The sequence below is a fragment of the Natator depressus genome, chromosome 5 (genome assembly GCF_965152275.1).
Source record: "Natator depressus isolate rNatDep1 chromosome 5, rNatDep2.hap1, whole genome shotgun sequence".
Lineage (NCBI taxonomy): Eukaryota > Metazoa > Chordata > Testudines > Cheloniidae > Natator > Natator depressus.
The window spans coordinates 28,687,495-28,975,852 of NC_134238.1; the positions used below are offsets into that span (position 1 = coordinate 28,687,495).

The following is a 288,358-nucleotide window of genomic DNA, read 5'->3' on the forward strand; positions in this document are numbered from 1 at the left end:
CCCTACAAGAAGGATTGCAGGGGCAACTGTGGGGAAAGGATTCCCTGGCAATGTGAGTTTGAGCAATGCTGCCCAGAAACCAGAAGGGATTCAGAGGGACTCTGATCCAATGGGGAAGCTCAGGTCCTACACACAGAAGGCTTTAGTCTTCTGCAGATCCCTTGGCATTGGCACAAATTAGCAGTGATTTGTGGGTTTTGGGGAAGAACCCATGTTGGTTGATCTTGGGAAAACTCTGCAATGGGAATCTGTTTTCCTCTTTATCCAGGGCTCTTTCCCCATGGGTTATCCTGCAGGAATGTGTAATCTGGGCCTCTGCAACCTAAGAAAGCATAATTAAGTTTGCTCCTTCAGTTTGGCCTCAGTGGAGCACCTTAAGGAGGCTAGGAGGGAAGTGTCCATGACAGAGCAGGACAGTTATAAAGGAAGGTGCAGATTGCCTAGTCTCACTCTGTACTGCAATGTTCCAGGAAGGGCATGGAAGCCCTTCCCCATTCCATATGTCAGCAGTAGTGCTGGGAAGGTCAGCCCTGCTCCTTGACCCCCAATTGCTTAGGGTATGGGAACAGAGGAGGAGCTTGACTTGCCACTCCCTCACAGGGGTTGTGCTTTACTGAGAAACCTCCCTTTCCAAGTTTCCCATAGTAGACTCACATCAGAGGTGAAGCACAGCTGTAGCCACTGGCTAAACATTGGCCCATACAATAGATTAAGATATGTTTACCAGTCTAATTCAGGGGTTCTCAAACTGGCAGTTGGGACCCTCAGGGGGTTGTGAGGTTATTACATAGAGGTCACAAGCGGTCAGCCTCCACCATTTATAATGGTGTCTAATTAGTAACCAGCATTACTTCTCTGGTTCATAGTGACCTGGATGCATGCTTCCAAAGTTCATAACCATTTTATTTAAAATTCAGCAGCCCTAATGCAAACCAAACATTTCTGCTTATGGAATGCCCAAAATGCTGCATCTCATACCAGTTTTTTGCTCAAGTAGTAAGGCAAAACATTTTCATTAAAATGCAGAGTAGTTTTGGATTTTAAAGATAATTAAATGTTGAAAATGTAATCATTCATCTGACAGATGAGATGAAGAATTTCTAATACAATCCCTATAGTATTTGAATTCATTATTTTGGCAATATAAGCTATACACTTCAGCCATTGTGCTGCCCAGGACTTGCCTACCACCCAATAGAAAGACAGGCATTAAATAGGCCATAGGAGACTTCTCCTAATGTTTCCTGCAACCATTAGAAACCAGTTCAGAATAAAAAACCAACAAACTATGAAAACTGCTGAGTTGAAACAAAGGAACTGCCTATTCTGCTCTTGAGGAGAAAGCCCAAAGCCTGTTCCCAGTTCATGTCATGGTCTATATGCCTTAAGCATTTCTTACAAGTTACAGTAGAGTTAATTTGCTAATTTTTGCTGGAAATCATTGCTGATAGAGTATAAAATGGCCTGATTTTCAGCTGCAGCTGACTAAGCACCTGCAGTTTTCATTGAAGCCATGAGCCTTGTGAATTTCACTCTCAGAGCCCAATCCTGACAGTATTCCTTGCATGGAACTGCCATTGGGCTCCTGAATCAAAAATAAGTAAAACTTTAACCAGGAATTGCAGACACTCAAATTGGTTTTCAATTATCTTGAACTTTTTTTAGTTTTAATTGTATTTAAACCCACCCTCATTAGATGCACTAGTTTTTAGGCAGGATAAAGGCCCAAGTGCAGCAAAGTACATCTATATGGTCTTGCATCCAGCAATGGGACTTAAGCCTGTGTTTAAAGTTAATCACATGCATGAAAACTTTGCTGAATCAGGGCCTAACAGCACAAAAAGATTGAACTGATAAAGCTACCTTTAAATAGTACAGGTATCTTTGATACTTATTTTCTTATGTGTTTAGTCGGTTGAACCAGGATAGTACTATACTGTGCAACACTAACTGTATCATGTCAACTCCAGGTACTGCAAAGGTCAAGAGTATAGCTAGGCTTGGCAGAATTAGATTTTTTTTATATCAACATGGATATTATCTGTCAATTTTAAGCACTTTATTTGTATCAGTTTAAATTTTCACAGTTTCAGGAAACTATTAGTGGGCCAGACAATTTAATGAAAATGGATATTGAGATGCAAAAAGTTTAAAGCTTTTTAATCATGAAAAAGCAAATTGTCAACATCCCATGTCAAAATATACAAGTAACGGTCCTTAATTCAAACTAATAACTTCTCAAGCAGCATTTTACTTACTGTGCCTATCTGTAAGTTTTGATTTTTATTAGTGGAAATATTTTTTCATTGCTTTGTGTGTGCGGTGAAATTTACCAGGAAATGTTGGTTAATGTCAAAGTTTAATCCTTCCAAGCCTGCTTCTAGAGGAAACACAGACAAAGATGCCTAAAGTATATTGAATTCAGCCACTAAAAGGCACTTCCATTGTCAATGGTAGCAATTCACATAACAAAAAACAAAAACCATAATTAAAACATGGTCTTGTTTGTGGAAAGCCATAGAATGTCAGTTCCGATTGTTACAGAAAGCTCAAGTTTGGTCAGGATAGCTGTGCTGTTACCAAGAAACAGTTATCAATCTGAAGTGTATTTCCTGTTTAGTTAGGAAGGCTTAAATTCAAGTATATCTGTAAATTTGAGTTAGCTGAGGATGGAATGGAAACCTGTTAGATAGTAAATCGGCAGGCATATTGCTGGGTGATTTAGAAGTTAGCACACAGCCTGCAAATTAAGACTGTAGAGTCCTATTCCTGATTCTTACCCCCCAATTCTGCAGCAGTTACTCATGCAGAGTAGTGGTAACTCCAGCATGTATTTCTATTTTAGTTAATTGCTGATGGTCATTTGCACTAAATGTTTCACTTCCACATCACACTTGTGCATGCTGTCTTTTTTAGGCTCTGCAAAAGGGTATTTACCAGTAAGAGCTACAACAAATCTGCATCTGAAGAGACAGGAGGCAGATATGAACACAGAAAAGAAGATGAATGGGAGAAAGATAGGGCCTGAACCATATTATTATTGCTTTTTAACCAGCCTTTATAAACTAACCATGGCCCCCCCCAAAAAAGTACATGTATTTAAAAATATTTCAGGATATACTAAACAAACAGTCCTGTCAGATAAGTTTAAGTTAGTCAGTTTAAAAAAAAAAAAAAAATCAAGTTGACAATGTCTCTAAGTTCCAAGACAATATATACTGTTTCATGGCTTTTATCTGCTTTAGCACTCTAGGTATCTTATAACAGGAGAGTTAAAATCCATTAGAATTAGGGCTGTTGATTAATCAGTTAACTCAGATGATTAAAAAACCCAATCACAATTGCAGTTTTAATCACACTATTAAATAGAATACCAATTGAAATTTATTAAATTTTGGGGGTTTTCCCACATTTTCACATATATTGTATTCGGTGTTGTAATTGAAATCAGTATTTTTTTTTTACAAATATTTGCACTGTAAACAAAATAGTATTTTTCAATTCAGCTAAGACAAGTACTGTAGTTCAATCTCTTTATCATTAAAGTGCAGCTTACAAATGTAGTATTATGTACAATAACTGCACTGAAAAATAAAAGTAAAATTCTAGTCCACAAGTCCACTCAGTCCTACTTCTTGTTCAGACAATCGTTCTGTCATAAATATAAAGGGAATGATAACCACCTTTCTGTATACAGTGCTATAAAATCCCTCCTGGCCAGAGGCAAAATCCTTTCACCTGTAAAGGGTTAAGAAGTTATCACCTCGCTGGCACCTGACCCAAAATGACCAATGAGGGGACAAGATACTTTCTAATCTAGGGGGCAGGAAAAGGGTTGTCCGATGCTTTTACTGGGAACAGATCAGGAATGCAAGCCTTATAACTCCTGTAAAGTTAGTAAGTAATCTAGCTAGAAAATACATCAGATTTTCTTTTGTTTAATGGCTTGTAAAATAAGGTGTGCTGGAGGGAATGTATATTCCTGTTTGTGTCTTTTTGTAACTTAAGGTTTTGCCTAGAGGGACTCTTGAATCTGATTACCCTGTAAAGTATTTACCGTCCTGATTTTACAGAGGTGATTCTTTTACCTTTTCTTTAAAGAAAATTCTTCTTTTAAGAACCTGATTGCTTTTTCATTGTTCTTAAGATCCAAGGGTTTGGGTCTGTGTTCACCTGTTCCAATTGGTGAGGATATTATCAAGCCTTCCCCAGAAAAGTGGGTGTAGGGCTTGGGGGGTGGGGTGGGGGGAGAAAGATGTCTCCAAGTGGGCTCTTTCCCTGTTTTGTTAACACGCTTGGTGGTGGCAGCGTACGGTTCAAGGACAAGGCAAAGTTTGTACCGGGGGGGGAGTTTTAACTTAAGCTGGTAAGAATAAGCTTAGGGGGGTTTTCATGCAGGTCCCCACATCTGTACCCTAGAGTTCAGAGTGGGGAAGGAATCTTGATATGCTCAGACAAATAAGTTTACATTTGCAGGAGATAATGCTGCCCACTTCTTATTTACAATGTCACCTAAAAGTGAGAGCAAGCTGTTGTAGCTGGCATTCAAGATATTTACTTGCCAGATGGGACATGAAGGTTTAGCATATCTGGCAAGTAAATATCTTGAATGCCAGCTACAACAGCTTGCTCTCACTTTTAGGTGACATTGTAAATAAGAAGTGGGCAGCATTATCTCCTGCAAATGTAAACTTATTTGTCTGAGTGATTGGCTGAACAAGAAGTAGGACTGAGTGGACTTGCAGACTAAAATTGTACTTTAATTTTTCAGTGCAGTGTTTGTACATAGTACAACTTACAAATGTAGTATTTTCATGATAAGAGATTGAACTACAATATTTGTCTTAAGTGAATTGAAAATTATTTCTTTTGTTTTACAGTGCAAATATTTGTCATAAAAATATAAAGTGACCACTGTACACTTTATATTCTGTTCTAATTGAAATATATTTGAAAATTTAAATAAATGGTATTCTATTATTGTTTAGAAGTGCAATTAATAATGAAATTTTTAATTGCTTGACAGCCCTAATTAGAACATAACAAAATATGCACACCTTACCTAAACACTGGTAATGCTTCTGAAAGCTCTCATTCTGAGATAGCTGTTTTCTACTGCACATACAATTGGTGTCTTCCAGATACCTAGCATGATGTTGATTTTAATGTCGCTGGTATGGAATCCTAATTCTACAGTTCAATCAGTTTTACACTTTATCATGCCATCAATGTTCAGACAAAACCTGCTATTGATTTTTTTGCTTAAAAATAGAAGGCACAATTGATTGGGACCTCTAGGCAGTCCTGAAATACAAATTAATAATAATAAATCCCTTTGTAAATAAGCAATCAGGTTTTATCACTGGGTTGAGGTCTCCCCTTTTACCCATTATTTAAAGCAAACAACTGAATGAAGTATATTTTCCATAGTGCAGAAGATGTATTTTCAGAGCTCTTTATTAATCAAAATAGCATGTACCAGCCTCCCCCTGAAGATTCAGCAAAATGGAAGTCTCAAAATAATCTTTCCATTGCCCTGCCTGGATGCAGTGTTAGATCAACACTAGTAACATAGTAGCATACCCAATTTGGTTTTATTCATGGACATACTTACACTGTAACAGTTTATTGGGCATGACTCCCTATGCACTTTTCTTTGCTGTGATAAAATATCAACTAGATTTCCTTTACATAAGAAGATCCATCTTTCCTTATTTCCAGGCATTGCTCGGCCTTAATAAATAGCCAGGACAAGTTTACTCAAATGAGTGGCTCTGACCCGAACACATTAGTTTTAGAAATCACAGTCCCATAGTCCCATTTCCCTTTGTTCTCATTCTGAGCACGGAGATGGGGTACTGCTTACAGCTGCTATCTGGGAGATTTTGGGTGATAGCATGAGCTACAACAGTGTTGCTGAAATAGTTCATAAGAGAAAAATGAAACTCATAGCTACTGTTGGGGGGTTGAAGTCCAAACCTGGCAGCACTACCTAATGGTGGTGATCTGGGCCACATTGTTCCATGGCAAGAGCCAGTGGTAGGGGAACCCAGCTCTCTCTATTCTACTGGGTTCCAGTTGAGGACCCTGTGAATAGCAGCTCAGATATGTGGCACACTCTTGCAACCCTTTCCTGTGAGAAGTTCACACCTCCATCATTTGCAGCAGGCCTTTAGCACGTGGCACTCCCCGCAAATTAGAAGAGGGCCTTTGTCCCATGAAACTCCATTCAGATTTAGCTGAGCTGTAAATTGGGAAAAATTGTAGTTTCCTCTCTCACTTGGCTCCTTCAGGGAAATTTTGGCAATCTGAAAGAGTCATTAATTTGGGGGTCCAGTTCCTCAGGATACAGCATGATGAAGAGGGATTCCCTGGCTTTCCATGGCTTCAGTTAATTTGCCTGGTAAATTTGTTGTTTTTCCCCCTGGTTGTCTGATTAAATAGTCCACGGTTCCTACCTTCTTTACTACCTCATAAGGGCCTTGCCACTTGGCCATCAGCTTTGATCCAGAGCTTGGAAGAAACAGCAGAACTCCAACACCCAGCTGGAAGGCATGCAGTTGTGCCCTTTTATTATAATGTCGCTGTTATTGTTCCTGTGTTTCTTTGAGGTTCTCTCTAATGTAGGCCTCCATAGTCCCCTCTCTCATGTAACTTCAAAACATATTGTACAAAGTTCTCAGCTCTTGGAGCCTGACTTTCTCATGTCTCCTGCACCAGGCCAAGCATGCCTCTTGGCTGTCACCCGTATACAAGTTTAAATGGTGAAAACCTTGTTGAAGCTTGCAGTACTTCCCTAATGGCAAAATGTAGGGTAAGGAGTAGTTGGGTCCCAATGTTGAGGGTCCTGGGTACTGACTTTAAAGAGAATGCTCAAGAGAGTGATTTTTTCCACGAGGCCATCTGTCTGCAGATGGTACATGGATGTACATAATGCTTTGACTTTCAGTAGGCCACAGATCTCTCCGATCAGCCAGGATGTGAAATGCGTTCCCTGGTCTGTCAGGATCTCTGGGTATCCCTACCTGCCCAAAGATCTTCAGTTGGTCACTAGCAATAGTCTTGGCATTTGTTGACCAAAATGGGATGGCTTCTGGGTATTGAGTGGCATAATTCACAAGTATATGCTGCTCTCTGGAAGCACTGTTCTCTAGAGGGCCTATAAGGTCAATTCCTATTCATTCAAAGGGGGTCTCCACCAAGGGAAAGGGTACTGGTGGAGTCTGCAGGACTCCCTTACAGGCCACTAATCGGTATTCAGGAATATGATGCACAGAAATTCTCAACTTCTTTAAGGACCCCTGGCCAAAAAGTATCGGGCTAGGATCCTAGACTGTCTTATCCTTCCCAAGGTGTCCCACACCTGGGATTGCGTATGCTAGATGTAGGAGCTCATGACAATATACCTGGGACACAAGTAATTACATCCATATCTCCTGTGTTGGCTTATGAAGACAAATGAAGGGTACTGCCATGCCCTCAGGGGATCCACCTCCTTGTTGTCTGTCACTGCTACTTGCTTGAAGGCCTGGCTCAAAGTGCCATAGTTTCTTTGCTCTGTGAGGAAACCTAAGAAGCCTGTTAGCCTCTCTGGGTCCAGTTGCAGAGGGGGCATCACATTTGGGCCTGTGGAAGCCCCCGCCCCCCAAATCTTCTGCACTGCCTGAATCTACTACAGAGTCAGTGGTTTCGATTATGCCTATGGCGAGGGTTGCCTCTCACCACTCTTTCCTTCCTATTCACTTCTCTCTGCAGGACTTTTTCCTTCTAGGTCAGGAGGACCCCTAACATTTCTTCTGGAGTGTCTTCCTCAGGCTCTAGCACTAAGGGAAGTTTCTGTAAAGCTTTAGTGAAATATATCCAGTCTTGGCTTAATATCCCTGGATAGGAGAGATCCAGAGACATGCATACCTTCATCTGTCCTGGGTTCCCATCAACCATCAATATCACAATCATGTTGGGATACTGTACAATATCTCAATGGATGCATTTAATGCAGATTTACCCCTTTGCCAGCTTCCCTACTGGTCCCACTACCCCCATCCAGACAAATGCCTGGACAGACTCTGAATCTATGAGGGCCAGTGTTCCTTGGTCATTCACCTCTACTGGAGTCATGAGTTTCCCTGGGGCTTTTTTTCCTGGGCCCTATTTTCTCCTGTCCACACCTGCCCAAAATTACATTCCATGTATGGGAGTCGCTAAACCTGTGTCCCTGTTGTCCACAGGAGGGACAGACTATCAAGTCCATGCCTTGTCATCTCTTTTCTGATCTTCACTGGGTCCTCATTCCTGTGTTGGCATGGGGCCAGTGGGGTATTTAAAGTCATGGACCTGCTATCTATGGGAAAATCTTGCCCTGTCACCTATCCTGCCCAAAAACCAGTCAGGTGTTTGGGTTTTCTTGGGGCTTACCCAATATGGGCCACCCCCACCCTTGGATACTTGGTCAGTTTCCTTTTCCAGTGTATATGGAGTGGGTACTTCTGCAGCAGAGGGCCCCCAGATGGCTTGAGGAGCCATGTAGTCCTCTAAGGCAAGAGACATCTGCTAGGGTTACCAGTTGGTGTCTGGAAACCCAGTCTTGGCCTTGTCAGAATGAAAGAATCTGTACAAACTATTCTAAAAGAATGGGTCCTGTTAGAGACACTGGCTTTAACCAGCACCTGCAGAAGTCCTTTAGCCTTTGGATGATGGCTTGTGGTGGTGTTTTGGGGGTAGAACTTGTGGTGGAAATGCTGATGGTAGGTTTTATCATCTGGACCCAGCCAGTCCAATATGACAGCCGTCACCTGTTTATAGTGTTTGGCTGTGGCATTGTCAAGTCCCTGGCATGCTGCATGGGCTTTTCCAGTGAGGAATGGAGTGAACTGGATTGCCTACTGGGCTGCGGGACATTGAGAGGCTGTGACAACCCTTTCAAAAATTACCAGGAATTACTCTGGGTCATCTGTCATTATCTTGGGACAGCAAGTTGGAGTGGTTCCCTGAAGTGTTGGGGACCCATTTCCTGTAGTGTTGGGCCCCAGAAAAGTAGCAGCCGGTACCAGGGCCAGCATCTATTGTAACAACTGTTGCTTGTGCAATGCCATCTGTTCAAACAGTTGCTGCTGTGCTTGCAAGTCAGCCAGCCATTGCAGGTGCTGATTCACCTCTCTAGGTCTTTTGCCATATGTGTATATATATATATATATATATATATATATATATATATATATACACACACACACACACACACACACAAAGAAAAAAGTGTGTGGGGGTGGTGGGGCTTGTTTGTTTTCTGAGCTTCCCTTTTTTTGCAGGGACAGTTAAAGTCAACCACACTTCTGGTACTGCTCTTGGAGCAGTCTTGAGGTGGTCTCAGCTTTCTCCTATATGGTCTCCCTCTAGTCATCTAGAATTAGCCCAGTCCATCAGCCCTTAAACTCTAGGGCTTGCAGTCTTCCATTGTTTCCTTGTCAGTTTCTTGGAGGGGCAACAGCTTCACATCAGGCCACCTCTACTATTCCAGGCCATTCTGCATCCCCATCTCTCTGTTCCCCTTCCTTTATAGCTGGGCTTGTTTTCCTTATTGGTGCCAACTGTGGGTACTTGCCTCCATGATTAGTGGTCCTGGCAGCTGTGCTGGGGTGTGGTCAGCCTGGTTGCCTGGAAGTCAGGGAAGAATCTCCTTTCCCTTCTGCCTATGCTCAATATGGGGTTTGTAAAGGCCATTATAAGGTAACTTTCTCAGTGAGCTACTTCTGAGTCCTCACTTCAGCAAGGTTCTTAAGCACATACCTAACTGTAAGCATGTGAGTAGTTCCCTTGAGTGGAACTACTCATACATGAAGATAGGCATGCGCTTAAGAATCTTGCTGAACTGGGCCATTCGTCCTCTTATTATCCCACCCTAAAATTAAGAAGTCCAGCTTTCTGGAACATTACCTTCTCTCTCTCAAGACCCTACACAGCAAAACAATTGCAGGGCAAACAAAAAAATAAGCAGAAAAATGTGAAAGCAGTGGCTTTCTAAAGTTGCACAGTGTGCTACCAATGGACAGCTGTTTTACAGACTAAGAAGTGATTACCAGGCCTTTAAAAAAAAAAAAAAGAAGGTCAAATCCTTGGTTAAATATGGTGGGATAAACCAGACTATTCCTTTCATTGAGCATCTGATATTTGGTAAAATGGAAGTCCTGCTAGCAGTAGAAGGAATTTCTTATGACCCTTATATATTCAGTGCATTAAAGAAATGTTTAAAAAAAGTAAAAGTAAAAAGATAAAGTAGAACTGCATTCTTTGCTAAAACCTCATGTATGAATCAGGGAGCAAGAGAGACAACAATGGAAGAACCTCCTTTTAAATCTGTTCTTTTAATCTACCTATGCCATGATGCCTACAAGACACATGACAATGGTTAGGTAGCTGATGTGCTGTAAGCATTAGCAATCATGTAATGTCTCACTGTTACCTTATGCTCTCCCTGTCTCTCATATTTACCAGTTGTCTCCTGTCCTATACTAATGCCTGTAAACTCTTTGGAGTTGGGACTTTACATTATATATACATTCAATGCATAGCACAACTGATTGGAAACTTCTAAGTGCTACTGTAATACAAATAAATAATACAAATTGTAACAGGGTCCACTCACCACTGTGGCACTTCCTGCTGGTCATCTTGGGAATTAGCTCTGCATGTTAGTGTGCCCTCTTCAGGTGGTGGCTTGTCACCATCACACCTGCTTTAGGACCCATGTCTCTCCAAGGACCACAGCATCCTCTTAAGCAACACAGCCACACTCTGTGCTCCCCCTTTCCAGGGGACCTGCAGTCTGCTGTTCAGCCACTTCCCTTAATGGCTAGTGCAGCAAATTGCCTGGCCATTTCTTCATAGCCCTAGCACCCTCTTTGCCTTTGCCTCAGGGCCTAAGTCTGCAAACCCCAGCAGCCAGCCAGGAGCTGTCTCTCACTCCCCCAGATCCTGCTCATAGCACTGCTCTGGCTAGGGTGCTGGCAGTTCTCTCAGCCCTCCAGAGACACAGTCCTTCCTCCCTAATCTCCCAGAAGATACCTGCCTTCCTGTGCCTAGCAGCTCCCTTTTTATATGGGTCTGCTTGGCCCTGATTGGTTGCTCCCTTCAGCCCTTCTCTGATTGGCTGCCTGCAGCACAGCTCCTTCTAACCCTTTTTCTGCCAGTGAGGGGCAGCCACCCAATCAGAAGAATTAATAATTTTGCCTATTGTTTTCTAGGTGGTAATATCTAGGGGTGAAGTCTTGGCCCTATTGAAGTTAATGGGAGTTTTGCCATTGACTTAACAGGATTTCACCCTAATTAATACATTCTAAATAGCCTGGGACCTACCTATCTGAGAGACCATACTTCTCCCCATGCAATAATACTGCTACAGCAGCACTTGAGCTGGAATTCCCTCAGTATAATAGAAAGAGAACCACCAGCAGAACACTGTCCACAAGGTTCCCTTTGTTCATCCCACAACATCCCCAACCTGTTGACCTTCCAGTCATATTGCAGAAGCCATCTCTTCTCCCTGGGGTTTGAGAAGGTGAAGCCTCATGGGGGGCGGGTAGCTGTAATGGTAGGAATTTGGAAGTGGTTTTTAAAAATATGCATTATTTCTTTTTTGTTGCTAGGCTTGTAGGCTATTAAGGATAAAAGTTAGTCATTTTAGGACTGTATATTTAAAAATGTATCAGGAGTGCCTAGGGGCCTGGGATAGGTGCTCCTTTTTATTGGTTGTATAAATCAACCAAAATAATAAGTGATGAAATTATGAGATCTGTAAATCAGCAATTGTATTGGATAAAATGTTAATGAACTCTGAAATTTAGGACACACCAAACTTGTGAAGAAAGCATTTTTTCCATTTCCCTGTTGTGGAGAACATAAGAACAGTCATACTGGATCAGACCAAAGATCCATCTTGCCCAGTACCCTGTCTTCTGACAGTGGCCAATGCCAGGTGCCTCAGAGGGAATAAACAGAACAGGTAATCATCAAGTGATCCATTCCATCATCCATTCCAAGCTTCTGGCAAACAGAGGCTAGGGACACCATCCTTGCCCATCCTGGCTGATAGCCACTGATAGACCTATCCTCCATGAATTTATCTAGTTCTTTTTTGAACCCTGTCATAGTCTTGGCCTTTGCAATGTCCTCTGGCAAAGAGTTCCACAGCTTGACGGTGCGTTGTTTGAAGAAACACTTCCTTTTGTTTTAAACTTACTGATGATTAATTTCATTTGGTGACCCCTAGTTCTTTTGTTATGAGAAGGAGTAAATTCTTTACATTGTCCACACCAGTCATGGCTGTATAGACCTTTATCATATCCCCCTTTGGTCGTCTCCTTTCCAAGCTGAAAAGTCCTAATCTTATTAATCTCTCCTCATATGGAAACTGTTCCATATCCCTAATAATTTTTGTTGCCCTTTTCTGAACCTTTTCCAATTCCAATATATCTTTTTTGAGATGAGGCGACCACATCTGCACACAGTATTCAAGACGTGGGCATACCATGGATTTATACAGAGGCAATATGATATTTTCTGTCTTGTTATCTATCCCTTTCTTAATGATTCCCAACATTCTGTTCACTTTTTTGACTACCACTGAGTGGATGTTTTCAGAGAACTATCCACAATGACTCCAAGATCTCTTTCCTGAGTGGTAACAGCTAATTTAGACCCCATCATTTTATGTATAGCTAGGCTTATGTTTACCAATGTGCATTACCTTGCATTTATCAACATTGAATTTCATCTGCCATTTGGTTGCCCAGTCACTCAGTTTTGTGAGATCCTTTTGTAGCTCTTTGCAGTCTGCCTGGATCTTAACTATCTTAAGTAGTTTTGTATCACCTGCAAATTTTCCCACTTCACTGTTTACCCCCTTTTCCAGATCATTTATGAATATGTTGAATAGGACTGGTCCCAGTACAGACCCCTGCGGACACCACTATTTACCTCTCTCCATTCTGAAAACTGAACATTTTTTCTTATCCTTTGTTTCATATCTTTTGACCAGTTATTAATCAATGAGAGGACCTTCCCTCTTACCTCATGACAGCTTACTTTGTTAAGCGCCTTTGGTGAGGGACCTTGTCAAAGGCTTTCTGAAAATCTAAGGACAGTATATCCACTGGATCACTGTTGTCCACAGGCCTGCAGACCCCCTCAAAGAATTCTAGTAGATTGGTGAGGCATGATTTCCCTTTACAAAAACCATGTTGACTCTTCCCCAACAAATTATGTTCATCTATGTGTCTGACAATTCTGTTCTTTACTATAGTTTCAACCAGTTTGCCCAGTACTGAAGTTAAGCTTACGGGCCTATAATTGCTGGGATCACCTCTGGAGCCCTTTCTAAAAATTGGTGTCACAAATAACTATCCTCCAGTCATTTGGTACAGAAGCTGATTTAAATGATAGGTTACAAACCACTGTTAGCAGTTCTGCAATTTCACATTTGAGTTCCTTCAGAACTCTAGGATGAATATCATCTGGTCCTGGTGATTTATTACTGTTTAATTTATTAATTTGTTCCAAAATCTCCTCTAATGACACCTCAATCTGGGACAGTTCCTCAGATTTGTCACCTAAAAAGAATGGCTCCAATTTGGGAATTTCCCTCACATCTTCAGCCATGAAGACTGATGCAAAGAATTCATTTAGTTTCTCTGCAATGGCTTTATCGTCCTTGAGTGCTCCTTTAGCACCTCAATCGTCCAGTGGTCCCACTGGTTGTTTAGCAGGCTTCCTGTTTCCGACGTAATTAAAAATTTTTTTTGGCTATTACTTTTTGAATCTTTGGCTAGCTGTTCTTCAAATTCTTTTTTGGCCTTCCTAATTATATTTTTACATGTCAATTACCAGAGTTTATGCTCCTTTCTATTTTCCTCACTAGGATTTAACTTCTACTTTTTTAAAGGATGCCTTTTTGCCTCTCACTGCTTCTTTTATTTCTTTTACACGGTGACACTTTTGTGGTTCCCTTACTGTTTTGTTTTTAAATTTGGGATATACATTTAAGTTGAGCCTCTATTATGGTGCCTTTAAAAAGTTTCCATGCAACTTGCAGGGATTTCAGTTTTGGCGCTGTACCCTTTAATTTCTGTTTAACTAACTTCCTCATTTTTGTGTAGTTCCCCTTTCTGAAATTAAATGCTGCCATGTTGGGCTGCTGTGATATTTTCCCCGTCACAGGGATGTTAAATTTTACTATATTATGGTCACTATAACCACAGGGTCCAGCTATATTCACCTTTCAGACCAGATCCTGTGATCCACTTAGGACTAAATCAAGAATTGCCTCTCCTCTTGTGCGTTCCAGGACTAGCTGCTCCAAGAAGCAGTCATTTAAGGTGTCAAGAAACTTTATCTCTGCATCCTGACAGAGAGACTCAGCAAGCTACACCAGCAGTTGGGCCTGCATGGAGTTCTACAAGGACAGAAACTATGAGAAAACTGCTGGAAGGAAATACTGAAAGTCAACTAAGTGTGTGCTCTGTGATTCTACGCATCACACTGAAGCATAAATTCATTCAAGAAATTAAACACTTTCATGTTTCTTACTGAAGATCTAGTTTAAGTGGGACTGAAAAAGTCTCTTCTCCTCAAGTCCAATTCTTATTTTTACAGAAGAGCTTTTGGTAGCAAAAATACTTGTTTCATAAAGCATTCTTCGTAAAGCTCCACAAACATTGCGGTTGAGCTCTAGGTACTGCCCCAATGTTCTGTTAAAAAAAACAGAGTTGTTATGCCCTAAATCCAGACTTTGCCTAATTGTTCTCTTCTGTCTCACAACATGCAGTAATATTGTGCTTACAATAATCACGCTTAGAAGGAAGGGCCTTTGTTCCCCAGAAAAGCTCTAGCAGATATACATAATGTAACTTCATTTCCGTTTTTGTTAAATTACATCAATATTTTAAATATCCTGAGTACAAAACACTTTGTTTCTCTGTTATTACAAAGCCTGAAGGAAAATGCTGGAAGCTGTCCTTATTTCCTTAGCAACAGAATCAGGTGTGATTTATAATACCATGCCTCCCAACAGCTGTCTCTAGGCAACAAACTAAACTGTAAAGCTAACTGTTGTATGCACAGTATGTAAATGAAGTTGAGGAAAGGCAATGGAACAAAAATACAGGTGGCATCAAACTGGAAACAAAAAATCTAAATAAGCAAGAAAGAGATGAAAATAAACTAATTCAGATAGTGTAAACACCTCAGTTTAGTCTGCCAAATGCTCTATATCTGAAGAAAAAAGCATTCAAAATCAACCAGTCAGCATTTAGTTTACTCCCAGAAATCTGAGTTCCTACTTTCCTAGGCTCTGTCCTGGCTCACCATGTGATACCACGGTGTCTTTTGAACAGTAATTTAGAACATTCATGTGAAAAAGGGGAATAGTGTCACATCGGAGAATAATTTCCGTAATGGGTCACCATTAAAAAGTCAGCATTTACCAACAGTTGCCATACTGCATACTTGAGATATCACAGTTATTTCCAGTTCTAAGTGTAAAGTGTTACTTTTGCATCTCATATATCACAGTGTTGCAAGTGTTGGTAAATGTTGGGTTTCTAACAGCAACTGTAACATTAGTGAGGGTTGCCAGATGGTGCTCTTCCAGGTAGTACTAGAAGTTTGTTTAAAGGACAGCACAGATAACTAGTACTTGGAGAAATGTTCACTGTTAGTTGTGGTGCAATTCACTTTAGAAGTGGAGCATATCAATGCTTAAATCTATTCTTTCTGCTTTAGTCTCTCTAAGAGCTTGGCTAAATGGACATTTAGTTCATGGCAAGCTGGGGTGTAAATGTATGCACGCTAGCATGCCACACATTAAGTATCCATGTGGACTCTGCTACTGCATTTAGTGCACTTTGATCTACCCCACTTTGAAATGTGAATAAAGTGCATGAGGGAACTTTAAGTGTGCACCAGAAGGGTCAACATGTACACTTCATGTTCAGCATGCTAGTGTGGGTTAGATTTACACCCCAGCTTGCCCTGAACTAAGCATTCATTTAGATATGTCCTAACAGAATCATTTTTGGGTGCAGAGCTGCTGCCTACGGATTATACCCACACAAGCGAACAAAACATTACATGGTGTCAAAATATTACAGCCAACACTAACTTACCCCAGATTCACATCAGGAATTTAGGTGTTGCAACACTGAGCATTGCAATGTGTAACTTTCGGGCACCCAGAAAAATCAGTAGAACAATGGTGAGATCCACAAAGCCTGAGTTTGGCACCTAGGCTCCCTGTACAATGAATGGAACTTCATTGTCTCTGCCTGAGGGCTGGGCTGGTCCAAGAAGCAAATATGCATTCCTTTGTCTATGGCAGACCTGTTTACCAACTCCTCCTGATATGCCTGATTTAAACACACTTTAGTTATAATTCCAGCATACATCCATAACTCTTAATACACTCCATGTGTATACATCATGCAATAATATTAATGATCAGTGAGATATTCATTTTCAAGTGATACCTCCTCACAAAGCATATTTTGAGTTGTAAGATGTGGGGACACAAGGACCCTTGCTCCACTTGGTCCCTCCCTCCCAAGATGTTGGGAGAATATAGGGATTGCTCCCTCCTTTCACCTGTACAGACAGAAATAACCCAGTGGGGTGCAGGAGAGTGAGGAGGCAGGATCCCATGCTGTCCACATTCCCCAGCCCATGGAGCAGGCCAAGTCCTCTGCAAGAAGCAGGCAGCTAGGGAGCTCCAGGAGGAAACTCCATGCCAGTGTCTACATGGTTCTGTCTGGTTCTGAATGAACTTGCACACCATGAAATGAGTAGTTTGGGGAAGTGTTCTCTCAGCATCACCACACCAAACATATCAATTATTAAGGCAGAATGACTTAACAAAGCAATTTACCTCAATAATGGGAATTATATTAGTCCAATATATTCTCTCTCTGTCCTACTGGGATCTTTGCTACTGCAGTGTCATTTTTAATTTGCAGAATATTTTTCTTTAAGTTCATTGGACTTCAAAGCCAGTAATTTTGAACATTAAAGAGTTGACTGCAAGAGGCTTTGACTTTCCTTCTGAAGTGCTTCTGCTCTGACAATGCTTCACATTTGGAGGAAACTTAGCAGCAGCAAGTAGTCACGACGAAACCATTTTATTAGAACACATAAAAAAGACAGGGTTCAGTCTATTGTTTAAAGTCAAAGATTCTTTGTCAGAATCTTTATTCAAAATGTGCAAGTCAGAGTACATCATTTATCTTAGCTGTCAAATCATTCTTTCTTTCATTAGAATATTCTTTCCTTTAGGTGGGGATTGGTCTGTGATTTTACTGCAATGCCAGCTTAGGTTTTTTGGAGGTCTGCAAAAAGCCAGGTAATTAGAATTACATTTATATCATTGACCCATCTGGCAGCATCTGTCATGGCTTTATTCCAACCCAGCTAACCACTGTACATTTTTGTTAGTACAACTGTGTTTACCATCACTTTCAAGCTTTCAATTTTTCACTACTATGGGTTCTATTTAAACGGTTTAACTATGCAGTGGAGCCTTCTTTGTGGGATATCTCTTTAAATAAATTTGCACAACAGCAGGGCTGTCTCCTCCCACTTCCTTGCAAATATGTTCACATCACTTGGATCTTGTTCTCTTGTTGAGTGGTTGTCCACCTCCCCACCCACTGAAACATCACTGCAGGGTTAGTCCTTGGAAAAATGTATTACTGGGTGCTGATTGTGGAAAAAAGTCTTATTTTATTGTGTATTCACCCTTAAAACATTTATCACTGTGGGTTTTACCCTAATGAATTTCTCTCATTGTTTCCTTTCTGAGTGAGCATTCTCATTACAAAATTCGTAACTCATCTGCTGGAATTCTCATCCTTTTGATAGCCAACAGTTGATTTTTTAAAGATGTTCCTGAAAGTTTTGTTCACTGTGGCACTTCTTTATTCATCTTTTTTGTGAAGGGGGAAAAAAAAAACAGGCACAGGATTGATCCAAAATATTGGAAGCAAATGCTCCAGACCTAAATTTTTGCAGATGCCCCATGCCATCTCTATAGTGGGCTGAAACAAAACCTGGAATTTGATATCCCTGAACCATGGGATGTTTGAAGACCAGATTCAGACTCTGAAGCTTGGATCTGAGTGTTTGTGAGTATCTAAAGGGAAAAGAAATCTTCAGAGGTGGTCACCTTACAACTTTTGGCACAAATACAGGGCCTACAGTTGGCTTATTTTCCAACCAAGATTACACACAGAGTTAGGTCCAAACCCAACACCAGATTCTAATCTCTCAACCTCTGAGTATGTTCAGATCTAAGGCCCTGATACAGTGAAGTATCAGTTTCAGTGGGCTTTAAGTATATGATCAGTTTCAGTGGGCTTTGGATCAGGCCCTATCTGTGTAACTTTAAGCATGTGAACAGTTCCCTTAAGGTCAGTGGGGCTGTTGATTTGCTTAAACTTTCATCCTTGCTTATGTACCTTGCTAATTCTGAATTCTGATCTGCACTTCGTGACTTGGGCCAGTCTCCAAATACCTGTAGCAATGTACATTACTTACTGAAGACGGTGTCACAAAGAATTATAATAAAGACAATAATCAAGGATCACCAGTGCCTTCCCCTACAAGTGAAGGAAATTTTGCATGTGCCCACCTGATACTAATGGATGATTGCTGCTTAGCACTTCATGGGAAGTGTCGCAGGGCAGGTACACCTGTCAGCTGCAGGGCTATGATGTCCTTCCGAAAGGGTGAGTCCAAATGATTGCCCTTAGCCTCAGGGTTGCATAGCCTAGTGGCCAGAGTCAATATTGCTGCCATCCCTTGCAGGGCTGCATGGTCAATATGGCTGCCTTCCCTTGTAGGACTGTATTGCCTAGTGGCCAGGTGGAAACTGGCCCTCCCTACCTCACTGGGTCCCAGCCCAGGGCCTGTCAGCAGTGAATGGATTCACCAATAGGTCAGCGGGGATCTGTCCAAAACATGCTGCCTTCGTCCCAGTTCCACAACCAGATCAATGTCTAGTCTCCTTGGGCAACTGTTTTCCAGAGCTGCCGTCCACAGGTCTCCTGGGTCTCTGGGGTCATTCGTGGGCGAAACTCCCGATGGTTCCATCTCCTCTTGGGCTTCTGCGGGCAGCTAGGTATCAGCCTGGGTCTCGGCACACCTGCCCTCTGGGGTTCCAGCAGCTCCCAGGAGGGAGCCTGCAGTGTGTGTCCTCCTTCCTCAGCAGTCAGGGAAGACTGATCAGGGCTGCTCCCTTTTATACTGAGGTTCCAGTTGGAGCATGCCCAGCAGTGGTGAGGGGGTGTGGCTTCCTCAGTCCACAATATGAGATTAACCCCTTCTTGCCCAGTGCAGGGCAGGTATACCCCATCACAGGAATATAAAAAAACCACACCCTTACACCAATGTAAATCAGGAAAACTCCATTGAACCAATGAGATAAGAGGGATGGTCCTCTCATGGATTAGTAAGTAGTTAAAACAGTGGTTCTCAACCAGGGGTACGTGTATGCAGTGGTCTTCCATGGAGTACCTCAACTCATCTAGCTATTTGCCTAGTTTTACAACAGGCTACATAAAAAGCACTAGTGAAGTCAGTACAAACTAAAATTTCATACAAAGATGTGTTTATACTGCTCTATATACCATACACTGAAATGTAAGTACAACATTTATATTCCAATTGATTTATTTTATAATTATATGGTAAAAATGAGAAAGTAAGTAATTTTTCAGTAATAGTGTGCTGTGACACTTTTATATTTTTATGTCTGATTTTGTAAGCAAGTAGTTTTTAAGTGAGGTGAAACTTGGAGGTACGCAAGACAAATCAGACTCCTGAAAGGGGTAAAGTAGTCTGTAAAGATTAAGAGCCACTGGGTTAAAAAATAGGAAAGAAAGGGTATGAATAAAAGGTCACTTTTCACAAAGGAGAGAGGTCCACCAAAGATCTGTGCTGGGATCAGTGCTGTTCAAAATATTCATAAATGATCTTGAAAAAGGGGTAAATAGTGAGGTGCTGAAGTTTGCAGATGATACAAAATTACTCAAGATAGTTAAATCCAAAACAGACTGCACGACGTTACAAAAGGATCTGGCAAAACTGGGTGACTTGGCAACAAAATGGCAGATGAAATTCAATGTTGATAAATGCAAAGTAGTGCACATTGGAAAACATAATCCCAACCATACATACAAAATGATAGGGTCTAAATTAGCTCTTACCACTCAAGAAAGCGATCTTGATCTTAGAGTCATTGCGGATAGTTCTCTGAAGACATCTGCTCAATGTGCAGCACCAGTCAAAAAAGCTAATGGAATGTCAGATACCATTAGGAAAGGACAGATAATAAGACAGAAAATATCATAATGCCACTGTATACATCCATGGTATGCGCACAGTTTGAATATTGCATGAAGTTCTGGTCACCAAATCTCAAAAGAGGGATATTAGAATTGGAAAAGATATAGAGAAGGGCAACAAACATGATTAAGGGTTTGGAACAGCTTCCACATGAGGAGAGACTAGAAAGACTGGGACTGTTCAGCTTGGAAAAGAGATGACTAAGGGGGGGGGGATATGATAATGGTCTATAAAATCATGAATGGTGTGGAGAAAAAGTGTTACTTACCCTTTCACATAACACAAGGGCCAGGGGTCACCCAGTGAAATTAATAGGCGGCAGGTTTAAAACAAACATAAGGAAGTTCTTTACACAACACACAATCAAGCTGTGGAACTCATTACCAGGGAATGTTGTGAAGGCCAAAAGTATAACTGGATTAAAAAAATTAGGTAATTTAATGGAGGATCAGTCCATCAATGGCTGTGAGCCAGGATGGTCAGGGACACAACCCCATTCTCTGGATGACTTTTAGCCTCTGACTGTGAGATGTTAGGACTGGATGACAGGGGATGGATCACTCAATAATTGCCCTGTTCTGTTCATTCCCTCTGAAGCACCTGGCATTTGCCACTGTCAGAAGACAGGATACTGGGCTAGAGGGACCATTGGTCTGATCCAGTATGGTTCTTATGAGTTGCACTGGTGTAAAACCAATTTAAGAGGAAAATCTGACCCTAGTCACAACTAACAGAAGTAAAGAGTTAATTATTTCATTGTTTCCTTCAATATTTAGCTCTCCCTGTGAGCCCATTAGTTTTGTTTTGTCTTAGAGAGAAACATGAGCAGACTTTCACATCTCAAGAGCGATCATCTAAAAGTGCCTCTTTTTTTCTCAATAAGGACTTTTAATAGCATCTAAAGAACTGCCATGCAGAATAAGAGAAAATGTTAAAATGAAGCTTTACTTATAAAGTTTCAAGTGCTTTACCAGTTACCTTCTTTTTATATGTTTATTTATGAAAAGGTTTTCATAGTGGTCATTGACAATGGGAATAAATCAGTGTAATTTATGGAACCCCTGAACCACATTGTTTAGGTTTGGAATAGTAAAACAAGACTTCTAAAACATCTTAACTCTCTCTGGGCCAAACCCCCTTCATTATGATGCTACCTTCCTTTTAGGCTACTTTGAAATGCTTTTATAAAGGTGTTATAAAAAGTTTAAAATGTCATTATATTATTTGGCACCAGTCCCCCTTTTGCTACCAGTATTTATGCCTGTTGTGCATTTGCTTGCCCTTGGCAAGCTCTGACTTTTTAAATGTCATGATTTTATTTAGCTTTAGTATTTTAATCAAAGAGAACAGCCTGTGATTGGTAAAGGGAAGCTTTTATTTTAATCTTTCGACTCTTATTCATAAATATGCAGCTTTTCACTGCTTACGTTTTTCCAGTGTTTGTTAAAAAAGAACACAACAACAGGTAGATTATTGTAATAACTCAAGAACACGACTGATTCACTACTGGATTATTCCAGTTTTAATCCATCTGGAGAAATTCAGTGGTGAATCAAACCATTAGTGGATATGCTTGTTTACCAGTTGTTATTGGCCAATGGGTGGAAGAAGTCACTTTCTTTACACCACTATTTTGCATTAACTCTCTCATACCAACCTATAAACAAACATACCATAGTGCAACATGTAACCACATATGAAAAAGTTCATCATCTCATAACACTAAGTGAATGTGATTTTTTCTAAAATAATCACCCACCCAATAAACATTTATGGAAATTTTCTTTGCTAAAATGTGATAAATAGAATTGATAGTGCCAGATAACCTTCATCTTGACAAACTGGAGGCCTCACACAAAACATGACCAGCCCATGGAAGAAATTACGTATAAATTAAATTGCTCCTCCCAAAAACACATGTAAGGCCACTTGAAGAGTTAAAATCCCATGCAAATAACTGGTGACCTATGATGGAAAGGTCAGATTTCTATGTATTTTTAAGTGGCCCACAATGCATGAGTGTAACAAACCTCTATATTCCAGCTCAATGGGTACATGTAAATTAATGTTAGGCAAGTGGCCTTTACACCCTGAATAAAACAGCAATGACATATCACATTGCTTTAACCTTTGAAGAACCTCCTCTTTTGTTTCTGGTGGCCTTGAATCCTACATTCTTCTCTTTCCTCCTCTTACTCTTGATCTAGAAATGGAATGTTGACTGTAAAATAGCTGAGCATGGCATTTCTGAGACTGAATTCTTAAACCCTAAAACATCTGATCCAGCAGCTTAGGAACACAGCTGGCTTCATTCATCTTTTTTGTGGCTTTTTTCTTGGCTGTCTATGAACTGTCACTCTCTCTTCTGCCATTTCCCCTGGATGCCATGCATATTCGTTTTCTTTCAATGAGAATTTTTCTCCATTTTATGTGACTGAAAAATAGTGCCTTAAAAATAATCCCACAGAGTCTTCGGTAAGACTACTTAGTTATTCATATCCATATTTTAAGTGTAAATGTACGTTAGCCCTAGAGCTCCAACTATCCAATCCATATGAAAAACCCTTCTGTGAGAAGAGTCTGCCTTTCCATTATGGAGCCAACTAAGCCATTGCTTTAAGACTACTAATAAGATAGTTATTCATATCCATATTTTAAGCATAAATGTACATTAGCCCTAGAGCTCTAACTATCCAATCCATATGAAAAACCCTTCTGTGAGAAGAGCGCCTTCCCATTATGGAGCCAACTAAGCCATTGCTTTAAGAATAAGGGTCCCAAGTAGGGGCATTAACCAGTAAAGAATCACAGTGGTTCTATTTAAAATTTCCTCAAGCAGCACTAAAGTATTATTAATAGCTATGTGCTCTGTGATTCCACAAAACTGATTAACAGTCATTGTAAGCACACCAAACTAGCCTATTTGTCTCTTCTTTAACACATGCAGACATAATTTTCATTCGATTCGTCAGTCGAAGAATTGTACTCAGCTGCCACTTTTATTCTCCACCCACATAGTCAATATAATTGCCATCTTTTAAAAGCAAATATTGTACCTTTCCAGTTACATCATTTTTCATTTAGCAAATTAAATCAATTGAAACTTGTAACTGATTAAACAGATTACGGTTACTTTGCCATTTTCTCATGTCTTCCCCATAAGATACTCTCACATGTATTTATTAAGGGCAAAATGGCTTGTGCAGCACTTAAGTGGAGTTTTAAAAAGGAAATAAGAGGGATCTGAGACATGAAAAAGAGTCTGGCTACATATACCCTCCCCACAGATTTCAATTGCTTGTGATTTCATAATCCCACTGGTTCTCCATTCGTCTATAGAATTTTTAAAAAAGATTCAAGATCTGATATTTCTCATTTTAAAAAACCTGAATGCTTTTGGGCCTTTTTTACAAACCGTTTTTCTTTGCAGAACTCGTTAAAGATATGTTTTTTGTCATCTTGTTCATTCCAAATACTGCAAATAAATAAATAGATCCAAACCTCACCTCCTCAAACACATGAACGTCGATTGTTTCTTTACAGAACATTTTCGGACACGCTGAAGCACGACCAAAGGTAAAGGCAAAGAGCCTGGCTAAATACATATATCAAGTAGTGTCTTAGCTCGCGCAGCATGGTTTATTTTTACAACGCAGAAAAAATGTTACTTTTCGCTGTGGGGTTTGTACTAAAAAGGGAATGATTTGTCCTTTTTCCCCCTGGGAAATATTGCATGTTATTGTGCTCCATGTAAAGGACAATAATGACTTTCCAAGCATCTCTAGGATTGTGATTTGCATTTTAAGCTACTCTACAATTAATTATGTAAATAAAATAAAATAAAATATAAATCACAATGTTCTTTGTCAGGAAAATATACAGTCAGCTTGTGACTGCTTGGGGGTATCACACATGGGAACAACATGTACACGTTCTTTTTGGAAATGCAGCATGATCTTCCTCACCCCACCAACACCAGGCTTAGATGGCCAGCCAGTATATGGCAGCAGTGGTGTGGGGTGAAGGAAATAGCCCTGGACTGGATGGGAGACTCCCACTTTTTGTGCCACTCTCAACCAGGAGCTTTGGCCTCCTGATTTGGGGCCAAATGGAAAGGCTCCCATTGACTTCAGTGGGTTTTGGGTAAGGCCCTGAGGGAGCTGTGGAGTGATGGCTAAGTGCTCTAGGTCTCTGTGGTTCAGGTTTGCTATAGGTAGGCTCTCTGAGATTGGAATCCTCCAGGAGCATAGAGCAGAGTCTATGGCCATACAATTGCAGCTAGAGCAGCACTGGGCAATATGACATAGGACAATATAATAACTAGATTTCTATGGCCATGGGCTGGTTGGGAACTACACTGTAAATGGGGTTTTAGCACCTCCAGGTGCTCATCATAGATTATGTGGCATAGAGAGGCCTCCTGCGCAAAGTTTCTGAGTTCCAACAGATCTCTAAGGTGAAGGAGATGCTCTCCATTGTCACTGGGTGGCAGGGCACTTCCCCTGTCACAGTTCACGACCAATGGGAGCTGCGAAGTTGGTGCTCGGGGCAGGGGTAGCACACGGAGACACACCCACCCCCAGAGGCCGCAGGGACATGCCGGCCGCTTCTGGGAGCGGCACAAGGTAGAGGGAGAGAGGCAAAGCGGGCAGGGAGCCACCTTAGCCCTGCTGCTGGCACGTCTCTGCACACCCCTTCAGGGAATGGGGGCAGCGGGTCGCCATGTGCTGTCCGGGGTGGGGGCTTCCTGGGAGTTTCCGGGAGCCGGCCTGCCTGAACCCTGCTGCGCCGCTGGTTGAGACTCGGAGCAGGTTGTCAGATGAGATTTGTCCTGCATTTTGGGGGCCGCCCCGCCCTTGCGGCCCCCGTGCCACTGCATGGTTTGTTTCATGGTAAATCTGCTCCTGGTATTGAGCTAACGCTTATTAACGCTTTATTTTAAGGGACATTTTAGGGAAACGCCATTTCCCTTAGCATGTCATGTATTTTTCTCTCAAGTGTACATTTCTACTGCCCTTAGGTATACAATGCAATTAACATAAGCTTCAATTTAATGTTTAAAATGGTACGTATGATCAGTTTTAATATATTTCAATAATCTGAAAATAAGGGGTAAATCAATGAAATAAGGGGCGGTTCCTTAAAACAAGGGATGGGTGTGAACACACACTTCAGATAGGAGAAAGGATTTCTTTGCCAGCGCTGCCATAAACAGTGCAAATAGCCTAGGCATAATTTTTGTAAGTTATCAAGGTCAATACAGCAGTCCCCCGAAGGGCAAGCCAGTACAGGGGTATGACAGTAAGAATCCCCCTCCATGCCCATGCTCCTGCCTGCTGCTCTGAATCCTCTGCTGCTGATCTCTGCCAGCAATGGCATGTGAGTCAATGCTTGCCAAAAACAGCCATAAGAAAATAGCACAACTCCACGTCCAAAGTTTCCATTCTCCTCTACAGGATGCGACTATATTGGAGGAGGAAGAGGAGAGAAACAGGAGCTATGGATAGGACTGCACCTGCCAGCAGGAGAGGCCAATTGCTGTTGAAGAGAAAGCTCCAGGTGAGCAGAAAAGAAGGGAATTGGGGGGCAGCAGGGGGACTAGCCACTAGCCAGCATTTCCCGGGGAAAAGAACAGATGAGAAACAAGCTGCCCAGGAGCAAGTGCAGGGACCAAGTGGTAAGGAAATATGCAGTGGAAAGGAAGAAGCAGCATCAGGGGGAGAGGAGGAACAGGACAGACGGGATGGGGAGATGAAAGGAAGAGCTAGATGAGACAGCATGGTTGGCTTTTTCCCCCCCAAAGTAGAAAACACTCCACTGAAGACAGCTTAAAATACAAATAGTGGATTCATTTCCCTGCTCAAAACCCATAATACTCCTACAACGAGAACGAACTATTTAAGGGCAGTCACTGTATTTTTCATGTAAGCAGCTACTGCAGTTGTCATGGGGATGATGTACTATCAGAAAGGGGACAATACTTGGGAGGGAAGCTCCCTCATGGGAAAGACCCACAGAATGTAAAAAAAAAGTGAGAATCTTTAAGTAATTTTAAAACTATCTTATAGAATTTAATAGAGGATCATAATTTAATCTAGAATTCTAGAGGATAGTTTAAAAAACTCATAGAAAGAATGGATTGCAGAGTACTTTCCATAGAACCTGTTGCTTTCACTTGTACTAAGTTCTATTTGACTTTTCTGTAGGGGGCAGATACATGACACGGTCCCTCTATTAAGAGGTGATCCACGCTATGACAAAGTTTGAGATTCACAGTTTAAAGCAATGCAATGGAAATACACGAATGAATGAGTCAGCTTGACCCTCTCTCTTTTAGGGTTATATACATGGCCCATGTGTGTCTGTTTTGTCCTATGTAGACTTTGCTAGTTTCAGTGATGACATGGTTTTCTTTAGATTGTGAGTTCATTCAATCTGAAGATAAACATAACTTCTTGGAGAGAAACATAGACAATACATAGACGTGATATCTCCTCCCTCGCTTCTTTAACCTTTTCGAATCTGAGGGATGGGGCAATACCTGATAGAATACATTCTATAATAAACAACATGACTCAGGATGGAATGGATCTTGAATGCCAAGGTGGCAGTTTGTGTGCAAAAGCATCTCATGAAGGAAACAAGAAATGGATAGCTAAGCAGAAAATTGCAGAAATCAGTTAAAGTGTAATATTTTACATGCTAAAATATAGATCAAGATGCTGTTATATTTGTAACAACCTGCTGCTATAATCTACCCCCTGAAGCACACCACACATCACTGCATAATTTAGAATTAGCAATAGTGCACTTGTGTCGTGCATCATGGATTAGCATTTGGTTCTAGAAATCAAAAGACCATATAGACTGTTTAATGTAAGAAATGCCAGGAAATGCAAAAGATATCCGAACCCATGAGTCATAGCTCTTATTTACTAACCCAATCTTTAGCCATTTTCACTTCAAGTGCTCTAATATCCCTGGAGGATATTCTGCTTGCAGCTACACCAGTGTGAATTGAGAACCACTGCAGTGAATTCAATAGAGTTATTCCAGGCAGACATCAGTGAAACTGAGCAGAACCTGGCCCACCATGCTAATTCATAGATTCACAGATTTTGTAGGGCCATAAGATAGCATTAGATCTTCTAGTCTGCCATGTACAAAACAGGCTATGGCCTGTTATTTTTATTCCTGTACTGAGCCCAGCAACTTGTGTCTGACTGGAAGCCAGGGTTGATTTGAAGACGTCAGGAGATGGAAAATCCACCACTTCCTTTGGCAGATTCTTCAGTGTTTAGAAACCCTCCTCAACTTTGTCTGCATCCGAGTGATGCTCTTGACTATTACAGTTTTTGTCTTTCTGTGGAGAGAGGGATTCATTTATACCATAAAGATTATGTGGAACCCTCCAAGTGAAATATTTTGTCTGATTTTTTTTTGTCAGTTTTCCCAAGTTTTGATCCATATCCCTGGTTCTGGTTTGGTTTTTTGACTTGCATACATTTTTTTAAAATGCAGGTCAGTGGGAACAAAGGGGGGCCCCAGCATCAGGAGAAAGTCATTCTGATTTGTATATAGTATTTCACAGCATCCAGAGGCATGCTGGTTGTGTCACAGAAGACAAAGAAAGACACAGTCGCTTCCCCGAAGAGCATACAGTATAAATACTAGCTGTAGCATGATGTGTGAGGGTGAAGAACACTAGAGAGATGGAGGGAGACAGGATAAGGGTTACAACAGCAGATCAGAGAATTTAAGCTTTATCATTTGGAAATCATCAGTGTAATTACTTGGCTCGGTAGCCTCTTAATTCTCCATACTTGGTTCAACTGTGGCCCCCTTTCTGCACCATTCAGGAGTCTGTAAAGCCAGCTGGCATATGACTCTATGCTACCCCACCCTCATGGACCACCGAGAAGGGTGTGTGTTGGGGTGGGGCCAAGGGAGGGCATAGCTGGGTGCTAAGCTCCAGTTATTATTGGGTGCTAAGCTCCAGTTATTATTGGGTGCAAGAATAGCACCATGTGGCCCTTGCAGTCACTCATTGCTCAAGCTTACATCAGGGGCCCTGCAGGTCCCATGCAGGGCCAAGAAAACATAAAGATGGCCTGTGTTCCTCTGCTGAATGAATCTGGCCCTAACGATTCAACATGCTCACGGTCTAAGATATGATGGTCAGGTATGATGTCTAGGTCTAATGTATGGTGATCAGGACTACACACAGTAGAAGGTCTAACCATCCTCTCATTTCATAGGATTTAAGTCTTTGCATATATAAAGACTCCAGGCCAAATGTTGAATCTTTATCCACTTTTTAACTTAGTCCTTACTTAATCAGCCTGTACTTCCCAGTCTCTATGGGAGTTTTGACAGAAATGTGGCGATAAATGAATAAGGGCTTCACATTTTGGCAAAGCAATCTGAGAACCCCAGCTTCCTTGAGTGTGATGAAAAGCATTTAGATCTTATAACTCCGAATGTCCCTACAGCACCTCTCTATTTAAAAGTTCATTCCTCATTTTTTTATCCTTCTCTCCAGGATTTCCTTTATACATGCATGCTGCTTTTCTTAAATTAATTGTACATTTTATTTATTTGAAGAGCCCCATCTCTTGCTGTCAGTCACTGTCAGTGGTTTAATACGTCTTGCTAGTGCCTTAAGTCCTAGTATTAACCTCATTGCTAAGTAGTAGCTAATCTTTTTGCAACAAAAGAGTGAGCAGAACTTGTCATATGGTAAATCATAGTCTACATGACACACTTCTATCTGAAATTTGCATCTTAAAGAAGGAGTTACTCAAACTATTGTATATTTGATTTTCTTGGTTCCCAGCTCTAAGTGATCAGACGAAATGGTACTGAATTAACAGTAAGTAACCTCAAAATGGAAAGGATGTTTTTTAAAATTTTGGTGTATATGGGTGACGCGGGAGCTTGTCCACCAGATAGCTGATATCCTCTGGGTCCTCCATGGATGGCTCCCGCCCAGATTCTGGGGTGGGGCAGCAGGGGCTTTGTATCCTCAAAGTCTGGATTGTACAGTTCAAGAGCGAGGCAGAAGGGAAATCAACTAGTCCTCTTCTTTCTGGTGCTGCTTGTAGCCACTGCATAGGCCCCCCACCTTCTCTTTAATTTCCTTTATGAATATTTGCTTAAATCAGCTGTTACACTGGATTTACATCATTGTAACTGAGAGCAGAATTTGGCCCTTTGTCTTCTCAAGATTCTACACTGACAATGTGGCTCAAGATATCTGTCAGGAGGACACAACATCTGTCTGTCTTAAGTACCTGTAAAATGTCAATCACTCTGCAGGCATCCCTTATTAGATGTACTTGAGGCCCTAACCTTACGATCCAGTTTTGCAGGCACCCAGATATCATGATGATGAGTGCGGTAAGAAGACCTAGATAACAGTAACATAGAAATGTATTGCAAAGCTTTTCATGTGTGATCTTCCAGTACACATACAATAGCTCAGCTGCCTGGGACATGTCTGCTTGCCAGAGTGATATGTGGCTTTAATAGGATTTTTTGTTTTGAAGAGTCAAGACAATATTATAACCTCAAATTCATCCTCCTTTGTACTTTAATGCCAAATGAATTGATTTGAAAATGCAAGTAGCGACCTTCCATTTGTGCTTGATACTTGCAAGAGATTCTCAGTGCTGACGCACAAATTAAAAAGCTGGATATTCTTAATCACACAGAGAGGGAGTTTAAGACTTCCCCGCAATTCTGTCCATTGACAGTGACAAATGAAAGAGGACGCCACATTTGAATAGAATGTATTACAACAACTGAGCTGGAGAGCAGTTAGCATTAAGGAAGGAATCTTGTTATCTAGTGTTACTTCGTACTACAAGCCACAGCCTTTTAAATTCCTGCAAATAGGAAAAAATATAGTTCAGTTAAAACGTGTGTAGCATGCTGTTTTCCATTTGTTTATTTTTTCCTTCTTTTCTTATATTTTTGTTCTGGTTCTGTGAGCATAAATTATATGTAGCTATTTTCTTCATTTCTGTTTGTTCAACTCATACTATTCTAATCCACATGGCTGGTAACTGCTTCTAAGGGTCACTATGGCAGCTGGGGTTCAGGGGTCATGGCTGGCACATGCTACAACCCCTTTGCACAGCTCCACTGCCACACAAAGGGCATAAAGGTGCCGTAACTAGGCTGAGGGTTTCCCTAGAGTAAGAAAATAGTTTGATGGTGTAAAAGCAGCATTAATCATAGAAATGTAAGGCTGAAAGGGACTTGGAGAGTGTGACAGGTTGGACCCCTCCTTCTGGGATGCCACCTGATGTACTGGGATTTCACTGAGCCTCTCCTGCTCAACAAGCCTGAGTTCCCTCTCCCTGCATTGCTCACTCTCCTGCTGGTAATAGCCTATCCAAAGTGACTACTACAACATGCATGAAAATCAAGGTGGGCCATTTCCTTGCAACAAAGCCCGTTGCCAACTGTGCCCACATATCTATTCAGGGGACACCATCACAGGGCCTAATAACATCAGCCACACTATCAGAGGCTCGTTCACCTGCACATCCACCCATGTGATATATGCCATCATGTGCCAGCAATGCCCCTCTGCCATGTACATTGGTCAAACTGGACAGTCTCTACGTAAAAGAATAAATGGACACAAATCAGATGTCAAGAATTATAACATTCATAAACCAGTCGGAGAACACTTCAATCTCTCTGGTCACGCAATCACAGACATGAAGGTCGCTATCTTACAACAAAAAAACTTCAAATCCAGACTCCAGCGAAAAACTGCTGAATTGGAATTCATTTGCAAATTGGATACTATTAATTTAGGCTTAAATAGAGACTGGGAGTGGCTAAGTCATTATGCAAGGTAGCCTATTTCCCCTTGTTTTTTCCTACCCCCCCCCCCCCGACGTTCTGGTTAAACTTGGATTTATGCTGGAAATGGCCCACCTTGATTGTCATGCACATTGTGCGGAGAGTGGTCAGTTTGGATGAGCTATTGCCAGCAGGAGAGTGAGTTTGAGTGTGTGTTTTGGGAGTGGGGGGGGGGTGAGAAAACCTGGATTTGTGCTGGAAATGGCCCACCTTGATTATCATGCACATTGTAGGGAGAGTGGTCACTTTGGATAAGCTATTACCAGCAGGAGAGTGAGTTTGTGTGTGTGTGTTTTTGGAGGGGGGTGAGGGGGTGAGAGAACCTGGATTTGTGCAGGAAATGGCCCACCTTGATTATCATACACATTGTGAAGAGAGTGGTCACTTTGGATGGGCTATTACCAGCAGGAGAGTGAGTTTGTGTGTGGGGGGCGGAGGGTGAGAAAACCTGGATTTGTGCTGGAAATGGCCCAACTTGATGATCACTTTAGATAAGCTATTACCAGCAGGAGAGTGGGGTGGGAGGAGGTATTGTTTCATGGTCTCTGTGTATATAATGTCTTCTGCAGTTTCCACAGTATGCATCTGATGAAGTGAGCTGTAGCTCACGAAAGCTCATGCTCAAATAAATTGGTTAGTCTCTAAGGTGCCACAAGTACTCCTTTTCTCTTTGTGTGATATCTGTACATTTTATCCACAGTGATTTTATAATTACTTTCTGATCACCGATGAAAATGTTGAATAGCACTGGGCCTTGTACCAATCCCTGCAGAACCCCTCTAGAAACAACCCTGTTAGATGATGAGTCCCCATTCTGTTCAGGGGGGCTCTATATTTGGTATCAGATATGGAGGACAAGGGAAGAAGTGTTGTGATGTCCCTTGGATTTGCCATGTTTCCCTTTTTGCTTGAAGAGAGAGGAGATTTCTAGTATATGAAATAAACTGTTCTATAGTCCTTGATAATTGAACCATGAGATCGTGAATATATATGTTACAGAGAACAGGATGAGTTAGTTATGCCCTAAGCACCTATCTCAGTAGTGTGTAGAAAGAAAAATTGTGTAGTTATGGGGCACTTCAGTTTAGGAGACATATGCTGGAAGTCTCATGGAGTCAGTAGTAGAACATCATTACAGTTTTAAAAATTATAGATCATGCTAACACAAAAAGGTATTGCACCCAACACAAAATAGTTGCCTAGGCATCAGTAATCATGATCTAATTCCATTCAATACAGAGAAACAGGACAGTCCTCGCCAATAATATATATACGCACTTGGTGCTCCAAAAAGGCTAGTTTCCCAAAACTCAGGAAAATTATGAGAGAAATTGATTGGGAGGAAAAATTTGGACAGAAAAATGTGGACAGTTTATTAGATTGACAAAAAGCCATGATCCCACACTCAATAAAGTGGACAACTTAGGCTAAAAGCCCATTCTGGTTCAGTGGCGATGTGAAGGCTGCAATTAGAAATAAAAAAGCAAATATATAACAAATGAAAAAAAGACAAATAGACAGTAATTAGTATAAATTAGAAGTTGTGAAGTGTAGAAAATTGATAAGGGATGCCAAATCCATCTGAGGAAAGTCTATAGCTGACATGACTTAAGACAATGAGCTTTTAAAGTATTAGGAACAAAAGACATCCTAGCAATGATATAGGCCCATTACTAGATAGTGATGATAAAATTGTTGATACAGAAAAAGTGGAAGTATCAGTATTTCCATTCTATCCTGTATTTGGAAAGAAGCAGGATGATGTATTTGTATCAAATGAGGATGATGCAGGAGTATTTTTCGCTCCATTAGTATTAAGGAGGATGTAAAAATATCATCTATTGGGGATAAACATTTTTGAATCAGTAGACGTGGATAACTTGTATGCAAGAGTTCTAAAAGAACTGACTAAGATCTCTGGCCCTGATCTTAACTGTTGTTAGTTTAATAAAATCTTGGAATTCCATGGAAATTCCAGAAGACTGGAAGAGTGTTAATATTGTGCAAATATTCAAAAAGGGCAAGTGAAATTATATGGATAACTATAGGCCTGACATCAGTCGTGGGCAAAATAATGGAAAAACTGGTATGGGATTCAGTTGATAAAGAGTAGGAATATAAATGATATTCAACATAGTTTTATGGAAAATAAGTCTTGTAAAACAAACCTGATTTCATTCTTTCAGGATGTTACAAATTTAGTAGACATAATGTAAAAGGAAGACAAGGTAGGTGAGGTGAGTTCTATTGGACCAACTTCTTCTGATGGGAGGGATAAGCTTTTGAGCTTCCCAGAGCTCTCTTCAGGTCTGGAAAAGTTACCCAGAGTACCTGAGTATATTACAAGCATAAGCACAGGCTGTAGGAGACCACTCTGAATGAAGTGGGCAATTAAGGGTTGGCAAGCAGTGGCTTGTGCTACAAATTGTTGAAATGAGCCATAAAACCAGTGTCTCTGTTGAGTCCATGGTTTTTGGTGTCGAGCAGAGTTACGAATTTAAGTTCCTAGGCTTGATTTTTGAAGGTGTTGTGCAGGTTTCCCTTGAGGACAAGGCCTGAGAGGGCAAATATGAGTGATCACTTTGTGAAAAGTGATATGGTGGTATTGTCTTCTTTTTCTATGAGAGTTCATTTGAGAGCATAGTGATTGTATGGTTTCATCCACATAATAGTTGTTGGGGCATTTGATGCACTGGATGAGGTACACAACATGTTGTGGTAGACGTGTAGAACCCATTAATCTTGAAAGGGATGCTGTGGGGGGTATTGATGGTTATAAAAATTGAGATATGTCGGCAGATTTTGCACCTGTTGCTATGGCAGGGCCTGGTGCAACTTAGAGTTGGTGTCTCCTAATTTGTGGGGAGCTTGCTTCTGATTATGAGCTTGGCAAGATGGACGGGGGGAGAGGGGAGGTTGTTTGAAGGCCAGGAAAGGGTGTTTGGGAAATATTTCCTTCAGGATGTAGTCCCCATCAAATATGGCTTGTAACTGTTTGATGATACCCCTGTATGGGTTCCACTGTGGGGTGGTAGGTGCAAAACAGCTGTAGATATAATATACTTAGTACTGTAGGACATGGATTTTTTTAAAAATGACCACTATACAATATCAATAAAGCACACATGTTAAATGGATTAAGAGCTGGCTCACTGAGTGATCTCAAAAAATCAGCTGGAATGATTATAGAATGGGGGGGAGGGGGGAGCGCATGTTTTTAGTGGAGGTGCTTCAGGGATCAGTATTAGTCCTGATGCTTGATTCTAGCTGGAGATACAGCCACAGGGGTCAGTTTATAGTGGGAGAAAGTGGTGGTATTTTCCTGCATTTCACCCACAATACCAAACTCCAGCACAATACCTGGGCAGCAGAACGTTTCTGCTCAGATAATAAGCAGCGAAATAGTTTCCCTAAGCATTACAAAAGCAACATCAACTGTAGCTCCCAGAGAGCCTATGCACATCAGATTGCTCAAAAGTTCAACAATCAGCTCAGATGTGAAAAGAATTCCAGTGTGCATAGCACAGAGGTAGTGGCAGCTGATGGCATCAGTAGAAGCAGCTATACAGACAGACATTATGCATGTGGAAGATTAGCAGATAGCAGAAATGCATTGCAGAGTTCTCAGAGAGATAACTAAAAATATTTGAGTTGATTCTGTCATATGAGGAAAAATGCTCACCTGACAGCTGCAAACATGAATATACATGGTTTAAGTGTACCTGTTCTGCATATCCAGTATCAATTCTGTTGTACCTATGCATGCCAATCAACTCTCTAATATTACTCAAGTTGAAACACCTGGATACAAGAAAGAGACTTGTTTCACAAACACAACTTTATAAGAAAACAGCAATTATATATATATATTTTAAAAAGAGACTGACTAGCTATAAACAAGACGAAAAGCTTCATACCTCTTAAATTATAGGAGAAATCTAATTTTTACACTTGAGTGAGAACAGATGACAACTTGCCACTATTTTAGATGAACATATATGAGGAAAATGAGCCTGAATCCACACCTCTCAATGGGAGTCTTGCCATTGAGAGCAAGACCAAGTTGCAAAACCCAGCCCTCAGAGAAAAACATTTTTGTTATACTTAGTCTATGATATTGCTGATCAGATAGCTTGTTTAATGCATTCAGTTACCATATTGACAGGCTTGAGTGATTGCATTCCTAGATTGTGGTCTCTAAAAGAGAGAAAGCAATGTTAATATTACAAAGTAGCCTTGGATTGAATGATTCTTTTAAAATCTTATATTTACACTTGATGCCACAGTCCTGTTAACATTCAAATTGATATTCTGAACAAGGAATATTGAAATTGTGAGTAAGTCTCAAAATGGTGTCTTCCCTGATAAAAAACAGTAAAGAGCCCACACTCTGATCTGATTGCAGGGCTTCCATACACTTGCTATATGACTTGTTTCAGTTAAAATAGCTGGGAAAGTTTAAAGCTGCTGGCTGAAATCTTAGTGCCAGTGAAATAATAGGATTTTTACCATTGACTGCAAAGGGCCAGGATTTACTATTTAAAATATTTTAAAATACAATCATTTAATATTGATTTTTTAAAATATTTTTTTATTTTTTTTTTTGTAAAAAAGCTAGGCTCTAGTTCAAACAGGAATTAATTCAGGGAAGTTATATGGCCTGTGTTATACAGGAGATCAGACTAGATGATCACGATGGTAACTTCTGGCCTTGGAATTTATGCAGCTACCTCATTGATTAACTGCTTTATTATTAAGCCTAAAAATTAATTTTAAAGCCTCCATTGGCAGCTGGCAAAGCGTGGTGCTGAGGTGTAATTTAGCCCTGAGACTAGTGTAAATTGTGCTTTGGGGCTGGCCTGATAGCCAGTGAGCCCAGGATTAGGGAGCTGCAAAGGAGTCCCAAACCCAACTTTGTGCCCACTTCCCGGCTCTATCTTCCCACAAAGCCATGCTGGGCTGGTATCAAAGATCAAATTTTAGGCAGATTAAGAGGTTAGGAGAAAAACCTATGGCCTGATACCCCTCGTAACACACTATTACAAAGTGTGGTAAAAGAACCATATCAACTCTGTATTAAGGTGGAAATCGCTGGAAATCAGGATACCTGGAAGAAATCACTAGAATATACAAGTAATTTATAGGCCAATTTTGCACTGCAGTGAGTGCCCTTGACTACCATAGAGCTCAGTATCGGCACCCAGACCTAAACTCATCCCTGAGGAAAGGTGAAGGTACAAGAGATCTGTTGGATAGCTTGGCTGATGGGGTTATAGTTTTTACACACAGCATTAATTCTCTTTACTGTATTAGATTGCTTGGGTATAATTCCTGAATATTCCATTCATTTGATAACCACAGCTGGTTTACTCCTCGTGATGTGACTCTTATTTTGATTTCATAGTCACACCTGCTATTTGTGATGATTTGTAAACACTTGCCTGGAGTTGTACGTTAATATCCAAAACAGTGAAACTTTTGACCAAATTGACTTCATAGAATCATAGAATCATAGAATATCAGGGTTGGAAGGGACCCCAGAAGGTCATCTAGTCCAACCCCCTGCTCGAAGCAGGACCAATTCCCAGTTAAGTCATCCCAGCCAGGGCTTTGTCAAGCCTGACCTTAAAAACCTCTAAGGAAGGAGATTCTACCACCTCTCTAGGTAACGCATTCCAGTGTTTCACCACCCTCTTAGTGAAAAAGTTTTTCCTAATATCCAATCTAAACCTCCCCCATTGCAACTTGAGACCATTACTCCTCGTTCTGTCATCTGCTACCATTGAGAACAGTCTAGAGCCATCCTCTTTGGAACCCCCTTTCAGGTAGTTGAAAGCAGCTATCAAATCCCCCCTCAATCTTCTCTTCTGCAGACTAAACAATCCCAGCTCCCTCAGCCTCTCTTCATAAGTCATGTGCTCTAGACCCCTAATCATTTTTGTTGCCCTTCGCTGGACTCTCTCCAATTTATCCACATCCTTCTTGTAGTGTGGGGCCCAAAACTGGACACAGTACTCCAGATGAGGCCTCACCAGTGTCGAATAGAGGGGAACGATCACATCCCTCGATCTGCTCGCTATGCCCCTACTTATACATCCCAAAATGCCATTGGCCTTCTTGGCAACAAGGGCACACTGTTGACTCATATCCAGCTTCTCGTCCACTGTCACCCCTAGGTCCTTTTCCGCAGAACTGCTGCCTAGCCATTCGGTCCCTAGTCTGTAGCGGTGCATTGGATTCTTCCATCCTAAGTGCAGGACCCTGCACTTATCCTTATTGAACCTCATCAGATTTCTTTTGGCCCAATCCTCCAATTTGTCTAGGTCCTTCTGTATCCTATCCCTCAAAACAAATCACAAAAGTTACAATGAATCTGAATTGGAGAAGGAATTGGTTTTATTCCCTTTCTCTGACCAAAAGGGTTTGTTCTCACATAGGCTATGTATACACTGCAAGGGAAGGTGTGATTGTAGCATAGGTAGGTATTCCAGTGCTAGGTTTAATCTAGCTAGCATGGGTAACAACAGTGGGGTAGACGTGGCAACAAGGACTTTAGCACCGGTTGCCATCACATCTATACTACTATTGTTACTAGGGCTGTCAAGTGATTAAAAAATTAATTGTGCAATTAAAATGATTAATCACGCGATTAAAAAAATTAATCGCAATTCATTGGACTGTTAAAGAATAATAGAATACCATTTATTTAAATATTTTGGATATTTTCTACATTTTCAAATATATTCATTTCATTTACCACACAGAATACAAAGTGTCCAGTGCTCACTTTATATTATTATTTTTATTATAAATATTTGCACAGTAAAAAGAAATAGTATTTTTCAATTCACCTAATACAAATAATGTAGTGCAATCTCTTTATCATGAAAGTTGAACTTACAAATGTAGAATTATGTACAAAAAAACCTGCACTCAAAAATAAAACAATGTAAAACTTTAGAGCCTACAAGTCCACTCAGTCTTACTTCTTGTTCAGCCAATCGCTCAGACAAACAAGTTTGTTTACATTTGCAGGAGATAATCCTGCCCGCTTCTTGTTTACAATATCTCCTGAAAGTGAGAACAGGTGTTCGCATGGCACTGTTGTAGCCAGTGTCGCAAGATATTTATGTGACAGATGCACTAAAGATTCATATGTCCCTTCATGCTTTGGCCACCATGTATTCTGCAGACTGAGCAAGAGCTGGGATCAGGCCTGCCAGCATCAGAATAGACATACCCAATATTTTCATGTTTTAGCAGCATTTTGTCAGTCGTATCATTTTCCGGGACATAGGACAGTATATGAGAGATGCACCATTAAAATTACCGCTGTGATAAATAATTTCTTCTGGCATGGGTTGGATAGGAGGGGGAAGAGTTAAACATTCCCTGTGTTCAAGTGACACTGCCAAGGCTGGTAGGCATAAAATTAGACCTAGCAGCTTTGTTTTGGTTCACAGTTATCTGATGTGCAGCCTGATGCATCCGCCCTTGGCTCGGTTTCCTCCCAGAGTAGTATCCTTGCACATTATTTCAAATACAGAAATACAGTCACAGTTTAAGGCTAGAAGGGACCACCAGATAATCTCTTCGGATTGTCACAAGCCATCAACACCATTCAGCACCCACACATTAAACCCACAAGCAAAATTAGACCAAAGTATTATAGCCCACAAGAGATTAGACTATTATATGCCACTGACAAATGTTCCACAAATGCTGCTTGCTCTGAAGAACTGAGCAGTGGAGGGTGGATACAGGGAGCGTAAGTGTCCCTCTGATTCAGTCTTACAGTCCTCTCCTCCAAGGCATTGGTTTTGCAGCTCCTCAGCTTCTTTGCACACACAAGGCTAGACTTGAAACTGTCCTTATGGTTCCTCTCCTAAGCTGGGAGTTTCCCCTAGCCTGCTTCCTGGAGCTCAGGTTACGGTTTGGACCACTAATAACCTTCTCTTTTGGGCACATGTTCCCCTAGTCCTCCTTCACAGAGCTGGGGGTGAGGTTCAGGCTGGCAGTGTTGCCTTCCTTTGACTAGGAGTCTGCCTAGCTCTCCTCCATGGAGGTGGGGTTATGGTTCAAGCCAGCTGAAGGGCTTTAGCCAGCTTTGCCATCAGCTAGGCACCTTTTCCCAATTAGTCCTCCAGCTTAGGGGGTGCAGCAGGCAAACCTTCTCCTGCTGATGTCTATCTTGCTATGAGGGAGGAAACGCATATATGCTGGTCCCCTTCCTAAAGGTCATCCCAATTGGTTGGGAGACAGGAGCCTTGCCTCACCCACCCTGCAAGGCTCCAGGGCTCCTAAAAGCTACAGTAACATTTTTTCCCCCCCAAGCACTATTTATTCCTGGGACCATTTCCTCACTCCCCATATCTCCTTGGACTTTGTACATCAGACCAACCCAACTTTTTCTCCGCATCCTGTCCTGAGGTGACGTGTACCCAGTCAATATGGGGATAGTTGAAATCCCCCAGTATTACTGAGTTTTTTATTTTTATAGCCTATCTAATCTCCCTGAGCATTTCACAGTCACTATCACCATCCTGGTCATGTGGTCAGTAGTATGTCCTTACTGCTATATTCTTATTATTCAAGCATGGAATTACTATCCATAGAGATTCTGTGGTAGTTTGGTTCATTTCAGAATTAGGGTCAGATTAGCTACAGCAGTGCAGGCCTAGTGCTAATAATCTCCCCCAACCCCCAAGAAACTTTCATCTTTCCTTCTCAGGATCACTTTTTCCCCCTCAAGACACAGCAGACGGAAGTTTTATTCTTACATTCTTTTGTAGTTAAGGATTTCATGCTCCATGACTGAAAATTAAATGCAGCATGAAATGTACTTTTCACCCTGACGTTGAACTTGATCAGATAGAAACAGCATAGAAATTGCTTTTATTGAGAGCAGGACTCCATTTGGTTAAAAAAAAAATCACAGCTGTACTTTGCTCTGAAGGATTTTATTTCCATCTGATTTAATACAGATATAATATTACCAAAGGATTGCCATTTCAGAAATATACATTATGGAAAAAAAATGTATTCCATTAATGTATTGCTTAAACCCTGCCTCAGGTGACTCAATAAAAAGAAACCGTGTCTGTGCAGCAGCTCTTTGACTAAGACATTGACTATATTTACAAGAAGTGAGACATAGGTTTTATTATGTTTTCAGGAATAGTGTTCAGAGACTCACTTAGATAAGAGGCCTTAAACAAAATAGGTCGTTAATTTTGTTTTCCTTCAAAAAAAAAATCCATCCCTAGAATATGCCAGGAGGGGATGAGAAAAGACTGGGAGGAAACCGGAAGAGAGAGACTGATTCTGATCTCACAGTAGTGTAAATCAAGGTAACTCCATTGAAGTCAGTGGGGTTACAGCGATGTAAAATTAGTGTGTGAACAGAATCTAGCTCAGTAGGTTCAAAGGCAGACACTTCTGGGAGGCAGAGGCGTTAGGGTGTGGCCATGCTCAGAAGAACTTTCCTCTTGGGCCTAGAGGTTCTCAAACTGTGGTCCACGAGCTCCATTCAGGTGGTCCAGATAGTTCCCTCTAAGGTGCACGCCTGGGAGGCCACAGATGAAAGGATGAAGGACCACCCACTTTATTAGTGGAGCCGTGCAGGCACGGCTCCACTAATTAGATGCCTGGACCTGGAGAAGACACACATGTAAGGTGAGGTGGTGGCCTTGAGGGGGAATAAGGGGTAGGTGGGAGAGGGCAGTGGGGTGAGAAGAGGGTGTGGGGAGAATTTGGGGCCTGCAGGGCTGTGGAGGCCAGAGAAAGAGGAGACTTTTCCTAGCTCCATGGTTGCGGCTGCCTGGGAGAGACCCTCCTCCTTCCCAGCCCCAGCTCTGTGGCTGCTGTGGCGGTGGAGAGACCCTCCTCCTTCCCAGCCCCAGCTGGGAAAAAGGTTGAGAACCACTGCTCTAGGCCATATACAGCATCAGACAGCGCTGAGACAACCAAAACCAGAGCAATAGGCAAGCTGAAAGGAAGCGCAGAGTGCTGAAACAAGGCCAAGAGGAGATTGGGTCACAAAGTTGTTTAACATGTTTGTTTGTAAGGAAACCAGTCGCCATACTACCTCAAGACACAATCTCGTCACATCCAAAAAACTCTGAACACAGCAGCAGAGTAGAGAGGTGAAGGGTCAGAGTGGTACCCAGATCTCACCAAAGTTACTCATCACACCTGGTGTCCTGGGTGAAATGAGCTCCCATGTCAGCATGGTTAACTGGTGTCCATGGGCCATAAGACCATCCTCGTAGTAGACAATAATTGGCACTAACTGACATACTCGTGGCAATCTGAGCAGAGATTACTGTCCTGTTACAAACCAGTGGTCCTTGCTTGATAAGATACATTGCCTGATGGATAAGTGGGGAAGCTTGCACTACTCCTGCCTACATTGTACCAGCAGAAGCACTTGGGTTTCTAATGCTATCGTCTGGTGCATCTTAAAAACTATTCACGTACAGTAAAACAAACTGCCATGACATACTGTCAGACTGTCACAATTGTAGTAAATAAAGTAAATAAATGACTGATTTGTAATGAACATAAAGCAGAATGATAAAAGAATGAAAAGTGAGGCCTTCCGTAAAGTATAATGAATCACTTCTGATGAGGTGCTATAGAGCATATGAAAATTTGGCTGCATGCCAGAATAACGCAAAGCTGACTTGAACAGCAAGTGGCAAGAGCATCTTTAAAATGTAGATTTATCATCATAATTTAAAAGTGATCCCCGTAGAAAATGATAGAAAATAACTAGAAATAGAATTTAGGCTGAGAAAATGTTGTTTATTCTCCAACCAGCTCTTCTGAAACCATAACAGTTGAAGGACCAATCCTGGAAACATTTATACATTTGTGCACTTCACTTTTCACATGTGAGCAGTCCTGTTGAAGTCAATGGGATGATTCACATGTGTAAAGTTATGCATGTGGGTGATTCTTTGGAGAATCAGAGCCTGAATGAGTAATGCTGCTATTATTTGGATGAAAGCTGAATAAAATTGTCACTGGAATATTGTTGCAGAAATCATAACCTAAAGAATACTACTGCTTGCTTTGTGACATCTATGCAAAAAACAAAACAAAAAACCAGCTGTTCAGTGTTATGCGCCAACAAGCCGATCTGTTTGTTACTATGAAATATTGTAGCATGTCCTTAGCAAGATCAGTAAATATGACATTATCCTCATGGGAGATCTAGATGCCCAGGCTGGTGATAATACTGGATATGAAAACACTGAAGGCACATGTGGTATCCCAGGACAGACTGATAATGGAGAATGTTCTGCATAGGCTTCAGAGTTCAGCAATCTTCGCATTGGGGGGTACACTATTTCCATACAAGGAAGGACATAAACTGAAATGGAGATCAAATGATGGCTTCACCCAGAAACGGCTAGACTTTATTCACATTAGTAGGTGCTGGAGAAGATTGCTGGTGGATGCCAGGGAGTATACCACTGCTGGTGGACATGGCCACCATTTTGTTATTGGGACAATCAATTCAAACAAAAGAATGCAAGGCAGAGGGTATGTATGATACTAGAAAGTTAATAGATCAGCAGTGAAGGCACATTTTAAGCTTCAATTTACCAATAGAGTTGAAAAGTTAAAGACACTGTTGGATACCAGAGGAACAATGCCCAGTTTTTCCAAAGAAGCAAGTGTGAATGCAGCCAAGACTACAGTGGGGGCGAGAGGACATTAGAAAGAAGAATGGCTCCAACCAAACACATGGAGGCTTGCTGAGGAGAAGAAAGAATTGAAGAAGAGAATTCAGCAACAAGACAGCACTAGAAGAGCTATTCTGCAGCAAGAATGTGGACAAAGGCACGGAAGTTAATAGATCAGCAAGAACGGATGGAAAGCAAAGCAAAAGAAGCTGAGGAGGCATATAAGAAAGGGGATTCTAAAAAGCTTTTTCTAGTATCTAAACAAATGACATCACGATTCTTTAGCCATTGTGAAGGGCTGAGATGGTATAGTTTTAACAGATAAAGGACAGAGAGGCTGTTAAATGGAAAATTGCCAGGCTATGCTTAACCAGCCAGAACCACTAGCACATTGAGAGGTGTGAAGAAATAGTGAAAATATCACTTGAATTAATCAACTTTGAGGAAGTAACTAAAGCTATAAACCAGCTGAAGAATGGTAAAGCACCAGGTAATGATAAGTTAGATGGTGAAATGTTAAAAGCTGGGGAGGAAGTGATGTTGAATCACATGTGCAAGTTGTAGAGAATGGTTTGAGAAAAGGAGATCTGTCTTACAGATTGGCGAAGAGGTGTTGCCTGCAAAATCCCTAGAGAGGAGAGGAGGGCCAGCTTATTTGTGATAATCGAAGCAGGGTGACACTTCTGTGTATACCCGGAAAAGTGCTTTGCATTACCATTTGGAATAGGATGAAAACTGCTCTTGAAAAAGCAGAAAGAATAGGCTGGATTTCAGTGTACTCAGGGAAGAATAGGCTGGATTTCAGTGTACTCAGTCATGTTGAGACCAGATTTTCAGCTTGAGAAGACTTATTCAGAAAGCCTTAGAATGCCAGCAGAAGATGATTTTTAAACTTGATTTTACGAAAGTAGTTTCTACAGAGAAGCCTTGTGATCCTGAAACACTATGGAATTCCGGAAGACAATGTTAATAATTTGATAAACGTGAACTGCGGCCACTAGGAGCTGCAGGCGGCTGCCTGCGGATGGTCAATGTAAACAAACTGTTTCACGGCTGGCCAGCAGATTACCCTGACAGGCCACGTGCAGCCCACGGCTGCAGGTTGCTCACCACTCATATAGACTGTAAGAGGGAACAGTTATTAAATATGGGTAATAAGCAAATGCATCTGAGTTCTCCCACTATGAAAGTCCCTCTTTAAAGGATATGGACATTATTCGCAAAAAGAAAAGGAGTACTTGTGGCACCTTAGAGACTAACAAATTTATTTGAGTATAAGCTTTTGTGAGCTTTTCGGATGCACGATGAAGTGAGCTGTAGCTCACAAAAGCTTATGCTCAAATAAATTTGTTAGTCTCTAAGGTGCCACAAGTACTCCTTTTCTTTTTGCAAATACAGACTAACACGTCTGCTACTCTGAAACATGGAAATTATTATCTTCTTAAGACATAAATGTGTAAGATTCCTATGTCCTGGGGATGCTAAGAAATCATATATGTCTGTCTAGTCAGAACTGATGTTTATGGTGTAAAGAAGAACAGCCAGTAGGCTCTCATATTAAACACATGATAATGACACTTAACTAAATATTGGTTTGGCTGTTTATAAATTGACAAATTCAATCTTTATGGACAACCAACATTACTGAAACATCTGTGTCATAAATATAAAGGGAAGGGTAAACACCTTTAAATCCCTCCTGGCCAGAGGATAAACCCTTTCACCTGTAAAGAGTTAAGAAGCTAAGACAACCTCACTGGCACCTGACCAAAATGACCAATGAGGAGGCAAGATACTTTCAAAGCTGGAGGGGCGGGGGAACAAAGGGTTCTCTCTGTCTGTGTTGTTTTTGCCGGGACCAGAGCAGGAATGCAGGTCAGAACTCCTGTAAAAAGTCAGTAAGCAATCTGGTTAGATATGCATTAGATTCTGTTTTGTTTAAATGGCTGATAAAATAAGTTGTGCTGAATGGAATGTATATTCCTGTTTTTGTGTCTTTTTGTAACTTAAGGTTTTGCCTAGAGGGATTCTCTATGTTTTGAATCTGATTACCCTGTAAGGTATTTACCATCCTGGTTTTACAGAGGTGATTCTTTTACTTTTTCTTTAATTAAAATTCTTCTTTTAAGAACCTGATTGCTTTTTCATTGTTCTTAAGATCCAAGGGTTTGGGTCTGTGTTCACCTATGCAAATTGGTGAGGATTTTTATCAAGCCTTCCCCAGGAAAGGGGGTGTAGGGCTTGGGGGGATTTTGGGGGGAAAGATGTTTCCAAGTGGGCTCTTTCCCTGTTATATTTGTTAGACGTTTGGTGGTGGCAGCAAAAAAGTCCAGGGACAAAAAGGTAAAATAGTTTGTACCTTGGGGAAGTTTTATCCTAAGCTGGTAAAAATAAGCTTAGGGGGTTTTTCATGCAGGTCCCCACATCTGTATCCTAGAGTTCAGAGTAGGGAAGGAACCTTGACAATCTGATTGGAAAAACTAACTAGAAGAGCCAAGTTCCGCTCTTCTTTACATCAGTGCAACGACACTGAAGTTAGTGGGGTGCACTGCTACATGATAAAACTGATTGTGATGTATTTGGCATGCCATGCCAAGCCAAAAGTGGTTTCACAAGCCATTATATTAAACATACACACACACAAATCCCCAAAGATGTGTGTCTTTGATATTTTGAAGATGCAAACATTTCCAAAACAATTTGCACATAAAATGTTGCCAGGGTCTAGTTTTTAGGCATGAAGTCATGAACACATGAAGTGCATGTATTTAAAAGCATTCATCAAGTTTTTTTTAAAAAATAATTATAAAAATTTACATTTCTCATGAGAAAAATATTCTAAATTATAATCTAAACTGAGTGAACTTTTAAAATCTTTGGACACTTTTTATTACGGTTTGATTTGTAAAAAGTTTAGAAAGGGTCACTAAACGATAAATAGATGATGTAATAGCGTGTTACACATATGAATAGTTTGTGTTATAGACTGTTATAACTACATCTAGAGAAGGTTATTGATCATTAGAAGCCATGGTTGTAGACAATATATTGACCTGTGGACTAACAACTTATAACAATTAACCCCTTATTAAAACATCTACTAATCATTAACCTTATAAACGGCTTATAAATAGAACCTTAATATAAAGTGTCACCAACTCATTTTAAGCTGTACTTTCCCTGCAGAAAGATTAAGGCACCAGTAGAAATCAGTATTCCAAACAAGTTGCCACTATTACTCTCCACACACACATTTTATAATGTGTTTCATGTTTTAGAATAATGGAGCTGCCCAAAGGCTGTAGTTCATGGGTTTGTTTCCTTGATGTAATAGTTATGGCTCCCTTCAGCTCTGGCCCAGCTGGCATTTCCCAAAAGGTTTTGCTGGCAGCTGGACAAATTTGATCTTTCATCATCTATTAAAAAACATAGATCACTAGTGTTTAATCCTTCCAATTTTTTTAAATAGAAGCTGAAAGATCTAAGTGTCCAAGCTGCCAGAGAAGCCATGGCAACCATGAGCACTCACAATGACGAATTTGCTCACAGCCTGGGCATTTTTGATCTTTCAGCTTTTGTTAAAAAGATATGGATTGATTGGGAGTACCCAGAATACCTAATATATGATGAAAGACCGAAATGGGCTGTGTGCCAAAGAAGCCATGTTGGAAGGAAGCTTCACATCTTTCTACATGTGGAAGAGGAGGGTCCCAATTGGAATTCACTGAGCACATGAAATGGCAGGATAAGAGGTAAGAAAAAGGATATGCCACTAGATTTAGGTTTCTTCACGGTCTTCAAGATGGTCTTTGCAAATGGGGCAAGATTTGTTACACCAGTGTAAATCTGGAGTAACTTCACTAACACCATTAAGATGAAATTTTGAAACCAAAAGTAAAATAAAAATCAATGCTATTTTTCCTTGACATGATACAAGGCAGAATAACATGGCTTTTTACAATAGGTCTCACTATTGGATCATCTTGCATTAGTGCTCTTTCAGGGCCTGATCCTACACCAATTTGCACCTTGTGTAGTCATTTACACCTATGTAAAATAAGTATAAAATGCTACTTCAATCAGATTTCTCCACTCACAACAGCCATAGCACTTTATATCTACTTTACACTCTATGCACACTTTAAAAATGCTTGCAATCTCTTACATTAGGCTCCAATATTTAATACCACATGGGGCCTGACTCAGCTGACAATGGGTCCTATGATTTACAATGGGAGAAGGAACAGTCCCATGACAACTTCTTTTCAAAGTAAGATGGGCACATTTTTTATGTTCAGAAAATGATACAATAAGTCATTTATTTTCAAGCACATGTCACAATTCCCTCCTGATGAGAAGTGCTTCTTATCTTTCATGTTTTTAGAGAACTGAGCTGAGAAAAAAGTGTGTGCCATTTTCTTTAAGGGGGACAAAAAAATTTCCTCATTTTAATACAATGGTCTTGTGATTTCATATATTAGTACTTCAGAATAAATATATACAAACCCCTGAGGGTGTATTTAGTCTTGAACCCACTTCACCTAGGACAAGCTGATCCAATTTTTACTTTGTGACCTGAACTAGAATTTTGCATTCCAGGAGAGAGAGAGAGAGAGTACCTTCAGCGCAGGGCATAATATACATGGTACATATGGGAGTGGGATTTATCTTTAAATAAAGGCAACTACCAGATGTGCTAAGGAGAGGAAATATAGTGCCAGAAGGACTTCAGCAATAACAATTAATACATGAAGGTACCTGATCTGAAGCTTTTAGCTGGAGAAAATAATTATTTTCATTAATTTATTGTGTCCTACTCCTCTACTCCTGTCCCCCCCCCCCCAGGGAAGGGTTAACGAATAATAATCCAAAATACATTTTAAAAATCCCAACAAAAATTGTGTTGTGAACAGAACACATGCGCAACAAGATCAAGCCCCAAATAAGAAATAGACAAGGAAAGAGTGGTAGGAAACAACGAAAAGAAGTGGTGCTAAGCCTGGGCTCTGTTCACAACATGACTTTTGCTGGGATATTTTTCATTTCATGCTCTTTCCTTTCCATTTTGTTCTGTTCCATGTTTATGGTTTTTAGGCTATTGTTAATCAACTCTTCTCTACAGGGAATGGGCGTCAGGGGTTAAAGGCTTTTTGGAAGAGGTACCCAGAAAGCACAGTACACAGATTTTGTCCAAGTAGCATCATGAAAACAGGACATGAAGTATCCACCTTATTAGTACAAATGTATTCACTGTAGAATGATTACATTCCACAGGGAAATACAAATTCAGAAAAATAATTACTTTCTCCAGCTAAAAGCTCCAGGTCAAGTACCTTACATAAGAACATAAGAATGGCCATACTGGGTCCAGCCAAAGGTCCATCCAGCCCAGTATCCTGTCTACCAACAGTGGCCAATGCCAGGTGCCCCAGAGGGAGTGAACCTGGGATGTTAGATGGGGTGGGATCTGAGTTACCCAGGAAAGAATTTTCTGCAGTATCTGGCTGGTGAATCTTGCCCATATGCTCAGGGTTTAGCTGATCGCCATATTTGGGGTCGGGAAGGAATTTTCCTCCAGGGCAGATTGGAAGAGGCCCTGGAGGTTTTTTGCCTTCCTCTGTAGCATGGGGCACTGATCACTTGCTGGAAGATTCTTTGCTCCTTGAAGTCTTTAAACCACGATTTGAGGACTTCAATAGTTCAGACATAGGTGAGGTTTTTCGCAGGAGTGAGTGGGTGAGATTCTGTGGCCTGCGTTGTGCAGGAGGTCAGACTAGATGATCATAATGGTCCCTTCTGACCTTAGTATCTATGAATCTAACAGGTGATGATCAAGTGATCTCTCTCCTGCCATCCATCTCCACCCTTTGACAAACAGAGGCTAGGGACACCATTCCTTACCCATCCTGGCTAATAGCCATTAATGGACTTCACCTCCATGAATTTATCCAGTTCTCTTTGAAACCCTGTTATAGTCCTAGCCTTCACAACCTCCTCAGGCAAGGAGTTCCACAGGTTGACTGTGCACTGAGTGAAGAAGAACTTCCTTTTATTTGTTTTAAACCTGCTACCCATTAATTTCATTTGGTGGCCCCTAGTTCTTATATTATGGGAACAAGTAAATAACTTTTCCTTATTCACTTTCTCCACACCACTCATGATTTTATATACCTCTATCATATCCCCCCTTAGTCTCCTCTTTTCCAAGCTGAAAAGTCCTAGCCTCTTTAATCTCTCCTCATATGGGACCCGTTCCAAACCCCTAATCATTTTAGTTGCCCTTTTCTGAACATTTTCTAATGCCAGTATATCTTTTTTGAGATGAAGGGAACTCATCTGTATGCAGTATTCAAGATGAGGGCATACCATGGATTTATATAAGCGCAATAAGATACTCTCTGTCTTATTCTCTCTCCCTTTTTTTAATGATTCCTAACATCTCGTTTGCTTTTTTGACTGCCGCTGCACACTGCGTGGACGTCTTCAGAGAACTATCCACACTGACTCCAGGATCTTTCTCCTGATTAGTTGTAGCCAAATTAGCCCCCATCATATTGTACGTATAATTGGGGTTATTTTTCCAATGTGCATTACTTTATATTTATCCACATTAAATTTCATTTGCCATTTTGTTGCCCAATCACTTAGTTTTGTGAGATCTTTTTGAAGTTCTTCACAGTCTGCTTTGGTCTTAACTATCTTGAGCAGTTTAGTATCATCTGCAAATTTTGCAGCCTCGCTGTTTACCCCTTTCTCCAGATCATTTACCAATAGGTTGAATAGGATTGGTCCTAGGACTGACCCTTGGGGAACACCATTAGTTACCCCTCTCCATTCTGAAAATTTACCATTTATTCCCACCCTTTGTTCCCTGTCTTGTTCTCAGTCCATGAAAGGATCTTCCCTCTTATCCCATGACAACTTAATTTACATAAGAGCCTTTGGTGAGGGACCTTGTCAAAGGCTTTCTGGAAATCTAAGTACACTACGTCTGCTGGATTCCCCCTTGTCCACATGTTTGTTGACCCCCTCAAAGAACTCTAATAGATTAGTAAGATATGATCTCCCTTTACAGAAACCATGTTGACTTTTGCGCAACAATTTATGTTCTTCTACGTGTCTGACAATTTTATTCTTTACTATTGTTTCAAGTAATTTGCCCGGTACTGACGTTAGATTTACCGGTCTGTAATTGCCAGGATCACCTCTAGAGCCCTTCTTAAATATTGGCCTTACATTAGCTATCTTCCAGTCACTGGGTACAGTAGCTGATTTAAAGGACAGGTTACAAACCATAGTTAATAGTTCTGCAATTTCACATTTGAGTTCTTTCAGAACTCTTGGGTGAATGCCATCTGGTCCCAGTGACTTGTTATGTTAAGTTTCTCAATTAATTCCAAAACCTCCTCTAGTGACACTTCAATCTGTGACAATTCCTCAGATTTGTCACCTACAAAAGACGGCTCAGGTTTGGGAATCTCCCTAACATCCTCAGCCGTGAAGACTGAAGCAAAGAATTCATTTAGTTTCTTTGCGATGACTTTATCATCTTTAAGTGCTACTTTTGTATCTCATTCATCCAGGGACCCCACTGGTTGTTTAGCAGGCTTCCTGCTTCTGATGTACTTAAAAAACATTTTGTTATTACCTTTTGAGTTTTTGGCTAGCTGTTCTTCAAACTCCTTTTTGGCTTTTCTTATTACATTTTTACATTTAATTTGGCAGTGTTTATGCTCCTTTCTATTTACCTCACTAGGATTTGACTTCCACTTTTTAAAAGATGCCTTTTTAACTCTCACTGCTTCTTTTACATGGCTGCTAAGCCACGGTGGCTCTTTTTTAGTTCTTTTACTGTGTTTTTTAATTTGGGGTATACATTTAAGTTGAGCCTCTATTACGGTGTCTTTGAAAAGTGTCCATGCAGCTTGCAGGGATTTCACTCTAGTCACTGTACCTTTCAATTTCTGTTTAACTAACCTCCTCATTTTTGCATAGTTCCCCTTTCTGAAATTAAATGCCACGGTGTTGGGCTGTTGAGGTGTTCTTCCCACCTCAGGAATGTTAAATGTTATTATATTATGGTCCTGTTATAGTTACCTCTTGGACCAGATCCTGCGCTCCACTCAGGACTAGATCGAGAGTTGCCTCTCCCCTTGTGGGTTCCTGTACCAGCTGCTCCAAGAAGCAGTCATTTAAAGTATCGAGAAATTTTGTCTCTGCATTTCATCCTGAGGTGACATGTACCTAGTCAATATGGGGATAATTGAAATCCCCCACTATTACTGAGTTTTTTATTTTGATAGCCTCTCTAATCCTCCTTAGCATTTCATTGTCACTATCACTGTCCTGGTCAGGTGGTCGACAATAGATCCCTACTATTATATTCTTATTAGAGCATGGAATTACTATCCATAGAGATTCTATGGAAATGTGGATTCATTTAAGATTTTTATTTCATTTGATTCACCATCATCTCATCCATGCATTGAGACTCTGAAGCTCTGCCTGCCTGCCTGGCCCTGCCCATGGAATTGGAAGCATTTCTGAGAATGCCACCATAGAGGTCCTGGATTTCAGTCTCTTTCCTGGTTTCAGAGTAACAGCCGTGTTAGTTTGTATTCGCAAAAAGAAAAGGAGTACTTGTGGCACCTTAGAGACTAACCAATTTATTTGAGCATAAACTTTCGTGAGCTACAGTTCACTTCATCGGATGCATACTGTGGAAACTGCAGAAGATATTATATACACAGAGACCATGAAACAATACCTCCTCCCACCCCACTCTCCTGCTGGTAATAGCTTATCTAAAGTGATCACTCTCCTTACAATGTGTATGATAATCAAGTTGGGCCATTTCCAGCACAAATCCAGGTTTTCTCACCCTCCACCCCCCCCCCACACAAACTCACTCTCCTGCTGGTAATAGTCCATCCAAAGTGACCACTCTCTTTACAATGTGTATGATAATGAAGCTGGGCCATTTCCAGCACAAATCGAGGTTTCTCAACCCCCCCCCCCCCTTTTTCAAAAACCACATACACAAACTCACTCTCCTGCTGGTAATAGCTTATCCAAAGTGACCACTCTCCTTACAATGTGTATGAAAATCAAGGTGGGCCATTTCCAGCACAAATCCAGGTTTTCTCACCCCACCCCCAAACACACACACACACAAACTCACTCTCCTGCTGGTAATAGCTCATCCAAACCGACCACTCTCCTTACAATATGTATGATAATCAAGGTGGGCCATTTCCAGCATGAATCCAAGTTTAACCAGAACGTCTGGGGGGGGGGGGGTAGGAAAAAACAAGGGGAAATAGGCTACCTTGCATAATGACTTAGCCACTCCCAGTCTCTATTTAAGCCTAAATTAATAGTATCCAATTTGCAAATGAATTCCAATTCAGCAGTTTCTCGCTGGAGTCTGGATTTGAAGTTTTTTTGTTGTAAGATAGCGACCTTCATGTCTGTAATTGCGTGACCAGAGAGATTGAAGTGTTCTCCGACTGGTTTATGAATGTTATAATTCTTGACATCTGATTTGTGTCCATTTATTCTTTTACGTAGAGACTGTCCAGTTTGACCAATGTGCATGGCAGAGGGGCATTGCTGGCACATGATGGCATATATCACATTGGTGGATGTGCAGGTGAACAAGCCTCTGATAGTGTGGCTGATGTTATTAGGCCCTGTGATGGTGTCCCCTGAATAGATATGTGGGCACAGTTGGCAACGGGCTTTGTTGCAAGGATAGGTTCCTGGGTTAGTGGTTCTGTTGTGTGGTATGTGGTTGTTGGTGAGTATTTGCTTCAGGTTGGGGGACTGTCTGTAGGCAAGGACTGGCCTTGCTAGGAAAGTCTCTTTCCTAGCAGCCTAAATTTGGCCTCCAGGACTTCTCTCCTACCCTTCCCTATGTCACTGGTACCTACATATACCACGACCAATGGCTCCTCCCCAGCACTACACATAAGTCTATCTAGATGCCTCGAGAGATCGGAACTTTTGCACCAGGCAGGCAAGTCACCATACGGTTCTCCCGGTCTTCACAAACCCAGCTATCTGTGTTTCTAATGATCAAATCTCCCATTACAAACACCTGCCTTTTCCTAATGACTGGAGTTCCGTCCCCCGGAGAGGTAACCTCAGTGTGAGAGGATACCCCAACATCATCTGGAAGGAGGGTCCCAACAATGGGTAGGTTTCTCTCTGTTGCCGTTGACTGCTCTCCTTCTCTGGGCCTTTAATTCGATTTCACCAAGCCAGTAACAAATGTGAACTCCTGGATCATTATAACAGTCTTACCATGGAGTCACAGACAGTCCCCTTAGACACGCCAGTCTATCTTGCCATCCAGACAAGCTGAACTTTTTGATAAAAGGTTACTTAAACCTAAAATCACATCACATCAGGTTTCTCCCAGTCCCAAGAGACCAGTCATTTACCCCAGATCAATTGATACTCTAGATCTTACACCAAAGACAATGCTAGCAGCCAATTTTATAGTAAACTGACTTAGGTTTATTAGCTAAGAAAAGGAAATGAGACTTATTGAGAGGCTAAAGCAAGTAAAATATATGAACAGTGTGTCAGTCCAAATGGTGGCAGTGATGTAATAAACTACCAGTCTCCCAACAGTCTTTTCCTGGTACCCAGAATAACTTTGCTTTGCATCTGGCACACACTCTAAGAGTCCAAACAGCCAGAGATAAAGGATCTTTGAATCCATATGTAGAGTATCTTCACACAGAAAGCAAACTGACAATCTGTCTACCCAGTAGTGAAGTGACCTGAATACACTCTAGCATGAGCTGGCCAGCCAGTATCACAAATACGTTATAAGGAGACCCAGCATTGACACCTATAATTAATTTTACCTAACACTTTGCATTATGAAGCCCTGTTTGCAGTTGCTTATAACTTGTCAAACTTTAACCATTGGGGCTGAAATTTTCCATGCTGGATATCTGCTTTAGGCTTAATGTTTGGGGGCAAATTTCCATTTTTGAGGTTGTGTAAAAATACATTGTTTTGCCCGTGTAAACTTTTTTTTACAACAGTTTCATTGAGAAACCTGCATGTTTTGGCACAAGTATTTGAAATTTGGCAGGGGATTTCCCTGGTATCGGGAATGTGCTGTTTGCTCTTCCCATGAAAGAATGCTCCAATTTGGCCAAATTATAAGCTTCTGATAAATCACAGACTGCACAGTAGAAGTTTGATGGGGTGATGGGACACCGATTCCTGGCGCCTTTGCTCTTTACTGAACAGAGAGCGCACAGGAGAATACAGATCATGCAAAACAACAGACATCTGAAACTGCAAATATCCCTTATTTTCTAGCGCACCCTTCCTGTGTGAATCCTTGGGGAACCATCTGGGTCTTAAGGCAGACAGGCACATGGTGAGTGGTCTCTCCCTCATGAACCAGAGAAAATGGGCCTCTGAGCTGACCATCTTCTGCCCTTTAAAAACCTTCAGCCCCATGTTAGGTGACACCTTTGCCAGTTTCCCTATAGGAGCACAAACCTCTGCTTGGTTAGTTGAGTTGCAAAGGCAATATTCCTCCTGCTAAATCAGTTCTGCTTGGCAGGGACCAGCCTTTTGTCTAGAGTGAACAGACTGTCAATGATTGTGCACTTAAAAGTCAACTGCCCTCTCTTGTTATTGTTTTGCCACCAGGCTTTGAAATTTTCAACCCAACATGGAAGCAATCAGATCACAGAGAAGGCAAAAGGCTGCAGGTTCACACCGGAGTTTGCAGTCTGTCACAGGCACAGACACATCTCACACAGAATTCATAACTTGTACAGGCATACTCCCAATTCATCACATTGGTGCTGTACAAACATAGGCTCAAGAGAGAGCCCCTACCCCCAAAAGCTGACTCTCCCACTACCCACTTCTGCTTCGTGGATACACAGGCATCTGAGTGGCTGGAACACAGCACAAGGGCCAAATGCTGCTTGCCTTATGTATGAGATGTGCCATTGACTTTGTTCTGTACAAATCAATATTGTAACAATTTTGGACCTTTATGGTTCTCACTCCACTGTACACAGTGATCACTTGGAACTGCACATGAGCAATGGGGAGGGAACCTAGATTTTCTTGTTCTCAAAGTACAGGCCTCTCCCAATTGAACTGAAAGATAATGCCCTTTACTCTTATAAGGCCTATGACACTGAATTGAGAGGTTTGATTCTGCCCAGTAGAGAGCAGTGGTACACATACATAGCAGCTCACTCAGAATATTGCTAAAGAGCAATGTCCACTCACCTGCACAAGAACTCTTTACACAGATGGTAACATTTGCACCCACACCAATCATTTGGTATAATTAAAATATCATTGTGTCACTTGAACGCTTATTTTCTATGAATGTCTTGGCATTTATATACTGCCAAGATACATTATCTTATATCAAAATTTTGTTCCTATGACATTATCTGTTCTAATTAAATCTGTGTCTACCTTCAACCACGTACTAATGGAACAATGAGCTCATTTAATTTCTGAGTGATGAGAACATAAGAACTGCCCTACTGGGTCAGATCAATGGTCCATGTAGCCCAGTATCCTGTCTCTGACAGTGGCACTTCTGGGGGAGTGTACAGAACAGAACAATTTTGGAGAGATCCACCCTGTCTTTCTCTCCTGTCTTCTTAAAACTTCCTTTTAAATTGTAACAATTAAGGATGCAAGAACAGCCATACCAGAACAGACCAGTGGTCCCAGTAGTCCAGTATCCTGTCTCAAACAGAGGCCAATGCCAGATGCTTCAGAGGATGGTGAAAAGCCCTTATAGCTTGTATAACACTTCAAAGAGCTGGGAATGAGTTAGCATGGAGAACTGCTTTAATTTGTAATTTAGCTGCTCTATGTCTGCTTTGTGGACTAGCTACCATACTGAAGTCCCTTCCAGCCCTACATTTATATGATTCTACTACAAACAAAAGATCCACATTCAAAGAACATTAAGTCTGAAAAGTCAAGCACTCAAATGCTGGGAAATGCCAGAATTAAAGTTGTCTTTGCATTTTTAATTCAGCCCCCTTGCACAGGCAACCTCAATTGCCAGAAGCTGGAAATGGGTGACGGGATGGATCACTCAATGATTACCTGTTCTGTTCTCTAGGGCACCTGGCATATGTTCTGGCATTTCTTAACATTTGACTGCTTGACTTCACCACCTTAACTTTTGTTTAACACAGGTTTTTTTATGTGATATCTTTAGCTGTCCAAAACTCTAACAGAAAATACAGAAATTGGCCCCCACATGGGTCATCTGCAGAGCTGGGACCTTTAGATCTACCTGTATATGTTAAGCATTTACAACTATCACACTTCACACCTTTGGGGTGGAGTTCTAGGAGAGGGGTGTATTTAAGTGCCAGGGAGTCAGAAGGGCCAGTGCTGCACCTAAAGTGGCAAAGTGACTGAACAGTTGGTTCCAATCCTCAGCGCGGGGATGCCAAATAGAAAGTGGGCACTCCGAGAATGTGCCTAGGGACACAAAGCTTGTAGCAGTGGCTCCAGAAGCTTGCAACACCCCACGGATCCAGAGCAATAGAGGATTGGATTCCTCTCACAGCAGTCCTAGTGAGTGGCCAGGAGGGGATGCTCGCTAAGATTTGTGACAACCTAGTACAATGGGGGCCTAGGCCATGACTGGGGCTCCTAGGCACTATGGTAATACAGATAATAAAACATTTTATACATGCTGTAAATCCAATAAATCACATATTTAAAGGAATGGAGGGATACACATTTTTTTCAAACATGAAACTATCTTAATAGAGTTAAAACAAATTAATGAAATTTTGATGATGGCAACAGAAATGTTCAAATAGACCTATAAGAAAACAAAGGCTCCACATTCCTCAGGCTCAGTTTATGTGAAAAGCAAACAATCCACAAAAGCATCCAGTTTAAGTGATAAATGAGTGATTAAAAACATGGTTTTCATTTGTGAAATGATAGATTAGTCTGGAACACATCATGTTATTTAGAAGTATTAAAACAGACTATGAAAGATAGTCAACCGTTCTCTTTCCTTCTCGACATTAATTCCTCTATCAAAACAGTGTTTCCAGCAGTGCCTCACACTGTGTGGTAAGTGTACAGTGCATGCATCTATTTTAACAAAGGGATTTAATCGAAGCATAAAGGCAAAACTTAGCTCAGTTGACAGGCATCTCTGCTCTCTAAGAGCGCCAAAGACAATTTTGTTGCACTGCCAAATTTTATTTTTTTGAAAAATATCTGATACAACACTCTTCAAATAGTACAGCCTGAATTATGGGTTTTACTACTTTAATGATAATTGAGTTTTTTTCTGTCCCTCTGCTGTGTTTATATGGGTCTTTTGGGCAGGCCAAAGGCAACAATGCCTTCCCTTTTATCCCCTCCCATGCCACTTTTTCTCTTGGTACAGACCTACGTCTGTAGGTTCAGCTTTGCTGGGTGTTGAAACACTCTCTTGCAGTGCCTGAGAATGAGCAGGCCTGAGAGCTCCCCCAGAGCTGTATGAGTGAGAAATGCAAATGACCATCAATGGAACAGTGAAACTGACTAAAGCTTTCCAATGGACAACTTAAATTAGCAAAACAGAGAGAAATATTTATTTGTTTCCTGTCTCTTTCAGTTCTAGTAACCACAGAAGTTATCTGTAAACTTTAGGTACAAAGTTTTCAGAGGAAAATGTGATTTTTTTTCAACTTGACCATTTCCTTTCAAGCTGATCACAGGAAGACATTCACATAACATTAAAGAATATGAAGGCCCATGATTTGATGATGTGGTCACCAGCCCACGTAGGAACTAGCCAGACCATCCCAGGGACATATGCGGAATTGGCCAAGGGGACAATGGGTAAGTTAGCTACATGGGAAAAGGCTTGTCTTCAGTAGTTGTCTGTAGGAAGGGGATCAATTTGGTGGAAGTAAGAGATCAATTCATGGAAAATTTTATTTTCATGTAAGGGAAGAAGAGATACAGGAGGCAAAAAGAAACCTACAGATCTTGTAAGACCCCAGAGCTTTTCAGACCTAATAATTGTTGGTTTCCCTAACTTAAATATTTTGTACTTTCTTGTATGGCTACATACTAGAAAGTTTACCTCCATGTTTACATTTTAACATTGCTTTTGGCATCTTGGTAGAAAAGGCTAGGTTTGCCAGCTTAATATGTTCTCAATCGAATATATTCCCCAGTAATTTGACTTGCAGGGAAGAGAAAACAAAGCATTAGAAATAAAGGATTTTTCATCACAGGCAATTCCTAATTTCTCCAACATGGAAATCCACTGTCTACAGTAGGCAGTTTGCACTCCTAACTAGTCATGTTGAAAATGTACCTTTCTGCCACATCTCAGTTTTCTCTGACATTTATATGTAGGTGCACAATAGTTTTGAGGTGCTTATCTTCCTTTGGAAAGTGCCTTGAGAGCTGCTGATAAATAGTGTTATATAAGTACTACTATGCACTACCTAATGAAAACGTTCCAGCGCACTCAAGATTGTGCGCACAAGGTCTTATCTTGTGCTAAGCACTCAGATGTGTCTTTTTGTAAATTTAACCCTGTGTGTTCAGCAGAACAACTCACAGAGACATAAAAAAATATTGAGCAGGACATGCTAGTTGTTCCCTAACTCTTTTCAAAGAGTGCCATGGAAACTAACTCCCATCTATGCAGTTACCACAGACAGAAAGAAGAGAGCATATTTTAATGTCCTATCCAAAGGACATACGTTAGGCAGATGTCCATTGGCTGGCACTACAGTGAAATACTTAGAACACGATAACCTGAAATGCTGCTAACCAATGTCCAGGGGTCCAATTCTGCCAAATGGCATTTGATCCCAGGCAAATGAGGGAGAAATTTAGAACCTTAAGTTTGAAACTTAAAGCCATAAACTTTTGACTCTTTACCGAGATGAAGCTGCTGACTCAACCACACTGATATCTGAATGGGTGCCCTGTTAGCTAAGGCCCTGATTCAGCAAACTACTTAAGTACGTGTGTAACTTTAAGAGTGAAGATGGATCAATGGATGTTAGGGTGGGCTCCAGGTTTTCTCCAGCCCAGTTTTCCCACCTCCCTTTGCAGTTGCTATGCGATATTCCCTGGCCTTGGTAACAGAACTTTTGTGTAACTAATGGTTTGATCAAAGCTTTATAGCTTCTCTTCAACTGATTTGGTGATCACAGATGCTGAACCGAAAGCCACGTCAATGGTAATTGCAGATCTAGAACTAGAGTAGTGAACGGCATTACTTTCTTACAGCAACTGCTGGTCAGGGATTTGATGCCTGCTTAATGGATGACAGGAGCTGTTACCACAGGACCCTCCCTGCCTGTGTTGTGGTGGCAGGTGCAAAACTGTCCCCACTATTTTGCTGCAATACAGACAGAAATGGACCCTGACCTCACCCTGAACTTTGAGAGACTTGGAATCTGGATCTGAACTTAATGGCTGGATGCTATCTTTGTACTGGGCTAAACTAAAATCCCATTTCCCAAACAACTCAGTTCTTTGGGATTTAGACCCATACCTAATCACAGAATAAAAATTGAACAGTGGGCTGCTGGGTGCCACTGGATTTGGGCACTGCAGCATCTTTTCTTCTCTTTTGCTAATTTCCTTATCTCACAAGAAAAGCTCTGGAAAGAAGCGATTCACTTCAAAGTAAACAATTCCAACAAGCATGTTTTGCACCTATTACCCTTGTGAACTTACTTCTCAGCCCCTTGAGGGCTGTACTAACCATATTAGCTCAGTTGTATTGTACCAAATGAGCATGTTCTCATTATATGTATTCAGTGAAATGTGACTGATCATATTCCAATTTGTCTAGCATTGCCCTTTGGAGTAACTTTACTATCAATGGCACCGACGCTCTTTACAGAGCATAGTGTATGCACTGATGAATTCTTTGATGGCTGCTGAGTCCAATGCATAAGTGATAGTCCCCTCCAAAGGTAGGGCATACCCATGCACTAGCAATGCTATGAATCTGAGCAGCAGATTCTTTTCTCCCCTGATGCCGGTCATTACAAAGCTTGATCCAGTCCGCCTCGCAACGCCTCACTCCATTTACAAGCTGACTCTGCCAACCAGAGCAGCACTGTGCACGCCTTTCCCAATCATTCACAGAGATTCCAAAGGATACTAAATCAGCTTTGCAAGCATCCTGAAATCTATGCAGTAGTCTGCCACTCTTTCTAGATCCTTTGTGCACTTCAGAGTACAATATACTCTTCAAGATCCTGTAATCCAGCGTTCACTTGACATGTCCAAGCCACCTGAGTCTTTTCTTACTAATCAACATTCCCATGAATGATGTACCAGCATGATTTAACACTTCCACATCTGTAAATCTGTCTTGCCATCTTAGTCGAAGAATTTTATGCAAGCATCTGAGATGAAAACTGTTTAGTCATTTGGTATGTTTGACGTAAGTCATCCATGTTTCTGAGCCATATAGAACAGTGGATAAAACACGTCTCATTAATATGGATTTTCACTTCAGTTGACAATTTGTCATTGTTCCAGGCTCTGTCTTGCCAAAGATCAAAGTTCCTGGCTGCTTTGCCAGTTCTACTAGTAAGCTCAGCATCAAGATCTACATTGCTGGTAACAGTAGAGTCAAGGTAGCAAAATTGGTCTACAGCATCTAGATGAATACTATCTAAGGTGATATCTGGAACTGGTTCTGAAGAGTCTTGGTGCATGATAGCAGTCTTGGTCAAGCTTATTGCTAGCCTAAAGATTTTGCAGGAATCAGAAAACTTGATAATAAGATATTGTAGGGCATCAACTCTGTGAGCCAGAAGGGCTGCATCATCTGAAAACAACAGGTCCCTTATGATCATCTTCTTCGTCTTAGTTCTGAACCTTGCAATGCTAAACAAACCCCCATCATATCTAGTGCTAAGACAGACACCTTCTCAAACATCACGGAACACATGTTGAAGAAGGAATGAGAAGTAAATTTTAAACAATGTAGGAGCCAGTACACAACCCTGCTTCATTCCACTGTTGATGTTAAACAAGTCAAACTCTCAGTTTTCATACATTACAGCTGCCTTCATGCCATCATGTAAGGATTTCACAAAGTTTAGCAATATAGGTGGACAACCAAGCTTCTTCAGAACAATGTAAAGCCCTGACCAACTAACCATGTCAAAGACTTTTGTTAAATCTATAAAAGCCATGTACAGTGGAATATGCTTCTCTCTGCACTTTTTCTGCAGTTGTCTTATAGAGAAGACCATGTGGACCTTCCCAAGTGGAAGCCATGCTGGCTCTCAGGATGGATTCTCTCAGCTAAAGTTTGAAGTCTAGGTAAAAGAATATGGCTTAAGATTTTCCTCACAATCTTAAGAAGAGATAGACCTCTGTGGTTATTACCTTTCCAGTTGTTTCCCTTTATAAGTTACAATATGCCATCCAGATCTTTCAGTGGAGCTGTCTTTGCTCTTTATCAGCCCAATGGCCTTTCTAATACCCTCATACAACCATCTACTGTCACCTGCGTTAGCGGCCTGTTAGATGTTATCACAGAGACCCAGTCGAAATTCTTGAGCATACCTCCCGGAAACTATTTGAACAACATTACAAGTTTTTCTATGCTGTTGAGTGAATCAGAAGTAGGAGTAGACCTGAAGGTGATCAGGGGAGATCTTTTTCCTCTCAGTGAGTGGCAGCAATATCTCTGAATGGTCTATGAACCCGTCAACATTTTTCTTAATACTCTTTCCAAAACTCTTGATTGCCACATTGTACGTACTTGTCTTCAGGACTTCCCATGCATTAGAAGCAGTTTCATTTCTTCCAGCTGCCTTTGCTACTTCTTCATTAAAAAGCCATTTCTTGACCAAATCATTGATTCAGCACAAGTCAATATAAGACTGTACAGCAGTTTTATTACAGTGGATCTTCTTAGCTTGAAACTTCACTTTGCAGCAGACAAGAGTGGTCTGTGTCACAGACTGCTTTGGAAGGATTGTGTATGTAAGATATCTTTCAAATATGAACGTCTTGTCAGAACCAAGTCCAGCTAGTGCTAGTGCTTAGACCTCGGGTGTCTCCACGGTACTCTTTTTTTCTGATGTTACCAGCAAAGAAGGTGTTGGTCACTGATAAGCCTTGACTGGCACAGAGCTCGAGAGCTCTCTGACCATTGTCATTCATACTTCCAATGCCATGCCCACGTACAATTCCAGACCAGATCACAGCATTGGACCCAACTCTTGCATTGAAGTCTCCAAGTACTAGGATGGGATAGGTTCCTTCCATGGAATCCTGCCAATCAATTCTTCTAACTGTTGGTAAAAGCTATCCTTCTCCTCACCACTAGCCTGCAGAGTTGGAGCATAAACACTGTTGATGAATCCCTTCTGTAAACTAACTCGAAGTGTCATGATATGTAAGGACGCTGCAATCTGAGCTTCACACGATGACATAAATTCATTTCTCTCCTTACTCCTTCAGGTTTGCCATGCCAATAAATGGCATAGTCTTTCGCCCTTCTGAAGCCTGTACCTGAGAGCCGAGTTTCTGAAAGAGCTGCAATATCAGTTCTGAAACATGCAAGTTCGTTACTCCACATCGCCGTTTTCTTTACATCCGAATTCAGGTCAAAGTCATATCCAGGGGTCAAAGTCCAAATATTCCAAAAAGCAATTCTGTTTATAAAAACAGTTGAGCCAGGATGTAAACAATGAGGCAGAGCTTGTTTGATCCACCTTTTCTAGGGCCACCCTCAGATAAAGCAAGCGGGCCATCCCTAAACAGGGCTGCTTGGAAATCCTGGAAGCTTCCCCTGGGCCCTAATGCCTCTCTTGGATCTCTGCGACCATCTTGCCAAGACCTTCAGTGCATACGCATAGGCAAAGTTACTATCTACAATTTTAAAACTGCCGGGTACTTGGCTGTACACACCTACACTGAAGTTATAGCTTGAATATCACTGAGCAGACCCAAAAGGGTTTCTGACTTGATATCTCTGACCTTTCTCTCACCACACCTAATGAATGTCCATGGATAGGTGACGGTCCATTTACAGAATTACAGTTACTGGTTCATAGGTTTGAGCTAAGACCCTGACAGTTATGTGGGGGAAGTCTCAATGTCATGACTGTCAAAGAAAAGTCATTACATATATGGATTTCCCTTATACATTGGCTTTGTTTCTCACCATGGGTGGAGTTCAGCAGGGGTGATCAGAGCACAAAAATTCTGTTTTGATGCAACTTTTGAAATTTGTTTTCATTCCATATTTGGAGGGGATTTGACAAGTAGATAGCCAAAACAAGTAGAACATCATACAATAAAATTATCTGATTATTTTAGTAGCAGGAAACTTACAAGAGAATCTATGGATCCACTGGATTGCCAGACAATAAAGGGCACAATTAAGGAGGATAAGGACATCCCATAGATGCTTCAATAACTTCTTTGCATCAGTTTTCATCACAGACTATTACCCGGGACTTACTCTTTTCAGATAGTAAAGTTGAGGTACTGTCAGATAATGAGGTGCCAAAGAGGAAAAAGCTGGAACAAGCAGATACATTAAAGAGCAGTAAGTCACTAGTAGTGGATGGTATTGCAAATTACAGCCAAGTAAGCCTTACTTTAGTACCAGGTAAATGGGTTCAAATGATAACTAAAGAATTGCAAAATTAAATTAATCTGATATGAGCAAGACTTCAGTAAATGAAAATCATGCCTCTCCAATCTATTAGAATTCTTTGAGCATGCGAACAAAACCATGGGAAAAGGGGAACAGGTTGTGATAATTTATTTGCATTTTCAAAAAGTCCTTTAAAAAATTCCCTCAGACTCTATTTGAGCTAAATTACCACCAGAATTTAGAAACTGGCAAAGAGAAAATAAGAAGCAGGACAGAATGGTGAATTATCAATATGATAAAACAGAAAGGTGTCCCAAAGCTCTTTAGGACAAGTGTTTAATACAGTTATGAAAGATCCAGAGAAGGGGTGAATAGGGAGGTGGCAAAATTTGCAGATAACACAAAATCATTAATGTAGTCTAGATTGGAGAAGGCTGTGAGGAATATCAGACGTTGTTACAAAGATAGGTGAATAGGCAGCTGGGGGAGGCAGATAAAATTCACTGTTGACATATGCAAGATAATGCACATTGGAAAGCATAATTTAAAGTACTCATGCACATAACCATTCAGAAAAAAGCCCTGATCATCCACATGGGCAGCTCAATGAAAATCTTTGGTCCGTTTGTTAGACAGGATAATTTTTAGAAAGGTATATAAAACCTCATGCTTCAGCTTAGAAATCAAAACTGAATTGAGGGAATTAGAAAGTAATTTTCTCTCTAGAACAGGTTATTCTATAATTGTCCCCATGCAAAGTTGCACCGATTCAAATCAAATCATTTTAGTAACCAATTTTGTCTGGTGCAAAGTCCCCGGACTGCACACTTAAATTGATTTAAAGATGTCAAATTGATTTAGCTTAATTTGATTCCTTACCAAATAAGAAGTAATGGGCCTGATGCAGGAGTCACGGAATGAAATTCTATGCTCTTTGTTATGCAGGAGGTCAGACTAGATGACCATAATGGTCTCTTCTGGCATTGAAATCTGTGACTCTATTAAGCTGGTATAAGCCATTTTAAAAGGAGTGCTCACTTGGGGTGTTGAACCTTTAAATAAACCTATTTAAAAACACATTTAGTTAAATTTGTACAAGTTTGTATGTAGACAAGACTAAAGAATCTTGTGACTCCCTCAGAAGCCCCTGGCGATGGCCACTGTCAGAGACAGGACACTGAATTAGATGGACCTTGGGTCTGAGCCAATCTGGCAATTCCTATTTTCCCATGACAAAAACAAATGAATGTTTTTAGTTCAATAAATATTTGTAAATAATGTTCTGTAGCACTCATCCATTCTAATACTAAGTCCAAATAGTTTCAAAACAACAACATTGCAGCCATCTCCCAAGTATGAAATCTGGTGATTGCTTTGTCACTACAGAAGTGAATGCCACCATGCTATCTCATCAAAGCACACTCTTTCCTACTTTGGAGCTATTACCCTGTCATAAATATAAAGGGAAGGGTAACAACCTTCCTGTATACAGTACTATAAAATCCCTCCTGGCCAGAGGCACAAAGTCCTTTTACCTGTAAAGGATTAAGAAGCTCAGGTAACCTGGCTGGCACCTGACCAAAAGAACCAATAAGGGGACAAGATACTTTCAAATCTGGAGGTGGGGGGAGAAAGGCTTTTGTTTTTCTGTTCTGGGTCTGTCTGTTCTGTGTGCTTGCCGGAGACAGATCAAAAGAAACAGGCACTCCAACTCCATTAAAATTAGTAAGTACTAGCAAGGAAATGCATTAGCTTATCTTTGTTTTGGCTTGTGTTTTTCTCTGTGCTGAGAGGGAAGGTGTATTCCTGGTTTGCTTTCTTGTAACTTTAAAGTTTTGCCCAGAGGGAAATCCTCTGTGTTTTGAATCTGAATACCCTGTAAAGTATTTTCCATCCTGATTTTACAGAGATGATTTTTAGCTTTTTTTTTTTTTAAATAAAATCCATCTTTTAAGAACCTGACTGATTTTTCCATTGTTTCAAGACCCAGGGGTTCGGGTCTTTGATCATTTTGTAACCAGATGGTTAGGATATTATTCTCAAGCCTCCCCAGGAAAGGGGGTGGAAGGGCTTGGGGGGATTTTGGGGGGAAGAGGAACTCCAAGTGGTCCTTTTCCCTGATTCTTGTCTAATCACTTGGTGTTAGCAGCATACTGTTCAAGGACAAGGTGAAATTTGTGCCTTGGGAAAGTTTTTAACCTAAGCTGCTAAAAATAAGCTTAGGGGGTCTTGCATGCAGGTCACCACATCTGTACCCCAGAGTTCAGAGTGGGGAGGGAACCCTGACATGGTGGAAGAGGTGGGATTATTTTGAACCAGAGATCATTTTGAACCAAAAGCACAGCAGGATTTTAAAAGGACATTTTTTTTTCCTTTTGCTGCTTGGAAGCAGGATTTTTAGCTGAGAGCAGCTGGAGTTTTTTTTCTCTGCCTCAGGGCAGAGGTTACAGCAGCAAGGAAATTCACATGCAGGTTTTTTTTTTCTTTCTAGCTCTCGGGTAAGATAGGCAAGTAGGAGCTAGGATGGCGAAATGCAATGTCCAGCAGAAACTAGAATTAGCTAAATTTGAAGCTGAAGAGAGACAAAAAGAACATGACAGACAGATAGCCTTAAAACGCTTGGAGTTGGAAGCAGAGGAGAGGAAATAGGCAAAACGCTTGGAGGTGGAGATGGAGGCGAAACACTTCCAGGCGGAGGCGGAGAAGCACCACTTGGAGGCAGTGGCGAAATGCTTGGAGGCAGAGTTAGCGCTGAAGCGCTTAAATCTGGAAAGGGCTAAGATAGGTCCACCGGATAACCCTAACAATCCTTCCCCAAAAATCCACAAATGGGAGCGACTATGTCCATAGTATGATGAATCCAGTGATATTGCTGAATATTTCATCACCTTTGAGAGACTGTGCACCCTCCATGCAATTCCTGATGATCACAAGATGACCACATTGATAGCAAAATTGACTGGCAGAGCTCTGGACATATTCAATAAGATGCCCATTGATGATGCTGCAAACTATGGGAAATTTAAGGACTTGGTTTTGAAACAGTTTCAGGTTACACCTGAAACCTACAGAGTAAAATTTAGAGCCCTTAATAGAGGGGCTGGATTAAGTAATGTGGCTTATATAAACCAGATGAAGGATCTGTTCGATAAATGGGTCAAAGGAAGGGATATAACTAGCTTTGATTTAATGATACAGGAGCAGTCCTGACTATGACCAATGATGATGTAAAACAGTGGTTATGGGATAAGAAAATGGACTCAGCAGAAAGTCTTGCTTCTTACGCTGATCAATATGAGCAATCCCAGACCGCCAGGGAGGCAAGGAAAATTGGAATCCAATGGGTGGGGGTAGCCGAAAGGAACAACCCTGGTCGCAGTTTGGGTGGATACTAGAAGGGACACCCTGAGACCACACCACCCCACCAGGGGCAGACCAAGGCCCCACCTGCAATCTAAGGAAAACCCCAGACCCCTTATCGTCCCACCACACCATTCTCCAGCAACCCACCTCGCCCCAGTGACCAGTCAGCTGGGCGATGTTTTAAATGTAATGAGCTGGGGCATGTAAAGGCCAACTGCCTCAGGAACCCCAACAGATTACAGTTCATTGCACTGGGGTCACACCAAAGGTCCTCAGGCCCAGATGCCTCCCAGATACCCTCAGAGTGAAGGGAAACTGAGTGTGGGTGGGAAGAAAGTTACAACATGGTGGGACACTGGAGCACAAGTGTCAGCTCTCCAACAGTCCTGAGTGGACCCCAGCTTAATCAACCCAGAGGCAAAAGTGACAATTCAACCCTTCAAGTCCAACTCTTTTGATTTGCCTACAGCCAAGTTGCCTATCCAGTACAAGGGCAGGTCAGGAATGTAGACTTTTGCAGTCCATGATGATTATCCCATTCCCATGCTGCTGGGGGAAGACTTGGCCAACCATGTGAAGCTAGCCAAGAGGGTGGGAATGGTCACCCACAGCCAGGCTAAGCAAGCTTTCACACCTACCCCTGTTTCTGAGCCTTCCACCAGGGCCCTGTCTGTGTTACCAGAGACCCAGATGGAGGTGGTGGAACTGGATCCCCTGCCAACGACTGCAACAGCCGTAGTGGATCCAATCCCAAAGACCCAGCCAAAGCCAGTCCCAGAACCAGAACTGGTGAAGCAACCAGCACCAGAATCATTGCCAGCACTGAGTCCAGCGCTTGCAACCCTGTCCACAGCTCCAACACCAGAGGGCACCACCAAGCCTGCACTGGCAGCAGCAGATAACCCTACACAAGAGGCTCAGCCACAGCCTGAAATACCCCATAGTGCACCAGTGGAGAGTGGTTCACAGTCAACGAAAACAGCCCCATCACCTGCATTGCTTCCAGAGGGACCAAGCCCAGGTCCACAACCCAATGAGGAAATGATGTCTCCAGCATCAAGGGAACAGTTCCAGGATGAACAGGAAGCAGATGAAAGCCTCCAGAGAGCTTGAACGGTGGCGGCATGGAGCAACCCACCGCCTCTCAGCTCTTCAGATCGATCCAGGTTTGTTGTAGAAAGAGGACTTTTATACAAGGAAACTCTTTCTGGTGGACACCAGGAAGACTGGCATCCTCAAAGACAGTTGGCAGTTCCAACTAAGTACCGGGTAAAGCTCTTGAGCTTAGCCCACGATCATCCTAGTGGCCATGCTGGGGTGAACAGAACCAAAGAACGTTTGGGGAAGTCCTTCCACGGGCAGAGAATGGGCAAGGATGTTTCTGCCTATGTCTGGTCTTGTGAGGTATGCCAAAGAATGGGAAAACCCCAAGACCAGGTCAAAGCCCCTCTCCAGCCACTCCCCATCATTGAGGTTCCATTTCAGCAAGTAGCTGTGGATATTCTGGGTCCTTTTCCGAAAAAGACACCCAGAGGAAAGCAGTACATACTGACTTTAATGGATTTTGCCACCCGATGGCCAGAAGCAGTAGCTCTAAGCAACACCAGGGCTAAAAGTGTGCGTGAGGCATTAACAGACATTTTTGCCAGGGTAGACTGGCTTTCCAACATCCTTACAGATTCGGGAACTAATTTCCTGGCAGGAACCATGGAAAGCTCATGGGGTGAATCACTTGGTTGCCACCCCTTACCACCATCAAACAAATGGCCTGGTGGAGAAGTTTAATGGAACTTTGGGGGCCATGATACGTAAATTCGTAAATGAGCACTCCAACGATTGGAACCTAGTGTTGCAGCAGTTGCTCTTTGATGTACCACATCCCAGTTTAGGGTTTTCACCATTTGAACTTGTGTATGGCTGCAAAGTTAAGGGGCCACTACAGTTGGTAAAGCAGCAGTGGGAGGGTTTTACGCCCTCTCCAGGAACTAACGTTCTGGACTTCGTAAGCAACCTACAAAACACCCTCCAAGAGTCTTTAGCCCTTGCTAGAGAAAACCTAAAAGATGCTCAGGAAGAGCAAAAAGCCTCGTATGATAAACATGCCAGAGAGCGTTCCTTCAAAGTAGGGGACCAGGTCATGGTCTTGAAGGCACTCCAGGCCCATAAGATGGAAGCGTCGTGCGAAGGGCCATTCATGGTCCAAGAGCACCTGGGAGCAGTTAACTGTCTCATAGCATTCCCCACCTCAACTCTAAAGCCTAAGGTGTACCATATTAATTCTCTAAAGCCCTTTTATTCCAGAGAATTAAAAGTTTGTCAGTTTACAGTCCAGGGAGGAGATGACGCTGAGTGGCCTGAAGGTGTCTACTATGAAGAAAAAAGTGACAGTGGCGTGGAAGAGGTGAACCTCTCCATGATGGTTGGACGTATACAATGACAGCAGATCAAGGAGCTGTGTGCCAGCTTCGCGCTGATGTTCACAGCCACCCCAGGACAGACCCAGAAAAGAAAAACAAAAGGTTCAAGGAATGTCACCTTTTCAAGTTGCCTGTCAGACGACTCAGAGCAACTACTTTAGAATCTTCAGAAACAAATCATTTTAAGAGATGGGCTGAAACTGCAATATTCAGATCCTGATTTTGGAGGCCCCTAAATGTGGGAAAGTTCTGAGCAGGGTTTTAGTTTGCATCTCCGAACATTTTTCACTCCCTGTTAGAGACCATTAAGATCTTCCAAATGGTAACTGAATAATCTAGTGTGGGGATCTGTCTGGATAAAAGTTGCTATATGAGTCTAATGTATGATTATTTATTATACCTTATCTTTAGTTCACAATGGGCAGGAACGCTCTGGCCTCTTGTTACCTGAGTGAGTTGTTACCACTTTCTAATCAGTTGGCTACAGTTGCTGCCAACTCTTTTGTAAAACCCAGCTCTCCCAGGTTATATTACAGACAACAGATAAATCAACGTCTTTTAATTTTACCTGGAATTTCAGTTAGGTTTAGCAGATTAGCAAAATGATTTTAACTTTTGTGTACTTTTAAAATGCTATCCAAATAGTATTGCACCTAGTATATAGTGCTGTAGCTAAATGTAAGCAGGGGAATAGTCCTGCTATTGTGGGGAACTTTCCTGGCTTCTGCACTACCCCGGTGAAGTGGGCTAGCGAAAGGATCCGAGTCCTCGCTCCCACTTCCTTTACCCAGTGGCCTCCCTGCCCTTGAAGACTCCCCTTCCACTCTCCTGTCTGGCAGAGTCCTCGTAACCCCAAAAAGGCTGGGCCCAGGATTCCTGGGGGGCTCGACCCCCAACCCTGCTGCGGTCACCTAGGACAGGGGCTAAGGTGCTCCCACTCCAGGGTACTCTCTCTGCACTGGGCACTTCTCTGACCCACTGATTATTACATACAAATTGAAGCAAATGCAAGTTATTTAATCAACAATTAATTTTAAAAAGAATAAGGGGAAATGGGAAAGGTTAAAGGAAACACATCAACCCGCTCTGTGGCAGGGAACATCACAAACAGTGTCTCTGGAACGTCAGGGCAGTTCACAGTCTGTTCCTTGTAAGTCCCAGGCCTTCTTCTCAGGCCCTGGCTGTGCTGCAGGGATGCTGTGGGTTGGACACTCGCTCTGGTGGTGGCCACAGGCTCTAGGTGGCAGGGCCCTTATTCCCAGCATTGCCCCTGCCCTGTCGGGGTTACCAATCCCCCTTCAAGGCTGGCAGGCAGAGCCTCCTGGCTGAGGCGTCTCCCTGTGCTGGGCCCACTGCCCAGGATCCCCATCGCTCTCCCCAGCTGCTCACGACACCCAGCTCCGGACTGCTCCAGCCCCAGCTCCAGTTCCACTCTGTCTTAGCTCCAGCTTCACCCTGCCTCAGCATGGCTGCTACTCTGCCTCCAGCTCCCTGGGCTGCTTCTCTGGCCCCTCTGGCTCTGGTTGCTGTAGCTCTCCTCCCAGGGCAAGTCTGCTCTCTCTGGGCTGTGCCTCTGGCTTTGGGGCTGCAGCTCTGCTCCCAGGACAGGGTCTGCTCTCTCTGGATCTGGCACAGCTCTGTTCCCCAACTCAGCTTGCGCCCCTGCTTTCTCCTTAGCTCGACCCCACTCTGTCTGACCCAGGCAATTCCAGCTCACAGAGGACAGGACCTCCCTGGCCTCCTGACTCCCTGATTAGCCTGCCCGCCCTGTCATTCAGGCTGACCTGGAGCATTGGCCTCTCCCCATTGTTCCTGGGGGCTGTCGGTCTCAGGGTCCTGATTCCCCATCGACCCTTCCCCTTTGAGTACTGGGAGCTAGCAACTAAAACACCCCCACTGAATGTTAGTAAGGGGGCAACAGTCCCCTTACATAAACTTCAAGGACCAGATGCTCTGTTGGTGTAAATAAGTTATAGAAGCTGAGGATCTAGCCCAGCCCTCGGCCTGCACTGCTTCCCGCAGCCCCCATTGGCCTGGAACGGCAAACCAAGGCCCGTGGGAGCCGCGATCAGCCGAACCTGCGGACACGGCAGGTAAACAAACCGACCCGGCCCACAAGGGGACTTACCCTGGTGGACTGCGTGCCAAAGGTTGCTGATCCCTGATCTAGCCCATAATAAGTAGCTGAAACATGCATTCTTCATGTGCCCTGAAAATTTGCCCCAATGTGCAATTATTACTTTATTATTATTAATGATTTATATTACATTAGTGCTCAAAGGCCCATATCATGTTTGGAGTCCCATTGTGCTAGGTGCTGAGCAAACACAAATACAGAGACAAAGCAGTCCAACTAATGGACTTTTTTAGACTAAGGGTCCAGCTCGGTCACTGGTTACACAGGCACATTGCATTGGAGATGTATGTATATGACTGAGCTCAGAATTCCGCTCTTAACATTTCCACACCACATCCTCAGTACACAAATGAGCATAATTGTACTTAACCAAAAGCATCTTTTTCCCCATACTGAACAAAGTCACTACTCCTTCCTGATGAATATTCACTCACCAAGCTTCATCTTCCAAACCTCAGCTGTTATTGAACCACGTAAAATAACCCAAACATCTGGCTTGAATGTTCGTAAATGGAGAAAAATGAATTTTTGTACCTCAGCAGATGGAGAGGTTTTAACAATCTTTTGAAAAGAAAAGAAAAGAAAAGAAAAGAAAAGAAATCAGCTATGGATTCAAATAAAGTACAGAAAGTTTCATCTGAAAAGGTAAATTTTTTGGCAGGGACAGTTTTGACATTTTTGGATGAATCTCAAACAATTTTTTCTAGCCACCGCCTCCTTTCCATTTTACACATTTTACAGCCTTGGGCGGGGAAGGGGAATATAAAAAATAAAAGCCAACAACAGTAACCTTTAACTTTTAAAAAGGGGAACTACATAAGAATGAGGAGGCTTGTTATATGGAAATTAAAAGGTGCTGTCCTAAGGATTAAACGCCTGCAAGCAGTATGGCGACTTTTTAAAGCATGGTGTTTTTAAACATCATAATAAAGGCTTAGATTAAATGTATGCCCCAAATCAGTATAGACAATAAGAGGACCAAAACCATGGCTAAACAGCAGAATAACAGAGGCTGTTAGAGGCAAAAAGACAGCCCTTACAATTTGGAGGTCAAATCCTGGTGAAGATAATATGAGGGGCCATGGGATGTCATGATGGCCAAAAGCATAACTGACTTCAGAAAAGAACTAAATAAGTTCAGGGAGGATAGGTCCATCATATAATCATAGAATATCAGGGTTGGAAGGGACCTCAGGAGGTCATCTAGTCCAACCCCCTGCTCAAAGCCCCCAATTAAATCATCCCAGCCAGGGCTTTGGCAAGCCTGACCTTAAAAACTTCTAAGGAAGGAGATTCCACCACCTCCCTAGGTAATGCATTCCAGTGTTTCACCACCCTCCTAGTGAAAAAGTTTTTCCTAATATCCAACCTAAATCTCCCCCACTGCAACTTGAGACCATTACTCCTTGTCCTGTCATCCGCTACCACTGAGAATAGTCTCGATCCATCCTCTTTGGAACCCCCTTTCAGGTAGTTGAAAGCAGCTATTAAATCTCCCCTCATTCTTCTCTTCCATAGACTAAACAATCCCAGTTCCCTCAGCCTCTCCTCGTAAGTCATGTGTTCCAGTCCCCTAATCATTTTTGTTGCCCTCCGCTGGACGTTTTCCAATTTTTCCACATCCTTCTTGTAGTGTGGGGCCCAAAACTGGACACAGTACTCCAGATGAGGCCTCACCAATGTCGAATAGAGGGGAACGATCACGTCCCTCGATCTGCTGGCAATGCCTCTACTTATACATCCCAAAATGCCATTGGCCTTCTTGGCTACAAGGGCACACTGTTGACTCATATCCAGCTTCTCGTCCACTGTAACCCCTAGGTCCTTTTCTGCCGAACCGCTACCGAGCCATTCGGTCCCTAGTCTGTAGCGGTGCATTGGATTCTTCCGTCCTAAGTGCAGGACTCTGCACTTGTCTTTGTTGAACCTCATCAGATTTCTTTTGGCCCAATCCTCCAATTTGTCTAGGTCCCTCTGTATCCTATCCCTACCCTCCAGCATATCTACCACTCCTCCCAGCTGTTAGCCAAGATGGTCAGGGATGCCACCCCATGCTCAGGGTGACTCTAAACTACAGGGTGATTGCCAGAAACTGGGAGTGGAATACAGAGGTGGATCATTCCAACTGCCCTGTTCTGTATGTTCCCCTGAAACTTTAGTATTGGCCACTGTCAGAGGCAGTATAATGGGCTAGATCAGGGGCGGGCAAACTTTTTGGCCTGAGAGCCACATCGGGTTTCCAAAATTGTATGGAGGGCGGGTTAGGGGAGTCTGTGCCTCCCCAAACAGCCAGGCGTGGCCCAGCCCCTGCCCCTTATCTGAACCCCCCCGCTTCTCACTCCCTGACAGCTCCCCTGGGACTTCTGCCCCATCCAACCCCCCTTGTTCCCTGTCCCCTGACTGCCCCCGGACACCCCACCTGACTGCCCCCGGCTACCCCATCCAACTCCTCCTCTCATTCCTGACTGCCCACCCAGGACCCCTGCCCCTGACTGCCCCTCGCTGCCCTATCCAACCCCCCCCCTTCCTGACTGCCCCCCCGGGACCCCTGCTCCCATTCAATCCCCCTGTTCCCTGCCCTCTGACCGCCCTGACCCCCTATTAGATCCACTTTTTTTGTTTCTTCTTTCAGGAAAGTATATTTTCATCCCAAGTAGCCCAGAGGAAGAAACTTACACCTGAGTTACTGAAATCAGGTTTTTGTTTTGCTAGGTACTGCAGTTAGAAGACTTCACGCTGCCCCATCAGTTTTAGAGTTGTCTGGAATGGTAATGGGCAACTTTTGTACATTTTGATGATGTACAGAACCTCTAGCCTCTAAGGTCTGAAAGTTTGCCTGCAATTATTTGTGCCCTCATTTTAGGTCACAAATATCTAAGTATCTGATTTGCAGACAGCATTGTGTCCATAGATGTCCATGTGACATTACTGGACCCCCCAAATAATTGATGGTATAAAATTACACCCATAATTGGTTTGTGGCAACAAAAATGTAAATATCTGGTCACAATTTGATCCCTGGTCTGCTTCTGGGGCAACACTACTATACTTCTTATTCAGGGCCTGTGTTAATGCAATGATCTAGTCCAACAGTTTTTTAATCACTTAAAAATGACGACATTCCTATTCCCATCCAATTTAACATCATTGAGCGGAATGTGATTGACTGTCATTCTATTTATCTCATACATGGCCCTTATCAGTGTATTGTTCAAGTGTCTCCAAAGTAATTCAAAGAAAAAAAACCCAAGAAACAAGCCAAAAAAAAACCCCAAGAAAAAGAAAAAGAAAAAATACCCACCACCCCTTAGTTGGCTATAGGAGAAAAGTTGAAGAGATAGCTGTTATTTGTTTTATTTCCTGAGCTTGGGTGAGGGATTAAGTGTATGTGTGTTAAGAGCTTGTGAGGGAAAGTTAAGTCAGAGCTAAATCCCCATTGCTGGTTTCTAAGCGTCTTGAAATTGAGAGGATTTGTTTTTTATTTGACACTATGTTCAATCAATTGGTGTCTTTTATAAAAATAAAGAGCCCTGTGCTTTGGATAGCATCCCCACCATCGCTTCATTTTATGTTTAAATTCCCTGTACTGGAAGACTGATGTTCCAGATTTTGCTACATTATCATATGGCGTTAAAAAAAAAATCGATGGCTGCCTAAGATATCCTCATTGTCATGACGCTGACACTTTCATGGTCACTTGGAACTTCACATCAAGGGGGCAATAAAACTCTGATGCTTGTGTTCCAGAAAGGTAGACGTCTTCTACTTGAGCTACAGGAAAGTGTCCATGAGTGGCTGGCAGCATAAGGCCCATGGCATGGTTTGATTCCTCTAGTATATGGCAATGATGCACACTGCAATATGATGCAGCCTGCTGAGAGATAGTAATTTAAGAAAATACATAAAGTTTCTTCCTACAGCTTTGACAAAGCAGTTGTAGCTAAGCTTAAATATGTGGGCTCACAGATCATGAGTACAGTATTATCATAACATAGTGATGCTGAAACCTCAAACGCCTTGCTGCAAAACATACTGCAAACACAGGCCCAGTAGAAACGCAACTCACGTCTCAGGGGAAATCCATACCACTGACACCCCTGAGGAAACGCTCCAAATCTTGTCAGCCTCCAGGCAAAGGTGGTGATGGGGACTCCGCTTTCACAAGTTGTGAATGACGGAGCATAAGCAAACAGGTGCTTTTCCAAGCTCATAATACTCAAGAGGGGCAGAATGGTTTTTTGGGGTAATGCCCTGAACTGGGACTCAAGAGATCTGGCACTAACACAGACTCTTGGTGAATTCGTCTATGGTGCAGCTGGGCATGAGCCTCGCAGCCCAGGTAAACAGACTCGTGCTAGTGTGCTAAAAACAGCTGTGTAGAGGTGGCGGCTCTGGCTGAGACTCAGGCTGGCTACCCAAGCTCAAGCCCACCCAACTCCCTAGACTTGGGCTCAGATGGTGGAGCCACAACAGCCACACAACTATTTTTAGTGTGCTTGCACGAGTCTGTCTACCTGGGTTTGGAGGTTCACTGCCAGCTGCAGTGTAGATGTACCGTGTGTCGGCTCAGGTAAGTCACAATCACTCTGTGTCAAAATTCCCCATCTTCAAAATGGGGATAAGATGTCACCATCTCTCCCACCCTTTGTCTTGTCTATTTAGAGTGTCAAATTTGGGGGCAGAAGTTGTCCCTTATGTGTATGTGAATGACACAGTAATTTGGCTTGTTGAGTAATGAGTTTACCCAGACTGCTTGTATTATTATTGTATAATGCCTTGCACAAAGGGGTCTGATCTCACTTGGGACCCCTGGGCTCTGCTAGAATACACATAATAAAAATAATTTCATAAGCAGAATTGGTAAGCAGTAGAGACTATTAGAACTGATTTCCTCATCAAACCAAGTTATCTTGTAATTCTCCACCTTACAGGTTCAATATAGCTAATGAAAATCAAGCTGTATTCATTTCTGCCTTCTATAGCTACAATAGCCATGAACTTTTTGGAATCAGAACTTGTTTTCCATTATCTGGCTCTTGGATGCTACTGTATTTGATTTGCGTGAGCTCTGTAGAATTCTCAAGCACTGGTGAGAAGCTACACACTGTACTGAATAAAATACAAAAAACTCAAGGTGAAGCCACTTTCTCCTTATATGTTTACTCTACTAGAAGTTTGCTGATCCACCACAATTAAACCTAGGTATCTGGTTATTTTAAGTTTGTTTTAGCACAACCTGTCCCTGCCCACAAACATACAGTATTAAAGACATTTTGCTGTCCCGTATGTAAATAAGTTGATGGTCATCTAGTGTCACATCATGTTACAATGTATAAATGGTGGGCAAAAAAAATTCAGAACTGTGTTTCAGAAAAATCAATCTTCTTACTTTTGAGCAAACCCCTCAGCTATTTCTAACATTTTAAATTTTCTTTCATTTGAACATCTATTTACATTAAAAACTAATACATGTCACATCCAAAAACAGGCTAAATTCAACATCTCATGGAACTTTAATGAAAAAAATGTAATTGCAGGTTATGAAACAGCCCCAAACAAAATGATAAAAATGTCAAATGTTTATCATTTTCTCACAGCTCTACACAGCATCAATTATATGTTGACATGATGATCTACAGTACAGTAACAACTGCACCTTTAACATTATTGTTTGACAACTTCTATTTCTCATGGAACAACTTCTTTATTTTTTCAGTCTGGAGTTAGTGCTCTATGTTAAAAGGAGTTACAAACAAGGGCTGTTCATTCCCCAGATTCTGATCGGCCATAACTATCAATTGCCATGAGTTCACCCTTTTGATCTGGACTTGTTTATTCACATTGAGTGAAATCCTGGCCCTATTAAAGTCAATGGCAACACTCCTATTGCCTTTAGTGGGGCCAGGATTCCATGGATTGCCTCCATTTTGGGGACACACTTCACAGATAGCACATTTTTCAAAATGGCACTTTGTACTTGTTTCATCTGGTCATCTCTGAGTAGTTTATTGCTTAGTAACAGAAGCCATGTGGCTAGAACAGACTTTGTGGCTTCTCTCAGCATTTCCCCATTGCAAAATGCATGGCAGAGCTGGCTTTAGTATTTTTTCCTGAAGCCTGGGAAACATTTTGCCACCAGGGGTGCTGGAACAATTTATATAGGGGGGGTGCTGAGAGTCATTGAACCAAACTGTAAACCCTGTATATTATGGAAACCACTTCAAGCCACAGGGTGCGGCAGCATCCCCACCACCCCTAGTTCCAGCACCTATGTTTGCCACCATTTACCCTTTTCTATTTCCTCCTTACCTCCCATTTCCCTAAAAGTCTAACTCATACCCACACCGTCCCCTGCCAAAAAAAAAAAAAAAAAGTTGACTGATCCCACAGTGTTCCCTACACCTTCAAAATAAGCCAACTCTTGCCCATCATCATTGTGACACCGGCAGACCATGCGCCAGGCAATGCCAAGACCCCAGGCCTCACTGGACACTGACAGATGCATAGCTGGAAACTAGTCTGGCTTATCTGTGGGTTAGTGTAGTTAAAACAGATATTACTGTCAGTGTTATAAGACTTTATGGAATGCTTGTAAGCTGCTGCATGCATTAATCTCATTTATAACCTCTATATCAGGAGTTCTCAAACGGGGGGTTGGGACCCCTCAGGTGGTCACAAGGTTATTACATGGGGGGGTCACAAGCTGTCAGCCTCCACCCTAAACCCCGCTTTGCATCCAGCATTTATAATGGTGTTAAATATATAAAAAAGTGTTTTTAATTTATAAGGGGAGCCACACTCAGGGACTTGCTATGTGAAAGGGGTCACCAGTACAAAAGTTTGAGAATCATAGAATTATAGAAGATTAGGGTTGGAAGAGACCTTAAGGAGGTCATCTAGTCCAACCCCCTGCTGAAAGCAGAAACAACCCCAACAAAATCATCCCAGCCAGAGCTTTGTCAAGCCAGGCCTTAAAAACCTCTAAGGATGGAGATTCCATCAGCTCCCTAGGTAACCCATTCCAGTGCTTCACCACCCTCCTAGTGAAATAATTTTTCCTAATATCCAACCTAGACCTCCCCCGCTCCAACTTGAGACCATTGCTCCTTGTTCTGTCATCTGCCACCACTGAGAACAGCCTAGCTCCATCCTCCTTGGAATCCACCTTCAGGTAGTTGAAAGCTATCAAATCCCCCCTCACTCTTCTCTTCTGCAGACTAAATAACTCCAGTTCCCTCAGCATCTCCTTGTAAGTCATGTGTCCCAGCACCTAATCATTTTCGTTGCCCTCCACTGGACTCTCTTTCTGTAGTGGGCCAAAACTGGACACAATACTCCAGATATGGCCTCACCAGTGCCAAATGGAGAGGAATAATTACTTCCCTTGATCTGCTGGCAATGCTCCTACTAATGCAGCCCAATATGCTCTTAGCCTTCTTGGAAACAGGAGCACACTGCTGACTCACATCCAGCTTCTCATCCACTGTAATCGCCAGGTCCTTTACTGCAGAACTGCTGCTTTGTCAGTCCATCCCCAGCCTGTAGCAGTGTATGGGATTCATCTGTCCTAAGTGCAGGACTCTGCACTTGTCCTTGTTGAACCTCAACATAGAATATCAGGGTTGGAAGGGACCTCAGGAGGTCATCTAGTCCAATCCCCTGCTCAAAGCAGCACCAACACCAACTAAATCATCCCAGCCAGATTTCTTTTGGCCCAATTCTCTAATTTGTCTAGGTCACTCTGGACCCTATCCCTACCCTCCAGCATATCTATCTCTCCCTCCAGCTCAATGTCATCTGCAAACTTGCTGAGGGTGAAATCCATCCTATCATCCAGATCATTAATGAAGTTGAACAAAACTGAACCCTGGGCCACTCTGCCTGCTACCGGCTGCCAACTAGACATTGTTGATCAATACTGTTGAGCCCGATGATCTAGCCAGCTTTCTATCCACCTTATAGTCCATTCATCCAATCCATACTTCTTTAACTTGCTGGCAAGAATACTGTGGGAGACTGTGTCAAAAGCGCTACATCCCCTGTTATAAGTTAATGCTTAATTCTTTTCTCTTTTACTGTAAAATGTTTATTCTGAATCTATGTAACTCACCAAACCGGAAATAAAAAACTACACCTAATGCTAGATTCCTGCAGAAGGTGCTCTCGCCTGCCCATCAGGAAGGACTACTGAATCCAAATAGACCATTGTGGAACAAAGATTTTTTTGATTGCTTCCACCACTGTCCTGAAGAGGTGCCCAAGCCCTTGTCCCATCACAGCTTGAATGCTGGGGGAAGGGAATAAAAATGCCTGTTAAGGAGAACTTCCTTTTCTGCTTGAAGGATTACTTAGGCTATGTCTACACTACAGAGTTTACAACGGCAGAGCAGTACTGCTGCAGCTGTTCCACTGTAAGGGGTCCCATGTAGCCGCTCTCTGCTGACGGAAGAGAGCTCTCCTGTTGGCATAATTAAACCCCCTAATGAGCAGTGGTAGCTATATTGGTGGGAGAGCATCTTATGGCCAATGTTTTCAGATTTGGGGGGGATTAAAGATATGCATTGAAACCTGTATTTAGAATAGGAAGATTAGTACACAGAACTATAATCACCGCATCAAGGCACATGTTGAGCTTTTCCAACAGAATTTACTGTACTTACTGGCTGGCCTTAGAGTAGCCAGTTTTAACCATCATCTTAAGGAGCTCTCATACCTGAGTGTGTAATTGAGGTAGGCTTTAGATTGTATAAAGGGGTAGAAAACATGGGGATTCCTCAGCTTAGCTGCCAGATGTAATATCCTTTCCATGATGCAGCATCTGAAGATAGGAGAAGTGCAGGGTTGTCTATTACAGGGTCTACCCTGTGGTCATTACTCTCCAAAACCTTTGCTCTTCCTTATGCTACAACTGACTTTCACTGTGTCCAACCATTGCTTGCAAAGAGCACTCTTACCTGCAGGTGCTATGGACTCACCCAGGTCACTCTCTGGAAGGGCACAGTTGGAGCTGCTCTGGGCTACGCTCGTCTCCAGCTCCTGGTGCCTCCTTCATCTCCACATCAGCTCTACTGCAGACAGTGGCTGAAGAGTGATAGTTTAGCATGGATCAGGGGAGGGCTGTAAAACCCAGATCACAGGAATTTTTAATTTAAGACGAGTAAAATCTGCCCCAGTTCAATAAGCACATGCTTAAATCCATCTATATTCAGGAACGCACTGAAGCACATGCTTGAGTCCCACTAACTTGAAAGGGGTTTAAACATATGTTTAAGTCAAATGTGTGCTTCAGTGCTTTCCTGAATCAGGTCTCCCTTTAAGTCAATGAAGAGTATAAATGATGTCCCCTTAATGTCGTGGTAAGATCCCTTCCTCCCCTCCCTGCAACAGCAGTAAAAGAATAGTTTCTCTTTATTTTTACTTAATTGTTCTTAGACTTAATGCATGAGGAGTTAACTTTGTTAGCTGAAGTTATGAATGAATACCTTTGTTGTTAGGAGTTAATTCAGAGATCTTTCTGTCTCACTACCTTAATTCTCCGTGCATTTTCAGATATGAAGAACTCCTTTTTCTACATCCCTCCAATGTATATTTATTTGGAGGACAGTCACTCATTCAGATGATTTTTCCATTGTATATTTATTTTGTACTTGCAAGGGTGCTTTGTTGTTTGTATCCACATGTCAAAATCACTCAGTAGCAGGAGCTATTGAACCGAACCAGTAGCTTTTATGCAGCCTGGAACTTTGTGTCTGTGGTTCTCTGCTGATCATCTGCACACAGTGATTTCCCCTTTAAGACACTACAGTTTTTATGCTCATGGTTCTCTCTGTGTTTTATACCTCTTTTTTAAAGGAATAGATGAGCTGGTTGAAGCAAAAGCAGAATATTACTTTTCAGTACTTTTCAAAATGGATCCATTTAAAAATTCTGCAGAACTTCTGTATCTTTTTTAAAACTGGAGTTTTCTAAAACTAAATGTTTTTATTTTGAAGTAAAAAAATGTTTGTTTTCAAGAAATCTTATAATGTAACTAAACCAACCAATCAAACTTGGCAATTAAAAAAAACCCCAAACCTGAGAAAACTGAAAATGATAAAGCAAAATATCAATTGAAATGTAGAGAATTCAGAGAAAAATCAAAATATTTTTGTTAACATTTTCTTTTTTAAAAAGTAAGGCTAAATTACATTTTAAAAATGAGTTTAACAATTCCAACAAGCTTTCAGAATGAATGGGGTTTTCTATGAAGAAGGAATTTTGATGCCGTCTTAAAGCAACGTTACCAACAAGAACAAAAACGGAGATTTTCTGCGTAGAGAACACAGGAGCAGTAAGCACACACTTAACTTTAAACAGTGTTTAAATTCCATTATAGTCAATGGATTTTAGCTTGTGCTGAAGTGTCCTGTTGAAGAGGAATAGGCTGTTTAATCAGGGATTTAATCATTTGTTTAAAATAAGATGTTAATCTCTGTAACAGGACTGCTACTTACTGAGTGCCCCTTCCTGGCCTGGGGTGTCTCTGCAGGCTCCCCACCTCTGCTTTTCCTCTCTTCTTGTCCCTTTAAAAACCTCACAGAGGCTTTCTCTGGTTAACAATATCCCTGCTGGGGCTAGCTGAATACCAGAACCAGCTTCCAACTACCCAGAGTCCCAAACTAAAGTCCATTCCAACAACACAAAGAAAAACTCCCTACTTAGTTTTGGCATTTTTCTCTGAACCCCAGGGCTTTTTCTTCTGCCCCAACCAGTCCTCCCAGTTCTCCCCCAGTGGGGCTCAGACACCCAGTCACAAACACAGGCAAGGTAGCCCCCCTGACCCTCTTCAGTGGCCTTTGCTCTCCCAGTTCCCTGATATCATGGTCCTACAGGAGCCTTTCACCTCTGTACCCTGTACTGTCCACCAGCATCACTATAATGGCAGCTCCTTACACTCCCGGGACCTTCTGCTCTTTACAGGGAATTGTCTGATTCCACATAGCTAGGATTCATTCCAATCAGGGTTGGCTTAGCCTCAGGCTCTCCAGCCCACAGGGCATGCCACTTGTTACAAGCCAATATCCCTCATAAATGCTGAAAAAATAATGGTTTTTGCAACTGACGATGATCCTATGTCATTTGAACTTTGGGTCATATCTTTATATTGAAATATAATTTCTTGTATTCATTTTCTATTTTTTAAGCCTTTGATTCTGGCTGGCATCAGCACTACTGCATACATTAGAAATGTGGAGACCATGAAAAATTCTAGAGATGGCATTGCCGGGAGCAAGTCTCTTTCTGGTGTAATAATGTCCAGAAAGAGGGAAGGTGGAGCCTCAGTCACCTACCTGCGGTTTTCCAATGTACCCCTTTGTTCAAAGGCCTCATTCTTTGTGTTGCCTACATTAGCTGTTTTCCAATCACTGAATGATTCTATCATCTCAAAGCAGGCGTTAAAATGAACTGCTGAGCAATTAAAATCCCCATAGAAACAAGATCTCTGGGTGATAGTGGATGTCTTCTCAAATTGGTTATTTTGTAAAGAATCAAATAACCTGTTAGCTAAAGGTTTATAAAGCTGATGATTCACATAATTGTTAGAGTCACCACCTTTCTCAATTTTGAAATAAACACACTGACGATTCCCCGAAGTGTCTACCCAGCACTGTTCAACTGAAGATATTACAGATAATTTCCAGAATTATTTCTTCCTCAACATGTAAAGATTTTCCAAATCAGATTATTTTTGCAGCTATCCACCCAAATTAGTCTGCAATATTTCCTTCCAAGCTGCTGACCTGGGTGTGTATGGTCATTACTGCTGGGGAAGTGCATTGCAAATTATAAATTGGATTTTGCAAGTCCCTGTTGTTTTTAAATGGAGCTGCAACCTCTTTCCCTCACAACAGCAGTTAATGTGTCCTAAGTATGTTGAATTGCCCCTTAACAAGGACTGGGATATGCTCTTGCAGACTGATTTCACCATCTTTCTGTTTTATTGCTAGTGGATTTAGGGGGCTGGCTTTTAATGTCGGGCTGTGGGGGGAGGAGAAGGGTCTAAAAATGTCAGTATTAATCAATACGGGAGCAGAGAAATCATTGACTATCATTCTGTAGAAGAGGGAAACATTAGAAGTATCTTTTCATAGAGCCAAAAGCTTAGCAAAGTACCCCCCCCCACACACACACACACTCACATACACACAGGATGTGGCACTTTCTTCACCACGATTTGAGATATTGAACTTCAAAGAGTCATTTTATGTTCCAGGAATTCTGAGCCAACTGGAAACAAAACCTGATGGTAACAGGGTGCAGTTCTTGCTGCTTTCTGGAGCAGCCTTGGTGCGAGACCACTTACCAGTCTTCCTGAGGAGCATCCAGGATTTGAGGGGAACAGTGACCCCATCTGATGGCCCTGGCCACACACACCAGAGGAGATAAGATTCTGTCCCTCAGATACCTTGCAGAGTATGAGCTAGTAAGTCTCCAGGCCTTCCTTGTGAGATGAGACCATCCCATAGCAGTAGTATTTCCATTTTTCAAACAGGTGCAGCTCCAAAATGACAAACTTCTAACTTGAAATCAAACATAACAGCGGGGAGAGGGATAGTTCAGTGGTTTGAGCATTTGCCTGCTAAACTCAGGGTTGTGAGTTCAATCCTTAAGGGGGCCATTAAGGGATCTGGGGCAAAAATTGGGGGATTGGTCCTGCTTTGAGCAGGGGGTTGGACTAGATGACCTCTTCCAACCCTGATATTCTATGATTCTATGATAAAACAGATCAAGGGGGGCAAAAAGCACCCGCACCCACCTTCTCTGGCAGAAGAGCTGGACTCTGAGCTAGTTTGCAGAAGTGTGGGCCTTAGAACAGAAAATCCATCATAGAATCATAGAATATCAGGGTTGGAAGGGACCTCAGGAGGTCATCTAGTCCAACCCCCTGCTCAAAGCAGGACCGATCCCTGACTAAATCATCCCAGCCAGGGCTTTGTCAAGCCTGACCTTAAAAACTTCTAGGGAAGGAGATTCCACCACCTCCCTAGGTAACGCATTCCAGTGTTTCACCACCCGCCTAGTGAAAAAGTTTTTCCTAATATCCAACATCAGTGCTGCAGAATCAGCATTTCTAATCGGGAATGTGAGCCTGGATCTAATGCAATATAATAGTGGACCTCAACCAGGACTTAGAGGGCCCAGCACATACTGTGTAAGCAGGGGTCCCCTGTAGGTGCCTGAGCCACTAGTGGCTGCTTCTTGTGCTATCCCTTGTAGCTCTCTCTCCCTTGGGCAAAGACTATTACCCTCCTCCTCCTCCTCTCTGCCCTTGTGTTGTGGTTACTCACTGAGCCAGGCAGTCAAAGACACTTGCACTGACCTTCCTGCCTTTTTCTGAATCCAGTGAGGCAGGAGACTATTGAAGTTTGGAGGAGCCTGAAGCCTGTTGCGAAAGAAGGGGAACTGTCCACCTCCCTACTCTCACAGGACGTCAGGCCAGAAGAGGTGCTGTTTCACTGAGTGGGCAATGCAGGAAAGGAGAACACAGGTTTGATGGGTTTTGTTCTAAAGAGCACAAGAAGATTAATCTAAAGTTTATATTTTTTTTTAGGATGTCTATTGACATGCTTGCTGAGCTTTTCATTATTCTTGGACAGATCTGTGAGAATGTGCTAATTGCCCATAATTGAAGATTGCTTTTAGATTATCCAAGTGTTTCTGCAACACAAGGACAATGCAAAACAAATTAAAGTCTTGATTCACTCACCATCTAAACAGTATAGGCACAGTTTGCCCCTCGCTGTACAAGAGTAGGTGAATATATCCCACTACCTCCATGTGTAACTTATTTGTTCCTTCTGTGATTTGCTCTAACCTAATTGCTTTAACTCAGGGGTGGGCAAACTATGGCCCACAGACTGGATCCAGCGGGTCAGGGCTTTGGATCAGGCCTGCAAGATTGCCACCCCCATGGTGCCGTGGGCCCCACGCCACTCCCGGAAGCAGCCGGCACTACATCCCTGCAGCCCCTGGGGGAGGGGCAGAGGGCTTCATGCGCTGCCCTCGCCTGCAGACACCGCCCCCCACAGCTTCCATTGGCTGGGAACGGGGAACCGTGGCCAATGGAAGCTTCGGGGGAGGTAGCCGTAGGTGAGGGGAGCACACGGAGCCCTCTGCCCCCCTCTCCAGGGGCCACAGGAACATGGTGCCGACCACTTCCAGGAGCAGCATAGGGCCATGGCCCGCAGGCAGACAGCCTGCCTTAGCCCCACTGCGCTCCGCTGCCACCTGGAGCCGCTCCAGGTAAGTGGCGCTGGGCCGGAACCTGCACCCCAAACCCCTCCTGCCCCCCAACCCCCTCCCCTGATCCCCCAGCCCTGTGCCCCCTCCCGCACTCCACTCCCCTCCCTTCACCCTTGACTTGAGCCCCCTCCTGCACTCCACACCCTGTCCTGCACCTGAACCCCTTGCCCTGAGCCCCTTCCTGCACACCGCACCCCTCCCACACCCTCTCCTGCACCCCAACCCCCCTGCCCCAGCCCTACATTCGTGGCCCTGCATCAATTTCTCCACCCAGATGAGACACTTAGGCCAAAAAGTTTGCCCACCCCTCCTTTAACTTGTTAGACAACATCGGATTTCGCTTTCCATGGTGTTTATACTTAGCTTATTTAAATGTGGGATACAAGTCACTGGGTATATCTCACTTACCAATTTCCTGCCATTCCAAGGACAATGGGCATTGGTGCACCTTGGCTTTAGTGGGTAGCTGGCTGGATGGTGTTGGCGGCCTGTGACATACAGGAGGCCACAAACTGGATGATCTGATGGTCCCTTTGGCCTTAAACTCTATGATTCTATGAACTGTTCCCATTCTCCTTGTCAAAGTCCAGGGCAACTGCATCTGTGGTCCCCCTCGATGGTCCAGCAAGGGCTCCCACTCAAGGCTCCTGAGTCATTACCTCTCTTAGGTGGAGACCTGTGTCTTACTTGCTCCTGACTGGGTTTTTTTCCAGGCTGCACTGTGAATTCCCCACAAGTCAGACTGCCTAAACAGGACTGCTTTGCTTTCTCCTCAGAGGCTATAAATGCCACTGTTTTAAGTTACCACATAGACCTTTCTAAGCAAGCAATGTTTTAAGGTAAAAGCATTATGGAATAAACATATTGAAAAAACCCCCAAAATCCTACGCTCACAGTAATAAGGTTAGCAGAGATCTCTTGGATTCCATCCAGGTGCTGGTCGGTGTCAGTCCACCAAGAAGTTTTTCTGTGGTCACAAGTTCACAATACCTTTTGTTTAGAATAAGAACACCCATGAACCTCTGAGTCACTCCTTTATACAGTTTGAGTCTTTGATTTGGGACCCTGGGAACAGGTAATCAGCAGCCTAAGGCTGAGTTCTTGCAGAACTGGAGAGGGAACTTTACATACATCTCCCCCCTAGAGATTTAATGGGAAAGACACCAAACTTTGTTTGCCCCATAAAGTTCATTCTTGTCTGGCACATAGTTTCAAATAGTCCTTTGAAGCTCATAACACTTCGGAGGGTTTACACTACTCACGGTTTCCCCCACTCTAGAAGTTACATACAATTCCACAACAATACATAAACGTTGCATTTTTAATACAATGGACTCCAAAACTACTTAAACTTAATTCAATAGGTTTTATCCATGGATATTGTATTAGTATGAGCATTGCCAGCAGATCAAGGGAAGTGATTATTCCCGTGTATTCGGCACTGGTGAGGCCACACCTGGAGTACTGCATCCAGTTTTGGTCCCCCCACTACAGAAGGGATGTGGACACATTGGAGAGAGTCAAGTGGAGGGCAACGAAAATGATTGGGGGCTGAGGCACATGACTTACAAGGAGAGGCTGAGGAAACTGGGGTTATTTAGTCTGCAGAAGAGAAGAACGAGGGAGGATTTGGTAGCAGCCTTCAACTACCTGAAGGCGGATTCCAAGGAGGATGGAGCTAGGCTGTTCTCAGTGGTGGCAGATGACAGAACAAGAAGCAATGGTCTCAGGTTGCAGTGGGGGAGTTCTAAGTTGGATATTAGGAAACACTATTTCACTAGGAGAGTGGTGAAACACTGGAATGGGTTACCTAGGGAGGTGGTGGAATCTCCATCCTTAGAGGTTTTTAAGGTCAGGCTTGACAAAGCCTTGGCTGGGATGATTTAGTTGTTGTTGGTCCTGCTTTGAGCAGGGGATTGGACTAGATGACCTCCTGAGGTCTCTTCCAACCCTAATATTCTATGATTCTATGAAATTGCCATATCTGTCCCACTCCTCTTGATCCGATGCTTTGTGCTTCTTAAGGTGGCTTTTGTTTCCTTAGATATGGATTATGTCTTTTTCCTCCATGTTTCTATCAGCCTAGAATCATTCTACTACTAATAGAGCCAAATTTTCTAAGATGTATGGCATGATCTCCATTTTTAGAGCTGTGTACATGCATCCAAGGGGCAGAATTTAGCCTACCAAATCTCACACTAATTTTTCACTGAATACTTTTTCACTAGCTCCTACACTTCATCTCCCACCTTCAATAGAAAAAGACATTCAGCCAAATTGTCAAAATGAGACACCCCCCGTCCCATTTGAGCACATGCCACTTTGCACATACAAGCATTTCAGTGCACATTTGCTGAGCACTCCTGCTTCCATGCTCAGGTGTTAGCTTCACAAGCACAGAGATTGAGTTTTGTGCATTTAAATTCTATTACTTGCATGCAGAAGTGGTCTTCTACCATTTGTATTTTGCAATGCTCGTAATGCACAAAAAATGCGTGCACCAATGGTTGTGTGTGTTGGAGGGCCTTTTGAAAGTTTGACCTACTTAGTGCACTTGAGAACTGATACCAAAGCTTATAGGATCACATTTTTCTACTGCATTAACAAAGAATGTGAACCCATCTGACATAGTAAACTCCTATGTGGCAAAAACAATCATGAAGCCCTGAAACCTTAGAATTCCAGCTGAACCACAGGTATTCAGGAAGGAATCCTTCCCCACAAGCCCAGCCCTTGTATGCTGCTGCAGGCTAGGGGACTAGCCGGCTGATTGAAAATTCCCCTAGTAGAGGCACTGCATTAGACGACCATAGCTGCCTTGCACAGGACCAATCACAAGTCCCAAGGTACGAGGCATGCTGGGAGGTGAGGCCTTGGGCTAGAGAAGTGTGGCAAAGATGGGAGGGGTGGGACTGGAGCTTATAGTACTGAGGAAGTTCGAAGAGGTGCTGCTGTCCATAGAAGCCATATGGTGCTTACCTTCAGGAGCAGTGTAAGATATGCTGGGGGCCGCAGAGGTGCCAGGAATAGCCAGGAGGATTAAAGGTGGTTTAAAGCCATTTAACCCTTTGTCCCCTGGGCTGTGCCTGTGTGCACACAACTGCACCTTCCCTGCCACACTCAATGAAATTTACCCTGTAGGACAGGTAGATTTTCAGGGTCCAAGACTGTAGCCTACTTGCATATTTCTGATACCTAACCTTTAGCTCAATTCATGCACAGGAAGAGGGAATGCTGGAGCATGGCCATGCACAGAAATTGTTGAGGACTCTTATTTCTGAGCAAACATCTCTTCTGTGCAAAGTCTGAGCATTTTTCTTCTTGCTTTTCATCCAGCTTTTTTGTTGTGGTGGTTGTGATATGAGGTAAAAGGACACGCTGACATACATGCCCATGAATGATGTTTAGAAGTCTATCATATACAGGCAGCATTTCCATCATTTCAGCAATCACCATGATTGATCATTCATCAGGCAGACACTAGAATTTATCTTCCTGGGCAGGAATGATGCCTTAAAATACTTTCAGGCTACAGATGCACATTAATACCGGAGCTTCAGTCCTTGTATTGCTAAATATAAAAAAACTGTCTCCCACCTTTTGTGCAATAATCTTTATTCTAGAGGGACAAATCATTCCACAAGGTGTCCAGATCACACAAAGTAACTCTTGATATGTTGCTATGTGCAGGTGGGCTCATGATCTCGTCCCTCCTTGGCATCTCCTTTTCCTTATACTCACGTTTGAGCAGTGTGAACTGCAAGTCACTTGAAAAATGCATTTACTATGGATGCTTTTATGAGCTGTCACTCAGACTGGCCAAACATGCAGTGCAAGAGGAAATACCACGCAAAGCACTATGACCAGTTAGTTGGGCTCAGTTGTTGTTCTCTGATTTTGCATTCCTCCTGTTTATCAAGTTCCTCCATCTCCAGCTAATATCACATACATTTTGTGTAATAAGGTGCACTGTCATTATTATAGCACATTCAATACGCCAACACAAAGTCTGCTGATTCTCGTACGTTTCTAACGGAACATTCTTAGGATGCTTCATTATAAAATGCACTAGCAATCTACATGATCAGCCCTTTTTAAATCTTTTAATTTTTATTGATTGTTTTGCAAGTACACGTAAAGGACTTTGACATATAGCTTACAATACAATAGCCATTTATATCACCTTTTCACTTTTTGCTTCTCCAAGGGACAAAATCATGTATTGGTTTAAACAATTAGAAAGAGAAATAAGTCATAGTGATATGACAGAATCACCACCTTCTTCAACTCAAGGGCATTATATTATCTCTGTCTTGTGAAGTGCAGTCGTCCAGGTAATGATCTAATTGATATCCAATTGGACCTTCCTCATGCTTCCTGGCCTTCATGTTGCCATGGAGGAGAGAAAGAAGAACCTGTCATCACAACTATTACCTAGTTTGTACATTTCAGCTATGAACCAGACTTCCTTGTGCTCTTCAAAAGGAAAGCTGTCTGGCTGACTAACAAGAATGGCTTTGGCCGCTATGAAAATCAAATGTATACATTTGCACTCATCATAATACAAAGTCTTGCCAAAACATGACCACAAAATTAATACAGTTGGCTTGTGGGGGTCACTTGACATTTATCTAAGAATATAAATACCCTCCCATAGTATCAAGTTACTGAGGCAAATACAGATAGCATGGAAGATAGATATTTACACTATAATTGTATGTTGATAAGTCCTGATTCAACTCTTATCTCCACTCGTGTAATTCTATTGACTTCAATTCTCCTGAGTGACACTCATACAAGCGTGAGGTGAATCAGGTCCAAAACATTCATCACAAGTGGCAGTCCCCAAATGCTCTTTTTTACTCTTGATCAAGTGTTGAATTTTCCCTAAAGGAAAAATATTACTTGCTGTACAGATTTTAGCTAATTAATCCTCACAAGGTAAATCTCTCTTTTCAATTAGGGAAACTGAAGCAGAGCATGTGTCTGAGACTTTTCAAAGGCCACAAGTGAACAATCAGAAAAGTGAAGATTAGAACTCAAGAGTTCTTGGCCCCCAGTCCTTTGCTTAGGGTTTTGAGATATTGAACTTCTAACTACTATTAGACCATTCTGCTCTTTCGAACATCAAGTCTAATGGTATAAGCACATCTGAATGAAGGATCCTAGGGGGAGAAGTAATATATATTTGCTGCTGCCCTCTCACACCTATCAGATACCACAGTTGTGGTAAATATACTCCGAGGAAAACTTTTAGACAGTCTCCACCAAATTAATTTCTACTGAGCTTAATTTAATATGGTTAATCCCATTAGATAACATTCAATTCTCTAGATTTTCTAAAAGATTTCCCCTCCTTTATTTAAACATACAGTTTTCTTTATAGACAAATTAAAAGTATTAAAGGAGTGGTAAATCCGCTCCTTAGATAATACGTTTTACGTATTTCCCTTTGAAAAACAATATACACACTGAGTGTTCTTTAGTAAATCCAAGAGTAATTACTAGCAGGAACCTATTTATGACCCCATCCAGTCCATCAAAAGTGGCTCTTAACTGATCCTCAGTAATAGAGATAATGATATGCACTTTTTACTGTCTACATCACCAGGACACTATACTCTCTCAACAGCAAACACTATCCGTGAAGGGTCTTTGTGGATTAGCTCAGGCTACTTAGCCGCTTGATCATCAACCCGGGATTGTTTTATGCAAACCCACAGTGCATTAGCTTCCATTATAGCAGAGCCATTACCGAGCAATCCCATAGAAATCTAGCTATACAAAACCCCTGGAAATAACTTCTTAAATCTGACTTTTTGGGTTTTACTCCAAATGGGTGGAAATGGTCAAACTGTTAATTGACATCTTTTCCCAGAGCTTATAATGTAGGAAACCTCCTGTTTTTAGAGCTGGTTGGAAACTAGGGCCAGTGCAGGATTGTTGCTTGCAGCTTATTCTGGAGTGCTTTTGCCAGCTTCAAATCTTTCAAACAAATTAAATATCAGACAAAACTCTCTTTGTATTAAACGTGACCTTAACACTGCCACTTACGCAACAGCTTTCTTCTTCAGATATTCACTTGTAGGCCTGGCTACACCCCCAAGTTATATGCCTGTATAGTTAAAGGAGTACAACCCCCCAGTGCGCACACAGTTATACTGGTGTAGAGGTGCTTATGCTAGAATAGCTTATTCCCTTAGGGAAAGGAGGAGATGCTGTTTTGGTATAATGCACATTTATACAGGTATAACTGCATCTGCAGTAGGGACTGTACCACTACAGCAATAGACATTCACACCCCTAATCAAATTAGTTATACCCGTACAAAATGTGTGTGTAGATCAGGCCTACTTTTACAAGAACCCTGTGAAGGAGTATGATTCCCCGCTAAAGTGAGGGAAACGAAGGAGAGAAGCCCAAGGACACTGAGGAGCTAGGACACAGGAAGACTATTTCTGGCCCCCAGTGCTGTGTTCAGAACATTCCCCTGCTCCTCCCACAACATTTTATGAAGTGGGAGACTTCCTAATCTGTCTCAAGTTCAGTTTTTCCTCTCTCTCTCTGCCTGGGTTGCTTATATTATGTACCATTTTCTTTTGCATGGCTTCCTGGCACATAGCTGATTCTTACTGTTGATGTCACATGTATGACAGGACCTTACTTAACCAAAGCATTTTGGAAACTTCCAAAATATTTAGAAGAACTGGGAAAGAAGCCACTGCATCTAGAGCTAGTACTAGACTTTGGTTAACGTGGACTTTTATGAATTAGGGTCCCATGTAATGGAGTTATGTTGTACTGGCCTGCGAGGGAAGGACCTGTGTTGTCAGACCTGTGTTCTATACTATATAGAAAAAACAACAGTTCTCTTTGTAACTCAGAGTGGGAAAGGGAAAAGACTTATCAAGTGGGGAGGGTAGGAAACCTAGAGAAAGGAAACTGCATTTCATCTTGACTGTGGCTTCTGTGGATGCGAGTCCTGAAACACTACTTGCTCCCTGGATCGACAAGAGCTGGGGAAAGAGCTGATAAACAGGGAGCCTATCACTTTAAACCTTTCCTCAATCCGAATTTGAATAGTTGATAAAATGTCAGTTCTGAAAGGAGCTCCTTTCCCTGACTCTTCCACAGTCACTCCACCCTTCTCCTTCCAACCCAGCATTATCCCTGTCCACCCACCTTTCCTCTCTGTGACCCAGGCCCATATCCCTTTGCAAGGCCATCAACTTGCCTGTTTGAGGGAAGAGATCTTTTGTGTTTCCCTCCCAAAGTGGCCCCTTTCTGGGTTACACATTTGTGGGTTTCATCATTCAAACAGAAGAGACCAGAGTCATACTCTAGAAGGTGTACCTTCTCTTCATTAACACCAGTACATAGATACCATGGAAAATGATCATACATTCAAGGTTAAGGGCCCAATTGCTCCCATTGATTTCAACGGGAGTTTTGCCACTGACTTATTGGTAACAGGTTGAGGACCCAAATTTTCACAAAAAAGTGGAAGCCCATGTGTCAGATGTACATCTGCAGCTCTACATGTTTGCTACAAGCTCAGCAATCATCCCCCGGAAGAAAATCAAGAAGCGCCTCACCATATATTAGAATTACTATGACATTTGCAGTATTTCCACTTCCAGTGGTTAACTTGTTTGTAAAACTTCAGAAAATGCACAGGCAGTTGGAAGTTGGCATGCACATTGTCTGTTTGCACAGTAGGTCTGTACTTTTTAAAAAATGTAGTCCTCAGCAATAAGACGACTTCTACAAGGCATTTCCTTGAGTCAATGCTTATTAACAATCATGGTTGTAGTATGAGGTTATCAAAAAGTTAGGTATTAAATTCACCTTTTTATTAACACTGGACTGTAATGTCATGTGAGAAACAGCTATCACAGCCTGAATCTAACTATTAGGAAACTACTTTAAAAGCCCTTTAAAAAAAGTATAATTGCAAAACAGACACTGATTTCCCTTCACTGAGCTCCCATTTGGAAACAAGAACTCTGGCAAGTCCAGACCAGCTTGCTTTTCAGGTTGAAATCTGCCTCATCGGTATGAGATTTGGTGCAACCTAGAAAAAAGGAGAGAGGAAAAAAATAAGTTGGCAAATACACACAACAGTGCAAATTAGGTTATTGTAAGCATGTCCCTGTCCCCTGATTTCCAACTATGAAACACTGCAGCAGCAGAAGTCCCATTACCAACTGGCTTTTAATATATAAACACAGTTGAGATCTTCCAATGGTTATTGCACTGCCATTACAATATTAACACAAGACTGCCAAGAAATCCTTAGCTAATAAACCCCATTATCCAAAAACAGCTCAGCTTGTCCATCAAGCCGCCTCAAACACCTGACAAAACAGAAGTGTCCTGTTGTGACAGGCCCATGTAGAACAATTCAAAGATTGGATTTAAGAAAAATGGTATCCGTGGCTGTGCAGACTGTTTGATTGGGATGTAGTCAGGAAAGACAGAGTATTTTCAGCTAGCATTAATACAGTGCAAGGTTATTTACATTTTCTTACCCTCCATCTCCCAACTTATTTCATCACAAGGATATTTTTATTTGATTGTTTTCTAAGTCATTCATTCCCAGCATATATGGTACTGTACAAAAATTAAAACCAATTAGTAATATAGACTGAGACAGAGCAGCCATCCTAGCAAAACAGAATGGGCAACAGAAAAATAACCCAAAAGGGAGAGCTGATGAAAAAAAGAACCCATGTATGTGATGGGAAGGGGGGTGAGGAAATTTGCTGGGGGTGGAGAGCTGAAACGGTGCACAAATGACTGATCCAAATTAGTATGGTTATAACTAAGCCCTGAGTACAGAGATAGAGGGACACTGCTGGATAGTCTCAGGAAGGCATCACCTTCTATTCCCAGCCTCATGAAGAGCAAAGGCAACCTGGATGACATCAGCTGCCTCGGATGAAAGAGAATACCTCCAGTACCTCAGGTCTAGATGATTAATCGGTCTCCGTAAAATCTCACCCACTGCATTTCTTCTGCCTCCTTATCCCACCCATTTCACAGTGCTGAACATTCTCACACATTATGTCTTTGCAACCATTAGTGGCTTTTAGAGGTGCAGGTCTTTATTTCCTACAGACAATGCGCAGTTTAATTTCTTGAATTATTCTTCCTTGAACCACAATAAATCATCCAGTCTCTTGTGGAAGTAGCAGCTGAGAAACCAGGCTTGGTTCACACAGAGTATTTTTTGTGCTGAATGTTAATGAGACATCTTGGTGGAATGAGACACTGTATATTGATTTTTCAAAGCTCCGTGTAAACTGGGATAATAAATTGCAGCAAGCATGTACACTGAGCAGTGGGAGAAACTCTCTCAGTGTATGGACACCTTGGGACTGGTTCCAGGAGGCTTACATTTTCACATCTTAAAATGCATATGCACTGTATTTAGCATGGGGCAATTCTGCCAGCCTTGAGCAGTACTTCATTCCATGAGTGGTTCCACTGAAATAAATAAAAATACTTGAGGAGTAAGGAACTATTGGAGGTGAGTGAGAATGGCAGTCTCTAGCTCTGTATTTTCTGACAACAGTGACAAAATTCAATTACGGTGAGTAGATATTGTTTACCTGTTGTCATGGTTTTCAGTACCAGTGTGGCTTGGAGTCAGGGCTGGCTCTAGGCACCAGCAAAACAAGCAGGTGCTTGGGGTGGCACATTGCTAGGGGCGGCGTTCCGGGGCCGGCCATGCTGACCCTAGAAATGTGCCCCCACCAGCCTCGGGTCGCCTCTGATCCGCCTGCTCCCCTGAGCGCGCCGCCGCGGCGCCGCTTCTCCCCCCCCCTTTTCGCGCGGCAAGCCTGGGAGGGAGGAGAAGCCGAGCGGTGGCACACTCGGGGGAGGCGGCAGTGGTAGAGCAGAGGTGAGCTGGGGCGGGGAGTGGTTCCTCTACCTCCCATTACTTCCTGCGCTCCCCCCCCCCCGCTCACCTCCGCTCCACCTGCTCCCTTGAACGCGCTGCCTCTCCCTCACCTGACAGGGAGGGGGGAGAAGCGGAGCGGTGGCGTGTTCCAGGAGCAGGCGGAGCGGAGGTGAGCTAGGGTGGGGGGTTGCGGGGCAGGGGGAGCCACAGGAAGCAATGGGGGGGGGAGGAATGTGGCACACCTGGGGAGGAGGTGAGGCCGGGGATTTGGGGAAGGGATTAGGAAGGGGCGGAGTTGGCGTGGAGCCGGGGGCAGGGCACGAAAAAAAAGTGGGGGCGGCCAAAAAATTTTTTGCTTGGGGCAGCAAAAATCTTAGAGCCAGCCCTGCTTGGAGTGTTTTACATTTGAATGAGCACATTACATTAAATCTCATGTTTCTCTCATTTGTATTTGCACATCTGACACTACAGCTGTCCCTTGTGCGCCCAGCATCCGCTCCCTCCAAGGGTCCGATCCACTGAAAGTCAATGGGTTGCACATCCTCAGCACTTTTCAGAATCAGGCCTAAATATAACTGTTTGCTATGAATAAATAAAATTAAATAAGCAGAAAAATGCTTGAGCAGCCCAAGGATGGCTTGTGGTTTAAAATCAGGGAATCATCAAGTTTACAATGCATAGACTCCCCACGGGTCTAAATCCCAACGGGATCCACTCAGCTCTATATCCCTTTGAGGCACATAAATACCTAGGTTACAGAAAGAAAAGGAGTACTTGTGGCACTTTAGAGACTAACAAATTTATTTGCACATCAGCTTTCATGAAAGCTCATGCTCAAATAAATTTGTTAGTCTCTAAGGTGCCACAAGTACTCCTTTTCTTTTTGCAAATACAGACTAACATGGCTGCTACTCTGAAACCTAGGTTACAGAGTGTGTCTTTCAATCTGTGGTGTTTATCAGAGGTCTGCTCTGCTTGAACATCAAAAATCCCAGGGTATTTTGGCTGAGGGCCTTGTGTCCTCTGCCAAAGCTTTCCCCTTCCCATGTCCAAGGTTTGATGTGAGTTGATTGTATGGTTGGGCAGCCATTCATTATATGCCTAAAAAATCACTGTATCGTGTTATCTGGAAATTATTTTTACTTGCAGATAAAGGCATTAGTTAAAGAGCATATTCTAGCCTCTTTGTACAAAACTCTGTTGCTCAATGCAAGTTCCACGGTGGGAGAGGGGTGACAAGGACAGGAAACAGGCTATGCATTTAAAACATTCTCCATCATATAAACAATCCATTGTTTTTATAAAAAGGAAAGACATCTCTATGAAATAAAACCACAGAGAAATTGATGATATCCCATACTTCATATTATTTTTCATTCATTGGCTTGACCTTAGACAGTTCAATTTTTTTTTAACCAAACCAACAGCTGCTTGATAGTCAAACATGGGTTGTTTTTCTTGGTCTGAAAGCCACAGTTTTGAGCTCCATGTTAGCTTTTAATGGTTTTTTTTGTATCCCTGACTTAGAATTGAGCTTTCACAGGAAAAAACAAGAAGCTGAATCTTTATGTAGACAGACTTGCCTTATCAATTTTTATAATGAAATACATCTACAAAATAATGTTTTCTTATTCTATTCTCTCATGGTGTCATCAAAACTATAAACTGGTACAAGCCAAAAGAGATTACTCTGCCAAGCTGATCTACAAGCCAGGCGGTAGCAGATGTGATTTAAGTGTACAAGATAAGCCAATACTTCGTCTTCACAGCCTAGTGAAATCCAGGGTGAATTGTTTATTTTTGATACAATACCAGGTTCCTAACAAAGATTGGTGACTCTAAATCACTTGTCCCTTGGCATGTAGCTGCTGTGGATGTCCTCTAGGAGAGGCTTTTTCAAGCAAGTAACCCGGCTGTGAAAATAACAATGTACAGCCAAATATCTCTCAAAGAAACCATAATATTTCTAAATGGCTTTCCTTGTGTATTTTTCTTACAAGAAGCAGTATGGATCCAAAAGCATCTGCATTATGGACAGCATCGTGTATGGCTCAGTATAAAATTAGTACAAATTGCGCAGTCATGCATTAAACGTTAAATTGTAACAAACCCAAAAGACAGTTATTTTAGCTAATGTTTTCTGAAGCCATTGAAAAATATTATCAACAGAAATGTTCAACTCTATAATCTATTTTCTTTAGTTCTATATAAAATTGTACTTCTTCACAGGAAAAAGTACTGTATAAGATGAGAGAATTCTGCTTTTCATTCCTATCGGCACAATATCATTAAAGTCATTGTTATTGTTCTGGTGTAAACAGCAGCAAAACTTAACTCACTGAACAGAAATAATAATTTAAGTACAGCAAGTGGTATCTTCTAAGGTAGACAGGGTCAGCATTTTGGTGTATGAGGAAAAGCATTCACAACGCAGCTCTTCAGGTATTATTCTATCACAGAGTTCAGGGCTTGAGCTGGGTGAAATGTTTTTGATGAATAAATGATTCGCTGAAAAATGCAGTTTCAGTCAACCAGAAACTATTCACAAATTTGTGTAAAGTTCTCCAAATAGTTTCGACTGAACCCAAAAACCCAAAATGTTTCAGTAGCATTGAAATGAAATGCTTCATTTTGACCCAACCCAATATTTTGTTTCAATATTGGACATTTTGACAAAAGTGGACTAAGTTTACAAAACACTGGACGGGGAGGAGGGGGCAAGACCGCTCCCTTATAACCTTTAGGCAGTGGTTAGGGCACTCACCTAGGATAGGGGAGACCCAAGGTTCACGTGCCCCCTCTACCTGATAAGAAGGGTCTCCCAAATTGAAGACAATGTCCCAAGCCACTGGGCTATGGGATATTCTGGGGTGACTCTCTCTCAGTCTCTCCTCTTGAAGCTATTCCAGTTTGTATAAACTATTAAATAGGGGGTATCAGCACTGGAAAAGAACAACAACAAAACAACCATGGCAGTGAGTTTCTCAGCCCAGGTCAATTGACTTGGGCTTAAACTATGGGGCTAAAAATGGCAATATTGACGTTCCTACCTGGGCTGGAGCCCCCCAACAAAGGAGGAGGGCCTCAGAGCCTGGACTCTAGCCTGTGTGGGAACATCTACATTGCTATTTTTAGCCCCATAGCATGATCCCTGTGAGCGCAAGTCAGTTGACCCAGGCTCCGAGTCTCACTGCCATGTTTTGTGGTGGGTTTTTTTGCAGTGTTTATGTATCATAGTCATTGGAGTGGGTCTTAAACTCAGGTCTACCTAATGAGTACCCTAACAACCAGGCTGTACAGTCATTCTCACTCTCTTCCCCTGGCCCAACGACTATCAGTTGTCATTATGAATGACTGCCACATGTGCTACTACAGTAGCTTCAGCCATTAGCTCTTTAAATGCTTATCACAAATGGCCCATAAAAATACATTAAATACGTTGTGGCTTAACCCCCTTTTTAAACTTCCAAGATTAAAGAGGGTGGGTACTGAATGCAAAAAAAGATGAATCTACAAGGTCAATTTTCGTATGCTTTAGCATTGACTTTACTGATTGCATGAGAGGCTCTGTGACTGGAGAAAAATAAATCCTGACATTATCAAAGTATGCAAAAAATCAACCCCTTAAATCATTACTGGAAGGATGATCAAAACCAGTTCTTTTGTGTAAAGGACTGCTGAATACGGAGGGTTGTTTCAAAAGAGAAATTTTAAAACACAAGGTTAATAGAGTGACTTCAGTAAGGTGTTATGTGGACAATGAATTATGCAGTCAAGCTGTTTTTATAGCAATGTGTTATACTCTGCCATTTGCAGGTCATTTCAACATTAAAAATAGAATTCCTCCCAATTAGCTGAATCTATTTTCAGAAGTGACCTGCCTCGTACCTGCCTCTCATTTATTTAAAAAAAAATGCAGAACAATAAAACTAACACACAATATTTTGGCACTGTTTAGCAAAATGTATTCCTACAGATGCAGATACGGAAGCTTATGAAGTCAAAATATCTGGCCTGTGATCTTACAATTCTCAGCCCCACCCAGCAAGGACTCCACAAGAGGTTGTTGTCCACATTAGTGTATCCCATTGTAGAACTGGAGTAATTTTTTCTTTATTATTTTGTATTTTGGTAGTTCAGAATGCACAGTGTACTAGGTACCGCCCTTGCCTGAAGGACAGCACCTGTCCTCACTGTCTCTGCCTCAAAAGGTTTTACCAAATAAGAGGACAAGCACCACATTGTGGATGTGGAAGGAGGATAGTGGCAGGGTGCTACCTCAGAGCACCCCCTTGTGGCACAGCAATGTCCTGTAGGCACACTTTCCTCAGCTTCCTTTAGTGGGGTTCAGAAATCAATCACTTGCCTCCACAGTCTTTAAACAATATTTCCCTTCCCCTGGGATCTAATTCAGGGGTTCTCAAACTGGGGGTCGGGACACCTCAGGGGATCGCGAGGTTATTACATGAGGGAGTTGCGAGCTGTCAGCCTCCACCCATTAACCTTGCTTTGCCTCTACCATTTATAATGGTGTTAAATATATAAAAAAGTGTTTTTAATTTATAAGGGGGGGGATCGCACTCAGAGGTTTGGTATGTGAAAGGGGTCACCAGTACAAAAGTTTGAGAACCACCGATATAATTTATTTAGCTTATACAACTTCCCTCAAAGAGCTCCCCTTTACATTCAGGAGGCCTTACCTGCCCTCTGTCTTGGGGACTTTTTTTTTTTTTTTTTAATAGTCCTGGCCTTTCTGGTCTATAGATTCTACCCTTATGTTCAGGGGTCTTCCTAGCCTTCCTCTTTGGAGTAGGGGATGGGGTGGCTTTCTGTCAAACTTCTCCCTCCTTGGCACAGGAGGCCCTTGTTGCGCTGTGATCTTTACCTCAGGCCAACTGTGGCTTTCAGTCAGCTTCTCCGCCAGTAAACCCCTTTCCCCCTGGACTGGGAGAGGTCAGCAAGTATTAACCTTCCACTGCTGGTGTCTCTAGGCTCTGAGAGAAGAGGCAGCATATATACAGCCCTCTTTCCCAGAGCTGGTGAGGGTTGGTTGGGAGAGAAGGGAGCCCTGCCCCACTCTCTCTACCAAAGCTCTTGGTCTTGTCCCTTAAGGAAGAGCAGCACAGGTTGTCCCCAGACACAGACTGTTCCCTGGACCGCTTCCTGTCTTCCCATATCTGCCTTTGCCATTTTTCTTGATCCTTGAGTACCAAACCATAAAGGGGCCACGGCATGGTGCAGGGGTGGAAGGACCTGTAGGCCCTACTACTAATAAGTGGACAGATTACCTTGTCACAAGAATACATTCAAAATATGTACAATTGTTATATGCACCACATACGGCATCTGTTTTCTTAAATATACCTCATTAGTTATACCCCACTGCCCCTCAAGCCTTTCCATCTTTAACTGGCCCATTTCATGTATGCATCACTAAAGAACTGAGACTCTTGAGAAGGGATTTGAAGGATGAGAAAGTAGTAGCCTTATAGATTAGTACAGAGAGAACATTTCACACATATGGGGCAATTTTAAACTGTGTATTGGAAAATGTAGTAAGAAAAATCTGTACACAAAAGGGGTCTGGGTGAGCTAATTTTTATATCATTGAACAGGCTCTAATATTCACCCACCATCCTAGCGAAGCTGACCTATCCCCTTCAATGCATTTGCTCAGTTTCACTCCCCAACTGTCCTTGCCAATCCAGTCCTCCTCTCCAGTTCTTCTACTGCACCCATCCAGTCCCCAATCCCAGGCCTAACACCCTCACTCACTCTCACCTTAGTCAACCTACAACTCCTTCCCTGCTCTCATGGCAAGCATCCATGTGATCTAAACTTCAGTATCACCTGCCACCCTGACACAGTCACACACACACTTTGAAAGGTGAAAGCTACTGGATTACAAATAAAAGGCTTATGTGCTTTTCTTATCTGTTAAGATGGCTAGGTCTGGAACACGATGACTACATTTGTTCATACAATGACTTACTGTAAAGTCACAGCCAGTGCTTTTCTTGATTTCATCTACTGACAGTCCTTCCCAGATTTCAATCAGGGTCAGTCCCTTTTTCTTGTCCACATCAAACACAGCCTGTCAGATTCCAATAAAATATGAGTCATTTTTAGTGTAAGAAGGGATAATAAGGAAATGACTATTCATATAATAAAAAATGGTGAGCTGAAATATGTACATTTCCATTAGAAGGGTAACAAATTATGCTGTTATTTACATGTGTCAATTTTCTTACGTATAACTGTCCAGTAAATATCAGTGTAATATTCATTAGTACTTGAAAGAATAAAAACAAACAGGGAAGTTAATATTGTAAAAGTATGTATCTGTTATTCTTTGGATGAATTTTAGACAAATTGGTAGGGATGGGATCTACACCTTACTGGGCAATTCTGGTTGGATTTTATGCTTGCCTGAGAGGTGACAACTGGTGGTGGAAGAGGGGACTGCTTGCTCTCTTTGTTTTTTAGGTTAGGGTCAGAAGTGAAATACATCTGATTGTTTGAAGGGTCCATGGGTGAGTTTCTCCACTGTCAATTGCACCATCCAATTTTGTCCAATTTGATTATTTTGGGAGTCCAGGGCTGCCAATGAAGCAGAGGTGGTGTTGTTTTTTACAGAACACCTGGGATAAAGTGGCAAAGCCTGTGTAAGTGAGCAAGGACAGCACCTTCTGAAGCTTTTTCTGGCACTCTGGTTACTGCTTTGCACTTCCACAGCTCACAGCACATTTAATAATAAATACATACATAATAAAGGCTGTTTCTATATTTCCACAAATGCAAAATACAGGTAATATGGGATTTAATGGGTGCCAGCCAGAGAGAGTTATACTGGTTGCATGCTAGTAGCCAATAAAACTCATAATATGTCGAGACATTTTCCCAGAGAAAGTCAGTGAAAAAGGTGAAGGTTTAACCTGGAATCAAAGGGAAGTCACAGATTTGACACAGGAGTGGACTGAAGCTCAGACTGAACACTTAATTATCCTTCCCTGGGGTATATCAGACTACAAATTTGATTTACGAAATTACACAGGGATTTACATCCCTAAATCTGAAGACACAAACTGGAGGTAAGAAACACCTACTTTAGGATGTTGGTTTGGAGATGGTTAGAGTTTTCACTTGAATTTAAGTGATATTCTGGTGTATACATAAGAGCCATTTCTTATAGGAATATATGATAGGTGCATATATGTACAAAGAAGGATCTGCCTAGGGCTGGTTCTTATAAAAATGCCTGTAGGTTACTTGTTTTTTCCCCAATCTTTGTTCAACTTTCCTTTTCAACTATACATTTGTATACAGCCTGTTCCTAGAGTCAGACTTTAAATAAGTTTCACCTTTCATTTGTTTTCTTCTACCTTGTGGAGAAAGATTTATTTAAGATAACAAGTAATATACTCCTGGGGGAAAATGGCATCTAACATAACTGCCTTTGAAGCACACTACTTAGTATGATAAGAGGGCTCCTGCAGAGACTACCCTTAGCCCTCCAAATGTAAGCACTTATAATAAAATAAAGGTGGTGGCAGCAATAACTTAATTTTCTCAACCTCTATTGAAAAGGTCCACTGAACTACTCTGTGCAGCAAACGGACTGTTTGGGGCTCAGTTCTGCCTCCCTTCCTCACACTGAGTAGTAAATTACTTCACAAGTAGTCCCATGAAAGGCTGATACCAGACACTCTTCATAATTCTATCACAGGCATTTGAATGTGTTTGAAAACGTGGCCAAGTATGTTTGGGTGCTAAAGGATCGCATTTTTCAAAGGAAAACTGAGACCCACCCAAACTCCTGAATCCACCTCCAAGGGGATCTACCATTTTCATTGTTAAGTGATGCTGCACATCATTCATGCTTGCACTAAATTAAATTTAAATATGATTTGGTGGCACTTTCTAGAATGAAAAAAGACTGGAAAAGGACTAAAGAAATGTACTTTACCTTCTCCGTAATGATACGATTTACACATTGTTTCCCAGTTAGCGGCAAATTACATTTTTCCATAATTTTGTGGACGTTGCCCTGCATTTAACAATAGACAGACAAACATTATCTTTCAAGAACCAATATTTCTTGTTCAGAATTCAGATAAGGACAAGAAAATAATACACTTAAAGCATCACAGGCATAAGCACTCTGCATGCATGAAACACACACTGTACTCAGACCTCTAACGCTGGAGTCCTTTCCGATGGCAGATTATATCTGATCCCAAACACTTTGTGCTAGATCGTGTCTTGGATTACAGACTCATGTGGAGGAGTAAAAGGGAATAAGAACTTCTTTACATCCTTGTGTGGGCTACACAGACCCTATGCCCAGTGTATTTCTACTTACCGCTTCCCTCCTCCTGGAGCTGGGTGGGGAATGGGTGGAACCTTAGCCAATTAATGCAGCAGCTGAGCTGATCTGGGGCTGTCATAATTGGCTGCTGGAACAAGGGGAAGGAACTGTACCTCAAAGAAATCTCTCTGGAAAACCATGCCTCCAGGGGTGGTGCAATTCATAGAGCTTGTCCTGCTTGGGGCTGTGCCTAAAAGCACAATCTAGCTCTTTATTATTAAGGTGAAAGCCCAAATAGTGGTTACTTACTTGGGAGCTCACGGAAACTGTAGGGAACCTTCCATACCCATTCCTTTGTACACTCGGCAGGGAACCAGCTCACTTACGTGATATTTCTCCGACATCCTTATCTATGCACAGTACTTACAGAGAGTCTGATGCACACAGAACTGATACCCACAGCCAGGAATAGCTATTCATATAATCAAGTTCAGCCCTCTACCCAACAGAGACTTCATGCTCACCTAGCACACACCCCTTTCCCTGTGCCTACACACAGCAAAATCGAGAAATGATACAGGCTGGACAAAACTGTATCATCCAAAAGTGTTATGTGGAAGCCACATGGTTTCTCTCTTAGACAGAGCATCAGCCTACAAATATTATCAAAAGGAATCTATTTAATTTCCTTCAGGGACACTACGTGTCAGCTGAACTATGAGACTTCCTATTAAATGAATGTAGGCAGAAACTGCTCTGAATGAACATAAAATGGACTGATCATTGCCCTTTGATTACTAGTTGTAAGTATTTTACAGATATAGCCGTAAACGTACACTTTGGTAATATACTCTTGTCATTTTATGTCTAATTATCAGTTTTCTTTTATACATTTCAAAGAAGATCTAGAGTGTTGCAAGTCTAAATTAATCAGCTGAACTCACTGATGAATTCTCTGTGTTTTACCACTGTCAGCTCTCCTTAAGTCTAATATAGCTTGAGCAGCCAGACCTCAGCAAAGTCAATTCCTGGATGCTGACAAAATGAGCAATCTGTGGGTTGTGAAAGAAATTTTTTCTGGGAGGAACTATTACTTCATTCTAATTATATAAGCAAGATCCACATCTGGTATCAAGGCAACTACTCAGATAAAGCTAACAAATTTATTTGAGCATAAGCTTTCGTGAGCTACAGCTCACTTTATCTGATGAAGTGAGCTGTAGCTCACGAAAGCTTATGCTCAAATAAATTGGTTAGTCTCTAAGGTGCCACAAGTACTCCTGTTCTTTTTGCGGATACAGACTAACACGGCTGCTACTCTGAACCTCAGATAAAACTGATTTCAGAGTAACAGCCGTGTTAGTCTGTATTCGCAAAAAGAAAAGGAGTACTTGTGGCACCTTAGAGACTAACCAATTTATTTGAGCATAAGCTTTCGTGAGCTACAGCTCACTGACTCAGTCTTAATGAAAATAATTACTTGAAACAGACAGCGTTACTTTCAAATGATCAGCTTGTGTCGTACCTTTCTCAAGGACCTTCTGGCAGTCTGTTCTCATAACAGCCAAGATTGATCTGTGCTATTTTAAAAGTTTTCAGTAACACAGCAAGTACACTTTTAAGGTCATGTAATATCTCCTCTTGGTATCCTGTGGAGACTGAAATGTACAGGCTTGCAGAGGTGATAGCTTGAAGAGAGCCTCAGTGACCCTGAGAACAGATGCATTTCAGCGTCTTGAACAATTCAGCTGAAGATTATTTTATTGCTGCTTACTATTTGAGCTGGCTTTTGGAACCCACACATCTCCACCTATATCTGCAGGGCCACACCAGATTGAGAACTCAAATGAGACTGTGGGATCTGTTACCATCTGTGTTTAAGAGGTGTTGATTGTGTAAAAGAGGAGCGTAAGTGTGTGTGTTTGTATGTGTGTGGAGGGGGGTGGGATCCAAAATCTGGTCCAACCTGTGCTAAAAATTGTTTTGTTGACAAACACATTTTGTTATTTGAGAGTGAAAACATCATTAATCTACCACAATGCATCAAAATTAGAACTGTTCACAACGGAGGAGTGGACGACATAGGGTAATGGGATGAGCTTTTCAGCTCTTGATCACCTGTGTCAGTTCGACCGCCAGCCAAGGGTGGTTGAGATCAGTTATGATCTCTTTGTTCAGTGGTCTGCACTGGAGGCCTCCATCCAACTCCAGCTTCAGAAAGGCACTATTATACACTGCTGTATACATATTTTTACTGTTCTTAGCAAAAAAAAGTCCTCATACCCATTCAGTTCTTGGCCTAACTTGATTTTTACTACTCCTGGGCAAGGGTAGTGCATGTTTCGCCAAACTGCCTAACATTGCATGTTCTGTGCCTATTTGGTGGATAAATAAAACATCACTCTCTAGCACTATTGCCTTCCTCGTCTTTACAAGGAAAAAACTCACTTGGAAAAAAAGATAAAAGAATTGCTGACAGCAGTTACTATCTAATCCATGGGAGGGCAAACTGTGGCCTGCGGGCCAGATCCAGCCCATCAGGGCTTTCATTCTGGTCTGCGGGATTGCCAGACCCGTGGCGCAGTGGGGCTAAGGCAGGCTCCCTGCCTGCCCTAGACCCGTGCTGCTACCGGAAGCAGCCAGCACCATGTCCCTGCAGCCCTGGGGGAGGGGCAAAGGGCTCTGTGCGCTGCCCTTGCCTGCAGGCACTGCCCCCTGCAGGTCCCATTGGCTGGGAACGGGGAATAGCAGCCAATGGGAGCTTTGGGGGTGGTACCCACAGGCAAGGGCAGTGCGCAGTGGAGCCGACTGCCCCACCCCACCCCGAGGAGCCACTCCCAGACATGCTGGCCACTTCCGGGAGCGGCACGGGGCCATGGTAGGCAGGAAGCCTGCCTTAGTCCTGCTGTGCGCTGCCACTCGAGGTAAGTGGTGCCAGGCTAGAGCCTGAACCCCAAACCTCTCCTGCACCCCGCATCCCAACCCCCTGCACCCCTCCTCCTCCCCAACCCCCTGCCCTGAGACCCCTCCTGCACTCCACACCCCCTTCTGCACCCCAACCCCCTGCCCTGAGCCACCTCTCATGCCCTGCACTCCCTCCTGCACCCCAACCCCCTGCCCCAGCCCTACATTCATGACCCTGCACACAATTTCCCCACCCAGATGTGGCCCTCGGGCCAAAAAGTTTGCCCACCCCGACCTAATCAAACAGTAAAACAATGGTCTCAATTTTAAAAATATATGCCCTGATACTGTAAATCAGAGCCCACGGGCAGAAAACCATTCAAGCACTTCTCAAAGTTTAAAGGAAGATGTACAAATAAACAATTGAAGTGCTGGTTGCAACTTCATAATTAACATTGAGTTCTCTCTTACACTTATTGTGGAAATTCAACATCTTTGTCTGTATGAAAAATATAGCAGATTGTCTTCAAAAGTACAGCACTTACTCTTGAGTACAGAACAAATTTTTGAGAATTTACGAGCATATCATAACAACCTGGAGGTTTTGTGAGTCATCACTGTAGCTGAAGATGTAAAAAAATTTAAACTGGTTATAAGATAAAAAGTTTCAAGACTGGGCTAAATAATGTATCAACCATAGAACATACCTGGCGACTCTGCTTGTAACAGATATTAGCATGGTAATGATAAGCCAAAACTACCACACTACATCTAAATCCCCTTGAATTTTGGGAAAGTTCAGACCCAGATGTGAACTCTTGGGCTGATCTCCAATATTAAATGTTTGCCACTTCTTTCAAATAGAATTGGAAGAGACTATAGAACTAAAAATGATAGCTTCACCTGAAAAATAACTGGATCATCCTGACTCATACCACAATACAAAACGATGTAGCTCACGAAAGCTTATGCTCAAATAAATTTGTTAGTCTCTAAGGTGCCACTAGTACTCCTTCTCTTTTTGAGAATACAGACTAACACGGCTGCTACTCTGAAACCTACAAAATGATGGTTTCCCAAATCTCCCAGAATAAGTGGTGTGGTGGAACCGAGGTGATGTCCTATTCATCCTAAACTTGCACTTATCACAGAGAGTGATAAGCACAGAAGTTATGGTACGAGTAAGTGTAAAGAAAACTACTTTGGTGTTTATGAAGACTGACAAGGCCCAAATTCAATATTCTCTGTCAATGCTGAAGTTACTTTGACAGCTCTTGACATTGCAGTAACTTTGGCTGGTATCTAGTTCTTTCACCCTCTAGCTTTTCCCACACTTAATATTTCTTCTGTCCCCCCCCCCCCGACTACTGGCATTCACAGACACCTCAGAAGCCTTGAAGGATCTGATGTCAATCAGTCCTTTTTGTTGCAGCTAGATATCATTTCTGTCTCCTCTGTAGCCTTTCACTACACGTCAATGTCTTACATCTTGATTTCTGTTAATCCATCATCAGATCCTAACCCTTTCTGTGAATTACCTTATTACTGTTTATTTTCAGAGCGATGTCTTTGGCTGTCTCTAAACCATTGACTTCTTATCAGTGCAGGTTTGTAACAAAATCCTCTTTTCCAAGAGCATGGTTAATGTGTACTCATATATTTGTTTCAGTTGGTAGAAATGTTGGGTTCTGAGGGGGATGAAGGAGCACGCCTCTGTTGAGTTTGAACTACTTCTTAGATGCAGATGAAACAACAGTTTGCTCTCAGAGAGAAACTCTTTAGAGTAAAGGAACAAGTAGGATTGAACAGAAAAGCTGCTCTGGCAGAAATAGCTACCCCAAGGGAATGCTACTTGCTTCAGAAGTGGTGTTACTGGTGAGGGTTGTGTGCATTTTTGGTTTTTGACAGAGCATCTAAAAAGCATAACAGCAGCTTTCTATTTCTGAGTTTTAGCTTTATATATTTGCAGTTTCTTCGCTCTTGGAGCAGCAAGAGCAAAGCAGTATTGAGAACCAAAAGAGAGGGACAAGCTTCTAAAACGTAAGCTCTCCAGGGAGAGCAAAATTCTCAATTTAAAAATAAATTAGTTTGTGGGAATGCCATTTTTCCTGCCCGACTCAAAAATGACAAGTAGATAATCACATAGCAGGTTATAGGAGCTGCGCATCTACCATACATTCCGATTATACAGCACAATAAACCATTCAAAGAGGAGATGATAATTATAGACAACAACCAACGAAAATAAATGTTTTTGGTGTCAGTCTTAACGTTTTTTCTCAGAGAAGATAAAGAAAAATCTGGAGTGGTAGCCCACAAACATCAGGCTATGAGACCACATATTTGCTGAAAAATGAAGAATGTACTTTATTTTTGGTAGTACCTTCCCACAGAAAGCAGAGACAGAATAATTAATACAGGGATTTCTACAACAGGCTCTCCAAAAGAAATGCACATAAGGCATTTCTTGTTCCTAAAGGCCCAAATTATACATACATGTGCAAGGGCCAGCCTTAGGGAAAATGGCACCTTGGGGGAGCTTGCTGCCTGCCCCCTACAGGAAACCCTCTATGACACCTTCCCTGAGGAAGAGCTCGTTCTCCGGGTAAGGCAGGTCGGCAAAGCGAGCCCAGGTGGCCTGTTCCCTGCCCGGGCTTCCCAAACAGCGGGTGGCCACTCAGCAGGCAGAGCAGCAGCAGGTGGAAGGGCCATGGCATAGCAGGTGTCATGCTACCAGGACAGAGAGGGGATGTATGTGAGTGTCTGGTTCCCACCCCACAGCCCCCTTTATCCCCTCTCCTTGCCTCGTGAGCGGGCATGGCTAGTAATCATTACTTAGGAACTCAGTGCCCTTCTGCAGTTTCTTGACCATGGTATGCCCCCCTGACTACAGAGCCCTGGGCAGTCACCTGTGTCGCTGACCCATAAGACCAGCACCGCATGCATCCAAGAATGAATAAATAAAACCCCACAATTCATAATAGCACAATTCTTGCATTTTCATTCTCCTCAGATTTCAGCACTCCCATTGACTAAAGTAGCATGTAAGTCAGTCCCAAGAATTTTACAAAAAGAGATCTTGCTTATACTATTTAAACAGTGCATGGATGAGTTGTGTATGTAATGTCAGCCTGAGTTGCATTTCCTGACTTCTGGAGGTTAGTTATAAGTGTTCAGGGCCAGTATTTGCACACATTCGTATCAAAGCTGTGCCTGAAGAATATGCATGTGCACATGCAAATGGGTATTTGCACACACAGATTGGATTTTTGCTCATGCAAAATTTTTGCACTTTTGGTTATGTATTTGCACATGCATGCACACACATTATTTGGTCAACTTAGGGCTCTGTTTTTGAAAGTTTGCATCTTCTGTTCACTGTTTCAGATAAAACGTGAAACTTCTATATTTTTAAATAGGAGTCTCGTTGAACTCCTATACATGGCGCTGAAAAGTAATCCCTGAAGGCAGGTTTTTAAAAAAAAACATTTAATTTACTTAACTTTCCTAATTACTGCTATACAAATTCCCTAAAGCATTCCTAATTTTTATAGACCTAGTTATAAATCATAACAAATGGTTTGTATAATAAAAACATAGACGAGACTATAACTTTGTTTTGGTTTCTGCTATCCCAGAGATACAAAAGATTGGCTACAGTTGTAGGGAAAAAAAAGAAGAGACTAATTAGATTATCTGGTCTACTTCCCTAAGAGGATTCTTCTTTGAGTATCTGTACACTCTTGGTGTGCATGCACTGGAGAGCTGAATCTTTTTACCAGCAGTGTCCACTGGGGCCATGCGTGCATCTTGCATGTCTCTGTGTCTCCCAGTTCCTGAGGGAGCAGCAACCCCAGCTGCCACTCAGTTCCTTCTTACTGTCCATGGCAGTGAGACAGAGTAACTTCAGTGTTCTCCCCAATACTGTAGTCTCTCTGTTACACAGTTGTTAGTGAGGTTACTCTACTTGGTTTTTCTTAATTTTTCCAAATACACATATTTGTTGTTAGTCCACTGGCAACATAATACTAATTATGTAGATAGCATTAGACTTTTGTTACTTAGCTGCCTCAGAATCCAGGACTATCAGGCCTATGGCGGAATGAAAATCTCAAGGTTTAAAACCCTGCCCATTCTGTGATACAGCTATTCTACTGAATGAGGGACAGAGTAAGTGCCTTTTTTGCCTCTGGGAGGGCCATATCTGTGCAGGGTGTGTAGTCTGTAAGTCTTTTTCAAAATTCACCCTGATAGGAATAATCAGTGAGAGGGGCTCTGGAGTCCTCTCAAAGTAAGAATGTTTTGCTTCTGTATTTAGACTTTAAAAAAATCTTTTTGCTTATTAATAGTAATAGTGTTATGGTAGTTCCCAGAAGGCCCAGCCAAGACTGAGACCCCATTATGCTAAGCAACGTATAAACACGTAGTAAGAGACAGTCCCTGTTCTGAAGAGCTTATAATCTAAGGGTTTGATTCTGCAAGTTGCTGAGTGCTCCAATCAGATCTGAACCCTCAGCTGTTTTCAATTTAAAGACACGAGCCGTCTCATTGACATCAACTGAGTGTAAAGAGAAGTCTTCTCAGGCAGCCTGAAAGTATCACAAGGAAATGCATGAAAGCAAGTACCAAACTGAGTCTGAGGGCATGGTGACACTAGAAACTTCAAAGCGCTGCCGTGGGAGCGCTTTGAAGTGCAAGTGTGGTCGCGCATGAGCTCTGGGAAAGAGTTCTCCCAGTGCTCCTGGTAATCCAGCGCTCAGCGCTAAACCCCTTGTGGAGGTGGGAGCACAGCTCCCAGCGCTCAGTGCCTGTCCACACTAGTGCTTTAAAGTGCTCAGACTTGCTGCGCTCAGGGGTGATTTTTCACACCCCTGATCCAGCAAGTTAGAGCCAGTGGTGAGCTGGAGCCGGTTGTTAAATTTTGAAGCTGGTTTAAAACCGGTTGCTAAAGGGGTGGGAAAACTCCGGCCCACAGGACTGTCCTGTCCGGCCTGCCTGAGCTCTCAGCTGGAGAGGCTTCCCTGAGAATCCCTTTTTAGTTTTTACTCACCCGGTGGTGCTCCGGGTCTTCAGTGGCATGTCCCTCACTCGCTCCGGGTCTTTGGCGCCATTTCGGCTGCAGGTCCCTCACTCGCTCCGGGTCTTTGGTGGCATTTCGGCGGCAGGCCCTTCAGTGCCGCCGAAGACCCGGAGCGACTGAAGGACATGCTGCCGAAGTGCCGCCAAAGACCTGGAGTGACTGAAGGAACCGGTTCGTCAGCTTTTGGCAGCTCATCACTGGTTAGAGCTATAAAATGTAAGTGTAGACAAGCCCTTACTATGACTACTCTCTATTAAAGATCTATTGCAGAGCAGTGTGGTGCAGTATAAAACAGTTTATAACACTTTCTAAGATAAAATAAGATTTCTGTTTGTTAATACTTGATATAATTTTCACTGTGAAGCTAAAGTATTCTTTTGCACTATAAACAGCTTTTTCAAAACTACGAGTGCTTATTTTATTTCATTTGCTTGATATTTATGCACCGCAATTCTCTTCAGAATATGTACCAGACACTTAAATGTGACATTAGCATAATCATGCAGCCCTCTATGGTACCAATTAGGTGGTCTCATATATAGCACTCATTAGGAAGTTTACAGATTTCAAACATTGAGCCTCTTCACTGGCTCCATGCAGTATGTACTACCTCTACAAAATCTTTTTCTCCCCCCCACAAAATAACATTTCTAAGATTAGTTATTTTAGAATAAAATCAATATGAAATACTTTAATATGCAAGATTACTACCATATGCAATGTACTTTTTGTTAGTTTACAAAGTGAAAGAACTCACACAGGTAATTTCTGTATTGAACCTGTTTTGCTGGTACAGTGAGAAAGAGCAACACCTTAATCTGAGTGCCAGGAATCTATTATTTTAGAAGTCTTCCCTAGCAAAATATATAACTGACAGTTCATTAAAAATGCAAGAAGAAACTTTGGATTTGGTAAATTAATATAAGCTTAATTAATCCCCTAAATACATGCCATTACACTGCACCCCATATTCCTCATAGTGATACTATTATGATATGGTTATAGCATAATTGTGATCCATTTTATGCAAGATAGGTCATGTGAGCGGTTATTGAAAGGTTATGATTTTCTGAATATGATTATCCTATTTGCATGCATGTATCATTTTTGTATTTGAAGTTATAAATACTATGTATCTGTACTTCAAATGTAATCACACTTGGGTAATGCTCACTAGATGAGATGCTTTCAGTCTAAATAGCTAGTTGCAAAGGGCATATTCAGGGTAATGGGCCATTAGAAAGAACAATAGTCCTTCGGAGAAGCTTATCTCCCACCTGGCGAGCCTTCCTGGGAACACTCCAGACAGCCTGTAAGTAATAGCTGCTATGACTCTACAAGGACATGTGACCAGGCCATGTGATGCTGGACTCCAGCTTGGGATGTCAATATTTTTCAACAGACTGGTCTGGGAACCAAGCTTTGGAACAAAGGGTTCCTGCCATACACAAAAGCTATATAAGGTAGGGAGTGACATCATCTGGGGTTCTTCACTCCCCACACAAGAAGACTCCTGGAAACACCTGAGGAACAAAGACTGAACTGGGGGAAGTGCTGGACCCAGGCTACAGGGATTTCTAGCCTGTGTATGTAACACTTGGGGATTCCAAGCTGTAAAGCAAGTGTAGCTTGCCCTTAAAAATCAGCAGCCTGCTTGCATCATCTTTTAGGGTGAGAACCTGCTAATTCATATTCAATCTATCTAGTATATTACGCTTTGTTTGCATTTTTGTTTATTTGCTAGGTTATTTTGCTTTGTTTATTTGCTAGGTAATCTGCTTTGACCTGTTTGCTATCCCGTATAATCACTTAAAATCTATCTTTTATCGTTTATAAACTTGTTTTTGTTTTAATCTAAGCCAGTGAATTTTGACTAGAGTGCTTGGGGAAAATCTCAGCTTGGTTACCACAAGTGTGTATGATCTCTTCACAATGAGGGAGAAGTGGACCAGGTATTAAACCCATATACTGGCCAGATTTGACTAGGACAGGATGGTACTGCTCTGGGGTCCCATACTGGGAAGTTGGTGGTTAGAGAGCCTGCGTGTAACTGGAGCTGGGTGTGTCCCTACCTGTGTGAATGCAGGCTGAAGGTCTTTGCAGCTTGTCACAGCAGTACAGTGTGAGAGGGAGCTCATGCTGGTGGGTCAGGGGGCTCAGTGATACCCAATTCCAGGTGGCACCCTGGGGGGAACCCGTCACACATGCTACTAATGTAAGGTTCAATATTACAAACACTCCCAGCACAGAAAGCTCGTATGTAAAGTGCTCACAAGTAAAGGCAACTGGGAGAGTTTGGCCCAAATTTTCTGCCAGTATAAATTAACACAGCTCTTTTGACTTCAAGGGAGGAGCACCAATTTATACAAGGAAAAGATTTGGTCTTTTATCCCCTGTGACTTGAATAGAGATCATCGTCTTAGCATATGTGCAACATGGCTCAGGTGGAACAGGATCAGGATTCATCACCAAATTTGGTCCGCTGGTTGGATCATTACCTTCCCCAGCCAAGACTAGATACTGACGGGAATGTGACATGAATGCTGATCCACCATTCAGCTGCTTATTTTATACTGTAATACCTTTAGAACTCGTATAATAACCCTGTAAAGCTTGCAGGGTTTGAAACAATTTATTTTTCTTTTTATTAGTGCTTGAGGTGCCAGATTGCCAACTCTATCCTTTATCTGAAAAACAGAGGCAACGTGGGCAATGGCTGTAAACTTCCCCCACAATGCTTCAGCAATCTGCTTCAACCATCTTCTGAGGAACAACCCCTAGTGATCGAGTGAGCACACCAACTCATTTCACATAGACCCCTGAACTGCTCTGTGGTGATGGTGGTTTTCATTTACTACTGTCCTTTGTTACGGATGAACCGGTGAAAGATTCTATAAACCATTTTCCAGTGCCTTGTTAGTTTTCATTAAAACTACCATTGTTATTTTGTTATAGAGTTTAATGCCTGAAGGGTCCACCAGATCATCTAATCTGACCTCCCCCAACACCACCCAGCATCCGCGCACTAAATCCAACAACAGAAATTAGACCATAGGATTAGAGTCCACAGAAGACTAGACAACTATGTGCCCTTGGCAGAGAATAGGAGGGATCAAGGTGCACCGATGCTCAATGGAAGGGAAATGATTAAGTGAGATATACCCAGATAGTCCTGGCAAGTGACCTGCACTCATGCACTGCAAAGGAAGGTGAAAAAACCCCAAGGTCACTGCCAATCTAACTTGGGAGAAATTCTTTTCTGACCCTACATATGATGATCAGTTAGCATCTGAGCAAGAACTAGTCAGGAAAGCACCTGCATGAGAAAATGATCAATGCCACATCAGAAGTTTGGCCCACACCGTCCAGTGTCCCATCTCCAGCTGCAGCCATCCCTGATGCTTCCGACGAAGAATATAAAGAAAACCATCACAGAATACATTGCGGGGGGGGACGTGGAGAGGAGATCTCTTTGTTTTACCATACTTTTTTTTTTGTTTTTTCTTTCTATATTCTACCACCATCTACAAGTTTAGTTCAACTGTGAATTAAAAAAGGTAGATTTTTAATATTTTAGCAGTTAAAAGACAACACACAACTCTCCTAAGCAATCAAAGTGTCCAACCAATATTGCAATGTTTCCCAAAGTGCAGGGTTGCCACTTAGACCCCTGGATTGTTTACTCTAGAGTCTCAGCATTCATTGTTTACCAAAAATGAAAGTCTCTAACTTTGTATTTCTGATGCAGCAATATGAAACAGACTGTATGAAATCATGCAGATAAGGTTTGTTTCATTGAGCTGTCACTATCAATTTGGACAGCAATTTCAATGGCAAATTTCTTTTCCTCACAGTGAAATGAATGTCCATGGAAAACTTCGCTTTTCCAGTCGGCTGGAAGGTAAAGAACAAGTACCATCTACAGCATCTGCTGTAGATCCAGCACTTTGCACACACATTAAAATTACATAAAATCACTCAAGAATGTGTTTGATTTAAAAATACTAATTTTTTTAAGTCAAAGATTTGTACCCAAGAAAGAAATAAGTGTCCTAAACACCTGTTAGAACTTCTACTGCAACTAACAGTAACATTCTCAAGAATCTCCACAAGGTAGATAAAGTAACTTTTTGTTATAGTGCAAAATATTGGTTTAGATCTTAACATCTAGAAGGACGAGATAAAGCTTTACCTTGGCTGAGTGCTCCATGGTGACGACCACTTTGGTTTGTGCACTAGACACCAAGTCCATAGCCCCGCCCATTCCTTTCACCATCTTACCCTAAAACAGAATTTTGAAAAGAAGAGTCAAATGCCTTGATATATTTACTACAAGAGGAACCAGTTTAAAATGAGACAAACGTTTTGCTGCACTGAGATTAAATCTTTTCAGAAAGACAAGCATGTGTGCCAGTTTTCTATGCAAAAAATGCCCTGTATATCATATCATTGCCATTGACAGAACAATGTTGTAAGGAAACATGCAGCCAGTTATATTCTGCTGCCCCATTCTAAGAATCGACTGCACTATCTAACATGGTTAGAAAGAAAGTCATGAATCAAAACACATGGTTAATGCCATTGTTGGTGTAACTCAACTGAAGACAAAGGAGACGGGTGCCAATTCAGCAAAGGACTTAAGCCAGTGGTGGTCAACTTGCAGCCTGCAGGCTGCATGCGGCCCATCAGGGTAAGCTGATTGCGGGGCCGCAAGACATTTTGCTGAGGTTGACTGTCTACAGGCATGCCCCCCCGCAGCTCCCATTGGTCCCCATGGGAGCTGCGGGAAGCAGCGGGCCGCAGGGAAGTGCTGGAAGTTTCCTTTTCTTTTGGCAGAAGAAAATTTTGTTGGCTAAAAATTTGCAACAAAAAGATCTGTGCTTGTGCTGATTTGTAAACCATGGGTTTAGCACCACGGCAGCTCAAGCTGCTGTCTCTATTTCACACCAAAGCTCTTTGTTATGTTGTTTTGGAAAGAGCTAAATAAATAAATATGGATCAATATTGATTTCTCTTTGTTCCTCAGCCATGCAATGTTTCCTACTTTTATGACATGCATTATTCCTTTGAAGTGTGACATAAATTCATAGGCCAGAAGAGACCATTGTGATCATCTGATCTGATCTCCTGTGACTCAGGCCACAATACTTCCCCAAAATAATTCCTAGAGCATATCTTTTAGAAAAACAGCTAATCTTGATTTACAAATTGTCAGTGATGGAGAATCAACCACAATGCTTGGTAAATTGTTCAAATGGTTAATTACTCTCACTGTTAAAATTTTACGCCTTATTCCCAGTCTTATTCCCTTATTTGTCTAGCTTCACCTTTCAGCCATTGGATCATTATATACCTTTCCCTATAGATTGATGAGCCCATTATTAAATATTTGTTCCCCATGTAGATACTTAAAACTGTAATCAAGTCACCTCTTAACCTTCTCTTTCTTGTGCTAAACACATTGAGCTCCTAGAGTTTATCATTAAAAGGCATGTTTTCTAATCCTTTAATCATTCTTGTGGCTCTTCTCTGAACACTCTCCAACTAACCAACATCCTTCTTGATTTGCGGGCACTAGAACTGGACACAGTATTCCAGTAGTGGTCGCACCAGTGCCAAATACAGAGGCAAAATATCTTCTTTACTCCTGCTTAAGATTCCCGTTTATGCATTCCAGGATCACATTAGCTCTTTTGGTCACAGCATCATACTCGGAGCTCATGTTCAGCCGATTATCCACCATGACCCCCTAATCTTTTTCAGTCCCTCTTTCCCAGAATAGGGTCCCTCATCCTGTAAGGATGGCCTACATTCTTTGTTCCTAAATGTATACATTTAACCACATTAAAACATACATTGTTTACTTTTGCCCAGTTAACCAAGGGATCCAGATTGCTCTGAATCAGTGACCTGTCCTCTTCATGATTTACAACACCCCCCAATGTGTGTCTCATTTGCAAACTTTATCAGAGACAAATTTATGTTTTCTTCCAGGTCACTGACAAAAATGTTAAATAGCCCAAGGCAAAGAACCAATTCCTGTAGGACCCCACTGGAAACAGATCCACTTGATTATGATTCTCCATTTGCAATTAAATTCAGGTAGCTGAATATGGTTTTTAATCCATTTAATGTGTGCCATGCTAACTTCATATTGTTCTAGCTTTTTAAAAATCAAAATGTTGTGCAGTACCAAGTCAAACACCTTCCAGAAGTCTTAATATATTATGTCAACACTATTACCTTTATCAACTAAACTTGTAATCGCAACAAAAAAAAAAAATCAAATTAGTTTGACAGGATCTATTTTTCCATAAATCCATGTTGATTTGCATGAATTCCTTTACCTTCCTTTAGTTCTTTATTAATCGAGTCCCAGGTCAGCAGCTCCATTATCTTGCCAAGGATCTATGTCATGTTGACAGGCCTATAATTACCAAGGTCATCCCATTTACCCTTTTTAAAAATTGGCACATTAGCTTTCTTTCAGTTTTCTGGAACTTTCCCAGCGCTCCAAGACTTCTTGAAAATCAACATTAATGTTCCAGTGAGCTCCTGAACAAGCTCTTTTAGACCTCTTGGATAAAAGTTATCTGCTAATTTTAAAATGTCTAACTTCAGAAGCTTCTGTTTATATTGTCCTGAGATACTAGTGGAAGAAAAGATTGTTACCATCACCATAGAGCCTATATAATCTGTTTCCTCCCAAATACATAACTGCACGCAATGCTATATTGGATATAAGTGCTTGTAGTGAATATTTAGCTATGGTTTTCTGTGTGCTGCATCATTAAATTAAATGGCTTGTCAATCTCTGCCTACCTGTGTGCTGTGAATAAGACTGTCGGGCAATTTGAGAGTAAGGGCCTAACAAAGTGAGAAAAGACTGCTTTCTGTCATGAAGGTTTTATCATTGTTCTTCCTTTGATTGGCTGTTTTCTTTAACCGAAAATAAGTAATCTTGACTGAAATACATGTTTTTCTTTTTGTGTATGGAAAACGTAACAGTGTCAGGTCAAACAGCCTGGAAAGAGACATACCTATGGGAAGTTTCCAAATGCAAAAAACTTTCCCCTGATAATTCTTTCTTTTCCATTTATTTCCTGCTGTCCCATACTTCAATAAGGCAGCGCAGTGGATAACTATGATCCATGACATAAAGCATACAGTGTATCATATCATACAGAAAAAAAGCTTATTCCATTACCAATTTGGCCAGCAACTTCAGTGGAAATTTCTTTACCACTGAGAAACAAATATCCATGGAAAATTGCATTTTTCTGCATTTTTTGCAAGGTGAAAAACAACTGCCAACTGTCAAAGCTTCCCCAGCTCTTTCTACCTACATTAAATCACTTAAAATATGTTCATTGGCCATATTAATAATTTGTATTAAATCAAGAGATTTTCATTCAAAATGTAAATAATTTACTAGCACTTGATTATGATTAGCATCTTTAGTAATTATAAGAAACATTATGAACCCTCTCCAAAAAAAAACAACCAACAACAACAACTTGGGAGACTTTGCTTTAATGATACTTTACAAAAATATTTGTTTGAAACTGCAGTCCTAGAAGGAGTATCAACATTTACCTTGGGAGAGTGCTGCTCTGTGTCAGCCACTCAGATTTGTGCACTGGACATTAATTGACAGCACTACCCAAACTTTTCCCTGGAAACCTGGAAATACAGAGTTCTGCAGAGGCTGAATTGTCTTCTCAGCAACCTTGCACAGACACTTATCTAGGGCATGGTGCAGGGATAGCTAAAGATGTGGCATTGTTTCCTCATTAACCCTGCAAAACTTTCATGGTGGAGTTATCATGGATTATGCCACCCTAGTCATTAACATGCCCACATGATAATGTTGAAGCCCCCTTATAGGGTCCCTGGCTGGTTTTGCTTCCTTTAGTTATCTGGAGAGCCATGTAGATTAGGACTCAGTGAGAAAGGATGCTGATGGTGCAGGATGGCAAGTCTGCAGCTGGAGATATTCTCCTCTATGGCCCAGGCAGGAGGATATTGCATCCCTCCACGTATGTGGAGGGAATGTAAGTTGAGCACAGGGGCTTTTGGCCCTTTGCATCAAGCCTTCGCTGCTAATGGGATGCTCTTTTTTTTAATCAATGGTGCAACTGGGGATTTCTTTCCTTCCCTTCATTCACCAGTTTAAGGTCCTGATCCAGCAAGGCACTTAAAAGCATGTGCTAAGTTCAAGCTCCTGAGCACCTTAATGTTTAAATTGCATTTAGAGAAGCATATGATGCCTAAGGACCATATACTGCCCTCCATCCATGTGCAGAAGTCTGACTGATTGGCTTTTCCCCACACATTAGTCACGTGGGGAGGGGAAGAAGAGCATTCTAAAGAGGTTGAATAGAAACTGGCTGAAAAAACATCATACAACTATTTGAAGTTATGTGCTCTACAAGGGAAATAACTTCATATTACTAAAATTGAACATCACTATTTGGGCCAGATACATGTTGCTGCCAATAGGAGTGTGGAAATCAGGTTGTGAATTTCCTCTCTCTGTGGCCCCTACTAGTGTCAGATGGGGTCATGCCAGTCTGTATGTGTAAAGTAGGGTTAAGGGCTCCCAAAACCATGATTTCTCAGAAAGCCACTTTTGTTCCTTTATGCTGAAAATGGGCCCTCAGACTAAAGGCAAATGAGCAGATCTTGGTCTGTTCTAAGTGAAAACAGAGCTCTCAGTCCCCAGTTATACCTCCTACTATCGCTGCACATTGACAAGGGATTTCTGTTACTTTTAAAGCTCAATGCTAGATTTAATTGCAGTCAACATATACCAGATTGTTCGTTAAATGACTTGAGTGCCTTGTGCTCAAAATGAAGACTGTCTTAAAAATAAATATTTACTCTTCCTGGAAACTGCCTGCAACAGCAGCCAACAGTTACATGAAATTTCTGCTAAAAGCTAATTAGGGCTAATAGCAGTGGGCACTGAAGGACACATTGGGTTGAGAGGCAGAACTACACTGTTTCACTTAACACAGAAGTTAAGAGTGTTAATTGCTATCTAATTTTCTCTTAAATAGGATAAAATGCAGTAGGTACAATAGGTCACTCTCTGCAACTTGATTAAACACTCTTAATAGAAATGTTGTAATTAAATAACCTGAAAGTAGAGAGACTAACTGCTTTAGTCAACTCCTTGGAAAAACCAAAATTATTTTAAAATTGGCAACAGATAGAAATACACCCTAAAGTTTATTATACCCCTCCCCCACAAGCTTGTACAGGATTCAGGGTTTGTACTTTTTTGGGTGCTGTTTTTCTTTAAATGAGCATTGTACGCTTCTAAATACATTAATGGAACTTGTTTGGGAATCCAGAGGAAAGATCTATTTTAGTGCACTCGTTCAAATTCTCCCTAACGACATGTATTATAATAAGAACATTCTTTATCAATCAGAGTTGGGATTAGGAAGAAAGTTTTTCTAATCAGCTCTTCGCCTTCCCTAAAATAGGAATACTTACAAAAGTGGGGGTAGGAATAGGCTTACTGTTGCCTTCCTTCTCCTTTGTGCCAGCACAACTGCTACAAAAAGTGCACAGGGATGGAATGAATTCTCCCTCCTACTGCCACCTTTTCAGCAGTTCAGGCTGAATTTAAAGATACCTTGGGAAGTCACGGACACTGTACAGATATTGTAAAGATGCCCTGCATATTTTGCTCCCTCTGAGGTTCATGGTGGCTTGCACCTACCCAAAGGGACTTTCTAAGAATATCCGCATGGTACAGAGCAGAACCTGTGCCAGTCATAGGAATAAAGAATACTCCAGAGGGATCCAATGGAAAGAGCTGGGGTTATTAAGCAAATGAAGGAACAGCTCTAATAATTCCCTGTGTGATCAAGAAATGAGGGTTTAAGTGAACACACACCGTAAGAGGAAACTGAGACCAATTCCTTAGTCCATGCTCACTGCTAGTCATATGCCTCAAGTTTAAACACACTGTAAGTAGTTTATCACCATCGGTGCTGGAACTAGGAGAGCTGGGCATGCAGCAGCACCCCCTGGTTTGAAGTGGTTTCCATCATTTACAGGGTTTACAGTTTAGTTTAATAGCTTTCAGCACCCCCATATAAAAATTGTTCCAGCACCTAGGCTTATCACATCAGTCGGCTGGATACTATCAGGATATATTAAATCAATATGAATGTTGTCTGCCTTTCCTTCGTCAACCTGTGATAAGAAACCATATGCTTCACTCTGTGTTCTGGATTAATAAAAGGGTTGCTTCAGAAACTCTTGCACGCCATTGTGAATGCTGTTACTTTGAAGCTGTATCAGCTAAACCACAATTTTCACACCATCTCCACCTAGTGATGCAGGTAGCCATCAAATAACCAGAGTGACTGATTTAACTACTTAGTAGTGTTTCAGTTCAAGTTGACCTTTTAAGTGACTATCTGGAAGGATTTTGAACAAACTGCCTAGGATGGGGAAAGAAATGGGAATTTGGCATTAATGCTGATTAATTTCCAAGAGTCAAATGCTTCCTTCGCCTTCATGGCGTGGAGCTAAGGAAAACCTCACAAAACCAACAAGATGGAGAGGAGTAGAGTCAGCATGACTCCCCTACCTTCCTATCCCTACACTCGAAGGAGATCCTGGTTTGGACTCAGCTGGCCTAGTGTAACATGTTGGATGGGCCTGGGGAGGGGCAGATATGGGAATCAGTTGCTATTTCCAGCCTCCTTGCTAAGCAAAGGGGTTAGATCTTGCAGGAAATAGTGAATGAGGGTAACAGTGATTAGACTAACCTAACTCCTCTGTGGTGTTATCTCTGCTGGGAGGCACGGGGCCACAAGGAATGGGGTTGCTCAAAAGGTGAACCTGAAACCTGTACGGAGAGTTTTTTGCTCTGCCTGTCTACTTAGTGAGCCTCAGTGGTACTCATTGATCCCAACTTACATTAGCCCTGGAGGCCCCTCCATCTTCCATAAGGCTGCTATCACCACTTGTGTATGTGAAGGATTCAAGTGAGACGCATACAACAAGGAAATATAATCTGCATTACGTGTTTTTGTAGGAGTTGAAAAAAATTATCAGTATATCAGCAAGCTCCAGGGAAGCCCTGAATTACAATTATAAAGAAAAGATCTCAGAGGATACAGAATGTTTTATAAAGAAAATAATTATGTGCCTATATAAATAGTGTAAGTTTAACATTGCACAACAATATACTCCGTTCACAAGTGAAATTATGCTTACAGTAGCTTACTTCCAAAAAAGAAAATCACTCTTCTTCCAGTACTTTATTTTCCATTTTCCCAATGGAGGAAAGATTTTACTGGATAGAGCTTGAAGATGAATTGCTCTAGAATATACTTGCTCTGTCATTTTTTTCAGTGACTGCAGGGCCTCAAATGGCACAATTACAGAATTATTGTAATTATATTGCCATCCCTGACAGCCAGATTAGATTTTACTCAGAAAGACTAACTGAAGGAACATTAGCAAGGAATACTAGGAAGTCATTAATAGTATTTTTGTGGCAGTTGAGTGGGTGAAAGAAATAACGCAGAAGCAAACTGTTAAAGTCCTTGAATGCAATAATTGTGTATGTACATGCTATTAGATATACACATGGCAAAGATTTTTTTAAAAACTGATGTCTAAATTTAACTTCTAGATACACATTTAGCCATTAAATAGGTGGCCTTATTTTCAAAAGTGTTGAACACCCATTTCCCATTGAACTTCCACAACAAAACATGGAATTAAAAGACGATGGATATAATTTTCAAAAGAGCCTTTCAATGGGATTTAGACACTTCTGAAAATGTGATTTAGGCTCCTAAATAATTTATGAACTTTTGAAAATTTCACCAAATATCTTTTTCCTAAAATTTAGTATGCTTAAAAATGACTGTGCTGAGGATGTTAAATATTTATTTTCTATAACAGAGAAGTAATTTAAAATATGACATATGCCTAAAGGAAAGTTAGTCAATTTTTATGAAGTTAGTTTCCCATAAAACTAATTCAAAATGACTGTTGGCACTGAATTAAAACTGCAAAGTGAAATTCAAATGAAAGCACTGAAAGTGCATCTCAAGAGCTACTTAAACCAATGTCTTAATGCTGTGCAGCATTCAAATGCACGCACTATATGAAGATGTAAATTACTATGACAGGGCTAGAGAACGTCAAGTTAAGCTTTCCATTTAGCTGTACATGGCCCCACCAAAATGTAGTGCATGTTCTGTAGTGATTATTAAATGTTAATTCCAAGAACGGCATTACATAACATCCGTGCTCACCCAGTGATTATGGTTCCACAGTTAAGGTTGCAAGTGCCATTCCATTCTAGAACTAACCCGGGGATCAAGGATTTTTTGACATATCTTCTTGTCTTTGAAATAGGCAGTGAATAGTTTTAGTCTGAAAAAGCTGCTCATTGTAGGAAGCTGTGCAAGTCAGATTTCTCATTTCCCCCCAATAAAAATGTCTAGGAGAGCACCCATAACCATCCCGATTATGAGCCCTGTACCCCCCCTACGCTATGAAGTGTGGGAAAGAGCAAATCAAAATAAAATAGGACAGAAAAGCCTCACATGCAGTGGAAGGAGAAATGGAGCTAATACAACATGCTCTACTCTTCCTTTCACCCTGCAGTGGCCTCTTTATGGCAGTAATTATGTGCAATAAGGGCTCTGCAGGATTTCCAGGTATGTATTTGTTGGGAGAGAGGCAGGTGAAACTAGAAAGCTGATCAACATTACATGCTTCACTTAGAAAGCAGATGTCTGCAAGGAAGTTAATGCTTTTGCCTATAATTTAAATAATATCATCACTTGGAAACCGTAGAACTCAGATAAGCATGAGAATCCAGGTAATTGCAGGTTCCCCAGTCTTGAGTTAATAGGTCTGCCCCCACCATATTTTCTGCAACATGCCTAATTTGTTTTCATGCAGTCTGGGGTAGCTGCTCAAAAATGCACTGGAAATTAGCAGCACAGCTCCCATGAACATTCAGAGATGTACAAATCTAATAAACGTAATTAGCCCGAATATTATCTGTTTATATAGCACTTAGTTGCTTACTTTGCAGCAGTAGGTAATCATTCCACTACCTACAATAATGATGAAAGAAGAAGTATGCTTCTCATTGAATGTCTTGCATCTTAATGTATAATTTGGAAGCAAGAAATAAATGTGCAATGTTCGATATTCACAGAACACTAGAAATTATAAATGGGAGAGACTGATCAGGTATGTTATCAAGCCCACCCTCTGCCAGGGAAGGAATGGTCCTTACAACACAATTTCTTCATACTTTTTCCTAGTTTTAAATTTCTTAAGTGTGGTAGCTTCTGCCACTTCACTTGGGAGGCTACTCTACACACTTGAATGAATCTCACCATTGAGCTTTTTCTACAGACATTTCCCCAACTTAATCCCTGCTGTGATTTCACTGACTTCATTGGAGTTGCACCAAGAATGAATCTGGCCCATGATTTAAATGATAAAAGAGAAGCCAGAGAGAATATGACTTTGAAACATTTTAGTACTACAGCTAATTCATAACACACACACACACACACAGAGTTCGATTTCGATTTCATATTAAATCCCTGCTTTAACTCTGACAACAGCTAATTGCTTAAGTTTTCAGGCAGACTGCAGAAAAAATCCATAATCTACAGGGAAACACAGTAGATTTGGCAGTGTCTCCTATTATTCTTACATTTTCAGTCACATCCTCCCTATCAGTAAGAAGGAGATTCACACTGACCTTGACCGACAGCTACAAAGCCAATGAGATCTGTGTGAAATCTTAATGTCATCAGCAAAATGGTGGAAAAGTAACAGTTGTTGACTTGTTGAGACAAGAGAAACCTTTCACAATTTCACTTAGAATTATTTAGAGAGAGGAGTTTTGTGGGTGAAAACTACTGTTGTGCCAGGAAAATGGGCTGGTGAAAATAGTGAAGTTTTGTTCTTGATTAAACAAACTCTTAGGAAAATCCTTGTTTCAAATGTGAACCATCTCAATGGGAAAAGAGTTTCTCTCAGCTCTACAACCACGGGCAGGTCTACACTTAAAATGCTGCATCAGCGCAACAGCACTGATGCAGCTAAGCCACAGTAGCGCTTCAGTGAATATGCTCCTGTGCTGACAGGAGAGACTTCCTGAGAGGTGGTAGCTATGTTGCTGGGAGAAGCTCACCCACCGACATAGCGCGGGGGCGGGGGTGTGTTAAGATCGGTATAACTACGTCACTCAGGTGTGTGGATTTTTCACATCCCTGACCGATGTAGTTATACCAACTTAGGTCCGTATTGTAGACCTGGCCTAAGTAACTGTATTATTACTTTTTTTTGTGTGCTGGTAGTGGCTTGAACACTGACTCAAAATGAAGTCAGTTCCTGCTCTGAAAGCTTACAATCTAAGCTCCTGATCCTACAAAGATCTGAGCAGTCCTGGTAAAGGCAGTGGGACTACATACATGCTTAAAGTGAAGCACGTGCATAAGTGCTTGCACGTTCAGGACCTAAGAGGCAAACATGGAGAAACTACAACATACTGGGAAATCCAAAGGAGGGATTCCCTTTATATTAATTTTTTCTATTGTTTACTATTAGTGTAACAGCTCACTCAAGCTCTCATCCAAAGCCCACTGAAATAAATAGCAGTCTCTCCACTGACTTGAGTTAGCTTCGGGTCAGGTGCAAACGGAACAGCTATGTTGTTTTTCTAACGCACCGAAGACCAGATTTTCAACTGGTCTCAAAAAAAGATGCTCATTGAAAGCTGTGCACAAATGTTTAAGACTGGGTGAAAAATTACCACTTAATGTATAGCATTACTTTCCTAATGTCCTAGGTTAGACTGACCTCTACAGATAGCAAATTAAAATAAAATGTTATTAAATTGGAACTGGCCTTCTTCATTGCTTCCCTGCAAAGTTAATCTTTGGTAAAGGTCAGTATTTTTGTACTCTGGTTTTCTTTTCATTAGATGGTTTTCTTTTCATTATTAACCCTTTAATCCTGGCTGCTCCAAGTGAGATCTGGGATTCGATGTACAGCATTAAGATTTTAGCCTGATATTTCTAAAACGTCAAGCCAATTTTTTCCAAGCAACTCAGCCTTAGCTGTTGTGTGCCCAACTTGAGACCCCATAGACAGGCCTGATTTTCAAAGTGTGTACTCAGCTTTCTGAAAATCAGGCTCCTTTTAGGTGCCTCAATTTGGGAACCTAAAAAAATGGAGGCACCTAAAATCGCTAGTCACTTTTGAAAATCTCGATCCAAATGTTTCAGATTAAAATCAGTTTTTAAAAAATGAAAGTGAATTTTGATATTGCTCCAATTTTTATTACAGCCAACCTGCCTTGTCAGCTACATCAACACCACCACAAGCAGGAGGGGTCAGGGACAAGAAACTCTGCAACATTGTTTGCTACTGCTCCATAAAAAGGAGCAATATGCATTCCCCCACAGCACCTGTGTCTGAAGGCAGCAGGTGTCTAAGGGGCCAAAGGTCCGATCCACCACTAAGATGGCTGAGCATGCTACCTTAGAGCCATAGAGGGTCTCTGGGTGCATTAGTCAGGCCTCCTCCCTAGTGCTCAAGGGAGTACTAGGTTTGTATCTTGGCCTGCTCTTGTGCCAGGGGAATCCAGAGAATTAAAGGTTCTTTCTGCCTTTTCCCTTTCCCTACCACGTACACCTGCACAAGATAGCTTGGAATTGCCTACAGCTTGTGAAGCACTTTGGGATCTTTGGAAGTGAAAGGTGCTATAAGCACAACTAACAATTAATAGCTATCGTGTATGTGTTTGTGTGTGTTAATGTGTTCATTTACATGAGCCTTGTCCTCCTAACCCAAAACCCTAACTGAGCAGCTACCACAACATCAGACTTTAGATTACAGCAGAAGAATATGCAGAGATAGAGTTAATTCTCTTAGTCATGAGTTGTAACTGTTTAAAATTGACTATACGGAAGACAGCTGCACATACAGATATCTTTGATGGTTAGAAAACCTAGTGTTCTATCTGCAGAACTGGTGTGATGCTACACAAAAGGAGACACCACTTTTTTAATGCATTGCATCTAATTACTTGCATGCTTACTTAAAGTACCAGTTGATAAGGTGTAGAATTGGGACGCAATATTCTGCATATTTATTAGCCATATTCTGTTGTTCTTATGTATTAGGGTATTTTATTAAATCAGAACCATTATGTAAGACAGAGCACGTTCCCTTCACATTAGTGATGGTAATACAGCAGGGAAAAGTTTGGAAGAAATTTTTATGTATTGACATGGAACCCACAGAAGTTTTACAAAATTTACTCTATAAGATTCATCAACCTTTAGCCACAGGGCATCTCTGTCACTGGTTCAATGGTTTATTTGCTGTTACATCATATCAGCAGCACCAGTATTTATGATATTAATATTAATGAATCCCTTGGAAGCATAATCCATCACTTTTAATCTTTTTTTCCTCTCCTCTCTTAAAGCTTGATGTTTAATGGCTTGGGGCTATTTTAGCAATGCAAAAGCATCATTAGTCAAAGAAACCCCACTGGCAGGCAATATCAGATCACCTGCTACTTTTTTGTGAAAGGTGCTATAGCTTACTCCAAAACTTACTTCACTATGTAGGGAACTTAGAAAAATAGAGAATTAGAAATACTACAGAAACATAATGTGTCATTATTTTTAAACATTCTACTGTGGTCTGTAGGAAATGGAACACACACAGTTTTTGCAGCAACAAACTCCTAGACTGATCCGTGCAGTGGATGAGTGAGAGAGAGAGAGAGAGAGAAAGAAAGAACGAACGAACGAACTGGGTGCTGGGTTGTTGGGGGACATGGATAGTGTGCTGTGAGGTGCTGGGCAGTGGAAGAGAGATGATTCCTGGAGGGGAGATAGAGACAGGGAAAAAAATATTAAGAAGAAGGAATGAGATTAAAGCATAGGAAAGAAAAGGATGGGGGAAAATATTACTGGGCACAAGAAGATTAAGAGTGAGGAAAACAGACACTGAAATACACAATAGAAAAAGATACACTGGCACAGGTAAAAACAATATGGAGACAAAGTGAAAGGAGACATAGTCCAGTCATTTTTTTATTATTATTTTAACAGAATATATAATCACAAAAGGTTAAAATTTGTGACTGGCAATCTGTCTACCTTCTACTGAGCGGGCAATGAGTTTCATTGAAATTCAATGAAACTTAAGCCCCTAAGTGACCTGGGCACTTTTGAAAATTTTACCCTGAGCTCCTTAGAGGGAGAGACATTTCCTTTTGTGACATACAAAAGAAAAAAAACCAATTAAACAAAGTGAACAAAGAGGGGATTGTGTCCCAGAGTAGGCCTTAAAGAAAGGTAAGTGCCCACCTGTGCCCGGCTTCCTCCCAGATTAGTGGAATTCTGAGGCTTGTGTTCCAAGGGCAAATAGAGTTGTAAGCTTGCCACCAAGGAAGTGATATAAAGGCAATAAATTTTTCTCAGGGAGATATAAGTGCTGGGAAGGTTGCAGTGCCAGGGTGTGAGCAAAGATCTCAATGAAGGCCCCACCTCAGATGCGCCAGGAAGGAGCTTGGGACGGTGTGAGCTGAAAAAGCTGGAGGAAGGGCTGAGGTGCAACCTTAAGAGGCAAGCAAAGATAGTCAGGGGCCCTGAAGGGAGAATGGAATGAACATTCGCATGGAAAGGATATAAACCTTCATGTTTTATGGAGTCAGCCTGTCATCAAGAACCTGTGATTAAGAACAAGCTCCCCCCTTCCCATGAGCAGACCAGTATCCCGAGCCTTGCATTTTGTAGGATGTTTAGAATGACATACTGCTCTTCTTACCCCAAAACTCTCATTAAAAGTTAATGAAGAAGGGAAGGAGGAGAGGGCTACAATTATTTTAACAATCCTTCCCAGTTGATTTCCTCATTATGAATGTATGCAAATACAAATATAAGCATCAGTGCTTGAGTGATATCAAGCTATTAAGGGAGAGGAAGAATAGTTTCACTATGATACTTATTCAAAACTTGAAGGTTTAGGATTATTACTTGCCTCCAACTGACGGAAATACCACTAAGCAGAGACTTATGGCATATAAAAACGATGAAACTATGAAAATAGAAAGCTAAGTGAAAAATGATACAATAAAATGGAACTTTAAGTTCCCCTGATTGTTAGCTTCTTGCAATAAAAAAGTATCTGTATATTATTCAACATAAATCTTGCAACAAAAAAAGGATATATAAAGCTCAGTGAAGTCACCTAATAACGATGATATATTGTCTTATTTAAAACAGAAGGTAGAAAAAGACTGAGAAACACTTAAATGCCTACTTTTTGGTTAACTTCTTCAGTCAGAGCTACTACAGCAATATTTGATAGTGTAATTGAAAATGCCTGTTTTTCAGAGGGGATGCACCAGGTACGTGAGGCAACACTGCATGTGGGCTGAGCAGTACTTTGTACAGCAGGGAGCAGTTTATCTTTTATTTTTCCATTTATAAAATGTTCCTCTTTTCAACTCCAAGACGCATTTACTATAAAAATAATAAAGCAAACAAAATAACACCTTCTAAACAACCACTTCAAACTCCTTTCTAGCAATCCTCTCACAAAAAGCTTGAGTAAACAAAGGTCTTGCGGTGCATATGAGCATTAAACTCAGCCTTTTTTGGTCCTAAGGATTGGGGAAGAAGTGAACTCCAGAGAGTCAGGGGACCTCTAAGTTGAAGGACATGCCCACAATCCACAGATATGTTAGTATACTGACTGCCCACTTGAAAGGCATCAATAAAGAACATTAGTCTAAGATAGACTAATGCTTAGACTTAATTTGGCTAAGGACTCAAACCCTAAAGATGTCCAGATTAAAATCAAAACCTCAAATTGCACCTGCAGCAAAAGCACTATAGCTGGAAACATTGTTGGTCTCCTTGTACCATTACAAGAATAGTGTAAGTGAGCAAAGAGAAAAGAATCCTTCCTATGTGGCAACTGTTTGAGTGATCAAATCCAAACATGCTTTAGAGCATTAAGAAATGTTTGGACAGACTTCTGTTGATAGACTAGATGTTGATATAGACTTTTAGCTCAATAATAAATAATAAAAATAATAATACCACTACCGAGGTGGCATACACTAGTAAAAATACTTGAAATATGACCCGGATCCATCATCAGGATTTCCAGACCTCTGTACTCATGGAGTTCTAATGTGACTCCGCACAATGTCACAGAATGCCATTGGAATCTAGTGTAGGATTGAGGACTTCATTTGAACTCCATCTGTAACTGTAGTTTGAAGTGGAAACACTGTATATATGTTGCTGTCATTTCTATATACTACACTTTTAGAGCATTTCCAATTCAAATATATATGACCCATGCAATCTCCCATTCGAGGACTGTTTTTTCTTAACACTCACACTAAAAAAAACCCACTTCAAAAATTCAGTTGAGCATATCTCCCCCAAGACAAGAAAAATCCCTAGCGTGTGTAACAAAAACTATTTTTTTCAATGATTGACACTGAGGAAAAATATTTCAATAAGAAATATAACTTAGGTTTAAACCCCAGAAATTTAGATTGAAAAATGTTTATGTGTGTGTCATTTAAACACATTTTATGATCCAGAATGCAATGATTCAAAATAATTTTTGCAAACCAGTAGGTAAATAATTAGTTCATTCTGGATTATGTAATGAATAGTCACATCCTCTGCAAAACAAAGAAGATGAAGTCTTCTGACAGAACTGTATTAATTCAATATGAAGAGAAAATAAAAGTGGTTCAAAAGATGACATAAAGAGAACGATATCTTACACAGTCCTCAGGAGACTTGCATCTACGGTATCAGAATGATAATCATTTGCCCATCTAACTGGTATAAGATTTAGATACAAAATTTATTTTAAAAGGAAATCTGAACTCTCTAAAACATAGCTGTAATAAATAAATCACCCATACTCTAATTTTAACTACATTGGGCTTCAGTCCATTAGCTCCTTGACTCTTTTTAGAAACATATTTGGTGACCTCATATTAATCTCATCTTGGTGCAGATCATAAATCATATCAGGGACTAAAAATATAATTTGATTCTTTCCCTTTTTTCACAGTATTCTTCTCCTTTCCAAAAGAGGCGGAGTTTATTATTTATTTTGGATTTTTGTAACTCAAGACACAAAAAAAAATACAATATGTTCCAAATTAGGTTCAGTGGCAAGTTACATAAAGATCTAGTACTAATTAGCATCTTAAGAAATGCACAATTGACTTAATGTAAATATTAGGGTCCAAATATGAGAGGTATTGGCCCAACAGCATACCTGATCATCCTCCGGGTTCCCTAAACTAGGTTAAGGTATAAAAGACGCCCAATCACCAGTGAAACATTACAGGTTCACAGAGAAGGGATATTAATTCTTAGCTCGAATTTTTCACAATAATCAAAGGGTTTTCTGCCTGCAAAAATTTCATCAGATTGTCCTGAAAGCTATTCTTTTTATCCATATGGTACCACTGGAAATGGGTCAAACTCATGCTTCCCCCTCATGGATTAGAATTTCACCATTTCAGCTGTGAAAACCCATAGCTCCTATTGACAATGGCATCAAATTCAAGAAAATAAGTGAGTGAATAAGTAACTGTAAATGAAGGCAAGATTAGTAGTTGTGCCCATCTTTGCTCAGGGGTTTTTGCCAATGAGTTCTGAAACCATCTAACTAGCAACATTAGTCCCTCACGTGACAAGTGAATGACTATCAGAAAAAGACAAATGAGTTTAAAACAATCACAGGACAATCACTAGACTGTAATATTTTGGCTTTACTTATATGCAGCCAGAACCAGTGACCTTAATATATACTGCTGTAAACCTTCTTATGCTCCTCATAGCCCCTTCCCAAAACATGTCCAACCTTCTTATTTTTTCAGCCAGGAACATCTTAGAATCTCCAGTTTCCCTACAAGAGGAATTTGCTTTGACTGTTGGTTGTAGGGCTGTCTTCTTTCCTACCAACTTCAAGCCCTATATCATCTCTCTATAGTTAGACATTCTTTGCTCCCTACTGGTATTGATGTTGAGAGCTACTGAAAATGCATGCAACAAATCTCTAAACTGCAGGAAACTCAGAAAAGTTTGAAAATGGGAACCCTAACAGCTCAAAAACTAGGAGGCAAATAAAAAGACCCCAACATTATTATTTTAAAAATCTCATTCTTTTCAATACAAACTCAGTTTTGGAGGCCTGGCTCAGGAGTTATGAATGCTTGGAGCTGGTGATATTGAAGGAAAACAGTATCGACCTTGAAGCTGAACGTGTTCTCTCCTTTTCTCTGCCTCACAGCCCAGTTTCTGCCTAAACTCTTTCCTTTGTGCCTGTCTTCTTGCCACAGATTTAAAGAAACAGTACACATCTTACAGTGAAAGTCTCCAGGAACTCAAGATGTTGAACAAAAATTCTATGTCTGGTGCAATGGTTCCACTATCAAATGTCTTCAAAGCTCCTTAAATCTCCAGTTTTTGAACACTTATTAAAAATAACTAACTGAAATTAGGCACCTGTGACTGTTCATTTAAAATGTATCCTCCCTTGTCTCAATCTCTCTCCCTCTCTGCTATCAGTTTAGGAACTGCAGTTTCGAAACACCGTTGTTATGAAAGAAGCTAGAAAAAATACATTTGTATTGTTCTAAGGTAAATGCATTCATGGTACAAGTGTTTACTTACAGGTATCATCCAGTTGGCCAGATCACCATATTTAGACACCTGCATTGCTCCAAGCATTGTCAAATCGACATGACCTCTGGTAAAAGATAGTGTGCAATTAAGCATACTGTGTTAAAATAATAGCCCACAAATCCAACCAAGTTATTTGTTCACTGTCTTAATATATCATATAAAGCTCCTAAAAATGGTAGTAAACAACAGAGGAACTGAGCAGTTTGTCACTTTACACATAGTACTAATCTGGATTTCTCTCTGCTTTCTGAGCCTCAAAAACATGATTATTTTTGTCTGGTTTTGGTTAATTGCATTCACAGTAAATCAGCTCTGAACTCACATTTTTAAATGCACTCCTTCACATATTATGTGCACTGATTATCTTTTCAGAGACATTATGGTTTAGTGTTTGTTTGTATCCAACCTCCTCTCCGAAAAAACAAACAAAAAACAGGTGCAGATGGTGAATTTCCATCAGGGAGGCAGAATCAGGATTGCAGACACAAGCTGAGTAAAGAGAATATACAGCGTGCAAGTACAGATTAGATTCCTCAGAAAGTGACTAAAAAGTAGCTGCTTAAAACACAACTACAAATGTGTTTAGATACAGCCAAGTGGTGTTAGATGCAAACATCCTTATAGCATCTATCAGTCATAGTCAGTTGAATATTTCAGTTTCCAGCAGCCTGACCTAATCCTCCTGTAAATTTTCACTGAACATCCACAATAGTTTTACAGGTTGTTAAATGATAATCACATTTCAGAGCATTACTAATTAGTTTAGTTAGTGACTCATCCTATTCTGTTCAGCATTTTAACAGATTAGGAGTTCTGTTACATACCCTCTAATCATTGCAAATGATTCATCACTAGAGAAATAGGAGGAACCTGGAAGAACGGTGACTGTCTCTTTACCTGTAAAAGAAATGGGCTGTTATATTTACAGAACTAGTGTTCTTTAGGAAAATCCAATAGGAAGGGATCTTTGTCATGTCAAACTCCACCAGACTCTGTCAATATTTATTGGTGTAAGCTTTTTGGAATTATGGGAGGGGGAGGTTATTCTGTAAGAATGGCTTGAGGGAGTTGGGCGGGGCTGAATTAGGCCATGAATTAAGGAGAGCTTCTCCCACCGACATAACTGCCACTTCTTGTTTAGGTGATTTTATGACGCTGATGGGAGAGCTCTCTCCCGTCGGCATAGAGTGGTTACACAAGCGATCTTACAGCGGCGCAGCTCTATCCGTACAGCTGTGCCAGTGTAAGTGTAATGTAGACATGGCCTTAGACTGGCACCTGAGTTATACTGATACCAAATCAATTGGCAAGTGTCACCCGTGCAGTGTGAGTAGCAGGAAGTATTTTATAGAATAAGATGGAGTATGTAGTTCTAGGTGATCAGATAGATCCCACTGCCTCATTGGACTTAGCTTTTCATTCCATTAGTGGGAAAAGTGTGGGGCAATTTTTAGCAGAAAGAAAGTGTCTGGAGGACACAGAAAATGTTACAAAAAGAGGAGGCCAGACTGGGAATTTACTCTCGTGGAAATGCGTGACAGAGTTGGTTCTCTTGTCTCCAAGGTGCATGTACAAGAAAATGAATGTTTGTGAGCAGCCTCCATGTGCTAAGCAGTCGCTCCCTGAGCTGTTCCTGGTCCTGTGAGTGGAGCACACAAAGCCTTATCCGGCACCCACGTGACAAATCACATGGAAGGCCTGAAGGACCTTAACCCTAGACCTAGCACCGGACCGCCTTCCTGCCTCCCAGCACCACTTCTGGTGAGGCACAAGAAGTACTGTTTTTTCTGTCTTTCCTAGGAGGTATCTTTAATAGTTAGAGATTGATTTAAAACCTGAAGCATGAGGTTTAATATCCCTTGTAAAATTTGTTATAATTAATTATGATAACTATGATACCCATACAAATATCCAATCCCGTTTTTCATCTTGCAAGTTCTTTGCAAATTCTATCACATGTTTTTGAAAGAATACTTCAAATACCAGATGATTGCTGCCAATTTAGGATAAATTATTTTTAAAGACAATTTTTACGCTGTTTAATTTAAAAAAATTACATTATTCTCAAGGCTTAACTTGCGTGCACGCACACACACACACACACACGGAGATTTTCAAAGGTAGGTACTTAACTCCTTTTTGTGCCTTGGAAAATCTCCCCATGTAAAATATTTCCACAGCCAGCTGTTGGTGAAACTTTGTTAGGTACTGAAATAATACATGAGTAATATTGCAGAGATGGCTCTGTTCAAAGTGGGAAAAACAACACTGTGATAACAGAATCAATTAATTAAGCTAGGCGGCAAATATTTTTACAAGTCAGAGAGCAGTTGCTGGAGTGTACAGCTAAATTAAACTGTAAACTTGGTTATACGTCAGTGCTTTATCTCATTTGGATATTCAGTTTAGCTGTACTAGCTAACATGATCTGCTAAAGAGGAGATCTATATTATTATGAAATGCCCTTTCTAAAATACCAGATGTATATACCTGATCCTGCACTGGGATCCACTAGTGTGGGCCTATGGCCATGCAGAGTCCCGTTAACACCAATGGGAATCTATATGGGTGTAGGTCTCTGCACTAGCTGATCCCACTGCAGAAGCAAGGCCTGTGTTTAAACTGAATTGGATTAACTGCATTGCATAACTTTGTATTGTGAAACTAAACTAAAAACCCCGCCCAAATAAACAAACAAACAAACAAATCCTAACATGCTAGTTTTCCCATTTCAAAGCTGTGAGACCACTTTTTCCTGCCAAAAGAAGCTGAAATGGGTGAATTACAGGGGTATTAGAGGTATCCTAATTAGAGGTATCCTAAATTCCCTCTAAGATGCATGGCCGGGCAGCCACCCAGCAGGCTATCAAGTGCCACGCATTTCAGGTGCCCCTCCACCCACTGCCGCACTGTTCCTGCCCACTGCCTTGGAGCCCCTGGCCAGTGGCTCCCAGGAGCCTCCTGCTTACTGTGCAGAGTTGGGGAGGGGAAGGAAGAAGGAGGGGGCGCTATCAAGGTGTCCCCCTCCCCTCAATCCCCCCATCTCCACAGAGTGCGGGGGATGGAAACGGGGAGCTTGCTGGCAGCTGTTTCTGTGTCTGAACAAGCAGGCTTCAGACTGCTAAGTACCAATCTACTTACAAGGACAGTATACTTAAAGAGGCAGCGTGTCTCTCTCTCTCACACACACACACACACGCACACACTCTGTCTATCATGCTTTAAAAAGTGGAAGTGAAATCCTAGTGAGGAAGATAGAAAGGAGCATAAACTCTGGCAAATGAAGCGTAATTATAGCGTAGAATTACAATTAGGAAGGCCAAAAAAGAATTTGAAGAACAGCTAGTCAAAGACTCAAAAAGTAATAGCAAAAATTTTTTAAAATACATCAGAAACAGGAAGTCTGCTAAACAACCAGTGGGGCCACTGGATGATCGAGATGCTAAAGGAGCACTCAAGGACGACAAGGACATTGTGGAGAAACTAAATGAATTCTTTGCATCAGTCTTCACAGCTGAGAATGTGAGGGAGATTCCCAAACTTGAGCCATTCTTTTTAGGTGACAAATCTGAGGAACTGTCCCAGTTTGAGGAGTTATTAGAGGAGGTTTTGGAACAAATTGATAAACTAAACAGTAATAAGTCACCAGGATCAGATGGTATTCATCCAAGAGTTCTGAAAGAACTCAAATGTGAAATTGCAGAACTACTAACTGTAGTCTGTAACCTAATCATTTAAATCAGCTTCTGTACCAAATCACTAGAGGATAGCTAATGTGATGCCAATTTTTAAAAAGGGCTCCAGAGGTGATCCCAGCAATTACAGGCCAGTAAGCCCTGACTTCAGTACTGGGCAAACTGATTGAAACTATAGTAAAGAACAGAATTGTCAGACACATAGATGAACATAATTTGTTGGGGAAGAGTCAACATGGTTTTTGTAAAGGGAAATCATGCCTCACCAATCTACTCAATTCTTTGAGGGGGCCAACAAGCATGTGAACAAGGGGGATCCAGTGGACATAGTGTACTTAGATTTTCAGAAAGCTTTTGACAAGGTCCCTCATCAAAGGCTCTTAAGCAAAGTAAGCTGTCATGGGATAAGAGGGATAGTCCTCTCATGGATTGGTAACTAGTTAAAAGATAGGAAACAAAGAGTAGGAATAAATGGTCAGTTTTCAGAATGGAGAGAGGTAAATAGTGGTGTCCCCCAGGGGTCTGTACTGGGCCCAGTCCTATTCAACATATTCATAAATGATCTGGAAAAAGGAGTAAAGAGTGAGGTGGCAAAATTTTTAGATGATACAAAATTGCTCAAGATAGTTAAGTCCCAGGCAGACCGCGAAGGGCTACAAAACTGCATGACTGGGCAACAAAATGGCAGATGAAATTCAATGTTGATAAATGCAAAGTAATGTACATTGGAAAACATAATCCCAACTATATACATATATTTAAATATATTTTATATATTTATATATATATAAAATGATGGGATCTAAATTGGCAGTTACCATTCAAGGAAGATCTTGGAGTCATTGTGGATTGGTCTCTGAAAACATCCACTCAATGTGCAGCAGCAGTCAAAAAAGTGAACAGAATATTGGGAATCATTAAGAAAGGGATAGATAATGAGACAGAAAATAGCATATTGCCTCTATATAAATCCATGGTACGCCCACATCTTGAATAGTGCATGCAGGTGTGGTTGTCCTATCTCAAAAAAGATATATTGGAACTGGAAAAGGCTCAGAAAAGGGCAACAAAAATTATTAGGGGTATGGAATGGGTGCTGGATGAGGAGAGATTAATAAGACTGGGAATTTTCAGCTTGGAAAAGAGACGACTAAGGGGGGATATGATAGACGTCTGTAAAATCATGACCAGTGTGGAGAAAGTAAATACGGAAGTGTTATTTACTCCTTCTCATAACACAAGAACTAGGGGTCACCAAATGAAATTAATAGGCAGCAGGTTTAAAACTAACAAAAGGAAGTATTTTTTCACACAACGAACAGTCTACCTGTGGAACTCCTTGTCAGAGGATGTTGTGAAGGCCAAGACTATATATAACAGGATTCAACGAAGAACTAGATAAATTCATGGAGGAAAGGTCCACCAATGTCTATTAGCCAGGATGGACAGGGATGGTGTCCCTAGCCTCTGTTTGCCAGAACCTGGGACTGGGCGACAGGGGATGGATCACTTGGTGATGACCTGTTCTGTACATTCCATCTTGGACACTTGGCATTGGCCACTGTCGGAAGACATGACAGTGGGCTAGATGGACCTTAGGTCTGACCCAGTATGGCCGTTCTTATGTTCTTATCACACTCACCTCCCAACACATACTTGTATTGTTGTTGTTGTTGTTACTTGATACTTCTTTCAAAGTGTGTTGTTTTAGTTTTTTGACTGGTCTATGCATTTCATAATTTTTATTTTTCTCTTACACATAAATTTAATTCTTTGAGTAGTGAGTTCTAAAATGCCTAACCTGTTATGGCTGGAGTAATTATCCCTTTGGTAACTTTTAAAAAAATATATATTATATCTAGGTTTTTTGTTTCTAGTGGTGGTGCACATCCGCACATTACCTCGATATGGTGCACATAGCAAAATTCATTCCACACATGGATGGAAAAAATTAGAGGGAACACTGGAAGTATCTACTCCGAATATTCAAGTGAGATCTGTGAAAAGTTGCTTAAATTGTTCCTCCAAAGATGTAATCCCTCAATAGTGAGAAGCGAAGATATTAAACACACAGTGACTGAAGTCCAGGAATTTTGCCAAACGTGCCTGGGACAAGAGTCAACGGGGCCAATTTCTAGCACTTTCCAGACATCCCAGGAAAAACAGTGGGAACAAATGCATGTGCATATAGACATCACAGTGCAAGTCTATATGCTGAATTGGGGAATAGGTCTAAGAATCTTTTGCTTCAAAAAAGTAAAACACAAGCCTTCACTGCTTGAGTTAAAAAAAGCCTCCTTTAACTGTCACTACTAGAAAGCAGTGATGATACATATGCTGACTAGCTAGTATATTAATGGTCACTAATGATCGAAACTCATAGTGACTGAAAATATGTCAGTAATAAAAAAGGCAAAACAACATAAATATTTACAAGTAACATTGCACCAGTGTTCTGGATTTAGTATTGAATCAAATGAAGTATGTTAAATCAGTTATAAACAATTTCCAAAAGTTAAGTATGTTAATGATTTTACCTGCATTAATCAGGTCTGGATCTACCTCGTTTTCAAGTGGATAAGGACCCTGATAACAAAACACAGTCTCAATATTTATTGACGATCCAGAATTACACAGTATTTTCCTTTATTAATTCTAATGTTGTGACTCAAAACAAATACATCATACATTTGGATTTTTCTGTGTGTTACACCTCTTTTATTTAGTATGTGCACTGAAACATACACTAGTCCATGAACAGAGACTGTATGGTAAAGACACTGCTGAAGGCTATTATAATTATTAAACGTATATAGTTTTCCTTGAAGCTACAGAATTCTTAAAGTTACAGGCATCCAGGTTCAATTTAAGAAAACATCACTATAGTAAAATATGCATACGTATTATGTTAGTTTAAAATTATGTATGATGTCACAACTAAAAACCTCGTATAGAGCTTGATCCTGCAAGGTGCTGAGCATTCTGGCACCAATACAGCAAAGCCCTCTGCCAAAGTATATGCTTAACTTTAAGCTTGTAATCTGTCCCATAACTCCAACGGGACTACTGACATATCTCTCAAGTAAGTATGTGCTTTAAATACATTCCTGGGCTTAAGCAAGAATACACAGCACCTTGCAACATGGCAGCTCTTTGAGCTCAAAGTGTAAACAGCTTGTGAAAAAAACAACAAATTAATTTAAGTGCATTACATAAGCCTTCACTGACTCTATACTTACCAAGCCCAGGACTCCATTTTCACTCTGCAGGTGAACTGAAATGTCTGGACTGATGAAGTTGCTGGCCAACAGTGGAATTCCTATGCCCAGATTAGCTGAAGTAAATTGGTCAGGGCACAACTAGATTATAATTACCGTAGATGAGTAAATTAACAAAATTATATTTGTGCTGTGATCACACACCCTCCTATTTTTTTTTTTTTATAAACTGTTTGGCTTTTCAAATATAGGCCTCAAAAGTTATGCTGAATTATTTTGTCATTTGGACTGCCTAGTTGCCTTCTCTCAGATGCTAACCCATTAATATAACTGTCCAAGCAAGCTTCATTTCATACAGAGGGTGCTTACAATTTTCAGGAAAGATCAATTAATCACTTGACTGCCAATGAACATTCCAGTTATACCCAGGTAGAACATCTCCTACTGTATGCCCTAACATTCCATCTATTTCAACAGGATGTTAATATAACGACAGCCACAGGTGCTGTAGTGGACAGTGAAGATGGTAACAAACGTGTGCCAGGAATAACAGCTGCAGCTGCTATTTTATCACAGCAAATCCCATTTCTTTAACCTACAACATAGTTGGAGGATACCGTACATGCCGTCTTCAAACTCTAAAGCTGCTCGTCTGATGATCCGCTCTCTCACATTATCTCCTTCCTTCTTTTGTTTGGCTTTTGAGTCTTCGGGCTTTCGGATGGATAATCGCTACAAAGTAAGACATTGCAAAAACAAACTGTGGTGTTAAGATTCCCGTTCTGCAAGACATAAATGTCAGGCTCAAGGGTTCAGTGAGACTTTATGCAAAAGTCCTTTAGAATATTGTAGGGATGGAACCAATTTTGGCTCTAGAGGAAGTACTGCCAAAAAAAAAAAAACGATAGAATTTAACAACAAATGAAATCCTTTCTATATGAATTTTTTCAGTAGCCTACAGAACTTATTAGACAATATTATCCCTGCAATGGAATTTGATAACTTGGCTTTACTATTCTATAAAAGTTATCATGGTTTTAAATTCTATAAGCCTTTTCCGCAGGGGATGGTTTGCTGTCAAGAACAGCACTATTCTTCTGAGAAAGTGTCTGTCAAAAATATATTTTCTGTAATTTTGTCCATTACCTTTTCCATATTTCAAGACAGTAGGTTTATGTGGGCAGAAGGGATTTTCACTGATGGAACAGAAGCCTTTAGTGGGAACATAGTTGTTAAATAAAATCCATGTTTAAATTAAAACATTTATTTTGAATGTAATTTAATTTCATTTTAAAAAAGCTTTCTTTTTAACCTTGGGCTGCTTCCCCTACAATGGTGGAGCATTTCATTGCTGCCTTTGAATCCCAAACTCATTATTTCACTTCCTGCAGGAAATGAAAGTGTTCACAGATCGGCTTCTGCCTTGTGTTGGAGGATTCTTCCATGGAAAAAGGAACGCATGATGGAAAGTACACCAAAGGCATTCCCGCTAGAGGGATCAGATCAGAATCCAATTAGGCAGGAGCAAACTGTACATCTAAAGACAGTAAATGTATGACAAGCTAGCTTCTATTTATTCCTCTCCTTCCTCCCGCTCTGCACCCCACCACCACAAAATGGTATAGGAGTAGGACTATCATTTCTGTAACATGATTAGAACAACAACATGCCTTCCTTTTCCTAGCACTCTAACTAAAGCTGGTTTATATGGGTATCCTTTCCAAACATTCCACTGGGAACTGTAATATGCCTGATCCAATTTATGCTCAAAATGTAGTAAGTAAAGCTGGCAGAGCTGGCTCCTACACAAACCACTGTCCATACTGCCAGTCAAGGTGGCATGTTGGGATGAGGAGGGATCATGATATAGAAGGGGTAGGGTGGAGCGCCATGCCTCAAATTTTATTTTATAGGCTCTGTGTAAGGCAGTAAATAAATAACTTCGTAATTTCATTGCTATATTTTTATTTGATGAGATGCATCACTGCTAGGGTTACAAAACTCAATGTACTCATATTTATCCCTGCTGCAACTCTATTGTATATTATATAAAAACATTTTAAAAGGTGATAAAAAATGGGGTAAGTGGTATGACATGAGGCCTTGTTGTTAAAGTTCTGGCTTAATCTCCTGGTCCTAGGAGGACCCCCACTGTAGTGGGCAAATCAGAGAAGAAAGCCAAGCAGTATTTGTATGTAGGTGCTACACTGGAAAGAAGGGGCAAGCCTCTGAAGCCAAACTGAAATGACAACAGCATTTTAAGCAAAGCAAAATCAATACATTTTGAGAAAGATAAATGCTTGTGAGCGGATGTAATAGACCATGTCTTAAAAGGCGGGAACGGGGTATTAGCTGCTGTCTAATACAAAGTGCCCATAGACTAAGAGCTTTGGCACATCTGGCTCCAGTCAGATACCTAGTGACACACCAAGTTTGTGCAGAATAAACTGGTGGCTAAGCAAGCTGTGATTTATCATCCTACTTGGGGTGCACAAGAAGGTTTACCCCAGGGAGAGTTTACTCAAGTAAAGGGCCTTATGGCTTTCCAGGCCTGTGGGATTTTATGGTGGTCACTGAAGTTTGATTTATAGCAGAACAGTCTCAGGAGGACAACTGTTTAATAACAAAAATGGGCAGAAGTCAGCATAACCTTTTTTCCCTTCATATTTCCCACTCCCACTAAAATAACCATCAAATATAGCCAAAAAAGTTATTTCTGACTGCAAAGAAATATTAAAGGTGTGTCAGAACATACTGCAAGATTGCTGGCCCATAAAACTTCTAACTGTACTTCCAGAGAGCTGTCATGCCACAAAGTTGAACCCAGAGACATTGCTCCTGGGAGGGGACACGACAGAACCAAAGCAGGGACAATTTCTTCCAGGTTGGTTCTAAGTGTAGCAATGAAATAGCTGCTTTCTTTGCAGTCAGCTAAAAGGCTACCACCATATTCATTAATATTAATTGTAACTTTTTAAATAGATACTGACAATCAAAGGTCTTCCAGTTCTGTAGAGGAATGCAATTAAGTAACAGTTTCTGTTAAAAACAAAAAACAAAAACACCTCCAGGACACACTGCCACATAAATATGAATATAGGACCAAATTTTCTCTTCTGGGCCCAGTCTGTACCACCTGCATAGCACGAAGGGGCTGGAACTGGCCCTTGCTGCCAAGCCTCCCAGTGGGAGATAACTCTCACCTGCTGTAAAGTTGGCAGAGCCGGCTCTTACACCAACCACTGTCCATGCTGCCAGTCAAGGTGGCATATTGGGAAGAGGAGGGATCATGATATAGAAGGGGTAGGGTGGAGCGCGATGCCTCAAATTTTAAGCTGGTATAAGGTTTCTTAGGGACCATAACCAACTGCCCTAAATTAGACAAGTCCAGGGGCTCCTCTATCTTATGCAGTGACTGGAAGCAGTTACTGAAGCTTGACAATTGGGGATCCATAACCATTCCCTCCCCATCTCCTGCACTAGCTGGAACTTGACACAGCAGAGAATCCACCTCATAATATTTTATCACGGCTACAGTTTAATGGTCAAGCAGAAATTCTGTGATTTATAAAATTTATTCTGGGTCAACCTACATAGTGGCTAAGAAGCTGAACTACTTACTTCAATTCTCTTTTCATATTTCTCTCCCTTTATGAGACGATGGACATAGATCTTTGGAATGTGAATATCTTCCGGGGCAAATGATCCTATATCAACAATTTCTTCTACCTGCAGAGAGGAAAAGGAAGAGTGAATATACTCTGTTGAACCAGAATACTCTCTCAAGACATGAAAGACTTATGAGAGATTTAGTGATGAAACTTCCAGATACTCAAAGCAGAGTAGCTCAGATCTACCCAAGAAAAGACAGATTGGGCCAAAATAGTGGAATGGCCTCAAAATAAGCGTGTCTAAAATTGCATGCCTACTTCTTACACATGGAGGGAACTCCAAAATTTTGGGGAAAGGATATTTCCACATGCATTTCTGAATAATTATGTTTCTAGCTGCCCAGTTTGCACACACAAATATCTCCTGCACATCCACATGAGAGTTCTTTGCACATACAAAATAATAAGCACAAAATGGAGGGAAACAAAATTTTGGTAGCAAAAGGGGTACAAAGTGTACAATTTTAGGCATATAAATCTGGAGATCAGGGAGACCACTTTGAAAGTATTTCAAGATGTGCTTTTTTGTAGGACAGTCACTAGAATGCAAGGCTGTACAAAACAAGACAGAATATTTACTATGACATGCTGTAGTTCAAAAATGTTAAATTTCAAGTTCTAAGAACATATGCAATGTTCATGATGTTAGAAATTCTGTATTCAAAAGGAAATGAAATCATATCAGAGCTAGTCTCCCGAGAACACGTTACAATAGCAACATTAAACTCAATATAAAGATATCTAAAACAAGTCTAAGGATTCCTAAACAATAAAGGCTTATGCAACAGGATACATCAAGGGAGTTATACCATCTACCTAATCTTTATGTTGAATAAATCTCAGAGCACTGTCATCACAAATGAAGAAACATTAAATTACTTTAAATCCAGGTTAGCATGCATAATTCTCAGATGAAACAAATCCATGTGCTGTATCTGTTGTCTCTGTAAAATCTCATCAATAATAAAATTCATATGGCACCTGTCATACAACCTTTACCCTAATATTCCTTATAGGGTGCCAATAAAAGGCTAAACAAACTAATAATAAAAAGTAGCCGAGAGAAAGAGAAAATAAAAAGGTACAGATAAGGGAGAGAGGGTATGTTTTCAGATGATCTTTAATTCTTTTCAAAGACCTGATGAGACAGGAAAACACAACACTGTTCATATGGCAAGAGCTCTAGAGGAAAAGGTTCTGGCACAAACGGTGGCAAAACTGTGTGAAGTGACCAGTGCAAGACATTTAGAGGAGCAATGACAGGAAAAGAGGAAGAAAAGTTCATAAGGTAGGGTGGGCCAAGTCAATTTAATGTTTTAAAAATAAAAAGATTTTATCAGGAACAAAATGGTGCAACAGAATCCATGCATTATCTTGCTAAATCATTGGTCACATTGTCATCTATATTATGAGATGGCAGAATACCTCTGCGATCAAAAATAGGATAAGATGGAAAAATCCTGAAGAACACAGATGAAGATTCTCTGTCAGAACAGCAGCTACTTTAAGAATCCTGGAACAAAATCAAAAAGGAGGAAAAACAGAAGAGAATTGCACAGACAGTTCAATGTAACTATACATAAAACAGATCATCTGGTACTGTCATAAATATAAAGGGAAGGGTAACCACCTTTCTGTATACAGTGCTATAAAATCCCTCCTGGCCAGAGGCAACATCCTGTTACCTGTAAAGGGTTAAGAAGCTCAGCTAACCTGGCTGGCACCTGACCCAAAGGACCAATAAGGGAACAAGATACTTTCAAATCTTGTGGGGGGGGGGGAGGCTTTTGTTTGTGCTCTCTGTTTACGTTTGTTCTCTCTTGGGACTGAGAGAGGCCAGACAGAAATCCATCTTCTCCAACCCATCCTAATCCAAGTCTCCAATATTGCAACCAGTATAGGGAAGCCAGGCAAGGCGGATTAGTTTATCTTTTGTTTTATGTGAATTTTTACCCTGTGTTAAGAAGGAGGTTTATTCCTGTTTTCTGTAACTTTAAGGTTTTGCCCAGAGCGGGATCCTCTGTGTTTTGAATCTGAATACCCTGAAAAATATTTTCCGTCCTGATTTTACAGAGGTGATTCTTTTACCTTTTCTTTAATTAAAATTCTTCTTTTAAGAACCTGATTGATTTTTCTTTGTTCTTAAGATCCAAGGGTTTGGGTCTGTGTTCACCTGTCGAAATTGGTGAGGATTATTATCAAGCCTTCCCAAGGAAAGGGGGTGTAGGGCGGGGGGGGGGGTGGGGGTGGATATTTTGGGGAAAGACATCTCCAAGCGGTCTCTTTCCCTGTTCTTTGTTTAAAATGCTTGGTGGTGGCAGCATACTGTTCAAGGCCAAGGCAAAGTTTGTACCTTGAGGAAGTTTTTAACCTAAGCTGGTAAGAATAAGCTTAGGGGGTCTTTCATGCGGGTCCCCACATCTGTACCCTAGAGTTCAGAGTGGGGAAGGAACCCTGACAGCTACCATCTAGAATCTGAGTCCTACTTTTCTCATTACTATTTGTCTTTACTTATTAGGTGAAAAAGTGGGCCCAAGAAATATTAATCACTATTGATTCAAACTGCTTTTATCCACTCTTATTAAAGGTTAGAATTATTGAACCAAAGTTTTTGTTGGCATAACTCTCTTGACTTCAATGGAGTTATGCTAGCGGAGAATGTGACCCATTGTATTCTTAAAAAGAAAAAAGAAAAGGAGTACTTGTGGCACCTTAGAGACTAACCAGTTTATTTGAGCATGAGCTTTCGTGAGCTACAGCTCACTTCATCGGATGCATAGCATATTGTGGAAACTGCAGAAGACATTATATACACACAGAGACCATGAAACAAAACTTCGTCCCACCCCACTGTCCTGCTCGTAACAGCTTATCTAAATTGATCATCAAGGCTGGAAATGGCCCTCCTTGATGATCAATTTAGATAAGCTGTTACGAGCAGGACAGTGGGGTGGGACGAAGTTTTGTTTCATGGTCTCTGTGTGTATATAAATGTCTTCTGCAGTTTCCACAATATGCTATGCATCCGATGAAGTGAGCTGTAGCTCACGAAAGCTCATGCTCAAATAAACTGGTTAGTCTCTAAGGTGCCACAAGTACTCCTTTTCTTTTTACGAATACAGACTAACACGGCTGTTACTCTGAAACCTGTCATTGTATTCTTCTTCCTCAGAAGACCTAAAATAAAGTGATTTCTCTAGAGATACCATCTATTGTTATCTATCTCCCCCCACTACTACCCTTATTATTTGGCATTTATTTTTATCCCATATTTCTTTTGATGCAGCTGTCAACATAGCACAAGAATCATCAACATTATTTTATGTATGTATTGCCATAAATGTGTGTGACATGTAGACAATAAAACGAACATGTTTGCCCTGAAGAACTTAAGATCAAAGATCCCATTCCTTCAAATGGATTCACCGACAGATTCATGCCCATGCTTGTGTTTCTTTGTGAGTCTAGCCCTCACATGTCTACATTATCCATTTTCTTAAAACTTCCCATTAGTGTAAGCAATGATGACAGCACAAATGTAGACTAGCTTTTCCACCATCATGTCATCTAACTGCTCAGAGCAGGCTACAGTTTATTTTAAGGCTTTACTTCATCAGATATTAGAAATCACAGGAAACCAAAAGGTTATCAATCTTAGCTATACAGATGCTCCCTGGGTTACACAAGACCCGACTTACGCAAATCAGCATTTACGGAAAAAGTTCCGTAAGCTAGAAATAGGAGGTAGGTTTTTTTAGGGTTTTTTTTTTCATAATGGTCGAGTATATGTTTCCGACTTACGGAAAATTCGAGTTACGCAAGGCGTTCCGGAACGAAACGATTGCGTAAGTCGGGGAGCGTCTGTACAGTAAAATCTGAGGAGTAACTTCAATCCTGAAGATGGCAGATGGGCTTGGTCCATTTTAGGAGGCCTTCAATTTGTGGTTTAAAGACCCTAAAATTGGGATATTATCGTATCTCCTTTCTGTTAAATAGGCATCTTTGTGCCTGTTAGATATGACCACACAGACCCCTGCTTGGGTTCAGATTGAACAAGACTTGAAATAATCTGTCTCCCTTTCATGCACTGTAGGATCAAATTATTATAGATTTGATGGCTCCAAAGTGCCCACAATAACAGCTGTGAGACAAGCTTGGCTAGAAAGTTCTGCTTCCATCCATTCTTCCAGGTACAGGCAGTCCTATGGAGCAATCCCATCCTTAAACTCAGTGGCAAAACCATGATGTGGACGGCTTGGTGGATAAAGTAATTATGACTGTGTCACAACTAACTGACAATCACGAATTTAAACCATCTGCAGATCTTCAGCAACAATTTGTCTTGCCCTTCTCTGAAGCAGGGGCATATCTCCAGTTAAAGCATTTACTTACTAATATATTTGGACTGGGTGTATTGAGAGCTCCAGAACCTCCAAAAATTTATTATTTTGGAGGAAATTTCAGGGATTTCCTCAACCACTGGTATCCTTTTATGATCTGCTGGGCCAAAAAACTCTGCCAAAGATTGATAATTTTAAAGTTGCTTGAAACAGATTTGGATACCCAGCTATCTCTGATCCAATGGAATATAACTGTAGCTTATGTTAAAAAAGCTACTATAGACCTGAAGCTATAGCTTATTCATCAAAAGATGAACAAGCTATAGCTTGTCCATAGGCTAACAGTAATGGGCCTCATAAATGCTGACCATTGTGGGAAATTAACTCCCGTAGTGCTACATTATCTCATATGACTTACAAGTGTTCCTGTATCAAGAATTCTTGGTATGACGTGGGTTGAAGGACCAATTTTGTATTGGATGCTAAATTGGAGTCCTTCCCCTTAAATTTCATTTTGGGATATATTCCTTATACCTGGAGATTACTAAGTAACAAAGATGCGTGGTTCCCATGTGCAACTTCAGTCTTTAAAAAAATAATCCCGCAAAAATGGAAAAGTTGATCCCCACCAAATATTGATTCCTGGCTCAGTGATATGGCTGATCTTGCCAATAGTAAATGACTGGCATTCCACAGAAAGGGACTGCTCAAAAAATTCAAAGCAATTTAGGCTGCCTTTTTAGAGGCATATGATTCACATAGATGCTGAAGATAGATATGTTGTGTCCCATTTACTGTGTGCGTGTGTTATGATTAATCTGGTATTTCATTATATTTGTTGTATTTGGAAAAATTAGTAATAGGTCTGTCAAGAGATTAAAACAATTGTGATTAATCACACTGAAACAATAACAGAATACCATTTATTTAAATATTTTTGGATGTTTTCTAAATCTTCACATATGTTGATTTCAATTACAACACAGAATGCAAAGTGTACAGTGGTCACTTCATATCTATTTTTGATTGCAATGTCACCTGAAAGTAATAACAGGTGTTCGCATGGCACTGCTGTAGCCGGCGTCACAAGATATTTACGTGCCAGATGTACTAAAGATTCATATGTCCCTTCAGGCTTCCATCATCATTCCAGAGGACATGCATCCATGCTGATGACAGGTTCTGCTCAATAACGATCTAAGGCAGTGCGGACCGATGCACATTCATTTTAATTATCTGAGTCAGATGCCATCAGCAGAAGGTTGATTTTCATTTTTGATGGTCTGGATTCTGTAGTTTCCACACTGGAGTGTTGCTCTTTTAAGACTTCTGAAAGCATGCTCAACACCTTGTCCCGCTCAGATTTTGGAAGGCACCTCAGATTCTTAAATCTTGGGTCAAGTGCTGTACCTATCTTTAGAAATTTCACATTGGTACCTTCTTTGCATTTTGTCAAATCTGCAGTGAAAGTGTTCTTAAAATGAACAACATGTGCTGGGTCATCATCCAAGACTGCTATAATATGAAATGCATGGGAGAAGGTCGGTAAAACAGAGCAGGAGACATACTATTCTCCCCCAAGGCGTTCAGTCAAAATTTAATTAATGCATTATTTTTTTAACAAGCGTTATCAGCACGGAATCATGGCCTCTGGAATGGTAGCCGAAGCATGAAGGGGCACAGGAATGTTTTGCATATCTGGCATGTAAATACCTTGCATGCTGGCCATAAAAGTGCCATGCGAAAGCCTCTTCTCACTTTCAGGTGACATTGTAAATAAGAAGCCAGCAGCATTATCTCCCGTAAATGTAAACAAACTTGTTTGTCTTAGCGATTGGCTGAACAAGAAGTAAGACTGAGTGGACTTGTTGGCTCTGAAGTTTTACATTGTTTTGTTTTTGAGTGCAATTATGTAACAAAAAAAATCTACATTTGTAAGATGCACTTTCATGATAAAGAGATTGCACTTCAGTACTTGTATTTCTTTTGTTTATCATTTTTACAGTGCAAAAATTTGTAATAAAAATAATAATATAAAGTGAGCACTGTACACTTTGTATTCTGTGTTGTAACTTAAATCAATACATTTGAAATTGTAAAAAAATCCAAAAACAGTTAATACATTTCAATTGGTATTCAATTGTTTGACAGTGCGATTAAAATTGCAATTAATCATGATTAATTTTTTTTAATCACAATTTATTTTTGAGTTAAGTACATGAGTTAACTGCAATTAATCGACAGCCCTAATAAAAAATTATAAATATCTAACATATACATTTAGAAAACCCTGACAAACCTTTTGCTGTCTACCAAAGGAAAATAAAGCCTCCATAAATCATAGCTTCCTCTTTTCCTTTTTTGAATAATTACCCTCCAAGGCCTTTACTAAAGCAACAAGAACCCATTGCTCACAACTAGTGGCAAAATGCTAAATACTGTTTAACTGCATGTGTGCCCAAGGTTATAAAGTCTGTTTCCTGAAGCGACTCAGTAATGGCTGAAGCACCAATCACAACATTAACTAATGTCAAGAGTATCACTTTCTTCAACGTGTTCAATTTCATTTTTGTTACTTTATTTCAGTTTTTAACAAGGGAATTTCAGTTCTTCCCCTGAAACCGTAGCCACGGCAACCCCAGAATTTCTACAGGCCTCCAGCGATGCAGGTACACTATAGCTGAAGGGAACACTGGGATGTGTAGTCCTGATACTGTTGAAGTTTTCAAGGCACTGAATAAGATAACTTCACTGTAAACTGGCAACCCAATTTTAAATTTTTATACTCCTAAATAATACGGGTGCTCATTAACAAAGATCTCACTGGAGAAATAGCCTTTAACTTGCAAACAAAATTCAATGTTGTAAAAAAGAATCCTGCCCTCACTATTAATTTTCAAAATATACTAAAATCAGAAGACTTTGAGCTGATTAGACTGTAAAATAAATAAATAAAGCTGCTAATGATTAAAATGCATCAAGCGCTTAATAAATTATTACAAATGAGAAAAAATGAGCTTTTAGCTCAGTGAAAGCAACATTTCTCCTAACTTAAATCATGGAAAAGACAAATCAAAATGAATTGAAATAGTTTTCTCACCTTTGCGCAGACCATACATTAAAAAGAGACATGATTTAACCAAAGATGAGAGTTCAGGCATCATTCTACAAATACATTAGAAGCTAGAGGAAGACCAAGGACAGCATATGCCCGATACTCAGGGGGTGGGGGGTGGGATGTATTAGAAGGAGTGTTGAAAACAAGACACAAGAAGTAATTCTTCCACTCTATTCTATGCTGATTAGGCTTCAACTGGAGTATTGTGTTCAGATCTGGGTGCCACATTTCAGAAAAAAATAAAGCGTACAAACTGGAAAACATCCAGAGAAGAGCAAGAAAAATGATTAAAGGTCTAGAAAACATGATCTATGAGGGAAGACTGAAAAAAATGGGTTTGTTTAGTCTGTACAAAGGAAGACTGAGAGGGGACATGATAACAGTTTTCAAGTACTTCAAAGGTTGTTACAAGGAGGATGGAGAAAAATTGTTCTCCTTAACCTCTGAGGATAGGACAAGAAGCAATGGGCTTAAATTGCAGCAAGGGCAGTTTAGATTGGACATTAGGAAAAAATTTCCTGTCGGTGGTTAAGCACTGGAATAAATTGTCTAGGGAGGTTATGGAATCTTGATCGCTGGAGATTTTTAAGAGCATGTTAGACAAACACCTGCCAGGGATGGCCTAGATAATACTTAGTCCTGACATGAGGTCAGGGGACTGGACTAGATGACCTCTCAAGGTCCCTTCTAGTCCTATGATTTTATGACTTCATTTCTTGACATTAATTAAACAAATGTTAAGAAACACTACAGGAAGAGGCTGAGATTTTTCACAAAACCTCAACCTCCTAGGCTGCTTTGAAAACCCTCAAAAGGAAAGCTCCAGCTGATTCAAGAAATACATCCAATTAGTGACCTGACTATGTTGAACTTATGAAATCTGACATGGTCACAGGCAGAGAATTTATTAACTTGTAATGTTACTGATCTTAAGCCTTTCAGAAGAAAAAAATAATCAGGCATTTGCCAACTTTTACTGAAAGAGAGAGAATGCATATGAATGCTGTATGGTGATTTGTGTGTGTTAGTCACTCATCTTCTTCTTCATTTACATGGTGATAGATTTTAAATAACACATCTACCAGTATTTGCATTTTTCAGAAATTGAATAGCTCATACAGCTGATACATCAATCAAATGAATGGTCTTACTACATTCTTAAAAGTAATATTTTATATTTAAACAAACATTCTTCCACTGACATGCACAGTAAGAAAGAAGATAGCTGGAAATATTCTTGAAGGTGAAAGTTTGAAAGAAAATAAACAAATTGGGGTGGAGTGAGGGAGAGATAGGCTGAAATAGTTTCTCAGGGTTCATGACTGAACTGGTGAACCTAATAGTAACCATGGAGTATTACTAGCAAATATTAAGAAAATGGAAAGTTCATAATGCGTCAAAATTCTGTTCCCTGCACGTTGTCAGAGGAGGAGGAAAGCAATAACCACCCATAGGGAAAAATGACAGGAGTCAGGTGTTGTGACAAGCTCACAGCCCAAAAGCACAGTAGCCAAAGCTGGAATTGACTTTAAAATATCTTTCTATTTAAAGAAGGAAGTTTTGTTTACTTGAATCTAATGGAGAAACTATGCATCCCTTTTGCCTGCAGTAAATGTGAAAAATTATCTTTAGAACATGACATTCAAAAAGTCATAACAAGTAAGAACTCTAATTTTCTGATCATACGAAGTTTTTGTACTTCGTCTGTATCTTAGTTCTATGGGAAATAACAGCTGAACCAAACCATGCTCCTGCTGTCTGGATTCAGTACTGCTGAGTACAGCTGCTAGAATGCCTTTTAAAAAAAAATTATGTTACAATATATATATTGTTGGTGTGACTGCTCTCTCGGTCTAAACTACTACAAGAGAAATGTAGCTCCTACAGAAATCTTTAGTTTCTTTCAGCACCTTTTGTTTTTATTGTAGTCTGAAAAGTCTAGACAAGGAGGGCAGCTACCTTCATACATCTCCCCTTTACTGACAACTTCCTGGCATGCATCTAAAGTAGATGGAAGTCGGCTGGCCCAAATCCACCTTCAGGACCCAAAGAAGAGCTCTGTGTAGCTCAAAAGTGCATCTCTCTCACCAACAGAAGTTGACCCAATAAAAGATACTACCTCCTCAACCTTGTCTCTCTAATATCCTGGGCGTGATCTGCCTACTACAACTCTGCATATCTCCTTTCATAGGCACGTGCTAGTGCTGGACATTTAAATATGTCTCCAGTAGCAAGAATGTGAGTACAAGAGAGCCCAGCCTAATCTACTTACAAGTGAACAGTCTGAAAGTCACCATGTAAATGCTCAATTTGAATAACATAAAAAATGTCAAAAACTAATAAAGAAAACTGAGATATGGCACAAAAAAACAAACAACCCCCTTGCCCCCCCAAACCAGCTGATATTCAAGGTATTTATTGAGGAGTCTTCTTTTCCTCTCCTGTTTGGTCAGTCTGTCGCTATTACTATGGTTTCAGATTTTTTCCATAGCTCTCAACAATCTTTAGCTAGCCACAGTATGATTCTCTCCAGAGTATGTCTCACCCCACTGCAATAAATTATTACAAATCCTATAGTATCAAGAGTCTGCTACTTGTCTCAGCTACTAAGATTTTTTTCTAGACAGCCTTGTCCTAGAGGGTTATAGAAGAAAGTAAAAAATTGTCATGTTGTCTATAGCTGGTGGGTTGCTCATTAGCACACCTCAGTGAATGGGAATGTCAGAGCCAAGAAGAGGGGAGAGACGTGAACCGGTTCACTTTAACAGATGTGAAAGTAGCAGGTTGAACTACTGGCCAGTAGATGTCTTTTTTCAGTTTGCAGGGGTTAGGACTGACAGAAAGTCATCAAATACAATACAAAAGGCCAAGTTTTCAGCCTATCCTAATCAGGCTTCCATTTTTTTATGTCATCAGTTTTGTTGGAGTAAATTATTGTGGGTATAATTATGTACCTGCAATTATTTTAGTATGAAGTTTAGATCACTTAGACACCTAAGTACCTGCTGTGCTTATCACTTCATTTGGATCTCTTGGTGCTCAGGACCTCTGAAAAAATCAGCCACTTTGAGAGTCTAGCGTTAGGCACCCAAGTATGAAAAGGTCGGTTGCTGTTTCCAGATTCTATGTGTACTAAATACACCCATAAATTAAAAATGTAGATGTGTAAATTACACCTGTCAGAGACAGAGCACTTGTAACATGCCACTAAAAAACCCAACCTCTAGTCTTTGCTTTTCCTTGCTTCAATAAAATAAAATAAAGGAATGATATCCAATACCTTTAAGCAATTGCAATCCAATACATTTAAGCTATTTAGCCTGGGTTAAAATGGGATATGGCTTGGGATTGTTCTTGGGTCAATGAATTGTTAAACAACTTCTTGTAAAGTGGGTGTGTCCCAGTGATTTAATCATAGAAAGTGAACAAAGCAACCCAATATTTGATTCTGAGAAACATATCCATGATTGAAAAGAGCACAATTTCACATTTGGAGGGTGCAGATTTCTCACAGAGACCCTCAATGTGGGTTTGGGAAATATAGTGGTAGATAGCATTTATTTGAAAATAATGTACAAAAATCCATCAAATGGGGTAGAAAGAGAGGAAAGTGAATGACTTCCTTCCATCTGGGAATATTACTGTGTTTCTACAGTCTCCTACAACAGCAATAAATAGTCTCACTTCAGAAAACCACGATACAAAGCCAAGATGTCCTTAATATTCTAATCCTCTATTCCTTCCTAAACCGTCATTTTCCTCACTCAGTAATTACATTTAAAAAACATTTTTAGGTGAAGGTGGGGAGACAGAAAGATTAAAACCTAACTGAGATAAGTGCTCATATATTTTAAAATGCTATGCAATGTCTCATAAAATAGTTACTTGGCTGCAGCTTTTCAAATCTTAATATTCTGCCCATCTGAGATTTTGTTTTTTTTTTTTTCATGCCCAAATGCAGTAGTCCACACTATGGACTAATGGTCTGTAAAATTTCAACCCTGAATGCCACGCCTTTCTCAACTTATACTGGGAAACTGCATCTGAAAACACAAAAGTTATCATTTATTTTGTCCCCTCATTACTTTAACAAAGCGAAGCTGATTTAAACCAAAAATAGGTTAAGAAACTCTAGGAATTAGTGACCCCTGAAAGTACATGGTACATTCCTTCCTGGACCATAGTTCTTCATAATATGTGGTTTTATGATGCAGAGAGTGGTGGACTACTGCCTAATGCATCTTGCTCCCCCTGTCCTGATTGCTTGTAACTGTCATCAATTCATATGTACATGTTAGCACACATAATGAAATGGTAGATTTTAAAAATCCTTCCACTTTACAGTGTCTTCCTATAAAAACCACCAGGTCTTTTGGCTCATGCACAGCATTGGTACATTTAAGGTAACATATACAATATAAAGTTGATTGTGTAAATGAGAGGTCAGTTCAATTCCTGAGAACAACTGAAATTAGCTTTATAAATAATTAATAATTATAGACTTGTCATCATTATGCACGCCATATTTTGGAGTGTGGAATTGTTTTGACCAGTGTGTATTGATCACCCAAAACTTTCCTGTGTAACTACTTTTTCAGAACCCAATTAGATCTTGGGAAGTTACACCATAGGACTCCCAGGGCTCTTTTTCCTTAGAAGACTGTGTTGACTACATCTGCACATGGATCCCAAAATTAAACGTCTGGAGCTTAATGCTCAGAAAGCTCATACTCAGTTCAGAAGGAGTCAATTTAAAGAAAAAAAATCAAAACACACACGGAGAAACAAAACAAAAAGTTTGAACTCCATTGTCACGTTACACGCAAATGAGTCTCACTGAGAGATAGCCAGAAAGGATTTGATTCACTATGAATTTAAACCATATCAGAACATTCAGTGCTCTAGCTGTGAAGTGCTAAATTGGACTCCTGTATTTAAAGGTTACCTTTAAAGAGAGACTGGTTTATTACACCAAACGAAACCAAAACCCCCTGACTTTCACTATCCCCCCCCCTTTTTTTTCCTCACTGCAAATTAGAAGCATGTTAAATAAGGTCCCTCTGAAAAATTTATGATTCTAAAGTTCAATAGTTTTAATCTGTAGACAGATTATAAATTACCAAATTTATAAAGTTAAAGTAAATCTGTCTACAGATTAGAACAATTGAACATTACACAGTAATTTAGGCTTTAGAAACATGGCACTAGGGGCCAGGAATTTTGATTCTAGAAAGTGAGACTACTCACGTGAGAATAGTTATATTTGTGCATTAGCTTTTTGCAGGACTGCATCGTAAAATAATTTTTTCCTCTCTCACTATTATAAATAAAAGCAATGCCATGGTTTGGCACGGGCAATATGATATAAATGACTTACTTCAATCAATCTGTTTCTGTCCCTCAGTGCAATATGGTTCACTGTACCTGCGACAATCGAGCTCACTGACGTAGGTAGAATATTGTTCCTAAGCAACCGGAGAAACTATGCAGGGTTTAATGATTTTTATTTAATGCATTTTTATGAGAAGAACACTACCTTTTTTTTTGGTATTCTGATGTTTGAGATGGAAATGCCGTTTGCCCTGGGAGCTATATTTAGCAATCCTGCCACAAACCAAACAAAAAAGTACTGAGTACTCTGATCTTAGATATTCAGACAGCTAGTTTATAAACATTTTAAATACATCATCTATTATTATTATTATTTATATTATGGTAGTACCCAAAGGCCCGAATATGGATTGGGGCCCCATTGTGCCAGGTATTATAAAAACAAAGAAATAATATAGTTAACCCTTCAGGGCAGGGATAATCTGAATACATAGAGAAGAAAATATTGATATCATTTTTGTGCATATAAATCCTTTGCTGCCAACTCAGTCCTGATAAAGTTTACTGGTACTGTCAACTAACATTACAATTTTTATATTACTATTAACCTTAAAGGTCAAATAATAATAATAGCAAGGTTTTTAAGAGTGGAAGCCTAAAATTAGGCTCCAAATCAATACGTGAGAACCTGCCCAATTTTCAGAAGTACCAAGAACCTCAAGTTCCATTGACCTCAGAAGACGAGAAGAAAATCGTGGACTAGAAGCACTGACACAAGACTTCATATAAAAACATTAAAGGCTAGGAAAGAAAACTGGAATTGGAGAATGGGGGTCAGATCCTCTGGTGGTGTAAATTGGCAGATGTCTACTGACTTCAGTGGAACTATTCTAATTTACACCAGCTGAGAGTCTGGCACAGTATTTAGAATGATAACTAAACATGAGAAGTTTCCACACTCAGTGCATTTTAACACTCTGAGGCTTCTAATTCAAACACTCTTATTATTCATATACCACAGTGGCAAGGAGCGTCAGTCATGGGCCAGAACCCTACTGTGGAAGATGCTGTAAAAACACAGAACAAAAAGACTGTTCCTGCCTCAAGGACCTTACAATCTAAGTATAAAACAAGTGATAACAGATGCAGAAAGACAAGGGAGGAAACAAGGAGACAGTATCAGTCAGCATGATAGACTATGGTCTCAGCACAACACCTGCCCAGCCACTGTAGGCATCATGGCAAACTTGGAGAGTTCGGAGAAGGAATCTGAAATCAGATAATGAGATAGCTTTGCAGATGTTTACAGGGAGTTCCTCCAAAGCATGAGGGCCAGCACAGGGGAAAGCACAAAGAGATAGTTTGAAAATTTAATACATGGAGGATGGAGGCTGATATTGTAAATCAAAGGCAGTAACTGACATCTCAATAGCAAATGAGAGAGGTGATAGGTAGGATGAACATAGGTAGGGTGGAGATAGGCTGCAAAAAGGTCTTGAAAGTGAAGACAGCGTCTTATGTTTGATATTATAGAGAAGAGAAAGCCAGAGGAGGGATTCAAAGAGAGGGGTGATGTGGTCAAAGCTACAGGCTGGGTGTGTTAACTTTGCAGCAGCATTCTCAATGCATATGAGCAAGGCAAGATTGCATTTGTCAAGGCCAGAAAACAGAATGTTGCAGTAACTGAGACATGAGAAAAGAGTTTGGACAAGAGAGTTTTGGCTGTGTGGATGGATAGGAAAGACCATATTGTCACAAAGTCCTAAAAAGTACAGCTTAGAACCCTAGCTCAATTAACAAACTCACAGGACAAACCCCAGTCTTCCTTCTCATAATACATATGGCATAGTTATTATAATCAATCAGCCCACAACTCTTGATATACAAGTGTATATTACAGAAATGGGCGAAGATGTTTTGTTTAATACCAAACTCACAAGTGAAAATCTCCAAGGCAAAGTCCATGTAGATTGCTGAGTTTCAACTGATACTGCATCAAAAGCATGAATGTCACATTATTATAACAAAAGACATTATCAACCAAGAAGTTTCATTAAAAATTTCCTGGTTTTCCATTGCAATTTCCAAAATTATCTCACCATCTCTAGGTTTGACAAGCCACAAATTGGCCAAGTTTCACTCCCAAACTTTGTGAACACATTAAGGACTGAATTCTGTTTCCAATAAACCTTGTGGGGATTTAGATTTTGCAACAATGCGAGTTTCAGATGGCTTAGGGCTTGATTGGGAACATTCACAGTTTTGACAGCTGACTACTTCCACTCCACTTGAGCTGATATTCTCAGGACAGCAGGCACAAATTGCTGCAGAAGAGTAGGAATTCTTGCATAGAAGCATTTTACCTTGAATGCATGCTGCTGAATGCAATCAACTAACATTGGTTTTAAGAAGTCAAACACACTGTGGGGAAAGTGCTTTTAACTATGCACACAACTCTACTCCTCCACTTGCTGCCAGGGTGAACCTTTGAAAAGTTGACCCTCACAGGTATATGAAGACGAAAAAAAGGAAAGAAGCTCAGACAAGTCAGAGGTCTTGGTTTCAAAACATCCTTCAGGTAAAGACAAGTTTTGTTTGTGAATACAGCCATTTTATTGATGTGCAAAGGACAAATAGAACAAATATTTCCAGGTACATGCGTGGGTGACAGGAACCCAGACTTTTTCCTGTTGGAAACTACCTTGAATATCAGGATCCAGCTCTCTCAGCTGGAGTCCAACTACAAGAGTCAGGCCTTCAGTTCAAGAGCTCTTTTCTCACTGCCAGCCTTCCTTCACTTGGCACAATCTGCCCCTTGACCTACTTCTATGGCACTGCAAGAGAGTTAGTTCTAAGATGAGCTCTCTCCCACAAAAATGCTCCATGCCTAACCTCATTTTGACTTCTCTTTCCCATTTGCTGTCTGGTAACACAACAGCCGAGGGCTTCCATCCAACAGTCCTCTGATTGCTCCACAACCTACCTTCACGAAGTAAATTTATATTCCTATAGTTGAGGGGAAAAGCTAGAATGCCAAACCCTTGCTACTCCATTCCCTTTCAACAATACGGCAAGTTCCTATCACAGAGGCATATGAAGAAGGGAAAATAAGGATAGGCCCTATGAGAGATGGAAGGAGGTGAATCAGACACTGTAAGAATAGGAAAAATAATAGTTATAGCAAAAAAGTCTTCCTCAAAATTTGGTACTGCCCATAACTTTATAACCAACACTAACATGAGTCCCCAGAGTTTAGCGGTGGGATTCCGTCCAAGACAGTTTGGGGAATATATCTATATTAACAATATGATTGTGACTTATATCATCCATTTGTAGCAGGGACTTGGCACACAGCGAACAGACTCTGTTTGGGAAACTGAAACACGGGCATCAACAACGGAATAGCTCTACACTGATAAAACAATGAGGTTGCTACTGATTAACCATTGTCTTTTAATGACTCTTTGCACAGCAAACCCAGAGGGGTGTTGGATCATGGAGAAATCCCCAGAAGGACAGACAGAGGAAAGTGTATCAGCCTGTTTTTTAAAAAGAGATATGCCCTCAGAGCAGGGGGAGCCATTTCATAGCCAGAAACAGAGAGAGATGGCTGGAGGAGTGGGGGAAAGACTCTCAGGAGTGGTGAGGATTCGGAGGCAGGGGAGGAGAATTGTGTTCAGGTTTTTGTTGTTTTGGCTAGATTCGTCACTCTCTTATGCTGTTTAAGAGTAAACTATGTTTAAAAAGTTCCTGCACAAAACCTGTGTTTCTTACTTTACCTGCCACAAGTCCCCAGAGAGTTCAACTCTAAACCAGACTGTCCAAAGAAGGGGAGACTCTGACAGAGTGTACATAAGCAACTAGGAAGGCTTGAGTTGTCTCACCACTGGTCTTGGGAGCCTAGGGTAGTTGGACTGTGGAGTCCCCTATCCCAAGGAAAGGTTTCAGAATGGAAGTCTGCATCTGGGAGTGTACCCAGGAGACCTAGAGGCAGAAACAGTGGCTGGACTCTACCCAGACCCAGCGGAATCCAAAGGTTGGGTCCTATTAGAACAGCCTGGTGATGATCTGTTAGAGGGACTTGACCTGGACATAACATCATCATTTGCCTTTTAGATATCCACTACACTATGCTACTATCTAGATTTATAAAACAGGGGAAATGGTCCTGACCTCCCTCATAAAGTTCTTTGAGATCTACTGATGAAACGTGCTATCAGGTCTTGGTATTATTTTGCACGCACAGCCACACGCACGCACACACAGTTACAGAAGGATGAATGGCAACTCCAGACTTAAGGTTGCGCAGTATTGTGAAGGACTAAAACCCAGTTTCACACATTAAAAATTAAATTTAGTCTCCAAACTTGGCACGGTAACTCTTCATTTTTTAGTAAAATATTTCCTAACTCTTGCAGAGGAGACATTTTTAAATGTTCCCTTTCTCAGAATTAGTGAGGGTTTCTGAGTGGGGAACAGATCCACACACAGAGCTATGTATGTAATTACATTTTTAGAGTGAGTATTTACATGTGAACATAATGAGAAGAAAATGTTAAAAACAGAATGTAATGCTTTAGGTGAAAGTATAGCATAGAAACAAATTGAAAGGGAACAGAATAAGCTTTAACCCCTCTGCCATTTTAGTTTCGGGGGGGCAGGGGGACGACCAAACCACAAGGAACTGACATTGCCAAAACTTTGATCATTTAATGATTTTCTCTGCTATAGCTTAATGTTCATATGATCTCTATAAATTATGTAGTTTAGTTAATACCTTTTTATGACCTTCAATACTGGTCATGTGAAAGTTGAATTAGAAATGATGCAGTCTAACTTTCTGTGCAGGACTGATGCAGATGTGTCTAAGCAAAGATCCCCATAATCACACATGGTGTCATAAATATAAAGGGAAGGGTAAACCCCTTTAAAATCCCTCCTGGCCAGAAGAAAAATCCTCTCACCTGTAAAGGGTTAAGAAGCTAAAGGTAACCTCGCTGGCACCTGACCAAAATGACCAATGAGGAGACAAGATACTTTCAAAAGCTGGGAGGAGGGAGAGAAACAGAGGGTCTGTGTGTCTGTCTATATGCTGCCTTTGCCGGGGATAGACCAGGAATGGAGTCTTAGAACTTTTAGTAAGTAATCTAGCTAGGTACGTGTTAGATTATGATTTCTTTAAATGGCTGAGAAAAGAATTGTGCTGAATAGAATAACTATTTCTGTCTGTGTATCTTTTTTGTAACTTAAGGTTTTGCCTAGAGGGATTCTCTATGTTTTGAACCTAATTACCCTGTAAGGTATCTACTATCCTGACTTTACAGAGGGGATTTCTTTACTCCTATTTCTATTAAGTCTTCTTGTAAGAAAACTGAATGCTTTTTCATTGTTCTCAGATCCAAGGGTTTGGGTCTGTGGTCACCTATGCAAATTGGTGAGGCTTTTTATCCAACATTTCCCAGGAAAGGGGGGGTGCAAGTGTTGGGAGGATTGTTCATTGTTCTTAAGATCCAAGGGTCTGGGTCTGTAGTCACCTAGGCAAATTGGTGAGGCTTTTTACCAAACCTTGTCCCGGAAGTGGGGTGCAAGGTTTTGGGAAGTATTTGGGGGGAAAGATGTTTCCAAACAGCTCTTCCCCAGTAACCAGTATTTGTTTGGTGGTGGTAGCGGCCAATCCAAGGACAAAGGGTGGAATATTTTGTACCTTGGGGAACTTTTTGACCTAAGCTGGTAAAGATAAGCTTAGGAGGTTTTCATGCAGGTCCCCACATCTGTACCTTAGCGTTCAGAGTGGGAGAGGAACCTTGACACATGGTATCAGGTTTTATCCACGGATACAGTTTTACACCAAACTGTTCAAAAGAAATTTGTTCAAGCCAGTAAATACCTTGTGTATTTCCTTAGCAGGAACTTAGAGTTAAGACACTTCTGATCCAGTAAAGAAACTGAAATGAAAGGATTGAAGTTGGCCAGAGGATATTTTTGGCAAAAAACAATGCTGAAGGACAATACCTGAAAATTTGCTGCCAGGGCTCTGACGTCAATAGCTCTAGGTTGAGTGTGTTGTTACCAGTTTATATCAGCGATAATCTTAGTCCTCCTACTCCAAAATCCTCTCACAGTTTAATTATTTACAGCTCTTCAGCATTAAACAATACCTATGGGTTTTTTCCCCTACCCTGCTGCCAAATTATCTCTTGGCTGAATTTAAAAAAATAATTAAGGGTTTGTTCCTACTCTAGTTGAAGTCAATGTCAAAACTCCCACTACCTTCAACTTGATGGCAGAAGAATCTACATATTAAGGAATAAATTCTGCTTTCACATATTCATGTGCAATGCTCTCTGAAGTCTTCAAAACTCAGCGGGAAATCTTGCAAAAACAGGTTGTCATATGCACTGACTGATTCCTCACACATTTCCTCCTTTCGGCCAGGGTGGAAATACCCTGAGAAGAGCATTTCCAGTAGTATGATAGTATTCATGCTCCTAGGAAGTGCAAAGGAATAGGACACCCAACCCTAATCATACCTCAATAAAAATGAGAGTTTGTCTTAAAAGTGGATAAGAGTCAAACATATAAATATAAATACAGAGGGAAAGAAGTTAAAATTATCTACCGCACCATATACAAAGAACTGTATAAACTTATACAAATGTATAGTTTGTATTAATGAAAAAAATCCCAGTGACTCAAAAAAGAATCTATAAATACACAGAGATGTACAACTGATTTCTGTCACAGTCACTTGCATCACTCTTTGGTGGTTATGAGTCAGATGACCCGCTTCTGGCATCCCATGTCTGAATGCACAGAGGAGACAAAGTATCTAATTGTTCTGACTTTGGTTATGACAGTGGAGTCTTTCCCACCCTCCTGTTTATTTTTCTGTAAAATAGCTGAAAAATAATGCAGATGTGCCATCTTGCATAGAGCACTGTCAGCAGTTGATGGCAGTGCAAGTGTTGAAGGACCCCAAGGCAGCTATAGTTTATGACAGATCTAACAGCTAGTCTTAAATGGAATTACAGCAGTGAGAAATTCATATGGTAACTGTTTGTTGAGAAGAAAATTCTGCCCCTTCATCTGTGGGTAGAGAAGTTCTCCTGGCAGCAGAAAGAGGGGATGCAATGTGGGAATAGAAGAAAAGTCTCTCTGCTCCATAGCCTCTCCCTAAATGCCAGTACATACCAGGCAGGGACAGAGTAGGCTAGAAGGGACTGAAGAATTCATTGCTACATCCAGCTTCAATTTTAAATTGAAAAACTTTGTAAGTTTTCGTTGAAAACAAATTTTGTTCTCTGATGTTCGTAAACCCGTTCACTGTGAGTACTCAATAATCAAGCAGTATGACTGGCAAGTGACCATATATTGTTTGCTTTGATTGAATTGTTTGACCTTTATCCACTATTTCTGCACAAAACAAAAGAGTTTCAGTTCCGGTTCCAAAATTTACTTTCCAGAAATGTTCAGACAGATAAAAATCTTTGCAAAAACCCAAAGGGGTGCAAATACAGTGTGCCACAATGCAGCCCTGTATTCACACCCTCCACACGATCATAATAATCTTTCTACAAAGTATGCCTTGTGAGATATCATTTGAAAACTCATAACTTCCTGATCAGTAATATCATGGTAAAATGTGTATAGCAGCATTATGTGTGAAGTTTTCAAGTTTTATGATGTTAAAAGTGCATGTTCAAAACTCACGTACCACCAACTTGGTGAAACAGACCAATCTTGAACAAAGATTGGTCTGTTTGCCTTAATTAACACTGGAATTCCACTGTAAATTAACAAGCAGGACAGAAAGAAAATGTATCACAAAAGTAATCTCTTCACTTATTATGTCAGTTGGGGATTAATTTGAATTATGACAATACTTTATAGCAGACTAGTAAACAGACTGCATTTTAGTTTGTCAAAATAATGAAATCTTAGTCACATAGAGCCCACAATATCGCATCCACAATTACACCTTTGCTGAGAGGTAGGGAGAGATCACTATTTTGCTTTCTGCAGACTATATGGTTTAGCTCCATGTGGATTATGGAAGTTTTAATGTACATGCAGCCATTGGTTCCTGAGTTTTTCAAATTACTGTATCAGCTGAGCAGACAGGCCTGGATTCTGCATCAGATCCGTTCACGGGCGTTTCCTTCTGAAGTCAATGTGACTCCACACAAGTGGTTCCAAAATGTAAGATCAGGGACAAAAAGCAAGCTTATATTAGCCATTGCCCACTTGTCTTACATGCATAGATTTACAGATTGCAAGGCTGGAAGGTTCCATTGTGATCATCTAGTTTCACCTCCTATACAACACAGGCTACAGAACTTCCCAAAAATAATTTCTAGAGTATTTCTTTTAGAAAAACGTCCAAGCTTGATTTTAAAATGGTCAGTGATGGCAAATTCACCATGACTCTTGGTAAATTGTTCCAATGGTTACTTACTTGCACCATAAAAAAATCTATGCCTCATTTCCAGTCTAAATTTATCTAGCTTCAACTTCCGGCCATTGGATTGCATTATGCCTTTCATTGCTAGTTTGAAGAGCTCATTATCAAATATTTGTTCCCCATGTAGATATTTACTGACTGTTATCAAGTCTCCCCTTTACCTTCTGTTTGTTAAGCTAAATCGATAGACTGAAAGAGCTCAATCACGTTTGCCAATCCTTCAATCATTCTCATGGGTCTTCTCTGAACTCTCTCCAATTTATCCACATCCTTCTCAAATTGTGGACTCCAGAACTGGACATAGTATTCCAGCCGTGGTGGCAAGCTTGAACCTGCAATGGATCTTGGTCTGCAGGTTATGTACATATATTATAGAGTGATCAGAAAACTTTTCCCAGCAGCGAAGGCAGAAATGCATAAGGCACATCTCAAAGCTTACCTAACAAAACGGAAGTTACACTGCAACAGTGAATCTTTCTTTGACCCATTGTTTTGTAAATTACTGTATACAATCAAGTGACACATTTCTTAGTTTAGCTTTAGAATTACCTGACAATACAATGATTTTACTCTGGAATAAGCAACAGTTACACAGAAAACATGGCTTATGCTTACCTCTATCACAGTTGTTTTGGCAGCTTTGCACATAGGTTGGTTGAAGTTTCTTGCAGTTTTCCTATCACAGGAAAAGAAGGAGAAAAGAGAGAAAATAATTAACAGTAAGAGTAAAATTATAAGCATATTCATTTCAGAATTAGGCTATTACAACATGTTCCTGCAAAATAAATGTTACACTATTTTCTTTCAGATAGCTGTGGATAAAATTGCTAATAGAAAAGGGGAGAAAAGAAACCCATAACAGCATTTTATAAAAGGCATATAAAGATGTGTTACATTTTGATAAATCACATGTTCTTTACAGCTTTCCCTGACTTTTAATAGCCACATTAGTTTTTGCAATTAAGTATTCAACTGATAAACTCACTTATTTAATTGTTCAGAGCTAACAGCTGTATGCTCTGTGCCATATTCCCCCTGGTTGCAGTAATGCCTGTTGGACAAAATTCACTCCTGTGCAGAGGACCAGCAGGCAGCCTATAAACCACTACTGTCCCAAGCATGACTTCAAAATATCACTTACATGGCACATGGGAATTGGGCTAGCGCAATTCCCCAGGAGTAAATTTCATCCAGTTATTTTAACTAACATCTCTGCCATGCCAATCCTGGGACTCTCTCAAACCAAGCCTGCCAGCTGGGACAAATTTCCCTGGGTATTATTTTTGTAATGTGGAAAAATGGCATCTAGGGAGTAAGACAAACAAATCAAACACTTTCCCTTATGACCTAGCCAGAACTCAAACCCAGATCTTACCAGAAACAAAGAAAAGTCTATTGAGCCACCTCCACACCTACATCTGAGATGCTACTTTTTCAGAAAACTACACTTCCTTTTAGAATTTTGGGCCACAATATTAAGTACATGTTATTTTCCAATGCAGCTAGTCAACAAAATTCTGCAGAAACTTTTTTCCATCAAAATCAAAAAGTGTTTCAGTGAACATTTCATCAGGAAAATTTCTCAGGTCCAGTATGGAATTTCTGGCCAAAATCAGAGACAGAAAGAGTCAGTCAGTCTCCTTCTCTTTGGCCAAACTGTCCAGTTTAGAGCAGGGACTTGACCCTGAGTGTTTCACATCCTAGCTGACAGCCCTAAGTACCAAGCTATTGGCTACTCTGGAGTGGGTCTGGGTGTCTGTCTGTCTGTCTCTCATGTTTTTGGTGAAAATTTTTGAAAGTTCTTGTTCTTGTTCCACATTGAAATGAAAACAAATTTTGAAACCTTGCAATGTCTGGCAGAAATGGAGTTGTTTTCTGGCCAGACCTATTTTCTAAGTCTTTACTCCTTGTCTCTTCATCCTATTGTTTCATGCACATCACTTGCTTTTACCATGCTGAACTTTGGGCTTCCACTGCCCCCTCCTGGTTTTTTATGTTATACCAAATGCCTAGACGTAGCATGCACTACACAGTTTCTTTCGGGATTCTAGTGTAGTACAAAGATGGAGCGAAAACAACTTAACAGTCCAGGGCCAAATACAGAGATGGAAATTGTTTTATTAATATTAACCAGCAACTATAAAATCTCTGGAAGAGACTAAGGGAGAAAAAAAGATATTTCATCTCATAGCATCTGACACACTGGGGCTGTTTTTGGCCAAAAGATCATAAGAGGAGAGGAACCATCAAAAACAGAATTTAGGTGTATATTCCTGTCTCAGTACATAAATAGAACATTCATTAATAGTCAGTGAGAGTGAAATATACCCTTAAAATAAGACAGGTAGAATAGAAAATCAACCAAGGAAAAATACGGAGAACTTAAAAAATATGGAATGGGAATTGATATATAGAGAAAAAGAAGAGAGTTAAAAGGGAATGTTTCTTCCCAATCACCTATTATTATGGACCTCAGTGTCATATGTCAGAAGTTCAATCATTAAGAAACGTATAGACACCTGGATTCAAAAATCAGACTGTTACAAATAAAATCTCTAATCTACGGGGGAAAAGAAAAAGGTAGAAATATTTTTAAAGAGTTTGCAATCACTGGAGAAGATAAAATTCCAATTGCAAACTGAAGTTATGTCTTCACTTACAGCAGTGTGTAGAGTACAGACACTGCATGCCCAGCTAGCAAGGGTATAAATAGCAGCAAAGGCAGTGAGGCATAGTTCAGGTGAATAGAGTGAGTCACGTTCCTGAACCCTCGGGTATACACCCTACATTGCTCTCTACATGCCCACGCGGTGTCTCCCATGTCTACACGGCTCTCCAGCTGCTGGAGCCTTTCCCTTGTGTCTCCCCAATGCCAGAGCTTTTCTCCAACACAGTGAAATCTACACACCGAAACGAGTGTGGATGCAACAGTGTGTAACTAATGTACTCTACACACCGCTGTAAGAGTAGACAAGGCTTAAGGAAGTTGCCAAACTCATTTATATCTTTTACTGGACCAACTTCTGTTGGTGAGAGAGACAAGCTCTAATCAAAAGACGCTGGTCAAATCAAAGATATTTCCTCGCCCACCTTGTCTCTGTAATATACTACAACATTGCATACAATCTCATTTATGTAAGTTTTTACACCTGTGAAACTACTGATTTCAATGGCATTACTCCAGATTTACAGAAACATGAAATCAGCACTAGACCAAAAGTCATCTTTCAAAAGGTTCTCTCATTGATCTATTGAAAAACTGAGGTTTTACAATAACTTTCCAAGGCAAAATACCATTGAGATCCTTGGGTTTCCAAGGATTTTCTAGAGCTGTAGTTGATTCCCCATTAATTTTATTTAATATTTCCAGATTCTGAACAGCATTCCAGTATCAATGCTTCTATCTGGTTCTAACCATTTGAATAGCACTCTGATAGTAAACTTTGAATCTCCTTGTGATTGGGAGAGATTGATGCCAATAGTTTGGAGACAAAAGAAAAGGTTTGTGATGACAGTAAACTAACCCATATTTTCCTAGATATACCTAGACCTACCCATCTTAGAAGGATAACATTTATGTTGCAAGAAGAATTCCTTTTATTAGGCTTGCTATTTCAGTCTTTGCCAAACTTGTATCCTGTTAATTATGTTAAAAATAATCATGTCTGATAATGGTGAAGTGGTAACATTTTTAAACAGTGAAATTAAGGGAAAAACTTAAATTTGATTTCACCAGAATTTGAATGCTTTTTTGTTTTCAAAATTCTGATCTGGAAAGTAATATTTTTACATAATAACCTTACATCAATAGGAGTCTGATAACATAGGCATTCTTTTTGATTATTTGGTCTAATTTCATTAGAATCTGACTAATGTAAACAGATCAATTTTCTATTAATCTTCTGTATTAAAGCTTTATTATAAACAAACCTTGTACAGCAACACACAACAAATGCATCTCAAGTATTAAGTGTATTATTGTCCAGGTGGTCCTACTGAAGTCAATGGGAGTTTTGACATTAACTTAAAATAGGAGCAAAGTTTCCAGGCAAACAAAAAACAAGCAATATTAAGCACAGATATGGACAGACAATAAGGAAAAGCATCTTAGTTTTAATATCCAGTTATCACATTTAGCAAGTAAAATGTTTATGGGCTAAAATGTACATTACATTTTGGGAGTTTTGTCACAAAACATAAGAAGTTAAAGAGAAATTTGAAAATGGTATCCGTGATGTAAAAATGAGATGCAAGTCAAAGGTTTCGCTCCAAGAAATCAAAAGTTTTCCAATATCACTGTGGAAAAAAATACATTCTTATAAATAGATGTTGTGTGCTAAAAGTTAACAAAGTCAGGTGTTGCCTATGGGCTTGAACTCTCAACCTCATATCCCCAGCTAGTATGTAGCTTGTAAATTCAGTTACTGCACTTGCATACACATGCACAGTGTCCGATTTTTACTAGATGTGGGGAAATACGCATATACCTACAGGAGTGCATGAGTGAGCTTTAAAAAGTGAATTGATAACATGATCTTCTCTTTCAGACAACAGTTTCTGTAGTACATGTTCACTTGCATATCTATAGTGGGAGACTCACTGATAATACCAATTTGAAAGTTATGAATTGGATTGGCAGAATTCGATTTTATATATAATTGTGTCAGATAACATCAATGTTTATTTTATACTTTTTTATTTTTATGAATTTAAATTTTCACAGTTGCAGGACATTATGGAGAGGGCAGACAATTATTTAACGATAGAAGATACTGAGTTAAAGTTAAAGCTTGATAACTGTTAAAACACAAATTGTCAGCATCATGTGCCAAAATAGACAAAGTCAATATCCTTAAATCAAACTCTAAAATAAGTTCTCAAGAAGAATTGTTCTTATTTTACTTATTTGTAAATTTCAGTTATCATCATTAGAAATATTTTTTTTCAGTTTGTGGGAGTGTGGATGGTGAAATCCATGCTTCCCAACAAAAATGTAATCTTTCCAACTCTAGTTATAAGCTCCTTGTGAGTGGCATATTACAATAACTGATCTCTGAAAATGCAGAAGGACCTTAAGGTAGCATTCTCTAGACGCTTACTGTTATAGGCACAGACCAAAACAATAAATTGCTTGTTACCTTTCTGAACTGCCAACTTCCTTAAACATATCAAAGATACAAAGCTTCACAAAGGATGTTGGTAGTGGAAGTATCTTCCTCTCATATCCTTGTTTATTGCCCATATATCTAAAGCAAACATTTTAAAATGTCCAGGGTAGAGCATAGCTGTTAAAGCCATCTAGATAACAAGCAGACTCAACAGGCAAACACATGCCAGCCAGATCAGTAAGTCCACTCTCCTGGTTTTGGAATCTAAGCTAGCCTCAGGGCATATCAAGAGCAATCATCATGAAAGCAAAAGGTAACTGAAACCAGTTGCTTGTAGCCTATAATGGCCCTAAACAACTTACATCCAATCTGGACACAACGGTGTTCAAAGTCATGCCATAGGCTAAATTCACAAGTAACAGAGCTCCCTGAAAAATGGGTCCTTGTGCTGGTGCAAAGCATCGCAGCTCCATGTACAGGGGTAGGACTGGCAAGGGCCAGAACAGCAACAAAACTGAGTGGTACTGGTCGAACAGGAAGCTGGTATTGGTCGAACAGGAAGCATGACCAGAGCACCTGGCACATCCACTCATATAGCAGCTCTCTAAGGAAGCTCCAACCAGCAGTGTTCCTGGGATGCACTGGTGAGAACCGAGTTGTCCTTGCTATCCAGAGGGCACATCTACCCCAAACCAATGAAATGAAATTCTCCTGTGAGCAACTTGTCATAGCTGGCACAGGAAAGAGTAATTTATACTCCCCTGGCTGAATCAGATCCAAAGCTTGGATTAGTTGGTCCTCTTTAAGGCATTAAAACATTTTGGTCGTTATCTTGATTATGTTGCACTGTAATTGACATCGATATCTGTTAGGGAGACTAGGCTTGCGAGGCAAAGGCTGTCTAGAAGTGAGTCTGCTCAGTATAAATATGTTTGGAGACAATGCAGCTACTGTTTGCTGTATTGAACAAAAATGCTACAGGCTACAAAACAAGACCTTTTGCAGCAATCCCGTCTCAATCCTTCTTCCTGAAAGACATGATGCAGTTCAGCCACACATGGTTGGGCTAAATGCAGGAGTCAGTTGGTAAAATATTAGGCCTATATTCAGGAAGTCAGATTAGAAGATCACACTAGTCCTTTCTAGCCTTAAAATCTATTAAATATACCTTAATCCATCTTTTAGAGTGCAACAGAAGAACACTTTCACTTCTGCCCTTAGCCTGAAGGTGAGTGACAGCCTGGCTGGGTTAGATCTCATTCCTACTGCGGCAGAAAGGAGGCAAAGGCATAGGGGATCCACTGTCAAAATGTGGCAAAACCCAACAAGCAAACAGCTCCTGTAGCCAGTGAGTCACAGTCAATTCCAGGAATTGTTCAGTTCATTTAGAGTGGAGGTCATAAATCTCAAGGCAATAATGTGTTTGGAACAGACCCTATTGGTACTGAAAACCTGGTAGAATGGACTATCAGGCCACACAGTAGGTAAAATAGGTTTACTATAGTCTATTGCAATTTCCCCTCTGAAGTGTTCCTGATACGCAACAGGGTAAAAATCAGAGTGTCTGTAGTAAGACTGCTCTCTACTCTCAGGCTGAGGGGTACCATTAGTTTACAATTAGATTACTTGATCTGGCAATCTGCTAGCTGGACATTTGCAGAAAGGAGCAAAGAAGATCAAATCTTGGCTGTAGGTATCCCAGGCCTGATACCGTTTCCTAAACCAGAGATGTTTCCTCCTCTCCTCAGTAGCTGCCGAATAGGAAAGTAGAGCTTTCAGACCTCCTCTCCAAGTGAAGTATTCCTCATATCAACTGTGCTTCAGGAATGTAGGAGGTATAGAAGTTAGGTGCAGGGAGCAGGAGGGAAAAAGGAACATACAATGGAAAGTGAGTAGCAAGAGAGAGACCAGTACGATGGGGCAGAATGTGGAAAAGAAGGGAGAATGGGACAGGTATGTGATTGTGGAGAAAGAGGGGAAATGTGGGGGGCAAGCAAATGCTAGGGGGAAGATATGGGATTGGGGGCTGTGTGGAGCATGGAGGGACAGGTAGAAGAGATAGAATGACAGCTCCCAATGCCCACACCCCAGGGGACAGGAGAAGGCAAGTGAACAGCCAACAGGGTGGCCTACATCTCTTTGTGTGTACACATTTAAAGTTCAATGCTCAACCAGAAACAAGCTGTCATTTGGAAGCGGGGGAAGAAGGGAAGCTTCCTCCTAGAGCAGGGGTGGGCAAACTTTTTGGCCAGAGGGCCACATCGGGTTTCCAAAATTGTATGGAGGGCCAGATAGGGGAGGCTGTGTCTCCCCAAACAGCCAGGCATGGCCTGGCCCCCGCCTCCTATCCAACCTCCCCGTTTCTCGCGCTCTGACAGCTCCCCCAGGGCTCCTGCCCCATCCACCACCCCCTGCTCCCTGTCCCCTGACCACCCTGGACCCCCCACCCCGACTGCCCCCTGCCGCCCCATCCAACCCCCCCATTCCTGACTGCCCCCCTGGGATCCCTGCCCCATCCAACCCCCCTGTTCCCCGCCCTCTGACCACCCTGACCCCTATCCACATCCCTGATCACCAACCCCGAACTTCCCTGCCCTCTATCCAACACCCACCCACCCCCCACCGTCCCCTTACCATGCTGCCTGGAGCACTGGTGGCTGGTGGCTCTACAGCCGCGCCGTCCAGAGCACTGGGTCAGGCTGCAGCTCTGCAACTGTGCTGCCCGGTGGCGTGGCACGCTGAGGCTGCAGGGGAGGGGGAACAGCAGAGGAGGGGCTGGGGACTAGCCTCCCGGGCCAGGAGCTCAGGGGCCGGGCAGGAGGGTCCTTTGGGCTGGATGTGGCCCACAGGTCGTAGTTTGCCCACCTCTGCCCTAGAGGCTCAAAAATCATAAGGCAGGCAAAAAACAATGCCATTGATTTAATACCATGATTTTTAAGACAGACGAACAACTGCATGTTTCCTTTGGGAATCTGACTTATGGTTTGTCAACGCTTGGGGCTTTTTGCACTCCTTATTTCCTCTAATATGCAAAAGGGCTGGATTACTTGACTTAGCAGTTTACTGTAAGAAAGTGCACTCAGCTACCACAACACTTACCTCTTCTTCTGTTAGCAGCCAAAAAACAAACAAACAAAAAACTGTGTTAAACATAAGCAAATCTCTCCTGTTTAAATGGAAGAGAAACCACAGGAGCAATACAGCTGCCTAGTCATACCTTGGTCTCAGACTGCGGCTAAAGTTGTGTTGCACAGTTCTTTAAGGGGACCTGGACATAACTCACCACCATACAGACGGGTGAGTTTTTCCATCACAAAGGATGATATATAATGGCATAAAGTGTCGAATCCTTCACCAGTGAAGTCAATAGGAGTTGAACCACGGACTTCAACAGGTCATAATTAAGCTTATTAATTCCATTCCAGGATTCCATTTCCCTTTCATATTGTTCCAAACTATTAAAGGATTCTCCTCCACTGGCAAACGGGCAATACCTGAAGATAACGTTTCCTGCACGATCAGCCTTCCACGCCTTCACGAGCGCATAATCACCTGTAATTGACTTCTCCATAATGTAGTGACGACCATCAAACTCCCTCACCTGTAGGGAACAATAGTGCACTGCTGAGATGCAGGCATCATCAAACAGACTTCTTATATAATACTTATTTTATGTGATTTATTTTACAGACAATTTAAACCTTCTTTTGTGTCTATGTGTAGTTATGTTTTATAGCTCAAGTGGGTAATAAACAGAGGTGCACAGAGAGGCAATAACTTGATTTTATAGTTGCTATAGCTTCCTTGTTTAGAGAAACATAAAACTGGAATTCAGTACCTGTTCCCACTGCACCACCTACTGGTATTCAGCATGCATTATGCTGGACTTCCAGCAGCTCACACAAAGTAACAGTGCCTTAGTGCAGCAGCCGTGATATTTACAGAGTTTGTATTCACACTGCGTGAAATTCATCCAGATGCAGAGGACCCACCCAAAGTCAATGTGCCTCTTAAGTCCAATTTTGAGGGTTTAAGTGATACACAGCCCGCATGCAGACACTTGGTACAGGGGTGAATTTTACCCATTGTTCTCAGAAATTATCTTCTTTTGGTGCTGTGTAATTTGAAAATGTAACTCATAAATGGACCAAGAACTAACAATTTTAATAGCTCCATGAAATTAGATGCAACTTGTAGTTAGCTACAAAATGAGTTTCTATATTTATCAAGCTAATAATTCTCCTGAATTATGACCTAACAGTGCTCTTAAAACTTGTGCTAAATGAAGCAAAGCAAAACATGGGAGGTTCATTAAGGCAGAAACTGAAGTCTGGCTACGGCCTTTCGGTAAAATTATCTCTAGATTTTATAAAACACAACTCTGTTCTCTTCATGATTGTTTACTGATGCTCAAAGCAAAACTGTTGTATAGGGATCAGGAAACTAGACAGAACAGGGTGTCAGTGGAAATCAGGTTAGTCACCAGAGGACAGCTAGTATGGGTAAGTCATCCATCAGCATGTTTGTTTGTTTTTTCAATTATTCATTACTGAGGCCCAACAGCAAAGGTCATGGGCTTTAGAAGAGGGATCTGGATTATCCATGCTGAACTGTGTTAGAGTGTATAGATGAAGAAAATTCAATGATCAAAATTTTTAACAGTTTCTTGCGCATTACCATCAAAGTCAAACCAAACCAAAACTGAAATAAATGAGCAAGCCTAGCTCCATGTAGTCTTAAATTATAAACGTGCTATATAAGAGCCAGGTACTATTATTATTAAATGCAATTTACACCTAAATCTTGCACTAAAAAAAAGAAAAGAGAGTTTTGCTCTCTAACAGTTAGAGAAAAGAATCAAGGAGACCAATATGATCCTGGATTCTAATCCTACTTCATGGACTGAATGACCACTGGAGACCATAAATCTACATGAGGGAGAGAAATCTAAGCTAGTTGACACTGATGCTCCCTTACCATTCTCTATTCCAGGTCAACGAATCCTGAATAGCTACATAACCTGAACAAAGGGGGATGCTAACCAATTTTCTACCTACAAACTGAATATTGGTTTAGGATTGAGTCCCTGTGCAGTGTGTTACATAGCTACTGACAGCACAACAGGCAAGTGAACAGACTTCCTCTCCCTCCGAGTCCTGGGTTAACAGACTGGATTGCTTTTAAGTTTGTAAAAACACAAAAAATAACATTTTTGTTTGTATTTAATTACACTGGCTCTCAGCGACACCAATCAGATCAAAAAAGTCCATATTCAATTTTAACTAAAACTTCACAGACATGAATAAATTTCAAGTGAATGTCTTTGATACCTTTGTTGTCACTTAGTCAAGATACATACATCTAGCTCATTTAATTTATAAGGAAAGAATAATCCCTCCAGCCTCCTAAACAATTTTATCCTCTTTCTGAACACTTATATTTTCATTAGTTCTTAACCTGAAGCTTCTGTGATAGGTCTGATCTGCTGTGACAGTAAAACACCTAATCATAATCTAATTGAAAAAAAATGTTGATTCAGAAACAGCTCAAACAGACATTGTAATTACTGTAATGTTAACAGGAGAAATACCCTAGCCAGAAACAAAACAATTAATTTTATTAAATATGTCAAAAGCAACTTTGGTGTATTTTGGACTTAAACTATAATTTGTCTTTTCATTTGAAGGCTTAAGAAGTTTAAGAACTTCCTTGGCAATTTTATTTTTAATCTTACTGTCTTTTTATCCTTACAGTTTTGATCAGCTAAATTTTCCTACCCTCTGAATTTCTTTAAATACTGAGGTTTCCTATTAATGTCTTATTTAAACCAGTAAAAGTATCTTCTCTCCCCTGATCTGCAACCCAATTAAGATTAATAGAAATTATGCACATCCATTGATAGCTAAACTATGATAGTAATATATATACACACTTGGTGTTTTAATAGGGCCAGTTCACAAAGCTGAAAACAATTATGAGCCAAATCAGTTGGGAGGAAGAATTTAATTAGAAAAATGTGAATGAGAATTGGGAATCATTTAACAATACTTTACAAGATGCCCAAAAAGCCACAATTTCACAACTGAGGAAGGAGGTAGGTTAAAAAAAGTGAAGGAAGCTATAAAAAAAAAATAGAAGAGGGAGTTGATAGTAATGAATATAAATCAGAAGCTAGGAATTGTAGAAAACTGATAACAGAAACAAAAGGAGAAATCTATGGCCAGCAGAGCTAAGGACAATAAGAAGGTGTTTTTAAAATATATTAGGAACAAAAAAAATCCTCACAATGATATTGGTCCGTTACTAGACGGAAATGGTAGAATGACCAATAGTAATGCAAAAAAGCAGAAGTCTTCAATAAATATTTCTGTTTTGTATTTGGGGAAAAACAGATGATATAGGCTCACTGATGGTGAGAACACCCTTTGCATTCCCTTAGTATCTCAAGAAGATTTTAAACAGCAGCGACTGACGTTAGACATTTTAAAATCAGCAGGCCCAGATAACTTGCATACAAGAGTCTTGAAAGAGCTGGTTGAGGAGCTCACTGCACCATTACACGCTGATTTTCAATCAATCAGTCTTGGAGCCCTGGGGAAGCTCCAGACAATTGGAAGAAAGCTAAAGTTGTGTCAGTTTTTAAAAAGAGTAAATAGGATGACATGGGCAATTAAAGGTCTGTCAAACTGACATTGATCCTGGGCAAGATAATGGAGCAGCTGATATGGGACTCTATTAATAATTAAAGGAGGATACTATAATTAATGCCAATGAACGTGGGTTTATTGAAAATGTATCTTGTCAAACTAAATTGATATCTTTTTTGGATGAGATTACAAATTTGGTTGATAAAGGTAATACTGTAAGGTGTTTGTCTTGGTACCACATAACATTTTGATTAAAAAACTAGAATGATATAAAATGAACATGGTACACAGTAAATGGATTAAAAATTGGCTAACGGATACATCTCAAATTGTAAATGGCAAATCATCATCAAGCAGGTATGTTTCCAGTGAGGACCTGCAGAGATCAGTTCTTGGCCCTTGTCATAAATATAAAGAGAAGGGTAAACCGCTTTGAAATCCCTCCTGGCCAGGGGAAAGCTCCTCTCACCTGTAAAGGGTTAAGAAGCTAAAGGTAACCTCACTGGCACCTGACCAAAATGACCAATGACGAGACAAGATACTTTCAAAAGCTGGGAGGAGGGAGAGAAACAAAGGGTCTGTGTGTCTGTCTATATCTGTCTTTGCCGGGGATAGACCAGGAATGGAGTCTTAGAACTTTTAGTAAGTAATCTAGCTAGGTACGTGTTAGATTATGATTTCTTTAAATGGCTGAGAAAAGAATTGTGCTGAATAGAATAACTATTTCTGTCTGTGTATCTCTTTTGTAACTTAAGGTTTTGCCTAGAGGGGTTCTCTATGTTTTGAATCTAATTACCCTGTAAGGTATCTACCATTCTGATTTTACAGGGGGGATTTCTTTATCTCTATTTACTTCTATTTTTATTTGAAGTCTTCTTGTAAGAAAACTGAATGCTTTTTCATTGTTCTCAGATCCAAGGGTTTGGGTCTGTGGTCACCTATGCAAATTGGTGAGGCTTTTTATCCAACATTTCCCAGGAAAGGGGGGGTGCAAGTGTTGGGAGGATTGTTCATTGTTCTTAAGATCCAAGGGTCTGGGTCTGTAGTCACCTAGGCAAATTGGTGAGGCTTTTTACCAAATCTTGTCCAGGAAGTGGGGTGCAAGGTTTTGGGAAGTATTTTGGGGGGAAAGACATGTCCAAACAACTCTTCCCCAGTAACCAGTATTAGTTTGGTGGTGGTAGCGGCCAATCCAAGGACAAAGGGTGGAATATTTTGTACCTTGGGGAAGTTTTGACCTAAGCTGGTAAAGATAAGCTTAGGAGGTTTTTCATGCAGGTCCCCACATCTGTACCCTAGAGTTCAGAGTGGGGGAGGAACCTTGACAGCCCTAGTCTATTTAACATAAAGTCATTACTGATCAAGTTTGTAGATGACACACAAATTGGGAGAATGGTAAGAGTGCAGGTCACTGATTCAGAGCGATCTGGATTACTTGATAAACTGGGCACAAGCAAACAATATGCATTTTAATACAGCTAAATGCAAATGTATACATCTAGGAAAAAGGAGTGCAGGTCATACCTCCAGAATGCGGGGGGGGACTCTGTTCTGGGCGGCTGGTGGGGGATACACAGCTAACCATGAGCTCTCAATGTGCCTCTGTGGCCAAAAGAGCTAATGCAATCCTGGGATGCGTAAACAGGGGAATCTTGAGTAGGAGTATATTTGGCACCGATGTGACTACTGCTGGAATACTGTCTAGTTCTGGTGTCAAGAAAGACATGGTCAATTGGAGAGGGTTCAGAGAAGACACATGAGGATGATTAAAAGATTAGGAAACATGCCTTAAAGTGATTAACTCAAAAAGCCCAATCTATTTATTTTAACAAAGAGAAGGTTATGTGTAACTTGATTATAGTCAATAATTGTCTACTTGGGAATAAATATTTAATCATGGGCTCGTCAGTCTAACAGAGAAAGGTATAATATGACCCAGTGGCTGGAAACTGAAGCTAGACAAGTTCAGACTGGAAATAAGGTGTACATTTTTTGACAGTGAAGGTCATTCACCATTGGAACAATTTACCAAGGTCCATGGTGGATTTTCCATCACTGACAATTTTTAAATCAAGATTGGATGCGTTTCTAAAAGATCTGCTCTAGGAATTATTTTGGGCAAGTGCTATGGCCTGTCTTATACAGGAGATCAGACTAAATTATTACAATAGACCTTCTGGCCTTGGAATTTGTAAACAGTAATTAAGCACAGATGGTAAGCAGAAGACATCCCCCTGCTGAAAGAAGGCAACAGTCTAAAATAGACAAACTAGAATACACTGAGAAAAATGGGATTATGCTAATTTAAGGTTTATAGCATGGTCATACCACACCCAAAAAGTTAGCTAATATATATTCTGATAGCACTCACATATTCCTGTTTATTCACTTAGTGGTTCAACATCAGAGGCCAAATCCTAGCTTTCAGGTACACAAACTCCCAAAATAGCTTCCAAATCTTCATGGAGGAGCACTGAGGTACAGGGCTCAGAGGCCAGGGGGTTGGTACATGGGCAAAGCCCTGATACACCCACAGTCCATATGAGCAGCCCCCCCCCCACCCCCTCCGATTTGAATAACTTGTGCTCCTGGCAAGTTACACCTGCCTGGCTCCTATGCGAAGAAGACTGCTAAGACAATCTAAATATAGGTGCAAAACAATTCTATTTTTACAGTATTTTTTTGAACACTTTTACTTAATAAGACCCAATGAGAGATAGGATTTGTTCTCAGATCTGACATACCTGAAATCACAGGCTCAAATTCCAGAAGGGCCAATTAAGCTTAAGATACTGGAGACCTGTCTACTCTGTGTGGACACTAATGGTCCAATGGTACATTCTAGAACAGTAGAGCCTTGCCCTGGTGTCGTAGACCAAACTTACCCTCCCTTCTCACTCTTGTTCTGTACGCCAGATGGGTGCCATTTTAGTGGTCTGTATGTACATTGTTTGTGATTTATTATACAGAATGATTTATTTCATGAGGGTGAGAGTGTGACTTAGAGGCACAGCAGCACCCCCTCCTCCCCAGCAGTGTATGTTTAACAATTTACAGTGGAAACTCCTGGAACCAGCATCAATGATGCAGGTAAAATTTCTCCTGGGATTCTGATGGAATACAAGACAGAACATGACGGGGCTGCTCTTTCTTTCACAGGGCAGAGATATGCTCTGCCCATGTGGGACCAGCCCAGATGTCTGATGCAGAAGCAGGTAGGACTATGGCCTTACCCATCTGCCTCCTTTGGGCAGGACCATCAAGGTATTGTAGCCCTCCCTAACACAGGTACCCAGCATAGGTGAAAGGAAACTTGCACCCTCTTCTGCATCTTGCTTTAAATAATGACCCATCAGGCCTGTCTGTTCTTATACAGTGTATCAATTATGCTATAGCTCTTGCTTTTAAAGGATTACTTGAAAATTAAATAGAGCTGGAAACCAGACTAATACTTGTTAAATTGCACCAAGATTTTGGTTACATAATAACCTCTTTCTAACCTCTTTGCCAAGTGATCCAATTCTTAACCATCACATTTCTTTAGAAATCATTAGAAAAAAAGGAAGACTGAACTATGCAAGAAAGAGCAGAGGAGGGGAAAGGATAGCTCAGTGGTTTGAGCATTGGCCTGCTAAACTCAGGGTTGTGAGCTCAATCCTTGAGGGGGCCATTTAGGGATCTGGGGCAAAAATTGGGAATTGGTCCTGCTTTGAGCAGGGGGTTGGACTAGATGACCTGTTGAGGTCCCTTCCAACCCTGATCTTCTATGACTCTAAAACCACCACCATCTGTCTCAAGAACTGTGGTGTCAATATTATTGATTATCGTTCATCTACAGTCAGTGAGGACATAAATCCTGGTGTAGACATGAAAAATGTAATTTCTCACAACAGTGTGGAAGAAGGCTGGAGCATCTAAAAATACTGAAAGAGCATAACAAAGAATAATTCCTCTGGGGGAAAAAAAAAACCTAAGGAGCCAAAAGTTCAGTTATAGGGCTTCACGAGGAGCTACTTAATAAAATGAAACCTATACTGAAAATTGACATGGAGGGAGGCAACCAAACAAGAATAGTTAGATTGTTTTGTGGGCAGGGGTTGGGGAGACTGGGAGGGAAGCAGGAGAATGAGTTGATTCTTGCCACACACAAAAAAAACCCCAAGGAGGATATGAAGGGCTTCTACAAATATGCCAAGGGAAAACAGATATGCTAGAGAGAAAGTGGGCCATTTAATAAATGGAGAAGAAAGATTAAATTAGATGTTAAAAAACCACAGTGATGAGTTCAATATAAAAACTTAGATTAAGTTGATGATTACTCAGTGTCTTCAGACACAGAATTATTATTATAAAATCAATCTTCTTGTAAAAGAAGAGAAGGAAAGTTGTTTGGACAATTAGGAAATTCTTTTAAAAATAACTATCAACAAACAGTAGAGAATACTTGGGAAAAAGCACTGCTTTAGCCCTAATGATGTTGTAACCTTCACTGAGGGCAGTACTGATCTTCAGCAGTTGAGACAGAACATTCATTAGAAATAACATTCTCCATCAGTTTATTATATACAATATAGAATTATACACAGATGTTTCCCCTTCTCCAGATCCTGCCCCTTTGATTTCCATAGGAGAGTCTTGTTTCTCAATTTGAAGCAGTACCTTTTTCCGCGTCTTTTTAATTTCAAAGCCTTATACTAAACCACATTTCAGCTATCAGTGCCCAAAATCAGGTCTACACAACAGATCTATATCAGTATAACTACATGGCTCAGGGGTGTGAAAAAAATCCACACTCCCGAGCACAGTTGCCAACTTTCACGTGGTAAATAAGCACTATGACTTTCACAATAAGCCAAAAAACAAACTCATCCCATTTCAAAACAAGGCCAAAACAAGCCAATCCCTAAGAACCCCAAACACTCTATGTGACTAGATCCCCCCTGGCATGCAGTCTGGGACTGTCGTGGGCCTGCTGTGCACCCCTGACTCTCTCCCCCACTTCCCCCTTACCTCTGCTTGCCAGGAGCTGATCAAAAAAAAGAAGCAGCAACAAGCTACAAGCCAAAAACTAGCCAACAAGCAACTCACAGGACAATTAAGCCAAAAACAAACCCAATTTCTGCATTTTTTCCACGGGTTTGGCATATCCGAGTGACATAGTTATGTCACTAACCCCTAACCCCTGGTGTAGACAGCGCTATGTCAGAGAGAGATCTTCTCCCATCAACATAGCTACTGCCTCCATGGAGGTGGATTAACTAGGCCAATAGGAGAAGCTCTGCTGTTGGCATAGGAGCATTGTCACTTCAGTGCTACAGGGGCACGGCTGCCTTGATGCAGCTATGCCAATGCAACGTTTTATGTGAAGACCTGCCCTCAGAGGGGTTTCTGAATATGTTCATGCTAAGTGAGCTTTCTTCTCTTTAACAAGTCAACTTCCTGACCCTTCTGAATTCACATAATTATTAATCTGTAACCTCAAGATTCAGATGGTCTCAGAAGAGGTTACATTGCTGTTTATCCTGTGAACTGGCAAGGAATTCAGATTCTAAACCTGCAGGCTTTAGTACAACAGAATGGCATCTTACCTCTCTTGGCTGACTGGCAATGGCAACGCTGCCATCTTTGTTGTATTTGATAGGCGCTCCTCCTTCTTGTACCAATGTTCCATAGCCCGTGCTTGTGAAAAATGCTGGAATGCCTGCACCTCCTGCACGGACTCGCTCAGCAAGCGTACCCTGGAGGAGAACAAGTTCAGAAGCAAACAATGACGACTTGGATTTGATTTTCCTGTAAGGACAGCCACTTCAATAAGAGACACTTTTGTGGATTTTTTGTTCCTGTACCTTGGGACTTTTCCTTTTGATCCTATTAGAAACAGTGAAAAATAGTCTATTTCCCCCCTCTTGTTATTTCTCCTGTGTTGAAGTGGCTCAACATTTGACAATAAAACCCTTCTTCTTGGCCATCAGTTACTAAATAGCACACTGTAGCTAAGCTCCCCATTCACTCAGTATTCAACTTCTTGCCTTTGTCTTTTATAACCCCTTTTCTCTAGCTTGTTTACGTGTCTTTTACTCAAATCCATGCACTCTTTGTTCTCTTCCTATTCCCCACTTGCCTATCAGCATTAGTACAAACAGTCTTTTTTTACCAACCTACATATTTGCCTAATTTCTAGTTCTCATGCTCTGAAGCCTCTAGGGAAACATAACAATGGATGCTATATCAAATGGATGCTATATCATGACTATAGCAATGCCTATTAGTTTCAGCAGGAGGCTGGGAGTCAGTAATCCTGGGTTCTCTTCTTGAGTGCCAAATAGGCGGTGGTGATTGTGAGGCTGGCAACCCAAGTGACAGCTCTTCCCCAAGCTTTAGGCCTCAGCTGAGCACAGACCAGTTCATTGCTGGAAACCAGTTGTTTCACCTGCAATATTGTTAAGATGGATATTGTACTTATAACAATGTGTTTAGACTTTATGAAAAGTTTGTAAGTTGCTGCATGCATTAATCTCACTTGTAATATCTTAAATATTACCTTAAAGCATGTGATAAAGTATTTGCTTTATAACTGTAAAAAAATGTTTGAAACTGTCAGCCTGTCAGAAGGAATTGTCTCCTGCTTATTAAGAAGGCTATCAAGACTAAATGGGCCATTGTGAGACATCAGAGCGCAAAGACTTAATTGTCCCTTCCCACACATGAAGAGGCTATGTGCAAAAGGGATCATCCCATGAGCTTGAATTCTGGAAGAAAGAAATAAAGGTAGTGAACAATAAAATTTTTCACCTCTTTGGCTGTTTGGAATCTTATAGGGCTGGAGCTACGAAACAGAAGCACAGATCTCCAAGGTCAACCTGGGGTTAGCCCTAAAAGACATTCATTGCTGACAGATTGCTACAACTCTGTCACCTCTTGGAACCACTGACTAACTCATTTGTGTATATAAGTTTGCCTGCTTTAACTTGAAAGTAACTCTTTCATTTCTTTTTCCTAGTTAATACATCTTTAGTTAGTTTATTACAGGATTGGCTACAAGCATTGTCTTTGGTGAGAGATCCGAGGTACAAACTGACCTGGGGTAAGTGACTGGGCTCTTGGGACTGGAAGCAACCTGAATGTGATATGATTTTTGGTGTATAGCAACCAAGTCCAGCTTGCACGGGTGACAACATAGACCAGAATGCCCAAGGGGACTGTCTGTGACTCCACAGTAAGACTATTATAGTGTGCTTCAGGAGTTCACATTTGTTACTGAGTTGGTGAAATCTAATTATAGAACATATAAGCAACTTGGGGTGACTTCCTGGCTTTTTGACAGCCTATCTTGAGGATGGCATTCCAGACAGCATGAGTGATATCCATACAATCTATTTAATTTAATATGTACCTTTATCTACCTCTTTTCACTTTGCAGCTAATCCATCTCCACCAGAATTACTAGCTTTCAAAAACCTGTATTAGTTACAAACAACTGTTTTCAGTTACTTTGTTTTAAAAGTAACTTCTGAGAAATGTATCCTTCTTTCCCCATCATCTCTCCCAAATTATATTAATAGACTTACAGATTTTAAGGCAAGAATGGATCATTGTTGTGATCACTTAGTCTGACCTCCGGTATCGCACCAGACATTGAATTTCACCCATAATGCCTGTATCAAGCCCAGTAGTTTGTGGTTGAACTACAGCATACCTTTTAGAAAGGCATACAATCTTAATTTACATATTTCATGTGATGCAGAATCCACTACATCCCCTGGCAAATTGTTCCAGTGATTAATGAATCTTATTGTTAAAAACATGTACCTGGTATACCCAGTATCACATAACTCTCACATTTGAGAAGTTTGTTAGATCTTCAGGTTGGCGGTACTGGTCACAAAGTGGAGAGGGGGAAGTGGATTGCCTGACAGTCTGAGTGGGAAGTGTTCAACATAGAGGATAAACAAAGTTTGGTAGCTGAGGAAGTGGCAAGAGCCAGGGCTTTTCTGGGTCAGCCAATAGGGTAGAAAGGGATGCTGGATGCTTCTCCATCTCTAGTGTTCTGACAAGCAGTGTTCTCAGTAGCACAGAGCCAAGAGCAACTGTGCACTCTATATGTACCTGGGGTCAGAGCTGCAAACACAAAGTTAGAGCCTCCATTAATAACACCCTTTATTCCTTGTGTTATGTCTTATCCTTTGAAATAACACGGCATATGTTTTAGTGACTAGCTGCATGTGTTAGAATTATGCGGTCAGTTTTACAATATTAGGTCTAGTAGTGTGTCTTATTGATACCCACATTCTAGTTTACCCTTGTACCCAACATCCCTGATTATCCTTTTGTGCAAGAATTGCTATAGCTGGGTTGGCTGAAGAGCTAGATTGTAAGCATTAAATTCTAACACAGCATAGGCACACTGAGATTTAACACAAAAGTATGACTAAATTCAACTAACATGTTATTAATGTTTAAGTTTCACACTGTGCAACTTAAAACTCCAATTTTAACTCTTTTCCACTAGAGAAGTTACATATTTACTTCTAATCTAATAAACAAAGATAGAGCAAATACCCCAACTCAGGGGTTCTCTAACTTTTTTGATATCATGAACCACACCTACAGAGAGAGTCTTACGGCCCATCTGTCCACTCATTCACGGTTGCATAATATCCCTATACATAACTCCTCTACAAAACACCTTCTTCTCTGATTTTCACATCTGGATCTTCTCTTCACAGTCTCTCACCCTCACGTTTGATTACTTTGTTTGACCCCTTAGCACTCAACTTCTAGTTTGACTTTCAATCCTGGATCAACACCAAAATAGCCATTCACTCAACCATGTCTTCTCAACACACTGCTCTTTCTTGGATCTCTCAATATTTTAAAATTTTCCCACCCTCCAACTACCATTTCATCTTTTTCAACATTGCCCAAGAGCCATTACTTTCACCTGACCCTTCCATGACCCCCAATCCATCAATGTCCCTGACTTTATTCCTCACTCTCTGTTCCCGCTTACCAGTTCTTTCCCCAATCACTTCCATAGACTCAGCCGTCTATTCCCTCCACTTCACACCCTTTTACTCTCAACTGTTGGCCCCCTTCTCCTGCCATAAAGTCTGTTCCACTAGCGCTCAATCCCAGCTCACTCCCCAAAGCTGACTCTTCCTCTCCAGGCTGCTCAACTTGTCATTTTGTGCTTTTAAGAGTGTAAGTTCTCCTGAGCAAGACCTGTTCCCTCTTGTACGTTTGCCTAGAAGACTGCAGGCACTTCTAGAAACAAACAGTGAACAATACAAATAATATTTAATTTCTTATTAAGAAGCCTTTTAAGGTGATAATGGGAAGTTTACATTGCATGATCAGTCAATTCACAACAGATGACCAGCAGTTCACAGGCCACAATTTAAGAACAACTGCCATGTGTGTTTACAACACAAACCTACCTCTATGGAAAATATTAGTATTGTAAAACAACAATTAAAGAGAAAAGACACCTTAAAAAGAAAACAAGATGGGAATCATCCATTATTACAGATGAAAAAGGAGAACTGACTGATCCCCCTATGCAAAGCAGCTTACCTGAGGCGTAAGCTCAACTTCCAATTCTCCAGATAAGTATTGTCGTTCAAATTCTGCATTTTCTCCAACATAGGATGATACCATCCGTTTTATCTGCTTAGTTTGAAGCAAAAGACCAAGTCCAAAATTGTCAACACTGTGCAGAAAAACACCAATAATAGTCAACATCCAAAATACAGAGCATTTTGCCATCTTCAAAACACTTTATAAAACATCAATGAATTAACAAGGCACTTGTAAGACAGGGAAGTATTATTCTTCCCATTTTACAGATGAGAAAATGGAGGCAAAGGAGCAAGACCCAGTCTTTAGAGGAAAAAATGTCAGTGTCAGAATTAGAATTAGAGCTGAGGAGTCACTGACACCTTGTGATCAGACATCACCCTCAGGGTGAGAACACTAAGTAAAGCTAAAAACTTTATTTGAAAGGTGTTTTATTTGTTAAACTGTCATTTATAGCTATAAATGACAGCTTAACAAATAAAATAATCTTAGAAAGCTTCTGTTTCAATTATTGCCTCACCAATAAATAAATAGACACTAAAGGGCACGACCAGGTCTCTGATGAACAAAGAGTTAATTTCAGATCATTTTGGATTTCCTCTTGCACAGATGCTCGAGGAAAGGACAACAAGAATGGGTACTTGGAAACAGGGGAGAGGCAAGTCTCCACGTCCAAGATTGTAGGGTGGGTCGTACTCCAAGCAGGGGTGTTTTCCTATTTTATTTTCTGATTATAGTAAACATTTCACTTGCTTGTGAAAGCCACTACTCCTTGAGGAACAGAGACGACTGCAACTGAGGTTTTCTTCAGTGAGTCACTCTGCCAGCTTACGTTGTGATTTGCATTTTGAACCAGCATATGCTATTTTTTCCGTAGAAGTATATAATCATGCTAACGTTCCCGATGTCGCTATTCCCTTTGCATCCTCTACTGCTGCTGCCATCTCACCCTCTCTGCTAGTAGGACAAGGCTATGTGATGAGACTTCCATTACAGAGTGAGCAGACAGAAGGAAGCAGGTTCAGTCTCACAGACACAAAATTAAGATTTAATTTAAACAACTGGCAATACAGACAGACAATAACCAAAGGAAGCTTCCCCCCATGGCCCCAATCCTGCTTTGTATGGCAGCAGACTGCTCCACACCCCAAGCCCCACTGACTTTAAACGGGGCTCTCTGTAGGATGTGGACAGACTATTGTACATGAATGAGGCCCAAACTTTCCCTAAGCCTCAAAGCCCTCCAAGCCCCAGCACTTTCTTCCCACAAAGAAGCAAGTTATAAGAAGTTCTTTCCACAACTGCCCATAAAGACAGCATTAAAGTTTTAGTGTTTGTTTACTGAACATTTGTAACAAGATGCCTCCCTGTAAGCTAATAAAGGACAATATTTGCTGTATGCCCTCAGATTTCAGGATAAGAAAAAAAGGTTACTTACTTTCTCGTAACTGGGAGAATGTTCACGTCCATTCCACACAAGGTGTCCGCGCCGCGTGCATGAGCGTCGGAAACTTTTTCCCTTAGCGTCTCCCGTCAGGCCGGCGGGGCCCCCCAAGTGGCGCTACTGCGTGGTGCATATATACCCCTGCCGGCCCGACCCCCTCCAGTTCCTTCTTGCCGGCTACTCCGACAGAGGGGTAGGAGGGTGGGTGGTGGAATGGACGTGAACAACACATCTCGAAGAACAACAGTTACGAGAAAGTAACTGTTTTTTCTTCTTCGAGTGCTTGTTCACGTTCATTCCACATTAGCTGAATTACAAGCTTACCTCTGGAGTACGGCAGGAGTCACGGAACAACTGCTCAGAGGACTGCTCTGCCAACTGCCACTGGTTGACCTCATAGTGGGTCATGAAGGTGTGGACCAAGGACCAGGTGGCTGCTCTGCAGATCTCCTGGATTGGGACCCGTGACAGGAATGCTGTGGAAGTCGCCTGCGCCCTGGTCAAGTGGGCCGTGACCGCTGGGGCTAGAACACCTGCGAGCTCATAGCACGCCCAGATGCAGCTTGTAATCCAAGAAGAAATCTGCTGCGCCGACACTGGATTTTTATCCTCTTGGCTACAGCCACAAACAGCTGCACGGATTTGCAAAATGGCTTGGTGCGCTCCAAACAGAACACCAGCGCTCGACGCACATCCAGGATGTGCAAGCTGCGGTGACTCGGGTCCTTATGGGGTTTTGGGAAGAACACTGGCAGACACATGTCCTGGCCCAAATGGAATTGGGAGACCATCGTAGGGAGGAACTTGGGAACTTGCGGCCGGAGCTGCACCTTGTCCTTGTGAAATACTGTATACGGTGGCTCAGAGGTGAGGGCCCTCCGTTCGGACACCCTTCTGGCTGAGGTAATGGCAACCAGAAATGCCACCTTCCAGGAAAGGTGGAGGAGAGAACAGGTAGCGAGGGGCTCGAAAGGGGGTCCCATGAGTTTAGAAAGGACCAGGTTAAGGTTCCATGGAGGGACTGCGGGGGCAGGAGTATGGGAACACCCTCTCCAACCCTTTAAGGAACCACCAATGGAAAACACCGAGCCCCCCAAGAACCCCATATGGAAGGTGGAGATGGGCGCCAGGTGCACTCTGAGTGAGGATGGGGCTAGCCCTTGCTGCGTGAGGTGCAGAAGGTACTCCAGAATGGCCTGCACCAGGGCCTGGTCCAGCCACACCTGTCGGGGTTCACACCAACACGAGAACCTTTTCCACTTGGCCATATAGGCCACCCTGGTAGAGGGCTTTCTACTGCCAAGCGGAATCTGCTGCACGGGAAGGGAGCACTGGCTCTCCAGGGCGTTTAGCAACAGAGCCTCCACACCATCAGGTGCAGTGACTGTAGGTCGGGGTGGAGAAGCCGCCCACCGTCCTGTGTAATGAGGTCCCGGTGTAGGGGCAGGACTACTGGGGCCTCCACCAACAGCTCTAGGAGCGATGTGTACCAGTGCTGGCGGGCCCAGGCTGGGGCGATGAGGATCAGCGCTGCCCTGTCCCTGCGCACCTTGAGCAGGACCTTGTGCACCAAGGGGAGCTGGGGGAAGGCATACATCAAGCCCCCTCTCCACGGGATTGCAAACACGTCCGCGAGCGAGCCCGGGCTGTGGCCCTGGAATGAACAGAACCGCGGGCACTGGGCGTTGGCCCTGGTGGCAAACAGATCTACCTGGGGAAAACCCCACTTGCGGAAGAGCGAAAGCACGACGTCCTCTCTGAGCGTCCACTCATGCATGCGGTATGACCTGATGAGGGAGTCCGCCAGCTCGTTCCACACCCCCGGGAGATAGGACGCCTCGAGGTGAATTGCATGGGCTATGAAAAGGTGCCAGAGGAGGAGAGCCTTGCGACAGAGTGGCGAGGAACAAGCCCCGCCCTGCTTGTTTATATAAAACATGGCAGTAGTGTTGTCTGTCAGAACTGTCATGCTGTGACCACTCAGAGTGGTGTGAAAGGTCTGGCAGGTGAGACGAACCGCCCTGAGCTCCTTCACATTGATATGGAGCGACCGCTCTGCTCCGGACCACAACGCCTCTGTCATGAGGTCCCCCAGGTGAGCCCCCCATCCGTGGTCTGACGCGTCCGTCACCAGCGTCAGGTCCGGTAGTGGGGCGGCAAAGGGGATACCTTCGCAAACCACAGACTGGGACTGCCACCACAGCAGGGAGTCCAGCACATCCCTTGGGGCTGTCACCACGAAGTCCAGGGGGTCCCTGCCTGGGCAGTACACCCAAGCGAGCCATGACTGCAGAGTCCTGAGTCTCAGTCTGGCATGCCTGACCACGTATGTGCATGCTGCCATGTGGCCCAGCAGCTGCAGGCAGCACCTGGCCATTGTCGTTGGAAACTGGCACAGGGAGGCCACCGCTTGTTGGATAGCCCGGAATCGGGATACTGGAAGGCTTGCCCTGGCCTGCACCTAGTCCAGGACCGCCTCTACGAATTCCACTTTCTGTGTGGGTACGAGCGTGAACTTGGGGATGTTGACCAGGAGCCCCAGCTCGTGGAACAATCTCAGGGCCACCTCCACATGGCCCCACATCTCCACCTCGGATCGGCCTGCCAGGAGCCAGTCGTCGAGGTACGGGTACACCTGGATTCTCTGCCTCCGTAAGAAGGCCGCCACCACCACCATGCACTTTGTGAACACCTCTGGGGCCGCAGCTAGACCGAATGGGAGAACCGCAAACTGGTAATGTTCTTGGCCCATGGTGAAGCATAGGAACCGCTGATGTGCTGGGAAGATGGCGATATGAAAGTATGCGTCCTTCATGTCGAGGGCGGCGTACCAGTCCCCCAGATCCAGGGAAGGGATGATGGTGCACAGAGAGACCATGCGGAATCAGGCTTTGACCAGGAATTTGTTGAGCCTGCACAGGTCTAGGATGGGGTGAAGGCCCCCTTTGGCCTTGGGGATGTGGAAGTATCAGGAGTAGAACCCCTTTCTCCTTAGGCCCATCCGGCACCGCCTCTACCACCCCCGCCTCTAGCAGCGAGCAGGTTTCCTTCTCTAGGAGATGCTCATGAGAGGGGTCCCTGAAGAGGGACGGGGAAGGGAGATGGAAGGGGGGAGAGGGAGGCGAACTGCAGTGACTACCCATTCCGTACCGTGCGTAAGACCCAACAGTCTGACATAATGGTGGACCACGCACGGGAGAAACGGGATAGGTGGTTCAGGAAACAAAGGGACAGATCCAGTGACTGGTCTGGTACGCTGTCCTCGAGCGCACCTTCAAAAGCCTGGCTTAGTGCCCGGCTGGGGTTTTTGCTGACCTTGGTTCTGGCCCGGCGCATTATTGTTATTATTGTTGTTGCACCGTTGCCTGTTATCCCTGCCTCGCCTATGGTAAGGCTCATGCCTATGGCAAGGCTGGTACTGGCATTGAGGGGGAGGCTGCGGCTTAAAGGGCTTCCTCTGAGTAGCCAGGGTGTGCATACCCAGCGACTTGAGTGTAGCTCGCGAGTCCTTGAGGCTATGCAGCCTCACATCTGTCTGGTCCGAGAAGAGCCTGGACCCTTCGAAGGGGAGGTCCTAGAGTGTATTCTGGACCTCGGGGGGCAGGCCTGACTCCTGGAGCCAAGCCAAGAGCCTCATGACCACCCCGATGCGATTGTTCTAGCCGCTGCATCTGACAAATCCAGGGAGGCCTGGAGAGAGGTCTTGGCTACTGCCTTGCCCTTGTCCACCAGGGCTGTGAACTCCTGTTGGGAACCTTGCAGAAGGTTGTCCTTAAACTTCCCCACTGCCGCCCAGGAGTTTAAATTGTGCCTGTTGAGGATGGCCTGCTGGTTCTCAATCCTCAACTGAAGGCCCCCCGATGAGTACACCTTTCTGCCAAAAAGGTCCAGGCGTTTCGCCTCCTTGGCCTTAGAGGCTAGGGCCTGCTGTCCAGGGTGCTCCCTTTCGTTTACTGCTGAAACCACTAGGGAGCATGGACTCAGGTGGCAGAACAGGAACTCATAGCCCTTAGACGGGGCAAAGTATTTACGCTCCACTCCTTTAGCCATTGGAGCGCTGGAGGCCGGGGTCTGCCATATAGTCTTACAGCTGGACTGAATGGTCTTAATGAGCGGGAGCGCTATTCTGGATGGACCTTCGGGGCTCAAAATGTCCACCATGGGGTCCTCCTGCTCAACCATCTCCTCGGCCTGCAACCCCAAATTTTGGGCGACCCTGCGCAGCAATTCCTGGTGGGCTCTATGGTCTATCGGTGGAGGACCAGACACCTCTGTACCTGCCACCGCCTCATCGGGGGAAGGTGAGGAGGTTAGCTGCTGCTCGACCCCCTCTGGTTGGTCCTCCTGCTCCCCATCTCCCATGATAGGGGCCTCCTTCTCAGGCCGGGGCGGGAGTCCATGGGACGGCACTTGGCTCGGTGCCGGACTCTCCGGTCTATGCTGGGGGGATGCTAGAGGCCTGGATACTGTTGCCTCCGGCACTGCCTGGCATCAGTGCGGGGACCGGGACCGCTGCACCAAGTAACTTGCCCTGGACAGGACCCCTTGGTGCTCCTAATAGGCCCAGGGGGTCCAGAAGGGCCAATGGCCTGGCAGCCCCCATTGAGATTACCAGCTCCCCTGAGGGTCCCTGCTGTCCAGGCCCCAGTGTGGGTAGCTATAGCGGTCAGAGCCGGTGCCAGACTGCGGCAACACCAATCGCGAAGGTCATGGTGGTGCCAACGATCTGCGCTGGCGGGAGAACTAGAGGCTCCTGGCTGAGCGGTACCGGTATCCCTGGGACCGGGACCGGGATCTGGACCGGGACCAGGACCAGTGCCAGCGTTCCCTGGACCAGGACCGTCTGCTGGAGTCCTCTGGGGAGGGCCGTCTCAACTCCTGCTGGTGCCGGTCTCTGGGCGGTGACGGAGAGCGGCGTGCCCTTTCTGGTGCTTCTTTGCATCAACCCGCTGCTGGTGCCTCAACCTCCTTCTCAGTGGCAGGCAAGTGTGAGTCCGCAGAGTCGGAGCTAGACCGAGATCAACTCCGGGAGCGGTGCCAGGACGGTGTCTTCGAGAGGCACACCATTGCCGGCTTACCCCTCGACAGAACCCGAAGCATGGGTGCCAGAGGGTTCTCCCCATATGGGAGGGGGCTTGCCACCGACAGCTCGATAAGGTCCTTTGCAGCCTCAAAGGTGCCAGGCGTAGAGGGCTGATCTGTTATGCCCTTGAGCCCATCGTCGGCACTGATCTCACTTAGGTCTGGGCTCAATGAGGCTTGTGCTGCTGGGACCGCCTGTGTCAGCGCCAGTACCACGGCCTTCCTGCTCTTACCGGCGCTCAAGGCCTTGGGAGGCGCCAGCCTCCTGTGCGGGGAACGACCGCGCCTTCCTTTAGGCTGCGCCGGGAGCCGCACCGGGGAGGACGAGCAGTGCCGGGGCCTAGCCTGACGCTCCAGGGCTGACAGTTTACGGTGCTTAGCCAGTGCCGGGTCTCTCGACAGCTCCAGGGCACTACGCACCAAGGAAGCCTGAGCCGGCGTCAGGCGCTCCGGGCCCAGCGGATGCAATGCGGCCTCCATCAATAGCTGCTTTAGGCGAAAGTCTCTCTCTTTCCTTGTCCTTGGCTTAAACGCCTTGCAAATCCTACACCATTCACTTTGTTGTCCGTCCCCCAGGCAACATAGACACGAGTCGTGGGGGTCACTAACTGGCATAGGTTTGCGGCACGTGGCGCAAGCCTTGAAGCCGTGGGCCTGCGGCCTGGGGCGGGTGCTGGAGGTCTCCAAGCACCTAATGACTTAAGTGTCCACAATCTGTACGTAAACAAACTGATAAAAGCTACTCTAAAGGCTAAGGGACTGCTCTTCTACAAGAGAGAGAGGTTGTTCCAACACCGCCACGGACAGTAAGAAGGAACTGGAGGGGGTCGGGCCAGCAGGGGTATATATGCACGGCACAGTGGCTCCACTCAGGGGGCCCACCGGCCTGACAGGAGCCGCTAAGGGGAGAAGTTTCCAACGCTTGTGCATGTGGCGCGCGCACACCTAATGTGGAATGGACGTGAACAAGCACTGGAAGAAAAAACAGAGAAAACCTATAAAAAGAAACTTTTTATGGGGGCAAATCCAGATATCCAGCACACTATAGCTGAGTCTGCAAGTTCGCAATATACAGAGCCTTATGGAAAACACCAATATATTTTACTTTTTTAACTCAACTACAATTTAGGGAAAACCAGTTGGAATTATCCATTATTATAGACAAAAAGTAGAACTTTTTAATCCCCTCATAAAATAGTCTTTGTCCTTCAATGATGCGGGCAATTATATAATGCTTCCTTACTCTCTATCACCAGCTAGATCACAGCAGACAGACTTGTTGAGAGTCTCTGGCTAAGGATAAAAGGGGTAAAAAACAAAGGTGATGTCATGATGGGAATCTACTACAGACTTCCTAACTAGGAAGAAGAGGTGGATCAGGCTAACAAAATCACCCAAAGCACTAGACTTGGTGGTGATGGGGGATTTCAATTACGCAGACATCTGTGGAAAAATAATACAGCAGGCACAGATTATCCAACAAGTTCTTAGAATGTATTCACCAGAAAAGTTTGTAGCAGTTGGATGCCTAACGTAGTGAATGCCAGTGAAAATGAGGTAGGATCAGAAGCTAAAATTGTGAAAGAACAAATTAAAAATTACTTAGACAAGTAAGATGTCTTCAAGTCACCAGGGCCTGATGAAATACACCCTAGAGTACTCAAGGAGCTGTCATAGGAGGTATCTGAGCCATTAGTGATTATCTTTTGAAAAGTCATGGAAGACGGGAGAGATTCCAAAGGACTGGCAAAGGGCAAATATAGTGCCCATCTATAGAAAGGGAAATAAGGATAACCTGGGGAATTTCAGACCAGTCAGCTTAACTTCGATACCCTGAAAGAGAACGAAGCGAATAATTAAGCAATCAGTTTGCAAACACCTAGAAGATAATAAGGTGATAAGTAACAGCATGGCTTTGTCAAGAACAAGTTGTGTCAAAGAAACATCATAGATTTCGTTGACAGGGTAACATGCCTTGTGGATGGGGGAAGCAATAGATATGGCATACCTTGACTTTTGATACTGTCTCACATGACCTTCTCATAAACAAACTGGGGAATTACAACCTAGATGGAGCTACTCTAAGGTGGGTTCATAACTGGTTGGAAAACCGTTCCCAGAGAGTAGTTATGAGTGGTTCACAGTCAAGCTGGAAAGGCATATGGAGTGGGGCCTCCCAGGGAACTGTTCTGGGTCTGGTTCTGTTCAATATCTTCATTGAAAAGTGTCCATGAGGCTTGCAGGGATTTCACTCTAGTCACTGTACCTTTCCATTTCTGTTTAACTAACCTCCTCATTTTTTCATCGTTCCCCTTTCTGAAATTGAATGCCACAGTTGGGCTGTTGAGGTGCTCTTCCCACCACAGGAATGTTAAATGTTATTATATTATGGGCCTGTTATAGTTACTTCTTGGACCAGATCCTGCGCTCCACTCAGGACTAGATCGAGAGTTGCCTCTCCCCTTGTGGGTTCCTGTACCAGCTGCTCCAAGAAGCAGTTATTTAAAGTATCAAGAAATTTTGTCTCTGCATTTCGTCCTGAGGTGACATGTACCTAGTCAATATGGGGATAATTGAAATCCCCCACTATTATTGAGTTCTTTATTTTGATAGCCTCTCTAATCTCCCTTAGCACTTCATCGTGACTATCCAATTCAGCACTGAAATTAAAACTCCTCCTGTCATATAGTAACAGCAGAGAAGTCATGTCAGCACCTGGTGACTGAGGGCAGGGCAAGCTAATTCCCTCAAATATTTTGGAGAGAACTATGGTAATGGGGCGGAAGGGGCATGATACGCCTACGCAAGCTGCTGCCCCTAATGTAAAGTGCTCCAACAGCTATGGTGGTGCCACGAGAACTAGAAAAGCAGTCAGGGCTCAATCCAACTCCCACTGAAGTTCTGGGAGTCTTTCCATTGATTTTACTGGGAGATGAATCAGACTTTAAGGCCCAAATTGTAAATGCTATTTAGGCGTTGCTGCACTCAGTGTTGCAATGCCTAACTGATTTAGGAGCCTAAATCTCATTTTGAAAAGGAATTTGGGCACTTAAGACTAAACACTGTTGTCACCAGCCACCTATGAATACTTGCCCATCAAGACAATGAGGTTCAATAATGAGGTTCAATAAGGATGAGGTTCAATAAGGATAAGTGCAGGGTCCTGCACTTCGGATGGAAGAATCCAATGCACCGCTACAGACTAGGGACCGAATGGCTAGGCAGCAGTTCTGCAGAAAAGGACCTAGGGGTGACAGTGGACGAGAAGCTGGATATGAGTCAACAGTGTGCCCTTGTTGCCAAGAAGGCCAATGGCATTTTGGGATGTATAAGTAGGGGCATAGCGAGCAGATCGAGGGATGTGATCGTTCCCCTCTATTCGACATTGGTGAGGCCTCATCTGGAGTACTGTGTCCAGTTTTGGGCCCCACACTACAAGAAGGATGTGGATAAATTGGAGAGAGTCCAGCAAAGGGCAACAAAAATGATTAGGGGTCTAGAGCACATGACTTATGAAGAGAGGCTGAGGGAGCTGGGATTGTTTAGTCTGCAGAAGAGAAGAATGAGGGGGGATTTGATAGCTGCTTTCAACTACCTGAAAGGGGGTTCCAAAGAGGATGGCTCTAGACTGTTCTCAATGGTAGCAGATGACAGAACGAGGAGTAATGGTCTCAAGTTGCAATGGGGGAGGTTTAGATTGGATATTAGGAAAAACTTTTTCACTAAGAGGGTGGTGAAACACTGGAATGCGTTACCTAGGGAGGTGGTAGAATCTCCTTCCTTAGAGGTTTTTAAGGTCAGGCTTGACAAAGCCCTGGCTGGGATGATTTAACTGGGAATTGGTCCTGCTTCGAGCAGGGGGTTGGATTAGATGACCTTCTGGGGTCCCTTCCAACCCTGATATTCTATGATTCTATTCTATGATTCTAAGACATTGGACCATCAAATCCAGTACCCTGTTTCTGAGGGTGACCAATAAAAGGCAGACAGTGGTCATGAAGTTTGAAAAGGGCAAGTGACAAACGTTCTGAAAAGAATCCCTCATAGAAGTGCACACTCTTACTACTACTTTGAAATGAACTTTAAAAGAAAAAAAGTAATCTAGTCTGATGTACTTTACTTATATACAAAATACCTTATGAAATGTATTGAGAACACATTTTCTAGACTCAGAAGGTTAAAGCTGCTCAGACTTATGCTAAGTTCCACCGCTATGCTTCATCGCCTTTAGCCTAGCAGGAAAGTCAGTCGGCTTCCTCCCATTTCACTCTCCACTGTGAAATACTATTCAACATTTCTACTCACAACAAATGAAGGGGTTCATTCCCCTCTTTCATTTCATGTCCCTTCATATTCCATATTCTCCTACTGATGAAGATATTTGCAGAATTTGTACTCATCATGTTTGAATCTGCAGTACATGCAACATACTTCAAAGGCCTAGTGAATGAAATATGATAGTGATTGAAGGCTAAGGTTAACTTCTGGTGCATGGTGTTAGAGTGACAATGTACCGATACCGTACTACAGTTAAGCTTAGATCAGCTCCTGTATTTCCACTCATCATCATGATGTAGTCAAAATCTGGAAGTCAAGCTGCTCACTGCTGTATTTGATTTCTTAATGGCTCTATACTTTAGTAACCTTAGGACAATGTGTACTGCCATCCTGAAATAACTCCTATGATAAAATTGGAAACATGAGCTGTGCAGTCTTCTTCTGGGGTTATAGTTTACAAAGTGTTAGCTGTTCAGTAACTGTAATAAAGAACCTTATAAGTTAAAAACATATAGACCAAACAACTTAACTGATGATATTTTATGGATTTATTTATTGCCATTATTATTTTGGCAACATACTAAGAGCAAGGTTTGCCTAACGCAACTCACTGCAGTGCAAGTTTAGCTTGTAACTTCACTTCCTGGAGGGGCAATGTAGTTAACTTCATATATTCTGTCTATGTATGCATCCACACATCTGTATACATCACACAGAAACAGCACTCTCCACACACACACAGTAGAAACCACAGACTCAACATGACACAGCCCTTCTCCCCACCCCCACCCCCCGCAGCTGTTATTTTCTCTATTTAAATTATAAACTCTTTGTCTAATTATGTGTCTGTAAAAGCAGAATGAATTAAAGCCTCTCAACACTTCTGAGACATACTGGATGCAAGGGTTCATTTTACAGAGTATTTCTGAAATGTTAAAGACAGACAAAACAGGTTTCCATTTCTTGTGTGTTCAGAAAGCACCTACCACACAGTGGGACTTCCATAAATAAATAATAATGGGGAAATTAAGACAGAGATCTGGACACTGGATAAATTACTTCACAGAGGAAGTCACATCAGGAAATCTGACCCAAATTATAGTGGCATGGTAGAACCACTACAGCTAACTAAGGTTGTGTCACAACTCCTGTTTAAAGATGGACAGTTCTAAGTCCTCTAAAATCAACATGCTTAGTTAGATTCCTCTGAAAGTTGGTGTGCCTCAGTAGGGTGAAGGGTAGGGTTAGACACACAAATCTGGGGTCATTTGAAACTGCCAAGGTTGCAGAGATATAAATCCTGAAAAAATAACCATTTTTCAAAAAGTTTCTGGGTTGGTGTTTGGTTTTTGTTCTTTTTTGCATGCAGAGCCAGAGATCAAACTATTGATGTGATGTGGCTCAAAAATGGTCTCAAGTTGTTGAGTTTTACCCAAGGCAGTGCAGGACCCCCACTAAATCTTTGGGGGACCCAAACTGAGAATGGTATTTAAGACAAAATAGCTAAAGGGCTTCCATTCCTACCATTTTATATGCTTTAAAACTTGACTCTGCTTTAATGCTCTAAAAGCCAAACAGTAAATCAGACTGGTGTGTCTCATGGGGTAGCGTTCATGATCCAAAATTTAACTGAGGAGTTCTTAAGTTACAGTCCTGTCCCTTCCCCTCCTGTTCCCCCTCCTCCCAAATGGTCTCTTTCCATTGCCTTGTACTGTTAAACTGAGAGGTATTAATGACTGGATGAAACCACAGATCTCATTGAGATTGATGGCTGTGAAGTAGCCCTTCAATTAACAAAGAAAAGATCATGACAGCCCCCCACCTAAGACAAATGGAGCTTTGGACTGAGTGACTGGTGGTTGCTACAATTTGTGAGTGATGAATGGCAATTTTATTTGGGGGAATGTAATCAAAGCATTTGGAGAGAAAAAACAGACACGAGAATGCTTTCTGGGAGGGATATAAAGGGTGGAGGAGTGCAGGAATAGGGGTAGAGGAGTTATGGGGAAGGGAAGAGGAGTTGGGGGCTTAGGTGAGGGAAGCATTGCACTCCCCAGCTCTGCCAGTGCACCCCAACTACCTTACACCCCCAGCTCTACTAGAGCACCCCAACACTGCACCCTAACTCCCCTACACTCCTCAGCTCTGCCAATGCACCAAACCCTGCACGTCCACCAATTCACTGAGAGCTCTGTGGGATAGGGAATATCTCTTACGTTAGTGGCACAGCAGCACCACTATAGTTAAGGTTGCATCCCTGTAAATCCTCTGAAATTGATATGCTTAGTCAGATTCCTCTGATATTTGGTGTGCCTCAGAGGAGTTGGTTTGCCTCAGGAGGTGCAGAGTAGGGCTAGTGACCCAAATGGGGGTGGTCATTGGAGCTAAGGGTTATGGACATATAAGCCCTGAAGAAAAGAAAAAGCCATTTTTTTTCAACAAAAGTTTCTAGGAGTTCTTTGTTTTGTTCTTTTGCACAGAACTAGAGATCAAACGATTCATGTGATGTGGGAAAAAATGGCCTGAGTGCCTCAAAGTTTTACGAAAGGTAGCTGGGGGACCCAAATTGGGATAGGTATTTAGGAACATGTTCACTTCTACTCTTGCACAGATGTGTCGTCTGGAAAGATTACCGGGGGAGTGGTTACTTTGTGCTCTCGGGGCAAATTAATGTGGTGTGTCCAAAGACACCTAGTGCAAAGATTTGGAACAGACAGCACAGGTACCCTGGCTGCTGAGGGCAAAGAAATACGCATGCTGTAAGGGTTGCCAACAGGTGGATTCTGGGCAATTCCTGGATCACAAGGTTGCAGAAGTTTGCAGGACAGCAAGCAGTACGCCATGACATGGGGATTGCTGGCTACAGGCCAATCTGCGTGGAGAGAGGTGGCCTGCATTGGCATCATGTTTGAGGATGGGGTGATTCATTAGGCGAAAATTATCTGGGCCTTAAATCTGGTGTGCACCCCATACAATGTCTGAGAGCTGATTTGGAGGATGTAAGAGATTTTTATCCAGGAGTTGAGACAGTTTTTTCTGATTTGACTGAGCATCTGTATAATTGCTACAAAGTCAATATGAAAGCTGTTAAGTGCTCGAAGCACATTAGCTGGGCAAGTGGAGGGTTCATGGCTGACCAGAAAATGTACTCAGTATGGCACAAACATTACAAGCTCTAACACTTCACTGTTTCTCAGAGACAGGGTTCATCGACTAGACACAAGCTACTGCCAACTCCAGGGAAACAGAGGGAAGACAACATGAGCAATCACCTCCGAGCCTCTTTGTCCATCAGTATTGTTAGATGGAATCCTGTGGATAAGAATGAACTGGTTGTAGAAGGAGGTGAAGAGCTTGTACATTTCAGCAACAGTGTGGGTTGGCAAAGTCAAGGTATGTTTTAACAACCATGTAATGGGGTAGTGCTGGGAGAGCACAGAGACAAGCCTGCATAGGCAACATTAACTGTGTCTTTCCTGGTTTTCAGAAGTTTGAGTTTTGCTCAGCTTAACAACATTCTGCCACAGGACAACATACCACCAAGCAACAGTAACTCTGTGTTAACAAAAAGAAAAGGAGTACTTGTGGCACCTTAGAGACTAACCAATTTATTTGAGCATGAGCTTTCATGAGCTACAGCTCAATGAAGCGAGCTGTAGCTCACGAAAGCTCATGCTCAAATAAATTGGTTAGTCTCTAAGGTGCCACAAGTACTCCTTTTCCTTTTTGCGAATACAGACTAACACGGCTGTTACTCTGAAATCTGTGTTAACAGTTTTTTGCCACTGACTTTTAACTTCAGGTCCCATGCATCCATAGAAGTTACATGGCAGATAAAATAGGAAAAGCAAAATTATTTTAGTAAACATAATGTAATGCATATTACTAATGTTTTCATTCCACTATAATTAGTTATTTGTTAAGAGCTGACAGTGTTTCTGGTGCTGTACAAAGTACAGTTGTAAACACAGTCCTAGACCAAAGAAGCTTGGAATCTAAATTAGAATGCAACATAGTCACAGATGTCTTATCTACCTTGGCTCTCAGCAACAGTAATTAAAGCCTGTAATAAATACTTTCCCATTACATTCAATAACCTTTTCCCACTTCTGTAGCATTTTTGTCTATTCCATTCAGTCCCAAGCCTGCTGTTATAACAAGCAGGTCAAATCCTTACCACAATGTCACAGTTCAACATACTAGAGCAAGTTTACCTCCAAAATCAAAGGGATTCCTTCAGAAAGCACACAAATGATGGAGTGCAGTGCAGGTAACAGGTTATCATGCCTTTAAGCAGATAGTCTGAATCAGTGGTAATCTGACAGTATGCCGCCAATCTCTTTTTAGAAGATCATCTCAGGGGATTAGGAAGTTTAAGTAGTAACCTAGAAGTCTTCTATTGTACTATTTATAGTGAAATATTATTGAATTTCCAGAGCCCAAAATTATGGCCTTGAAAATAAGATAATGTATATTTAAGAGCCACCAATGGAAACAAATGTTGTCAAGAAAAAAATGGTTTTGTGATGTTGGACATCGGGCCACATTTCTCCATGGTATAACTGATGATTTCAGTGGAGTTATAACAGGAATGAATTTGGCCCACTCAGAAGGCACAGAGATATCAAGGAGACCTTGATCCTGTGACTTGTTTTAACTAAAATTATTTTTTCCATTTTTCCACCATATGAATCATGATGACAGTCATTTTAGGCCTAGGTCTGCAGCCCTGATTTTAAGTAGTTCCTTACTTCACAAGTAGAACCACTGAAATTAATTGTTGAAATGAACGGAACTCCTCAAACCGAGTAAGGAAAGCAGAAACAGACCCTTTATGAAACTGGCTTTATGAAAAGAAGAAATTGAACTGGCTGTATGTTTTTTTTAAACCTTCATATAGTATTTCCCTGCCATATAATTCTACAGAATCATTCCAAAACCTATAAAAAGATTAGACTCAATTAAAAATTCTATAGAGTTTTTAAGAGTAGCTGCAATTACAGAAGGATGACAGTGCTCTAGGAGGATAGTTGCTTGGTGTTCTGTGTTAACAAGGGCTTCAGTTCTGCAGACTCTTCACCTACTGAGAATCCAGGCATGGGTGGGCTAAAGGCCTCTACCGCCAGCCTAAAGGGATGAGCTACCGGACCCAGATCCCAAGTAATTCTGGGGCACAATTAAGGAAAAACAGGGATGGTAGTGAGGGTCTGCGGACACTTCAGGGCAAAACTACCTTTACTCACAGGAGTAAATATTTACACTGTTGCTTAAATGATTACAGGATTATAGCCCTGGTGTCTCCCAAACAGTTCAAAGGAACAGACAATGTACTTCTTTTAATATACCTACTTATTCACAAGAGTTTTCTAATCTAATTGCTTGGCTGGCTGAAATGTCTAACTTTCTCCATCTTTATATCAGTGAATAGTGGTCAGCAGTCTCATTAATTGGAAGAGATCCCTCTTGTTTCAGTGAAAGGATGTTTTCAAGGTTTTATGTGGCTAAATAGTGACCTACTCTGAAAATTAGCTGTCCTCTGTTGATAGCCTTTTCCTTAGGATTTCAAGAAGCATTTTTATGCCAATGGCCTGTGGTACTATTAGGAAAAAAATATTAAAAGTAGGCATGGCTTACTATTAATACTGAAGTCAAAACAAGCCAGTGCATGTGTAATAACTGTTTTCAATTTTCATCTTCCTCAGATGTAACATGCACCATAGGTGGAGGATCAAGCCTAAAATTCATCCTGAATGCAAGTCTTTCAACATGCAGTAATTCAAATTTGATCAATTATATCATTGTCCTGAACAGACACAACCCTTTTAAATAAAGTACACAGAGGTACACACTCATGCCCTACAGAAAAAGGCTGGGGAAATGTTTTATGATCTTGGCAAGGAGTGTTATGGGATTACTGCTGCATTCTACCTTCAGGGATAGTGGCTGTTTGTAGCCCTACAGAATGGGACAGAGACACAGCCTTCAAACCATTCAGAGCCCAAGAATCTGCAGCAACATGGATTTCTGGGCATTCCTAAGGAAAGCATGCCCCATCACACTGCTCTCTAGGGGCCCTATCCGACTCCCATTAGTGTCAGTGGAAAGCCTAGTTTCAATGGGAGCGGAATATGGTCCTGGGTTCCCACTGACAGCCAAGCTCTTTCCAGGATTCCAACCAGCAGAAGTTGCAAAGGAGAGTTAGAATCATAGAACTGGAAGGGACCTCGAGAGGTCATCTAATCCAGTCCCCTGCACTCAAGGCAGGACTAAGTATTATTTAGACCATCGCTAACCGGTGTTTGTCCAACCTGCTCTTAAAAATCCCCAATGATGGAGATTCCACAACGTCCCCAGGCAATTTATTCTAGTGCTTAACCATTCTGACAGTTAGGAACCGCCCTTGCTGCAATTTAAGCCCATTGCTTCTTGTCCTATCCTCAGAGGTTAAGAAGAATAATTTTTCTCCCTCCTCCTTGAAACAACCTTTTATGTACTTGAAAACTGTTATGTCCCATCTCAGTCTTCTCTTCTCCAGACTAAACAAACCCAATTTTTTCAATCTTCCCTCATAAGGAGTGGGGTCCTGTTTTCTAGACCTTTAATCATTTTTGTTGTTCCTCTGGACTTTCTCCAGTTTGTCCACATCTTTCCTGAAATGTGGCACCCAGAACTGGACACAATACTCCAGTTGAGGCCTAATCAGCGTGGAGTAGAGCGGAAGAATTACTTCTTGTGTCTTGCTTACAATACTCCTGCTAATACATCCCAGAATAATGTTTGGTTTTTTTGCAATAGTGTTACACTGTTCACTCATATTTAGCTTGTGATCCACTATGACCCGCAGATCCCTTTCCACAGTACTCTTTCCTAGGCAGTCATTTCCCATTTTGTATGTGTGCAATTGATTCCTTCCTAACTGGAGTACTTTGCATTTTCTTCTCCAGTTTGTCCAGATCATTTTTAATTTTAATCCTATCCTCCAAAGCACTTACAACCCCGCCCAGCTTGGTATCATCCACAAACTTTATAAATGTACTCTCTATGCCATTATCTAAATCAGGGATTGGCAACCTTCGGCACGCGTCCCGCCAGGGTAAGCCCCCTGGTGGGCCAGACCAGTTTGTTTACCTGCCGCGTCCGCAGGTTTGGCCGATCGCAGCTCCCACTGGCTGGGGTTCGCTGCTCCAGGTCAATGGGGCCTGTGGGAAGCGGCGTGGGCCGAGGGACGTGCTGGCCGCTGCTTCCCACAGCCCCCACTGACCTGAAATGGCGAATCATGGCCAGTGGGAGTGGCGATCGGTCGAACCTACGGACACGGCAGGTAAACAAACTGGCCTGACTCGCCAGGGGGCTTACCCTGGTGGGCCGTGTGCCAAAGGTTGCCGATCCCTGATCTAAATCATTGATGAAGATACTGAACGGAACCGGACCCAGAACCGATCCTTGTGGAACCCCACTCGTTATGCCATTTCAGCATGACTGTGAACCACTGATAACTACTCTCTGGGAAGAACTTTCCAACCAGTTATGCACCCAACTGATAGTTGCGCCATCTAGGTTGTATTTCCCTAGTTTGTTTATGAGAAGGTCATGCGAGACAGTTAACTTTGCTTGGAGCACAGTTAACTCCTGACTAGAATGACCCTGGGGATGGAGGGGGCATGGAACAAAATGGCTGCTCCTCAGTTCCACCCCTCAGCAAAAAAAAAAAAAAAAAATTATTCAGCTATATCATGATGATCTGCTCATTTGGGAATTGCAAGTGCAGAAGCATATGATAGAGCTACCCCTCTCCTCACCTTTAAATGGTTTCAGGCTTCTTTCCCCTTCCTTTGCTTCATCCCATGGAAACTGGCATTTGGCCCACAGAGCCAAATTCTATCTCAATTCCTTCTATTTGAATCAATCTAAACCAAATCTATGAAGTTGCACAGGTGTAACTGAGGGTATGATCTGGTCCAAACAACATATGAAAGTAACATTAAGTGTTGGATTTCAACCTAACAAGAAGTATAGACATTTATACACGGACCCAATCTCTAGCCTCAAAAACATATATCACCTTTCATTAAAATCAAAGATAATAATATGTAAAGTTAATAAAATGTCAGTCTGGAGGCATCTTTCAAAGAAGGGAAAGGAAGAGGAGTGGGATGAGAGGGCAATGGAGAGAAGCACAACAGGATTAAACAGGAGGGTGGAAAGATGGAAGATATTTGCAAAGGTTCCATCAAGAGCCAAGAGACCTTTATCAGAAGCAGGAAGCTTTCTGATGAGACAGAAGTGCAATGGACTTTGTCAAATTACCATAAACTACACAGTGTCTCCTAAAAATTTACGAATTCTCATACTGCTAAAAAGGAACAGCAGTATTCTGAAATTACCTACATCAGAATAAATGTAAAAATGTGAAGACAGATACTAACAGGTGTTTTGTTGTGAAGAAAAGTACTTTCAGTTTACAATGTCACGCTTTCAACAATCTCACTCAAATTTGGCAATGATAAAAAGGCTAAAAGTGTTTTAAATGATGAATGGATCAGCATTATCTTATCATTTAGTTACACTGTCAATAGAGCAGCAGATTAAAAGAAACTTTGTTAATGTTTAAGCTCCACTTGTAAAGTTAGAGGAAAGAAAGTTAAAGAGTAAAAGCCTGGATCTGGTCTTTCACACTATCAAGTTGCACCCAGCTTCATTTTGTATTTTAACTCAAGGAAGCATCCAACTTCATTTTGTAGTTTCACTCAGATGCTTGATTTTTTAAAAATGGCTAAAATTTTGTTAAATGGGAACTCAAGTGTTATACATTAATATTCTGAACTTTTTATAACAGGAAATCTTCCTGGAAGAGGACAGTCACTTTTCAAACAGCTTTTTATTTTTTATTTATTTTTAATATGCTAATGCCTGCACTGGTGCAGAAAATACTTAGAATGACATTCTGTTCTTAACTCACATTAACTCCCCCTGGTAAAATAATGTTAAGAACCCACCTGCAGGGGAAAGAATCTTTCAAGTCTTCTTTTCTACCTACGCTCTTGTGTTCCCTCACTGCCCCCAACCAACAAGATGTGAGGTCCCTGATTCATCACCACCCTTCCCCTGGAAGATGTGGATAGGGTCCCACAAACTTCCTTTCTGAGGAAATGATCCATAAGAACCACCAATATTAATCCAGTTCTACTGAAACAGTGTGATATTTTGTCATTGCCTTGATGTGAATGCAGAATATAGAACAAACAAAGTAAGTACAAGTCTGCAGAAATGATAGCACACTGGCATTACTTTGTTTGCTTGACATTACGAGCGACACTGTGCCAAAAAGAGGTGTGGGGGGTGGGACACGAAGAGAAATGGTAAAACAAGGGATTTGAGAAACAAACCTACACTACAGTAATGATCTGTAAACACAGCGCATTGTGCTGTGATCACAGATTTCACAAGAAAAGAAAGTTTAGGTCAAGTCGGTAAGTCATGGGAAAAGTCCCAGGAAAAAGCATAAATGCTACAAGAAGACATATTTATGATTTCACATTCTTCCCTCTAAGTCAATAACAAAACATTGTTCTTCGGAGTTACTATGTTGCTGACAGTGCCATTTTATCAGATGAGTTATTAAACAAAAGTTAACACCACTTTTGGTTACTAACCATCCTGTGAGACATTGCAAAGGAGATGGGGTGTTAGCCCCAATGGGCTGGGCAAATTCAAAGATAAGTAAATATACTCTGCACATCTGCATCCTCCCTGTAGTTTCACTCTCTATCCTAACAGTATTGCCGTGCACTGATAAATAGCTATTATGTTCCACCCCAGAAGTAGAGGCACTTCAGTGGGTGAAATTTAGGGTGACCAGACTGCAAGTGTGAAAAATCAGGACGGGAGTGGGGGGTAATAGGAGCCTATATAAGAAAGACCCAAAAATCGGGACTGTCCCTGTAAAATCGGGACATCTGGTCACCCTAGTGAAATTATTTCTATATACAAAGATTGTTAAGTGCTCTGGAAATCATGATCAAAGAGTTCTAAAAATACATAAGATAAATTGTGTGAAGGCTGAGAGATAATATCCATACTCAGGAGTCATTCTCTCCTCCCACTTACATGAATTTCTTAACTGTTAAGCATTTTTTTTTTAGAAGACACACGATCATGAAGCGTGTCTACATTGCCATAAGAGACCCACAGCATGACTGCAGATGGCCTGGTCAGCTGGCTCGGGCTTGCGGGGCTCAGGTTGTGGGACTACAAAACTGCAGTGTTAATGTTTGGGCTTGGGCTGGAACCCACCTCTGTAAACTGTGAGGGGGAGGTCTCATTGCCCGGGCTTAAGCCCCAGCCCAAAAGTTAATACTGCAATTTTTAGACCCATAGCCCAAGACCAAGTCAGCTGTCCTGGCCTCTGAGACTTGGTGCTGCGGGTTTCTATTGCAGTGTAGACATACCCCAAAACTCACTGAGGAGGATCCCTTCTGCAGTCTTTTGTTGTAACAAAGTTACTATGTGAGTACTAAACGGAGTGTTCAAAAATTCCCTATGACTTAAAAAAATAAGTAGAGTTGAAATCATGGCTTTTAAAACAGTTTAGCTGAAATATGTATAACCAGGTTTTGTGGTGGCATTGAACAGAATAAATAACTCACCATATGCCACAGCAATGACAACAGCTCTCTACGACAAAGCTTGGAAGTCTACTGTACTTCTATAGTCATGCCCAAATAACTGTTCCAAAAATAGCTTAATGAGCAGCCATGGGAATTTGTCCAAATCAAAACAAGATCTTGGCAGCTCAAAGCACATGCACCTTACATCATCCTTTTGGGATAATTTTGGCCATAGAATGTCAAGTCACAAGGATGGCTCTCCCAAGGGAAAATATAACCTCATTTCCAATGCAAGACTTATCCCAGCTCTGTTAAAATATAATTTATGTAAGCAGGTTTATTAATTCTTTATATATAATATTCCAAGGGTGTAGGAACACCTACCCTGCATTGTTACTGACTGCAGTTATCCCTTTCACTCCAGTCTTCAGTAAGCCTCCTATGAGGTTCTCTGGAATTCCACACAATCCAAAACCTATGCAAAACAAACACAAACAAAGAACATAACAAGCATTCTAGAGGGAACAATTTCATCATAAGAAATAAATCTGTGCAGCAGATGATAAAAACCACACACATTCTGCACCGAAGAGAATAATCTGGTTATAGATAAATAAGCAGCTCAACACTTGGAGAAAATGTTTCTCAGAATAAGGAACAGGACTTTAATCACACTATTCCCATTACTATGAATGTTGGTTTGGGAGGGTACAATCTCTTTTCCCTTCAGTCCATCCAAAAGTCATCTTCCCTTCCCATTATGTTGGCTATATTTATCTCCATACTGGATCTCTGCTGTGGCTTCCCTACTTCTGCAATATTAAGTTTAAAACTTCTTCTCTTCAGTTTCACACAACCCATAGTTTGCCTCCACCCACATCTCTACCTTCATTCCCTCTGATATACTCCCCCTACTTCAATCCAGTCCAGCTCCAGTCCTGAAGATTGTCTAATTCTGATCTCCGCTACCAATCTGTATAACTAGAGTAACTGCAATCAGAGTTCTCTTTTTCTGTATTCTCATCTTTGTGTCTACCTTTTATGCAGCCCCATAGGCTTGGGGCAGCCCCTCTTTTGCCTTAAAAACCCCACCAGCAACTTGTTAAAACCCAGGTACTCCATAAAACATTTCAGATAAGAAGAACACATGCTCTTCTGTATTTGCTAGATGGCAACTGCCCATCATTGTGTTTGGACACTTGTATATTTGTATTGGACCCACATGTTTTTTTTACTGTAAACTCTGCAAGACAAAAATTTTGTTCTTTGTTTGGAACAAAAACTGTAATACTTCCTGATGTAAATAAAAAAATCTCTGCACTAAGCGTGTATTTCCCTGCAGCCTTACTATTATGAATTTGTGGTAACTATCAAGATAGCCCATATGCTACATTTTTTAAATGTGATTACCTGATAGCTTTAAAAAAAATCTAGCTTTCTGTTTACAAAATATATTGAGATTTCACAGCAAAAGTTATATATTTTTAACTTCTGAATAGGACACATACAGGACACTTTTATAATGTAGATATAAAGTGTTACCAATTGGCCTGTAAAAGGAAACTGTAGCACAAATATAACCTAGATCAGTCATAAGTAACATTTTCAACCTTTGCAGCATTTTTCCATTATTTTTTGTGGGTGTGTGCATGCGTGTGGGTAAAAAAATTTCCTAAGCACCTTAGCGGCTCAGGCCTGGTCTACATTACAAAGTTAGGTTGATGCAAGACGCCTTGCCTCAGTCTAGTTGTACATATGTCTACTTTTAAATGTGTCTCCCACTGATGTGAGTGCCCCATTACAGCAACACAGTAATACCAGCTCCCTAAGCAGCACTGAGCCATAGTCGACGTACCGAGGTTGCCTCAGCATGAGCATGAACACTGGTTACTTATGTCGACTCCAACAGTCCTCCAGCAACTGTCCCACAATGCATGACATTGACTGCTTTGGTCACAATTTTAACTCCACCACCCAGAGATCACAGAGACCGGAAGGCCTGCCTCCCCTTTAAAGCCACACAAATTTTGTAAATGTCTTTTCCTGTCTTGCTCGGTGAGCACACCTAGCAGCTCTCCATTGCGGATTTCAACTGCCCAGTTGACCATACTATCTACACACTCCAGGTGTGCTCCTGCTCAGAAAAGACAGGAAATACTGGCTCTCCTGGGCCTGTGGGAAAAGGCTATGCAAGCACAGCTATTGCCCAGCCGTAGAAATATGGACATCTACAAGCAGATCACACAGGGGATGTGGGACACGAGGTACAACAGAGATCAGCAGCAGACATGACAAACCCGTGGGGAAAAAAAGCAAAAAGTGGGCTTGTTTTTGGCTTATGAGTTGCCTGTTGACTAATTTTTGGCTTGTAGCTTGTTGCTTTGGGGGGTGGGGATCAGCTCCCAGCAAGCAGGGGTAAGGGGGAGAGAGAGAGTCAGGGGTGCACAGGGGGCCCACCACAGTCCCAGACTGCACGCTGGAGGGTGGGGGAGGGGGGGAAATCTAGTCAACTAGAGTGTTGCGGGTTCTTAGGGCTGAGCTTGTTTTGGCCTTGTTTTGAAACGGGATTAGCTTGATTTGGGGTTTATTGTGAAAGTCGGGGTGCTTATTTACTGCATGAAAGGTGGCAACTGTGATCAGCAACAGTGCTGATTGAAAGCAAAGAACTGTGTCAGGCTTATCAGAAGACCAACAGTCAATCCAGTGCTGAGCTGCAGACCTGCCTCTTTTGCAAAGAGCTGCATGCCATAGTTGGCAGAGACCTCACCACCACCCGCTGTACACCATTGTGGATACTTCCAAGGAGCCCAAACCACAGGCCCCTGACACGAACAGCAAGGAGGAGGAGGATGGGGGACATGTGGTGTAGATGGACTCCCCAGTTGCATGCCAGGACCTGTTTGAGATTCCACTACAGTTCAGTCAGTCCCAGCAGTCAAGTACGGGTGAGTCTGTTGCAAGGGAAGGAACCTCGGGTAAACATGTAATGGTATTTCTCATTACAATGACATACTGATGGCACCCCCAATTTAACAGGATACTGATACCAACTTTTCATTAATTGACTCATACTAGAAGAGGTAGCAGTACAATAAAGAGAGGTAGTATAGTTATTCGCTTTTCACTCCCCTGTACAGTTTTGGGTGAGGAGGCATGCAGAACAGTTTATGAACACAGGGATGTCCCTTGAATCCTCCTGAGCTGTCTCCATGAAACCTTCATGGAGATACTCTGCAGTCCTCTCCTGAAGATTTCTAGGGATAGCAGCCTTATTTCTTCCTCTGTGGTAGGACACTTTTCCACGCCAGTCAGCAATAAACATTGGCAGGCACCTTTGCAGTACACAGGCTAGCAGCATACAGGCCTGGGCAGCTTTGGGACACCAACAGCAGTGGTGTTTTCTGTGCCTTTATTACCCTGAGGCATGAGATACAAGCTAAAAACCACCACCTGTGAAAACGGTGCCAGTATTCATTGCCATTGCCCTTATCATAGTTCCATGCAACCAAGAAATTCCCTCCTCGTTTCCCTCGTTTCCTTTGAGGGCCATGGCTGGTGCTGTGAGTGGCACTGTGCACAATTACTCTGAAGCAGAAGTGCAAATAAGCACGTCCTGTTTAAAACTTTAGGGGAGCAAGGGAAGGAAGGTCTGAACCTTAACTTTCCATTGGGACTATATTGACAAAGGCAGCTGTGTGTGTTTTAATCTGCAGCTTCTGCCTTTGCGGCATTGTGGAGTGTTCCCCCCTGCCCCCACCCCCGACACACACGCCAAATGCCTGAACCAGATAAGGAGGGGAAAAAAAAGACAATTCAGGACAATATGTTCAATGAGATCCTGCAAGCCAGTGCTGCACCAGACCATGAGCAAAGGACATGTAGGGTGAACAGTGCAGACAGCCTGGAGAAGGAAAGAGAAGACAGGAGAAAGGCCCAGGAGTCCCAGCAGGAAAAAGGGAGGGAAGTGCACTAGGACATAATGGAGCTTCTCCAGCAGCAAATACAGATTCTGCAGACTCTTGTGAGCCTACAGGTTTAATATCACAGGCTTGCCTCCCTTTGCAATCCACAGACAACTCCATTACAGCACTTCCCTATACCACCCCCTCAACATATCACATGGTATCAGGGGCTGCATCTCAACCCCTACCACTCCACCCGGGGACATTATGGACAACCACAGCTACACATACACTGACCTGTGAATGCCACACTTGCTGCATGGGTAGGTAAAATAGATGTGAATGTTCTTTCCCTTTTTAAGTTCTGTTGCATTAATTTATTGAGTTTTAAATGTATTTGATTTTAAGCTGTAGATTTTTCTTTGTACTGACTTTGTTACTGAATAAAATTTTATTATTTGGGAAATAATTCATCTTTATTCTGAAAGTACCTACATACTTGTTACTGTGCAGTGTGACAAACTCATGGGATCTGTGACAGTGCAATAATCAAATATACAGGAAGCACCACAGAATTAACAGGTGCATTGGGAGTGTTATATTCATAGATGTGTGCCAATCACCCACAATTCCTAACAGGCCCCGAAACAACCGGGCCAGGGAGAGAGCACAGTCCACCACAATGCATTACTGTGATTTAACTGTTTAGAGTGCTCTTTCAAATCCTCCCTGAGCCAGATAGCTCTGTGCTGAGCTCTTCTTATAGCTCTTGTGTCTGGCTGTTCAAACTCAGCAGATGGTCACTCCACCCCCACCCCGGCAGCAACTTTTCCCCCTTTGCTTCACATATATTAGGCAGGACACAGCAGGCAGCTTTAACTATTGGGATATTTCCCCCCACCCTTGAAATCCATTCTTGTGAGTGAAAACCAGCATCCCTTCCATCTACCAAAGGTATATTCAACTGTAATTCTGCACCTGCTGAGCCTGTAATTGAATCTTTCCTTGGTGTGGTCTAGGTGGCCAGCGTATAGCTTCATAAGCATGGGGACCCAGGATAGGCTGCATTCCCCAGGGTCACTATTGGCATTTCAACATCACCAATTGTAATCCACCTATCGGGAAAATAAGTCCTTGGTTGCAGTTTTCTGAACAGTCTTGTGTTCTTAGAGATGCAAACATCATTCACCTTCCCTGACCAGTCAATATTGATGTTGGTGAAGCATCCTGGTGATCCACCAATGCTTGCATAACCATAGAAAAGTATCCCTTTCTGTTGATGTTCTCAGTGGCAAGGTGGTCTGGTGCCAAATAGGGAGATGCATGCTGTCTCTTGCTCTACCGCAGTTTGGGAACCCTATTGCTGCAAACCATTCATTATGTCCTGCATGTTGTTAAGAGTCAGAGCCCTCCATAGCAGGAGACAATTAACCAGGCATGCTGCATAAAACAGCTCCCACCCCCAGTGGATTTTTTCAACTCCAAAATGATTTCTCTCTGACCAATAGGAATCCGGCATTGCAAGTTTCCACAGTGTGATCAACACTCGCTTCTCCACTGTCGGTGCAACTCTCATTTTGGTGTCCCTGTGCTAGAGTGAGCTCAGCACACAGATCCAGGAATGTGGCCTTGCACATCTGAAAGTTCTGCAGCCACTGCTGGTCATCCCAAGCCAGCATTACGATGTGATCCCACCAGTTAGTGCTCATTTCTTGGGCCCAGGAGTGGCGCACCACCATCTGCAGCTGTTATGTGAATGCCACCAACAGCCTTCAATTCGTTTGCACTATGTCCCACAGCAATCTGTCCTCCAAGGAATTGTCATCTTCCCCTGTACCCATCTGGTTCTTCTTCCGGCTCTACAAATATTGGAGAATTGTGCGTCCTTTGTTTGCAACTCTTCTGACAGCTGACAGAAGTGTGGAGATTGCAGAGTTTTGCACTGAGATGGCAGAAAGCAAGGAGAGCCACGCAGGTTCATAAATTTTTAAAAAGGTGTGAAAATTAAGGGACAGATGTCATTACAGGATGGAGAGTGGCACGCTGGGAAGTTGACCCCATGCTCCCAGTCATTCCTGTGCAACTCACTTCTGCCCTACCAGGCATTGCCAAAACTTCATGAAAGACAGTGTGCTGGAGGGTGACGGGCTGCACAGTGGGATACCTACCCACGATGCACCGCACTATGCATTGACACAAGCACTCCTGGAAAATACGTGCAGCGCCAATGCAAGGAGCCAAATGTGCATGCGTACAAGCAATGTTCTAATTGCAGTGGCTTTATGCCAACGTATCTTGCATCAACCAAAGTTTGTAATGTAGACATGGCCTTTGGCGCTCAAGTCCCAAGTTACCCATATTCATTAAGCACAATATAAGTAGGGGGCCACACTCTTTGGTGCTTCTTTAGACCAAATTGATTGCACAAATCAGGGGCTCCTTGCATTCCTCCATTCCACACACAAGCTCCCTGTGTGCCACCCTCCCAACCCCTTCTATTTCAGAGACTTCCTGCAGCCTTCCTAATGACAAAGACTTTGTGTGCACCCCCATTTTTCCATTACCCCCATTCCTCCCAAACCAGGCTCCCACAATCTCTCCATCTGCCAGCAATTGTGTGCCCCCATTCTCCCTCTGTCAGGGTTCCCCATTCCCCTTTGCTATGAGTTCTCTGTTCCTCTCCACTCCCCCATGCCATGTGTGTGTGCCTGCATTCCCACCTTCCACCCCATGCCAGAGGCTCCGTTTGCCCATTCTCCCTGCCACGTCAGGGGCAGTCATCACCCATTCCCCACCCACTCTTAGCATTTCTCTTCTTTCTGTCTCGGAGATAAATCAACATGTTTAGCTCTATTGGGAGGCTGGGCAGAGATGAACTAGGGTATTAAATTGGTGCCATCAATCAATTCATTGATATGTAGACAACTGCAGAGGTGCTTGAAGATGTGCGCTAAACAGATGGCAAGAGTTCTGCGTTCCCCAGCTCCCAATTTTTTCCATCTTCCACTTTTCACCAAAATCTATATTAAATTTTACCAAACTGCAAATTTTTGTCTCACCATTTAAAGGGATACTAGCAACCTGAAAAGGCGACCCACCTGAAAACATTCCACATCGAAGTAACATCCAAGATTTTTGTTACTGACAGTTAGAGGGGGAATTTTCTCTGTCCCCCCCCCTTTTTTTCTGCTAAGACTCAGTCAGTTTTTTCCTTACTGAAAAGGCCCCTGTAATCATCAATAGGACAGTAGGAAATGCTATGTGAAAACAAAATATTTTCCCCGGTACATGATATTTAAAAGGTGTTCTAACCATTTTTTATTTAAAATTAGTCAATTAAAAAATTCAAGTTGAGACTGTCCTACTCAGAAGATGAGAGGTTTTCTCCATGAAGGATAGTAAAATTAATACTTACCACCAACAAGTATAGTTGCCCCATCGGGTATGTCTTTTACTGCTTCCACAGCGTCAGTATAGAATTTGGTGTTGCAATGGCTGCTGGTAGAGAAATAGCAGCCACAAATCTGGAACAACATTAAAAGAAATCAGCATGCATGAACAAACCGTTTTGCATTACAGCTTTATCCTGGGGAGTATCCCATGAACTGTGTAGGAGGAGACTGCATCTGCTAAGTTCAGAGTTTGAATAGCAAAGAGTCTTCCAGTGTTTGGAAAGGAAGGAGGATTGAGCTCCAATACCTTTTTGTGAACCAGGGCCCTTCCTGGTCCTTCAAAAGATCATCTCTGGCTGCTCTGCTTCTCCTGGCATTCATGACATATATATTATGCTACTATGTTTATATGTAATATTGATTCCACTTAGGGGTCTCTTTAGATAAGAAATAGCCTAATAAGATGATCTTGTCTACAGATGTCAGTGCATTTTATAAATATGTCCATAGTTAAATATCAGTATTTGTTCATTTCTTCCAATAAATGCAACTCACTTAACCCAGTGTACTGATTTTAAAGTGTCTGGCACTAACATTAATTATGGGGTTGCAGCTCTAAATAGTACAGGTGGAATATGCTTCTCATCTTACCCATATTGTTTGGCTTAAGTATCTGTACACACACACTTCTATAAAAGGAGATATATAAATATGTGGATATAAATCCTTAGCTTAGGAAGCCTTGCCAAGGTGAAATGAACTAGGTTTTCAGTTGTTAAGTGCTGTTTGTGATTTGCTACGCAGAATCATCGTCCGTTGTTTGCACTGTACAGAACCATGTGGGTAAGATTATAGGTCAACCACCCCCACCTGTGAAAATGTTGAAGCTATACAATGAATAGCATATTTTAAATTGATGAATACATCTTACAAAGTCATCAATATTCCAAATGTTGAAAAAAAGATTTCAGATTATGAACTACAGCCCCATCCTGCAAGGTCACTACATGCAAAGCTCCAAATCAAGTTTCAAACTTGTAGGGCCTATCTCCTGCAACTAGAATTTTAGCCCTAGAAATCTTATCTTGCCCTTTTACTTTTCTAACCCCAAGATCAGACCCAATCTTCCATATCCTATTGTGTGAGGCACACCATTTATTAAAACCAAGTAATTTAAAAGCTACCAAAGGGCATGGTGAAAGTAGTTCATTTCCCCTTTAATACATTTTAGCTAGCAATATAAAGAGACTAGTGTTTTCATCTATATTGCTTAATAAGAAGCCTCTCGCAGCAGAAGAGGCCATTCTGGGGCTGAGGAAATATCCAAGAATTTGTTCACAGGTGTATTAAAAAAGTCATATCTTGTCTTACCCAAAGACAATAGCACAAGTCCTGAACAACTAGCTCATTATCAGCTAATCATAACACCCTGATGACTCCATAGTTTCCGTTCTTTTCTGATCCAACGCAGTGACCTAGCTGGAGGGAGGACACTGCATCTTATAAGACGCTGTTTTGCACTGTGCACATTACAGACCAAAACAGGCACCCACTTAACGCAAGAACGGATCTGATGAAGAAACGGGAAGGCCTGAATGCTGGCTATGAAAAGTAAAGAGGGCAGGATCCTAAAGTCAGAGATTTCCCTCCCCAAGGTCAGCCCCACACGCCGCCCTCTGGCTGGGCTGAAGGACTCTCTAGATTCGCTTCTCAGGCCGGGCAGAGCTGAAACGTGCCATTTTGTAGCCGAATCTGACAGCAGCTACAGCGTAGCCAGGGCGGGGAGGCGGCGGCGCGGAGCCCGTAGCAAGGCGGAAAGCGGGGAAACAGGCCACCGATTAAGGCAATTCACAAGGTCGCTGCAGGGCACGGGCAATGGGACGCACTCGTGCTGTGGACAGAGGCCAGCACAACCGGGACTCGCTCAGAGCTAGGGGACTTTCTCTTGCCCCTCCGCCCCTTACCTTGGCTTGGGCTGCCCGCAGGGCCGGGGCGCTCCCCCTGCGAGCGGCGGGAGGGGAGATGCCGGGGCTCAGCCTGCCAAGGAGTTTATAAGCCGCCATCTTCGGGCTTCGCAGCGCGCGGGGCGGGAGAGTCCAGACTCCGGGGAGCTGCCCTCGGCCGAGCAGAGGAGCGCTCGGGTGGAGGCTGCAGCTGCCCAGCCGGTGCAGAACAGAGCGGGGCGAGAACGCGAGGCGGCGGCTGCAGCTCGCGTCGCGATCACATGGGAGCGGGGTGGGGCAGGGGCTCGGCGCTGGCTACCCTTGACGTCTTGCTTTTAACCCTTGCGGAGGAGGTGTGAGCAGCTGGGGGTGGGCGATGATCGGGGGCGCCCTGGGCGGTGTGTGATGGAGGGGAGGCTCAGCCCAGCTCCCACCAGACTGAGCAGGGCCAGCAAGGCGCGGGGCACCCAGCTTCCCTTCCCGGGCTCTGAGACGCGGTGCAGGAACCCAAGCCCGCTGCCGGGCACTGAAGTCGGGAGCAGGGCCGGGGGGACCACACTGGTCAGCAGTGGAAGCAGCGCTGGGTTAGAGCCGCCCCATGGGCGATGTAATTACATGATGACAACTGAAGCCAACGGGGCAAAGAACTGGGCATAGGGCATTGAACTGCTCCCCTCCCCCCCCCCCATTTCCCCGCTTCCCAGCAGCCCCCCTGATCCTGCTCTCCTATGAAATCTTACTTTACTGAGTGACAGGCTTTAGCCCTAGCACACGAGGGATTATCTGATTTTCAGTACTGGTATAGTCGGTGGCCAGTTTCCTTCCCTGGCCCTACAGAGCCGGCTGTTGTGTCCCCGTGATCTGACAGAATTCCAAACCATAGAAACGCTCGAAGGAGAAAGACCCCAGTTCTGCAAACAGCTCTCTAATAACCTGATACCTGCAAGATGTCCCACTAAATTCCCTGGAATTACTCATGTGCATAAATGATAGCTAGACCTGGCCCTAAGGGACCTACTGATAATATTTTGGAGTAAGCTGAGGAGTTCTAGAAATGTACACGTGTCCCATGTTGCTAAGGTATTGAAAAAAAATGACAATGACAAATTTCCTAAAATACTGTCGATAACTACAAATTCTCTAAAAATAATCTATGGTGGTGTGGGAGCTACTTTGACATCTGAAGTAGGATGACAGGGGATGCCACTGGAAGTGAATTAGCTGATTGTGTGAGCTGGCTCTACTTCAGTCTCACTTCTCTGAATACGTTCAGGCTACACATTGGGCAGTTCCTCATCCCTGCTATTGCCTCTGCAATGGATGAACTCTGCACAGGTTCATTTTTAGTATCCAGTATTCTCACATTCCATGCCCATCTGTGACAATCTGACAAGCAACCAGCCTTACACCCAGCGCATATCTTGATGTTGAGTAGATAGTGCTTATGAATATTTTAGCTTTTAGCTCTTCAAAAAAAATTAAGAAAACAAATGGGGAGAGAGAACATCTTCAGGAAGAGAGTCACAAAATGAAACACTGAAAGCAAACCACAAAATGGCAAACGTGAAACAAAAGCCATGTTTTCTATAATGAATGTTAAAATAACTACTATTGTAATGTTTCTGTTACAATTGCTGCCCACATTCTAGAGAGGGGATGCAACTTTGAATTATCCCTGAAGAGAGATATCTGTTCTTGTACATTTCTCATCTGAAACTTTGAACAATGTGTCACATTTGCTATGTTTTAACTTATACTTGTTTCCCTTTTCTTCTGGACTGTATTTAGGTATATAATATTTCTACTATGTATACCTGCTTGCATACAAATGTAATTTGAAAAAATCTAAAATACTGTAATACAAAATTTTATGATTTTAAATGGTTAAATTTCAGCACTCTCAGCTCAGCCACTACCCATATATCACATGGTCACTTCCAGGCATTTTCAGCTGAGTAGGAGAACATCACTAGCACAGATGATAGCTTGTTTAAGTGATTACATGATACAATGCTTTTGCTGCTGGCATTTCTGTAGCTGGAAGAAGAAAAACACAAAGCATCCCTCCACTATTATATATGTTTTCTACAAATAACATGAGGGAGGTTGGTGCTCATGAAAGTAGAAAATCCCCTTACAGATTTGTCATTAAACCACGGTTCTGAGCAGTGTCACCCTCTTTGTTCCAGTTCCAAACCACTGGCAACCAAAGACTGCTCAGCATGCTTTCTTCAACTATATGTAAATGTAGAAGAGAATAATTTTGACCTACTGAGTCAATTTTTAAAGGAGTATAAAGTGAATGTTATTTATTATTTGTATTACTGGAGCACCTGTGTGAGGTGCTGCACAAACACAGAACAAAAAGACGGTCTTAACCCCAGCAGGCTTACAAGAGTGTACCCATGAAGTCATGTGCGTGCAAACTGGATTATTGTTTAAGTGCAAACAGGCACATAGGGGTACACTTGTCATATGTTCAGACTTATAGGAGGGTCTTGGGAGCGCAAAAGGTATTGTGCGCTTCTTTGAAAAGTTAGCTCCACGCTCAGCATCTCATCTTTTAATCTTAAGAAGTTTACTACATAAAATGGCAGCATGGCAAATACTAAGTGTTATTTAGTAGCTGAAGCACAGGACTGCTAAATTCTGTAAAACTGTGTAAAGCTGAATTTGATCAGTTCTGCTAAATTGTGGGGCCACAATAGAATGTGAATTGATGGAGACAAGGTTGAAAATCCATTCACTAACAATCTGTTTAGAGTATAAGGCCACGTCTACACTACAAAAATAAGTTGACCTAATTTACATAATCATACAGCTGCCATAGTAATTACATCACTTGTGCGTGTCTACGCTTTGCTCCTTGTGTCGGCGGTACATGTCCTCACCAGGAGCACTTGTATCAATTGTACTGTCCGTGTGAGGCATTGTGGGATGGCTTCTGAAAGCCAGTAACAGTCAAGGTAAGCAATGCAGTGTCTCCATTGATACTGGGTCAACCTAATTACATTGACATTGAGTCTACGCCTCTCATGGAGGTGGAGTTATTAAGTTGGTGTAGCACAGCAGTTATGTTGGTGGGAGCAAAATTTTACTGTAGACACATACATAGTTAGGTTGATGTAAACTGCCTTGAGTTGACCTAACTGTAGCGTAGAGCAGGCCAAAGGCTACTGTCAAGGTTCCTTCCCCACTCTGAACTCTAGGGTACAGATGTAGGGACCTGCATGAAAACCTCCTAAGCTTACTTTTACCAGCTTAGGTTAAAACTTCCCCAAGGTACAAATTAATTTTACCCTTTGCCCTTGGATTTCCACTGCCACCACCAAACTTTATTGGGTTCCTGAAAAAAACGGAGTTTGGACACGTCTTTCCCCCCAAAATCCTCCCAATCCTTGCACCCCACTTCCTGGGGAAGGTTTGGTAAAAATCCTCACCAATTTGCATAGGTGACCACAGACCCAAACCCTTGGATCTTAGAACAATGAAAACACATTCAGTTTCCTTACAAGAAGATTTTTAATAGAAGTAAAGGAATCACCTCTGTAAAATCAGGATGGTAGATACCTTACAGGGTAATTAGATTCAAAACATAGAGAATCCCTCTAGGCAAAACATTAAGTTACAAAAAAGACACACACACAGGAACAGTCATTCTATTCAGCACAGCTATTTTCTCAGCCATTTAAAGGAATCATAATCTAACACATACCTAGCTAGATTACTTACTAAGTTCTAAGACTCCATTCCTGTTCTGTCCCCAGCAAAAGCCATCACACAGACAAACACAGACCCTTTGTTTTTCTCCCTCCTCCCAGCTTTTGAAAGTATCTTGTCTCCTCATTGGTCATTTTGGTCAGGTGCCAGCGAGGTTACCTTTAGCTTCTTAACCCTTTACAGGTGAAAGGGTTTTTCCTCTGGCCAGGAGGGATTTTAAAGGGGTTTACCCTTCCCTTTATATTTATGACAGCTACAAGTTAGCGGAGAAGCCTGATATCACAGTGTTAACCAGCATTAACATCTTAATCATACACCATGCTGTCATTTTTCAGACAACAGGCAAAAATAAATTCAGGTGGCTTCAAGGAATGCAAAGAATATTAGGACCACATTTTTAAACATACAAGTTCAAATGTCCAGCTAAATGGGTAACTGGCCATCTGCGTGTACAATACTGCAGATATGTATGTACTTATGGTAATTTCACAAACACACATGCCAGATGCATTTTTGTGTGCAGTTATAAAAATCTGGATGTCTATAGGATAGAAAAGACTCAAACAACATAATTCATAATTCTTTGGCAATAGAAATAGCAAAATTTAAATTTTGCATAAACCAAATATTTAAAGTAGTCGTTTTCCTTCCCCACTTCTACAGCTAAACTACTCTTGATTTTGATCTCATTCTACACTGCAAACTTCAGTACTGATCATGTGACACCCCAGGAGAGTAGTTCCACAGGAATTTCCAGGTGCTTTCCATGTCTCTACCTCTAAAGAGGTCAAAATGTATGGAAATGCTGAAGAAGTCTCTGACTAGAATTGTATATTGATTGCATAGTGGCAATCCAAATTCAGTACAATTTCAGTACAAATTGTGCACTGAAGTTTAGAAAAATATTCCATTAAGAAGAGACCCAGACACCAAGGGCCTGATCCAAAGTCACATGTCTTTCCTCTGCCTTCAATGGAAATTGGATCCTGCTAGCTCTTCTTCCAGTGATTGTGCACATACATAGTCCACTGCAGGTGTATGTAGGCCCAATGCACTTGAATTGGAGACTTTTGCCAGCAGCACCACTAGATGGTGCACGGACACCTGCTCTCCTCTTTCTCCATGGCAAGGGTATATAAAAGGGGTGGTCTGCAGCCTCCTTCTCAGTTTTTTCATTGTGCATAGTGAGATTTGGCGCTCCTGATAGCATTTGCTTTGGTTAGCCAGTATTTCAAAACTCTTTAGTATACACAGTTATCGTATTTAGTGCAGTGTAGTTACTTATGGTTTTAGTAGTTACCCAGAGGATATTATTAAAAAATCCCCAGGCTTTAAGCAGTGTGCCACAGGGCACTGCTATGCCTGTCACGGATAGGTACAAGAGCTGCTTGGTTTGTCTTGCTGAGGGCCATGTGAAGGATAATGCTCCATTTGTACCTTTTCCCCCACCAGGACTAAAAAACAGAGGGATGTCCACCTCAAAGTTCACTTCATGAAAGAAGCGATGCATCCTGCATCAGAACTGAGCCCTACCCATGAAGCAGCAGATTTAGACTGATGAGGAGTGCCCTCCAGCTGCCCCTCATTTGAGGCACACAGCTGGTAAGTGATGTCACCCATTGCCCTCATCATCAGCCTCTTTGAAGCACTCTAAGCTTTCCAGTGCTAACAAGTCTGTGAAGTCTCAGACGTCTCCTAAAAAATCTTCTAGTAATCTTCAGATACCAGTTTGAGACATCACAAATCTAAACACTCACCAGCTCTGTCTGAGGCAGCACCATCAACTCTGGCTCCTTCTGCACTTTTGAGATCAGTATCTTCACCGTTAGTGGGTCCCTCTTCTCCTTTCCAGCTAATCCAGTCTATCTCAGCTCCACTGGCACCAATGAACTTACCTGTTGCTCTTGTTGCAGGTGCTCTTGTTGGCAAGGTATCTTCTCTGCCTTTCCCTATCAGACTCTCCTTCGTTGCAGCTGGCTTCATTTAAGGGAACTCCAGTGTTTTCAGCACTATCAGCATGATCAGCACCACTGGCTCCCTCCATAGCATAGGAGCATTTAGAGTCATCGGCATTATTGGTGTACTCAGCACCATCACCAATTCTCCAACCTGTTAGGCCGGCACCAATCACTTCATCAGTATTCCGACACCTCCACCTCTGAACCCATTGCTACAACCTCTCTACCTTTATTATCTATGAAGACAGCATTTTTGGGGCATAGATCATACCCTAAGTTTATGTCTAAGATTGTGTCAGTTTTCCATCTGAACCAAACTATTAATCTTCTGGTATTTTTCCTAAAACTACATTCTTCCAAAGCTAAAGAAAAACTTCTTATCTTGGATGTTCATAGAGTTTTGTGTACTATCTGGATCACGCTAGGTCCTTCAGAACTTCTTCCAGGCTTTTTGTAGCACACACTGAGAGAATTAAGGGTCAATCAGTATCAGCTCAGCATATCTCACATTCGATTTCTGACTGCATTATGCTCTGCTACCATCTTGCTAAAAGTGTGTCCTCCACTGAGAATAACACCTTGCTCCACCAGGGCTCAGTCCACTTCATCAACCTTTCTGAGCAATATCCTAATAGCTGACACCTGCAAAGCAGCCAAATGGTCATCTGTACATAGCTTTTCCAGTCATTATGCCATCACTTAAGGCTCTTGTGACGATGCCAACTTTGGCAAGTCAGTGTCATATGATCCAAAGTCCCTCTACTTGTAAGGGAACTGCTGGTAAGTCACTTGTAAAGGAATGTATATATGCATAATCACTGAAGTATCTGTTGTTCCTTGAGATGTGTTGTGCACATGTACGTTCCATGGCTCTCTCACCTTCCCCGTTACTTAAGACATTATATACAGAGATGTGAAGGAGAAGAGAGAGAAGCGGTGGATCTGTCTGTTTTATGCCATCACCTGAGAGCACAAGGAGAGCAGGGGTGCATGTGCTGCCTAGTGATACTGCTAAAAAGTCTCTGATTTAAGTGCACTGGGCACACATACACCTGCAGTGGAATGTATATGTGCTCAACACATCTCAAAGAACGGTTACGGTACAAGTGTTGAAGTCAGTGTGGCATGAAAAATAATCTCCTTCATCCTATGTCACCGACAAGGTGGAACCTAAACTTATATATGTTAATAGCAGAACATTGATTTACATAAGAGCTAATAATTATGGCTCTTTCACTCATTGTGCAAGCAAGCTAAGTTGCTTAAGAATACAGACTTCATTTTTCTTTGTATTGTCTAATACAGTGGAAATTCAGAATAAAAATAAGTCACATTTCACCAGCTCATCTGGCAATACTGGACTTCAAATGAACTAACTCTTCTTACCCTTTTTGTTTATTTTCAGATGCTCTGTTTGAACCTTTGAACAAATGCATAAAACATTGTTTAAACTGTAACAGCAAGAAATGAGGCCAATCAACCAGTATAAACATAGGAATAAGCTCACACCCTTGCACAGAATCAGCTAAGTGGATGCCACCAGTATAACTCAGTAATTAAAGTTTATTAGTTTTGATATTATAACCCACCCTATACCATAGATCAAAGATCTGCCCAAGCATTAAAGTTAGAATACAAACTCTCAGTTTAGGAGCAATATTTTTTAAAAGTGAGAAATATCAGTATGGGCTTTTAAAAAGTTTACACATGCGAAAAATGAGAGGAGTGGGCTCAGTTTAGCAGATATTTTGATTTTACATTCACTTTCCTCAAAACCAGTTAGGTTTTAAGCAATTTGGCATGTTCTGATTAGTCCATTAACTAATCATGATTTCTCAGGGTAGTCCTGTGTAGTGTGGCCTCTATCCTGCAAGTTGATGAGCTCCCTCAGCTCCCACTGAAGTCTGCAGAAGCACCTCACAAGAGTGCTCAGAACTTTTCAGGAGCAAGCCCTTAGTTAATAAAGTTCTAGTTCTCTCTTAGATGCCTATATATACCCCTGTTTTTGGCATCTCATCCCAGTTTTGGCTCTACTGCAATCCACAAAACTCCAGCCAAATCCTGTAGATGCCTAAATTTTTCAAAGTAAAAGTTCCCTGGGGACCGATGTTTCAGCTTTGGGCATGTACACTGCTGCCTCTCTCTCTAGGGGTTCAGATGCCTACAATGGTGTCACATCTGACATGGGGGTTAGGTTCTAAAGTCAGCGCGTAAGGCTACAATTGCGTACAGTCAAAATTACCCTTGAAAGTCCGTTAAATCGCCCAGAAAGTACAGTATACTGTGTTTGGTTTTGTGTATACAACCCTGTACAGTAATATGTATAAATTCATAATGTATACAGTAATGTACAGTATATAATAAAGAGTACATATGCAAAATATAATTTTACAGTACTGTATTTTTAATTACAGGGGGTCGTCAGGGCTTGATGTCGATCCAGGAGACGGAGGTGACGGAGAGTTTGGGTGATGGAGAGCGAGTCGTAGACCAAGTGGTGGGCTCTGGTTCAGCTCGAGAAGTTGATTGCGTAGGCTCATCTGCTGCTGGTTGTTTTTCCTTGAAAAACATGGTGATCGGCAACTGTCGCTGTTGTCTCTTGAGCTGCTCAAACATTTCTTGATACGGTCTCAAATCGTCTGTAATACGACATGTGATTTTGAGGCTTCGTTCCATAGAGGGATCGTATTCAGAAATTAAATCATTCTTCATTGGCAGATGCAGCTTCACCAGTAGTCTGCATGTTTGTGAGGTTGAAGCGGTTCCTAAAACTGTTAAGCCAACCTTGGCTGGCTTTCAATTCCTTCTCATCAGAAGGCTGTCCCTCTTCGGCGGGAGGTATGAACAGCGTGTAGAGGCTAAGAGCCTTTTCTTGCAAAGTGTTGCCATCGATAGGCACATGTTTACGGTTCATGTCTTCCAGCCATAAGTTTAATGCCTTTTCAGTCTTCACTAAAGTCTTACCACGCACCTGGCTTGTCACTGTAGCAGTTATTGGAGCACCTGATGCCACAGCTTGACGAATTTCTCTCTCTCGAATCTTGATGGCACGGATGCTAGATTCGTTGCGGCCATATTTACACGCCATGTTGGAGACCGACATACCATTTCTCAATAAGCCCAACACAGCCAGTTTTTCCTCCAGCGTTGGAACAGATCGCTCTTTCTTCAGTTGAGCACCAGATGAAGTAGTTGGCTTGTGTTTAAGGGCCATGTTGTACGAAAAATACATATCTTTAAACACTAGAATCACACTCAGCACGGCGAGATGCTCACACTATGAGAGGCACGTGGGAACTGAGACTGACTGAGGGAACAGCAGATTCACGTCTCCCATCTCACACTCACTCTGGGGCATACACTCATTGAGTGGAATGGTGGGTGGAATCGCCCACGCTATTTACAGGTATCTTGTTATTTTTCTTTTTTTTTTTTGCCGAGCACGTATAGTCGAATTCACGTAAGTTAAATGCGCGTATGATGCGACTCACCTGTGTCTCCTGACTAAGCCCCCGAGCGATCCATGAACCAGGGGGAAGACAGACATTCAGCTGCCTAAACTGCATGTGAGGCCTAATCCTGTAAGTGTGCTCAGAAGGCACCTATTGGACTGGGTCCCATTCAAGTACTGGCTGGAGGAGGAGTTGCCCACCCTGTAATTTTTGGCCCAGTGATTAGAGCACTTGCCTGGGATGTGGGACATTAGATTTAATTCCCACCTCTCTGTCAGAGGGGGAGAAAAGATTTGAACAGGCAACTCCCACCTTTCAGGAAAGTTCTCTAGCCCCTCAGCTGTGGGATATTCTGATGTGGGGCTCTCTGGGGCTCTCCCATTAAAACTGTTCTGTTTGGATAAATAGTGAAAGAGTGGTTGGTGCAGGGGTCTGGACCCCAGGTCTCCTCCCACCTCCCAGATGGTGGCTCTAACCACTGGGCTTAGGGCTGCCAGGCATCCGGTTTTCGACCAGAATGCCTGGTTGAAAAGGGCCCCTGGTGTGCTGACCGGGCCATTAAAAGTTCGGTCGGGGGCGCAGCGGGGGCCTGGGGCTAAGGCAGGCTCCCTGCCTGCACTAGCTCCGCGCGGCTCCCAGAAGCAGCCACCAAGTCTTTGTGGCCCCTAGATGCATGGGCAGCCAGGGAGGCTCTGCGCACTGTCCCCTCCCTGAGGGCTGGCTCTGCAGCTCTCATTGGCTGGGAACCGTGACCAATGGGAGCTGCAGGGGGGAAGGGGCGCCTGTGGGCAAGAAGGCAGTGTGTGGATCCTTCCCAGCCACCCATGCATCTAGGAGCTGCAGGGACCTGGTGGCTGCTTCCCAGGAGCTGCGGTAAGCGCCACCGGGACCCCGCTCCCAGAACTCTCTCCTGCACCCTAGCCTGGAGTCCCCTCCCACACCCAAACTCCCTCCCAGAGCCCACAGCCCCAACACCCTGCCCCAGCCCCCTCCTTCACCGCAACCCCCTCATCCCCGGCCCTACCCCAGAGCCCACCCCCCCAGCCAGAGCCTCATCCCCCCCCTGCACCTCAATCCCCTGCTCCATCTTAGAGACCCCTCCTGCATCCCAAACCCCTTATCCCCAGCCTCACCCCAGAGCCCACCCCCCCAGCCAGAGCCCGCCCCCCACTCCCCACACTCTGAACCCCTCGGGCCCGTCCCAGAGCCTGCACCCCCAGCCGGAGTCTTCACCCCCCCACACACACACCCCTGCCCCAGCCTGGAACCCCCCCCCCCCCGCACCTCAAACCTCTCATCCCCGACCACACCCCAGAGCCTGTACTCCCAGCCAGAGCCCTCACCCCACACCCACACCAACCCCCTGCCCCAGCCCATTGAAAGTGAGTGAGGGTGGGGGAGAGCGAGCGACGGAGGGAGCGGGGGATGGAGTGAGTGGAGGTGGGGCCTTGGAGAAGTGGCGGGGAAGGGGTGTTTGATTTTGTGCGATTAGAAAGTTGGCAACTCTAACTGGGCTATGGAGTCATTTCCGCTCTACTCAACCTGACCCCAACTTGCTCTCCCATCAAAAGTTAGCTCACAGCAAATACGTGACCTTTTCACCGCTGTCTACTATTCCTTGCCTCCACATGCCCTACATCTAACATAGGCTTGGGCTGTCACCCCTGCTAGTTCTTAACCTAAGTTAATTTTAGCATCTCTGCATCTTCCACTACTGCCTACTCTTTACCAAGCTGCTACTCTAGCAAGTGATCTCTCTCTTTTTTTTCTCTCCTCGGTTCTGTGATACATAATAGTCCAGTCTCCTAGGGGATACAATACTTTGATCTAATTGTGGCTGTTAGGCTTAATGTGTGGTTGCTGGGGGTGTTGGTGGTGTGATATACAGGAGGTCAGACAAGATGATCTGGTAGTCCTTTCCAGTCTTAAACTCTATGATGAAGGATATCTGGATTAATTGGTTCCCATGACAACAAGCTCTTGTCTCAGTTCTGCTGCTGTGTTTTCTCAGTTTCCTTTGTGCAACCTAAGTACCGCACCAGCATTCAACGAATGCATAATATTTGCACAGCATCATGAAGTACTGAAGAGAGGCATTGGGATCTAGTGAATAATACACGTACGAGTCTGTGACACAGGAACTCCAGTTCAACTGCAGCTCGATAATTGCCTGATTTTGTGCCCTGGGCAAGTTACTTAACCTTGCTGTGCATCTGTTTCCCACAGATATAACAGAGATAATACTTAATTCCTCAAGGAGTGTTGTGAGGCTGAATTGGTAATTGTAAAGCTCCCCAAACAGTAAATGCTACCTCTAGCCAGCCACTGTATGAGGTTCTACTAGATAAATCAACAACATACTACAGACCAACCTCAGTAATTCTCTGGAACACGTACCACATTTTAAACTTGTTCCTATTTTTCTTTTCATAAACTATGACCAGCCACTGTGACATTAGTAGCAAAAAAGTCAAACATTATTCACATTTAACAACATTTGTGAGTGAATAGTAGCTGAATTGTGAAACTCTGAGACCAAACAGAAGTCACTAGCTCTAGTTAATGAGAGTAAGGTAACTATTTTAGAGCTGCTTTAGGTTAATCATTACACTTTGCAGTTATAGCACATAATCAAACCTTAACTGAAGAGTTTATATTACATGGCATAAAGCTAACTTAGTTACATTATTAAGGGACATCTGTCAAAGAAATAGTATTGCAAAGTGCCGACAGTGGTACACGTTCATAAAATTGCCCTCCAGAGTAATTCTGTCACAAATCCATAGAGGGTTAGTTCACAAGCAGAGTACCATTGTCCATATAGCAGCACTGCTTTACCTTACAGGAGGACTCAAATCACATGCCTTCTCTACACTTAACTGCAGTGGGGAAAGGCTCTGGCAGCTCCCGGCGGCCCTCTGCCTACTAGAGCCTTTCCCCACTGCATAGGGGAAAGGGCTCTGGCAGTGGGACACTGTCACACTACTGATAAAAATAGCAGTGTAGATGTGGGATGCGCTGCTCAAGCATATGGAGAACTGTGTAGGGTATATTCCTTAAGGTTCTGATGTGTTTTTACTCTACTCACCTAAGCAGTGCCCTGCCTTCTACATTGCTATTTGCACCTATGCTAGCTGGGAGTGTAGCACCTGTACTCTACATGCCACTGTAAGTGTAGACATAGCAAAGCCATTTATTTCTAGACAAATGCATAACATTTTATCCCGTCCTGAGAGAACTAGAACTTTATCATTCTGAAACCAATTTTCAGGTCCACCTGAATTTGACAAGCAAATTCAGTTCTTGAAGCATGGTTTGGACCAGTGGTGGGCAAACTACTGCCTGGGAGCCGCATCCAGCCCTCCAGACATTTTAATCTGGCCCTCAAGGTCCTGCTGGGAAGTGGGGTCTGGGACGCCGTGTGGCTCCTGGAAGTGGCAAGAGCTCCTGAAAGCTCCACATGCTGCCCCTGCCCCAAGCTCCATCCCCGCAGCTCCGATTGGCCAGGAACCACGGCCAATGGGAGCTGCAGGGGTGGCGCTTGCGGATGGGGCAGCACGAAGAGCTGCCTGGCCACACCTCCACGTAGGAGCCAGAGGGGGGACATGCCGCTGCTTCTGGGAGCTTCTTGAGGTAAGCGGCGCCTGGAGCCTGCAACCCTGACCCCCTCCCAAACCCCAACCCCCTGCCTCAGCCCTGATCCCCTTCCTGCCTCCAAACCTCTCGGTCCCAGCCCAGAGCACCTTCCTGCACCCTCAACCCTCATTCCCAGCCCCACCCCAGAGCCTGCACCCCCAGACGGAGCCCTCACCCCCTCCCACACTCCAACCCCCAATTTCATGAGCATTCATGGCCCGCCATACAATTTCCATAACCAGATGTGGCCCTTGGGTCAAAAAGTTTCCCTACCCCTGGTTTGAATAGTGGTAGATTCATTGGCTTGTGGGTGCCTGGACTATACATTCATGCACTGCACTTAGCTACAAATACATTTGACAGGTGTATAGTGAGTAACTATTTAATTAAAGGGTATTGTTTTCTTGTGCCACCATATAATCAGTCTTTTGAGAAAATGAATCCACCTGAATCCCTTTGGTTTAGTAAGGAATTTGGTAGAAAACTGGAGAAAATTATTGCACAGCTTCCCTATATCCCCCCACAAAAATTTATATTACAGAGAAGTCAGGAGAGGGTGAAATCTTCCACACTACTGCATGTTGCAGACACAGAGGCACTAGAAATCTACAAATAAATTCCAGTGGGAGCATGTAAAGTACTGGAAACTGCTGTACAAAGTAATTAAAATGTTCGAGAATACTGTGAACTACACCAAGTATTACCTTATGGAAGGTAAATTTTCTTTATAAAAAATGAACTGCTGGATGTTAGATTTGTAATGTAATGGTCAGTGTAAGTAATAAAGGTAAGTCTGTGAATCTGAATATTTAACAGAGTGGTGATATAACAAGAAATAGACTAGACTTTTAAAGAACAGTGGATATTTGCAGGACTACTAAAAACTGTGCTTGCTAAATGAAGTGGTTGGCAAGCAGTGTAAGAACTGAAGTTCATCTAATTAAAAATGCATACCAAAAGAATTGAAGCTAAAATACAAGGGTAAAGAAATGGCAGAAACCAGATCTGTTTGAAATAAATGCAGGGTCAATCATAACATGGCACAAATGTATCCAGCACATGAGTTGCAGTGTCATGATACAATAAAAACAGCCATTTTGCATAAGTGTGCTCCATGCAGTACAAATTGCAGAAACACAAAAGCAAAAGACATTCACATGTATATTGCTGCAGGACAAAGCTCTGACGATGATGCAGAAGCAGAGTATTTTGTTTGAGTCTGTTAATAAATTTACAAGGTTCTACAACGGATTCGTTTGTGGCACAAATAAATTAACAAACTGTGAGTCCCAAAATAGACAATAAAACTGAGGGCAAAGTAATTAGAGCAAGTGTATACAAAATGAATAGTGATCATTTGATGTTAAAATTAAAAAACTAAGTTTGTTTAAAATAGCTCAAACAAGTCCATCTGACAAAGCCATCATGGGATGTCGAGATCGGGAATTTTCAACCTTTTTCTTTCTGAGGCCACCCCGACATGCTATAAAAACTCCACAGCCCAGCTGTGCCACAGCAACTGGTTTTCTGCATATAAAAACCAGGGCCGGTGTTAGGGGCTAACAAGGAGGGCACTTGCCCCGGGCCCCTCACACCATAGGGGGCACTGAGAAGCTAAGTGTGGTGGCACTTCTGCTTTCTGCCCTGGGCCCTAGCAAGTCTAATGCCAGCCATGCTTGGTGGACCCCCTGAAACCTGCTCGTGGCCCCCCCAGGGGTGCCCTGGACCCCTGGTTGAGAACCACTGGTTTAGATAATGACAGATACCATTCAGAGGAGTTTGAAACTGTGAACAGGAAGTTGCATGTGTGCTAAACTGAAGATCCATCTACAAATGCATATGACAAAAATGGGTGTATGACTTGGCTACTTAACAAGATGCAAAACAAATTATTTAAAGGTGGGATCAAGTGTTTAACAGATTTGGATGCAGTAAGGTTATAATATATGCCCTTGGTCAGTGTGCCACCAAAAATACATACACCAGGTAGAGTCCCATGAACTCTGAGAAATAAGTTAAAAGCTGGCAAAATACAATGTTATTGAGCAAATACAGAAGCCAGCTGCCAGGGTTAGCATTATAGTCACTACAGTAAAACCAAACAAATGAAGGATTTGTATAGACCCAAAAGATGCAAATAAGGTCATCCAAAAATAGCTTTCTTTTTCATAAAAAGAGTTGAAGTTATTTTGAGACTCCAGAATGCAGGATTATATTTAGTTTGAATGCAGGTCAAAGGTTTGGGCAGGTCCAACTCAATGGTAATGTATTGCCTAACCTCTTCTGTCAATAACTGTGAATTGCTGAACAATTGTTACATTGCATGCTACGATAAACTGCTTTCAGGTTTCAGTTAGACAAATTTTACATAATTGCCATTTCTACACATTTGACATTTTAAAAGTATTGACAATTTCAAAAAGTTAAGAAAAAACTGGAAGGTCATATTTGTTTCCCCTTGAAGTTTACTTTTCTTACATATTTAGTGCTTTTTGCATAAAAACTAAAGTTCAGACTATCTGGCTCACTCTATCAGCTTTGCACTGCTACAATGGTGCAAAGGACTACAGCACCACCAGATCTCCCTAGCTGAGCATTCTTCTGGTACAGGAAGTCCCAGGGGGCAAGAAGGGGGCATAGTCACCTTCTATTCCACCCAATCTGCACTCCCTGGCAAAGAAGGTGTACTGAGAACAGAGAAAGTAAAGAAGGTATGTGGCCAAAGGGCACGGATAGGATCCATAACCAGCTGATATATTTTAGAGCAGCATGGCTCTAAACTAGAGTCAATGTACATCCAGCCTGAGAATCAGGGACCTGTGCTGGCTCCCTTGCACAGCTGAGAAATTGGGGCCTGAATCTCCAGCATGATGTATCCCAACGCAAGTCATCAGAAGAGCTACCACTGCAGTTTTCACTGATGCCTGGTGAGGTCCTCTGTCATTATAGATTCACATAGACAAAATGTTGATATTGTAAGTGTGCTTCATTAGACTTTATATTAAACGTTCTGTGACAGTTTGAAAATCTACTATTTCATACAGTTCAGGCCTCACTGGTTCCACTGAATAACACATTGGAAATAACTGGTTTCGTTCAAGTCCTGCTCCTAAATAAGAGTTGCTCCTTTGCTCTAATATGGATGTTAATTAATGAAGCAAGATAAAACTGAACTATCAGTCTATTTTTAATATCAGAGTCTCACTAGTTTCCCTATTTCTGCATGCATTTTGTAAAGCACCTGCTCTTTAATTATAGGACCTTTCATTATTGGTAGAAATCATGGTAGTGGTCCTCTAATAAACAGTTTGTGACAACAGCATTCACTATTATGATTGTCTTTGGAGTACAGATAAAAGTACAAGTTACAAAATATCAGTTCAGCCAAGTAGATAGGAGCATACAATGCTGCTACAATGAAACTAGAAACCTGTCTTTCCATTTATTATAGCACTTGGACTTGTTTCAAAACAGGCAAAGCAACAACACCGATAAAAGAAAATTAATCTGTATAAAGAGCATTTCAGTAAATGCAAATTTAAATCACTGCAAATTCAGTCAACACAGTGGACCAACTTCATCTCTGGTGTAACTCCCCAGGAGGTCAGTGGAGAAACACTATAGACTAATTTGGCTCAGTAACTCATTTCTCCCCGTACCGCCACCCCAACCAATTGTTTTAAGATGCTGTTGAGTTAAAATAATAGAAGTACCCTACATATAAATAAAGCCTATAAATAAAGACTCTAGCAAGCCAAGAATACAATCCCACACAATTATTTCCAGTGGAGATGAGGAGCAGCTAGTACAATCCAGTTTAACCTTTTTCAGTATATGAACCCAGTAAAGCCCAAATTCTTCTTCCAGAATTTGTTAAAATACTTAAATTCAGCATTAGATCATATTCTCTGTTTTGGACAAGCTGCTTGCAGAGTAGACCCAGAGGTAAGGAGGGATGGGAGGGAGAGAGGAGTGGCTATGTGCCACCTTTGCAGCTCCCAGTCCTTGGCTGGCCTCTGAGCTGGTCTAAATTACACCTGTCTGCCTATGGAGACTTTCCAACAGTTATGAAGTCACTGGAGAACTGCAGCAATTTAGCCATGGTGCCAGCCAGTGTGAGTTGCGGGGGCTGGAACCAGTCTCTGGGGATTCTGAGGGAGCAGGCTGAGCTAACCTTCTAGCTACTTGGCACCCCTGAGAACAGCATAAAGCAGCTGAAGCAAAGGAATAAACCAGGGCTGCTCCCTTTTGAATAGCATGAAAATATTTCCATAAATGTGATTTAACTAGGAGCATATCTTACTTTTAATTGCCAAGACTCAGAAGGTAAATTCCTGAGTTGATGTTGAAAATCAAATGATTTTTGAACAATTAGCAAGACACTGAGAATTTTCATCGTGATAAAAGTATCTCAGTAGAATTAGGAACATGTCCCTGCTCATTTAATAGAGAAACTATGGTGGTATAACAGAATCTTCCATATAAAAGAAGATAATATTGAATTGGTTTTTGGTATTCTAATTTCCAGTGCCCTCCTTTTTTTAGTTATATTGCACCTATAAACTAAGGCAACAGCCAATTTTTATTAAACAACATGCAGTATATTACATAACATAACCTGAGGAAACTCTACAGTTAGTGCTTTAATAGAGCAAAAGCTAAATTAATGTGCGTGGTAAATTTCACTAGCCTAGGCTGTGTTGATGGAAGTTAACAACCTCTAACAGAGACAGACTGTTCCAACTAATCTTGGAATAAGGATAAGAAGGAATTTATTATTTCTTAACATTTGGAATATTCCCTTAAAGAAACAAATAGCCTAATCAGCTGATTTTTACAGATGCCAGCTGCAACAGTGCCATAATTGTGTGTAGTTTGGAACCTACTGAGACTGCTCTTAATTCTGATTCAGGAAGTAAGAGAACTAGTTTCATCTGCTGTGAATCTCTTACTCTTGGGTTTTGGTCAAACCCTTCAGAATGCCACAAGAGACGAAAGCATTGTCCAGATTGTCCATTTGTCCAAATAGCGAAGAGACAGATGATATTTTACAGTGCAAACTGATCATGATCTATGTGAATAGTAAGAGAGACACCAGGAAAGGCTTGAAAGAACCTGTCCAACAACAACACTATTAAAACATATGCCCTTAAAAGGAAAAATATTGCATGCCAGATCATGGCTGGTAGGGCTACAAAAACAGGCTTTTCTAGACTCTGTAATGTAACATTCACATCAAATAGCTAAGTAAGGTACTTCCAAACATGCCTTGGCAGCGAAGAGAGAGAACTGCATTTTAAACTCCAGTTCTTTACAAGGCAATTGTAATGCATTTCATACACTAAGTTCCTTACCAAGCAAACTGGTAGTATTGTGACTGTTTAGGCAAACCCAGTAATCATTTTGCAGGTAGCAATAGTTTATGTCCAGTATTGGACATTAAAATTCATTTAATTGAGAGAGAGAGAGAGCGCCCGCAAGATGCTATGATGATTTCATGATTTTTCAATTCCACCTGAACAACAGACATCCCACTGATTTTAGAGGGGTTGCACAGCTGAAAATGAGAGTATAGTTTGCCCCACATTGCTTATTATATAGTACCTGGCCATCCTCAAAATCCAGAAAGGTTGACACACTGGTAGTGTTTTCCTTCTGCTCTCTCTGTCTGTATTCAGATTGTATATGCATGCAATCAGCTTACTGCATACCATTTTTATTTTGTGTACATGTTTAAAAAAGGCAAAAGAAAACATGCAAAACCCAATCAACCCAAACAATCAAACAACACCCACATGTACATCACCACTGGCCAGGATGAATGCTGCTCAAAAAACAAAATGAGAAACCAGGTCTGACTCCCCTATGCCCATAGATACTACAAATGAATGGACCCTAAAAGGGTCAGCTGATGTGGGTTACATGAATCTAAACCTTCAATATTCAGTTCACATGGATGAGCACAGGGCCTTCAGATTTATTTGGAAGTTTGGGTTCTACTAAAAATTCTATGAAATCTGACCTCCAAGAGATAAGCTTTATCACCCAGGGCACTCCATCCACTGTTTCACACTTTCTGTCTTTGGAGGAGGAAGGCAGTAAACCTGTACACCCCTGTGCTTGGGCCAGGTGACCTGCTTCCAAGACTTCTAAGGGTGACATGTGGCTGCATGGATGCAGAAGTGGAGAGCATCAAATACAGACTTCAATACCTTGAAACCAGTCATAGATCTGGGCTGATTGTTGGCAATTTTGGCTAGAATTTTTAAGCTGTTAGCTCTTTGGGGCAGGGCCAGTTTTACAGCACGATGAGCCCCAACCAGGTTAAGCCTCTATATACTGTGACAATAATATAAATAATAACTGTGTGCGCCCACTCAAGGGTCCCTTGGTTCAGTCCTAGTAAACATCTGGTTCCTCTGTGGCCACTACCTGTTTCAGGGATCATAGCATCATAATTTTCTAGAAACCTAAAGAAAATACTTAAGGACAACTCAGAGTTTACAGTTATGTGCAGTTCCCTACCTTTTCTTCAGCATCAAACCAGTTAAAAGGATTGCCTGGTAAAACAGAACATCTATGAAACAGAAACTCCTATGCAGCACATAATGAAGTGCGATATTTTAGTGCCCTTTATAACACAGATGAGCTGAAAACAGACTCTGCTGCTTACAGTTAACAACTACTGAGGGACCCTGAAAATATCAAAGCAGGGCCCCTCACAGCCTCCAAAAGATTGTGAAGACAACAACCTGTTTAACCTGCTTCCATGGAGGCCTCTTAATACTGAGGTTTCCCAGCAGTTTTGGGGTCTCTAGGTGCATCTGGCGAGCCTCAATTAAACACTGCAAGGAAGCAACAGCACCAGCCACATAGTTAATACTGAGAAACCTGAAAGAAAAAAGAAACAAAAAAGGATTCAACAATAAAAGAGCTCTGTGAAAAGGAATTTATACTGGCAACACCCAAAATCCTATTAGTTAGCAAGAAGCCCATTGGGGCCAAACTTGTACTGTTGGAGACCTGACATTTGGATTTATGTGACTTTCATAGATCCATGTTTAATTTCTGCTGAATAAACCCTCACATGCTTAATTTCATTATTCTGTGGGCATTGTCTCCTCCCAGTGCAGGGGGAGAAGGCAGTACTTTTTCCCAACAGAAAGTCTATGAACATTTTAAAAATGTTATCCAGGATGCTAACATCAACACTTCACTAACTCAAGTGCAGTTTTAACTCTAGTACTGTATTTTCCCTCTTCACTTTCCAAATCCACACCATAGTCATATGTTAATTATTACCTGACTTGCTCACTAATTACAGACACTTGCACATAGATTATGATCTGAAGGCATTTATGAGAAATCTGGCTTTTGGAAGGTACACACAAACTATAACATCATGCCAATCATCCTCAGACTTTGAAGACTATTAAACTTCAGGACAAAATGTTCAATAATCCAAACACTCATAAATGGCATTGTGTTTGTAGTTATATTTTCCCCAGTGGGTATGTCAGTTTTATTTCAAATGCAATAATGTAATTGTAGAGATTATTATTCAAGTTCTACTTGAAAAGTTATAATAGCAACTTCTTGCTCAACAGGTCTGCTCCTTCTGTGTACTCTATTCAAAGTCACACTACTTACTTTGGTGACTAAAATTATTTACTGTTTGTTCCAACAAAGCTACAAAAGACTAAGTTAGATTATATTCCTTCTTGTACAATGACAATAGAATTGTTCACATGCCAGCTATTCCTGTGTAAATCCACTGAAGAAAATGAGGCTGCACAAGTAATGTTCAATGCATGATCTAGACTGCAGAAGCTTAATGACAAATGATTGTGAGAAGAAAGAAAACTAGCTTGACTACCATATCCTAGGTAAATTTGCAAAGTTGGCAGCCAGAAATACCATCTTTTTACTTGTAAACTGAACATATTTGATATGCAAATCACTGGCAGAACTAATTGGTAGTGCATTCTACCCTGAACTGTGTACTATCCATAAAGTATTCTGCCTATTATCTCTAGTCTGTTCCACTCTCTAAGGAATAACTTGACTTCTTGCAGCTCAGAATTGCTTTACTTTGCAATAGACAATCTTTCTGTTTTTGTAAACTGAATGACTGTTTACAGATGAGTCTTCCCTGTGACCTTGAAAAAAGTGTTTAGGAGTCATGCCTGGAACAGAATGTGGCCAAGAACCAAAACCATTGGGCAGGACTCATTGCAACTGAGACGACAAGGAAAGCAGAAGACATTGTAGCTCTCTCAAATGGCAAAAATCCCATAGCAAGATGTTGACAGAGTGGTTACAGCACCCTCTGAAAATGTGACAACTTTCAATTCCACTATGGAAACACTGCCTAAATTAATCCGTCCTCTGCTCTTTTGGCTAATGATGATAGTGCTCTGCTGAGGACTCTCAAGGTTGCCTTGAAATACCACTGATATCTCAGGTTTCAGAGTAACAGCCGTGTTAGTCTGTATTTGCAAAAAGAAAAGGAGTACTTGTGGCACCTTAGAAACTAACCAATTTATTTGAGCATAAGCTTTCGTGAGCTGTAGCTCACGAAAGCTTATGCTCAAATAAATTGGTTAGTCTCTAAGGTGCCACAAGTACTCCTTTTCTTTTTATTGATATCTCAGTTAATGTTCCCCACTCTACACTTGATCTGAAAAATATAAATTGATACGGCAGCTGGCCAATAATGTCCCATTGTATCTCATTTTGCATTGGGAAGCATATAAATTGAATGGTTATTGCCAGTGAAGATACTAAATTGACTACTATATAAATAATTGTGAAAGTTTCCCACAACAGCCCATTTTAAAGATAAAGATTCTAGCTAATAATCAACATAATGTTTTCACTTTTCACTAATCCCTTGCTTCACTAATCCCTTGCTCCCTGCCATAACTAATAGTTGTCTGTCTTACTCTTGATAGAGAGCTACTCCCCATCCTGTAAGTATGCCAGTAGAGCAGTGTTTCCCAAACTTGGGACGCCGCTTGTTCAGGGAAAGCCCCTGGCGGGCTGGGCCAGTTTGTTTACCTGCCGTGTCCGCAGGTTCGGCTGATTGCGGCTCCCACTGGCCGCGGTTCGCCGCTCCAGGCCAATGGGGGCTGCAGGAAGTGGCGGCCAGTACGTCCCTCGGCCCGCGCCGCTTCCCGCAGCCCCCGTTGGCCTGCAGCAGCAAACCGCGGCCAGTGAGAGTCGCGATTGGCCGAACCTGCGGATGCAGCAGGTAAATAAACCGGCCTGGGCCGCCAGGGGCTTTCTCTGAACAAGCGGTGGCCCTAGTTTGGGAAACACTGCAGTAAAGGACATATGGCAGTTTTTTATTAGCAGGTACCAAGACAGGTCTTGTGGTTAACTTCTGTTAAGCATTCAAAACCTTCCAGATATTACTTTGTCCATCACTTTTCAAGAGGCCTGTTACATTCACTTGGGGCTACCTTTTGAGGCCTCTTGTAGTTCTTTCCCTCTATTTTTGGTGGAAGATAGCCCTCTGTCTACTGGTTTAATGGTCAGGTTATCTTTGATATACCCTCAGTAAAATGGCGATGGCAGCCTGTGAAACCTAAGCAACATTTCAGTTCTGTACATTTATAGCAGATGGCTATTCTTTCATGGTACCGATCTTATCTATCCAGTAACTATATCCCATTAGGACCCATAATAGGCATAGGTCTGATTCTTCTGGAGACAGTTTCAAGCTATATGCTTTCAGTTTATTTAAGGCCTTCAATAGCCTGCTGTTGTATTTCTGTAAAGTTTTGGAAAACATAAGCCAGTAGCCTGGTATAAGATTATTTCAATGAAATGCACGTCTCCAGGCATTTCTCTATTAAATGCTGGAATGTGCTGGGTGCATTGGTGACACTTTGTAGCAATTTGTTGAACTCTCAAACCCCCAAGAGCAGACAAGAATAGTTCTGTTTATCTTTCTCCCTCACAGTCTGATGGTATCAGTTTTAGAACAACGATTGAAAGCCATTGGGCTCCATTTAGAGAATAAATTGATTCTTCTGTACCAAGTTTAATATAAGCACCTCTGATAGCCCTTAGATTCAACTTGCAATTGACAAGTATGACTTGACCATTCTCACCTGAGATGCAGAAGGCCTCTCAGATTCCCTTATAATTGAAAATTCCAACAGCATGTGAAGATGCTGCCAGCCAGCTAGCTTTCCTTTCACAAGGGTGCATGGTTCTAGATCATTGTTTTGAAAGTGTCCAATCAGTGAGTTAAATACAGTGCTTAACAGCGGTATTGTGTCTAAACCACAAATCATCTAGGGGGAATGCTTTCAGAATTACATACAGCTTGCAAGTTAGTCACTACTTTTACTCCACAGGACTCAGAGATTCTTCAGTCATAAAGTAAGGTTAGCATTCTTAAATCTTCCCTTATCCCTCTTTCTTTTATTATATACTGTAACTGAAAGCTTGGCTTCCAAAGGCAAGGCATAGTCAGGGTCTGACACCTCAGTCATTATGCACCGTGGTTGCAGAATTATCCTGTGGCATGAACTGTTTGTCTGAATCATTACAGTCTTGTTTACTTACAGCTTAGAAACACTCAAAGGGCACTCTCAACAGTCTTGATGCTAGGTAACAGACCTCCAACAAGCAGTTCTCGTAGAAGGGATGGATTGTGGAAATCCTGAATGATCCCCAGGTACCAGAAACATGGACTCTTTGACCTACTGACACAGACTTGTTTCTTTGTCTATATCTACAATATGTAACAGCTGAGTCCAGTTCTCATACACAGTTTCCTTTAAAATAAAAATGCATCCTTTTTTGTGGTTGTTGCATCTCATAATTCACTGACAATTATATTGATGGCCTATGTGACTCAATTAGATTGGCCCAAGTTTCATCACTGCATATGCAAAAATGCATTTTTACATTTGTGCACAAAATTATCAGGTTTGTGTGTGGAATCACAATTGTGAATGATGATTATACTCATGCATTTTTGAGCATAGAACTTGTTCACAATTCTGAAAGTCTGGGCCTTAATCTTCTTCTTTGGGTAAAGGACAGGTACTATTTTTATGGACTCATTACAGTAATTTGTAAATTCTATGAATTGTTTTTAAATCTCTACCAGATACATAGAGACAACGTAGTATTCTGCAATCACATCCATATTTGTTATTATATTTAACAGAGACACAGACAGAAAAGCCACAAAACCCAAAAGTTTCACAGAAAAATAGAGTATCTGACTTTAAGTGACAAGTAAAAGTCTCTTGTCTGGGCTAATCCTCTACATTGATTTGGCAGGGTAGTCTCTCAGCTAGCTGTCAGCAAACCCTGCTGAGTTTTACTCTCCAACCTCCCCCCCCAAATGCACTGCACTGGCTCATACTAGCAAATACTTTAGAAAAATCAGTGAGGAAATTATAAACATTGTCAAATACTCTCAGCTGACCTATATTTGTGTGATGATAACGGCAACTCTCTGGCAGTGTTAAGAGATAGCAAGAAAATAAACATCTAAAAGCTGATGATATAATCAAAGTATTATTTATAGAGGTGATTTTAATATGGATGATTAAAAATACGTGAAGACAGACACTGAGTGATAACCTATAATACACCTCTATTTATGCAATATACAATGAGCCCCTTTATAATGAGGTGGTTATTTTCTCTAAAAACTTCACTTCCAGCAGAGATTCTGACCTTGTCTACACTACAACTTACTTCAGTATAATTTATGTCACTCAGAATGTGAATAATCCTCCCCCCTGAGTGACATAAATTATACCGACCTAAGCACCAGTGTAGACAGCACTATTTCAGTGTGAAAGCTTCTCCCGCTGACATAGCTACCTCCTCTTGTGAGAGGTAGAGTAATTAAGCTAATGGGAGCTCTCTCCCGTCAGCTTAGAACATCACCACCATGAGCTCTACAGCGGTGCAGCTACCTCGGGGCAGGTGCAATGCTGTAAGTGTTGTAATGTGATGAAGCCTCACTGTAAAAGAAGAAGGATTATCTGGTGAGATCTCTCTTCCTTTTCACCTTAGAGAGAGAATAGTGTATGCTCATTTTGATAATATGCCTGAATCAAATCTCAGATCCAGTTCACTAAACCTTTGTGGGAGTGAGAGGGGGTTCAGAATCCAAACCCACATCTCAACCTGAGTTTTGTGTTTGCCCCTCTTACATTGGGCCAAAACCAAATACCAGACTACAACACCCTCAGACTTCAGAAGTGCTGCAATATGGATTCAGTTTCAAATTTTGCAGCTGATGCCAATGTCTTGTACTTCACTATAAGTTCCTCTTCATTAATAGCTATGAGTAACTGCAGCCTGACCAGGAGTCAACAATTCCTCCTTACACATCCCCCACACCTTACAAGATAATTTTAACTTCCAGTAATAACTGTTACTTCTAGTAATTGTAACTTCAACTGGAGAAGAGGAGAAAGGTGTGATGATAATCCACTTAAAATGGAGCATTTAATTCCCAATTGGTAGGTAATAAATACTACATTCAAGTGGATTAGCAGGATGAAACCCACAAGATAGAGTGAAACTTTACTAGAAGTAAACTAAAGGTTCACTCATGAGGAGTGAAAGTGCACTGAAATACACTGAATACAGGACTTTCAGTCTCCTTCATTATTAATTGAGTTTAACTACATTATTAAGGGCAGATTCTGCTGAATACACTATACAATGGTGGCTATCCCTCGACACAAGGATGATGTCTGCTGGGGGGAAAAGCTGGTGATGTTAGCTGCAGAGAGAACGCTGGCATTGGTGCAATGTTCTTCTCATCTGATACAGAGACTCTTCCTAAGGCAGTGCTCAGGTGTTCTTAGGCTACATCATGATGGAATCACCGCCACCATCCTCTGTAATGGGATGGAGATGGACCCGTTCACCATCCGTACTGCTGTTAAGCAGGGCTATGTTATTGCCCCAACCCTTTTTGCTGTGATCTTGATTCATGACCACCTTTCCTCTGGAATTAGGACTGAGTATCTCATGGATGGACAGCTCTTCAACCTGCAGCATCTTCATTGTAAAACTAAAGTCACCAGGATTGTTATTACCGACCTCAGTATGCTGACGACTGTGCTATACTCGTGCACACCGAGGCTGACTTGCAATCCACCCTAGATCTTTTCTCAGGCACCTATCAGAGCCTGGGACTTGCCCTCAACATTGGGAAGACTAAGGTGCTCCACCAGCCTACCCCAGCACAACTTGCCCCCCTTCTCCCACAAATTGTCGTCAGTGGTGAAATGTTGAGTATTTCCCTTACCTTGGTAGCCACCTCTCCCAGGCGGCCAATTTTCATGTGGAGATTGAACATAGTGTCTGTTGTGCCAGCACATCCTTCGGAAAGTTGCCTTGTCATGTCTTTAATGACAGAGATCTGCGGATGGAAACTAAGATTCTGGTCTACAATGTAGTAGTCATCCCCACTCTTCTTTATGGGTGCGAGACATGAGTGACATACCAAAGCCATCGTATGTGTCTGGAGTGGTACCACCAGTGAATGCACTATACATGTGGGTGTCACGTTCTGGGTGGTCAGGCCCAGTGACTGGAATGATGATTGAACCTAGATGTAGGGTCAGGACTGGGCCAAGAGCAACACGGAAACTGGCACTCAGGGACAGGCTGTGGGCCAGAATCGGGGTCAGAGTCCATGGACAAACCAAATCAGGATCACAGTCAGAGTCAGGAAGCAGGCCAAAGGTCAAAGCCAGGCTGGAGTCAGTCCAAGGGTTTGGGGGAACAGGGCTGCAGCAGTATCGGGGTAGGGCACAGACAAGTCTGAAGTGGGCTGAAACAAGGCTCAGGTAACACTGAGGGCAGGAACTGGATCAAGGGTAGGCGGGGAGCCTAGGGAGTCTGTAACACCGCAAGTCAACAGAAGGGTTCCTGGCCGAGAAGTGCTGTTGCACAAACTAACCTGCAGTTCTGGGAGGGTAAGTGAAATACCTGTGCTTGGGGGTCATCTGACCCAGGCCCTGCTAAGGGATAGGCTGCTGCACCATGCCTGATTAGTGAGTCGCTACAGGCCCTCTTGGAGGAGGGGTGAGTCATAGCACCTATTGAGGCTCTGGCGATGGGCAGACACTAGCCTGCCCAAATCTAAAGACACTCCCCTACCCCCACAGGCTAAGGGGAGGAGCCACTGGACCCAGGCATCAAAAAGATTACAGGGACAACAAATGAAAAAAACAGGGATGGGAGTGAGGGTCACAGGGTCAAAAGCAGGCATCCAGAGGCAGACACTGAACAGAGAACCCCAGAGAGAGCCCACTGCTCTTCGAAGGCATCCAGGGAGCCAGTCGACATGGTCTAGAGGAACTCTGCTCAGAGACACGACTTAATAGAGGATTGGAAATAGGTCCCACAGTCGCAGAGCACCTCCCCATCCAGCTTCCTCCCCTGGTATGGTGGATGGCCACCTTCATCAGCACGAGGAGGAGATTGACGAGGAGGTCTCGCAACCTCGAGGGGCCCCAGGTGGAGCGTGCATAGATCAGGAGATGTGGGTAAAAGTGTAGCCAGAACTTGAGGGAAAGATTTTGGAGGAGCCAGAATAGGGGCTGCAACCTGGCACACTCAATGTAGATGTGCACCAAAATCTGCCTCTTGCAGAAGAAGGGGCAGGTGTCGAGGGAGATGGTGAACCACACCAGGTACACACCCATATTCATGTCTTCATGAAGGAACCACCAGCTAATATCCTGTGAGACCAGGGCAGAATCTGCACTGGCCCACCGGGTTTCCTCACCCTCCACAGGGGGTAGGAAGTCCCTCCATTGGGTTTCAGGGTGGGACATGAGGGTTAGAAAGTGAAGGGTATGGAGCATGAGCGTATACAGCTTTTTCCTAGGCATGGTTCGGAGGTGGGCTGGCTGCAGGACATTCAGGCTGCTCAGATGGTGCAGAGGGAGACGATGGGGAGGCTCGCGGAGGAGCTCAATGGTGATCAAGCTAGTGCATTATAATAGCAATGTAGCCACAGCGGCATGGGTGGAGGGACCAGCTAGCCACCGGAGTACAACCCCATCCAAGACCGTAGGTACATACTTTGGGCAGCTCATTCTTATTCTGAGACAGAACTACTCTACTACGGCTTTGTGCACCACACAGAAAATAGGTAGAGTTGCAGGATAGGAGTGATCCAATTTGAGACCTTCTACTATATGTTCAGTGACATTAAGGGGCTTCTTAGCAGTCCTGACACTGTATTAGCTTGACAGAGTTCATTTCCATAAACAGACAGGTGGTCATTTGTGGCCTGCTGACACCCTATTTTGAGCTATTCTGGCTGATAATTAACTGACCAGATTCAGCTTTGTGCATTTTCCTTAGTAACTCTGACTTAATGTTCTCCCTAATGTAATGTGCAGATCACTCCCAATGAGAGATATCACATATATCTCCCTTCACTGAACAGATACAAATGTAAACGTTTTTGGTAAATGATGCTGTGATGCCTCCATCCATCTGCCCATCCATACATTAATAATGACAGTAATCATTATATATATAACATACTCAAGGCTCATCTGCAGTCTAAATATATGCTTACTGTAACTTGTCTAACTGCTGTGCACTGAACTTCAGAACTGCCCTTGTCATAATCTTATTAAGTCAAAATGTTGGCTCCTAAGAATACAGCGATAAGGATGATGCAAGATATCAAAAAAGATTTTTAAACCTCACCTGCAACACACATTTTCACAAATAAAATGATCGCTGTACCTCTCTGAGGTTTTTACATAACACATGTTGCATTTAACAATTTACATAGCTATCGTTACAAACACTTCTATTTTTACCCTCATAAAGGAAGCCATATGAGCCCAAGTAATTTGTCCAGAGCTCTGAGACCCACCCTCCTCACCAGGTTTCAGAGCCCAGATTCTAGCTCGTACCCAAATGTTTACACTGCTATTTTTAGCCCCATAGCGTGAGCTTGACTCAGTTGATTCAAGCTCTCAGACTTGCTGCTGTGGGACCTTTTTTGCAATGTAGACATACCCTTTCTACACTACGAAATTAGATCGAATTTATAGAAGTCGGTTTTTTAGAAATCGGTTTTATATATTCGAGTGTGTGTGTCCCCACAGAAAATGCTCTAAGTGCATTAAGTGCATTAACTCGGCGGAGTGCTTCCACAGTACCGAGGCTAGCGTCGACTTCCGGAGCGTTGCACTGTGGGTAGCTATCCCACAGTTCCCACAGTCTCCGCTGCCCATTGGAATTCTGGGTTGAGATCCCAATGCCTGATGGGGCTAAAACATTGTTGCGGGTGGTTCTGGGTACATATCGTCAGGCCCCCGTTCCCTCCCTCCCTCCATGAAAGCAGCAGCAGACAATCGTTTCGCGCCTTTTTTCTTGAGTTACCTGTGCAGACGCCATACCACGGCAAGCATGGAGCCCGCTCAGGTAACCGTCACCCTATGTCTCCTGGGTGCTGGCAGACGTGGTACTGCATTGCTACACAGCAGCAGCAACCCCTTGCCTTGTGGTAGCAGACGGTGCAGTAGGACTGGTAGCCGTCATCGTCATTTCCGAGGTGCTCCTGGCCACGTTGGCCAGGAGCGCCTGGGCAGACATGGGTGCAGGGACTACATTAGAAGTGACTTGACCAGGTCATTCTCTTTAGTCCTGCAGTCAGTCCTATTGAACCATCTTATGGTGAGCAGGCAGGCGATACGGATTGCTAGCAGTCCTACTGCACCATCTTCTGCCGAGCAGCCATGAGATGTGGATGGCTTGCAGTCCTTCTGCACCGTCTGCTGCCAGCCAAAGATGTAAAAGATAGATGGAGTGGATCAAAAAAAGAAATAGACCAGATTTGTTTTGTACTCATTTGCTTCCCCCCGTCCCCCGTCTAGGGGACTCATTCCTCTAGGTCACACTGCAGTCACTCACAGAGAAGGTGCAGCGAGGTAAATCTAGCCATGTATCAATCAGAGGCCAGACCAACCTGCTTGTTCCAATAAGAACAATTACTTAGGTGCACCATTTCTTATTGGAACCCTCCGTGAAGTCCTGCCTGAAATACTCCTTGATGTAAAGCCACCCCCTTTGTTGATTTTAATTCCCTGTAAGCCAACCCTGTAAACCATGTCGTCAGTCGCCCCTCCCTCCGTCAGAGCAACGGCAGACAATCGTTCCTCGCCTTTTTTCTGTGTGGACGCCATACCAAGGCAAGCATGGAGGCCGCTCAGCTCACTTTGGCAATTAGGAGCACATTAAACATCACACGCATTATCCAGCAGTATATGCAGCACCAGAACCTGGCAGAGCGATACCGGGCGAGGAGGCGACCTCAGCGCGGTCACGTGAGTGATCAGGACATGGACACAGATTTCTCTCAAAGCATGGGCCCTGCCAATGCATGCATCATGGTGCTAATGGGGCAGGTTCATGCTGTGGAATGCCGATTCTGGGCTCGGGAAACAAGCACAGACTGGTGGGACCGCATAGTGTTGCAGGTCTGGGATGATTCCCAGTGGCTGCGACACTTTCGCATGCATAAGGGCACTTTCATGGAACTTTGTGACTTGCTTTCCCCTGCCCTGAAGCGCATGAATACCAAGATGAGAGCAGCCCTCACAGCTGAGAAGCGAGTGGCGATAGCCCTGTGGAAGCTTGCAATGCCAGACAGCTACAGGTCAGTTGGAAATCAATTTGGAGTGGGCAAATCTACTGTGGGGGCTGCTGTGATGCAAGTAGCCCACGCAATCAAAGATCTGCTGATATCAAGGGTAGTGACCTTGGGAAATGTGCAGGTCATAGTGGATGGTTTTGCTGCAATGGGATTCCCTAACTGTGGTGGGGCCATAGACGGAACCCATATCCCTATCTTAGCACCGGAGCACCAAGCCAGTGAGTACATAAACCGCAAGGGGTACTTTTCAATAGTGCTGCAAGCTCTGGTGGATCACAAGGGACGTTTCACCAGCATCAACGTGGGATGGCCGGGAAAGGTACATGACACTCACATCTTCAAGAACTCTGGTCTGTTTCAAAAGCTGCAGGAAGGGACTTTATTCCCAGACCAGAAAATAACTGTTGGGGATGTTGAAATGCCTATAGTTATCCATGCTAATTTTCCCTCTACTGTTACTCACACCTTCTTGTCAACTGTTTGAAATGGGCCATCCTGATCATCACTACAAAAGTTTTTTTTCTCCTGCTGATAATAGCCCACCTTAATTGATTAGCCTTGTTAGAGTTGGTATGGCAACCCCCATTTTTTCATGTTCTCTGCATATATCTATCTATATATATATCTTCCTACTGTATTTTCCACTGCATGCATCTGATGAAGTGGGTTTTAGCCCAAGAAAACTTATGCCCAAATAAATTTGTTAGTCTTTAAGGTGCCATAAGTACTCCTCGTTCTTTTTGCTGATACAGACTAACACGGCTACCACTCTGAAACCTGTCACCATTATACTTAAAGGCACTTTAGAAATACAGTTGTTATACCAATGAAACATGATGGTAACAATCTATGGTGTGCTAGCAGCTTGTTGTTGGGGGGAAAGGGAAATATCTTTTCATAGCAGGCAGCCTCTGCAGAACTTCTGAAGGTCATCCCCTGCAGGTAGTATTTTAGGCCGGATAGGAACCAAGACATGGAGAAGCAGCAGCTTGTCTCCAAAACAAGTATAGATGTACATTTACTTTTGTAAAAAGAAAAGGAGTACTTGTGGCAACTTAGAGACTAACCAATTTATTTGAGCATGACCTTTCGTGAGCTACAGCTCACTTGCTGTAGCTCACGAAAGCTCATGCTCAAATAAATTGGTTAGTCTCTAAGGTGCCACAAGTACTCCTTTTCTTTTTGTGAATACAGACTAACACGGCTGTTACTCTGAAACCATTTACTTTTGTCTAGTTTTCAGTTTTATCGAGTGTGCCCCAATACTAACATGTTATCCCTCAGAATCAGCAGCGAAGCAGTTGGAATTGGGGCAACGCTCAATTTAAAATCTGAAAAATTCTGCCTTTTTATCATTCTGCCTGCAGTTTAAGTCAATGTTGCTTACAATTATTTTAATGCCAAGAACCATTTTACATCAGGTCTGGACTGCATCCTGATTTATAAACAATTAACTGATTCTAGTGGAGATGCTCCCCAAAGGCTTTGAAGCTGCATAGCAGGAAGGAGAGCAGCATTCAAGTATGGATTATAAGAGTCAGTAGAAGATATTCACCCACCTCCTCAGTATCCCTGTTCCTTTCTGAAGGGTATTTATTTGCTTGTTTACATTCTATCCCCTCTGGTGAATAAAAACTTTCCAAGCATGACCCAGCTGCTGTGCCATCTGAGACATGAGCTTCTGACTCACGTGTTAACTCTGAAGCCTAATGGCAGCAACTTCTGATTTACTATGAAACATTTTGCCTTGGACCCCAGAGAAACGAGACAATTCTATCAAGCTAGGTACCCCCCGCACCCTAGGGCCAGCACCTTCGGGGGGGTGAACGTGGGATACACATATCAACGACCTGACCCCATCCCAGCTGCTAAGCGGGGGGACTAAGGAATGAGGGGGTCAGCCCTGCTTTGGGTAAGAAGCGTAGCGGCAGGGCGGAGAACAACGGGTTAAACCCCACTCACGCTAGGGGCGGCGCCCCCTTCCGAGAGCGACCAAAGAGACTCGCAAAGGGGGAAAGACGGAAAGTGACGCCACCCACACAGACACATACGCAATCTCTATGGCGCATGCGCAAGGACTGAGTTTCCCCTCTCCCCCGCACCTACTTGGCTGGTCCCGTCACTCCCATGCCAGCGCATGCGTGTTCACCAGCTGGGAGGCCTGCCCTCCTCACCCCTCCCGTGTCACGTGATTTTGGCTGCGGCTCGGTGATGAGGTCACGTGAGAAGGCTGGTCGGGTCACGTGATCCGGGTGGTGGTTGGAGCTGTTATGGCTGCTGCCGTGGTGGTTGCGCTGCGGCAGCGGTTGGCAGGGCTGGGGCGGAGGCTGGACCGGCTGAGAGGAGCGGGCGGAGATGGTGAGCGGCCGTTACCCCAGCGCCGTCGGCCCTGCCCGCTGGAGGCAGCCGGCGTGAACGCGCTCCTTCTCCCCGTGGAGCGTCCTGGCCTCCTGCCCCATGTACAGCCGAGCCCTGCAGAGACGGCAGCGCCTCCCCATGGGCCAGCCTAACAAGAGCTCTGTCCCGGGTTCCTCATGGAGACTTGTTCCCACCGAGCCTCTGCCTGTCACTGTGGCAAGGGCTCATCTAGGCCAAAGAGAGACTTTTTTTCAACTAAAAGTAGAATTCTAGTGTGTAGCCTCTTCCTAAAGCATCAGACCGTGAACGTAAAAAATAGGGAAGGTCAAACTTGGGCACAAAAGCAGTAGGCTGTCAAGAAAACGCGCCCCTGGCTTGTTTCAGTATTTTACTACTCAGCCGTTTGAGAGAACTAAAACGAAACAAATTTAGAGAGTAGGTTTTCGTGGTTACTGAGCCAGTGTTTCTGCAGATATTGTTATGATGGATACAAACGTGTAATGATAAACTCAGGCAAGCCAGGCTGTTGAAAGACACTGATTGTAAGTTATTGCCAGACATTTTTCTGGCTTTCTAAGGAGGTCTTTTTTTCCCCATCCTCTTATAGATGCTTTTTTAGTGAAGGGTGCTATCTCGCTGGAGAAGCTGAAAGACCTTTGTAAAGAAGATAAAGAAATTGTAAATCCTTCAAATTTTTTGCAGCTTTACACACAGGTATGGTATTTAAATGAGACATGCTTTAAGAAACAGTCACATTTATCATTAAAATTAAAGAAAAGGTGGCATAGAATGAAAAGATTCCTCCATGTTCTTAGATGCCTGTAGTGTATTTTATGGTGGTTGCAAGCATTTTCAGAAAATTCAGGTCACTTTATGCTCTGGATCAGAGACAAGCAGAATTAATGGGAGTTGCACCAGTGTTAGAGGAGGACAACACTGAGTCCTGTCTATTATGTAGATTGAAATTATTGTACGAATTTTAACTTTGTGATTTGTGAACTCTAGAGTGAGTTTTTCTAAATTAAATGTTATAAAATTAACTTTCAAATCATAACATTAACAAGCTCATATTTTACTGTATATAATGTTTAATGAATTTGTTGAATGTTTTGTTTATAGTATGTTTTCCCTTTTTATAGATAGTCTTGGACATCACATATTTTGAGGAGAACCAACTTGTAGATGAAGATTTTCCAGAAGATTCTTCCTCACAGAGAGTTAAAGAACTTATCAGTATTCTTTCAGAACCAGAGGTTCTAGTTAAAGAAAGCAACATGCATCAAGATGTGAGTACTGAATTATGGCAAACAACCTTACTTCAAATAGTTGGGGTTTTTAATAGAGAATGACACTTATTTTTCATTTTGATGGGTAAACGACAGAACGTTTTAAAGAGACCTCAGAATATTTTGATTCTTATCTGTCTATAAGCACTGATTCTTGAATGATGGTCTACAGACCACTTTTAGAAGCAGCTCACTAGACTCTCATGGTGGTGGTTCTTGCTAGTTGTAGTCCAGTCCAGGACTCATTAGAATTTCAAGAGACCTTTTTGACTGCCTAATCTAAAAACAATAAACTCTGTGCCCTTCACAGTTCTCATGTATTTCTTTGATTTCCTAGGGCTAAAACAACAGTTTTGGTTCAGCTTTTGAGTTTTATTTCAGCTACGTGGTATTCTTGGTACAGAGTTGTTAGAATGTCTATCCTGGAGACGAGGAGCTCTACTCTACATGTATTGTCACACTGTAAAAGAGAGAGGATGCTGGATGACAGAAAACACTGACTTGTTTAAAAAGGTAAAGCCCCTTTTCTTCACAAGCAGGCATTTTAAAATTTGTTGTAATTCTAACAAGCTAGTGATTGTGGGAAAACTGTGATCCTTAGACAAGCTGTTTGCTTTGAGTTAGATTGGAGTTTTGACAAAATCACAACAGCCACAAAGTATATTAGATTTTTAATCTATCCACAGTTTTCTCTTCTGTCATTGGACTGGCTCATTTTGGATCACAGTTGGAAACTTGGAGTAAAATTTTCAGAAGCACCTAAGTGACTTGTCTACATCGGAAAATTTTACTAGTTAGGCTGCTATAGCTAAACAGATATAGTTATACTGATATAAACCCCCTTGTGGATATTCTTTTTCAGTTGTCATGAATTCCTTCCAAAGGTTTTTCTTTTCTGTTTGTTTTTTCAATGTAAAAAAGGTGCTCTTAAATGTAATAACTGAATTGATGAAATTTAAACTTTAATTTATAATGGTATAACTTTTCCATGTAGACAGACCCTTAGGATACCAAATCCTATTGATTTTTTGAGATTTAAGCCTATATCTAAATATGTATATTGCACTTGAAAATAGGATTTAAGCTCCTAATTCACATAAGCACTTTTGAAAATTTTACCCTTGGACACTGTCTACTTAAAATAATTTATTGAACTTTTAATCTGTTCAGCAACCATTTGAAAAGTTACCTGAAAATACTTCTCTTGTGTTACCCATTAGTACATTAAATTTAATTTGAGCTAAAATTTTAAATATAATCTCCCTAAAATAGCAATTTTAAAAGTCTTAACTAAAGTCATAAATATAGCAATCTAATATGGTTTATGTTGCATATCTGAACACAGGAAGATGGAAAAAAGTTAATTTCATGGATTTATGACTCTCCATAAATTAAAAAATTACTTTTGCCTTTAAAATTATATTCATCTTATTGTTTTTCCTTCACATAAGTACTTGAGAAACATTTTAATTTAAAATAATTCTGACTAGAATTGATTACATTGCAGTTGATCTAATTTGTTGTATGCTGTTCTAGCACTTTATTTTCTGTGTAATTTATATTCAGTGTCTTAATGATGGAATCCATTACTTACTGAAGATGCTAAGGTTTAGATACCCTCCTCGGCTAAATGATGTCTCATTTCAGGATAAAGACACAGCTAGATTGCTCAGTGAAGGTAAATTGTTCTTCACCTGTTCCCTCTCCTTTATAAGATCCTCTACCACATAATTTTTAAAAAGGCAGGTTGAACTTCATGCAGATTCGAATTCTGTCCCCTTTTAAGAACAATAAATCATAGAAACAGGCAAGAACAAATTGTCCTGTTTTCCTGTTCTGAATTGTGGACATGGGTGCGGAGAGAGAGAGAATAAGACAACTTGCTGAACTGTAAATTCATCTCAGGAAAATGGACAGCTGAATGATCTAGTTATGGGATACAAAGCTTTTGACATCTAGGTCATTGGTTCAAATTCTGGTCCAGATCATCAGTGCCCAGAAGTTATTAGCATCTGAAGACAGTTTGGTGCCAGTATGTTTTGTCCAGTTCTCAGTAGGCAAGTGTCAACATAATTGGCACTAAGTGGTACCTTGCTGGCAGTCTCTACAGTCATGCCTAGGATTAAATGGACATGGTCGATTAACTGTGTTCACAGTGCTAGAGATCGTACTTCCAGAACTGGGTTGAGTCACATTAGGTAGAGTTGAGACATTTTTACTGTCACTGCCTATGCTGTACCTGTTATATATCACTATTGCTATTATTGCTTTTCATCTGAGGATCTTAAAGTACTTTAAAAAGCTGAATTTAGCTTCACCCTCCCCCCCCCCCCAGCACCATCTGTATATAACATTTTAGTCAAATATTTAAAAAAAAAAAAATGGAGTCACTATTCAACAAATTCTTCTGAGGTGGCACTGTACATTTATATAAACGATGAAAATTGAAGCACAGGCTGGTTAAATGAATTTAAAAAATTCAAATAGGAAGTGTTTTGGAGCGAGGATTAAGACAGTCACCGGGGCTTTCAATCTAGCCTTGTCATAAGTATACAATTCACTTTTTATAAAGTAAGAAGAGTTAATAGGACTTTTTTTTTTTTATTATCTTATAGTCATTGTCTCTTCACTTCTTTTAGTAATGTTTTTTTCTTTGTAAAAGACCATGGATATCTACTGTATGGCATTGTCCAAATACTAAAGCTACTAATACTACTGGGGAGCTGCTTTTTAAACACGGTGCAGCTGAGGAAGTGCAGAAAGTTTGTTTACCTATTTAAAAAAACCTCTGCCTCTGTAGTGACATTCTGTATTTTTATAAACCATTGCAGTAAACACTGATATTTGTCAGAAAATTGTATATGGCAAAGTCGGTATTAAAACCCATCTTTTACTGGAAGACAGAGTGCCCAAAGTAATGAGCTAGGACTTAGACTTGGAGTCTTTTTTGCAGCTTTGCCACTGGCCTACTGGGTGACCTTGGGCAAGTTACTTCACTTCTCTGTGCTTTCATGTATTCTTTTGTAAAATGAGGATAATGATACTTACTGCCTTTTGTAAAATTCTTGATCTGTTGAAAAGCATTAAGTTAATGATTATTAGTTTGTTAAACAGAATAAGAGGGGAGAAATAAGTGTCGTGTCACCTGGAGTCTTGAATTCTAAATTGTTTTTGCAGGTATATTTAGTGATACCCATGTACTGGCCATGATGTATATTGGAGAAATGTGTTATTGGGGACTGAAGCACTGTGGAGAAGAAAAGCCTGGACCCCATGAAATGGATTCTGAATCTAATACTGAACTGTATTGCAGCTTACATAGTGCAGTGCTGGATTTCCGAGAAGTAGGAGAAAAGATGTTAATGAAATATGTAGCTGTGTGTGAGGGACTCTTAAAAGGACAAGACTGGAATACGGCAAATGCAAAACTAATCTTGGACTACTTCAAGAAATTCCATAGTTAGCTTAATTAACCAGTTGCTGTTATCCATTCTTTACAAGAAAGTTGCAATATATGATGAACACAAGTAGAAAGATCAACATTAAACTGAGACAAAACACTGTTAAAACCTCAGTAGTGTGACTATTTTTCTTGTGCTATTAGAAATTTTACAGCTACGATTCTGAAAGCTGTGGGGGAGAATTGCTATTTATTTGGTTAAAAACAACTTACAATTTAGTGAGCTTCCAATCAGGCGAACTGCCTGCATTCTCAGTATTAAATTCTGAAGAGGGTAGGTGTGTACACATGTGTGTGACGCACATTCTTTTGGCAGTGAATGGTTGAGGATAACACAGCTGCTCAACAGTCATGAATAACAATGATAGACTTGTTGATGGGGGATTTTGTGATGTGTACAGCTATCACCCACTACCACCACAGAAGCGAACAGTGAAAGTGAGTCTGTTATTATAGCTTTAGGTACTGTGGTTAAAATCGAAATATCCTCCCTCTCCTCGTACAGATCGTAGGTAAAAGCCTTTTCTAGTGCTGGGGAGCCGGTTTGAGGTTGTTTCTAAAGAAGCCCTGCCCTTAGTTACAACCTGTCCTGCTGTAGGGCTGCCTTATCCAGCTGCTCTAATACTTAAGCCCATGTTAACAGCGCAGCAGCCTTTGTTGCTGCTCTCACCGTTGCACCGGGGATACGTGCCGCTGAGCTGCGGCTGGGGTCCCTGTATCGTTCTGCGGGTGCGGGGCTCCCGCCAGGGCTCTGCACCGGCTGGGCTGAGCCCGAGGCTGGCTGCCGCGGGGGGCCCGGGGTTTCCCCCTGCCCTGACCCGCAGGCGCGCGTGAGGCCCCCGGCACCGGGTGGCCCCTGCCGGGGGCGCGGCGCGGAGCAGCCCGGCACCGCAGCGGGAAGGCGGCCGGGGCGCCCCGTGGGTTTCCGGTGACCCGGTAGCGATCCCCTCTCCACGCCCCGCTCCCTGCCGGCTGGCAGCCGCCCCGCGAGCTGGAGGCCGGGATCGCCGGGCCAGGGCCTGGCACCGCCTGCCGAGAGCGAGCAGCGCCCCGGGGGCTCTCGGCCGCAGCCGGTGGGCGAGGCAATGGCAGCGGGCAACGCTGGGGACTGGGGCCGGCTGGAGTCCGCCCTGCGCAGCAGCCTCCGCCTCCTCAGGGACAGGTGGGCCCGGGGGCCGAGGCAGCGCGGTGGGCAGGCGGCGGCCGCAGAGCGGTCGAGCAGCCGCCTCGAGGAGGCCGGCGAAGAGGTTTGCGCCCTGCAGACGCTGCCGGTGAGTGAGTGACCCGGCTCCTGCCACCCCTCCGCCCAGCCCAGCCACCTGCCTCCCTCCGTCTCTAGCCCACCCACCCCGGGCTCGCCTCCTCGTCTCTGTGACCACTCCAGCCATCCGGTTCCCATCCTGTTTGCAGCACTTGGGCGCCCATAAATCAAAGGCATGATCAGATTATTGTGCCCTACCTTCAGAAATTACCACCTGGGGGTTCATGTCTGATACGGGAAGGCTCTTTTTCACCGGGGTTCTCACAACAAAATTTTTGGTGGCCTCCAACTCTTGCTGGTGGCCGCACTCACACTTTTTCCTACAACAAGAAAAGGAGTACTAGTGGCACCATAGAGACTAACAAATTTATTTGAGCATGAGCTTTCGTGAGCTACAGCTAACTGCATCGGTTGCATTCAGTGGAAAATACAGTGAGGAGATTTTATATACACAGAGAACATGAAACAGTGGGTGTTACCATACACACTGTAATGAGAGTGATCAGGTAAGGTGAGCTATTACCAGCAGGAGAGAAAAAAACCCTTTTGTAGTGATAATCAAGGTGGCCCATTTCCAGCAGTTGACAAGAACATGTGAGGAACAGTGGGGGTGGGGGGAAACATGGGGAAAGGGGTGAGGAACAGTAGGGCGGGAAACAAACATGAGTTTATTTCCACCCCTCTCCCCACCCCACCCCCACCCCCGTTCCTCACAGGTTCTTGTCAACTGCTGAAATGGCCCACCTTGATTATCACTACAAAAGGTTTTTTTTCTTTCCTGCTGGTAATAGCTCACCTTACCTGATCACTCTCGTTATAGTGTGTATGGTAACACCCATTGTTTCGTGTTCTCTATGCATATAAAATCTCCCCGCTGTATTTTCCACTGCATGCATTTGATGATAAATTTGTTAGTCTCTACGGTGCCACAAGTACTCTTTTTCTTTTTTTGCAGATACAGACTAACACAGCTGCTACTTTGAAACCTTTCCTACAACACTTAATTAACTTTAGGAAAAACAAATAAATATGTGTATATACATGTCCAAATCACTGTAATTTATTTATGTATGGCTTTTTTGCAGACTCAGTAACAAAAATAATGCTGTTAAAAGTGATATTTGTATGTTTGTTAATATCACTTTTCACAGCAAGTCCTGGCAAATTAAGACCTGGGTGGAGGGTGAGGCAGCGGGGGCCAGGAAGGATGGATGTGGGGCTGGGGGCTGCAGAGGTCAGAGGTGATGGATGGGGGGCCCCCACCACTGTGTGGTCGGGGATGAGGGTTGGCGCTGGGGGTTGGTGCCCACTGCTGTGTGGTCAGGGCCAGGGATCGGGGGGGGTCGGCACCCGGAGCCAGCACCTGCTGCCGCAAGACCGGGGCCTGGGGTCAGCACCAAGGGTCAGCACTTGGGGTCCATGCCCACTGCCATGCGACCGGGGCAAGGGATTGGCATCAGAATCCAGGGCCAGCACCTGCCAGAGCCCGGAGTTGGTGCCCGCTGCCACGTGACCAAGGCTGGGGATCGGCACCCATGGCCAGCACCCCCTAGAGCATAGGGTTGACATCCAGGAGTAGTGTCTGGGGTCAGCAACTAGGGCTGGGGGGTAAGAGCACGTGGCCGGGATTGGCCCCTGGGGCAAGCAGCCACCACCAGGGTTGGCACTTGGGGTCCACACCTGCTACCATGCGGCCAAGGCTAGGGGTCAGCATCCAGAGCCAGCAAACCGCCGGAGCCCAAGGCCAGGGATCTGAACCCAGGGCCAGCACCCAGGGCTGGGGATCTGCATCCAGGACTGACAGCCACTGGAGCTGAGGGTTGGCGCCCAGGGTCAGTGACCATGGCTGGGGGTCAGAGTGTGCTGCCAGGGATCAGCGCCTTCTGCCACCGGGGTTGGGGATTGGCACCATGTGGCGAGAGCTGGGTATCGGAGTCTGCGGCTGCGCAGCCAGGGGTTGGAGCCTGAAGACCCATGGCTGAAGGCCAAGGCTGCATTGCCAGAGCTGGGGGTCAGTGCCTGAAACCCTGCGGCTAGAGCCGGATGTTGGCACCTGAAGCCTCATGGCTGCAGCAGGTGATCTGCAGTCAAGCTCCCTAAGTCCCCACCCCTGGGCTAAAGCGTGAGCCCCACTAAGCCACTCTTCCCCCCAGGTAGAGAACTCATCTTGCTCCTTCAGGATTGTTCTCCTCCTGTCTCCAGAGATGGTGCATGGCGGCGCATCCAAGAGCAACAGGGAGGAAAGGGGAAGGCCTACGCTTTGCCCTCCCTCCCCACCAGTCACCACCCAGGAGGCTGTCGTGGCCACAGGGAAACCCCCTGGTGGCCGCATTCAGCCACGGTGGCCACATTTGAGAAACGCTGATTCTAGCAGATAAAGGCATAACAAGATTCAGTGGCTGGAAGCTGAAATTATCAAAATTCAACCTGGAGATAAAGTGTACATTTTTTAACAATGAGGATAATCAATCATTTGGAGTCTAAATCCAGATTGGACATCTTTCTAAAAACTATGCTCTTATTCAGCCACAAATTGTTGGTCTAGATACAGGGATTGCAGATAATCTATGGCCTGTGTTATGCAGGAAGTCAATCATGGTCCCTTTTTGACTTTATAATGTAGTGACCTGTTTCATGTTTATACTTTTGCATGTGAAGTAATATTATTTTTGCTTTTATTTTTCCCTCCTAATCTCTTCTATTTGCATTAGTGAGGTCCTCGGTCATTAAAACTGCTCTTCTTTAATGTTTTCAGATTGATGTGCAGTTATACATTATGTCATTTCTCTCACCCCAAGACCTGTGCCATTTGGGAAGCACAAATCAGTACTGGAGTTTAGCTGTGCGGGATCCATTGTTATGGCGATATTTTCTCTTGCGGGATCTCCCTTCTTGGTCTTCTGTTGACTGGAAATCACTTCCAGATGTGGAAATCTTTAATAAATCCTTTTCTGAGCTAAATAATAATGCATTGTATGACTATATGACAATGTAAGTATTTTACGTTTCTCCAATGTGTATAAAGCAGTATAACTCATCCCAAATCCAGATTTTAAAACCACAACTCTGCTAGTCTAATTACAGGAAAATATTACTTGACTCTTGAAGTGGTTTTGCAGATAAAATGCATTTCTGGTGCCTTGAAAGGAAGTTTCTAATTATGTAACAATTCTGTCAGTTCTTTCTGTTTGCAGTATTCATACATACCTATTTAATTCCAAAGGATTTCAAAGCATTTTGCAAGTGATACACATATAACGCCACAGAAATGCAGCCACCTCAGAATAGGAGTTAGAGAGCCAGCCACAGCATGCTATACAAAAACTGTGGTGGTAATATTTTTGCCCAGAAGACAAGCAAACTCCTACTCTTACCAAAAGTACTATGTAGAGCAAATGGGATTTTAGTTTTTAAGGTCTTATCTGACAGACTCAGGTATAGAAAATTGCATGAAAAATCTATCTCTACAGTCGATCAACTACATTAAAAGAATATTAATGTTGCAAAGTCAAGCACTCATCGAATAAATCAGAGGTCCTTTGGAAAAAAATAGTATTTCATGTAATAAGCATAATAATGTCCAGGCAACCTTAATTTTGGCATTTCCTAACTTTTGCATCTTGACTTTGGAACCTTAATGTTCTTTTAATATAGCTTTTTTTTGATACAACTTCCTAATTTTAAAAAAATGGGGAAAAAATCTGTTACATGGAACAATATTGGCAATAATTGGTGTTCTCGAATATGTGGATCAGCCACTAGAGAGGAATGAGACACATGCTTTGCCAGTGCTGTGCTTTCACAATTATTTGCTGACAACAGAGGAACGTAGATGTTCAGGATCCCCAGGTTCAATTCTAAGTTCTGTGTTCAAGAGGGCACAGACCCTTATATCCCTGTGCTCCTAGCCTGTTCTTGTTCCCCTTTCTTTTATCCACCTCCTGGCTCCTGCCTCTCTCCCACTCTACTCTTGTTCAACTCCCTGATTCTGCCCTCTTCCCCCCGCACATCTATGTACATTCCTCTATCCCCCGCCTCTGCAGCTGTCCACCCACCTACTCTTCTGGTGCTCCCCATCCTCTGGCTCTTGTATCCCCCTGCTCTCCTGAGTACCAATCCAGTGCCTTAACCACAAAAACATTTCTCACTGGACCGATACTTCTCATTTGTTTACATAGGCTACATAACAACCATCAGTTAACAACTCTGTCACTACTGACCTCATTGATATGAATCAGCAACCTACAAGTCACAAGTAAAATATATTTGGGACCTAATTTGGTTGACAGTAATTAATATTGCCTCTGTATTTTGTGTTTAATTTCTAATTATATCTGTTTTACCCAGATACAAAAAGAGCTGTCCTCCGAGTAGACATTTGAAATCAAGCCGTCACACATATGGAGCTGTGACTTCCTTTTTACAATCACTGGTCACGCAAGCAGAACCTCGCTTTGCCCTTTTTGGACCAGGTTTAGAAGAATTGGATGAATCTTTGGTGCGAAGAATGATGACTTGCCCAGACATTTTGCCTGTAGCTGGTTTACCTCAAAGACAAATCCATGGTAATAGTCAGTTGTTTCTTTAAAAACATGTTCTACAAGAGAAAAGGTGCTTTTTATACCTCCCTTTAAAACGAATATTAGTTTTATAGACTTTGTTATACAGGAGATCAGACTAGATGATTGCAAAGACCCCTTTTGGCCTTAGGTTCTATGAATCTATACTAAAACTGGATTTTTTTTCTCTCTGTGGCTGATTAGAGCAATAAAATGCCATTGTGGAACAATAAGCATTCGGGGTGAAATCTTGGTACCTTGAAGTCCGTGGGAAAACTCACATTGAAATCAATTCAGGCGGGGGTGGAGGAGGTGGGAGAGGAGGTGTGTGTCAAGATTTTACCCTGGGGTTTTGGTCCAGAACTTAAAGTCAAACATGCTGTTGATCATGGATAAGTCTTGAGCCCAGTTTTCTCTGGCTGACATTAATACTATGTCCTTTTTTTTTTAAATTACTTTTGCTTGATTGCCTTCACGTTATACAAAAAAAGGAAAAGTGGATGACGGACCCCATTTCCTGCTATAATATCCTACTTAAATCTAAGTTATATATGAGATTGGTAATAAAATGCCTTTATTAAAAAGAACAGTGACCTAGGAAAATATAGGAAGTAGTTAAATGATTAATCAACAGGATTTTACATAAAATATAGTTCTAAACATCTGCAGTTTCCCCTCACTCTAAACCAGAGTAAAAAAACTCAAAAATTATTTGGTTGGGAGCCACTGATATTTATTTATTCATAACTGATTTGGAATAATGAAGTTGTACTCACAAGTAGCATATGCAAATATGCATTTTGAGTGCTGTTTTCCTGCTGTTATATGTCACACTTGTTGCATCTTCTTTTAAATTAGGTGTAAGACATTTTGGATAGAACTTAATGTGTAATTTAAGAACAGGAAGCGCAGTAGAACTTGATCCTGATTGGGGTGTCTAGGTGCTTCTGCAGTACAAATTTTAAATAACTTACTTATGTACTTGAAATAATTGCAAGTGCCATCCAATCTTTTATAGCAATACTTAATTAAATTACCAGCATCTCAGTGTGATCAATTTAGTGTGTGTCTAAAGTCACATTCTGATGTAATGAATATATTTTCTTGTAATATAGAGACACACTTGATTAAATGTATCCAATTTATGATCCCTATGGATTTTTCAGCCTTTGGCGTTAGCTGTCTTCAGCAACTGAATATTTTTTATATCCTAAATTCATTTTGTTCCTCTTGTAGGGATTGGATCAGGAGTCAGTTTTCAATTTAATAACCATCAAAATTTCAATATTCTGACATTGTATTCAACTACCAGGTAAGGCTTGTTCTCTGCAAAAATAAAGCTGAATGTTCTCAGTTATTTCGGCTTTTTCTCCTGGTCTCAACCACGGATGTAATTTGGATATCACAGCATTTGATTATTTCTGTAAATCAGGTGAATGGACATCTCCTGTAAATTACATCAATTGCCACTGCCACTCACAAATTGTGTGGCAGAAGGTAGGCCTAGTTTTTTAAATCTGGCCCAAAGAATCTTTGATCAGCATGAGTATGTGTGTGTGTAATGAGCAGTGCCTTTCCTTTTTGTGTCTCTAATTTTATTTTTGAAATTTATAAGCATGAACCTACCCATTGGTGCATGTTAGTATGGATCTTGCAAAACTGGTTAACTATGCATGCAAATTATAAAAAGCTGTTTCAGGGATGAAACTGTTCTGTATGTTTTGGCCATTCCCCTCTCCCCTCTTTGTGGAGTCTCTCCCTTTTCCTATTCTGCTTCCAAATTAGTCTGGATAATTTTGTTAAATGTTTGGGGTGTTTTCATATTTTTCAGCGTGGAAAGGAAGAGAGCAAGAACAGAGCAAACTGTTACAGTCAATAAGATGTTTTACCAAGAAAACAGCATAGGAGGGAATCAACAGGCAGTACACTACAGTGTAATTGCTCAGGTTAAAAAGGTGTGCGAAGTAGTTGATGGATTCATCTATGTTGCTAATGCGGAAGCTCATAAAAGTAAGGAATGTTTATTTTAACTATGTTGACTCATATTTTGTGGATGGTTGAGATGCTACTAGTACATGAGAATACATTTATACTTTGAAGGCCACATTCTGATTTTATTATTCACCTTCAGAAGTACAGAGAAAGATACTAATCAATATGAGTAAGAATTATGAGTCCAAATGAAGTTAGTGTGGTTTCAGGACAGTTCTTACTAATAATTGACTACTGAATCTGCTATATAACTTGAGGAATTTAATTTTACAAGGACACTAATAAGCAGGCTATATGCAGTTTTGCTACAATATAAAAGCAAGGTGTGGTCAGTTATTCCTTTTGTGTAAATAATTGTTTGATATGGATTCTTAATAATCTGAGCTAAAGATCAGAGCAAATGAGATGGGGATTTAAAAAATGTCAATTGGAAAGATTTAGTTTTGTTAATGGCTTTCTTGTTTAAGGAGACTAAGTAAAGTCCTCTTATTCATGTCTGAATACTAGTGACATCATAGCAGAATTTTTTGGAAGCCTTTGTGATCCATCACTAACTTTGCGCGCACAGGAGCTGACTTCCCCATGATCTGCCACACACCATCTGTCCTTCTGCTCACTGGTCATCGTCTACTACAGTGGCCCATCACCATTCCTTCCATGATAACTTTCTCAAGGATATTTCCATCTTTATGCCAAATGTGACCAAAGTATATAAGTTTGCACCTGTTGATTTCCAAGAGCAGAGTCCACTTCTCTCCAATAATATTTCTAACATAAGCATGCATTGTCTTCTCTGTCCAGGAGATATGCAAGAGTCTTTTCCAGCACCACATCTCTTCTTTTTTCTTCTTGTCAACTGTATTAGTTTTCCAGGATTCACATCTATAAGTTGCTATGGAAAAAATTAAGCTTTTGAGCAATCTAACCGTAATACATTTTGAGATACCATGGTTTTTCCACAGTTTGGTTGAGCAAGCCATCCCTAGTTGTCTTCAGATTTCTTTGGAGCAGCCTCCTTGGTTGAATATGTGTGATCCCAGATAATTAAATTCATCTATTGGCTCTACAGCTTCACTGCTGATCACAATGTTTGCTTGCATCCTGTTGTAATTAATCATGTCAATGTACGTGAATTTCATTTTTGCCACATTCAGGAATAGTCCATATTCCTCACTAACTGTTTTTTCAGACTCCAACATTTACTGCATTGCATCGATTGGTTTCACCAAAGAGCATCATATCATCAGCATATCTGAGGTTGGTTAAGAAGTGTTCATCAATGGAAGTCCCAGTTCCTTCCACCTTATCAAAATCTTCCAGGGCTTGTCTCATGATAAATTCTGCATATATGTTGAAAAGACCTGGGGACAGAATACACTCATGTCTCGTACTCTTCCCAATGGAAAACCACTCACTGTTGCCCGCTGCTTTTCACATGATAGTTTTCATTTTATTCCAGAGTTCATTCGGGTTGTTTCTTCTCTTTAAGGAGACTGTCCATTATCAAATGGTTGGTAACGTTTCTACAGTTTCTCCTAATGTATGCACTGAAATATCTCATTAGTTTATCATATGTCTGGCACTGCACTGAAACAGAGTTCTGCTATCATCTAAAGTTCTTTCCTTGCTTATTTTCATGTCATGATGGTATAACTCTCCTTCTTTGACCTAGTCTTAAACAGTTGTGTGTTTTTTGATTTACCAGTCCATTAACGGGAAGTTGAATCAAACAGGTTACCTGTTGATTTTTAAAATTTGTTTCAGTTGGGAGTATTTAAACTAGAGCATGTATTTACATTTAGGATTGTTTCTAGCATCTCATTTTATTTACAGAAGATGTAAAACTATAATGAAGAAACATGTCCTGAATATCTTTTAATACTGAAGGTGTGTTTACTTTTTGTTTCTTCAGCCATGCTAGATTGTCTTCAAATCATTGCCTTTGAAAAGGAGGAAAAAGTCAAATCAGGAAGGGAGAGGCGGAAGGAAGAGGAAGGTGGGGCAACTCACTGCCCCAACTGCCTCTGTGAAAGTTAGGAAAGTGGCCTATTGTGACTTTGGTTATTATCGCTTGGAAGGTACTCCAATAACTACAATGATGTGTATCCTCCTAAGAACCAAGATAGAAGAAAATGTGATAAAGATGAGTTTGATTATATATAGCGGGGTTTGTATATAGTCTAATACTCATATTTCAAACTGTTTTCCAGAACACGACCGTCAAGATGAATTTGCTCATATTTTGGCAATGATAGATCCAACTCTTGGGCCTCCAAACAGGCCTGTACTGATTTTGTCCTGCACCTCTGAAGTTGGCATTAAAAGAATCCCTTGTGTTTACATGGCACATCAACTGCAATTAAATCTGCTAAGCCAACCATGGATGGTATCTTCACTTCTTAAAATATTTGTTTTCTTTTTACTCATCCTCTTTATATTGTCTCGTGAGTGAGCAGTAATGTTTGAAGTGGACTTTAATATAAATGTTAGTGACACACTGTAGCTAAAGGAGAACTGCTAGGCAGAAAAGCTTAAATACAGATTTTAGGTAAAATATTTTCCTTTGCCTTCATAAGGATAATGTTGGAAAGTTTTGTGTATTTTTAAAACATACCACTGTTAATTAGAAGACTACATAATTTGAATTAAAATATAATAGAAATTATAGAATTCATAATCTATGTGAAATTCTAAAGTTTGAAACTTTGTTCCCCCCAAGAGTTATAAAAAGGAATTTCAAATAACCTGTGATTCCAACTGATACTGTGAAGGAAATAAGATGTCAGATAAACCAACTGATAAACAGCAGAGGGGAGGTTTAAGAGAGAACTCTATAGGAAATCAATAATGTACAGCTTTTCTAATTGCTCTCTTTATTCATCCTCTGAACAGTACTGTTTCCTTTCCCCTAATTTACTCTAAGAAACATGTTCTGTTTAAGGGACCTGGAAGCCAGTGACAAAACAGGCAGATTTGACAATATTTTTAAGAACAAATATGGAATGTTAATCTAGTATCTGTACACTCAATATGTATATCCATATACCACATTAACATCTGCCATTATTGGTTTTACAGGTGCAAGATTCTGTAGCTGCTACTTTAAGTGGACTGTTAAATGGAATTGAGTGGATCCTGGGAGAGGTTGAATGTAAAAATGCACAATGATCAAACTTGCTTAGTCATACTGTATGGACTTTGTCATTTGCAAAGAGTATGAAGTGAACATTTTGCCCTGATGTTGTACTGACTGATAAGAGATTTAAAAGGCAGCCCTCCGTGATTACAAATATTTTAATAATCAACATTCTTCCAAATGTAGACTTGAATTATAAATGAAAGCAAGTTTGACTGGATACCAACATTTGACAAAGAAATGGGTTTGATTTTTTTTTAATTTGCGGTTTTTATAATGCTTTTCATTCTCAGCATATTCTATAACATAAAACATTCTGCAAACCTTGACCCCCAATTAGTTTAATGCCAGAATAACCCTATCACCTAGGTGTACGTCATACCAGACTTGGATTAGGATGGTTTGGCGAAGATGGAGTTCTGTCTTGTTCTCTCTTGGGACTGAGAGAGGCCAGACAGAAATCCATTTTCTCCAACCCATCCTAAATATGTCAGAGGTAGAGGGCCACATGTGTTTTCGTGGAACTAAGGGCTCTGGGAGAAAAGAGAAACTTGAGCCTGCAGCCCTGTGTGAGTAGCTCCGACAGCTGGCTGCAAGAGGGGCTACTATGGGATCAGAGTAGGAAGATAGGCAGTTTTCATGGAGCCAGTCGTCTCTGCTTTACCTCCACCTCCATCCATGGCACTTGGATACTACAGTGGTGAGGATCATACAAGTACCTGTATAGAACAGTGTTATAATTCTGTATTCATAGGCGTAACAGCCCTCTACCTCTGACATATTTTGGGTGAACGTTCTATCAATAGTATAAAATTAAGCTAGTGTCTCTTAGTTTTACTATTAAGATCTCTGTGAGAAATGAGGACACTTAACATTTGGGAGGCCTGGGTCCTCAAGCAGAACTGTCCAGAGTGAGGCCTATGAAGAGAAAATACAAACACGTTTAGATGCCAGAGCATGCACAGCAAGTGTTCCAGAATAACTTCATCATTCCTTCTATCAAAATACAGAGTACTTTCCAAGTGGCCCTTACTCCCGTTATCACTGAATGGAAGGTTGAATTGGTCTCACTCCTGCAAAATATCTATTTCAAAACATTCCATTTGCAAAGTTCCTTTTTTTAAAAACTTTGCAGTGATTGATATTTAGGCCGGGGGTAGAAATAAAGGAAATTCAAAAACATTTCCTGTTTCTATAGCCTCAGGTAGCCAAGGCGTCCTAACTGTTGTTGTATCAGCGCTCATAAGGGACAATTTAGAGTTCTAAGATTAACCCTGGGAGCACCAATATGCCTATTCTAGCTTTTGTTTTTTAATAGTGTGTATGTGTGTATAGTTCTCTTGTAAGATACTCTATAGAACAGAAGAGATAAAACACATATATAATGCAATCAATATTTTGGATACATATACATAAATACTGTAAATACATATGGATCTCAATACTTTGTAATATGGCTTCACGTGAACTGCTGGTTGTAAAATAATAATAATAATAATTAAAAAATGCTACTATAGTCTAATAGCCACTCTGCTCTGTAGAGAGAGAATGCAACTGTCTCTGGTGCCATTGCAGCTCCTACCATTTCATACATTGGGAAGGAGGATTCATTTATGCAATGATCGCTATTGTAATAGCACTCTCTTTTCTCCCTTCAAAAATGTGTAATAAATTGTTTTTTAAAGATGGCAGATCTTTCTTATTTGTGTGGGCACCATAAACATCTGTGCTGTCCAGTAACAGTTAACAAAAAATACCTCTTCCATGGTGTAATTGGTGCAGAAATATGGGCATAGACCAAAACAATGATGTTATTTTCAAGAGTGTGAGAAGGTAACAAGTTTCAGTTAGAAAAAGGAGAAAATAGATACAGGGAAATTTTTTTTCTTTTACTTTTTTCAGAAGGTAACATGAACAATGGGGAGAGTTAAAGAGAATTTGAAAAAAAAATTCTTCATATTGTCTTGTATAACATTTTTATTTAAGGGATGTGTAATAGTAACAGCTGCTTTGCATAATCAACTCAGTTACCATACTCAAGTGTTTAATACATAGAAATTGTTAGTGATATACTTGGGCTCCAATGATTGTTGGTGTTTGCAAACATCTCAAACTAAATGGCAATGTTTCGAAAACCAGACTTTCCTTCTGGTGAGAAGGAATAGAAGAACATTTATTTCAAGGCACAATAATTCTGTTTTAATTAATTAGGCCACATGTTAGCAAATTCTGCATTAAACCAAAATAACTGTGATTTTTCTTACTATATCTCTTTTCTAACATTTCCCTGTTGGCTCTGATCTTGGTTTCTACATGTTACTTTCAAAGGTGTGATTTAATATGAATATTTGTTAATGATTTTTTTAAAGAAAAGAAAGTAGTGAAGGTACTATGGGGAATACCCTTTTTTGTGAGCTTAGAGAACACAGAGCAGCTGCAATATGCACAATGTATCAAAACAATGGTAAACCACATTAGAAAAAAGCGTGGAGGAAGATTAGATAGTCTCAAGTTGCAATGGGGGAGGTTTAGGTTGGATTTTAGAAAACACTATTTCACAAGGAGGGTGGTGAAGCACTGGAATGGGTTCCCTAGGGAGGTGGCGGAATCGCCTTCTTTTGAGGTTTTTAAGGTGAGGCTTGACCAAGCCCTAGCTGGGATGATTTAGTTGGGGATTGGTCCTGCTTTGAGCAGGGGGTTGGACTAGATGACCTCCTGAGGTCCCGTCCAACCCTAATCTTCTATGATTCTATGATTAGAGCTAGAAGTCACCTCGCCTAGTACTTCTTACTTTTGTTTCAAATACTATTGGTTCCCAAAGTTTTAGAGTGAGCAATGTACCCCCTTCATAGCTTCACATGTGCTCATTTAATTATGAGTGCTTTAGTAAGTGCAAGGCATATATTGTGGGATTGGTCATAAATGCAGTTGCTCCACTGAGTTCTGCGGTTTTAAAGCCATCTTTTGATGTATGTACTACACAAGCAGGGGCCTGCTTAAATCCCACATCTGGAAAATGGAAGCACTCTGCTGTTAAATTACCAGCTATTGCATGGAAATGGGATTTCGATACATTTATTGGATTACATTTTATAGTTTATCTAAGGCAGGACAGAGCTCCAAGAGTGAAATCCTGGCCCTATTGAACTGGATTGCAAAACTCTCATTGAGCACAAATGGGGTGAGGATTCCACCCCAGCTGTTCTAAAGGTAGAGCTGTCACTGATAAATACATGAATGTTCATTAGTACTTGTGGGACAGTGTCTGGGGCCAGAGGTTCTGAGGCTTCACCCTTTACCCAAAATCTACCCAAAGTATTTTCCACTGTTCTAGCCCCTAAAATGCTGTGAAATATAATATGCAGTGTTGTTGTAGCCATGTTGGTCCCAGGATGTTAGAGAGAAAAGGTGGGTAACAGCTTCTGTTGGTGAGAGAGACAAGCTTTCGAACTTGCACAGAGCTCTCTTCAGGACCTGTGTAAGCTCAAAAGCTTGTCTCTCTCACCAACGGAAGTTGGTCCAATAAAAGATATTACCTCACCCACCCTGTGAAATATAATGCAAGTTTATTGTGCCATACATGGCCAAAGTCAGCATTTATATTCAGTATCCACAAGTTCACATTAAAAAAATAATTCAAACATTCTTTTTCACATTCTCATGAATTGCATCTTCTGCATAACTATTGAATATGTGCTAAATATTCAATAAACCTAATTGCTGTGGCTATCTCCACAACCAGAATGGCCACAGACTTCTTTTTTAATGAAAGCTTGATTCTGTAGACAAAGTTTGTATCCCTCATCTCACCACTCTCCAAAAGATGTTTTGGGGATTCACTTCCAAGTCTCTATCCCAGCACTGAGAATTCCTCCAGTAGAACAAGCAACGAATAATCTCAAGAGTGTAGGGGGTGCTGTGGTGTTTTGAGCTGGAAAACCAGTTCCTGACATTTAAGTACAACCATGTTGCTTTGTTACGCTACATAAAGTGGTTTCTCCTCAAATGACAGTTTCTGGTTTAGGAAGCAGACCAAAGGGTCTTGCTTCCAAATTTGCCGATTGTTGACACCTTTCAGCGTGAGTGCAGTTCTGCCAGTGTTCGTAATAACGAGTGCTGTAGACAGAGAAGAGGTGATTTTTATCACGGTCATCTAAGCCCATGGATTTAGTCAGCATGGTGGTAAAAAAATCTGGTCCCTAGCCACGCTAGCCCGTCCAGTGTCACTATCTTTGGTGGAACATTTTCCCAATATAGATGTGCCCAACTATCATTTTCTTCGTAAAGCACATGGATCAGTCGGTGGCTGTTTATAACTGCCTGGTTTTCTTAAGTATTTAAGGGCGGGTCAGCAGCCTAATGGCATCAGGTTCTACAAACAGTGGGAAAGTTTTAGAGGGTTTTTTTGGGGGAGGGGGTGGGGGGGAATGTGAAGGGTTGGAATTAAGACGAGTCAATTTAAATGAACATTTTTGACGTACTCCTTTTGATTTTCCTATTTTTACAAAGAATTAGAAAACTTGCAAAGAAGTATAAGTTTTTCTGTCTGGAAAAAAAAATGTGTGTGTTTCTGGAAGACAAGGGGGAATTCAAGGTAAGAGCCTATTTTTTCTTCTTTTTATAGGGTTTCATCAGTGGTGAACACAGGAATACTGAACTGCACATGGGACTCCTAAATGACATCTAAGTGTAACTTTTCTCCTTCCCCATGAATAGTCTGACTGAGGATTAAAAAACCCCTCTGTATAGATGACTGATAATCAGACACACTTAACAGTTGAAGGCATAAATGTGGCATGGGTCGGGAATGAGTCAGAGTCATTCATATGATAGCTCTTTATCCTTGGTGAGGTGAGCTGACCTCCGTCCAATTCCTGCTGGAGATGTGTGCATGTTACAAAATCCACCACCGCAATTGGCCCCCTTCTTGGTAGTCTCAGCAGGAGTGTGAAGGAATCAAGTGCTATGGAAAATGAACTACCCCATGATCCCTCCAGCTGGACTCCAGCATCAGCAATGAGGAACATCAGTAGATCAGTGTAGGGAAGCCCAGATTGTGCCTTTTCTATGGGCAAAGAAACATTTTACTTTGACTGATGTCACGCTCACATCTTTCACTAGTTCGGAATTCACTTGTGTAGTGTTGCTATTATGTATCAAGCACTGAGTATGTTCTCAGCACTGTACAGGACTTAGAGATGTGGCCAGAGCCCTTACCTTGTAGTCTAAATACAGAGCAGTAAAACGGTGTTATATGGTTGTTTACTTTGAACACTTGCTTTAAGTGGAAGGAAGGATGAGAAAAAAACAAAGGGGAGGGGCAGGTGGCAAGGAAGGGACAGAAAGCTTGGACAGCAGATCTCAGTGCTGTGTTTAGTGGGGAAAATTATGATTGGGCAATGTTCTTGCAAATGTATGTGAAGACAAGGTAACAGTTCAAAGCTCTGCGCATGAGGGCCCTGAAAGTTTATAAAATGGCTACAGGGAAAGGTTAGAGGGAAGATGTTGACCTAGGAGGAATGGATAACTCAGCTGATATTAGTAGGAAATTGTCTTTCATCTTTAGGTTTAACTTCAGGCCGGATCTCATCCCTATCAAGGCAACACACTTATCCAGCAACACTCCATAATTCAATACAAGTGGGAGTCATGAGGAGTTTTGACAGACTTCTGTGGAAACAGGAGCTGGCCCTTAGGAGTAAATGACCTTTCATGACTATCGTGTATCAGAGTTACGTCCACTGGTGTGACAGAGCACAGAAGAGTCCACATTGTTGCTGCCAGGTTTGTATTTTTATTTTGTAAGCACACATAGGGCCAATTCCTACTTCTTTTACACATTAGAGTAGTGCCTATCAGTGTGGACTGAGTTAAATCAAAGTGATATTAATCATGATTTAAATCAGCAAGCAGGTATCCTGGATTTATATAATCAATTTTAATCTTATTTTGCATTTGCATTTTAATTATTTTCCTAAAGAAAGGTTCATTCTCATTGAATGGTACAACCATTAAAACATGGTATCTTAGGGCTTGTCTACATTACAGGAGGGCAAGAGGGGTGGGGATGGCGGGGATCGATCTAAGTTATGCAACTTCAGCTACGTGAATAACGTAGCTGAAGTTGACGTACTTAGATCTACTTATCACAATGTCTTCACTGCGGTGTGTCAATGGAAGATGCTCTCTTGTCGATTCCCCTTGCACTTCTCATTGAGGTGGAATACCGGAGTTGATGCTAGAGCGATTGGCAGTCGATTTATCACGTCTATACTAGACACGATAAATCGACCCCTGCTGGACCAATCACTGCCCATCGATACAGCCGGTAGTGTAGACAAGCCCAGAGTAATGTAGGGCAGGAAGGGACTTTGAGAAGTCATCAAGTCCAGCCCCCTGCACTGTGGCCAGACTAAGTAAACCTAGACCATCCCTGACAGGTGTTTGTCCCACTTATTTTTTAAAGCTTCCAATGATGGGAACTCCACAATCTCCCTTGGAAATCTATTCCAGATCTTAACTATTCTTATACTTAGAAAGGTTTTCCTAATATCTAGTCTAAATCTCTTGCTGCAAATTAAGTCCTTTACAGCTTGTCCTACCTTCAATGGGCATAGAGAACAATTGATCCCCATTGTCTTTATAATAGCCCTTAACATATTGGAAGGCTGTTATCAGGCCCGCCCTCCCCCATCTTCTTTTCTCAAATCTAAACACGCCCAGGTTTTTTTTAACCTTTCCTCACAGATCAGGTTTTTGGAACCTTTTATCATTTTTGTTGTTGTTCTCTGCACACTTTCCAATTTGTCCACATCTTTCCTAAACTGTAGCGCCCAGAATGTGACACAGTACGCCAGCGGGGCCTCACCCGTGCCGAATAGAGTGGGGCAATTACCTCCTGGGTCTTACATACAACACTCTTGTTAATAAACCCCAAAATCATATATGCCTTTTTTGCAGCTGCATCACATTGACAACTCACATTCAGTTTGTGTTCCACTATAATCCCAGCTCCTTTTCAGCAGTACTACCATCTAGACAGTTATTCCCCATTTTGTAGTTGTGCATTTGATTTTTCCTTCCTAAATGAAATACTTGGCACTTGTCTTTATTGAATTTCATTTTGCTGAATTCAGACCAATTCTCCAATTTGTCAAGGCCATTTTGAATTTTAAACCTATGCTCCAAAGTGCTTGCAATCCCTCCCATCTTGGTGTCATTTGCACATTTTATAAACATCTCTACTTTATTATCCAAGTCATTAAATAGTACCAGGACTGACCCTCCTGGGATCCCACTAGATACACCCTCCGAATTTGACAGCAAACCATTAATAACTACTCTGTGAGTACAGTCTTTGAACCAGTTGTGCACCCACCTTATAATAATTTAATCTAGACCATGTTTCCCTAGTTTGCTTATGAGAATGTCATGCAGAACTGTGTCAAAAGCCTTACTAGAGTCCAGGTATATCACATCTACTGTCCCCCACCCTTCCATCCACTATGTCAGTAATCCTATCAAAGTAGGAAAATGGTTTGGCATGATTTCTTCTTAACAAATCCACACTGACTATTCCTTATAACCCTATTATCCTCCAAGTACTTACAGATTGTTTAATAATTTGCTCTAGTATCTTTCCAGGTCTTGAAGTTAGCCTGACGGTCTATAATTCCCCAGGTCCTCCTTGCTCCCCTTTTTAAAGATAGGTACTATGTTTGCCCTTCTCTACTCTTCTGGGACTTCTCCTCTCTGCCTTTAGTTGATTTGCTACAAAATATAGCCATTACGCTAAATTTGGTACTTCTTTTTGCTAATGAGGGGATATATTATCTTTGCTAATGAGGGGATATATTATATTTGCTAATGAGGGGATATATTATCTCTATTCACATTTATTTAAGCAGTTATATAGTTCAATATACATTTATTCAGATTCTTATTTGTTACTATTTTAATTGTTAGAAAATGGGGAATGACACATTTCTTAATTACTAGATTATTAATTTTTTAAGTGTGATTTGTGTGAAGCTGAATTTGGATGAAAATTGGAATTTCACAAAAATAGTATTGTTTATTACTTAAATAGAACTACCTTAAATGTGTTGGATAAATAAAAGGGGTAGGGAATGAGTTTATCTAAACATGTTTTTCATTTAAAGCAAACTGTTTTATTAATCAAAGGAAGTATCTGTAGTTAGTGAATTGATTGCTTCTATATACCATGTCCTACAAGATTTTAGAATTGTAGATCTCATCCTCTCACACATTTTTTAACTCATAAATTGGAAGTAGAAAACAAGCTTTTTCAACTTCTAATTAGTTTCTCAACTTTGAATGAAGTAGTCGTACTGAACAAGTTGAATAAACTGAAATGAAGAAGATATTATTTCTGATCCTTCAGAAGAAGGTACACCTGTCAAAAGTGGTTTAGCACTTCAGCAAACTCTGATTCCAGTTGTTTACCCAGTGATTTTCACCATTTCAATGGTTTTACTTTCTTTAAAACATCAGTGGCAATGTGTTCTGCTCAAATAGTTCACCTGAAGTTTATTATGGTTGACCTGAATGATGGATGATAATTAGATGCCCCATCCCAGCAGCATCTTTCAATTCAGTAGTCAGACATTTACCCTGTTAGTTTGCATGGAGAATATTGGCACGAAAATGAGGCAGAATAAGAGCCTGATCCATCCACTTCTTCACTGCATTCAATCTAGCTTTGTTGTTGGGCATTTCATTCTGCAGTGTTTCTTGAAGTTCTTTCCAAATTCTAACAGCATCAGCAATTGTACAAAGCTATAGAAATAGGTGTTGGTGTATTCAGTGTCCTTTCTACATTTCTCTTTAGTCCAATGTTGACTACTTTTTCTGTGATAGTTCCATCTATTTTGTCACAATTTTCTTCACAGATTGTCATCAGAATAGGCCATTTTAAAATATATATCTCAAAACCACTGAATTCTGTTGGATATCTTGGGGGAGAATGAGTGTGGATTCTCTTCTCTGGCGTGAAGCTGAAGCAAGGTGATTGTTACAGAAATACATTACAACCTCAACAACATTCCCCTTTATTCCTGCAATCCTAAATCACAGGCTAAACGAGGTATCAAATGAGCCCTGCATTCTTATGTTATAACTTTCAGGTTCACTCCATTACCTCCTAGAATTTCTTCTAATCTTAATTTTGACTCATTATTTTTTATTTAGTTAAATGATTCTAATAGATTATAGTCAGTTTAGGCCTTCATGTGGGTTGTCAGAATTTCAGTTGCTTGTATGATTTTCTTCTGCTGGTGTAATATGTCGTTTTGACACATGAAATGAGCTTTTCTTTTCTGGATGAGCAGGCCCTGAATCTCTGCATCATTCTCATCAAACCAATCTTGGTGATGAGGGTGACAAAGCCAATGGTCTCAGCATATGCCAGGAGAATGGCAGTCTTTAATCCCTTCCAGGGATTTTCATTATCATCAGCTGTAGACATAGCAGCAAACTTCTCTTGGAGACACTGCTGAAGTCTCTCCTGAGTCATTATACCTTCAAGGGGCTTGACACTGAATTTATTTCATACTCATTTTGCCTGCTTGCGATGCCTTAAGGCGATCTGGAAATTCATGATAGATCTAACAAGGCGATGGTCTGTCCAACAGTCATCGGTTCCATGCATGGCCCTCGTAATGTGGACATCTTTCCGATCTCGAGCTCTAACAATAACATAGTCAAGAAGGTGCCAATGCCTGGAGTGACGGTGTCTCCAGGTGGTCTTATACTTCTCACTTTGTCTAAGGAGGGTGTTCGTGATGACCAGGCCATGTTCTACGCATATGCTCAGGAGGAGGATGCCATTGGAGTTAGCCTTTCCTACTCCTGCTTTTCCGATAGTGCCATTCCAGAGATCTGACTCACGCCCAACTCTACCATTAAAATCTCCCAGGAGAACGATCTTGTCCTCCTTTGAAATGTTGGTCAAGATTCCGTCAAGATCTGTATAGAATTGTTCCTTGATATCCACGATAGAATCAAGCGTTGGGGCATACACACTGATGACAGCCACAGGACTGGTTGTTGCTGAGCTCAAGATGAAGAGTCATAAGACATTCATTAATTCCTACAGGAAATTCTGTAAGATGACTGACAAACTTATTCCTAATTGCAAAACCGACACCATGAATGAGCCTGTCCGCTGCAGATTTTCCTTTCCAGAAAAAGGTGTAGCCTCCACCTTCTTCTCTCAGTTGACCTTCATCTGGGCACCTTGACTCACTCAGGGCAGCGACATCAATGTTATATCTCGCAAATTCCCTGGCGACAATAGCAGTTCTTCTTTCCAGCCATACATTATCTTTGTTATCCGTCAGGTGTGAACATTCTATATAGCAAAAGTCACTGTCTTTTTATAACTTCGACTGCAGGCAGAGTAGTCCCACTGGACATAATAATCCAACCAGGAGTGTATGAGACAGCCTAGGTTTAGGGCACCTTTTCTAGCCCTCTCCCCATGCAGGGTGAGCAGAGGGGACCCTAAAGAGGACTGCTCAGTTGCCTTAGTAGCTGCCGAATTGCACCCCTCTCTCAGTCCAGGTGCCAGATGACCATCTAACTACCGCCACTTACGTGCAGATTCGTGGCTAAGGACTGCCAGATTCACTAATCCTGTCCCCATCACCACTAGTCCATCACCGCAGAGCTTGGAAGGTTGGACAGATGTTATTTCCCATGGTAGAAGCCTGCGTGTGATTTCTTTTAATGTGGGGAAGATGGTGTGCCTACAGCGACCACACGATCATGACAAGTTGGAGGTCTGGGGCAGGGAAAGTCCAAGACAACTGGAGATCTCCACTTGCTGCAGCCTTCATCCGTTTTCTCAGCCATTGAGATCTGAGGACCCTCTTCTGCCTGATCCACCATTGAGGACTTGGGGGATTGGACCTCCAGACCAGTATGGAGTGAAAGTCACTGAGAATGACCTTCAGTCCATATTGGATTTTCTTGCACTTTCTTACCGAAGCCTAGGACTCTCACTCAATATTGAGAAGACTAAAGTGCTCTATCAGCCTGCTTCAGGCTTTGCACATGACCCACCACAAATCACCATCAAGGGTCAGACTTTGGAGACAGTTGAGCACTTTTGCTACCTCGGTAGCCAACTTTCTCAAAATGCAAAAATCAACAGTGAGATCCAGCACATGATCCAGTCCGCAAGTGCTTCCTTTGGGAAATTGCTCCAAAGCATTTTCACAGACCGTGACCTATGGCAGGACACCAAGATCCAGGTCTGTAAGACAATTGTTGTTCCTACACTGCTCTACGGATGCAAAACCTGGATGACCTATCGACAGCACCTCAAGAGTTTGGAGAGGTATCACCAACAATGCCTCCGGAAGATGCTTCGCGTCAAGTGGCAAGATCGCCGCACTAACACCAGCATCCTCGCTGAAGCAATGTCACCAGAATTGAAGCAACGATCCTCATGCACCAATTTCACTGGACTGGACATTGTGTGAGGATGCCAGACTCTCATCTCCCAAAACAAGTCCTCTACTCTCAGCTCACCCATAGTCAGAGATCCTGTGGTGGTCAGAGAAAATGTTACAAAGACACCTGAAAGCGTATCTTAAGAAAACTGATGTGGACATCACAAGCTGGGAAGAGCAAGCCATCAACCGACCCCAGTGGTGCCAGATCCTCCATCAGGCTGCAGCCCGCTTCAAGGAGAAGCATCTTGCCCTTGAAGCTGGAAATAGAGAGAGGAGGAAGGAAAAAGAAATAACTTTCTACCAGCAGGCTGCTGGCCTACTACAAAATTTGTTAATTTCCATACCTGCTGCGGGCAGATTTGTGGTTCCAGGATTGGACGCCTGAGTCATCTCAGGACCCATATGCAAATCCATGGTAGAGATCATCCTCAAATCGAGAGATCACCAATCATCATAATTTCAAATTTATTTTTAACAGTTTTTTTAAAAGCATTTAATTTAAATTAACCCAACTAAAACAAGAAATAAAATCATTAATTGCCTAAGAAGATAAGAATGGCCATACTGGGTCAGACCAAAGGTCCATCAAGTCCAGTATCCTGTCTTCCAACCGTGACCATACCAGATGCCCCAGTTGGAATGAACAGAACAGATAATCATCAAGTGATCCATTTCCTGTAGCCCATTCCCAGCTTCTGGCAAACAGATGCTAGGGATACCATCTCTGCCCATCCTAGCTAATAGCCATTGAATGACCTATCCTCCATGAATTTAGTTCTTTTTTGAACCTCATTACAGTCTTGGCCTTCACAACATTCTCTGGCAAGGAGTTCCACAGGTTGACTGTGCGTTGTGTGAAAAAATACTTCCTTTTGTTTGTTTTAAACCTGCTGCTTATTAATTTCATTTGGTGACACCTAGTTCATGTGTTATGAGAAGGAGTAAATAACACTTCCTTATTTACTTTCTCCACACCAGTCATGACTTTATAGATCTCTATCTTATCCCCGCTTAGTCGTCTTTTTTTCCAAGCTGAAAAGTCCCAATCTTATTAATCTCTCCTCATACAGAAACTGTTCCATATCCCTAGTCATTTTTGTTGCCCTTTTCTGAACCTTTTCCAATTCCAATCGATCTTTTATGAGATGGGGCGACCACATCTGCACACAGTATTCAAGATGTGAGTGTACCATGGATTTATACAGGGGCAATATGATATTTTCTGTATTCTTATCTATACCTTTCTTAATGATTCCCAACATTATGTTTGCTTTTTTGGCTGCCGCTGCACATTGAGTGGATGTTTTCAGAGAACTGTCCACCTTGGTTCCCATTGCCGTAAGTTAGAATAAGGCCAGCAGGATTGAGCCTCTCAGCACAGAGGATTCCAAAGCTCTTTATAAATCATACAGAGGAATTGCTTATCCCACTGTTGAATTACACCCTCTGGAGTGAAATATGGTTACAAAATAGTTGAGTAGCAAGTGAAAAAGAACACCTCATTCCGTTTAAAGAAAATAAAGATAAAAAAAGCTTCAGGATAAAGAAGAAATTGGTATAAGAGTGATTATATAATTCATCACATGTCTCTTCACTGGAACTGCCTGTGGCTGTTGTACGGAAAGAGTTAGAACTGAAATATGAAGCCGGGAACACTGCACATCTCAATTCAAAGGAATTGTGACTTTCCCATCCAGCCACTGGATGTCACCATTGTTACATGAGACAAGGTGGGTGCGGTAATAAGTTTTATTGGACTAGCTGCTCTTAGCAAGGGATAAGCTTTCGAGTTTACAGAGAACTCTTCTTCAGGACTGGGAAATGTACTCAGAATGTCACAGCTAAGTACAAGGTGGAACAGACTGTTTAGCATAATTAGTTAACACATATTGCAAGGCATCATTTGAGGTGTAGTTCCCCGTTAACACCCCTCCAATCATAGGGGAGAAAGGAAGGGAGTGGGAAGGAAAGGCAGCTGGGGGTGGATGTTGTTAGTTATAGATCATTGTAATAAACCATAAATCCCAGTGTCTATTCCGTCCATGATTTTTAGTGTCTAGCAAAGTTATAACACGCAAGTGACACATAGTAAGTGTATAGATGAATGAACCTTTAGACAATTGGGCAAGTTTTATTTTAAGAAATCAGTTAGACTGTTGGTTTCTCAGATACTATAGCAAATAGATGCTATGCTGTAGAAGACCTAAAGAGAAAATGAATTTCTGTGAATCAGATATTATCTTCTTTGTGGGCATCAGTGACCAGGCAGAGCGGCCCCACACTGGTATCGCAGGGATTAACCCTTCCTTCCTAGCAGAGGAAGCCCTGCCCTGGAAGCTCTGCTGGGCATGCTCCAACTGGAGAACAGGTATAAAAGCCTGCAGAACTGCTCAATGTAGGCGGACCGCCGGAGGAGAAGGAAGAATGCCACCAGCTCCCAAGGAGGGACAGCCTGCGCACCAGGATCCAGAGGCCAGCCAGGCCGGGATGCACCCTGATGCCCAGACGGAGTACGTCACTGGAAGGGAACAGACTGGAGGACCCCCTGAAGTGGAGAACCTGGCCTTTATGGTAGGAAGTGACCCAGGGGAACTTTAGAGGCAAATGCCATTAGAGCCGCACAGACACTCGGCGTGTTGCGGGCGGATCCACGCCAAGCTGGTGGCAAGGGGAACTTGCCACTACCAGGCCCTGGGTCGGGACCTGGTGGAGAGCGTGGGCCTGGGTCCCCCTACTCCCCCCTGCACCGTGGGAATCCTATGGACTCTGGCCGCTAGGCCATGCTACCCTGTCTGAGAGGGGGGTTATATGGATACTAGCCATTGGGCCACACTGCCCTGATACATGGGGCGCATTACATGGACTACAGCCACTAGGCCGCACTACCCTGCTTGCAAGGAGGATTGTATGGACTCTGGCCATTAGGCTGCACTGCTCCAATGCAGGGAGTGATTTATGTGGACCCTGGCCATTGGGCCACACTGCCCTGACACTTGGGGTGAGTTATCTGGACTACGGCCGCTAGGCCGCACTACCCCGACCAAGGGGTGATTGTGTGGAAGGAGGCCATTAGGCCGCAACCAGCCACCTACAGAGAGACGGGCGTGTGAACTTGGGAGTGGCGAGGTTCCGACACCCCATCCCACCCCTGCCACAAAGGGGCAGTGAGGTGCTAGGCCCACCACAGCATCTTTCTACTGCTTCTGCCCATTTGATGGGTCTTGTTCTCCTTCCTTTTACTCTAGTAGGCATCTGCATGGACTTGCAATGATGAGGCAGAGACGCTGGTGCTGGAGGATAGGTCTGGAGTCAGTGTCTAGGGTAAAGTGCCTAATGAGGAGCAGGACCCAAAATAAGCATGTCCTCCATTATTACCAAGGCTACTGTTTGCTCCTCAGGTTTCAGAGTGGTAACCGTGTTAGTCTGTATCAGCAAAAAGAATGAGAAGTACTTGTGGCCACCTTAGAGACTAACAAATTTATTTGAGCATAAGCTTTCATGGGCTAAAACCCACTTCATAGAATCATAGAATATCAGGGTTGGAAGGGACCTCAGAGGTCATCTAGTCCAACCCCCTGCTCAAAGCAGGACCAATCCCCAATTTTTGCCCCAGATCCCTAAATGGCCCCCTCAAGAATTGAGCTCACAACCCTGGGTTTAGCAGGCCAATGCTCAAACCACTGAACTACACCTCCCCCAAAGGGATAATGCATGTAGTGGAAAATACAGTAGGAAGATATATATATACACACAGAGAACATGAAAAAATGGGTGTTGCCATACACACTATAATGAGAGTGATCAATTAAGGTGAGCTATTATCAGCAGGAGAAGAAAACCTTTTGTAGTGATAATCAGGATGGCCCATTTCCAACAGTTGACTAGAAGATGAGAGTAACAGTAGGGGGAGGAAATAAGCATGGGGGAATAGTTTTACTTTGTGTAATGACCCATCCACTCCCAGTCTTTATTCAAGACTAATTTAATGGTGTCCAGTTTGCAAATTAATTCCAGTTCAGCAGTCTCTCGTGGGAGTCTGTTTCTGAAGTTTTTTTCTTGTAATATTGCGACTTTCAGGTCTGTAATCAACTGACCAAAGAGATTCAAGTGTTCTCCGACTGAATGTTATAATTCTTGACGTCTGATTTGTGTCCATTTATTCTTTTACGTAGAGACCGTCCGGTTTGGCCAATGTACATGGCAGAGGGGCATTGCTGGCACATGATGGCATATATCACATCGGTAGATGTGCAGGTGAATGAGCCTCTGATAGTGTGGCTGATATGATTAGGTCCTATGATGGTGTCCAGCTTTCATCCAGACCATACCACATGATCCATTGTCTACAGCCAAGCTCTAAGATACAACCGCATTTGTTCCAACCCCTCAAACAGAGACAGACACCTACAAGATTTCTTTCAAGCATTCTTACAACTACAATACCCACCTGCTGAAGTGAAGAAACAGATTGACAGAGCCAGAAGAGTACCCAGAAGTCACCTACTACAGGACAGGCCCAACAAAGAAAGTAACACAATGCCACTAGCCGTCACCTTCAGCCCCCAACTAAAACCTCTCCCACGCATCATCAGAGATCTACAAGCTATCCTGAAGGACGATCCCTCACTCTTACAGATCTTGGGAGACAGGCCAGTCCTTGCTTACAGACAGCCCCCCAAACCTGAAGCAAATACTCACCAGCAACCACACACCACACAACAAAAACACTAACCCAGAAACCTATCATAGAATATCAAGGTTGGAAGGGACCTCAGGAGGTCATCTAGTCCAACCCCCTGCTCAAAGCAGGACCTATCCTTGCAACAAAGCCCGTTGCCAACTGTGTCCACATATCTATTCAGGCGACACCATCATAGGACCTAATGACATCAGCCACACTCTCAGAGGCTCGTTCAGCTGCACATCTACCAATGTGATATATGCCATCATGTGCCAGCAATGCCCCTCTGCCATGTACATTGGCCAAACCGGACAGTCTCTACGTAAAAGAATAAATAGACACAAATCAGACATCAAGAATTATAACATTCAAAAACCAGTCGGAGAACACTTCAATCTCTTTGGTCACTTGATTAAAGACCTAAAAGTTGCAATTCTTCAACAAAAAAACTTCAAAAAAAGACTGCAACGAGAGACTGCTGAATTGGAATTAATTTGCAAACTGGATACAATTAACTTAGGCTTGAATAAAGACTGGGAGTGGATGGGTCATTACACAAAGTAAAACTAGTTCCCCATGTTTATTCTCCCCCCTCCTCGCACTGTTACTCTCACCTTCTTGTCAACTGTTGGAAATGGGCCTTCCTGATTATCACTGTGAAAGGTTTTTTTCTCCTGCTGATAATAGCTCACCTTAATTGATCACTCTTATTATAGTGTGTATAGCAACACCCATTTTTTCATGTTATCTGTGTATATCTATCTATCTATCTATCTATCTTCCTACTGTATTTTCCACTGCATGCATCCGATGAAGTGGGTTTTAGCCCACGAAAGCTTATGCTCAAATAAATTTGTTAGTCTCTAAGGTGCCACAAGTACTCCTCGTTCTTTTTGTTTGGTCCTCAGTGTCACTTTGATTTAGCCAGCACTAGTGATTCTGGGTAAGGAACTTGCCTCCAGGATAAGAATGAGGAGATTCCAGCCTCAGGCCTGTGATGTATGGCAGTGCTGAAGCTGTAGCAGCAAGATACATCTTGGATCCTGTGTTGTATCAGATGATCTTGGCCCAACGGCTGGTCTGAGTACCCTCAATGGGCCTGTAGGTATATCAGACTGTAGGCATTGAGAAGCCAGAGGCGCCTGGAGCCTCAAGAGTCTCTCTCTTCTCGTGTGTGGAGTGAAAGCACAGCAAACTGTCAGCTGAGCAGATCTCACCGAGACAGGCACTAGATGAGGTGTCAGTCTCCAGTATGATTGCTGGGCTGCCTGTAGGCACATCTCTTGAAGCCCTTACAAGGTTTGCGGGCTGATATGAACTGAGAGTCCAAAGGCTCCTGGGCATGCTATGTGTGCTATATTACTCTACACAAAATAACTACAAGAAAATAGTAATAATAAGCTAGACAGAGGGAAGATCGAGCTGTGACAGGTTAGGCCCCCCATCTGGGGTGTCACTTGATGTACTGGGGTTTCACTGAGCCTGCCTGCTCCACTAGCCTGGGCTCCCTCTCCTTGTTTTGCTGAATTAGGCTCTCCGGCCTCTGGCAGCACACACACACAGGTAGGGACACACAAGCTGTAGAATCACACAGAGTTTGCAAACAGCTCTCTAGGAGAAGACTCAGCTAGGAAATCACCCAGCGCTCAAGTGCAGCTTCCCTCTGGAAAGTACAACCAAAATAATATTGTCTTGCACTGTCGAGAAATCTATACAACATACGTTCATAAATTCGTCCCCTCCCTCAATGTGGAGGAAGATATGCACAACTTCTTGCCCCCCCCCAACTTAGAAATTGCACAAACTGGGTTTAATAATCAACAAAACAAGTTTATTAGCTATAAAAGGCAGATTTTAAGCGATTATAAGGAATAGCAAACAGAACAAAGCAGATTACCAAGCAAATAAAGCAAAACATGCATACTAAGCTTAAGATCTTAGAGACTGGTTTCAAGAAATAATTTCTCACCGTAAATGTTGTTTTAAGAAAGTTGCAGAGTTTCTGTAGCTTAGAGTTCCAGTTATTTCTCTTTACAGACTAGACTCCTGTCTTAGTCTGGAGTCAGCCCTTGCCTTTTCCACCACTCAGTTCCTTTGTCTCTTCAGGCACTTTCAGCAGTCTTTCTTCTTGGGCAGGAATGCAATGGAGAGGAGTCCTGTTTGCCTTACTCCCCAGCCTTAAATAAGATTTACATAAGGGAGGAATCTTTTGTTTCCCAGTCTTGACCTCCCCCTCCTTTTAGTGGAAAATTACTAGAAGTCCAAGATGGTGTTTAGGATCAGGTGACAGGACCACCTGACCTAGTAGTGTTACAGCTACATCCCAGGATGCCTCTCAGGAAGGAGAGAGATTAGTATCTTCAAAGTCTTATTGATTCTTCCTAATGGCCCATCAAGGCTGATGGCCTGTTGTCTGGTGGGTTTCTCCCAAATACACACACAGTTGTAATTGTTACATAGTTAATATCCCTAACTCTAGATATAGAAATGGTACTTTCATACAAACTGCATAATCACATTCAATAAATCATAACCTTTCCAACAATACCTTACAAGACCCATCTTGCATATAATATATCTGTTATGCCGTATCCATATTATAAGCATATTTCCCTAAAGAATATGGGGTATAACATCACACTAGCCTGTGGTCATTTAGGCAAATTTTGTTTGTTCCCTGAATCAGCAGTGAAGGAACTGAGGCAGTTAGGGAAAGAGGGCTGCACTCCTTTATGCATAGTAGAGAGATGATGTTACCCTTGTGTGACCTCTCTCATGCACACCTGAAAAGACTGGCTTTTTAAGGCAGTTCCAGAGCTCAAGGCCAGGGGCACTACCTCCCACAAGTGAATGCACGAAGGCAACTCTCAAACAACAAAAGTTGTGGTAATTAACTTCTCTTTTCTATTTTTGAGCCAAAGAGAACTTGTTGTTTTATGAAATATTCTTATACCAGATTCCTAAGCTGCTGAATATGTGTCCAGCAGCTGCTCAAAAGTCTTCTATGAGAATTAGCTTATTCACTGCTAAGCAATTGCTATTTGTGAAATTCAGTGGCTTCAGTTCAGTGACTTCTTTGTTAAGTTCTGTAGCTAGTTAACAGATACATCCATGCCTTTGGTTTGAGTGTAAAACACAGTTTAAATTCTATATGCATATGTACTATAGATTACATGAGTACATCCAAACACACTGAAATCGGCATACTTAGTTGAGTAGAATGTTGATTGAACTAAAAAAAGTGAATTGTTAGCAAAGCTAAGAAATGCAAATGACAAATACAGAAGTTTTGAGAAACCAAATAAGGAAAATTCCTTTAAAGTGTTTTTCAATATTAGAGAGATCTGAAAGTCAGACTATGGAAAGAAAATTACTAACTCATGTACGCTCTTTGTGTCTATCTTCCTTTCTCTTCTTGCTTCCAAATAAGACAATAGGATGTTAATCATGGAGATGCTGTTCTGACTCCATAATTATAATTAAGGTTGAGTTGAATTTTGCATTAAAATAAATAAGTAACAAAATACTTTCATCAGCTTTACTCCTGTTGTTGAAAATCCCTGCTCGTGAGGGAATATCAACAGCCCAGTTGAAAAGAAGGTTCCCTAAAATTTCTGCAGACTCCTCCAGAAAGACAAAGATTGCTATATAGCACTGTGGTGGTGTGTTCAAACAATGGAGTGGAAAGTAAGGGTTTACAGAGTCCCTTTGGGCTCTAGCCTTCATACCTGCAAAGCATGTATGGGTTGGAAGAGGAGCTTAGAGAGCAGAGCAGTTCAGCACCAGGCAGCTGGGGGAGGTAAACAGACCTATTCCTCAGAGGGAGCACTAGGAGGAGCCCAGCTGCCTGGGGCCCCTGACTATTGAGAATCTATCTGACTTGCTGAGGGAAAGAGGTTTCTGGACAACTGCAAGGTCTGCGATTTAGCCTTTGATTTATTTTGTTGATATGTTTTTGCTTTGCCCTTTTGAGTAAAGAAACTGGTAGGAAGCAATCCAGGGGAGAAGCAGTGCTGCACCTTTTGGGGGTGCAAAAACTCTGCCCCCGCACAGGACCCTGCTCAAGGTGAAAAGCCTCCCCTGGAAACAGTGGAATCTGGATGAGGAAGACCCTACAACCTGGAGGGTCACAAACCAGGGACGTTGGCCTGGAACTCCTTGCCTGACAGTGAGGCTATCTTTTGTTGGACTCTCTGTGTCCCCCAAAAGGGGTAGATACAACTCATGGCTTGGCCAAAGATTCAACTCATGGCCCGGATCACAGAAGGGGCAGATCACTGCAGGGGCAGAGTATCTGTTAACAAGGGGAACCAGTAAGAAGAAAACCTTCTACACCCTCCCCTGACCACTAGGAAGCACCTGTAGTGAGTGATCCCCTTCACAGACTCTTCCAGTTTAAATCACATTTCATCAATTATAAGCAAGACAATGTAAAATCTGTACATGATTACCCTATTTGGTTCCTTTGGTAGATCTCCTCCTCACCCCCAGATATTGTAGAATAGCTTCTTTAAATTTACAGATTGCCAGTAATTTCAAAGTGAGTTTAAAATAGAAATAAATAAAAATAAGTATCTGCAGTAACATTTTCAAGGGTGATTTTGCATGCTCCAATTTTTCAGTGTCCAGTTTGAGATATAATGGGGAACAGACTTTCAGAAAGTGCTGAGGACCCACTCTGAATATCAGGGCCCTTTTAAGGTGTCTCAAATTCGGCATCCAACCCTCCCTCCCCCGCAGTTTATTTTTAAAACTTGGGCAACATACTTAAATTAATATTAACATCTTCACAATGCCTGTCTGTGGATATTAGGGATTTATACTGCCACCAATCACTGTGGTATCTGATTGCCATCCATAGAAAATAAATAGCAATAGCAAAGTTTGTAGTGAACCCGTTGGTGTCTCAGGCTCTCCTCCTTTTCTGGGAAAAGTCTCTGTTTGGCGTGTGTGTGTCAATAATGTGTATATTCATAAGGTTAAAATATATTTGGTAGGTTGATCTGTTTATGTAACAAGTTTTTATTCATTTTTTTTTTTGGATAGGGGTGCTTACGTAGATGGGTGTCATTCCTTTGTGAGTGCCTTTCTTGTTGTTGTATTGCCTCCCTGAGGTGTGGCTCAAGTCTCTTCCAACTCGAGGGTTACACCCTGGGGAAAAGACCTTTTTCAAAGAGGAAGCTTTACAGCATTTTCTAGAGATAGTCAGGTCCCATCTTTGTCTAATCTCCTCTGGAAGTTTGTTCCATAGCCAGAGCCCTTCCACCAAGAATGGATACCTTCCATCTGACACCTCTGTGAAATTGTCTGAGCACACGTCCTTGGAAGATACAACAATATTGTACCACAAAAGCATTAATACACTGAATATTGTAAGTGAGCTATGAGCTAAGCATACCTGAAGTCTTCTCATGTCTCCCTGTCTACTCTTTGACATACTGCAGCCAGTCACTGCCAGATTTTTAAATGTATTCAGGTGCTTGACTCCCATTGAAATCAATGCAAGTCTGGTGCCTAAATGCCTTTAAAATCTGTCCCTAAGAGCCTGATGCAAAGCCCACTGAAGTCAGTGTAATGATTCCCATGGATTCTAGTGAGGGCAAGAGCAGGACCATGACTTTTTTTTCACGTTAAGGGTGATCAAGTCTTCCATATTATTCTTTAAGGTTGTTAAACCTGAGCTTTTGTCACTAAATATGTATTGTTTATGTATATAGGTAACCCATAATTTAGCATGTTACAGTCCCCTCATTTTTTCTTTGTGAGATAAAAATACTGGAAGCTCTCTAAATTCAGATTCTGCTCTTTCCTGGATGCCTATAAATATCCTATCTTGTTCCTGGATATAAGCCACATGGAAGGTTATACTGCCACCCCTGCTTTGGGGTTATCAGGTTGTTTGAGCAATGGAATACAATAACAGTTTTCTATATAGAGTAGAACTATAAAAAGGTCTAAGACATCAGATAAAATTTCTTCCATAAATATGATAGGGCCAGCACTTCCTTTTGTTTAGTATGCTGAGTTCTTGGATATTCTGGTATCTGGATATGGGCTCTGATCCTGCACACTCTCACGTACTTAGTTTAAACATCTGAGCAGTCTCATCAAATTCAATGAGAC

At 42.0% G+C, this 288,358-nt stretch overlaps 3 protein-coding genes and 1 long non-coding RNA gene across 4 annotated transcripts; 3 read left to right on the forward strand and 1 right to left on the reverse strand.

Annotated features, from left to right (window-relative positions):
- Positions 1–46,550: 46,550 nt before the first annotated feature.
- Positions 46,551–141,541, forward strand: LOC141987299 (uncharacterized). The gene is made up of 3 exons (XR_012639489.1): positions 46,551–46,705; positions 84,896–85,039; positions 141,151–141,541. It is a non-coding gene; the product is annotated as an uncharacterized LOC141987299 (long non-coding RNA).
- On the reverse strand, positions 92,434–217,846 carry OXCT1 (3-oxoacid CoA-transferase 1). Its single transcript, XM_074952509.1, has 17 exons — positions 217,595–217,846; positions 215,654–215,762; positions 208,721–208,811; positions 186,923–187,058; positions 182,938–183,087; positions 174,197–174,303; positions 166,210–166,270; positions 144,295–144,402; positions 141,291–141,405; positions 140,695–140,789; positions 139,993–140,041; positions 134,585–134,657; positions 133,749–133,824; positions 116,186–116,275; positions 103,668–103,748; positions 101,694–101,795; positions 92,434–93,868 (listed from the first exon to the last, which is right to left on the reverse strand). The coding sequence occupies exons 1-17, from the start codon at positions 217,691–217,693 to the stop codon at positions 93,827–93,829; spliced, it is 1,584 nt and encodes a 527-aa protein (XP_074808610.1). The 5' UTR covers positions 217,694–217,846; the 3' UTR covers positions 92,434–93,826.
- Positions 217,847–250,228: 32,382 nt separating this feature from the next.
- On the forward strand, positions 250,229–255,217 carry RIMOC1 (RAB7A interacting MON1-CCZ1 complex subunit 1). The gene is made up of 6 exons (XM_074953921.1): positions 250,229–250,380; positions 250,988–251,094; positions 251,520–251,666; positions 252,048–252,179; positions 253,233–253,344; positions 254,844–255,217. Exons 1-6 carry the CDS (start codon positions 250,293–250,295, stop codon positions 255,128–255,130), a joined length of 873 nt encoding a protein of 290 aa, XP_074810022.1. The 5' UTR covers positions 250,229–250,292; the 3' UTR covers positions 255,131–255,217.
- A 938-nt stretch (positions 255,218–256,155) lies between these two features.
- Positions 256,156–267,807, forward strand: FBXO4 (F-box protein 4). The gene is made up of 7 exons (XM_074953923.1): positions 256,156–256,397; positions 259,143–259,378; positions 260,735–260,952; positions 262,183–262,258; positions 262,778–262,956; positions 265,149–265,324; positions 266,017–267,807. The coding sequence occupies exons 1-7, from the start codon at positions 256,212–256,214 to the stop codon at positions 266,104–266,106; spliced, it is 1,161 nt and encodes a 386-aa protein (XP_074810024.1). The 5' UTR covers positions 256,156–256,211; the 3' UTR covers positions 266,107–267,807.
- Positions 267,808–288,358: the final 20,551 nt, after the last annotated feature.

Excerpts from the sequence above, each read along its gene's own strand:
- RIMOC1 (XM_074953921.1), top strand. The coding sequence starts at position 250,293 with ATGGCTGCTGCCGTGGTGGTTGCGCTGCGGCAGCGGTTGGCAGGGCTG. Across the intron at positions 251,095-251,519 it reads TTTTGCAGCTTTACACACAG|ATAGTCTTGGACATCACATA; the intron begins GTATGGTATTTA and ends CCCTTTTTATAG. Across the intron at positions 253,345-254,843 it reads AGCTAGATTGCTCAGTGAAG|GTATATTTAGTGATACCCAT; the intron begins GTAAATTGTTCT and ends TTGTTTTTGCAG.
- OXCT1 (XM_074952509.1), bottom strand. The coding sequence starts at position 217,693 with ATGGCGGCTTATAAACTCCTTGGCAGGCTGAGCCCCGGCATCTCCCCT. Across the intron at positions 144,403-166,209 it reads CCAAAACAACTGTGATAGAG|GTAGAAGAAATTGTTGATAT; the intron begins GTAAGCATAAGC and ends TCCTCTCTGCAG. Across the intron at positions 103,749-116,185 it reads CCATGGAGCACTCAGCCAAG|GGCAACGTCCACAAAATTAT; the intron begins GTAAAGCTTTAT and ends TGTTAAATGCAG.
- FBXO4 (XM_074953923.1), top strand. The coding sequence starts at position 256,212 with ATGGCAGCGGGCAACGCTGGGGACTGGGGCCGGCTGGAGTCCGCCCTG. Across the intron at positions 259,379-260,734 it reads TTGTATGACTATATGACAAT|ATACAAAAAGAGCTGTCCTC; the intron begins GTAAGTATTTTA and ends TGTTTTACCCAG. Across the intron at positions 260,953-262,182 it reads ACCTCAAAGACAAATCCATG|GGATTGGATCAGGAGTCAGT; the intron begins GTAATAGTCAGT and ends TTCCTCTTGTAG.